Raw genomic sequence first — 288358 nt, 5'->3', positions numbered from 1 at the left:
CCTTTTAAGATGTCATGCTTCCTTGTTTTCTCATGTTTCTTGTATTTTCATATTGATATCTATGAATCTTGTATAATAGTTGCTTCTTCCAATTTTATGGATCAGCTTTTGTAGGGAAAAACTTTTTTCTATGGATGCATCTATCGTGTTGGGTGGATAGGGTGCTTTGGCTTTGATTCTAGGTGGGCACAGTATTGTAGTCTCTGTATAATTTCTTCAACTGTAACTAGCATTGGTGGTGTCTGTGAGTTCCTCAGTGGCTTAGATCATGGCTGTTAGTAGAGGCTGTGGCTAGGCTTTGCTGGGGACAGGGCCTCTAGGTGGGCCACTCCTCAGATACCAGCAGTGGCAGTGGTGGGCAGGGTGAACCTGTTTGCAGGCCCTGGATGGCATGCATGGGCACCAATGGTGGCAGGTGGGACAGTTCAATTCCCAGGCTCCTGGGCATTGTGTGCAGGCACTGGTAGCAGGTGCGTGGGTGGCTGTGGCAGCAGACAAGGCAAGTCCATCCCCAGGAACCTGGATGATGTGTAAAAATTTTAACAAATTAATTCAGTCTTACACACTATACCTTTATTTGCAGTACTTAGGCAATTTACATTTAATGTGCTCATTGATACATTAGGGTCAAAATCTATCACGTTTATTGGGTATTGGGCAGGTGGGAGAGGGCAGGAGGGTAAAGGGTATATTTACACCTAATGGGTGCGGTGCTCACCGTTGGGGGGATGGACATGCTTTGCAGCTCTGACTCTGGTGGGGCAAAGGCAATGTATGTAACCTCAACATTTGTATCCCTGTAGTATTCTGAAATTAAAAAAAAATTTTTAAAAAGGAAAAAAATCTATCATGTTGATGATATTTGTTTCCTATTTGTCTCATCTTATTTTTCCATTCTGTATATTTCATGAATCTCTTTATCTTCACTAGTGGCTTGTTAGCTAATCCTCTGTGTCTTATGTTTTCAGTATGTGCTCTTTGATTTACAATTTGCATCTTTAACCTTTAACATTCCAACAAATAACATTCTACCAGTTTAGATATTATACCATTTTCTGACATCAGTGCACTTCCATTTTTCCCTTCTGTGTTTTGCATTATTGTTGTCATATGTTTTACTTCTATATCTTATAAACATTACAATACTATTATTTTTGCTTTAAACAATTATCTTTTACATAGACTAAAATTTTCAAAATGTTTTATATTTATCACACAAATAGATAGTATTTCCATCGTTTGTCATTCTTTTGTGCAGAGTCAAGTTTTTATCTGTTATTAGTTTTTCTGCCTTTATTCCTTAAATACTTCTTATAGGACAAGTTTCCTTGCAAAGAGTTTTCTTAGTTTTTTTTTTTTTTCCTGAAAAAGTCTCTCTTTTATTTAATATTTATTTTAAAGGATATTTTTTGCTGAATATATAATCCCAGGTTGGCAAGGTTTTTGTTTGTTCTCTGAAGTACTTTACAGTTATCATTTTCTTATCTTCTGACTTGCAAACTATCTAATAAAATATCTGTGGTGATTCTTGCTTTTCCCTCTATAAATAATGTATCTTTTTTGCCCTTCTGCCTACATTGGATAGTCTCTTTATCATCATTTTAAAACATTTGATTATCATGTGTTTTTTATTTTCTTCATGTTTATCCTCCTTGCAGTTTATTGAGATTCTTGGTCTTGGTGTTTTATGATTGCTATTTAAGTTGGAACATTCTTCGTCATTATTTCTTCAAATTATTTTTTTTCTGTCTCATTTCCCTCTTGTTTACTTCTGATACTCTACTTTTACATATACTAGACTTCCTGGTATTGTCTTCCCATTCATTAAAGCTCTGTTTACTTTTTCTTTTCAACATTTTTTTTTCTCTTTGTGCTTAAGATTAAATAGTTTCTGTTGCTATTCACTCAGATTCACTGACTCGTTTCTTCCCCTAAGTTGCTCTTAATCTTACCCAGAAAATTATTCATTTTAGAAATTACATTTGGGTTTTTGAAAAAATAAATCTCACTTTCCTCCACATTATATTCACATCTTTAAAAAGTTAGTTGAGTATATTTATCATAAAAGTTTTAACATTCTTATCAACTAAATGTGTCTTCTCTGTCATTTCTAGGGCTGTTTGTATTGACTGATTTTTCGCTTGATTACAAATCCCATTTTCCTGCTTCTTGACATGCCTACTAATATTTGATTAAATGCAGGACATTGTCACATTGTGGCTTTTATCCTGTTGAATACTTGGATTCTGTTGTCTTCTTTTATGGAGTGTTAAGATTTGTAATGACAGATAGCTAAGAAATCTTCAGATCAGTTTAATGTAATCAAGTCTTTTTTAAAGCTTCAATAGCATGGCTGTAGGACAAGTTTAGCCATATCATTAGGCATGAGTCTTCTGGGGTCTGTATTCTATGTAATGGAGAAAGATTGCCCACTCTGCTGTCGTACCTGAATGAGCCCCAGCCTTAGCTAGCTTTCAGAATTGTTCATTTTACAACTTCTAGTCATTCTTTGTTCAGACTTGTAGAGTTTTCCTTGATGCATGCACAGCTAATTATTCAGCAAAGCCTAAGGGAACCCCTATGAAGATATTTGGAGTTCTTTTTCTCCATAGCTATCTTTTTATGGAACTCTACCTTGCATCTTCCAGAAGGCTTAGCCCCCCTGAATTTCAATCTCTATCTTTTGAAATCACTGAGATCATCTTGCTTTTCTTTGTAGTCTCTCTTCTTGAATCTGTCTAGTATGTACCTCTGAGGCTAGAAGTGATACAACGATGGGGCTCACTTTGTATGTCTCTTCATAGGAGTCATAGTCTTTCAATGCTTGTTTCCAGTGTCTGAAACAGTTATTTCATATATTCTGTAGAGTTTTATGCTTTATGGGTGGAGGGTAATACCACTGCCAATCACTCCACTGTGACCAGAGTTAGATGCCATTTTGAGCCAGAAGTTTCACCTAAGGAACTTTTTACAATAAAATATTCTCCTGTAATGTTTAACCAGATTGCTTCCTATCATTTTCTCCAAGCAGCTAGCTAGATTGCAGTAAGCCAAGTATGCTTACTTTAATAGTTTATTAAGCATATTAAATAGCTAAGACATTATTACAAGAAGAAACTTGACCAAAGTCCACCCTCACAAAAACCATTACATTCTATTATTTTTTGAATCAGATTATTTTACTGCTCTAATGACAGAGATGATTGAGATGTGATTATTTTCAGTAAATATCCTGGATTAGAATCACATAATCACTCATTTCTGCATCATTGACAAACCCTTAACATACACAATATTTTTGAAAGCCAAAGTTCATAATGGTAGAAATAAACATGGAACTGAATTCTGTTGTTATTATTTTTATTATGTTTCCAATAAGGAAACTGGTTTACTGTAGAATTTTTTCTTCTGAATTTTCTTGCATTTGGATTAGGAATATTGTAAGTTTGACATTTCTTCTTGTGCATACGTGTCTGCCAATTTATCCTTTGTTGTGGCACCTGCTATGGGGGTTATGCATCTGAGACATTCGGAACGCGTGTGATGTTGGTTGTTCTTGGCTCTTAACTCTTAAAAGAGCACCACAACAAATTTAAAGAAAATTAGGAACACAAGAAGGATGAGAAAACGGTGCCTACTTTTTCTTAACTTCATATTTGTGTTAGGTTTTAAATATAAGTCTTTATTAATAAAGTTCTTAGTGGAAGCAAGCATAAATATTTTAGATAAACTGATTTTTTTTAAAATTCACAGTGGATTGAAAAATAATGTTCATGACTGTAGGTTCAATTTTTATGAGCATTTTTCAATTCTTGGTCCAGTGGAAAAGAAATATAAATCATTTACCATATCAGTCCACTAATGAAATGTTACATCATTAAATTGCCAAGAGCATCCAGCCATGGGTTCACCCATGGAACATTACACACACACACACACACACACACACACACACACACACACACACACACACACACACACACACACATATTACTTGTACACTAAGCCCCAACCTTAATCTGGTAATATTTCCCCTTTCTAAAGAAGATATCTTCGTCTCTATAAACAAACAAGGCAAATGACACTTGTTGTGATGGTAGCAATTTCAGATTAATGACCTACTCGAGTGTGAAGACTAAAAGAAATGATGGCCAGGTAGAAGTATTAATCATTTCTTGACAGCCTGCCCTAATAGCACCATTTTTAGAGTTCTGCGGTAAATTCTGTTTTCAGACTGAAATCATTCAGTTGTATATCATCTACGTTTGTAACAGTTCTCCCAGTGTCAGTACAAAATACAGAATCAAGAAGGTGGCTCTGGAGAAAGGAGGTGGCTGGGTGATGCATTTTCAATGAATCAGGTGCTTTCATGTCAGCTTTGAGTTTTAGTTAAATGCAAACGGGATGATATTAAAAACATGACCAATGAGCATTGCCTTTGAAGTCAGAGATTAAAAAAGCACATGCAAAATAACAGATAAGCTCCCTTTCTCCATGATAAATCTTTCTCAATGCTATGAAATATAAATATAAATGGGATTTTTGCCCTGTTGCTCTTGTCTGATCTACTGATATGTTTCTTGATAGATCATGTATATTTTAAACACTGTGATAATGGGTTGAAATCATGGGGGCTCATTGTCTGTCAGTGGAAATTGCAAATATGCATTTGGAATTACAAATGGGAATTCCGACGTACAACTTTAATTAAAAATAGAATTAATAGTTTTGTTTCAAGCTTTTTCAAAGGTCTCTCTGCTCCAGTCCCTTCTTTTATCCTTTGACCCTCTTTCACCTGCTCTGAACACAAAAGGCAGAGCCATTCTCCTCAAATCTGAGTCAGATCACACCACTCTTCTGCTCAAAGCCTTCCCCTCTCTTCCTATCTCACTCAGAAAGCCAAAGCTCTCTTAAAATCTACAAGGCCCTATGTCAGGGGCTGGAAAACTACAGCTCGCAGGCCAGATCCAGCCCACGGCTTATTTTGGTGCAGCTGGTGAGCTAAAAAATGTTTTTTGCATTCTTAACTGGTTGAAAAAAATTCAAAAGAAGAATAACACTTGTGGCGTATGCAAATGATACGAAATTCAAATTTTGGTGTCCATAAATAAAGTTTTATTGGAACGCAGCCATGCCCATTCATCTGTGTATTTTATGTGGCTGCTTTTGTGCTACAATGGCAGCATCAGTGGAATAGTTGTAACGGAGACTGTATAGCCCAGAAAGCCAAAAATATTTACCGTCCGACCTGTTCCATAAAACAGCTGCCCGCTGCCCTGTGTCTGCCACTGCCCCTCTCCACTCTCATTTGATTATTCCCCCAAAACCACCCTGCTTCAGCCAAGTCCCCTCATTGCTGTTCTTTGAATGTGGGGCACTCTCTGCCCAGGACCTTTGCATCACTCCTCCTTTGGCTTAAAAAAAATTTTTTTTCTTTCCTTGCAAATGTCTGAATGGTTTTCCTCTCCCTTTGCTTTATCCAGACCTTGCCTTCTCAACTGAGACTTTCTGAACCATCCTATCACACGAATAATTAAAAGTGCAAACCTCTTCCGTCCCATCCCTTTCCCTTTCTGTGGTTCATTTGTCTCCAAAACTTCTCTTCATCTCACATGCTCACATTTTCCCTTAATTATTTTTTTTATTGTCTGTCTCCACACTCCAGAAAGTAAGAGGTCAGGACTTTTTTTAAATTTTTCCCCCTAGATGAATTCTCAGGACTAAACCAGTGCTGGCCTGTAGTGCATACTCAATAAATATTTGTTGTATCAGTGCCTGAATACACATTAAACACACATGAACAGTTTATGATGGTGTCATTTATTTACTCTGTAAAGAGAGATCTTTGGGTAAATCATTTCTATATATTAATAGAAGAGTTAAATGCTGAAGACAGAGCCTTTGGCATCAAATTTGTCTTCACAATGATTCGTATGGGTTCTTCCTGTTTGACATGTCCCCATGCCTCTTCTAGGGCGAGCGTTACTTGCAATCTTCCGTTTGTAAAATCGTTCCTGCCCGAGACTCGATCAAGCCTGGTGTAGGCAGCGTTTACTGACACAAGCACCTGGAGGGTCTCTAATTCTGTTTCTTGAACTGGTCCTGAACCAGGCTCTGCTTTCTCTGGCCTCTAACTCCTGAGTTCGGTTCCTTAAATTCTAGTCACTCCCACAGCAATAGTTCTAACACCCCACCTCGATTTAACACCTTCTCCGTGCTCTGTGTGGTCTCAGACTGACCGACCCTGCGGGAACGGTTGAGTGCAAGCAGGCTGTTTGGGAGGGCTCCGGGGAAGCGTGGGGAGGTGAGAGCTGGGAGGCGGAGGGGGTATGAACTCGGGCCACTGGGGCTCAATCCTGCTAGGACCTCAGGGACACTGGAGGGCACAACCCCGGTTTTCCCCCGAGAGGGGAGGAAGCAGGGGGATTCTTTGAGGGCTTCACCTGGGGGAATGCTCCCCCGTCCCTCTGCTCCTTCTGATCTGTCCCACGTGCAGGCCAAGCACACCTGCTGGCCAGAGACGCCCATCGGACAGAGGGAAGAAACCAGCCACAGGCGTGCACCGCACTGGCCTTGCGTGGCCCGAGTGCCATGGTGGAGCATTGGCAGCGTCTGCCCAGCCACTTGCCCTCATCGTCCTTCTTAATGTTCCCAGTGACTCCGTGAAATAGTCATTACCGCCTCCACTTCACAGACACCCAAACCGAGACTCTGAGAAATGATGTCATCTGGGCAAGAGTGGAAGAGCCAAGTCTCACATTTGAGGCTGTTTGGTTCCTAAGCCTGTGCTCGTAACCGCAGGTGACGACTCTCCCACCTCCCCTAGGGCCACATTGCAAAATGGTCAGCTCCCTTTTTTGCTTTTTTAATTTCTTGGATTTTTTTTTAATTGAGGTAAAGTATACATACATAATTTACCGTCTTTACCATTTTTAAGTGTACAGTTCAGGCCCTTCCCGGCCTCTGGTAACCACCAATCCACTCTCCAACTTCGTGAGACCCTCCTTCTCAGCCCCCACCTCGGAGCGAGAACAAGCGGTCTTTGTCTTTCTGTGCTTGGCTTATTTCACTTAACAGACGGGCTCCTGCAGTCAGCTCTCTAAACACTACATCCTACCAAAGACTTTCTTGGCTCCCCGCCCCCATCAGGACACCCAACAAATGTGCACTTTCTGCCCCTCAGCCTCTCCACAACCCACCAGAGCTTTCCAGAATCCATCCCTACCACAAGCACCATCTGAGGACTTCTCTTCCTCTGTTTGCTCCTCAAAAGGTCATTTTTCCTTCGAATATCTGCAAGGCTTTTCTCCTCATTTGCTTTAGGTCTGTATCCAGATATTGTCTTCTCTCTAAGGCCTCCTGAACCTTCCTATTTAAAAGCCCAACCCTCCTTCCCCACCCTGTGGCTGGGATGAAGGCGTGGGCTCTGGGTTCAGTGGTGTAGCCAGGGTGCGCTCTTTCAAACGCAGATCTGATTTTGCCAGCCTCTTCTGCTCCCTGTGCCCCTTGAACCACTTGCATTATTTCTGTTGCTCCAAGAACAAAGACAAAATTTCTTAATATAGCCTCAAATCCCAGCATGTCCTGTCTCCCACCCTCCAAAACTCTAACTACACTTCTTGCCACCAACTCCATGACTTACTAGGAGCTTTGCTTTGAGTTCTTCAAATGCTCTATGTTCCCTTCCACCACAGCACTTTTGCATACTCTCTTCCTTCTGTCCAAAATGCCCTTCCAACCTTTCAGTTCTCATCGCAAGCATCAGTCCCCCAAGGAAGTCTTTCCTGACATCTCTATACCCTCCACTCCTGTTCTGGGTCAGGTTTTAGTTTTACAGACTGTGTTCCTTCTCCTCCTTGGCATTTCTCTCACTTTGATGCCAAAGTGGTTCACTGATGTGGTTATCTGATTGTCACATCTGTTCTTCCCAAAGGGCAACCCATTGTCGTCATCATCATCATCACTTCTATCATTCTCATTTCCACCTCTCCTTCCTGGCAGATGCCCGGCCGATACCCATTTCTCACCAGCACCAACACTGCCTTCACCATAGCTCACCTACAGATGTTTCACTGCACCTGAGGCCAGCCCAAGGATGTTTAAACCCACCCCACGTAAGATTTGGAGAAAAGTTTCTCTTTTGTTTTGCAGCCAGATATTCCCTCCCTTAGCACAGATCAGCTAATTTGTTTGATCACGGCCTGAGCTGCAACCATCAATAATTAAGTGAAATATCTCACGGGCTTGCATCTTTGGATTTTCTTTTTAATGCCTAGAGGGGGAAAGCATTTAATGAAACATTCAAATAAAAGTCACTTATCCTTCGAAGCTCAATTTCAAAGAAACTTTGAAGGAGAATCTATAAGGTCACCAAGAAGAATAATGTACTTAGGGAGGTGCGGTGATTGGAGCCACCGCCCCAGATTGTATATATTTAATAATACATTTAACTTCTTATAGAACAAAATGTCAGTTGAAAAATAAATGCAGGGTTATTTGTTTGTTTATTTTTGGTAGGACATGAGCTACTGTCAGAGGGGAGTATTTTTTTTTTATCAAGGCTTTCTATGACTTTATTAAAATAATAGCTATATGGGTCAAGATAAGTTGTGTTATGCTTCTATAGCAAATATTGTACATCTCCAAAAGCACATCCCAAATATCAGTCACTGAACACAATAAAAATGTATGCCTTACTCATGTCATGATCTAATGCTAGTCAGGCAGCCCTCCTGCGTCCGGATCATGGGGTCTCTAAGTGTTCCCAAAGCACAGAAAGACAAGATGGAGAAGCCACACTGGCTCCGACCTACACTGGCCTGGAAGCTGTCCACATCGTCTCTGCTTTTGCTCTCACCTAACTCCAAGGATCACATTTTAGGTTTTAACAGGCTGGATCTGCAATCAGTGCCCCAGACTTTTCCTCCATTGGTTGACTTCCCTTACCAGGGACACCATCTGGCTTCTACCCGAGATAATACTCATCGTCCATTTCCTTTGGCCTCATTCCCAGCCTCTTCCCCACACTCAATGACCAGCATGCCACCTGGGCTGTGCATTTGTCTCTAACCGAATGCCTAGTTTGGCCAGTTCCAGAAGAGGTCTCACTTTGTATCTGCAGAACAGACTGTAAGTGCATCTCCTACATTTAAATTCAACGCCATAGACACTCTTTGTTGCGAATCTGTGTTATCCATGTGCACAGTGGAACGTGTTACATTGAACACCTAAGCCAACTCTAATTTGCAGAGTCCTGTGTTTACATATCACGTCTGAAGTCAAGCTGTTATCATCTTTATTATAGCTCAAAATGATCTGATATAAAATCAGTCCTCCCATATGTCTCTGGTAATAAAACTTTCTTGGAATCATACAGTAATTCAGCTTCGATCATGAAGAACTCCTGCTGTGGCCTGCTGGGTGCTGAGACTAAGAAATCTTCCTTGTTTATCTGTATGCATTTTGCTCCCAGAGCAGAAAGTATTGCCTTTTAGCTGCACGCCCCATTGAAGAATGTCCAGCTTTTCTCTGTGTTGAGAGCCGGATCAATAGTGGCAGTAAGTGATTAAACACAGCCTGGAGATGCCAGCCGTGGGTCAGTCCATCACAAACAGGGCGCTGGGGGCAGCCGCTATAGAATAATACAAAGAAACATCCATCTGAGAGAAAGGAGATCAGGATTCTAGTTCTTGCTGTGCTGCTAAGTGACCCTGTGACTTACCTTGTTGGCGCCTCCATTTTTTCATCTGTGCTGTATGGAGATTAATCTGGAAACTTCTAAAGCCTCTTTCCCCACTCAGATTCTGTTATTATATACTCTTTATAAAACATATTAGGAGGTGAATCGACTCTTCTGAATGTATCTTAAAATGAATAGATGGAATTACTTTTGAGGGAATATTATGTGTCCCCTAAAAAGAGGTATTTTAAAAGAATAATTAATGACATGGATCATCATGTAAGGAGGAATTCCAAAAACAATATCATCTCAACTTTCTAAAAAAAATAAACAAAAAACCTTTTAAATCAGGTAGGAAAAAAAGAACCCAAAATGAACAGTTGTTTCTGAATAGCTTATGGATGATACTTGTTCTATTCTTTGTATTTTTTCTGTATTTTTCAAACTTTCTAATGTGTGCTAAAAATTCATTGATTTCTTCTCATTGCCTCTCAGATTTGAGTCTTCGTCAAATGGCCAAACTTTGATCCTGTCTAGTAGTTCACAACCTATTCAGACCCAAGGCCCTCCTTACCTTTTTATGACAAATATTTGTAAAGTCCCCTTAATTATGATGAAATGAAATTCATAAATAATATAACCTAACCCTATAGATAAGATAGACCATAATGCTGTAACTATAATAAAGAAGAAATTATGAATAATGTAAATTACAATAAAATAATATGTATTTTAAAGTGTAAATGTTTAAACTTACCTGCACTGGATGTCACAGTAAAATATCTCGATGCTCATACCCATAGATGGAGGCTTTGTGAATTTGGTGGCTTCCAGTATAGACTGATCCAGGTAGGAGGACAGCAGTTTAAATACTGCTGTGATCCACATAATTGCTGGTGGTAGGATTTTGCAAAAGAGGAAAAGCTGATAAAGTTCCAAAGAATGAGAGTACAGGCTTCCCTTGATTTATATAATAGTTTCATATTTGGGAAAGTCATTGAATATTAGAATCCCCCAAAATACATTGTGTTCCTATGTAAATGGATTTAGGTTCTAATCTCAGTTAATTGTAAACAAGTTTGTCATTTGGAATAACACCAAAGGTGAGACAATTCTTCCCTGGGCAGGACCGTCTTATGCATTGCAAGACACTTGCATCTCAAACCCCCGCCCAACAGTCTGCACCAAATGCTTGTAGAACCCTCATTACTAGAATAGCCAAGAAATGCCCTCGTGTTTTTCTGTAACTCCTCTTTGGGGAAGCACCAACCCCAGTCAAGAAGCCCTGCTCCAGCCCGGTTCTGCATTTGTGGCCTCAATTCTTACCATTGGCCACAACTCCCCCAAATCCATTTCTTACTCTCCAAGTACAGCGTGCCATCTTATGTCTCTGTACTTTGCATCATGCTGGTTTGTCCTACTTCCTCAGCTTCCTGCCAAAATGTCATCCCACTTCATCAAATCTAAGATGCCTTTAACATCTAAGACACACCATTATTTCATTATTTATTATTTTCTTCTAGGAAAGAAAAAAAAATGCTGTCAAGAAACCTACAGTATGTTGCTGAATATAAAATGGACCCCAATTTCTGAGATAAAAAATGTGAAAAGCAATGGGCATTTGGAATCGGTGGAATCTGATCTTTACCCTTCAATGTCAGGCTGCCTTCAAAAGACTGTGTACTTAAGTATTAATATCTAGGAATCCTTGCTCAGAGCCTGTGATCTAGTTTAAATACTGGCTCTACTGCTTGGAAGAGTAGTGCATCTCTTTTCTTAGATCGTAAAATGGGGGTAAGGATTAGGTTTTTGGAGAATTAAGCAACTTGATTCATGTAAAGCATCAAGCTCTTGTTGGACAGAGAGTAAGCCTTCAGTGATTGTTATGCATTATTTATTGTTGCTAATAATGGGTGATTGTAATGTCACCTCTGCAGTGACTCTGTCTTGGATTCTCTCAATCAGAAGTTTCCCTTCCTTTCTGTGACCTGTCCCAACAGTCCCGTTCAAACTCTCAGTTTCTGTTTTTGTTTCCTTATTTGGACATGAGGGCTTTGAGAGCAAGGTAGGGACCAGCCATCTCAGAAACATTCATGCCTGATGAAGAGGCTGGTGCACAGTAGGTCTTCATCAGCCTTTGAAGGCATCATAAAGCTGGGAGAAAATCTAGACCTTTGATTTTCAAACTCCTTTCCTTTTTATTTTTTCTTAAACAGCAGAGTACACCTCCAAAGAAATCTTCTGCAGAAACCTATCGTGTGAAACGCAAAAGAGGAGCTGTTTGGGTTCTGAAAGTTGGGACCCTCAACATTCTCCATGCACCATCCCCCCCAAAATTAGTATCCTTCAGGAGGTTCAACGGGGTCCCTGAAGATCGTTAAAGGAGCATTTGGGGGAAAAGTTTGGCATTTGAGTACACGTGTGTGTGCACACACACAGGGCCCCGAAAGGAGAAATTACTTGCTCAATTTCAGAAATAGTGGCTATCATTTGCTCGGCAAGACTCTGTACCAGGCACTGTGCAAGCTCTTCCCAGGCATGTTCTTCTTTAGTCCTTGTGGAAGTCCCATGCGGTAGGCATAGCATATTTCCAGTTCACAGGGGAAAAGACTGCCGATTAGCACACACAGCCAGTGCGGCAGAGCTGGGCTATTATCCCAGGGTCTCTGAATCTGGACTCCCAAGTCTGAACTGATACAACCCAGGTTCATTAAATCAGCGTCAGAACCAAGTCTGTCACCACCAGGCTTGTCTTTCAAGTTTGTGTGTCTTCTCCACCATATCTCTACTTAGAAGGTTTACTTAATGTTTTTTCATGTTCTAGGATTTAGATAAAACAATATTAGTTCATTTTTCAGAAGCTTCTTTGTACTCCACAAAGCAGTGTTTGCTAAAAAAGAAGATTTGCTGCCTATAATTTTAGCCCCAAATAGCAAGCCAGGTTGGACAGAGAAAGGGAGAAGAAGTGAGATTTTATTAATGCATCAAGCCCAACTCTGTATTGGGATAAATGCCTGAAAAGTGAAATAGTACTCTGAGAAACCAAGCATCATGATAGTAGACGCGTGGCTCCCCCAGATAAACAACCCAGCTCTGATTTCTCTCCCAGGAGCAGTATAATAGTGTAGTTTTACATTTGATGGCTTGAAGTCAAGAAACCAAATGCTAGATTTCTGTTGAGTCTTTGTGGATTCGGTCCCTTTATTTTGTTCTCTCCCCAGTGATGCATGGTCTTGCAAACAGAGAAAAGATGATGAAAATTGTAACCAGCAGCTTAGTCAATATGCAAGTCATTTTTCCTTCTTATTTTCTTTCAAAAAATGGCATTGCAAATTTGCCAATTTATTTATTTATTTTTTTTGCAAGGCAGTGAGAGCTGAACTATCTGTTAAGAAATGTGTGAAGCTGCCAAGCCCCGGCTGAGCAGCGCCCAACATCTGGAATTCAAACTGTTGCAAATATGAAGAGTGAAAAAGCTATTCTCCTGCTGTTCACGGCAGATAAAGCAATGCTCATTAAGGCTTAGAGTGATGTCCAGGGATTCAATTTGACTGCTAGAATGCCTATCGTCTTGTAGAAGTCTTGTCTGACGATCCTGAAATCTCATAAAGGAGCACCAGATGCTGTTGGAAATGGTGGAGATGTTTCCCTCTGTATATCCTTTTTCAATTAAAAGCAATTTTATTTAAACACACGGCCATTTGATATACCACAAATGTTTGCTTACCCAGAACTCAACCAAACAGAAATGTTTAGTGAGTCCAGCAATTGGTGTCCATAAGGATGAGCCTGTTATAATACCTTTAAGTTTCCTTTGAATCATCAGAGAAAGAGTAAATTCTGTTGAGTATGTTTTTAGTAATTTTTTATTTATATTTGAATTATTTCATACAATTTAACTAGATAAGTCCAAGATGGCAAATGCTACCTTCCAGCGTACTTTCAGCCCTGCCTCTGTCCAGGTGCACGGGTCATTCTTAACCAATAATGTGACTCCCCCAGCTCTCGTTTCTGGCCTATCCTCCGGCAGGTACTGAAAACTTGGTGAAACTGATACTGAAATATGGAATAATACTAATTTGCCATTAAATTAACTGATACATTTTTATAAAAAGAATATTCAGTTAGCAGCTGGGGAAACAGGATTCTGTTCGTCTTATGAAAAACTACATTGAGTGGAATGCATTTTCATATGCTTCTGCTGTCTTTAATGAGATAGTAGGTGTTTTCTGCAGTGTGTGTGAAGTTGACCAATAACTAAGCAGGTTGCTGGTAAACTTAGGCAATGTCAGTGAGTATATTAACTATCCATATATTTCAAAGGGTTACAATGTGAGTAAATAGCTTATAATTTATCATTATAAAAAGTATAATTACTTCATACTTGATAATTCATATATATGAATTTGCAAGAGATTGTATCATAATTTTTTTTTTTTTTTTTTTTTTTTTTTTTTTTTTTTTTTTTTTTTTTAGACAGAGTCTCACTTTGTTGTCCAGGCTAGAGTGAGTGCCGTGGCGTCAGCCTAGCTCACAGCAACCTCAAACTCCTGGGCTCAAGCGATCCTCCTGCCTCAGCCTCCCGAGTAGCTGGGACTACAGGCATGCGCCACCATGCCTGGCTAATTTTCTATATATATATCAGTTGGCCAATTAATTTCTTTCTATTTATAGTAGAGACGGGGTCTCGCTCTTGCTCAGGCTGGTTTTGAACTCCTGACCTTGAGCAATCCGCCCGCCTCGGCCTCCCAAGAGCTAGGATTACAGGCGTGAGCCACAGCGCCCGGCCTGTATCATAATTAATAGCAACAGCCAACACATAGAAAGTGTATGTTATATTTATGAAAGTCCATATGTTATTTTTTAATGGACTATACATATTATAAAATGCACAGATAAGTATATAATTCAATATGTACATTTATATAACCCTCAAACCTATCAACTTATCAAGGTACAGACTATTTCCATTTCCCCCCAAAATTGTGACCCTTCCCAGTCAGTCACTACCCTCCCACTTCTATCTGACAAGAGTAATTGTTATCTGGTTTCTGCCATCATTGGTGAGTTTTGCTTGTTCTACAACTTTCTATCAGTGAAATCACACAATTTGTACTCTTTCTTTTTTTTTTTTGAGACAGAGTCTCACTTTGTTGCCCAGGCTAGAGTGAGTGCCATGGCGTCAGCCTGGCTCACAGCAACATCAATCTCCTGGTCTCAAGCAATCCTCCTGCCTCAGCCTCCCGAGTAGCTGGGACTAATTTCTACATTGCTGAGAATTGTTTCATGAATAGGTTTTGAATTTTGTGAAATACTTTTCTGCATCTCTTGATACATTTTTTTCTTTATTGCATTAACATGGCAAATTGCATTGATTTTTGAATGGTGAAATAATCTTGCATTTAAAAAATAAACTCTACTGGATCATGATGTAGTTATTGTTCTTTTTTCAGATTGCTGAATATGATTTTGTCATACACATTATGATGTGTATCATGAAAGACCTAGCCACAGTAGATCATGGTAGGGGACTGGCATTTCTTTTGGGTCATAGTTTCCTTCGGGTACTGAAAGATGCCCGGTGCAACCAGCACTTCTATAGGGTACGTGTTGGGAGATGGGAACAGAATGGTCATAATAGGAGAAAGTATTAGTTGAGAAAAATGATTTTAGAGAGCTTATGAAATGACTGACATGTCTTCAATTGGGACTTTTCATCCAGTGAGTACAGGGAAAATGATTGGATATATAGAATCAAGCAAACGACTTGTCCAAAACTTTTTTTTTTTTTTTTGAGACAGAGTCTCGCTTGTTGCCCAGGCTAGAGTGAGTGCCATGGCGTCAGCCTAGCTCACAGCAACCTCAAACTCCTGGCTCAAGCAATCCTGCTGCCTCAGCCTCCCAAGTAGCTGGGACTACAGGCATGCGCCACCATGCCCGGCTAATTTTATATATATATTAGTTGGCCAATTAATTTCTTTCTATTTATAGTAGAGACGGGGTCTCGCTCTTGCTCAGGCTGGTTTCGAACTCCTGACCTCGAGCAATCCGCCCGCCTCAGCCTCCCAGAGTGCTAGGATTACAGGCGTGAGCCACCGCGCCTGGCTTGTCCAAAACTTTTTAAAGGAAGATTACTTTGGAGGGAAGATAATTAAAATACTATTAGTTCTAGAATTTTTGAGCAAGAAGGCATTGCAAACTCAACAACAATATTGACATTGTCAGGATAACATCTCAAAGAACATGGTACCCCTGCTTCAGAAGAATAGCATTATTTTAATGCAGCATTCCACAAATGTCATATCTTTTCCGTAGAATTAATGTTTTGATAATTTTATTGAGCAAAGCTATATTTATTATTTCGTATTACTTATCCAATAATGAAATAAAACATCAGAAATAAAATATATATTCTCATTTCCATTTTTCAAATGGGATTATTTGAGATGTAGAGAAATAACATCAGCAAGATGAATTTGCAGATCAGAATTTTTTAAGTTTTTTCTATATGGCCCAATTTTCTTAAAAAGGGAGCACAGATTACTTCCAAATTTTATACATTTAGGCTTCATATAATAAAGATCAATTTTATAGATATCTACATTTATAATAGGATAGGAAAAAGAAATATAATTTATAAATATTAGAATGCAGAAGATAAAATTATAATTATTTTCAGTCTTTGTTCTTCTTCCTAAAAATCCAAGTGAGAAAAAAAAATTGAACCTACAATAAGTAAGTTCCATTAAATGGCCAGGAAAATAAATTTGCAAAAATCAATAGCTTTTCTATGTGCTAAAAAAATTGTCAGTTAGAAATACAATGCAACATTAAGATCCTATTCACAGGAATAATACACACACAAAAAATAGAAAAAGCAAAGAGTAATACCTAGAAATAAATTTAAGAAAAATGCAGGGTCAAATTTAAAAAGAAGCAAAACTTTTTAGAGGAACAGAAAACAAAAATAAAGAAGAATCATGGTTATTGAATTAATGCAATTTAAAATGAGATAATGCTTATCCAGAAGAGGTAACTCTTCAGCTTCTACTCATTAAAAACTGAGCTGCTTAGTATACCAGTGGCCAGTCATTTAGCAAGGTCACAAGATAATGAAATACAGCATGAGCAAGTTTGTTAATAAGCAAACTTTCTTTACATTGTTGATTTACTGTCAATTTTACCTGATATGAGAATAGCTACACCAGCTTTCTTTTGGTTTCCATTTGCATGGCATGTTTTTTCCCCTCATCCCTCAAACTTGAGTCTATAAGAGTCCTTGTGGGTTAGGTGTGTTTCCTGGAGACAACACATACTTGGCTTGTATTTTTTTCATCCATTCAGCCAGTCTATGTCTAGCTGGGAAATTCAAATTGAGTGAGGAATTCAAACCATTCACATTGATTGATAGAATTGATATGTGGGATGCTGTTCTGTTCATCTTGTTGAGTAGTACCTTATTTCTTTATTTTATCTCTTGTGCTATTGTTTTATTTGAGCTCTGAGATTTAGCTATTAGGTGATTTTACATAGGTGGGTGACCATTGTGCTGATCCGTGTATAATGTAGTTCTGAGTATTTCCTGTAGGGCAGGTCTGGTCTTGACAAATTCCCTCAGTGTTTGCATATCTGGAAAAGTCTTTATTTCTCATTCATTTATGAAACTTAATTTTTGCAGGACACAAACTTATAGGCTGGCAAAAAAAAAATGGGAAACTTGAGGGACAAAGGGATCAGAAGTAGGGAGCTTTAGAAGGGACCCTACCAACAGAATAGTTGACCTTTACTGTGAGTCTCTCTTAAACCAATACTTTCTTAATGGATTAAGACCTTGTATGTCCAGCAATTTTTCCCTGGAAACACAAGAAAAAAAATTTTAAAACTACAACCATGGTCTGTGTGATAACAATTTTTAAGATATATTTTTATGTTCACCAATAGGAAATATTATTGCCCTCAGTGGCTACATTTGTTGTTGTTGCCATTGCTGTTGCTATAGAAAGAGTCAGTCTCATTAATCTGTTAGTTCATTAAGTTTCTCTCCTAATTGCACCATTGGACAAAGCTTCAATAATCGAGAATAGTCTATCTACTCATGCAGCAGCCCTGAGTAAGAAGTGGTAGTAGAAAAGCAGCCTCCCTGTTTATTGTGGGTTTGAACAGAAATAAGTGATATTTTTAAACCTAAAGAGAAAAAGTGGCAACTCTAGCTCTGGCTCAAACAATAGGCACCTGACGGCTGTTATAATTTTTGTAGTCCAAGGCAGAACAAAAGACGGTTTCTTTGTTTTCAATCATTCTTGACATTTTATTTCACAAAGTCCTCGCTGTTAAAAACAGTCTAGCGAAGCTTTGAGGGCTAACTGTACTTCGCAGTGCACATTAGGGCAGGGGCCAGTGAGCTTTCTGAAAAGAGCCAGAGAGTAACTGTTTTAGGCATTTCCAGTCTTAAGGTTTCCATTGCAAAAACACACAAATCTCAGTTATAGTGCAAAAGCAGCCTCGGACAAGAAGTAAAAGGCTGACCATGACTGTTTTTCAATGCAACTCTGTATATGGCCACTAGAATTTGAATTTCATATAATTTACATGTGTCACATTGTTCTTTTGACTTCTTTTCAACCATTTAGAATATAAAAATCATGCTTATCTCCTGAGCTATATGAGGTGGTGGCCCCAGTTTAGCCCAGAGGCCATAGTTAGCCAGCCCCAAGATTCATTGATTCTCCTTCGGCAAAAATTATTAAGGAGGCAGAGTGCTGTATAGCACAGTGGTCAGGACCAAGGCACTGGAGTTATGGCAGCATTGTTAGCCTTGCTATGCACCTTGGTTATGAGACTGCCTAAACTCAGTCTTCTCACCTGTCAAATGTGGATATTAATAGCACAAACTACTTGAAGGGTTGTTGTGAAGTTCCAGGGAAGGTAATACATGTAAGAAACATAGCACCGTGCCTGGTACATAGTAGATGTTCATTGAATGGAAACTACCGGCTGTATGGTGAAATTGAACTTGGGTGAGAAGAAAGCATAGGGGCTCTGTGGATCCAACCTGAACTAGGATGTCCACTAGGGCAAATGGTTGCTGGCAGAAATCAGGCAGTTGTATGGCTTACCTGTGGATTCTGCTTGTCTTGGTATGTCAATAAGCATCATCTGGGCCTTACACATGTACAAGGGTTCTACAAAGGAGAGTGAAGGTCACATTTGCTGACTACAAGGACTCAAGTACTACATAAATTGTTGTGGGTTCATCAGATGCTCTCGACCCACGTTATTGAAGCTGGGCTGGCCATGTGTTTGCTCAGAGCTGCAAAGCATAGAAGCTTAATCATTCACCTACACTCAACAAATAGACATGTGCACAGCCATATAAGCACTCAACTGAAAAACAGGATAAAACTGTCACCATTAGCCAAGGAGGGATGGGCTGATGAGGGCTTTTAAGGAGCTCTCGTCGACGTGATTTACCAAGGAAGATGATATACAGTAGAGGTGCAAGTGCAGGAGCTAGACACAGTTTATTAAGCTTAGAAACTCAAGCTCTCTGGGTCAGTCTCCACTTGCAGAATTGCTGGGATGCCCACCCCACGTGGTCCACACAGGGGCCCAGAGGCTCACTGGCATGTCCCATAGCTCCATACGAATGACCAGGGCTGTCCTTCTGTAGAAGCAGATCTCAGATGCGAAAGTTTGCTTTGATTAGCAATTCACAGCAATTTGTGTCATAGAGAATGGTTTGAGCAACTATTTAGTATTTTTTTCCCTAAAGTTTTGTGTTTTATCATGTAGGTACCGTGCCTATTTTCACTGCAGTGGGCAGGGGCTGCTGTCTGTCAGTGGTGACTTATCCACTGAACAAACAAATGCACCTCAGTTCGCTTCTCATCAACACCAGGGAAGCAACTCCTGGACTTGCCTTCCATGTGATCACCATGGCCGTGGCCCACAGACCAGCTGGGAGGCCAGCAGGACTCTGCCCGTGGCCTTGCTGCCTGACAAGTTCCCTACCCAACTCTGTGAACACTTGCACACTCCCGCAGGGCAGGCAGGAAGAGTGGTGGCCCCTGCTCTAGGCTCTCAGTCAAAATAGCTGCTGTGAATGCTACTCAAACTTTGTGGCTTTAGCTCCTCATTTGGGGTAGGCCAGTAGTTCAGCAAATATAATGTTTAGAGCAAACTGGTTTCCAGTGGACTGACCTGCTGTTGTCCTCTTTTCCTACTTCTGGCCGACTCTGTTATGTCTATTCAGATGCTGTTCCCCCTGTTAAAACTCTGCTCTCCTTATTGGTATCCTTCAAGGTCTTTTCTCTTCCCTTCTAGTAATCATCATATGGAAATAGGGCAGAGTCCACTCTCCACCTGAAATTGCCTAGTGATAAACATCCGAAGACCAGTGGAGCATCCAAAATCCAAAATGTCCAAAATTCAAAACTTTTTGAGCACTGACATGAGACAGTAACACCTTTGCTTTCTGATGGTTCAATGTATACAAACTTTTGTTTCTTGCACAAAAGTATTAAAACTATTGTATAAAATTACCTTCAGGCTATGTGTTTAAGGCATATATAAAATATACATGAATGTCATGTTTAGACTTGAGTTCCATCCCCAAGATAATCTACTTATGTATATGCAAGTATTCCAAAATCCAAGCATTTCAGGTAAGGGACACTCAACTTGTAATTCTTTCCAATGAGTAGACCTGCACTTGCAACTGTTGTACAATAGCCATAGTCCCTTGAAACACACATAGACTGGGATGAATTTAAGACTGGCTTTTCTGATTTGTCCAGTTCTTCTGAGACCTGGCTTTTACCACTCTCAGAATTCTGCATTACATGTGTATAATGAATTTGACTAACATTTCCTACTGTAGAAGAATCTGAAATCCAAATACATTCTCCACTTATTTCTGTTTGCAAATCTACTTCTTTTCTCTAGCCATCAATATAGGGTATTTCAACAGGCACTTGGAATGAAAGAAATTAACTCATAAGTATATATGTAAGTAGGAAGACAGATTGGCTATAGGTGAGAGTCAATATGTGTACATGTTATACAATGGGCAGAATGCAGACACAGAAAAAGCAGTCATTTTAAATCAGGGCTTGAAGTATTTCACAAAAATTGAATGTTACGGCTATTGAAATGTCATTAAACCTATAAGAGGGCAAATCATGTAGCTCAGACAGAGGGAGGCAAACTTTTTCAGCAAACTGCCAGTAAGTAAATATTTTAGGGTTTGCAGGCCACCCATTCTCTGTTCCAGCAACTCTATTTTGCTGTTGTAGTATGAAAGCAGTCATAGATAATATGTCAATGAAGGAACTCAGCAGTGTTTCAATAAAACTTTATTTGCAAAAACAGGCATTAGGCCAGATTTGGTCCTCTGCCCATACTTTCTTGATCCCTGATCTATTTGATTTCCTATAAAGCAGAAAATGCTTCATTTGATCCTATAACTTGAAAACTAAATGCCTTAGTTTTTAGGTATACAGTTCTTAAGCTCCACAGTCTTTAAATTTGCTCAGTAGCCTGTGCTATTTTTGTCTTTAAATATCACCCTTTAAAGTATCCAGCCAATTGTGCTATTTTGAAATTGTCAGATTTGCTGTGTTTTTCCTGAGCACGCAATCCTTCCATATTTCCAAGAACTACCAACATTACTAATAAGAATGTTTTAATGAAGGCATCAATAATAAAATAGTTTTCCTAAGTCTAACTTGGAAAAATATAGCAATTGCATTCTGGCAACTTAGCTAAGTCATCAAATATTAGAAAAATGAAAATCTTAATTGCAACAATGAAAATGATACCATTTCTCTGGCACTCATTATGTGATTGGCTCACTGCTAAGCCTGTGTGCCTTAAAAGGGATGGGTGTTATTACTGTACCCCCATTATAAATTTGAGGGCACTGAGTCTCTAAACATCATTTTATAAATGGGTAGGTAAAAGGGTAAATTTGTTGATCTTTAACATCCTTTCAAATATCCTTGTTTGAAATGATATTCAGTCACTCAAAAAAATATGCCTTGAGCATGTACCAGACATTGCTAAATTCTGGTGACACAGTTTTATCTTTGGTTCCTGGAAATGAGAAGCTCTATTCCTCATAGATCACAGGACATACTTGTATGCTTTGAAGAAAAGAACAATTTCTATAAGGACAAAGATATTTTTATTAAAACATGTTATGGGCCACAAAGTTTCAATATAACAGTTCTTGTATGTAAACTCTTGTATGTAGTCGTAATATGGCTAATTAAAAGAAATTTCATAAGATTTGGGTGGGAGACTTCGCTTGAAAGGAAAAGAGCTAGGGAAGAACTGAAAATACATATTTATATTTTCTTTTTTTAAGTTTCAATGTGAGAATTGGAAACAGAGTCCCAGTTAATGCCAAAAATGAGTGTGACTAGAGGAGTTAGTGAGCAGGAAAAAATAAAATAGTTATTTGTGCTAGAGTCAATCTGTACTGGAGTTTTATAGTTGAAAGCAACAGAACTAAATATGGCAAATGTAAACCACAGAGAATTGATTAGAAGAGTATGGGGCCATAGAGTTGGAGGATTCATAGAATTAAAGAGAAACTGGTGCACCAGCCTTGGGAATGACCCTGAACCAATGATGCAGGAAGCTTAGCAACCATCTTATATCTGGGATGACCTGGTTTAAGAGGCCAGCAGCATTTTCCTCTCTCTGTTTATCAGTTGCTAAAATTAAAATCCTGCGAGGGAAAGCTCAATGGTGGAAGTTTATTCACAAGCAGGTATGTCCCATGCCAAATAGAGAACGTATTTTTCCCACACTAGCATCCCTAGGGAGAGGCAACCCTTAGGATTATCCTACTACCAAGACTACACACAAATGGAGCAAAAGGATTCCCCCCAAAGAAACTGGGGAATAGGAATTAGCAAGCAAAAAATAAAATGTCCCCTACTAAGAATATTACCTAGAAACAATTAATTCTTAAATGCCTGTGTGCCCAATTCTTGGATTTATCCAGACAAATGCCAGAGTTTATTGTCAAATGATACAGCCAGCATATTCTATCTGGTCAAATTTGATCTTAGAGAATTAGCTTTTATGTTTCCAAATTATTCCTAAAATGCAAATTGGATTCCTGATTTTTCTATCCCAAACAGTGCTGAGATATAATTACGTATTTTTAAACACCTGCTAAATTAAAATGAAATGGGTGGGAGAGACAAGGAATACGGAATAATTGAGTCTTGCCCTTATGGGGATGTGAAATTAATTTTTATCATATGAAACCCCCAGCAAGTACCACTAAGTACTATGAAAACATAGAATAGGCTCTTAATTCAATTTGGGATTACAACAGAGTTCCTGGTGGATGATACATCATCCTCCCTCACCAAAACAATAGCACAATGATTTCCAAAATGTGTTATTCGGGTTGGCAGCATCACCCCCACCTGGGAACTTGATATAAATGTGGTCTCAGGCTATTCCATAGACCTCCTGAATCAGAAACTCAGGGGTTGGGGTTCAACAGTCTGTGTTCTAATAAACCCTCCAGGTGAGTAATTCTGATGTGTCTCAAGTTTAAGAGCCATTGATACATCCAAATGGCTTAGAGTACATACAGAGTTTCCTACCAGACCAGTGGTTCTCAAATCTGGGTACACATTAGATCACCTGGTATAAGTTTAATATTCTTGATGCCCAGACTAAAGCAGCTCTCAAGGATTGGAGCATGGACCTCTCTCTCTCTCTCTCTCTCTCTCTCTCTCTCTCTCTATATATATATATATATATATATATATATATATATATATATATATATATATATATATATGTGTGTGTGTGTGTATATATATATATATATATATATATATATATATACACAAACATATAGATATGGTTGTTTTTTTAATCTTCCAGGGGCTTTGAATGCTAGGCTGAAGTTTGCTAAATTCACCATTCAGTTTTTGAATGTTTTTTAAGTAACAAAGCAGTAGTAATACAGCATGGAGATATGAACAAGGAAAAGAAAGAAATAGAAGAAAGATAAATAATATGGTTTTTGAATATTGCATGCCAGACACTGAACAAGAGGCTGGGGATACAAAGAAAGCATAGAGGGAATGAATGGAAGAAAAGAAAAAGTATCATGGGGCAAGAGAAACAGAGAGTTATTGAACTGTGTTCTAGACATTCTACAAACATTATCTCACTTCCTCACGACCTTTCCAGGAAGATGCTATTAGTTCATTTTAAAGAAGAGAAAACAGATATAGGTTATGTCCCTTATCCAAAATGTTTGGGACCAGAAGTATTTCAAGATGTCAGATTTTTTTTTCAGACTTTGAAATATTTGCATAATACATAATGAGAAATTGAACACAAAATTCATTTATGTTTCATACATGCCTTATACACATAGTCTGAAGGTAATTTTCTATATTCTAAATAAATTTGTGCATAGAACAAAGTTTGTGTACATTGAACCATCAAAAATCAATTTGTCTTAATCTCAACCACCCATGGGGACAATCTGGTTGTTTGAAGTCACTGTCATTTCTGATTGAATTTATATGCTACTGACAAGCAACCCTTTTCTTACACGTATCCGCAAATAAAATACTTAACAGCAAAAAAATACGACATAGCATTAACAAATACAGTGAAAAAATAACGTGTTCAGGGTAACGAAGTAGCACAGTGGCATCCCCGGAATACTGTATCAGCTGTCAAACAGCAGCCCCAACAGACAACGGCAGCCCAAACAAACTGTGTCGTGCGCCTGTGTTTTGACTGCAACCCATCATATGAAGTTAGGTGTAGAAATTTTCCACTTGTGGTCATGTCAGCACTCAAAAACTTCCAGATTTGGGAGCATTTTGGATTTCAGATTTTCAGAGTAGGGAGGCTAAACCTGTATTCCGAAATAATAAATAATTTCTCAAGACTACGAGACTAGTAAGTAACAGAGTAAAATAGTTGAACCCAGAGTTTTCTACCTGCTCATTGCTAGGCCCTTTCTTTCCTTACCAAAAGGTGCTTCAGCACAGTGGACAGACACGTGGGCTCAGCCAGACCCTCTGGTTTCAAATCTTAGTGCTTTCACTTGTGAACTGTATAACCGTTGGCAAATTACTTAGCCTGTGTCTTTCTCAGTTTCCCTGCTCTGTAAAATGGAAACACTAACAGCACGTAGGTTTTTATAAGGTCGGATGAGTTGATGGGTACATTTACAATTGTCTGAGCTATGGTTAAGGGCTGACACATTTGTTACTGCAGTAAACATCGTAACAAAATTACAGAATGGCTACAATGGAGCCCTCTTATCAAAAGAATCAACTCAATAAAAGAAGAGATATAAACATAAACAAATAAGTTGACCACAATATGACTATATTAACAAAAGTATAAAAGACTGCAGGTAAAGCAACAATTGTAGATACTGAAATTAAAATTTAGACTACTTGTCCCAGAAATCTCACTTTTATGAATCTTTTTTGATAGAAATGAGAAAATACTTTAGTGGAAATATAAGTAGAAATGTGTTTCTTGCACCTTTAGGGATGATTTAAAAAAAGGAGGAGATAAATCACTGGGGGGGAAAAACCCATAAAATATAACCTGAATGTCCACTAATTATGGGATAGTTGAATTAAGTATAGCATATCCATAATATAGAATATTATGCAGCTTTTTAAAAAGTTAGTTTTCCCCATGTATGCTTAAAGGGATGTTTATGATATCACTAACCAAAAATAACAAGTTACAATGTGCTTTATATAATATGATCCCATTTAGAAAATAAAAAAAAGTCTACACAGGTTTGCATAAGTTTTCACAAACATAGAAAAAGGTAGAGAGAGTTCGCATCAATTTGATACATTATTGTTTGAGGGTTTAGAATCAGAAAAGAGTAGATGAGGGTTGTTCATTTGTTTTTGTTTTTATTTTTGTTTATTGATGCTTGATGAGTGTGGGATAGTACTGAAACTTTTATACGTTTAACTATATCTTTCTTGCATCTAACTATATCCCTCCAGTCACCAGAAGGGGCTCTGGAGGACAGGAGTCTGATGCATTCATCTTTTAACCTCTGGGTGCTGGTACACATAAGGCACACAGGCAATGAGAAACTGTGTGTGTTGTGTTGATCTGCACTGTCAAGAAATCTCTGAGCAAAGGGTTGATATGCAGCATGAGGGGAGAGCGATTACTTGGTAATTACCACTCACAAACAATGGGTTTAGCTTTCTTTTCTACCTTGGGGTCTTTGAGACCCAATGGTGAGGGAGAAAATCAATGTAGTCTTGATAATTTAGAGTGTGTATGTGAGCAAACCTGGGGCAAACTAATCCACCTTTTTTGTGCTGTGATGTCCTCATTTGCAAAACATGATGATTTAGGTCAGGTTTGCCAATCAGTCCAGTCCTCTCTCCAGCCAGGGAAATCATGGAGATAAATTAGATAAAACGTGAATGTTCTTGGATTCCTTAGAAATAAGTGACATGCAAATTACACGGGTTGCAAATAATGTGCTGTGATTGACTAAATCAAGTGTTGTCATTCCCCTTCCAACTGTGTATTTCCTTGAGTCTTTCTACTGTAAAAACATTTTGCAATGCATATGCTTTGGCGAAAAGGTGCTTGCTGTCTCAATCATGGTCACCTAACGATTTGATCAGTAATCAACTAGTATAAAGATGATGTGGGTAACTTATTACAGGGCAATGAAGCATGCTTAGAATTTATGGCCTTATGTCCCAGCAAATGTGAAATATAGGCAAGCTCATTCTGTAATACCTTGAAATCATTTCAGAGGTAATAGATTAGTCAGCTTCACTTAGCAAGCAAGCTGTGTTGATCATTTGTCATTTGTAGGTGGACTTTTTCTTCCCTCTTCCTCATTGTCTCAAGAATGCATGTGATTTAAGGAGAGACAGGCTTCTAGATTCATGCTCACCCTCACAGACCTTGTCCTCAACTGGGATCCAGAGGATTTTGTGCAAAGCAATCAGATTTCATTTGCTACAGATGGTACTTCGGTTGTGCTGGCAAAAGGTTGGCTTTTCTAATTTGTGTGCTAAATCAATATTTCAATCTGGTCTTTTGGTAATATTGGCTTGAACCTGCAGCAGAAGTTCAGAAAAAAAGGCAAAGAAAATAAATAGAGTTTAATATGGACTGGTTCCATTGAAAACTACCACATCCAGACTTACATTTTTCCTTTGAATGTCCAAGAAGTGTGAAATACACAAGGAAAGTAGACAATGTCTTGTTATATCTCTCTTATAGGACCAGATATTTCTAAAAAGATTAAATTCTTAATGGATTTTCCTGAAAAATCCCTTGGCTGTGGATGAACGCCATGAGAATCCTTGCTTTGAGCAGTTAATGTGAGAATTTCTGGGCCTGTCCCTGAATTCCAAAAGTTGGGCCAGTGATGATGAAACAACCATGTTAGATATTTGTCAGAATGCTGACACTTCCAAAAGACAAAACTTTGACTCAAATTGCCTTCAGTAAGAAATAAATTATTGAATGATGTAACAGAGAAGTTCAGAGTCATCTTCAGGCATGGCTAAATCCGGGTGCTTAGACTTCGTCATTAGGGATCTGTCTGCATCTCTTGTCCTTGCTTTCATCTATTTTGGCTTTAGTCAAGTTTTTGATTCATTGTAGCAAAATGTCCTCCAGAAGATCTAGACATCCTGTTAGAATAGCAAGCCCATTGTAAAAAGAATTTCTATTTTTTTTTTTACAACGATTTCATCAAAATCTTAAGATTGTATCTTATTGGACTTGCTTTGTACATTCCTGGACCAAAGGTGGTATCCAGGTGAAAAAAAAAATTCTTTGATTGCTCATGCCTTAGTCATATGACTAGCCCGGAGCAAAGTAAATTGACTTGATTCCACATAAACTTTATAGATTAAATTAAGCAGGATTTCTTTATGAAGGACAAAAGATGAACTATTACTAAAGAACAAAAAATGGATGATGAGCAGCAAAAATGAACCAACCAACAAAACAAAACATATCTGTCCATTGGGGATGGAGCTAGAAAGAGCTTTGGCATCGAAATCCATTCACATCCTCAGCATATTTTCATATTTGCTTTAGTGAGTTGTCTCGTGGAAAAATCAGCCTATAACCACTTCATCAAGCCTTGGAAAAGAGCATTATTAAGCCACTTTAACTTCCCTTACCATTTCCTATTCAATGCCTCCCTTTAGAAGAGGCTCACGCAACTCAACTCAGTATATAACTTAAATTGAAAATTATTACAAGGTCTTTGCATTTTATTCTCGATAACAAAATTGAAAGGTAACAGTGATCCCAGTATTCTCAAAGGAAAAAGAAGTTCCAAGGTTCCTATAAAGCATTTGAAGCTGCAAAGGATTGTTTAATGAGAACTTGGATGTAAGAGTGCTTACATTTTTAAACACCAAATTGAGAAAAGAAGAAATGGTTGTATTAAATTTTAACGTTAGGGAAATGGGCTCTGTCAGGAGGTATGAGGCTGGATAGCTTATAAAGTAATGTGAGTACATTCAGACTTTGAATTCTTCCTAAATGCCATAGGAACCATTTTTACATTAGTCACGTCGAAACTAAAGAAGGAAATAGTTTAAGTTCCAGGAGGAAAACTACAGCTAGGAGCCATGCCTTTTTATCTCCTATATAGACTCTTTATTACACAGTGAACCTTGGAAACAAAAGGGTTTATTTTAAAGCCAAACGATTTGTGTCCATGCCACAGTGCTGGAATTCTAATTCTTTCTCTTGGAAGATGAATACAAAGTAGGAGAGATTTGAGAAAAATGAAAAGACCAATTGAGTGTCAAAGAAGAAGGTGACTCTAAAATTTAATATTATGGCTCATTTTCTAATTAAATAAGGATCCAGATATATGACTATTATCAATGAGGAGATTTCTGTAGGAAGCATTTCTTTTTGTAATACTCCTTCGAAGCAGAGTAGATTTTAAAATAGTCCCTGTAATCTATATTCTTCAGTTCCTTTGGTGGTCTTAAAGAAGACCTATATAAAAATAACCCCCTCTGTGTTCTCATCGTACATGGTCTACACGCCTATTAGAGAAATTCATTCGTTCATTCACTCACTCACTCATTTAAGAATTATTTATTGAGCATCAACTATGTGCCAGGATTCATCAAAGAACAGGACAAATGAAGCCAGTGCTCTTCAGGAGTTTATAGCCTAGGAATGACGTTAGAAAAAAGCAAACAAGCAAATACTCAGAATAACTATAGAACAATCAATCTTTTCAGTATTATTTTAAAAAGAAGGAGGAGGTGGGTGCCTATTTTAAATTTAAAGAGACATAATCAAATGCAAATTGTGAACCTTGATTTGTTCCGGATTTTAGCAAATCAATTTAAAAAGATGACTTTGAAACAATTGTGAAAATTTGAACATGACCTGGGTATTAGATGGTATAAAGAACTGTGTGTGTGTGTGTGTGTGTGTGTGTGTGTGATGGCTATGAAGAAAATGTCCTTAGGGTTTTAAAAAATATTTTTAATTTATTTAAATTGACAAAAATAAATTATAGGTATTTATCATGTACATGTTGTTTTGAACTACGTATATACATTGGAGAATGGTTAAATCAAGCTAATGAACATATATATTACCTTACATACTTTTTTTTTTGTAGTGAGGATATTTAAAATCTCTCAGCAATTTTTAAGGATACAGTATATTGTTATTAAATATAACCAACATGTTGTGTGTTAGATCTCTTGAATTTATTCATCCTATTACTGAAATTTTGTGTCTTTTCATGACTCTCTCTCCAAGCATTCCTCCCTCATTTAGTTTGAGGAATTTTTTGATTTCCATCTTAATTTTATTATTGACCTTAGTAATTGTTCAGCAGTACAGTATCTTTCTAAGACCTGAAGATATGGGGGAAAAAATGATGCGCTCAAGCTCCTCTCTTCAAATTTTCCATGATTTAACCTATGCTTAATTGTAATAGTAGTTAACAGCTCTATCACATACTGGCTGTTTGACCTTCTACAAGTTAGTTAATGTCTTTGTGCTTTTTTCTCTGCCTGTGTGTATGGTGTGTACTAGTTTACTATGCAAAATTTCAAACACAGAAGTCCACAGAATGGTCTGATGAATTCCCCTTGGATCTATCAACCAGATTCAGCATTTATAATATCAACTCATAGTCAAACGTGGTTCTTGTCCAAATGACCTCCTTTCCCCTTTACCCCTCAACTATCGGATTCTTTTGAAACCAACCTTGGACATAGTATTTTCATCTGTCAGCACTTCCTTAGGTTCCTCTAAAATTTAACGTAACCATAGCACCATTATCACACACCAAAAATTAATAATTCCTTAATTTTATAAACTATCCAATCAGTGTTTAAATGTTTTTGATCGTATCATATCAGAATTACCGTTTTAGACACTTTTTCTTTTTTTCAAATCAGGATCCAAACAAGGTTTACACCTTGCATTTGATTGATGTGTCTCTTAAGTCTCTTTTTTTTTTTTGAGACAGAGTCTCTCTTTGTTGCCCAGGCAAGAGTGAGTGCTGTGGCATCAGCCTAGGTCACAGCAACCTCAGACTCCTGGGCTCAAGCGATCCTCCTGCCTCAGCCTCCCAAGTAGCTGGGACTACAGGCATGCACCATCATGCTCGGCTAATTTTTTCTATATATATTAGTTGGCCAATTAATTTCTTTCTATTTATAGTAGAGACAGGGTCTCGCTCTTGCTCAGGCTGGTTTCGAACTCCTGACCTCGAGCAATCCGCCCGCTTTGGCCTCCCAGAGTGCTAGGATTACAGGCGTGAGCCACCGCGCCCAGCCTTAAGTCTCTTTTAATGTACAAGTTTACCTCCTCCTGTCCACCTCCCACCCCTGCAATTAATTTATTTGTTGAAGAAAGGAGAATGTTCTATAAAATTGCCGTCCTAGTTTTTGATGATTGCATCCTCTGGTATCATTTAATAAGTCACTCTGTCCTTTGGTTGTTTTGGAAAGTTGAGTCAAGTCTCCTCTCCTGCCTCAAGGCTCCTCAAAGGTCATGGGGGTGCTGCGAGCTTCCTATGGCACAGAATGCCAGAGCTCTGTGACCCTGTTGCAGCGATGGAACAGTGGGCTTATGCACCATCAGCCTGACCCACCCATTGTTAAGAGTTCCTTATTCGCCTTTCGCCCCATGGCTTTGGTAGTCCTCGACCCATTATTTCAGTAGGTGTTGGAAAGTGTAAGCTGTCTACCACTCCTCCTACATGCATTACTTGGGACTCTTCTGTGCTGGAAACTTTCCCTGATTTGTTATACAGTTATGCTGAGATACAGTTCACACCTGGCTGGCAGGGAAAATGCTTGTTTTCTCCTCCTTTATTACCCAGGGTTCCCCAAAGTGGACCAACAAGGATTCTTTATTTGGTTTGTTTGGTTTTAGTATGATTTTTTAGTGTTACAGCAGTCCCCCGCTTATCCATGGTTTTGCCGTTTGCATTACAGTTACCCACATTAAACCTCAGTCTGAAATATTAAATGAGAATTTCAGAAATAAATCATTCGTGAGTTTTACATTGCGCACCATTCTGAGTAGCGTGATGCAATCTTGCTCCGTCCAGCTCCCTCCCTGAGCGGATGGTCGTGAATCATTCTTTTATCCAGCAGGTCTGTGCTGTCCACGCCTCCAGCCGCCACCGTGAGTCACCCAGGAATTGTCCTGGCTATCAGATGAACAACAGTGTATGTAGGGTTTGGCACTATCTGTGGTTTCAAGTATTCACTAGAGGTCTTTGCACATCTACCTCTTGGATGAAGGAGGACTACTATATAATGAATGGATATTAACACATTTGTTTTTCAATCCATTGTCTTTTTCGTTTGTTTGGTTTTTTTTTTTTTTTTTTTTGAGGTTCAATGCAAAATATTTTGTCTTTGGCCAAGGGGAGCTGAAGTTGGCTCCTGAGTCCTTTGGACATAATTTCAGGTGTCTCACAGCTCTCTTGGTTTCTGTAGGATGCTCCTGATTCACCCTGTGTTCTGTCTGTCCCAGACCATGGATTTGCCATTTCTCCCATTTCTCCCCAAAGCCTTGCTTCTTCTTAGGAGAAAATGGCATCTAAAGCTTTAGCCCAATCTAGGTGCTGGGGATACTTGGTAATACAGGCTGGTATTTGTCTCTTTGCCTTTTCAGTAGGCAGAGATGGAAAGTATGCTTGTTTATTAATAAAACATACACCATGAGTTTGTACTGCTATTATCAATTTAAAGTTATAGTCCCACAATTTTTACTTAATTTCTTTGATTTTTACATTTGAATTTCTTTACTTTTATGCCAAACAATCTTGGCTTCTAATTTTATTAACATAATTACCTATTTGTTTTAATTTTTTCCAGCTAAATAGAAGTATGATTGACAAATAAAAACTGCATATATTTAGAATATACAATGGGATGTTTTGATATATGTATATATTGTGAAATGAATAGCACAATCAAGCTAATTAACACATCCATCACCTCACATAGTTACCTAATTTTTGTGTGTGTGGTGAGAACACTTGAGATCTACTCTCTTAACAAATTTCAAGCATATAATATTATTAACTATAGTCACCATGTTATATATTAGGTCTCTAGTAGTGATGCTTTAATTTTAATCATGTTTATGTAGATGCATGCATGTGATTAATCATACATGTGTGTATTTGTGTCTGTGCATCAGAATAATAATATCACTATAATCATTTGCATATATGTGATTAATCATATAGATATATGCATGTGTTAGAGTGAGAGAGAAAAATGAAACCACAATTATTACTGAAACAGTTTTTCCCTTATAATATATCCCTTTGAGAATATACAGTCAAATTACTGTGTTTTAAAGCCACTTAAAATAATTTCTCTATGTGTGGTTAAGCCACCAATCAATATCCATTAGATTGATTTGTTTTACTTGACCTTCATTTTAGGGATTGCTTTTAAATAAAAGAATTTGTTTTATTTTTGTTTTATAACTGTGAAATTTAATCAAGAAAAAAGAAAGTGCGGCTTATATCCCTTCCTCTGGACCTGTTTCCTTCTTTGCCCCATGGATAACCTTTTATTCTTAATGTCCTGGTTTGTCTTTTTAATAATCGTTTATAAAATAAGCAAATGTGTATATTCCTACAATGCTCATTTCTTACATAAAATGTGGATACTATAGTCACTGTTCTATACCTTGCTTTTTCACCTGACACTGCATTCTGGAAATCACTCCATGTCAGCATATGAAGATATTTCCCTTTTTAAAACAGTTGCATCGTCCTCCATGGTATAGACGTCCCATTTTTTATTAAATCAGTTGTCTACCAATGAACACTTGGGTGGTTTCCAATGCTCTGCTGTTTCAAATAGGGGCTGCAGTTAATAGCTCTGTACATATGTCTTTTTAAGACAATTTTTGCTGCTATATCTTTTGGATAGATTCCCAGAAGAGGGAATGCTAGATCAAAGGGTAGATGTTTAGGTAATTATGTTCTACATTGCTAAATTCCACATACCATTTTGTTTTCCAACCAGCAATGTATGAACATGCTTCTTCCCCCCACAGCAACACCGACAGATTATTTTTGTCACCCTAATGGGTGGGCAATAGTATCTCCTTCACCACAAAATGTCAGATTGTCAGAGTGACTCAGACAAACCATAGATCTTACCGAACACCAGACTACACTAACGATTCCAAAAATAAAAGAAGTAGCAACAAAGACTCAGCGTGCCTCTCTGGAGAGACCCCCAACCCATCAGATGCAGCTTCCAGAAAATAATCCTCCCTTCCACACTGGAACATGTCAGAGTAAGAAGAATATTAACAATGTGTGTGACACAAGTCAGCTCCGAGGAAGCTGTCTAGTTTTTATACTCTGTTAGTCATGCAGAGAAAGACTCTATGCAACCCAACTTCCATTCTGCAGCGAGCTCTGTTCCACACATTCATAAATTCTAGGATTGTTTATGATAAGCAATCTAGACAAACCAGGTGTATTCTGGTAAAAGCATTATCAATTTAAAAGGAGATCTGTTTGAGGTAGATCCTGCCCAAAGCGAGAGGGAGGGAGTCACGATCTGATATTGATTCTTTCCTGCTGAAGTGATTTTAACTAGCACCTTTTTTATGAGTCAAGGTTGAACACCTTATATCATGTTTAAGGTCTATTTGCATTTTTTCTTATGAACCGTCTGTTCATACCCATTGCTTATTTTTTCTGGTAATATTGTTGAATTATTCTTTTAGAGTCTCTTTCTGTCTTAAGGGTATTAATCCTTTAGTATAAATTAGACATATTTTTTCCTGTTTTGTAATTTATATATTTTTTTGCTAATATATATGTGCAAAAGTTTATTTTTAAGTAGTCAACTTCACTAGTCATTTCCTGTTTTTCACCCAAATTTGGAATTATAATTAGGAAAACTTTCTAAATACTCAAGTTATAGAGACATTTATCAATGTTTTCTTTTAATATTTGTATAGTTTCATTACATGTAAATCTTCAACCATTTGGTAATCATCACTGTGTACAGTGTGAGAATTATATCTAACTTCATATTTTTCCATACAACAATCTAGTTATTTGAACATCACTTATTAAGATGTCTATCTTTGAGTAGCAATTCTAAATTTTTTGTATCTAAATTTGCCTTTACAATTGGATCTATTTCTGGATTTCTCTTCTAATTCATTGTTCTCTATATCCATGCAAGTACCAACATCACCATTTTATTTCAGACGCTTTATATATACTTTAATATCTGGTAGGACTAACTATTCTCCATTGTACCATTATTCTTTTTCTTTAAGGGTTCTCCTGACTATTTTCGCTTTTTTTTTTTTTTTTTTTTTTTTTTGAGACAGAGTCTCACTTTGTTGCCCAGGCTAGAGTGAGTGCCGTGGCATCAGCCTAGCTCACAGCAACCTCAAACTCCTGGGCTCGAGCGATCCTTCTGCCTCAGCCTCCCGAGTAGCTGGGACTACAGGCATGAGCCACCATGCCCGGCTAATTTTTTATATATATATATCAGTTGGCCAATTAATTTCTTTCTATTTATAGTAGAGACGGGGTCTCGCTCTTGCTCAGGCTGGTTTTGAACTCCTGACCTTGAGCAATCCGCCCGCCTCGGCCTCCCAAGAGCTAGGATTACAGGCGTGAGCCACCGCGCCCGGCCTATTTTCGCTTTTTTATTGAACCAAAAAAGCCTTATAATAAACTTGTCTAGTTCCAAAAAATGCTTTTGTATTTTTACTGGGATGCTGTTAAATTTATAAATTAAATGACAGAGAATTGACATTTTTATGATGCCATTTTCTTCTTATGACACTGTCTTTCTTTTTGTTCAGGTTAGTTTTCACATCCCTTGGGAGTACTTTACAGTTTTCTTGATGGTTCTTGAACATTTCTTGTTAAGTTTACACCGAGGTGCTATATTCGTTTTTATTTTCCTTCTCTCCCACTGTATCTTCTACAGTTTATTGTCCTGTACGGAGTAAGTCCTCACTTAACATCATGGATAGGTTCTTGGAAGCCGTGATTTTAAGTGAAACAATGTACAATGAAACCAATTTGAGCATAGACTGACTGATATAAACAAGAATTGAGCACACTTCTGGTCACAACAAGTCGCCAAATTTCTAAAGGAAGACCAAAACACTTCTAATATTAAGACATTGAAATAAATGTGAGCTATATGTCCATTTAAGAAAGATTAATGAATAAAGTAAGAATTATTTGCCTGCCTATTCCAGTTTAGGGTGGGAGGTGGGGAGGGGAGCAAAGCCCATCCCAGCCGCTCCGGGTGCCAGGAGGGAACCGGTCCTGGCCAGGTCTCCCTCTCATGGCTTGGTGTGCTCACACACACCCACACTTGTTCACACTGGGACCATGTAGACATGGCTTCGGGCTGCAGGAGGAAACTGGAGTTCCCAGAGAAAACTCACGTAGACACGGGGAGAATGTGCACACTCCACACAGATGGTGGCCCCAGCTGGGAATCAATTTTTTTTTATTCTCATCAACATTACAACAAAACGAGATTGAATGAAGCGACATTATTTGAGGTCCTGCTATACACATAAAGGCCATTGGTATCAGTATGTTGATTTTATACCTGCCATTTTATTATATTATTTTATTGTTTGTAAGAATTTTCCACTGTTTTGTTTAGGTTTTACAGATATATAAATATGTCATCCGAAAATAACAATAGTTTTACCTCTCTTTTCTAATTCTTATGACTCTAATTAACTCTAATTACTTTTTCTTATTGTGCCAGTTTCTTAAACTGCAAGATGAAAACAGTCATTTTACCTATTTTATAATTTTGTTGCATCCATTAAATGATAAAAAATATGTGAAATGCTTTTAGCAGTGTCTGGAATGTAATATGCCTCTAATCAATATTGCATAATTGTTTGAAGATTGTATACATATATATTTATATATGAATTTATGTGTTTGATAAAATAAAATCTCTGGAGTTAAGCAATTCTTTCTAGTATCAAGCATTTGCACACCTACAGTTTGGAATATGCACATTAAAATATCTTTCTGAAGAGATTAGTGTTTGTAAAACTTTGGTCACATATGTGTCACCTTCTCAATTTTTGCTATATTTGTGTATCATATCATTTCTATTCTTATTTATTGAATATTTTTCTTTAAAGGCAAAACCCCTCTTTTTTCCTTTAAATATATATGTAAATATATATTTGAATATATATTATATGTAAATAAAGATATATATATATATAAGATGTCACTGGCTTCAGTAGAGAAACAATGTTTTATTTCTTAATTACAACTGGAATATAAATTCTGCAAAGGTGGAATCTTTGGCTTTCACTTTTTTTTGAGGCAGGGTCTTGCTATGTTGCCCAGGCTGGGCTTAAGCAATCTTCCCACCTCAGCCTTCCAAGTAGCTAGGATTACAGGTGTACACCACTGCACCCAAAGATGGGATCCTTGATCTTATTCAGTGCTCTATAAATAAATCATTACTTGATTTAGTTACTTGTTGTTTTCACTTTCCTTGTGCCATGCTTCATGGGTGAAATGGAAACTGCCACAATGTGTTTCACTACCATGGTTGTGGTTAGTGGATATTCCATGAAGGAAGTGGCAGAGTTGGGAAAATTTGGGTCACTGCTAGAAAATTCATAAAGAAATAAAGAATCCCATTGGTCATAGCTACTTGTGTTTTTAAGAGCTTGTTTCTTCAGAATATTTGGCTTTGTTACTGAGCCATGTCTTCATTCTCATTGTTTCCTTGCTTCTAGAAGTTTCAGTGTAGATTAACTTGAGTCATGAGGTTTTAAATTTTTGCAGAGGGTAGTGCTGATGCTATCACAATATAATTGGAAATTTAGAAATGTGGGGTAAAATCCAGCTAGGGTATATTTGGCTTTGGTTGGATCTGCAATTTATATAACCAGCAATAACTCAGTCCCAAATGCTGAATGTTGCCTATAATTAGAAAGGCCTACTTTTATAATTGATGGTTAAAATTATTGTAAACAGTGCTTAATGGGCTTAAGATATTCATATAATCAAGAATGTCTAGGCAGTCTGTTTACACCTTTGGAAGTAAGATTCACAAAAATTGTCTCCAAGAAAATAAGGTCACTTTAAAAAGCATGATTCTCTTATGTTCTACTTTGTTAAATGACATAGTTTGTAAGTTTTCAAAGAGCCATCTGCATTCTATAATTAGAGTAGTATATTTTTCTTCCAAGCATTTGACAAATTAAGGATCCCAAGGTCTCAAACATAACTTTTCACAGCATGTGCATAATGCTAGAAGCTTCTGTGTATATCAATTCAAGATTGGGATAGGCCATTAATAGGAAAGACAAGATCAAAAGGAAAAAAAAAGTACTAGACTTGGGGCAATACTTGCAATACTTGAGTTAAAGTCATGGCTCAGCCATGCACTAACTTGGTGAATTCTCTGAACCCCACTGTGCCTTTGTTTCTCTGAAAAATGGAAATAATAGAACAGGGTTGGAAGAAAGTGTATGGAAGGAGGGTAATTCAATTCAACAACTATGTTCCTGAGTATCTGTTATGTTGTCAGGTCCTTCCTAAGTGTAAAATAAATGGAGAAAAATAGGATAGACTCCTTGCTTTTAGGGAGTTTATAGTCTATTCTGTAAAAAAGGCAAATAGCAATAATTGCATTATAATACATAGAGAGTGTAAGAATGTAAAATAAACTTGGGTGAGCGACCAAAAAATAAATAGATGAGATAACCATTTCTTTATTCATTTATTCAACAGATATTGACTGGCACTTCTTATGTGCCAGAAGCTTAAAACACTGGAGATTGACTACTGAAAAAATAAAAATGCCCATGTATCATAGATATACACCATTTCATGCATATCATGGGGGTGTGTGTGAGGGCTATGAAAAAATATATAGTCAGAATAGAAACTAGAGAATGAGGAAAGGGTAGAAGGAGGAGGCCCCTGTGATAAAGTGATGCTTAAGCCAAGGCTTTTAGGAGGTCAAGAGTGAGCTGTGTGCCAGAATTGTATTCTAGGAAGATGGAAGAGTGTTTCAGGCAGATAAAAGTGTGATCTAGGCAGATGGAATTGTGACCTACAAGCCCTGAGGTGGGAGTGTACCTGGAGAATAGCAAAAAATGAGAACCGGTCATCAATATTTCAGGGCACAGGTTGTGCTCTGTGTGTAATAGGGGCCGTTAGGTGATTTCAGACAAAGAGTCACATGATCTGATTTATGAATTTTACAAAATCACTCTGGCTCCTGTGTGAGGCAAGGAGAGAAGGTGAGAGAACTGGACAGATGGGAGATGCCATGGCTCCCAGAGGAAAGGGCGTTTTACATCAGCATGTAGTGCGATGGCTGGGGAGAGGCCATGAGAAACTAGGACAATGCTGAGCCACTCTTGGGTTGTGGAACCTGGGATGTGGAAGAAAGTAAAATTCTCCAATGATCTACAGAACAGCAAAGATTTCAGTTGATACCAAAGGATAGAGAGAGCAAATGATAAGGAGGTAGGTTGAGGAACTAGGGGGATATCTGATAACCAGTTAATTGGTTTTCCAAGAAGCACCGGTTTTAGAAGGGGTGAAGGAAAAGGAGGTATAGAAACACAGACTAGTATGGCCTGTAAAAAAACTAGTATATCCTGTAAAAAAATGTTTACAGGATATCTGGCCCAAGGGACTTCCATTTTCAGTAGAGACAATACATAGCTCATATGTATTAAGTAGCTAATGGACATAAATTGAAAGGCAATTTCCAATGCAGCCATATAGTCTGTGAAGGCAACCTTTTAGTAAATGCTAATTAAACAATTCTTATTTAGGATCTTTCCTACCATACACAAATCGATCAACATGACAATCCCATTTTCAGAAATTTATTATCTAAAATAATTAATCAGGTGTGCAAAAATTTAATTATAAATATATGCAATATAGCATTATTAATAAAAATTTCATTTTATAGAGTCAAAGAGTCTCAGCAGTATATTTTGTTACATTTAGTATGTCATCACAATGTATACATTATCTCTTGCATTATGATACTAAATAATATGGGAAATATTTGTGATAAATTATTAAGTGAACAATACAAGTTAAAAACAACAGTTTTCATATTATTTCATTTACATATAAGGATCTTCATATCTCATACCTGAGATTTCTTAATCTGAGCCCTGTGGTTGAGGAGAAAGTAAAAGTTATAGATAATACTTTAATATACTACAAAAAGTATAGATTAATAAACTAGTTGCTTCAAAAAGTCCTTGCCTAAATATTACTCCCCGCTCAACCGGCACACATCACAACTGTGTCCTAGTTGATGCAAAGTTGATTTTTGGATGTTATAAATATGAGGGGACTTTAAAAATTTTATGGAAAGGTAATGAAAGATAAAAATAAAAAATACAAACTTTATTTTTCAACATAAACCCCATTAAGTTCAAGACAATTTTGTATGCTATAACATTAGCCATTTAGTCTACCCATAAAGAGCTGAGGGTCCTGGGAATTTAACCATATCAATGCAGTCTTTTTTATATTATTAACGAAGAAAAATGGGTACCCTTTAGAGATTTTTTTTAAGGATCAAAAAACAAAAAGAAGTCAGTTCAGAACTGCAAGGTGTATGCGTAATGATTTCTCACTGAAACTCTCAAAAAATTGCCCTTGTTTGACGAGAGGAATGAGCAGAAGCATTGGAATGGAGAAGAACTCACTGGTGAAGCTTTCCTGAGTGTATTTCTGCTAATGCTTTGGCTAACTTTCTTAAAACACTCTAATACTAAGCATATGTTATCATTATTTGGCCCTCCAGAAAGGCAACAAACAAAATGCCTTAAGGAGCCCCCTAAAAACTGTTGCTGTGACCCTTGCTCTTGACTGGTCCACTTTTGCTTTTCCTGGACCACTTCTACCTCTTGGTAGCCATTGCTTTGATTGTGCTTTATCTTCAGGATTGTCCTGGTAAAGTCATGTTTCATCTCCTGTTGGAATTATTTCAAGAAATGCTTCAGGATCTTGATCCCACTTATTTAAAATTTTCATTGAAAGCTCTGTTCTTGTCTTCAGCTGATTTGGATACAATGGTTTTGGCATCCATCAAGTCTAAGTTTGGCCAACTTTAATTTTCCAGTAAGAATTGTTCAGGCTGAGCAATTGAGATGTCTATGGTGTTGGCTATTGTTTGTGCTGTTAATCATCAATCCTCTTCAATTAAGACATGAAAAAGATAATTTTTTTCCTTGAAAATTGATGTGGATTATCTGCTGTTGCAGGTTTCATCTTCAACATCTTCTCATCTCTTCTTAAAATGAGCTATTTGTAAACTGCTGGTATCTTTGGGGCATTGTCTCCATAAACTTGTCATAAAACATCAATGCTTTCAGTGTTCTTCCATCCAAACTTGGCCACAAATTGGATTTTTATTCTTGCTTAAATTTTAGCAAAATTGCTCTTATAGGAGCTCTTTTCAAACTGATGTTTCATTATTCCTAGTGCCTCAAACCAGATCCTGTTCAGACATATTACAAGTTAGTATTTATTTTGGTGCAAAAACAATTTGAAATCCACATATAATTTTTTTATAATTGAAATAATTATAATTGAAAATGTAAATTTTCCATGAACTTTTTGAAGATCCCTTGTATCTGGAGATGATGAGAAAAATGACCAAATATGTTTATTGGTTATTGTAAACCATAAAAAGGGTCCTATTATTTAACAATTTCAGTCCCAGAACAGGGTTCTCCATATATTGTCTTTCTTAATGTATGTTGTTTTTTTTAATGGACACTCTAACAAAGGTTCTTTCTGGATCTCGCTCATACATGGGTTTTCTCAATGCTCTAGGACCAGGGAAAGGCAGAGGAATGGAGATGGGTCTTTGGGTGAAGGCAGAGCAAGATGGATATAAAGCCAGCAGTAGCAACCTTGGATTGTGATTAGGATTCAAATCTTCAGCATCCTCCTGGGCCTCCCCTTCCTCATCCCTTCAAAGATGTAGTATAATATGGGAATTTAAAGCCAGACTCTGGATTTAGACTTCAAATTCTAATTAATCAAATGCCTTTGGGCTGTTACTTATTCTCTTTACTCATCTACATAATGGAGTCCAGTAATTTATCTGTTTCATAGAATGGATGTGAGTCTATATTGAGATGGGATGTGTGAGGTGCTTAGAAAAGGGCTGGGGACATATTAGGGTCCAATTTTATGTTAGTTATTATCCACACCACCACCCAACCCAACATATTAAACATTAAGCGTTTAATAACTATCATTACTCAATAGCTAACATGATAATATTGATATTTGGCCTGCTCCATTATTCCATTTCCATTTTTTAGCCCAAATCCCTGAATTTAGGTATTTAATTTTTCAGAGCATTTGAGAATAAACCTGTAGGGTCATATGGATTTAAAGCCATAAATGAGACCATGTCAAATTTTTATCTTCCCTCTCTGACCCTATAAAACCTTATATGTTTGTCCTCAAACATTAAGGGAAGTTGATGTTTATAATACCTTATTAGGGCTGAAGTTGCCTGCCCAATAATTCTTCAATCCTTCCTTTCTTAGTAAAAGATGATTTTGATGAGAAAAATAACATAGCCAGCTAAAAGTCTATGTTTTCCTTCATCCACTGAATATAGGGCTTGCCATATGACAAGTTCAGGCCACTGAGATATAAATGGAAGTTACTTGGTGAGACTTCCTGAGAAACACCGAAAGAGGTTAACTCACCCATACTCTTGCCCTTTCTTCTTTTTCCTGGCTAGAATGTAAGTGTAAAGGCTGGAACAGCAGCAGCCATATAGCTATTATGAGGCAATCTTGAAAATGAAGCCACACATTAGGAATAGCAAAACTGGACAATAGGAGACTGAGACATCATGGTCATCAGAAATATTTAGACTGCCTATCTTCAGGTCTTAAGTTAATAAAGGAAAAATAAGCCCATATTTTTAACCTACACATTTCTCCTTGCCTCTCTTACCTTTTCCCTATAGGATACATTTACTAACGTAGACTGTAAGAATTTGCCTTTTGTTATATAATGCAAACATGTTGTTTTTTCATAACAAAAATCTTTTTATTATAACCAACAAATTAATAAATTAATGTTAATAAACACATACTCTCTGGAAGAACTGTGATAAACATTGTGAGGAATGCAATGATTCTTTCAGATTGTTTATGAACTGGTAACAAATTGCTTAGAAACTGAACATTTGCAATCCAGTGTGTAGTTTCATTATATTAATATGTCAGCATCCAAAGCCTGACTATTGCAGAAAAGTTGTACTAGAAAAGACCTAGCCAGATTTCCTCTAGGATATTAAAGTTATATATTATCTGCACTTAATATTTAGTAAGAATCAAGACTAAAATATGCATCTCACAGGGCATCATGACTTTGAAAAACCCCTCCTACGCATGAAAAAAAGCTATTTTCAAAGGATAAGGAAAGTACATTTTAGATGATTGCCCTAAAACTAGTCATTTCCTGTGAAATATATTACTAAACACAGGAAATGTCATTTTGAACCATAAATGTCTATGAAAAAGCCCATATTCTCAAAGAAATTCATGTATCCCACAACCCAACGATGAAAGTTTCTTTTTCTACATGTTTCGTGGGCTTTTCTGAGCCCATGGCAGTGCTACTCTATCCTCAAGATATTTTTGACTTCCCTAAGGAGCCTGAGTCTTGTGGACATAGATGTCAAAGAAATGTGTATGATTAGAAACAACCTCATCTCCAGGGAATTCTCTGCTAAAATCACAAATATCTTTAAAACTGAAAGAATTCCCTCAATACTATATTTATTTAATTTAAAAATTACAAAAACAGTTAAGATATAATATTGTTCACAGACTAGTGGATTTTCTACAAATAAACATGGATTTGGAAAAGACCTAAGTATTATTATTTTTTTGTAGCACAGTTCTGCCTTGAGACATTTAATGACTATAAGCCTTTGGTTCTTTGATATCCTTATGATATAAGCATAATTCATTCATTCATTCATTCATTTCTTCATTTAACAATATAACTAGATTCCAGTCACCCTTTCGGTTCTGGAGAAAGACGATTTGCTGGTGATGGTTCAGTAGTTTAGCATCAGGGATTCAGGTCAGCTTCTAGGTGAGAGGTTCCCCAGGAGATTTTTGCTGGCTTCTTTTTGGCCACACCTGGGTTACATGACCTCCCTGGATTGGGGCTGCTCGTCTCTTTCCTGAGAAATCTCTGCCAGACATTTGAATAAAATTGAGGTTCTATGTATTAGTCCATTCATGCTGCTATAACAAAATACCACAAACTGAGTGACTTATAAACAATGAACATCCATTTCTCACAGTTCTGCAAACTGGGAAGTCCAAGGTCAAGGCACCGGCCAAGGTGGCATCTGGTGAAGTTCTCCGGTTCATAGATGTGGTCTTCCCGCTGTGTCCGCTCTTGGCGGAAGAGGCGTGGGAGTCTCTGGAGTCCCTTTCATAAGGACATGCATCTCATTCATAAGGTCCCCACCCTCCTGACCTAATCACCTCTTAAAGGTCTCATCTCCTAATACCATCACATTGGTTTCAACGTATGAATTTTGAACATTAACTTATGAATATATGAATATAAATGAATAGATGACTATCAGTCAGACCACAGCACTCTGTGACTGATGTAAACAGTTGTTGGCCTTGGGGTGGGTGCACTTCTACCCCCAGTGACTCTCTGGCATTTAGACAAGGACTCGTGCGAGAAGGGTGACCTGGCATACCATCATCACTAGAGCAAGGAGTGGTTTTCTATTAATAAGTTATTACCCAGGGTCACAATGAGGAGGAGTCTGCCATTCACACCAGCTTGGTCCAACGATGGATGCAGAGCCTGCCAATTAATTTGGCAAAAATCTCCACTTCAGTGAACTTTAAATAAAGAACGCAAAAGAGGACATGTGGGAATTATTTTGCAATCTGACTCAAGGCTGGCCTGTTCATGAGTCACTGAACAGAATAGGGAGAAGGTCTTTTTTGGCATATGTTGTCAACGGCCCGAAAGCAGAAGGTAGGAGAGAGAAAGCTGTTTGTGTGCCTGGAACTTGTCACAAAAATCCCAAACAAGCAAAATGAATGCTACGCTTCTCAGTGGGTGACGCAGCCCAGCGCTCGCGTAGCCTGTTTGCTTGCGGGTCTAGTCAGCGTTATTTTCCTCCTTTTAATAGTATTCACCGTATCAACGGTAATTTGCAGGTTTTTTAGCTCTGCATATGTTCCTCCTAAAATAATTCTTTTCTTTTGCTTCCCTGAGGCCTTGCTCGAGAAACCACCTGAGCTAAGCACAAAAAAATAAAGAAATTGTTCATTAATCAGAAAAGATCTTTGAAAAATTCACCAGGATTTTGCACATAAAGCACTGTCCCTATGGAAATAACAGCGGCAACATTAGGAAATTTATGGTTATGAATTGGAATCATAATCATGTAATATTTTTCATTGAGAATGATTTTACACTATTAGGACTGTCATATATACTTTAAAGGTTGTTTTTTTTTTAAACTTGTTTGTTTTTTTACTTGCCAGACACAGGACATTTATCATATACAGGGTCTATTATTGCAATTTATTAGAGGTCCTAAATGTACCTAGAACTAGGAATATTGTTTTAATATGGACAGCTGTGTGTGTATTTGTGTGTGTATATGTGTATTCGCATATAGGAAATCTTAAAGGGATATCAAGGATGGACCTATATAGGCAAATGGTTCACATATTGGCCCAAACAATAATATGCTTCAACCTAGATAGTTATGGAAGATCTATCAGGTGGAACCTGATGGTTGAGTGTCGCTCTGGAGTCAGACTCTGTGGTTTCAATTCTAACCTTGTCACTTGACCTCAGGAAAGTTACTTGATTTCTCTGAGCCTCAGTTATCCTCATCTGTTGAGTCCATAATTGCAAAAAATATTAGTAACAATAATAACTGTAGTAATGATAGCATTGATGGTGATAATCCTACCTCATAGTTATTGAGAAGTACTGTTGTAAGCACTTCTCATGTATTCACACATTTAATATTTTTTCCAGCTTTGTTGACATAATTGACAAATAAAAATTATGTGTATTGGAGGTATACAACATGATGTTTTGATTGATGTATACACTGTAAAATGATTATGACAATCAAGCTAATTAATATATCTGCCACCTTACAGAGTTACCATTTTCCTTTTCTTTTTGTGGTGAGAGCATTTAAAATCCACCCTCTTAGCAAACATCAAGTATATACAACACAGTATTGTCAGCTACAGCCACCGTGTTCTACATCAGATCACTAGAGCTTATTCGTCTCGCACAACCGAAACTTTGCACCCCTCCACCCACCTCTCTCTATTCCCTCCCTCCTCCACCCCCCAGCAACCACCATCCTGCTCTCTAATTCTAGTTCAGCTTGTTTAGATTCCACACATGAGTGAGATCCTGCAGTGTTTGTCTTTCTGTGTCTCAGCATGATGTCCTCCAAGTTCATCCACCTTGCTGCAAATGGCAGTACTTCCTTCTTTTTTAAGGTCACTCATTTAATATTATTAATAATTATAAGGGCTTGTGAGGATGAAATGCAATGTCATGTGCCTAGTGTAGTACTTCAAACATTGCAAATATTTTAAAAATATGCATTAGCCAAACTAAAATTAAGGGAATGACTTGGGCAACCACATTAAAATGAACGGACCGATTAGGGGTCTAGATCCAGCCAAAGAGCTCCAGTCTGTATTAGTGATTTAATTTTAGGGGCAATGCCAAGGTCTTCTGGGCAAATGATTTACAAAGTATTATCCTACCATGCCAGAATGCACAAAAACATATAACGGCAAAGAGTCTCTTGTCTAGGATTCTTTTAAACTAGACCCTGAAAGTCTTCCACATATTTGAATGTAGATCTGGCTATTTTTAGCTAGAACCTCAAGAGTTTAATTAAATATTTGCACAACAGATTTTTTTTTTTTTTTACAGAGCATTTTGGGAGGAGAGTTTTACCACCTGCTGCAGTACCAGATTGGCTCGTCACCCAGTTGGCATTTTCCTTTTCCATGTCTGGCTCACAGCAGCTCCAAGCCAGGCCAGGCTGAGGACACCCGGCCCTCCCCACGTGAAAGGTTTAGATGGGCTTCTTGTGCCTCCTGGTTTCAGCTGAGTTGCTCAGTCCACCCCTGATGACTTTTTAATAATGGACACAGAAAACTGGCTACCATCATTCATTCATTCACTCACTCATTCATTCGCCCAAGAGCACCAAAGAGATCTTAGAAGAAAGTAAGTCACCTGGGTGTGGTGGCTCACGCCTGTAATCCTAGCACTCTGGGAGGCTGAGGCGGGCGGATTGCCTGAGGTCAGGAGTTCGAAACCAGCCTGAGCAAGAGCGAGACCCCGTCTCTACTATAAAATAGAAAGAAATTAATTGGCCAACTAATATATATAGAAAAAATTAGCCGGGCATGGTGGCGCATGCCTGTAGCCCCAGCTACTCAGGAGGCTGAGGCAGGAAGATCACTTAAGCCCAGGAGTTTGAGGTTGCTGTGAGCTAGGCTGATGCCACGGCACTCACTCTAGCCTGGACAACAAAGCGAGACTCTGTCTCAAAAAAAAAAAAAAAAGAAGAAAGTAAGTCAGATTCCATTTCTTACATGTTTAAGAGCTTCAGCATTTTCTCATGACACCCAGAAGAAAAGCCTCACGCCTTACCTGAGCCCCTGAGGCTCAGCCTGGCTCCTGCCTCACCTGGCTCTACCTTCACCTTACACACGCTCCAGGTCTTGCTCTTTCAGCTGCACCTGACTTACTGCTTGTCACGGAACCAGCCAAACTCAGCCCCAACGCCTGGACTCTGCCCAGCGTGCTCTTCTCTGCCTTTTCCAGGAGTGGCTTAGCTCAGATATTTCCTCCCACCCTCCCCCGCCAGGGAAGGCTATTTTCCCCAACCCTATTTAAAGTCAGTCCCCTTCCCCATGCCTAGAACAGCGCCAGACACCTAACAGGTGCTAGCAGTTAATTAATTTAAATCACACCTGTTATGCTTCTCCTATGTGCAGACTGTTCTCTTTTTAAAAAGATAGTTAAGTAGATGACTAGAACCAAGGAGCGTTCATGAGATTTTAAGTGACCTCTTAGAAGAAGAAAGGGAGAAATAATAATGGCTAATATCTGGAACTGTGTGTTCAACTTTAAATGGCTACATAAGCCAGGCAGGTTGAAGTCAACCTAATTTTGAAGAACCGAGAAAAGGTGAGGGTTGTGGCCAAACTCAAGAGTCATGTCCCACCTAAAATAATTCATATTCAATGTTTTTTTTTTTAAAAAAGGTAGTTTCTGCCATGGATTTGCCTGTTGGTTTTTCATCCTGGATGCAGTGTTTACTCTGCCACTACTTTCCTATGCATTGAACATATATTCTTTCGTTTAACATTCACAACAAACCTGTAAAGGGAGGACTGTTATTGACATCGTTTAAATCCATGGCCCCTGAGGTTTACAGAGCGCAGCAAACGTTTTCTGAAAAGGGTCAGAGAGTATTTTAGGCTCTGTGGGCTACAGAGCTGTGTTGCAGGTACCCAGCTCTGCTGTTGTAGCTCAAAGGTAGCCACAGGTAGCACATAAGCAGTACAACTTTGTCTAAAAAAACAAGCAGCAGGCTGGATTGAGCCCACTGTAGCTTGCCAAGCCTCTTATGGAGGGCGGGTAATTTGCTTGCATTTAAATAGTTGTTCAGGGGCAACTAGAGTTTGAAGTCAGGTTGTCCTGATTGTGAATGCTGTTCTACGCTTCTATACTGCCTCTCCTCCTGCTGGTCCATCGGGTAGGTCAGGGCAACTACAGTTTTAATAACTATCATAAATATTTATTGAGTGCTTACTATACACCAGGCACTGTCTAAGGGATCTACCTCTCATCTATCTATTAAAATCTACCTGTCTTTCCTCATCTATCTATAGTTAACAATTTATCCTTACAATGTTGAAGGGAGGACCAACATTCAATATCTGACGAGATCGGGCGCGTTCAGGGTGGTATGGCCATAGACAACATTCAATGTCTGAAACAAAGATCTGAATTTCTTGCCTGCTAAGCAAGGGAGACCTGTTCCGGTAAGGTTTAGTCTCTCTCCAAGCAAGCAGGAAGAGCTGATCTCTTAGGATCTGCAGATATGTGAAGTTAAAGGTGTGGACATTCAGGAACAGAGAGTTGAGGGACTGCTGACCTTGGTTCTAAAGGCCTGGTTAGTTGCCACTGGGGTATCCTGCCAGAAGAGTAGGTCTGGGTGAGTTGTCATGGATAATTTGAAATGGATTTAAAATCATTATTATCATGATAATTTCTTCCTGGAATGGCCTAGGATCAAAGTACAATTTGTATTTTTTTTTCTTCTGAGTTTGGATTCCAGCAACATTTTATGCTTATGATAATCCTATAAGGTGGGAACTCCTATTCCCATTTGATGCGTGAGTAAACTGAGGCACACAGAGGTGTCACAAGTTATGCAGGTTCTTAAGGCTGGTAAGTGGCAGCACCTAGATTTTAAAACCAAAACACTCCAGACTCCCCATTCTTAACCGTGACCCTCTTTTGTCTCCCACGTCCAGGGTTTGCTTTCTGTGAATGTCACGAGTTGATCACTTACAGGCATTTAAATTGATTTCTAGTTTGAATCTGTACATTTTATTCATTGTAGCTCATCATTTGTTCTCATCTCCATTCCCCGCTTTAGGTAACAAATGGCCACTTAAGAAAGAACATCCGCAAGGCCAAATTCCTTGATGCGAAATGCAGTGCCATTTAAGGTAATTATCCCTAATATTTTAGCCTCTAACCAAAAAGTCAGGCTTGCTTTTGCTGAAAGGTTAATAAGCAGAAATCTTGACTTCACGACAGATAAATGACTATATGAACAATAATGCAAAATTATAGCCTAGTTTAACCCTACTGGGTTTGTTCTGGACTCTTAGACCAAGCTTGCAAAAGGTTAAATGAGAAATTAAGGGAATAGACAAGTCTATCTTTCTACAAATTTATGGTCCACCTTCTACAACTTATAGGACTAAACAGTCATGGCTTATATTTATGGCAGAACTAGAAGAATTACAACTAGAGAATTTTTACTAGAGAGTGATCATTGTTTCCTACTCCACTATAGAATAATTTAGAGGACAGGAAACTTGGACTTAGGCTTATTTTCACCAATAACTAGACATAAAATCCTGAAAATGGCTTAATCTATCCACATGTATTCATTTCCTAGAGTTGCCTTAATGAAAAGTGCCACAAACTGGGTGGCTTAAAACAACAGAAATTTATTGTGTCACAGTTTTGGAGGCCAGAAATCCGAAATCAAGATGTCGGCAGGGTAAGGTTCTTCCTGAAGCTTCTAGGGAAGAATTTTACCTCTTCCAGCTTCTGGAGTTTGCCAGCTAGCAACCCTTGGCCTTGCCTGGCTTCCAATCTCTACCTCTGCGGTGACTAGCCTTTTCTTATATTATAAAGCTATCAGCTGTGTTGGACTAAAGGCCTCCCATACCTACTATGACCTCATTTTAACTAACTACATTTGCAGTGGCATTGTTTCCAAATAAGGTCACATTCTGAGGTGCTGGAGGTAGGACTTTAGCCTATCTTTTGGGGGGTACAATTCAACCCATAACAGAGAGTCCTTCTTCTCATTTGTTTCATGACAATGAGACTGCCTTCTTCATAGGGGACCTGAGGGAGGATAATGAGATTTAAGTGCTTTGAGGAAAAAGTACTATGTAATTATTAAATATATCACTGCCAGAGTAATCCAAAAGATGAAGACATATTCATGGGACAACCTCTATGAAATCTAGAATTCTTTTATTACGGACTCCATCACCTTCCTTTATACAGGCGCTAAGCTCCCCAAGGTGCGTTTTTACCAGCATAACAAGTAACTTCAAAATAAGAGGGACACACACAAAAGGATGATAATTTCTGACCTAGATGTAATTCTGCAGCAAGTTTCACAAATTGCTTCCTTTTTATAGACTGGAAACTTCTTAAGAGAAAACCAGTTTCTTCCTAGTTATATGAAGGAGTGTTTCTTCTGATTGTTCTGGAAGAAAAAGAAGATTTCATCAACAGAAGACTATACCGTCACAGCTTACATTTAGGGCAGAACAAGGAGAATTATGGCTAGAGAATTATAACTACAGAGTGATCATTGTCTCCTACTCAACCTCAGACTAACTCAGAGAACAGGAGGCTTGGACTTATGCTTATTTTCACCAATCACTAGATTTAAGATCCTGGAAATGGGCTGAACCTATCCATATTTGGCTTTTTCACTGAACTTATAGACAAGAATGTCAGACAGTAGTTTCGTGGAAGATGCAGGAAGTACTCTTGGGCCTCTCAGCAAGTGAAGTTTGCACGACACCGAAAACAATTCCTGTCATCTTGTTTTGGATTTTGTTGCTCGTTCACTCATCCGTTCAACAAACTCAGAGCACACTCAACCTCAGAAATAGACACCAGAGGTTCAATGATACATCAGATGGTGTCCAGGTCACAGGTGAGTGGAGAGAGCATGTCGAGATATGTGGTAGGTTCTATCAAAGAGATGTTCCCAAAGTACTGTGCTTGCAACTCAGGCCATTGAAAGAAATAGGGGAAGATTTTCTTGAGGCAGAAACAAAAACAGGGAAATGTGATTGTGAAAAGGCCATGGGGTACAGATTCCATATAATTTCTCTGTGTGGCTGGAGTGTAGATTTGAGGTGTGTGAAGAAAGAGGGACAGGGACAAAGAAGGGCAGAGAGTTAGGCTGGGCCACAGGGAAATATTTTCGTCATGTCATGCCAAAGAATTTGGACTCTATTATTGTAGAGTAATAATTTTTTTTTCATTTACTTAATGATATTTTTTTATTTTAAATTAATCTGAGCTTATTATGTGAAACATACAAAAGTATAAACATTAAAACTGAAATCACTGTTAATCTCAACTTCCAGGGATAAGTTTTTAGTGTTTTGTGTGTAACCTTCTGCTTTTCTACAATTAAATGAATGCAATGTAATGTAGTCATTTTATTTTAGTTTATTCGTTGCCATATTGAGATACCTCTCTTTATATCTATCTAGAGAACTTTGTTTCCCTCTCTCTTTTTTTTTTATACTTATACTTTGCCTCCCCCCCAATAGTTCTAAATAGTATTTTGACACAACTATATTTTTAAAAATAGATTAACTCTAGTAGTAAGGACAAGTTCTAGAGTCTTGGATAATTTGAAGATAGCTTTTGGCAAACACTTTTGAACTCTTACCATTCCTAGCTATAGAATTGATTTAGTCTTAATGTCTTTCAATTCATGATGTGATTCACAGAAACAAAATATATGGTTCCTTTTATATGAAGGGGAATTTTAAGTGATAAATAAAACAGAAAATGTCTTGGGTAGATGAAGAAAAACAGCAGGGTTGAAGCATTGCATTGATTTTCTAAAAATAAGCATCTCCTTTTATTTAAACTTACAGCCTGAGCATGCTGAAGTTGTGGTACTTTAAGCCTAAAAATGCTATAAACTGCATTCTTAGAAGATATGTAAACTTTGCTGACAATATTGCAATAATTTCAAATAATCTGCCTGAAGAACAAATGTTAGATCAAAATAACATCATATTACACATCAGACTTTTATTTCCTTTTGAAATTTAAGGTAATAATAATTCCATTAGAATGAATCAAAATAGGCCCAATGGGTGTTCAGTAAAATAACTATGCACAAGAATGTGAGATTGTACAATATCTCTCAGGCTTTGTCTAATTCTAAGATGGTTTAGTTTTTTTAATGTGAAAAAATCAGTAGTTTTGTTGCAATTTCAACAATATTTAATAATATCCACAAATTACACTTATCTAGAGAGTTCAAAACAGTAAATCAGAATGATTTTCTTTGCTCTGTCTTAAATTAGAGATTCTCTACTGCATTTTTTAATTCACTATGTCACAGCAAACGAATAACATTTATTTATGATGACTTTCATGTATTTCAGGATAAAGAAAAATTGCTTAAGTTTCCAGAGGTAAAAATCAAATTATCTATACGGAAATAAACATCAGTCCCTTCTTGGACTTCTGGAAAAGGGGGACTTATACAGTGCACCATTAGTAAAAAATAATTTGGGGGAAGGATAAAATTATGTCTCCCGTACAGATAGCAACAGGAACATGTGTTAAATATTTTACGTTACTTATATGAGGATCAAGGCTGGTGTTATAACTGGTTCACAGGGAAAGTTGAAACAGCACACTGTATCTGGAGTAAAGGAATGTTGAAATGAATTGCAAACAAAGACAAAAACTCTTTTCTCCGCTGGGTGGGAGGGAAGACAATTTGGACCTTTACCAGATAAGACATATTTTGCATATCTATCATTTATCTGCAATTTACGGAGTTATAACACAGCTCAAAGTCAAGGAACAAAGCTAGATTCTGTTCACACAGAAGGGTGGGTGATAGTGCTGAGTCTGCCACTGAAACACAATTTTTTTCTACCATGATGCCTTCCCCCTTTTTGTGGTTTTGTTGTCTTCCCTTTAGCATTATGCCAGTCTTGTACAATACTAAATCTCAGAATTAAATGAAATGATGTCTATAGATATAGGAGGAAAAAAAATAATAAAGCAAGAATCTATACCCAAATATATCACTATTCCTCTTCAAGGACAATGGACAGGTACTTTCTCATTGCAGTATAAGTTCCATGAACCCAGGAATTTCAGCTGTTTGGTCCACTACTAGTAACAGATTCTAGTTTTTGTGGTCTGAAGCTTATGCAGTTATCCTTTTTAAAAAGGAAAAGCATACAAAGTTATGAATACAGAATTAGTTACAGAGAAAATATTTATTTAGAATGAGAAAATAAATAATTGAAAGGATAAATCATAAAGAAGCCTAAATCACAACTTAAAAATTATTTTAAAGTTGATAAAAACCACATGTCACAAAGTTTAGAAATGAAACTTCTTCATTTCTTATAAATCATGACTCATACCTCCATAGTACCTTTTTATCTGCATTTTTAATAAGCATATTTTTAAATCATTCCTTCATGTGACCATTATTTTGTGATATTTTCTAGAGGGGAAAATAGAAAGATAATTCAGTCTTTTTTCTGCTATGGTTGATTATTTTTATTTTGAGGGCACTTTTGTGTGCTGTTTTGTCTGGATCCGTGAGATTTTGTCAGGGCAAATGTGTCTGATAAGCTAAGATGTGATTTAACATGCTGATACTCATGCTTTGTGGCTTATACACTATAAATTAAAGAATACTGACATTCTGTTTCCCATAATTCCCATCAAAAGAGGAATGAAAAAGTGTGGTGCATTCATTGTCACTTATGCTATCTTATCCAGTGGCTTCTCAACAATAGAGACTTTTGGTGTCAGAATTTTCCATAGACTAGCGTCTGGCTCGGAACATTCTGAGCCCTGCCTCTCCTTCCTGGTCCACATACTTGTGTAGTCATGGTCATGCCTCTTTCTTGATACCACTTCTGTCCTCGCATATTTATGTCATGATGCCAGGAGAATCCACCCGGCAGGCATTGACAATCTCTCAGCAAGCAATTCTTCCACCAGAATAGTTAGCAAAAACTTAAGTGAACACCTCAGTAACTAAAATAAATATATCTTAAATTCATCTTTTTCTTACTCACATCCAAACAAAGTCTATGATTATTCCACCATCCCCAGATAAAAAAGAAAGGGTAACAAACAGGCAGCTGGTGCAGAGGTAGACAGCCATCTTCACTAATTGTGGTTAAATTGACAAAAATACAAAAATGTGCACATATGTGAGCACATTGCCAGTAACCTGCCCTCATTTCTTGCTACATTTCCAGTGTCTTACCCATTACACGGACTACAATAGGCACTTAATAAATATATGTTTAATGATTAAATAAAGGCTTGATGAAGCAATATGAAAAAATATATGTAAGTTTTTTTGGTGTCCTCAGGAATGGCTTGTATGCACAGAAAATACTGTTCAGAAGGTTTTAAAAATTAGTATTTAATTTATTAAAGTTACAAACATAAATGTAAAACTAGCCTTTTCTTAGCCTGTAATTGTAGCTCACAAATTTGCCATTCTATTTGTAAATTTAAAAGATATTAACCATTACTGTTAAGGGGCCTTTGACAAATATTTGGTTTCCTTTTATAAGCTTAACCATCTCAACTATTTTTAACTGCTTTTATACATTTAATGTATTTGCTTTAAGTATCTCAAGGGCCTAACCTAATAAAAACGTTTCTGAATATTTACCAAGTATTTTTCATTTGCTAATGTTTAAACTTATAAAAACAGGAGCATTTTTCAATTTCTTATAATGTTTCAAATGCATAAAATGTGCATAAGTTTATAGAGAAATATTAATGCTATGGTTTTGCCACTCTTAAAATTTTTATACTTAACTTTAAAATATAAGAGATGTGTTTCCATTTAAGGAATATAGTTACCATTCAAATTAACTACATTTATTCATGACCAGAGATTTTTATCTAGAAAATTGCCTTGATTTTTACTGGCTATCCTGCTGGGACTCATTGAGCACTATTTTATAGTTTCCTTGTCATGTCTCCATAACCCCAGGATGTGGTCAATTAGTCTATTTCCCCAAATTCAAGTTATACACATTTACTGATTCATAAGTCTATGCACAGGTTCTGGGACTCTCACCCAAGTTGATCACCTGACTTGATTTTGCCTTTTTTCGCTGATCTCTTGAAGCACTTTACATTGGCCATTGCTAACTCAGACATAAGAATTTGACAGGATTTTAAAGACATACACATAATCTCTCCTGAAGGAAAAAGACTTGTCAGTTTGGTGAGATCATTTTTAACATATTCTCAAATGCATACAACCAATGGAGATGTTTATAATGATATTCAGTTGAATTTTAGATACCTCATATGGCCTTTGTCTGATTTGCATTTAAACTCATGAGGTCATTCTCCTGGCAGCAAAATGTAAGTACTTTTCCTCAAGATAAATCAAAGATATGCACCTGCTATTCAAAAGAATGCATCAAAGTAAAGAATTTCAGAGAAAGAAAATGACAGTATTAAAAAAGTGACAGTGCTCAAGAGATATAATTTAATAGTAGGGTTTAGTTAAATGTGATAGTAGTTTCAAAAATAATTTTTGAATGAGAAAGTATAGGAAAAATGAATAATAGATCAATGGATTGAAAATATCAGATTATTGCAATAGGTACTAGAAGAGGTAGGATGGAGCTGACACAAAGCAAAGTATGCTAAATTTTCCATCATAGATGTTTATATACTTATAAAACCTAATAGAAATATCAAAAGTAATTATCAAAAAAATGTGTATGATATAAAATCATCATTTCATTATTTACTTTTCTCACCCATTGCATTATAATTTCATATCCTGTCATATCAGCAAAAGCTAGGAAAGGGTCAGGTCAAAGGGAAATAAGAATTGCTTAATTTTTTATCTGCCACACAAAAAAATCTTAGACTTTTAAAATGTTTGACATAAGCATGGAAAATAGATTTAAGTATATTTATAAAATTATAAAACTAATTGCCTGGGAAACAAAAATCAGATAGTGTAGGGGAGGAAATAAACCTTTTGTCTACTCTTTTAGGTTTGGTCACTGGGGTCTGCAAATTAAATTTAAAAAGACATACTAACAGGAGGGAAAAAGCCCAGTTTGTTTACATGTGCAGTGTACAAATAATTCAGTGACAAGTAACTCACAGAGGTGTTTAGAATTTGGGACATATATACCACTTAGTAGGTGAAAGGGAGGGGGGGAGAAAGGTATTTATGAACAGGAGAACAAAGAGGAGATAAAAAGTTTATAGTAATATTTGTCTATACAGATATCAGTGGACTTTTAATCTCCTTTAGGGCCATAAAACTTCCCCTGGAGAAGGGATTTGGGGTGGGTTTTATACAGGTTCTCTGCCTTCTGGGAATAGATCTGCCATAAAAGGGAATGTATGGCAGTCTTGTTTTTCAGAAGTTGCTGCTTTTATTCACAGAAGGGAAGGCATCTGTTGAGTCTCGGATGCCATCAGCTTAAAATAATCTTTATACCCACTCTGGGGGTCCGAGTGGGACCCGTAATGTTGTTAGCTGCTGACTCCTTAAAGAGATCATTAAAATAACCTGCAGCTCCAGTAAAGCCAAGTTTATTGTTTACGAGAGTCAGAGAGGACAGAGTTTGAGTAGCATCCCCAAAGGGGAAAGTTAAATGTGGGCTAGATCTGAAACGACGTGTCGGAAGTGGGATATCTATGAGGTTTTATGGTCTAATTGATTTAAGGTGAGTCTTTCAATGCGTTTGTGATATTATAGTTGAGAACTGATGGATATGGAGAGATGAAGATTTTGAGGTGAATCTTCAAAGAATAAACAATATTTCAATGAATCCACTTGAGCAGCCTATTGTTCAATAGGAGGAAGGGGCAACTGTTCCTTGTTCTGAACAAGATGAATAGTCTATTGTTCTGATAAATGGATTTTTAGGAAGTTTCTGAAACAAAGTTATTTGCCACTTCATTTTTTCTGGGCAAGAATTTCTTGTCCAGAAATATAATGCATGATGAAGTCATGTCAATATGAACAATAAGTTGTATGGATATAAATGGTATCAGTTGTCAACAGTTTTTAACATCAGCATTATTAAAAATTACAAAGAAGACATAGTTTGTGTAGAAAAAAAAGGAGAAAGATGAAACATAAAATGAGCAGAAAGCAGAAAGCAAAAATTAGTAGGGCAGGAGGAAGATCAAATACACCACTATATGTTAAAAATAAAAGTGGATTAAACTATCCAGTGAAAAGATACATGCAATTATGTTCTAATTGAAGGCTAACATCCTTTCAAATGATACCTAGGGATTAAGAATAAAGGATGGGCAGTGATATCTTAGGTTATCAGAAAAATATAGAAAATTAATTTTAAAATGTAGATTTCAAAACGGAAGTTATTGATGTTGTAAAGGAAGTTCACTTTATTTTGGTGTTACACTACCCAGTGAGTAAAATACAGGCATGTGTCTCTATGCACAAAATAAAAGGCATCAAAATATACAAATCAAGATGTGTTGCAATGGGAGTAGGTGGGAGGGAGAGGTATGAAGGATGAGAATGTGGTTTGGGGCCAGAGCACTAGGAAATGTTATTGAGTGAATGAGTTGGGGAGATTGGTGGAGAAGGGCTCGGTAAATTTGGAGAGAAAAGGAAAAGGTTAAGTTTGCAGGGGAAATGAGAAGGTGTCAGAGATGGCCTCCCAAGTCAAATGTGAGAAAGCAACGTTGAAAGGGATGTCATTCTGAATATCAGTAAGAGTTGTGTGGTCCAAGGAGAGCATGTATGTGCAAGAATTCAGGATTCCTGACAAATCCACTGGCATTTAAACCTAGGTAGAAAACATTTAAAGATCGCAAGTATGGGGGCAAAAAAGCAACCTCTTTCCTCACTCATTGCAAGGTTCACGGCTGACACTCCTGTAACAAGACAAAAAAAAGTGATAAATTTATTTAACTTAAGTTTTACGTGCATGAGTGCTTTCAGAAATGAAGAGCCAAAGAAACAGGAAATTGTATATTTTGATGAAGGGCAGACAGTTGTGTAGAAGTAAGATTGAACAAAACGGGGTGTGATCTAACAGTAATAAACTGGGGGAACTTAGCAAGGCCTGTTTGTTGAGATTCTTCTTGGCATCTTTGTGTAACATTTTTTTCTCTCCAGGTATAGGGTGGGGCCTGGCTGAGCGAGGGTCTTAAGACCTACTTTTCTTCGGAGAAGTAGGTCAGAGAATTCTTTTTATGGCCTCGGGGGAAGAAAGGTGTGAGAGGGTCAGAGAATGACTTTCCTGCTTCTGTGGTGTTCTCAGATTTCTTCAGCTTAAAATACTCAGTAGGCCAAGGTGCTGCATTTTGGGGTATCCTGGTCAGAGAAATGCAGATTTCAATCAAGATTGCAAGCTGAGTGGGAGGTGCAGACTTCCTGGATGCAACAGAAGAATGAGGACCTTGAATGTAAATTGAATCCAGGGGCATGATGCGAGCCACCTGGCAGAGCGTCTCTTTTGATCTTGCAAAGGAAGACCAAATGTTATCTTTTGTTCAGCTGAAATACTAATGCAATGTCCCACACGGTGCTTCCGTCATTCATAGTTATATGTTTGCAGCTATTTAAATAGATGATGTGGGAGTTGCAATATGAAGCTTACAAGGGAAATCAAAGAAATATTTAAAATATATTAGTTTAGTTTTTATTTTCCCTGCAGAGTTTCTGCAAAACAGGCTTTTTTATTGCACTGGTTCCTTAGAAGGTCTAGTGAGTATCTGATTTCATTAAAAAGCCCACAAGCACCCATACTCTTTAAGAATTCTGATATTAGAGTGTCAATGATTGTCAGAGGTTTTAGATTTTTTTTTTAGAAAGATATTATTGAAATGATGATCTTATTTTATATTTTAGACACAACAATTTAAGGCCTATTGCTTGCAGTCAGGATAAAATGGAAGTAATTTAAATGTCCATCAATGGAGAAAGCAGAAATAAAATGTGTTATTGTCATATGATGGACTATGATTCTGCAATTTAATGGACTAGATCTCTGTCTATCAACCTATATATGTATCCACAGAATGAGGAGGAGGAAAAGATAGGGTTATAGTAAAATAGGTATACAAATATACAATTTTTAAATGCATAAAGAACCCAAACAAATCAACAAGGAAAAAAATGACCTCATTAAAAATGGGTAGAAGATATAAACAGAATTTTTTCAAAAGGAGATAAATGGCCAAAAAACGTCTGAAAAATGTTCAACATCACTAATCATCAGGGAAATACAATTAAACTGCAATGAGATACCACTTTAACCCTGTCAGAATGGCCATTATTTTAAAAAGTCAAGAAACAATAGACATTGGTGTGAATGCAGAGAAAAAGGAATGCTTATACACTGTTGGTGGGATTGCAAACTAGTACAACCCCATCTGAGAAGCCAGATGGAGATTGCTCAAAAAATAGACCTACCATTTGATCCAGCAGTCCCAATTCCTGAGTATTTAGTCAAAGGAAAAGATATCATTTTATGAAAAAGTCATCTACACTCAAATGTTTATCGCAACAAAATTCACAGTTGTAAAGATGTGAAATCAACGTAAGTGCCCATCAATTAATGAATGGATAAAGAAAATGTGGTGTATATATATACCATGGAGTACTACTCAACCATAAAAATGAATAAAATGATGTCTTTTTCAGTACTGTAGGTGGAACTGGAGTCCATTATCCAACATGTTCGCACTAATAAGTGGGAGCTATACTGGGGTTCACATGGGCACAAAGAGATGTAGAGGACATTAGAAACCAAGAAGGGGGAAGGTGGGAGGGTGGTGAGTGATAAAAACTTACCTATTGGGTACAATGAACACTGTCCAGGTAATGGGCATACCAAAAGCCTGACTTCAGCATTATGCAGTGTATTCATGAAACAAAAACATTTGTAGCCCCTTAATATTTTGAAATAAGAAATAAATAAGAATTAGCCATATGTATTTTTATTTGTATATTGAATTAAAAAGATAGAAATTCCCTAAAAGACACAAACTATTATATGGTTCAATCATTCCACATGTAGATATTTACCCAAGAGAAGAGAATGCATGTATCTGTACAAACACTATACATAAATACTCATAGCAACTTTATTTGTAATAGTCTAAAACCGGAAACAACTTAAATGCCCATTAGTGGGCAAAAATATGAACAAATTATTGTATATCTGTACAACAGAATACTACTCAACAATAAAAAAAGAGAACTATCGATACCTTCAACAGGAGGAATGCATCTCCCAATAGTTATGCCAATGGAAAGGAGCCAGACAAAACAGAATATATAAGAATAATTCTATTTATATAAAAATATAGAAAATGCAAAAATAATTTATAGTGACAGAACACAGAGCAGTGGTTGCTTAAGGACTGTGATCTAGTGAGAGAGAGGAAGGCATGAAAAAGGAACCGGAGAAAACTCTGAGAGGTAATGGGCACGTCTGTTCTCTTGACTATGGAGATGATTTGACAGGTATATACATAGACAAAAATTTATGAAATTTTGCACTTTGTATATGTGCAGATTGTTGTATGTCAATTATACCTCAAGCTGTTTAAAAAGTATAATTGCTCATTTATATGAAAAGTTAAGTTGGTGGGATTTTTTTTTTCTTATAGTGCATAAAATGAAAGTGCATCTTAAAATTTTACAAAATATAGCATGAATGCCTTTGATCTGAGATTCTGGCGGCTGAGCTTTATGCTATTTTCAGCCAAAATCATGATAAGTGATATAATATGCAATACTAGAGGGGGATGATGTTGGGAGAACAGTGAATTTGTTTTTAGATGTGTGAGGATCAGGGCTGCTAGTTTCCCCCAGTAGTTTCCAAACTGGTCATTATATCTTCTTAGGTCCTCTCTGATCTGTTCCCCACACAGCAGTGCTTTTTCATTTGCAGACATGGCCATGTTGAATAAAACCTACACTTTCCACCTCTTTGTGAGGACAAGTCAGGTGACTAAGTTCTGACCAATAAGATAAAAGCGAAATCGATATGTGCAGCTAATTACAGTCACCAGTCTGAGAAAGGAGTCCCTGAAGTTGCCAATGGGTCTGTCACTTTATGTTGTAAATGAATCTGATTTTTTTTCCCCATCTATAATTCATCGACACAGAAACTATGTTTTCCAAATAAAAACTTCTGGTCACAATTTAATTGCATTCTATAGGGGAAGTTGCAATGCTTATTCTTTGGATGCCGATGCTGCGGATTGCTAATCCCCAGACTGAAGCATCCTTCTTCTGTGTCTTTGGACAAGTCATTTAGTATTTCTGCTTCAGGTCCCTCAGCTGTGAAATGTGGATAATATTACAGGGCTTGAGGGCGCTGTGAGGATTAATTAACATTGGCAGAGCACTTTGAACATAAGACTCTGCCCTCTTCACACGTTTTATCCAGGGACCTCAACAGACTGTACCAGTAAGGCTGGTCCCATTTATCTCTGTTTTCCAGATCAGGTTATAAGGCAGGGAGAAATTAATGGCTTGCCCACAGTCACTCGGTGAACTAGGGAAACAGCCCTGCGGAAGCCTCTGGAATATTGACTTCTAATCTTCTTGCAACAACCATTGGATACATACTTCATTTTGAAAAGGGGCCCTAGAAATGCCAAATACCTTTGTTATCTGATTACTTCTCTCTGGTCTTTTTCTTGTGTGTTGGCTTACATTTTTTTTTTTTTTTGTGGATCATTTTGCAGTGACCTATGGAGAGGAGGGCTCTTCTCACCAGCAGAGAAACTCAGAACATACCTGGGAGAGCCTAATGAGCACAAAACTCTTTACTGTATTGCAATCAAGTTCACTAGAGGTGTTTGTTTTTGTGTCCCTAGTTGTAAAACTTAAGGTGCAAGATGTACCTGTGCAGAAATAAACAATCATTCTGGTTTTTAAAAATTCCACTTGGAACTTATTTTTTTTTTTAATCACACAGGAGAAAATGAAGATCTCCCTTAGTCCTGCCATCAATTAATAACCACTGCTAATATTTTAGTGCAGATATATTCAGTATGGGTTTTTTTCTATATAAAAAGCACATTATTAAAAAGGGGGAGCAGACCACATAAACACTTTATAACATACTGGTCTTCTCATTCTCCCAATTCCTGCCAACCCAACCGCCTGTACCATGTGCCCTCCTGCCTCACACGTGGCTCATGCTGTCCTCCTTCCCCCACCCCTCTCTACCCTCTTCTGGAAAGCAGCACCCTCTCCTTCCTATCTCAGCTCCCCAATTTCTCCATCTCCTTCCTTCTAAAGGGGTCAGGTCTTGTGTCCTTGTTTAACGCTTGCACAGCATCATGTAATTTTTCTTCATGCCTCATTTTATATTTATCGGACTAGTTTATAATGTCTCGCATCACTAGTGGATTACCAGCTCCATGAGGGCAGAGAATCTGGTCTCTTTCTATCCCATCTGTTGACTTCCCAGTACCTAGAATGCCTGGTTCAAATTGTAGCTCAAATACTACTTGCTGAATGAACAAATAAGTGACATCTTTTCCATCCATTTTAATGGCGGTGATAAGGATTTGCAACAGGATGGTAAGTGTGACTCATCCTGTTGTCTTCATTTTAGCAGAAGCCTTAAAGGCCCAGGGGGGCAAAACCATTTAGAAAACATTCTAAAAGCAAGGTGCTGGACCATCTGTGCAGAAACTGCCAGAAGATTTTTAAAAAGTGGTTCAAAACCATTTTGTCTGCATGGGTTGATCACGTATCTCCAGCCTAAATAAGACATTGTGGTTAAAGAGATTAAAAAAGAAAGATTCGTTGGCAGAGAGCTGCCCTTCTCCCCACCATGGGCAATGGACAGGGGAGCTTACCCCTTACCCTAAAGCAAGTGAGCAGTTTTCAAGAGAATCACCCTGGAGGCTAGGTGTGCATCCCCTTAAATATGGGGGACACAGGGAGAGATGCCTGACCTAGCCCTTAATAGTCTAAAGGGGGAGGCTTGCAGTTGGCTAGATGCCCTGAGTGGCAGAATGAAGAGCCGAGGCTGCCCTGATGTGAGCTGATTGTCCACGGACTGGGCAACACTGAGTGACCTTCTCCTCTGGCCAGTTAAACACAGAGAGAACAGCCAGAGGTTATTCTAGAATAGATACCACCAAGAGGACCACCTGGAATAGCAGAGCAAACCCAGCACCAGCCTGGGTCCTGGCATCCTGGAGGTTGAGGGGGTAAAGGGAAGCAGACTGATAAAAGAATTGCAAATGGAATTTGTAGCAAGGGGATGTCTAATGACTTCCCCAAAGCTCCGTGAGAGAAAGAGGAAACGTCCACACACCTGCTACCCATAGGGCATCAACTACAAAGCAAAACCTGAACCAAGTAAAACTTCCCCACATGTTTATCACGAACAACACCACGGTGGACAATCTTATAACTAAATATTTGTGCCTTTGGATACGTTTCCAGAACTGAAATTGTAGAAGACCAAAGGTAAGCAATTATTGAAGTTTTTAATTTTTTTAAAATTTCAGAATATCATGGGGGTACAAATGTTTAGATTACATGAGTTACTTTTGTACAGTTTGAGTCAAAGTTCTAAGTGTGTCCATCACCAAGAGAGTGTACATTGCACCCATCAGGGATGAATTTACCCATCCCCTCCTTCCCCCCTCACACCTGCTTGATTTCTGTTGAATTTTAGAAGTTTTAAATTTTTAATAGATATTATCACTTGTGCTCCAAAACAGTTATATCAATTAATATAAATTTACATTCTCATCAGCAGTTTTATTGCTCTTTTTCTAAAGATTTTGGGTCATGGCCTTTAGAAGCAGATTTTTAGATGATCTTACAATTTCCAGTCTAGTCCCTTCTAATTCATTTTTTTAATTCATCAGACAGGCTAATATTTAAAAAATATAGATCAGACGCCTCTTCATGATTTCCTTTTCCTTTTTTTTTTTCTTAATAAAATGCCATCTCCTTGCTGTGGCCCACAGGGACAAGGATTATACTGTCCTTCTTATGTAGCTCTAACACTACATTTCGAATCACTCCCTCCTCTCCTCTCCGGGCTTAAGCCATGCTACCCTTCCTACAGCCCTTTGAATTTGCCAGGCTCTTTCCTGCACCCCGGACTTTTCAAGCGCTCTTCTCTCTCGCTGGGACTTACCTTCTCTGGCTCTTCCCAGAGCTTCTGCTCCTCTTTCCCATCTTAGCTTATGTCATCGCCACAGAGAAGACTTCCTCCACTCTTATCTCAATTGGAGTTCTTTGTTAATCCCTACACAGCACACTGCTGATTTCCTTTTCACCACCCTCTGTAGTTACTTAAATTGTTTATTTACTTGTTTATTTTTTTTCTCTCTCCCACTGGGATATAAGCTCCATGGGACCTTGTTTATCTATGTAGAGTATATGCGTGTGTGTGTGTGTGTGTGTGTGTGTGTGTGTGAGAGAGAGAGAGAGAGAGAGAGAGAGAGCGCGAGCGAGCGAGCTTATAGTGGACAATCTTTGCCCATGAGCAGGTACTCAAAGAGTGTTTGTTGAATGCAGAGAGGAAGGCACAAAGCAATAAAATAGCTGAAGCAGAGCTGCTCCCAGGATTTCTCCCACCTGATTGGATGCCATCTCCCAAGTCATCCTTTTTTAGCTGGGTAAGGACTGACAGAGGGGAGACCTGGCTGCAGAGCAAACACCCCCCCTCCTTGGTGCCAGCCAAATCATTTTCATTAGCACTGTCTCACCTTGCCAGGGGAAAGGCTGCATATGTTTCAGGGACACTCCCACTGCGAGCAGCAGGCAGCCGGGGCAAAGCTCAAGTTATTTTTGGTAAGGGTATTGGATGAGTGCCATCCCAGCCTCGGCCACGGTACTTTGTGGCACTTGGTGGAAATACAGCCTCATTTGGCAAAGGTTGGGAGCCCCTTACCTGCTCTGGAAAAGTGTAGAAGCTTCTGGATTTCTACATACACTTTTCTGTCCTTAACAGCTAAAAAATAATCATAATAATGATAATAATGATGATTGGTTGAATGAAATGAGAGAGCACAGCCCGTATGTTTGAGCTAGAGTGGATTTCTGCTTTGAATATGGTGGACTAGGTAGCCTGGGATTAATTTCTGGCTCTGTAATGCTATGGTTAGAAGGTTCTATCTATCTCAGTCATGTGACTCAGTCTTGTATCATACCAACAAGATGCCCACATAGGGGTAGAGTACTATTATATGTATTTTCTTTTGAACACACACTCTTTTCATTTTAATTAATACTTTTTAAAATAAGGGCAGTATCATGGCCTGGCTAGGATGAGGCAAATGAAGCAACAAGAGTGCAAGATTTAAGGAAGCACTCACTCTCAGGGTCATGTAGATGGAGGCTCAGCACTCACACAGCCCTGACAGTCAGTGCCTCCTTAAGTTTTGTACCCTAGGTGCCTCACTGCCTGCCCTAGTCCCAGCCCTGGGGAGTGTGCTCTCTATAACCCAAATCAAATGGGCTCAGATAAACATGACAAAACAAAAATGAGGCCACCAGGAAGTTTAAGAGGTAGTTTTGACTTCGGGCATGGTAGCTCTACATCTGTTTGTAGACCTACTTGCTCCTTCTTTGCTTTTATTCTCAGCCAGTTTCTCATTTTGCAGACAAGGTGGTCAGGGCTGGGTGCAGGCATACTTTGTCTCTTTGTTAAGTCTAAAACCTCTCAGTGTTTCATCGATTCCCTCCCCACTGGAAGACTCTGATTGGCTCTTCTAGGTCACATGCTCATCTCTGTGCCAATCCCAGGGTGGTGTGTGCTGATTGGCCAGCCTTGATCAGGTGTCCAGCCCTGAAGTGGGAGTGATTGGTGTCCATGGCCGCTTGCTCCAAGAGAATCATGCAGAATTGGAACTGTGTCAATTCCCAAATGACAGAGATTGGAGCAGTTGGCTGAGGTCACTTTCACATCTGTCAGTCTATAGCTTTATGGAAATGCCACAAAAAAATTTGAGATTTTTCAAGTAATTTAAACCTTATAGGTATGTCTGTATACAGTTAATTGAGATTTTTTAAGGTTCAAGTCATAGTGCCATAGACAGGTACTTTAGACAGGACTCCTTTGGTGGCAAATGACAATTTATCTTAGTCTGGGCTGGTTTATGCAAAAAATGGAATTTTTTAGTTTGTGCAATTAAATAGTATAGGGGTGGCACAGGTGAGGTACAAAGTGCTAACTGACCCACCTTTTTTTCTTTCTTAGAGACAGGATCTCATTATATTGCCCAGGCTGGTCTCAAACCCCTGGGCTCAAGCAATCCTGCTTCAGCCTTCTAAATTGCTGGGATTACAGGCGTGAGCCACCATGCCTGCTTTTGACCAACCTATTATCAATACATTTTGTTCTTTCAGTAATAGCACCATGCCCCAATGGACGATATATTCTCCATTCTCCCTTGGAGCCAGGTGTGGCCATGTGACAAAATATTGGTCCATAGGATGAAAGAGAAAGAGATGCTTGAAACCTCTGCATCACATTTTTATTGGGAAGCTGGTTTTCCTACATGCTCCCTCTTTCCCTTTTCTGGGAAGTGATAGTCACTAGATTCAAGGATGGAAGCTACATCCTGAGGTGCCGGAGTTGACCCCAAGTTTGAATCTCTGGAAGACCTTATGGGATGATGCTTCCTACTTGCCCAGGGCAAACTGTCCCTGCTGGATTGTTACATGAAAAATAAATATACTTTTTATCCAACTTAAGTTATTGCCTTGGTCTCATTGTTACAACAGTTTCATATCTACTTAAGTAATAGTAATATTTTCTTGGGATGCTGGATGAGGGGATTCTAACAGTGTCATCAGGATTTGCTTTGTTCTCTTTTCTTTATTTCTCGGTTCTGTTTTGTGTGTGCAGCCTTCACTCAGCCCTGCCCTGAAGGGTCATGACGTGTGCCAGTAGCTCCTGGCCAAATTCCATTGCAGCCAGAGGGTCAGTCTTTGTCCCAGTGTCCAGCCAAAGTAACCCAATTAACTCTTTTATTAAATTTCAGCATATTATGGGGATACAAATGTTAAGGTTATATATATTGCCCTTGGCCCTCCCCCTTGAGTCAGAGCTTCAAGCGTGTCCATCCCCCAGATGGTGCGCATCTCACTCATTATGTATGTATATACCCACCCCCCTGCCCCCTCCCACCTGCCCGACACCCTATAAATGTTATTCCCATATGTCCACTTAGGTTTTAATCAGTAAAATCAATTTGCTGGTGGTGCTTATTTTTCCATTCTTGGGATACTTCACTTAGTAGAATGGGTTCCAGCTCTATCCAGGAAAACACAAGAGGTGCTATATCACCGTTGTTTCTTATAGCTGAGTAGTACTCCATGGTATACATATACCACATTTTATTAATCAACTCATGTACTGATGGGCACTTCAGTTGTTTCCAGTTAACTCTTAGTTGGCCAGCTTAGGTCATGGCCTCATGCTGGAAGGACTCACAAATTGTCCAAAGAAAGGCAATGTATGGGTCTGTGCACCTGTGCTGGGAGCAGGGGATAAGTATACTCAGAGTGAAAATGGCAACCACTATTGGGAGAAGGGAGTCTGGCTGCTGAGGAAGCAAACAGAAGTGTATACTACAAATAAGTTCTAAGTGTCAAAAATTGAATTAAAAACACAGGCTGAAATAATTTTTTTTTGTCAAACGTATTTCTGGTGAAACTAAATTGTGTGTGACTATATGTCTGTTTGGCAGCATATAGTTGTGCAAGTTGTGCACTGTGCAACTCTATAAGCACTGCTTACATTGTTTATCTCCGTGAATGGATCTTTTCTCTTTCTGCCATGGTTGCATCTTGCACAATTTAGACAAGTGTAATCACGGTATATCCCAGTCTGTATATTTTGTGTGCATATCAACTTAATTTCAATAAACATACAAATAAAACCATATACTGGATTCACTGTTGCAATTATTAATAAAAAAAATCACTGTTGCCTCACATTTAATTTGATGTTTTCTAGTTTGAGTCTAGTTTCCTCAGTTCTAGCTTAATTGTTTATGGATGTTGATTATAGACAATATTAATGATCAAGGGATGGATTTCTCAGCGTCAGTTTTTTCAGCAATTATTTCTGTTATCTTGGACCACTCACTTCAAGCTCCTAATGCCTTGATTTCTTCATTCTTTGTTTCTATGATACTGTAGATTTGGTCTACAAATGATGTATTAGACAAATGCCTTCCATGGACACCTCTATTTCATGGCAACCATGGACAGTATTTTTTTTGTTGTTGTTCTAAACCTTCAGCAAGAGCTCTCAAAATGATTTTACCATTTCATTCTCTTTTGGTGAGAGATTTAAAATTAAAATACCATTTTCCATAGAATGGCAACATGAAGACAGAGCAGATGGTTTACTCTATAGCAAAAAGACTTCTCCCTGCCAAAATATTTGCTTTTTGATTGTCCCAATTTAGTCTCAGTTCTCCTATGACACATTCTTAGGGGATTTTCTTCTTTAACTAGCACCCATCAAGCCAAGGTGACTAAAAGCTAATGTTCTCAGAAGATTCATAAAATCTTAGACTTGAAAGACCTTCGGATATCATCAGGTCAAAGAATCCACTAGTAAATGAATCTTCTTCTCAGCAGCTCTGACCAAAGATCACCCAGCCTTGGTTTGATCCCCTCCAGTGAACAAGAACTGTCAAATATCTGTTATCCTCTTTGCCTTTTGTACATAGTGCAAATGATTAGAAAGATCTCCCCTGGAAACTAGCAGCCTTCCTCTCTGAGACACCTGCTCTTCAGAAGAGGTGTCGGAGGGTATTTACAAACAGAGCTGGGCACCACATACACCTCTCTCAGATGGATCCTAGCTAAGACAGCAGCCAGCTGCAGGACCTGGGGCGAGTCCCAGGGGCCTAACTCGTCTGGGCTTCAGTCTGTAAAACGTGGAAGCTAGTACCTAACTCATCATTACCTTAACAAGAATAGCACAATGCCTAGCAGGCTGGTGCTCAATGAATGTTAGCAATTATCAACTCCAGTGAGCTTCAGTTGGGTAACGCACTCAGGGGCAGGTGAGTGTGAAATCCGACCCCCTTTTAATCTTATTTCGTAGGCAGTATCCCATAATGGTTATGAGAGTGAGCTCTGTTGCCAGACTATGGAGGTTTAAATGTGGGCCTGGCATTTACCTAAGGGGGCACTTACCTGAAACAGTGCAGGGAGTTTAAATGAGTTAATCCATGCAAAGGGCTCAGAACAGTGCCTGGCACCTGGGTAGCCATTTTGACCACCACTGAGCATCTCCTGCGCTCTTCCTCTGGGTCGGGCTTTGGGGAAACACGAAGTGCTGGAGCCAAGCCTTAGCCCCTAGGAAACTTACAGGGGCGAAAAAAGACGGGCTCAAAGGAGGAAACGTGACACTTGATACCACAGAGGGCCAGGTCCCCAATGCCAAGGAAACCCAAGGAAGCTCTTGGCTTGGGCTATGACAATATCCCTCTCGCCCTCTCGGCACAGGCCAAGGTCAAGGCACGCGCGGCAACGCCAGCTCCCCAGACACACACCCATCAGCCCTTCTCCGGGAAGCACGGGGCGAAGGGAGAGACGGAGTGGGCGGCGGTTGGAAGAAAGTGAAATTTCCTCTCCTGCTAAAACCAGCCACGGGAGCCGGCAGACAGGAGGCTCATCTCGCAGGCGGGCGGCGGGGCGCGGGGGCGGGCGGGGCGCGGGGTGGCGCGGGGCAGCGGGCGGGGGCGGTGGGCGGGAGACCAGGCCGGGCGGTGGGGGCGCTCCGAGCGCGGCCGCTCGCGGGTGGCCGCAGCCCGGCGCTGGGACCCGCACGGCTCCTCCTCCCGGCCCCCACCTCTTCCTCCTCCTTCCTCCTCCTCCTCCTCCTCCTCCTCTTCCTCCTCCTCCCGGCCCCGGGAAGAGGCAGGGCTGGATCCCCTGGCAGGCGCGCTCCTCCTCCTGGCGGGCCCGCTGCGGAGTCAGCTGACGCCGGCGCTCCAGCCTCGCCTCCCCGCGCCGCTGTCCGCGCTCCCCCGAAGTGGCTGCGAGCCGGCCGCCCACTTTCGGGGTTCCGGGGCACAGGGAAAGTGATGCGCGCCTTCTGAAGCCTCCCCGAGCCACAGCCGAAGCAGCGTCACCTCTCCAACTTTCTCCCCCGACTCCTTCTCTTGACCCTGCCTGCCCTCGACCCCCGCCAAAGCCACTTAGGGTGCGCGCGCCTGGGCGAGGGGGGTCGCCGGCCGCCGGGGATGGCTTCCAATTTTAATGACATAGTGAAGCAAGGCTACGTGAGGATCCGGAGCAGGCGCCTCGGGGTGAGTATCGATCCTCTCCTCCCCGCCGCTCGCCAGCTCGCCGGCTTTCTCCTCCGCCGGCTCCCGGAGGGCGCGGGGGATGCGGGCTGCGCGCCGCGCTCCCCGCCGGCCCCACGTCGCCCGCGGCGGCCGCGCGAGGCCGGCGTCTAGGTCTGTCATGCATCTATCTTTATCTCTCGGATGACTTGGCTGTCCGATGGTGGCCGCGTGCTGGGCTGCGGTGGCCGCTGGAGCCCATCTCCTCGAAATAAATATTTCTCGGTAGCCATGGGAGTCGGAGCCGGGAGCCGGGAGGGGGCGCGCAGCCCGCAGGGTGGCCCCGGGCCCCTCTCGTCCCACTCGCCGCCGACTTAACTTTTCCCGGGGACGCCTCGGCCGGTTGCAGAATAGGACACACGTCCTCGGTGTGAGCGAGGTCGGTGACCCTCTGACCCCAGGGAGAGATTTCTGCCAAGCGGAAGGTCTCTTCGGGCTCGCGGTCCTGGACAGGGAGCCGCCCCTGTCCCAGGTGCTGGCAAGGGCGGTGCGGGCTGGCCTCTGGCCGGGGCCAACTTCGGGGAGATGCCCCAACCTGAATTTTGGCTCGTCCTCAACCTGGGCGGTGGATGTCTGTTGCCGAAATGCACACTGGAGCCCCGCTGGGAGATTATCGAGCGTGGGACGTGATACGTGGCGTAGAGCAAGTGCTCCTTAAATAGGTTCCGAGAGAAAGAGTGAATGGACCTGAGGGTAGGTGAGGACAGGTACCCACACAGGCTGGCTCCTTTCTGAAAACTCCCTGTCCTGTGCCCTGTCTCTCTTGACTCTTCGCCAGGGAGCCCGTGAGAGAGAAACCATCCTTCCTCTCTCTGCGTCCCAGTGATGGGGAAGGAATTCTTGAGTTGGGGGGCAGATCCTGGAAATTTTTTTTGTTTTTAGTTTCAACCTGGGTACCTCATTTCTGTTTGCCTTGTGTTAAATTTTGTTGCTGTTTGAGTTAATCCTGTGCGTTTGGGCCAGAGATGGGGGGTGAGCTGGGGGTGGGGGTGGGGGAGGAAAGTATACTTCCTGAAATAGTAGTACTTTCCTGAAATAATAGTACTCTCAGGAACGATGTAGAATGGCCCTGTTGAGGGTGAGTGATAAATTGAATGTCTTTCTCTACAAATGCGTGACATTTGGCATCTTTCTCTTAAGCGGTGTTTGGAGTTTTTTTTTTTTTATGTGGCAGATACTTTTACTGAAAATTGAAGAGAAATTTCACAGTAGTAAACTGGGCCAGGGAGGAAAGTCTGGTGGGGAGAAACATCTGTAATTATTATAAAACCTTTGCCTCATTCGTTTGGTTTCTTTCTTTCCTTCTTCCTCCCTCCCTCCCTCCCTCCCTTCCTTCCTTCTTCCCTCCCTCCCTTCCTCCCCCCCTCTTTCTTTCTTCTTCCTTTTTTCCTGCTGGTTACCATGTTTTAGCAATTATGTCCTATAATATTGTGAATATATAAATATATAATTAGGGAGAAATGTAACAGAACTAACCATATCTATCAGCCCTGCCAAAGTTTCCTTGGTTTTCTTTTCTGCTATGCAAATGTTCTCTCAGCAAGAACAATCATTGTTGGAGTACTTAACTGAGTAACTCCCATGTAAAGGACAAAAAGTAAAATAATAGGAACTTTATTTATTTATTTTTTGAGTCTGAGTCCAGCTCTGTCCCTCCATGCTAAAGAGCAATGGCATCATCATAGCTCACTGCAACCTCCAACTCAAGCGATCCTCCAGCCTCAAGCTCCTGAGTAGCTGGGATTACAAGAGAGCACCACCAAGCCTGGCTAATTTTTTCTGGTTTTGGTAGAGATGGGGTCTCACTGTTGCTCAGGCTGGTCTGGAACTCCTGACTTCAAGGGGATCCTCCCACCTCAGCCTCCTAGAGTGCTAGGAGTACAGGCATGAGCCACTGCACCTGGCTGGAAACTTTATATTTTTGATAAGCTTATAGGCTGGCCAAGTATTGTAATTTTAAAGGGAACATTAAAAACACCATTCTAATTTAGATTTACTCCATCATGTCAATTGAGGGAATTGGTAAGAGGCTTCCATTGTGAGTTAGAGAGCATTCCAATAGGAAGAAGACATGCATTATTAATGCACAAAATATGAATTATTCATAGGATCAGAGTTTATGCCAAATTGTGACACATGGTAATTTATTTGAAAGACTGGTTACCATCACTCTCCAGTTTGTGGTAATGGAGATTATTTTTTTATATTATTACAATTAACATAATATAGTTCCTATGGGTGTGCCAGCATTTAAGGACAGATATTTGAAACCAAATGAATGGAAATATAGTTTAGTTTGCATTTGTTTCCTATTTTACAGTATTTTGGATGCCAGTGAGCAGTACACTTTCTCAAGATGTAGTCATTTTGTCTGTGTTAACACTCAGCGTTTTGAATATCCATTGAATTAAGGTTATTACTCTTGGAGAGAAAAAGTCAAAAATATGATCAAATAAATCTGGTCTTTGTGTTAGCATTGGTTTTTATCACCCGTTAATTTTTTAAAATGGCTTTATGATGTAATTTACAGAGAAGGCTGATTACATAGTTTTCAGAACACAGTATAAATTGAAGTTTTAATGGAGGGTTCAAGTAATGGTGAAAGATGCTGTAGGAAAATGGCATGTGGACCCTCTGTCCGAAGTAAGGAATGTGAGTAGTATTAATCTAGGCTGCATATAGCCTAGAACAGCATGCGCCATGTGTACTCTAAGAACATGGGCAAGTCTCAAGGAGAGGTGGGACGTTGTGTCTGGCTCAGAGTAGGCTCGCAGTAAGTGCGTGTTGAAATATGCATTGAACTATACAGTGAATGCATGAGCTCACAATTCATAGCCCTCTTTAGGAACTAATCCAACAGTGGTTTTATTAATGGAATCCAGACAAGTGTCTGTGGATTATAACCATGTTTGGAAGGGTTTATAATTAAATACAAAAACAACATTTCATGGTAAGCAGCTGTCGTGTAAAGGAATGCTCCCTCAGGTTTGGAAAAAGAGAAGAGAACAAATTTTGCTTCTCTTACTTATTGGCCCTATGACCCCTGACCTTTCTTGGGCTCCTTTTTCTGTTCTGTACAATGAACACTATTTAATGATGTTTTGGGAGCATTAAATGTTTGTGAAAATGCAATGAAAGTGCAGAGCACTGATTTTTAATTGTATTATTTTATTTAATATAATCAAGGATGAGTTAGGATTGGTAGAAGGATACAGGGATTATCAATTTCCTTATCTTTCTATCTAGAAGTATCCAAAGGCATGAATGCTTTTGCAGCTCTAGATTTTTTCATTGAATGAAGCTTTTATAAATGTTACATGTATGTGTGTGTATGCATATATACATACACACACATATAATTTTTTTAATGAGGCAGGAAACATTCTCTTTTTTTTTTTTTTTTTTAAGAGATGGGATCTCCCAAGTAGCTGGAACTGGGACAGGAAACATTTTAAGAACGTTCCCATTCAAATGGGTCATAGAGAAGTGGCCACCTTTAGTTGAAATCCTAAACAGTTTAAGTGATTAAGCAATCAAATATGTATAACCCCACTCTTTTCTTTGAACATCAAAAAGCTTAATGAAATTTGAATCATTTAACTCAGAAGTTTCAGTATCTTCACATCTGCATTCTCCAGCTCAATCTCCATTGGTTCGTGGAGGTCGTGGGCTGTGCCCCGGGTTCAGTATTTGTTCAGGAATGTTGATGTTACTATTTGGGGGGCTGGGGCGGGAGGGGAGCAGATGTCTATAATTATCTGACTAGTCCACAGAATGCACTGAAAATTTCTTAGGCGAGTGGCAAATCAGATGATTTGCACATCTTTAACCTGCTGAATGTGTGACTTCGATGGCATTGTATGATGATTCTAACTTGGTTTCTTTACTTGCAAAGGAGAGACTTTTCCAGTCAATAGTTGCCAAGACTTGTCTGTAATACAAGCTTCAGAGCTTAAACTCAGACCTATTTTATCTATCTACACACAATCTGTCAGTTACTTGCCTTTAAATACCATTTCTGTGCTTTCATCTACCAACGACTGCTTATCAGCTTGGACCTCTTTTTAGAACTCCACTCTGACATGTTCTCCTGTCTGCCCCACATCTCCACTTGGGCGTCTGTTAGATGTCTCAAACTTAATGCATCCAAACCTTTGATTGTTTCAACCACACCTACTTCCCCTATAGTCTTCTCCATCTCAGCCACTAGAGGTCCCTAAATTTTGGTTGCTCGGGTAAAAATCAAATAAGCAAGCAAGCAGACAAACTTTGGCGCCATTTCTTTCTTCCCTCCTCATCTGTCACTCTCACAGTGAATCTGTCAGATCTTGTGGGCTCTGTCTTTGACATGTATCTAGACCCTCTCACACTGTCTGCTGGCCCAAGCCCCGCTCATCTCCTCCCTGGAATATTGCAGTGACTTCCTCATTTGTCTCCCTGACCCTACCCCTGCTCCCCTTCATCCATTCTCCATACAGCAGCCGCGGTGTTGCTTTGGAAATGTAAGACAGACCATATAGCCTGGCTGCGGAAACCACCAGTGGCTTTCCTTATGCTGAGGAGCAAAAGCCTTGGAGTGGCCACGTGGCCCTCTGACTCGGACCCTCTTCTCTTTCTGCTCCTCTGCTGGGAATGCTGTTTCCCCAGCTGTCTCCTCTGGGCTTGCTCGCCCACCTCTTTCCTCCAATGCCACCTTCTCAGCAAGGCCTTTCTGACCACCCTATTTTATTTCTCTCCCCCCTTTCCTTTATCCCGTCCGTTTTTTCGTTGTAGGCGAATTACCCCTGGCATATTGGTCTGGGTGTTTTACTTGTTTGTTTATAGCCTGTGTTCCCCAAAGCGCACGTGAGGCTCCAAGAGCTGGGATTTCTCTCTCTCCTTTGATCATCACTGCACCCCAGTGCCCAGCACAGTGCCGGGCACAAACTGGGCACTCGATGAAGACTTGTTGAATGAATGAATGAATGAATGAATGACTCCCTCCCTGTGTAGTGGTTTAAGAGCATAGGCTCTGACATGAGACTGCATTAAGATCCCAAATCAATGTCTGGCAATGTGACTTCTGGTGAGTTATTTAATATTTATAAGCCTCAGTCTTCTGTAAAAATATAGACACTCTTAATACTCACCTAATAGATGGATCATTGTAAAGGGCTTGACGCAGTAAAAACCCAATTAATGTTTATTACTGCTCTCACTCCTCCTAGCGCAATTGTAGGATGAGGACACTTAAACAGGTGTTATTTTCACTACTCCTACTGCAATTGCTCTTATCCTCCAAGAATTTGCTGCTTAGTTAGAAAAAAACACCTTAATATCTATGAAATAATGTACAAGCACAAATATTGCTTGGCATTGATGCTAAGTATAGGAGGAATGTCCACCTTTATAAGACTTTTCATGATCCTTGCACAGATGACAAAGATATTGAGTAAGGAGAAAAGTGTATATCCATGCAACTTCAGTTTGAGTGAACTCACTGGACTAGGAAGTATTTCTGTTAATTTGGGGGAATTTTTTTGGTAGTAGAGAATAGATTTAACAATGGACCAGTTAATGGCCAGATTTGAGAAAAAAATATTTCCTAACCTTTTTGTTTTCCAGTTTCACGTGACCTAGTATACCAGAAAGGCTTTACTATTTCATTTAGGGTTTTTAGATTTAGATATTCAGGAATCTAGGCATTTTATGGCACCATGACAAAGTCATAATTTTAATATTAAAATCAGAGAAATAGTTATTTCATACACTATCGTTACATAAATACGTGTGTACACATGTGTACACATACATGCATGTACAAATACATGCAACCTTTTGGTAAGATACATGAAGTACTGTTTTTCTTCCTCAAGAAAAAGAAGCTTTAGGATAACTTTTCCAGTAATGAAATTTATGGCCAGACAGACTGCGTCTACACACGGTCCAGTCAAGATGGCATGATATTTCTGCTCCATTAGAATCAGCTTCACTGACGTGGTTGCCATGTCATAAGGGCTTTCCAGCTGGCATTCAGTCATCTTCCTCTGATTGTCAATGTGCATGATATGATTAATTATGCATAAAGTCAGACGTTAGATCATCATCCCCAAAATTGATTTCAGCAAAGAATGGCCAATTTGGTGACTTTGCATGTAAATGGACAACAAATCAGTGATATGATGATTTCCCCCACATCTGCCAATTTCTTTTTATAATCATATTTACTAGAAGACTAGAAACATTTATTTTTTTTTAAGCAGCTTTGTAATTTGGGGGGAATTGTTGTTTTTGGTATTTTGAGAATTTTGTTTTCATTGGGAATGCATTTCCTTTTGTTTATTTTATCATTCATCAAATATTTTTTGGGTGCCTACTAGTGTTAAGCTTAATGTACTCCATCTTCAATAAGGCAATATCATCACCATCCTCAAGTAATCGACAGTCTACTTTTTTTAGACTTGTGTTGTTAACAGGAGATTAATGTATTCACTATAGTTAAGACGGAACTAGTCTGAGTAACGGGTCAAATATTGAAGTGAAAAGATACCTGCAGCTATCTCTCTATTTCCTCCCCCTCTTTTTTTGGTGAAATGAGGAAGGACACATTTGATTTTCCTCTTACTCTAGGAATTTGATGCTAGTGTGTTGGAAATAAAAATCTTTGGCACTCCTAAGCCAGGAAGAGATTATGATGCCTCCCTCTTGCAGCCCCCTTTTCCTGTGAAATTCAAAATAAAATTGTGAGCTTAGAAATACCATGAGATATATGTGAATGTTGAAATTAAAATAACTTCTTTCTAGAATGCAAATAGCTAAATTTTGGGCATTTGGAAGCTGATTTTTGCAAAGCAGTTCGGGGGCTGTCCTTGTTTTACTAGTATTCTCAGCTTCTGAGTATGCCCTGGATTGCAGAGTACATAAAAGTTAGCTGTGTGTACTGTGTTCTTGGGTAGAGTTGTTACCCAGGCTCTGGGGATAGGATGTAGGTGACTTTGCTGAAATGATGGCTTGTAGCTTGTACAAGATTCTTCCAAGGGTTCCTCCCTGCCCCAGGCCTGCCCACTTCCCATCCTTTATACTTTCCAAAAGGTTAAGAACCACTGTCTCATTTTTTTAATTAAATTTTTTCATTTTTATATACTTGTAGGTTCACATACAGTTGTATGAAATAACACAGAAAGCTATCCCATGCCCTCTACCCAGTTTTCCTCAATAGTGACGTATTTCAAATTTGTGCAACAGTATCAAGACCAGAATGCTGACATTCACACAGACAAGATACAGAATATTCCCTCCCCACAAGGATCCTTCCTGTGTTCTTAAATAATTGCCCTTCCTGCTCTCATTCCCATAGCCCCAAACCCCTGACAGCCACTAATCTGTTTTCCATTTCTGTCATTTTGTCATTTGAGGAATGTTACCTATATGGAACCACACAGTATGAAACCTTTTGGAATTGGCTTAAAAAAAATTAAAAAGACCTCAAGATAGTTACCTGGAGATTCATTCAGGTTGTCGTGTGTGTCAGTTTGTTCTTTTTTATTGCCGAGTGGTGTCCCATGGTATGGATATACCGTAGTTTGTTTAGACAGTCACTTGTTGAGGACATCTGAATTGTGTCTAGTTTTTGGCTATTACAGATAAAGATGATACAAACATTTGTGTGTAGGTTCTTGTGTGAATATAAGTTTTCATACCTCTAGGTAAATGCCCAGGAGTGCAATTTCTGGGTGTTTAGTTTTTTTTTACAAAACCACCAAACTTCTTCACAGTAGTCGTACCATTTTACGTTCACATCAACAATGTCTGAGTGATCCAGTTTTTCTACGTCCTTGCCAGCATTTGGTGTCATCACAATTTTTTTACTTTAGCCATCCTTACAGGTGTGTAGTGATATCTTTTTATGGTTTTAATTGGCTTTCCCTACAGGGTGGTGATGCTGAGCATCTTTCTATGTTCTTGTTTGCCGTTTGTATGTCATTTCAGTAAAATGCCTGGGTTGTTTATTTTTTAACTGTTGAGTTTTGACAGTTCCTTATATATTTTAGATATAAATCCCTTTCAGATACATGATTTTCACATATTTTCTCTCAGTCTATGGCTTATCTTTTCTGTCCTCTTAACAGAGTATTTTACACATCAATTTTTAAAATTTTAATGTAGTCCAGTTTCCTACATTTTTTCCTTTTGTGAATCATGCTTTTGGTAATAATTCTTTGTTCAGCCCAATATTTTGAAGAATTTTCAAAACTTTTTTTCTAGAAGTTTTATAGTTTATATTTTTCATATAAGTCTATCATCCATTTTGAGTTAATTTTTTGTATAAGGTTTGCATTTTAAGTCAAAGTTCTTTTTTTTGCCTATAGATTTCCAATTACTCCTGCACCATTTGTTGAAAAGGTTATCTTTTCTCCATTGAACATTTTTACATGTGTGTACTCTTAGGTCCTATATTCCGTTCTGTTATTCTATACACCTTATGTATGTGCAATGATGTATCTACACATGTCTATGTTTGTAACTATACAATAAGTCTTGAAATAGGGTTGACTCATTCCTCTGAGTTTATTCTTCTCTTTAAAATCACTTTAGCTATTCTAGTTTGTTTGCATTTCCGTGTAAATTTTAGAATAATGTCATCTGTAACTATTAGAAATCTTGCTGGGATACTGTTTCATTTTAAATATGTATAAAATTGAATTGATACATTAGTCTTTTTTATTTGGGGCTCACACTTTAGTTTGGTCCCAGTTTGGCCGCTTATTAGTTCTGTAGCCTTGGGGAAGACTGCTTATTGTTTAGCTTCCTCCTATAAAAAAATGAGGATAATAATAGACTTCTTGCAAAAGATTATCAGACTCTTAATCCTGTTCCTGACTCATAGTGGAACTCAGTGAGTCACAATATTGATTTTTATTTTTTTATTGGTAAGAGGTTGAAATGATATTTGTTGTTCATTGTCTGTAAGAATCATGCACTGGTAGAAATGACTTCACTCATATCCCCGCAGAAGAAGTCTTTGGTAATTAAATACACATAGCATTGTACCTTCCTCTTGCTGTTGAGTTCAGTGATTTATGTTTATATTACTGGGTTTATTTAGGAGCCACTAATGAAACACTATCGTAGAAAATATAGAGTTAAGTATATTAGCCAAAAACGAAAGACCTTTAATTAAAGGGCTGCCCACAACATTTTTGCCTGATAATTCTGGCAGCGTTGCCCAAATGCGAGAATTATATGTCTGGAGAGACAATTTCAGGGCAGTCCACAACGTTGAATCATGAAATGAGAAAAAGTGTTACTTACTGTTCAACATAGTTGAGAGGGTTCATGGCTACGGGCCTTTTAGTAGAGAGAAAACCTGCCTTGGGTACAGCATCTTCAGGGTCACAGTATCCTGTTTCATTGTATTGACTTTATTTTGTAATAAATTTTATATTTGCTTTCAAGTGATACTGGCTTTCCATTTAAGATAAGCATGTGTGCTTCCGCTTTAAATAAGCTTATTTCTTTTAGAAAGTAAAGCAACTTAGATGATTGACCTTGTAGTGCTGTTGTCACCAAGCAGTGGCGACAGTTGCTGGGGTGGGTGGCGGGACAGGGATACAACACAGATCCAGAGGGCGGCCTAGGCAAGGCGGAAGTTTGGGAGGTGCAGTTGTACTTACTTTTTTACTGTTGTACTTACTTTTTTAAAGTAGGTTTTCTCAAACTTCTTTATTTACAGCTACCATATGGCTTTTGTTTTTTTGAGTCTCACTCTGTTGCCTGGGCTAGAGTGCCGTGGCGTCAGCCTAGCTCACATCAACCTTAAACTCCTGGGCTCAAGCCATCCTCCTGCCTCAGCCTTCCTAGTAGCTGGGACTACAGGCATGTGCCACCGTGCCGGGCTAAGTTTTTCTATATATATTTTTAGTTGGCCAATTAATTTGTTTCTATTTTTTGTAGAGACGGGGTCTCGCTCTTGCTCAGGCTGGTTTCGAACTCCTGACCTTGAGCGATCCGCCCTCCTCAGCCTCCCAGAGTGCTAGGATTACAGGCGTGAGCCACTGTGCCTGGCCTACCATATGCCTTTATTTTATACAAATACCTTAAAAATTAGGCTTTATGGAAAAAACTCTCATGTGCCCAGTATCATCCTCTTAACAAAACCTTCTGATATTACCACGTGTATGTCATCTTTCACCCCCGAAAATGTATAACCTTACCTGAAATGTGCTCACGCTCCTGTTTTGCCTTCCTGTCATACAGATATGCGATGCATACTTGAGTCATTAATAGAAAGGGAAACTAGCGTGTCTTGTGAATGACCTAACTCAAGTTAAATTAAAACACTAGTATTGAGTTCAAAGATTTTACTTAATACGTTTCAATGTCTAGGAGAGCAAATTAAACTCTTAAAATGAATTGTTTTAAATCTTAATACCATACTTTAATTCAAGAATAGAAATTTAGTTTCAAAACCTTTAAGAAATCATACTTTTTTGGATTGCTTAGCAAAATCTACTCTTCATACCAACAATTCCTCAGTCTCCAGGTTTCCACTTACCAATATGTGCAGATTTTGACTAATCTGAGCAAAAGCCACTTTTCGAGCCTGGATTGTATTCCATCAACTGTGGCCTCCAATCTAGAAGTTATCATGAAACTAACTTGGTCTTCAACACCCTTTAATTCAGATGTGAATCGTAGTGTGCAGTGAGGTTTGATAGGAGCCTGGGAACATTCCCCGGGGGTTTATCGCTTGGCGAGGTCTAAGATGGATTGTGTCTGTCTTCTCCACCCAACTGGCTGTTCTGACCTCTGATTTCTTCCTGGCTGGCTCTCTTGGTATCAGATTCCTGCCTCAGAACCACCTGCCTTGGTCACCACATTCAAAGTTGCCCTCTCTCATCCTTCTAGAACCTAATTTGTCTATGCACACAATTTTTAAAAATTAATTTTATTAATTTTGCACCATTTGCTTTTCTTCGCTCTCTGTCTGTCTGTCTGTCTCTCTCTCTCTATATATATATATTTGTTTTTATTATGTCTTCTTCCCCCAGGATGTAAGTTCTACGAGATCTGTAAGTTCTAGACTTTGACTGTTTTGTTCACTGCTGCAACCGCCACACTTAGCCCATAGTAAATGCTGAATATTTGTTGATTGGGTGGATGAATGGTTTTACTTCAGGTCAGAATGTTAGAATGAGATATTCATATGTAAGAAGACAAACAGAAAACTGTGCCTATATGTCCCGGCCCGCGGGACCTTCTGTTACTCGTGGGGTCAAGGGGGACCTTGCCTGAAAGAGATGGGTGAGAGAAAGGAACGAGACCAAGCAAATGGTTGTCAAGGTCTACTTTACTTAGATTTTCTGCTGGTTTTATAATCATACAGAAACAAGGAAGTATGAACAGAAAAATAGAGTGGGGGGATGATGAGGCTCGGGTTTGGGTCAATCAGCCCCAATTAGCATCTTATTGGCATCGAAGCTGTTTGTAACTGATCTCTCAACCTCAACCGGGCGGAGGTAGGGAACAATTGCAGGTAGCACACCCTGGAGCAAACAATTGCAGGTAGCACACCCTGGAGCAAGCACGTCATGGAATGCATTCTTCTCTGAGCTATAGCTGGAGGGTTGGGTGCTTATTTTCGTCCTGGGAATTTTCCAGGGCAAGGCCCGTGCGTAGGACAAGTTGTTGGGGTGTTGAGGGTCTTAGTCTCTAACATCTCCCCCTCTTTTTGCTAATATGAGGGAGATTTACACAGGTTGGTGGAGAGTCTGTCTTAGGCTACGCGATGGGCTTCCGCGACCAGCACCCCAAACAAGATCGTGTGATCAATGTGAAGGTGAGGCCTCTGTCTTAGGCTATGTAGGTGGCATCCAGCTCCGGCACTTCTAATGATGAAGTGTGCTCCCGGGCATGGACCTACAATATTCCCGTCATGGAGTCACCTCACTGCTGGTGGGGTGTGCATCTGGTACGCGGCATCGCGATAATCCCGTCATGGGCGTCTCCACAGCCTTTGGAACCAACTGCGTTCCATGTCTGAGGCAAGGTTTGAAAAATTTAGACCCTCTATGGCTGTATGGGGAGGCTCTGTATGGAGGTCCTCTCTGGAGCCTCTTTGTTCCAGCCGTTGGTAAAACACGGAGACCGATTTTTGTGTGGCTGCGTCTACCTGCGACTTGACAAAGTTGGTTAGTTTTTTGAATGCCCAAGGCCCAAAAGTGAGAAGCAACAAAAAACCTACAAACGGCCCCAAGACACTGGGAAGCAAAGTGGATAACCAGGGGGATGTGGAAAACCAATTTTGATACCATGCCTCACTTTGTTCCCTCTGTTTCTTTCTATTTTCAAGGCTTTGTCTAACTCTCTCAATGCTATCTTCTACCAGACCTGTTTTGTCTGCGTAGAAGCAGCATTCTTCTTTGAGTGCTACGCACAAACCTCCCTCTTGGAGGAACACTAAGTCTAGGCCTCTTCTATTTTGTAACACTACCTCAGAAAGCGAAGCGAGGGATTCTTTGAGATATTTTAGGCCCTGCTGTAGTTCTCGGAGATCGTTATCGATGGCCGCAGAGAGCTGCAGGTACTGCTGGTTGGAGGTGACTAGAGAGGCTATGCCTGTTCTAGCCCCTGTGGCACCAAGGCCTAGAACTGCGAGTGTTATGGCCGTGATGGGTTCTCTCTTTACCTGGGGCATTGTGGTGCCTCGCTCCCAAAACTGAAGTAACTCATCAGCAGGATGTACAGTGAGTCTGGGGAAAAGCATGACTAACACACAATATTCTCTATGCTCAAGAAACGTTGCAGTGACTACATACGGGGTAAGGCCGGAAGAACAAGCAAAATAAGAGGTGTTAGATGCCTGAATATACTGAAAAGTGGAGTTGACAGTAATTGACTGATTACATATTTTCTCTAAGGGTGCGGGGGGAAGCATTCTTGGGCCAAGAAGGCAAAGACCTAGGCCTGTGACCTGGCTGAGTGTCAGGCCACCATGGGTCTCTAGACCCCATCTGAGTCTGCTGGTGTCATTAGTAAATAATGGCTCACCAAAAGTAGCGACGCCCTCATAGAAGGGAGGCCGGGGGGAGTAGCATACCCAACACTCCTGATATTCTGAATTATTGGCCTCTCGGATGGTCCTGACAGAGGCGTTGACTAAGGAGAGAATTAGTTCTGCCGAGGAAGGGGACCCCTCGGGTAGGGTAGGTCGGTATAGGGAGGTGCTGAACGGAGAAGGGGACACAGCTGGGGAGGAGGGTAGGCCCCTGGAGGGACTGCGAGGCCGTGGTGGGTGTAGGTTGTTATTAGGGCCTATTGCGACTGTAGGACCTCTGGGGAGGCTTTTGATTAACTTGATTTTAAAGGTGAGACCAATATCTCTCCCAGATATGTAGAGTCTGAGCCCCCATTCGAAGCCCCTGGACTGGTCCCAAGGGACCTTTTTTCCAGCTTCAGTGAACGAAATCAACAGGGGGTTGCACCACTGGTTGCTACACCCTTTCTTAAAGGTGACCGGACCGCTGTTGAGGTGGTATGGGGAAGGGGATTTTCTTTTGACTGTTATATAGTCCCAGGAGGAGGAGGGGCTCCAGTAGGTATCGCCCGTAGTCTCACAGCCCCAGGAGGCACAAAAGAAGTCAGGGGCATAGCCACACGCTTCAGCAAGAGAATGGTCTCGATGAGCCCCAGGGCAAACATATATAGGGGCCATGGTTAGATAAGTCCTTCAAACCCCAGAGCTACAGCCTGGCCGAGAACTGGTGTCTTCTTCTCCCGTGTTAATGGGTTTTACCTGTGGTGCAAAATGTGAGGGCGTGCCCCAATAGTCATGGGCTCCAAGGGCCAACACGCATAGGTCGACTTCTAGTGGATCCCATGGTGTAGTGGCGGAGAGGTGCGAGGAGGAATTGGCAACGTCCTCTGCCTCATTAATTATTTGCCATGTATAGTTGTAGACCTGGTGGATGTTGGCTGCGGCGGTGTTCTTGACCGTGGCCAGAACTAGGCACAGGAGGGTCAACATCTTCTCTCGGGGAGTCATTTTTCTGGAAGAGAACAGAATCAAGAATTCTTCTCAGGGGGTTCCCTGGGTGGATTATATAACTTAATCATTCTCTCAGGTAGCCATCTGGCGTTTTCTGCCTGGGTATCATAGATACAGGCATGTCCTTTTCCCCAAATGAGGACGGGGTCAGGCCCCAGCCATTTGCTAGTAAGCGGATCTTTCCATAAGGCCTGTGCATAAGTATCCGTGGTGGATGGGTGCCAAAGGCGGTCAGCGGCCGTTTTACCGGCAGTGTCAAAGGTGAGAAAATTTAGAATGAACAGGGCATGATTAAGCAGGGTTTTGGAATTACCTGTCAAGGGATATACAATTCCTCCTCCCGATTGTAGTTTGGAGAGCGTATTTTTTAACGTCTGATGAGCTCTCTCTACAATACCTTGGCCCTGAGGGTTGTAAGGAGTGCCTGTAACATGTTTAATGCCTAACTGAGCACAAAAACTTTTGAAATTGGAGCTGATATATCCCGGGCCATTGTCAGTCTTAATAACTTTAGGCTGAGGGAGGGAGGTGAGACAGGCTATAACATGGCTGATAACGTGGCGGGTGGCCTCGCCTGTTTGTAGGGAAGCAAAGATAAATCCACTGTAAGTATCTATAGAGACATGTACATATTTAAGCTTTCTGAAAGGGGGGTAATGAATGACATCCATTTGCCAGAGCTCTCCAGGGATCAGGCCGCGAGGGTTGACTCCTAGGTGTGGCTCAGGGAGAAGGGTAAAACAAGCCCTGCATTGGCGGACGATTTCTCTGGCTTGTTCTCTAGTAATGGAGAATTTAAGCCTGAGGGTATGGGCATTGAGATGGTGTAAATCATGTGCCTGGCGTGCAGCGCGGACAGGATCAACAGTGATAGTGTGAACAGTGCCTGCAACGCGAGTCGCCTGATCAACAAGATTATTTCCAGCTACTAGAGGCCCAGGAAGGCCAGTGTGGGCGAGAATATGGCCTATGAAAAAGGGCGGGGAACGGGAGTGAATGAGTCTTTGTAGTTGCTGGAACATTTGAGTAGTATTGTTGGAGGGCCGAATATGAGGCACAGTTTCTAAAGTGGCGACAGCATGAGCAACATAAGAACTATCAGTATACAAGTTAAATGGTGACCGATCTACGTATTTGAAAACCGCGACTAAGGCTGCTAACTCAACGAGTTGAGCAGAGGAGAATCTGGTGGGAAAACTGCGGACCTGGCCATTAATGCTATAGGCCGCGGTGCCTGAGGAGGATCCGTCGGTAAAGACTAAGATGGCTCCTGGAATGGGGGAGACTCTTGTTCTTTTGGGAAATATTACAGGTGTCCGATAGAGGAACTGAATTAGTTTATCAGGGGGGTAATGATTATCTAGTTTGCCCTGGAAAGACATACAGTTAACTGCCCAATCATCATCAGTTTGTATTAGCTACCGAATTTGAAAAGCATTGTAAGGGAGTATTATAATATCTGGATCCTTTCCAAAGAGCTTAAGGGAGTTTTCTCGCCCCAAGCGAATAATCTTAGCTACTAAGTAAGGGTAGGTGGGAAGCACTTTAGGGGGGGAAGCCGATAGGTGAACCCAAAAAAGAGGCTTGCCCTGCCAAAAGAGTCCCGTGGGTGAAAAGGGGGTAGGGAGGACAATAAAGTACAAGGGGGAACTGGGGGAGAAGTAACCAATGGCCTGGGCATTTATAGCCTGCTCGACCAAATTAAGCGCTTGCTGCCCTTCTTTAGTTAGGGAGCGGGGAGAGGTTGGGTCAGTATCTCTCTGCAGGATGTCAAATAGGGGTTTTAACTGTCCTGTGGTGAGTTTTAAATATGGGCGAAGCCAATTAATGTCGCCTAGAAGACGCTGAAAATCATTAAGGCATTGAAGAGAGTCTTTCCTGATCTGTACTTTTTGGGAGAGGACCCTATTGGGGAACAATTCAAAACCTAGGAACAGGTGAGGGGGGCAGACCTGAATCTTTTCGGGGGACAAGCGGAGGCCTCGAGCTTGTAAGGCCGAGACAACCTGCATGGTAACTTGATGCAAGGTTGCCTCGTCGGCCCCAGCGAGAAGAATGTCATCCATATAATGAATTATATATATTTGAGGATGTTGAATTCTAAAAGAATCAATTGTCTGAGCTACATATTTTTGGTAAAGGGTAGGGCTGTTGGCCATGCCTTGAGGCAATACTCGCCATTGAAAGCGCGGAGAGGGTCCTATACAGTTTACTACCGGGAGACCGAAGGCGAAGCGCTTACAGTCATCTGGGTGCAATGGTATGGAGAAAAAGCAGTCTTTTAGGTCAATGACTATTTTATAGTAGCCTCTGGGGATAGCTACGGGCAAAGGCAAACCAGGCTGGAGTGCTCCCATGGGAACCATTGTTTGATTAACAGCCCGTAAGTCTTGTAGCAGCCGCCACTTGCCAGTCCTTTTTTGAATGACAAAAATGGGGGTGTTCCATGGTGAAGTAGAGGGCTCTATGTGTCCGGCAGCTAATTGTTCCTGCACCAACGCTGTAGCTGCGGCTGGCTTGTTAGATGGGAGGGGCCGCTGATCGATCCAGACAGGTGAGTCACTCTTCCAAGTGATTTTATCTGCCTGAAGTGCAGGGGGATCAAGGGCCCTTACGATAAATGGTCTTTGAACCCTAGTCCTGATCTGTCTGACTTAGGGAGGGTGGTTAAGGGTGCTCTTAGTCCCTGACCCTCCTTGCCTAAACCCTGTCCTGGAAGGAATCCCTGTTTAAGCATTTGGCTGGTTACAACTTCATTGGGGCTGCACATAATGACATTCATTTGTGCAAGGATATCACGCCCCCATAAGTTAACAGGCAGGTTTGGGACTACAAAGGGTTGAGTGGTGCCTTTGTTTTCCTCAGAGTCTTCCCATGTCAAAATTTTTGAGCTCTGGAGAGTATTATTAGACTGTCCTATACCTTGTAAGTGCGTAAGGGAAGGCTGCAGTGGCCATGATTGGGGCCAGGCATCTTGGGCAATAACTGTGGAATTGGTGCCAGAATCAAGAAGGCCCTCAAAAAGTTTACCATCTAACTTTAACCGCAGGGTGGGTCGTTTTTGGTGATAGCTTGGACCCAATAAAGATCAGAAGAGCCAGGGCAAGAAGCACCTTGGTTAGAGGCGATGGCTGGGAAGGATGTATTAAGGGGCAAGGGTAATGCCTGAGCTAAGCGCTGTCCCTTAGAGACACACACAGGGCCAGTAAGTGCACTGGCTAAGATGTTAATTTCCCCTGTAAAGTCACTATCTACTATGGAGGGGTGGACTATGAGCCCTGCAAGAGTGGAGGAGGCTCAGCCCAGAATAAAAAAGAACATATTAGCTGGGGGGTCTAAAGGAGCCAGTAGGCAAAATTTGAACACCATCCTCAGGTCTTAATATTGTGTCAGAGGAGGCACACAAGTCCACTCCTGCGCTCCCTGTGGTTGCTCGGAGGAGTCTAAAGTCTGGGGGCTCTCTTGTCGGCTGTTCCCCGAGGCCGACTGAAATTGAATAGGGCGAGGGGCCCGGGGCTGGCCCCTCAGGCTGTTTCCCGAAAGGGGGGGCAAGGGATTTCCGAGGTAATCAGTCTTGGAGCGGCACTGATTGGCCCAATGATTTCCCCTCTTGCAGCGAGGACAGAGGCCTGGCGGCTTAGGAGGGTTAGGGTCGGCAGAGGAAGTGGCCAAGGGGCATTGCCTTAAAAAGTGCCCTGGCTGACCGCACTTAAAACAGCCTCTCTGTTCCGCAGTGCCTTGAATGGCGGCCCCGACCGCAAGCTGCACGGCCTGCGACACCTTATGGGCGAAGGGGTCAGCATCATTACACATCCTAATCATGTCATTAAGGTCTTTGTCTTTAAGTTTGCCCCTGAGGATGGCCCTGCAGGTGCTGTTGGCATTTTCATAGGCCAATTGTTTAATAAGTTTATTATCGCCATCCTCCTGTCCGAGGGTCCTTTCAGCAGATTCTAAAAGCCTACCTACAAATTCACTAAAGCCCTCTTGAGCTCCCTGGGTGATTTTTGTCAGGGGAGTGAGAATAGATCCCGTAGAGGGAAGTGCTCGCCAGGCGCCGAAAGCGGCTGCAGCGGTCTGAGACAAAAGCCCAATCGAGAGTCCCCTTTGGCACCGTTCAGTGGCAAACTTCCCTTGTCCACTAAGTTTTTCAAGGGTCCAAGATGCAGAATTGGGGTTTTTTAAATTATTAGCAGCCGTAGCCTGACAGCAGTCGAGAAAGTCGGCCTTCCATGAGAGGAACTATCCGTGGGAAAGGACCGCCTGTACTAGCTTGATCCATTCTCCGGGGAGCAGGTAGCCGCCCCCCGAGGCTGCCTCTAGGAGGGAGTAGGTAAAGGGTGCATTGGGCCCATACGTCCTAACGGCAGAGTTCAGTTCTTTTAAGGTTTTGAACTTTAGTCTGCGAAATTCAGTGAGCTCTGAGTCTGTCTCTTCCGGGAGGTCATCGCTTTCGCTTTCTCTTTCCCTCCCTTCCGTATCCTCATTGTCAGAATCTCAGGGCGGGGACTGGCTTGAAGAAGGGGCGGCAAGGTCTTTAGACCGGGTAACCACCGGGAATGCTAGGGCCTTATGGGGGGATTTTAGGGATTTCTTATTTAAGGTGGTGTATGATTGGGCGGTCTCATGATGTGGGTGGCTAATGAAGACCGAATCTTTAAGCGTATCTTGGAGGGAGGACAAGTCTTTGGAAAGCTGGGCAAACTCTTTTTGAAGTTGTAAGACATCTTTTAATTGTGTAACCCTTTGACTTAAGTCTTCTTTGGCACGCGAAAGCAAGGGCATTGTAAGGGGAGGCATTAATGAAGGTGCGCAAATCTGGGGCGCATAGGGAGGGGGTCTATGGGGGGCCGTGGTAGGAGGCGGCCATTCGGAATCGTGATATCGGGCCGCCTCCTCTTCGAGGGCTGCCTCTCCTGCGGGGTCGAGGGACTCTGGGGGGGGGGGGTTGATTTTTGAATACCGGGTAATTGAATGCATGAGGAGCCGTACCCTCAGGCAAAGGAGGGTAGATGGTGTTGGTGCCTGGCCTACTAGTGGGGGGCTCATCTCTAGATGTCTGGAGCTCAGCTGGGGGGTCCTGAGGGGGCATATTAATACGGACCGAGGGGCAAGGGGAAGGGCATATTAGTCCTTCAAGATTATTAAGGGGAGTCGACCCTTCGGCCGCCTCTAAAGACGTTCTTGAAGTGGACCGTGACACGGATCGGAGGCAGAATTCTGCTACGGAGAGCAGCTGCTTTTTATTGGGGTCTGAATCTGCCCCTTCAACAATATCTCTGATTAATCCCCAGTACGAGAAGACAGATACAGGGACGGCATCTGGGCCCTGATCTAGAAGTAAATTATTTAGATCTCTGCCTACTTTTTGCCATTTGTGTGGGTGAATCTCAGGTCCACCAATAATAAACCAAGGACAAGCACGATCAATGAACACAAAAAACTTTACTAAGTCCTTTTTCTTAACTCTAATTCCTCTCTCTCTGAGTGAGGCCTTGAGATCCTTGATAAAAACGGCCTCTTTAGGCAATGAATGGCCCATCTCGATGGGGTGACAATGTAAAAATTTATTCACCAGACCGTCGACTCTGTGAGCGGCAGAACGAGGGTCTCTGTAGGGTTTCCTTCGGCCGAAGAGCGCTTCGCGGAGTCACCCGACAAAGGTCCATACCTGGGGCCCCACGTTGGGCGCCACTTGTCCCGGCCCGCGGGACCTTCTGTTACTCATGGGGTCGAGGGGGACCTTGCCTGAAAGAGATGGGCGAGAGAAAGGAACGAGACCAAGCAAATGGTTGTCAAGGTCTACTTTACTTAGATTTTCTGTTGGTTTTATAATCATGCAGAAACAAGGAAGTATGAACAGAAAAATAGAGTGGGGGGATGATGAGGCTCGGGTTTGGGAACAATTGCAGGTAGCACACCCTGGAGCAAGCACGTCATGGAATGCATTCTTCTCGGAGCTATAGCTGGAGGGTTGGGTGCTTATTTTCATCCTGGGAATTTTCCAGGGCGAGGCCCGTGTGTAGGACAAGTCGTTGGGGTGTTGAGGGTCTTAGTCTCTAACACCTATATCCCACCTGATTTTGTTGTACATTCTATTCTGAGCGGTAGGATGTTTTAGGATCTCTCATAGTTGCTGTTGGTATGTAATATGCAAATTTATCATCAGGGAATATAGCAATTAATACTGACAGTTTGGATTTACTCCCTTAAAATTAAATTTTAGTTGATTTTTTTGGAATAGGCAATATATACTTGGTACAAAATTCGAGGGTACAAAGTTTATGCATTGAACAATAAGTTTTCCTTTTATCCTCATCCCCAAGAATCATCTAGTTCCCTTTTCCACATGTAAACACTGTGAATAATTTCTTCCAGAATAGTCTATATGTAAATAGTTTTGTGTGTCTTTGAGTGCATATTTGTATGTGCATGTGTGTGAGCAATATATAATTATATACTTTTATGAGCCATGGAGTTTTTATTTAGCAATACATGATGCTTTTCAGTAATTGGATAGGATTTTACTGCATGGATATATCTTATACCTGATTTGCTTATTTTTTAATTTTGCCTTCATTTTTTTCCTTTCTTTTATTTATTATTAAATATGTTCATGAAGTAGGTGTTGTCTTTACACCCATTTTACAGATCATGAAACTGAGATACTAAGGATTAAGTTTTTGACCAACTCACACAGCCTTATGTGGCAGAGCCTGCATTTGAATCCAAGCTATAGCTCTTTTGTGAAGCATTAAGGTAATTCCATTTATTTTCTCTGTTACAAACAGTGCTGCAGAACACCCCTCATTATGCCCACTGATGAGCCTGTGGGTGAATAAATTCCTAGAAATGGGACTTATTGTCCAAAGGGTTTTCACATGTATGATTTTATGAAAGTTGCCTTGGAGGATGTTCCCCAGGGATGTGTAAGAAGGCCCATTTCTTCTCATTTTGCCACAGTGTGCTTGAGAGATTTTTCAGTGTTTTGCCAGTCTACTAGGTGAAAAATGGACTCATTTGTGTACAGATTTTCTTAAGCATGAGGGTGAATTTTTGGCTATTTTATAGTGTTTTCAGTTTTGCAGCCTTTTTTTCTTTTAAGAATGATATTTATTCAACTTAAAAAGTTGTTATTAAGTAAGAATTTAGAAACATAAATCATAATTCTTTATCTTAAAAAAAAAACTTTCCTGGGAAATGGCTACACAGAAGTCTTTTACCTAAAAGATATGATAAATGATATGTTAAATGTGACTGGATTTATTTTTACTCTAAAAATAAAATTGTAAAGTTGCAATTTTGATTAATATATATTGGCTGAGAAGATATATAGCCCGGCCTATATTTTTATTAGCTTGCAGTCTTGTAAATGCTTCACATGCGTCTGTGTAGCTGGGCAGTAGGGGTGGAGGCATAGGAGGGGATGATGTGAATCTTTGTACTGATAGCTAGACATAATTTCTGAATGTTGCATTTACCTTGTTCCTAGTTATTAAGACTCGCGAGGAGAACTTGCTTAATGCAGGATCTTTTCCTTCCTCTCTTTTCCCTTCCTGTCTAAGCTCCAGCCACACCAGCTCCCTTTTGTTTTGCAAATGGCAAACTCTTTCCTGTTCCATTTCTTTTGCATCTTACACTTCCTTTTATCTGTAAGGCTCTGCCCTGGCTGGCTCTTCGCTCATTGTCAGCTCACAGGTCACCTCCTGGAGAACTTTTTGACCATCCAATCTTCGCTGGCCTCCCTCAGGTGTACTCTGTCTCGTCTACTCTTAATTTCATTTAGGATGACTCCACACTACTGGAATGATTTTTTTGAGGTATTCATTTCTTTCTTTCTTTCTTTCTTTCTTTCTTTCTTTCTTTCTTTCTTTCTTTCTTTCTTTCTTTCTTTCTTTCTTTCTTTCTTTCTTTCTTTCTTTCTTTCTTTCTTTCTTTCTTTCTTTCTTTCTTCCTTCCTCCCTTCCTCCCTTCCTCCCTTCCTCCCTTCCTCCCTTCCTCCCTTCCTCCCTTCCTCCCTTCCTCCCTTCCTCCCTTCCTCCCTTCCTCCCTCTTTTTTTTTTTTTTGACAGAGTCTCACTTTGTTGCCCAGGTGAGAGTGAGTGCCGTAGTGTCAGCCTAGTTCACAGCAACCTCAATCTCCTGGGCTCAAGCGATCCTTCTGCCTCAGCCTCCCTAGTAGCTGGGACTACAGGCATGCACCACCATGGCCGGCTAATTTTTTCTATATATATTAGTTGGCCAATTAATTTCTTTTTATTTGTAGTAGAGACTGGGTCTCGCTCTTGCCTCTTGCTCAGGCTGGTTTCAAACTCCTGACCTCGAGCAATCCACCCGCCTCAGCCTCCCAGAGTGCTAGGATTACAGGTGTGAGCCACCGTGCCTGGCCTAAGGTATTCATTTCTGTGTTGCTTGTCTCTTCTAGTTACCTGAAAACACCAAGGGGGTATTTTCTTCAGGCTGAATTCTCAGCGGCTAGAGCAGCATCTGAGCACATAGTAGGTGCTCAATAAATATCAAATGACTAAAAACCTGAAATAACATCATGCATGTTAAATTAGGAAACAGACAAGTAACCCTAGCATAGAATGTATACACATATTCATAATTCCCAAGAAATTCCAAGAGTTTTGTGGAATTCTATTGTGTGATGTTTGTTTGTAGCCCTTTTGCAACTGGGCTACGGTTGGACTGTAGCCCAGCTGCAGTCCCCAGGTCAGACAGACCTACAGAAGAGAGAAACCTGGCTGGAATGAGAAGGGCCTGATTTTCACCCTGTCCTGCTGCCGGCCATCTGCTATGCCCAGAACATGTCACTGAGCTGCTCACACATCAGCTTCCGTTGCAGCAAGAGGGAGATAGCCGTGCCCGCCCTCTGTCCCTCACCACCTGTCCACTTCTGCGCCAGAGGTGTGACTGCGGATGTGAAGAGCATCCCGAGTGCATGGAACGTTCTAGTTGGTCCCAACTTGGTCTCCCCAGTGCCTCACCATGAGCTTCCTCTGTGAAAATAGCAAGGAAAGCTTGGCATTTTTCTCCAGAATTGCTATGACTTGTATCAGATCACTAACAAGAACTGATGACTTTTAAAATTTATTATTCACTTTGGATTTCAAAAGTGATCTTATCTTAGAAAAAGCAGAGTTTAATTTATGGCAAAGAATGAAAGAGAGAAACAGAAAGAGAGAAAGAAAGGGAGGGAGGGAAGGAAAGAAAGAAAGGAACTAGGCCCACTCTATCTACAACAAGGGATCTGATATATATAGAGACATAAAATCTCTTTAATTAACTCATATTTTATATGTTCATGATAGGGAAATAAAACAATGCAAAAAAGAATTGAATGAAGAGGAAGTTTCTCTCCCACCCCAGACTTTTCTCATTTGCCAGGGATAACCATTCTTAGAAGATTCTTGCATATTTGTGCAGAGATATTTATGTAAAATATATGTGAAATTTATGTGACAAATGCATGTATTTGTGCATATATATAATTTGTTTTATACAGAAATATATATATGCATGTGTTCATATTATATAATACTGTTATATGCTTTGTTCCTTTTCTTTTAACTTAAGTTGGAGCACTCTTCAGAAATTTTTATGAATGCTCAGTATTCCTTTATTTGTCTATGCCACAATTCTCTAGTTGGTCTACTAACAATGGACATTTTTAGGTAATTTCCAGTTTTTTCTATTTAAACAATGAAGCAGTGACATCCTTGGGCATACACTTATGTCTACATGATACTGTGTTTCTAAAATAAGTCCTAAGAAGGAAGCTATTCTTATAAAGCTGTATACATTGGTGATTTTGATATGTAGAACCAAATTTCCTTCAAGGAGGTTGTAACAGGTACACTCTGACCAACAGTGCTATTAAATATGTGTTTCTGCTTGTCCTAACCTTGGGTATGTTTAGCTCTCTGTGTGTGCCTGTGTTTGTTTGTGTCTAACTTTTAAAGGATGTTCCTGTCCCTCTCTCTTCCTTGGCTTAATCCCCTACTCCCTAAATCTGTTCTGCTTATAGAAAACTGATCACCTAAAAACGTAAACCTAATCAGATCTGACCTTTACTTAAAACTCTCCATTACCTTCTCCTTATGCGTGAATATCTGTGTAGTGTAGTCAAGACACTGCATGTTTTAGACACTGCTGACCTCACCTGCTATGTGTCATTCCACACTCCCCAAAGTCAGTGGACAAGCCAAATACACTCCTTTAGGTCCTGCAGCAGCCAGGCTCTTTCCTCTGGCACTGCCCTTACATGTGGCTTTTTTGTTAACTAGAAAGCTCTTCCCTTTAGTCTTAGTTTCTCTAATTTCTTCTTAACCTAAAAATCCCACTGGGATGCCATTAATTTGGAGATGCTTTTACTGACGCCATCTCCCATCTAAATGGTGAGGGTAGTCATTTGCCACATGTGGAAATTTAAGTATAAATTAATTGAAATGAAATATTAAAAACTCATTTTCTTAGTCACACTAACCCCATTTTAAGTGAAAAATAGCTAGGTAAATAGTCATCAGTGGTTACCATGTTGGATAATACAAGTATATTTCCTTCATTATAGAGAATTCTATTGGATGGTGCTACCCTATATTATTTCTTCGTAACACTGATGGACATTTACAAATACATGTTTTGAGAGTATTGATGTGATGATTTTGGCTTCACTAGGCTGTGAGCTTCACAAGGGCACAGCTTGTTCTTGTCTTGCTTTTTGCTTTTTCCCACATAGTAGGAGTTCAATAACTATTTGTTGAATGAATGAATGAACCAGTGAATTAAATAATTCCTGCAGGCTCTTAGCTTTATTTTTATAGTGTTCATTAGACCTTCTAGGAAGGGGCAGGATACTCTTTTACCCAATTTCTTCAAAATTTTGGTTGGATACCTTAGCGAGATTCTAATTCTTTGGCTGTCATCTGGAAATATTTAACCTTTCCTATTGGGCTTGACATTTCAGAATCCACTGCTTAGCTCCGGGAATGTTGGCTGTTATTGGGCTACACCTGTGTGGAGGGCGTAGGAGTGCGTCCCCCGCATCTCCACCTGTCTGTCTCAGGTCTGAAGCATTCCTTCCTCCAGCTGCTAGGAGTGCTGTTGACTGACAGTTTGCAGCTGACCATGTGCTGCAAACAGCTACCTTGTCAAAAGTCAAACCCCTTTCCTGGGGAGAGAGCCCATACTCAGTGACTTTTTGGGACAACTCTGAGAGCCTCCAAGTTCCTGGGTGGGGGTGGGGAGGGCGGCACAGCTGACTTGAGCCCTCCAAGGTGCTGATCTGGAGAGCACCCCCAGAAAACATGGGGATCTCCTTCCTGAGAAACTCAGTCTGCAACAGCTTGATGTGTAATTGCAAATTGGCAACGTTAGCCCAGCCTTCCAAAGAGGGATTCGAGACCTTTTGCAAGAATCTCTCTTAATTTGTTGGCCCATAGTTTTTCCCTCTGTTTTACCCAATGCTTTAAAATGATTCTTTTATTTTAATTTTAAAAATGATTCTTTTAGATTAATTTTTATAAAATAGAAAATTCAGTAGTTTATTTCATTTATGATGTTGTTAAAATGTCCTAGTTTCTTTAATAGATTCATCCATTGGATAAAAGGAAAAAATACCTTAACTGGTTCATGACATTGAATTTGGGCTGGGTAAATGGTCACTTCTTTCTCCAGGAAGAAGCAGCTCCAAATAAACCGTAAGCAAGACTTATGCCTAAAGCAATGCTACTTTAGCTTTTCTTGCTTGAATGGCCTGATTACAGTGCTTTTTGCTGAGTACCTGTTTATGCCACCATGAAAAGGAAGTTCTGGTTATAGCTTATTGTAGCCAAAGGGAAGGAAGATGCTTTTGTCTGTGGATTTGATTCTACTTTAACCTTAAAAAGGGTATTTGGCTACCAAGTAGCCCACTTACCAAGAGGAGAACATTTGAATTCTTTTTCTTATAACTGTCAATTTCATTGAGCGACTGTGAGTTTGTGGAGGACATTTGTATAATAGAGGGAGTTAACAGAAGTTATGCTGACCAGCAGATGTTTTGAGATTGATTAAAAATTTAGAAAGAAGTCTATTTCCAAGGCTTCTGGGCTACCTCTTAATAAGAATGACAGTTTTACACATAGGACTGAAAAAGTTCTTTATCATACAGAAATAAATTTCTGAAGTTAAATTCATTTTAGAGAGATAGACACAAGATCAAGTGTGTATGAAGGAGATTGGACATTTTATTGGCATTAAATTTTGAAGCTTAGTTTTCAGAGATAGATGAAGTTGAATATTTCAAAGACAAAAAAGGTCCTTTTGTTAGACTAATTGCACTAATATTAACTCAAAGAATGAGTCAACTTTCTGCAAGTTAAGGTCATGCATTCCAAGGAATTTGATCTTGATTTTAAATAGGCATTATGCATACAGAGTTGGAAATACCGATTTCTCATTTTATCTTCCAAAAGTTCAAACTGAGAAGGCATTGGCATATTAGTTGGAGAAAGACTAGTAGGGAGAATATGAGGGTTATTAAAAAAATGTTTCTTACTACTTTCTGATATAGAGAGGCATGCAAGTGAAGATTATATTAAATTTAAGGAATAACATATTGAAAGAATAATGTCAGTTCAAGTTTTAAAATCAGAGAAAAGAAAAAATTGCCAGCATGAATAGACATTCATAGTGCAAGAAGATATAATATCAATGTGTCTTAGCCCTGTATTTTACTGATGAGGAAACTGAGGCCAAGAAAAATTTCATGACTTCTCCAAGACTCTGGCCTCTGAGAAACCATATTTTAAAGGCGCAAAGTCTTTAGCATGATGGCTAAGAGCATAAACCTCCGTGAGAGTTGCAGACAGATTTTTCTATACCACTGATTTATTGCAGTTTTGGACATGTGCACTTAATGTCTCCTAATTTAAGTTCCTTCAGTTAAATGGTGTCAATAATTATGGTTCCTGAATCAGAGAGATATACTATTTTGAAAATTAAATAAAATAACTGATGTAGAGCATTCTCATAGCTTATAGGTTAGTTTGGAAAGCATATTCTGAAGTTGGAGATTCTGGCTGGTGGTTTGCCTGGATTCCCAAGCCAAGCACAACTTCAGAGACGTAGCGGGCCCTTAATGAATCAATGAATGGTTACTGCAAACTGCAATGTGCAGAAACTGCTTCATGCATTACCTGGGCTGAAATTGTCATCAATTTAAAGTGTCCATTTAGATAGTTTTGTATTTGAATAACATGCAACTACTTTACTGTTTGAATAGCTATTTCCAAACTCTTGTAATTAAAGTGTAAACTTGTATAATGAAGGTGTTGGTAAAGGGTGTCTTTACCTGGAGGTGTGGAAGATGAAAAGGTGGCAAAATGTATTGTAAGGTGAAAAATCACTCACTAATGAATGTGAAGTCTTCATGTTGCGTTCTATTCTACTTTATTTCATTGCTATAGCTTGTAAAACGTTGCCTCCATGTATTGTGAAGTGGAAGGAAAAAAGCACTTCCAAGCAAGTGCCAGGAAATAAGAACAAGGTTGGCACAAATGTGTCCACATGTATATTTTTTTCCATGGATGTAGAAGAGTGAAGACAGGAATAGTTTCTGGTAGTAACTATGGTAAAGTAATTGTGTTTTCCTCTAAGATTTGGGGCTGAATGGAAATAAGGTGAGTTGAATGGTCACTTGCTTTTTTATTTTAATGTTTTTATATTTATTTACCCGTTTAATTATCTATATTTTTATCTGTTTACTTTTAAAGTGTATGCTCACAAATATTATGACTTTAATTGACCAGAGACAAGGAACAATGGTTGGGAGATGAGACTTCTTAGTGAGCCCATTTTATTTTAAAAATATTGAAAATCTGTTCTCTGTGTGATAAGGGCATATACTCATGTGCTCTATTGTGTCATCCTGAAAGACATCATCCAATAATGTCACTGACCTTTTCTTTTATGTATCTATGGGGACCTTGGAGAGCGACAGATCATGTTCATCCATATGTAAATTCATCCATTTGTCACTTTCACTGTGTATTCTGCTTTGCTAGGTGGTGCTACTTTCGGCACCTTAGCATAATTATTGTAGCTTTGTCAAAAACAGTATAAGACATCTTGACAATTAGAATGAAATATATTTTCCTTTAGTGATCATTATTAACGTTGTTGTTTTAGTTAAGAGCATTGGTAGCTCAGGGTTTCAGCAACATCTCTCAGTGCCATAAATTAGAGGATTAAATTGCCTTTTTACATATCATATTAAGTTTACCAAGGGAACAATAGCAGTTCTAGTTTGTCAAGGGAGAGAAAGATGGGATTTGGATTCATATGCTCATATATTTAATTATTGTAGCTTGGGACAGTGAGAGACTGTGGTCAGACTGAGCAAATGGGAAGAAGTTGGTCAGATTTTCAGAGTTAATCAAGCTGATTTGGAATTACAATTTATCTTGATAATTGGTTCACTTCTAATTTTCTGTGTCACTTTGCAAGCGTTGGTGTTTGCTCTTATGTAGTAAAATTACATTAAATATTTAAGAGCCATGATCCTGGAAAATTGTATAACCCAAATATTTCATTAGGACAATAATAGAAAGTGGGGAAGGAAAGAATCACGTCATTTCAAGCTTATTTTATAAAGGTCTGTTTCGAAAAGCACATATTTTTCTAGGTTTTTGATTCTTCGGTGAAATAAGGATTTTTCTGTGGAAGAATAAAGCCATGTAATTATCATTGCAGTGTGGTCAGTTGTAATGTAGATGTAGAAATAGAGAAATATTCACAGAAATTGTGAGCTAAATGAACAAGCATTCTGAATTTGGACTTAATGATGAGACACAGCTGGTTCTGCGAGGCAACGCACCATATATGTACAGAGTAATTAGTTATTAATACCAATGACTCCCATTTTAAGGATGAAAATATTGAGGGTCAGAGCACTGACAAAGTTTGTTTTAGGTTACCTGATCAAGAGAGATGAACCTAGAATTTGAGCCTGGGAACATTTAATTAACTCGTAATTTAACTTTTGGGACATTTAATCATTGGAGTTATTCCCTTTGGGGAGAGAGTGAAGATTCTTACATGCCATGCTAGGTTTTCTGTATTTGTCATCTTTTTAAATTCTCCCTTCACTAATCCTTTAAGGCATGTGTTATTAGCTTCATTAAAGGTGTCAGGAAACCAAGGCTCAGAGAGGTTGGAAGTTGTGCAGAAGCATGGAAATGGTCAAGAACTGGATAGAGTTTGAATTTGTAAGTGTGGTGCCAGTGTGCATGCTAGTTCTGCTATCCATACCCGGACACAGATAGAACCAGGTGTTTTATCAGAACGCTGTGTGGATGAGGAAGAGTGGGTAAATCAGGCATTACCCACAAAGACAGCATGTAAGCATGTTCTGCTTAATGTGACAGTTATTATCCTGCTGTTGGGCCAGTATTAGTGGAATGGTTACTAAGTGGGAGGTGCTCTGTTTTGCTTACATTGTATCTTTGGCCAATTTAAAAGGACCTCTGTGGACATCAGTGAGATTAAGACAGACAGAAATTAATTTATCAAGGTTACACAAACAAGGCACCTACGTCTGTTTTTATGGTTTTAACCACATTCCTCGAGTAAGTGGCAATAAATATAGCATAATGGCTAAATCTAGGCATGAAGTCAGGCTCAAGCTTTTATGATGTATTGTCAATGTCCTCATTTTACAGATGGAGAAATGGGGACTTGGAGGGGATACACAATTCAGGATTGCCCAGTTAGAAACAGGAGGAGTTAGGGGTTTGGATCCGTGCCTCTCTCTGCTTAATAACTCTGTTGTATTCCTGCATGTCCCTATATCCAATCCTTGTAATTTTAATATTAGTAACAGGACTAGCTGAATACTTTGAACTACTCTAAGATCGTCTCTTTTAGATATTTTCTAGAACTACTTTACCTGGTCCTTTGAAAATGAAGAGAAACTTCATAAAGTTGCTAGTAAAAGAAAATAACTAAAAATGAATTTTAAGGAAACCAAAATGAATGCCGTACAACTGACTTGAAAAACAATGGAAGACGAGTGCAGTTGGGGTGTTTGAGGACTCTTCATGGCATTATTTATTCCTTTAGGAAAATAGACTAAAGCTAAATTCCATAGGTAGACTCTTTAGAAGAATTTTAATAACCAAGATCATCTCACTTAATGTACTATATATAATTTGAACACTAGGCACAGAACAGGAAAGACCACATCAATACCAATAAATGCTTTTCTTTTTTTTTATCATCATTGTTTTGCTGGGTTTTACAATATTTTCTCTGTAATAAAATTATGCAGACCAACTGCCCCAAGGCAAAGTTATTATTACAGAATATCTCTTTCCATTTTTCCCATAAACATTGAAAATTTCACATGGTTGAATTGTTACATATTTACAATGTCAGACCCCGTATATGTTTTTAAATGTATTATGTTATATGTAAACATTTTCCCAAAAGGTTATATCATCTTTAAAACTGTGATTTTAAAGTCTGTGAGGACTAGGTATATAATTTACTTGATAGTTAAAACATTTAAATTGTTTTTTAATTAAAAATAGTGCTCAGGCTTGTAATTTTGACCCTGTTATGGGTCATTTTCTTGTAATGGATGTGATTATGAGGCTTGAGAGTTTGGATATTTTTCTGGCCCTTGATACATATCACAGATTAACTTTCCCATGGGCGATCATTGGCACTACTGCCAGCAGTGGTTGAGGGGACAAAGACCAGTTTTCAAGACTAGCAATCTGGCAGTGTGCCAGCTGACATTCTGTTTGGTTTGCAGCCACCATGCTCCTGTTACAGGACTTGACTTGGGATCTCAAACTAAGTAATAAAACAAAGTCATACCTACCATCCCCCATATGTGTCTCAGCATTTAGCATGAGGATATATACAGTGTTTTGTGATTTCCATAATTTAGAGCCTCTATGCATTCTTTAACTCATTTAGGAATTTCATTATAACCAAAGAAAAATGAAACGTGACTTGGCAGTGGTGACCTGTACTGTCTTCAGCACGTTAACAGCCGCCACCAAATGATTTCAGTGAACGTTTTAGTTTCGTTTGTTCCGAAGCTAGAAGGAGGATGCCTGGTATCGTGCTTGAAAGCTACACGTGTCTGACATTTGCCATATTGGACAGTGCAGGTCTTGAGTGTCTAGGTGTCTGCTTTAGACTGAGTGGTCGGGGAAAGCTGGGACCTTAGGACAGGAAGCCCCCAGCCATGAAAAGCTTGAAGGAAAACCTTCTGTGTAGAAAATAGAACCAGGAGAAAGAATGGACTTCCTATGGTTACTGACGGCAGATTAGCAAGGCCATTGGGGCTACAGCCTAGAGGACAAAAAGGACAGTCATGGGACGTTGGAGAACTATTTGGGGCCAGATTTTGTAGGAATTTAAAAAGTTCATGGTGGGGATTGTGGATGCATACTAAGTATGTCGAGAACTGATGGAGAGTTTCAAGGAGAGAAGTGATATGATTAAGCTTCCGCTGGCTGCTGTGAAGTGAGTGCCATGTTAACGCCAAGAATGGAAAGAGGAGACCCTTAGAGATACAGCTAGCCCAGGTCTGGAAGGTCAAGCATGGCTTGGAGGAAGTGTGTGATAAAAAGGACTAATCCGAGCAAAGATGGATTGAGATCCCGCTGTAAGAGATAGAGGGTGCTTTAGACCCATAGTCGTCTAAACTTTTTGGTGACACAATTCACTCTATTAAACAAAACAACTCCTGATATCTTTATATGTATTAATTATGCATGCACTCCACTATCAATCCATGTATTACAGTATTCTGTTTTACTAAAACTTGTTTTATTTATTCCACACACATGCACATACATACACACAAGTATTAATATTCTTTTTTTCTTCATTTCACTGCACTCTTCTTTAGAAATGACTGTTCCAGGCAGAGGGAATCGCACAAGCAAAAGCCTAGAGTTACAAAGAAGCTTGACACACATGCAGGATGACAAGTAGCTCCACATTCCTGGAGGGAAGGGTGCTAAAAATGAGGTGGATGTGGTGGCGGGGAGGGAGCATTCAGAGCTGTTTCTGGAGAGCCACGCAGGGGCCACGTGGTGAAGAGCTTGCAGCCGTGGAGAAAATGTTGATGTATTTCTCTTTATATTGGGAGGCCAGTGGTGGGTTTCAAGCAAGAAACCGCACCTGGCCTTTCGGTAAGCACTTTACATTCACGTTCTCAGTCTATCTGTCTTTAACGTGTGCAAAGCAAGAACAAAGGAAAGGGTTTCTTTCAAGCAGGATGGTGACAGGAACATTTGTCATTGACCAGAATTTTCTCCTTTCTCTCCTCTCTGCTTCCTCTAATTAAATTCTGCGAGTTGAAAAGCCATGCCGGGAAAAGCCAAGCTTTAATCACAGAGAGGGATTTCATCCTGGGACAGACCGCTTACCTGCCCACCCAGCCCCAGGCTCACCTCTTCCAGCAGGCAAAGGCTGCTGGGGGCCAGTCCCCTGAAACTGTCAGTTATTCTGAGATCTGGAGGTGCCCGTTGGAGGCTTTCAGACAGCAGCACATACACTTTTTTTTTTTTTTTTTTTTTTTTTGAGACAGAGTCTCGCTTTGTTGCCCAGGCTAGAGTGAGTGCCGTGGCGTCAGCCTAGCTCACAGCAACCTCAAACTCCTGGGCTCAAGCGATCCTGCTGCCTCAGCCTCCCAAGTAGCTGGGACTACAGGCATGCGCCACCGTGCCCGGCTAATTTTTTCTATATATATTAGTTGGCCAATGAATTGCTTTCTATTTATAGTAGAGACGGGGTCTCGCTCTTGCTCAGGCTGGTCTTGAACTCCTGACCTCGAGCAATCTGCCCCCCTCGGCCTCCCAGAGTGCTAGGATTACAGGTGTGAGCCATCGTGCCCGGCCAGCACATACACTTTTAACAATACGATTTACACTTTCTTTCGTTTTGCGTTTTTTTTGTTTATACAAACTTATTTTTTATTTAACACAAAAATTCCTTGTAAAAGATGCTGCTGTAATCAAGCTACCCATTCTTCTTTGCCATAGGTTCTCCTTCTTCCCTTCCGTGACTAGGGCAAGCTCACCATGGAAGGGGCTGTTTTTCTATCCACAAATGCTCGGTAATGAAGAGTCGTACTTTATACTTAATCTTAAAATACATGTACGCTCAATAACATAACATTTTTAAAGCAGCCAATTTTAAACTTTGTACTTGTATGATTTTTAGCTTCTTGTTAGATTTAAAGAGAGAATAAGGCCTTTCGTGTTAAATTTCCAATGATGGTTAAGAGAGGTGTTTTGTTGCTAATCTCTTTAAACCCCACAGCTGGGGATGTGTAGTCAGAAAAATCTCTTTGTAATAACGACCAACTAGAAAGACTACTGATGTCATGGAACCATTGAGAGAAATATCGTGGGGGCTTTCAAAATGGGTCCGGCATGGGATCTCATGGCCCAGATTTGGAGAGAATGTTTCTCCTTCCTGATCTGCCAGAATCCGGTTGGCCCTGGCCCCTGTGCTTTGCTGGAGTTCGCTTACATTGCCCCGGGTTTTACTGGGTTGGAAGGCTGCCTGGCTTTGTGTGCTCGCTGGGCCAAAATCACTCTCCCAGCTTGGCCATTGGGAGCCCACCCCATCTGCAAATTTGTCCACTTGATTTCACTTCTGGGCCTCTGGAGTTGAAAGAGCAGCCCATTCAAATGGGAAGGAGCCAGAGGGCTCGCTCAGCAAGGCCGGCTCCATCTGCACCGCCCGGTGTCCTCAGCCGGACATGCAGAACAGCATTCGCGCCTGCAGACTTAGACCGTCTAACCCATGCCACCAGGCTTCGACAGCAACAACTATAGCAGTAATAGCTGCCATTTATTGAGCATTTTCTGCATGCTCAGTGCTGAGCTGAACATTTTCATATGCTTTTTTAATCAAGCCTTACCATGACCTCATGGGTTAGGTAGCATCAGCTTGGAGGATGAGAGTGCTTGAAGTCACACACTTCCAGGGCATCAGTACCATGTCGACCACTTCTTAGCTTTGTGACTTTGGGAAAATGGACTAACTCCTGGAGGCTCATGTTTACCTATCTTTAAAATGGGGATAACTACAGTTTCCATGTAGAGCTGCTATATGAAGGGCCTGGCACATAGTAGGTGCTCAGTAAAAGTTAGTGTTTTTACATTGCTTTTTAAATAAGGACTTAGGTTTAGGGAGGTACACTGACCCATTTAACTTGCTCGTGCTCATACAACACATACTTCCTCTGGCCTTATCAGAAGATGAAGCCAAAGAAAGTAAAGCAGAAAAAAGGTAGCAGATAGCTCATAACTTAAAAAAAAAACAAAAAACAATGAGTTTCTAATATGCTAGTAGGCTATCCATAATTCCCTGGAGAATTTCACAGTCATTGGCTTAGTCTTGATCTGCTGTTGACCAACGTTAGGTAAAGGCTCTCAGCTGGAGTTTTGATCAGTTATGGGTTTTGCAAATGGCAGAAAATCCGATTCAAACTGAGCAGAAAGGAAGGTGTTGGCTTATAAGATTCAGAGGCCCAGGGGTGCATCCAGCTTGAGGAGTGGCTTGTTGCGGGAGGTCACGTGACATTGAGAGGCCCTGATTCTCTCTTGGCTTTGCTTTCCTTCATTCGCATACAGGCTGTCCTTGAGGTTGCAGGATGACTTCAGCACTTGCAAAGCTCTTCTTATGTCTGACTTGTATCCAGTGGAAGAGACAGTGTGTGTCTTTCTCTTTCTGAATAGTTGAAGAAACACTGGAAGCCTGGCTTTCATCAGCCAAACTTGGGTCATGTGGATCATATGGCCATCATTGAACCAATCACGTGGCTCAGAGGTTGGGGTAGGAGAATTGGCTTAGGCGAGTCAGGTTGCTCTGCTGACCCTGAGGCTGGGTCTGTCCCACACATGCCAACAGAGATGGTTTCACAAGGGAAATTTGGAGTGCTGTTTACTCATGGGAATGGATAGATGCAAAAGACACAAACACTAGAGATCCACTAGACCACTGAATTAGCAATGAGTAGACTCACCTAGGAATGTTGAGAGAAGTCTGTTTTCTTATTCTTCCTTTCTCTTTCCTGAACCTTTTCTTTCTGCAAAATATACTTGTTCAAAGAATAAAGAAAAAAGGCTTATCCCTCTCCAGGGAAAACAGGCAATGGTAATGTAACATTTTACAGTTGCTGCTGATCCTCTAAATATTGTAATACATCACTTAGACCAGTAGAAACTCAAAAGGTATTGACTGACCTGGACAATTACAGTTTGTTAAAAATATGAATTTGTGAATTTCCTCATTTTGGGGATCAATTTGGGAAGTTGATTCTGCCATTTACATATTGTTTATTTAGCCATAGTAACAGTAGCCAATGGCTTAAATATAGGCCCACTAATCCTTCACCTTTGATACAATGAGGATGGTAAAAGATGGGTTTTGGTGAGAAGGTTTTTTTTTTTTGTTTATTTGTTTGTTTGAGATAGGATCTCTCACTCTGTCACCCAGGCTGGAGTGTAGTGGTCCAATCATAGCTCACTGAAGCCTAGAACTCCTGGGCTCAAGTGATTCTCCTGCCTCAGCCTCCTGAGTAGCTGGGACTACAGGTGTGCACCACCACATGCCTGGCTAATTTTTTCTATTTTTTGTAGAGACAGAGTCTTGCTTCTTGCTCAGGCCGGTCTCAAACTCCTGGCCTCAAGCTATCCTCCCGCCTTGACCTCCCAGAGTGCTACGGTCACAGGTGAAAGCTGCCGTACCCTGCCAGAGATTTGGCATTTTTAGTATTAATAGTATCCCCAATTACTGTGACATTCTTCAGGAGAAGGCTGTCATCAGAGCACCCAGCAATTGGGAGTAGAAAAGGGGTATGAAGGGATGAAGAAAGAAGAACAAGATCAAACATTTGGAGTGCTAAGCATGTTTCATAACAAGCTCAGAGGAAGCTGTGTTTTGTAGACACTGCTGGAATCTCATGGATGGTTTTTTCCTCCTTATTGACCAACAGATGCTCAGGTTGTTTAGGGTCAAAGTATATCCAGCTAAAGTGACTACATTTCCCAGCTTCTCAGCTGGGGTTCAGTCACCCGATGGTGCTTCTGCTAAAACCATTTAATAAGGAGCAGGGTCAGCTGGCAACTGTCTTTTGCCCTCTTTCAGAGTGTACCGAGGGGACGCCCCTGCAGGGTGAGCACCCATCGCAGTCAGCTTGGGACTGTGGTCTAACAAGCCACAGCAATTGGTTTTCTGTTATATTCAGCTGAACGCAACTCCCAGTAAGTAAAATGCTCTTCATTGTGGTTTATTGAGCTTTCCTGAGTGCATGCTATCTTCCAGGCACTGTGCCAAGCGCTTTATATTTATTATTTCGTTTAATCCTTACCACAACCATATTGCTAATGATACTTGCAACAGGATCCCTCTTTTGCAAATGAGCAAACTGAAGCTTAGTGATTATAAGTAACTTGCCCTTGAGTGGTTAAGTGTGAACATGAGTCTGTTCCACAGCAAAGCCGCTGCTCTTAAGCAAGATGTGAGTTGGCTTTTTTGTATGGGCTCCTGTTACATTGGTAGGTAAACTGGAAAAAAAAATAATAAGCTAAACAAAAAAGTAAGCAAAATCTCTGCCTTCTAGGAAGTGTTCACAACTATACTTTAATTCAGGAGAAATAAGGAAATGATATATTCTATTTGACAAAGTAAATTTCTTTGTCACAGATCTTAAGACTGATCATCAACTATAGTCAAGAATCACCTCCAGAGTTTAGGAAATCTAGTCCCAGTTGTTACCAGTACTTAAATGGCAGTGGACTAATTAACAGTGGAAATGAACTAAACTGCTCACTTTCATTGTACATGATGACCTTTCTATTTCGGACTGGCCTTACAAATCTGTTAATTTCACCTCCATGTCACAGACAAATATTCCTAGTTGGAGAGACGGCTCAGCATAGAGGAAATACGTGTTTTTCTTTCAGATAACCTATGTTGAAATCCCTAATTGAGTTTCCTAACCTTAGAACCCCAGTTTAGCCAAGCGAGAATAACCATGACACAACATGGCGGCGCGGTGGTTGTGAGGATTATGAGGATGAATGGGTCATGGATGCATGGTGGATGATATTAGCTCTAGGTGACTGACACATGGTGGGTACTCAAAACTGAGCTGTGATACTTAAAAACATTATCTCAAAGGATCAGAAACTCAAACACCTTGGGGCAAATTGCCGAGGTAAGTAAGTGGGGAAGGCTGGGTAGAGAGTACTGCTCTGTCTCAACGAAGCAGTCACTTCTCATATGCAGCCTGGGGCCCAGCTTTGTCAATTCTTCCAACTTTTTAAAAACAAAATTAAAAATCTGATTTTACGTAAAATTTGATTTTAATAGATTACTTTATTTTGTTTGTTTTTAATGCTCTGGGGTGGGGGGACAAAAACACCCAACATCCATTTGCATGCTCCCATTATGCCACCACTGATCATTCACTGCTTTCATTTATTCATTCACTAAACCCTGGAGAGGCTGAAGGGAATTCAGAAGTGAGTCTCTAAAGGGTTAGAGAATAAGACTATGAAAGGAAGAGAAAAGAAATTGAGATTCTTAAAGTTGGAGCAGAGTGGGCTGTGAGTTGCCAAATGAAAAGTTTGCATATATATCAAGGAGTTTTAAACAGCCAATGTTGACTAATTATCCTTTCTTTTCTGGAGAATGGTACAAAAAGATAATGGATTCACTTTTAAAGAGAAGAATTTTAAATAAATATGAGAATAATGTTCTGGATGGTGAGAATTATTCACTTTTAGACTGAACAGGGGAAAAGGCTATGGACCCTTAATTTGTAAGGTTTTTTTTTTTTTTTGAAATAGGACAGGTTATCCGAAATAAATGTGTTCGTATGGTTTGGATGACCTTGGAATGACCCCTGTCTGGAAGTTTGGGGCTCTAATTACTTATTCGGAGGGATTCCATGGCTGCACCCTATTTTTTACTCACTGATCACTGCAGGATGCAATTCTAGGAAGTAACTGGGAAGTCCTAAGTGATTTTGGATTTTGATTTCTCGAGAGAGTTTTTGGCCCCTCAGAAGGCGTAACTGCTCCGGTCAGTGGACACTCGGCTTTGAACCCAGGGCTCCTTTTGGAGTTTCCCCCAGGGAAGTCACATCTCTGGCTTGACGATGCCAACCTGACGTTTTCCTTACCTGTCATTATTCTGAGTAATTCTGTAAGGCCCTCATCCTCCCATTGCTGTACCGAGCATGAGAATTTGCCTTTTCCACTTGTCAAGAGATGTCAAGAGTTTCTAGAAGTCCATGGCTGTACTTGACTTTTCAGACAGAAGAGGAATTCTAAGGATTCCAGAAATGGCAGCAGAACACTTTTCTTGCTGATTTCGGTTCAGGTGTGCTTTAAGAATTCAACGTTTAATGGGGTCTTAAATATTCTCTTTCCTTTTGCTGAAGAACTTCCAAGTTATTTTAACATATGCGGAGGGTTGCCTAGTAACTACAGCTTCACCAGCTTTCTAAGAGAAGTTTTATTTTATTTTTTTTTTGTTACCGAAGCGCAGTCAGGAAAGAGCAATGGGAGATGAGGTTCACTGAGAAATAAATGAGGAATAAGAGGCCTCTTTGGGGCTTGAGGTCACATAAAACTAATGTTAGAAGGAACATGTGACACTAGGTCCCCGTCTGAGGCAATGAGAGCAAGTTCAAGGACATCACCTTCCACTTTGTCTTTGCTTACACTGCATAATTTGAGTGAAGTTTATCACTGGGAGTTGAATTATGCAAATGCCCACCCCCCTCTCCCTCCTTTCCTTCCTTCCTTTTTCTTTTTTAAAATGACATAGACAATCTTCATGTTTTCTGGACCTGACTTCAGATACGGGTTAGTTATAATTAACTTTATACCTGATTTTGTTTCTCTTCTTAATTCTGCTTCTTTTAACCTAGTGAGAAACAACCACTGAACAGATGGAAATCCGGTTGGTACTACCACCTATTTTCCTGAGTCAGTCCAGGTTTGTAACTAACTTATCAATAAATTAGTTGAACTTTGCAGGGTTCTGTGAGGACATGGGGGTTTTATGAATGAAGCATGCGGACATCCATTTTCTTGTCTACCACAGTGCATCATGTTGATACTGACTACTAAATTTTTACTGGAAGATCTTATAGCCAACAACATCTTACCAATGTCAGTTCATATGCAGACTTGCAGAGTTTTGAGCTTGTGCTCTGTCTTGATTGATCCATTTCAGAAAGTTAATTTATTTACAAAGAAAAAAATAATTTCTTTTATTGGTTGCCAATGAAAGGTGGCATGGTTCAATCAAAGAGAACATGCAATGATGTTGTACTTCCTGAGGAGATGTTAGCAGCTAGTTGATGTACTAGTATATGTTAGAAATGTATATTAGTAACAGGGAAGATTGCTGGCAATCAGCCAGTTTTGTCAAGCCGTGACATAGATGCCCAGAGCACGCTTTTATGCACTTCTGTGGTGCTGTGGTGATTGGGGGATGCATTAGCTGATAGCAATTCCTGACAGAATCCATCTCTTTCTGAGTCTAGTTACTTCTGACTTCTAAAGTGGACAGGGGGAGCAAAAAGAGAAGTGTGCATCATAGTAAAATGTTCACTTGCGGTGTGTCATGCACCCTTAGGCTAACGATAGACAGTATCTCAGAATCCCGCTCCTATATTCTCATTTCCCTGAATACGATTCCTTAACTGGGTGGAAGTGGGTCTGGTTATATAATCCCGTTCTAGTGGGAAGAGGAGCTATATTTAAATATGCATGTGCATAACCTATTGTCAGCTACAGATACATTTTTAATTACTGTAAGAAAAACATCTATGAATTTAAAAATGATGTGGGTGTTGTTTTATTCAAATTAGGGTTCTAATTCAGTCTAAAAAGAACTGAGCACTGTTGTTTCAATGATTATCTCTTAGGAGATAGTGTGTGTGTGTGTGTGTTCCATAGCTCTGCCTTAATTAAAGAGGCTTTTGTAGCAGATGGAAAGATGTAAGCGAGAAAAGAAAATAACTGAAGTTTAACCCTTTGGAAATACTCTATCCTTTAGGGACATTTTGCCTTCCTTAGGTCCTGCTGTCGTGTCTGAGCTATGTCTTTCCCTGTGCAAAGAGCTTTATCCTCACAGAAATTCAGGTCACTGCAAATGATGGAGATGGAAATCCAACTGAGATGGTTCTATTCAAGATGCCTATACTACACTGACCCAAGATCTAGCCTAGCAATAAATGAAAAAATTAACATGAGGTATTCACTCATTCAACGGATTACTAAATAGGTACTACAAATCAAGATTGTTGCTAGACCTGGAAATATAGAAGTTGAATTTAGTTCTTGCCCTCAAAGAATTTGCAGGCTAGGGGAAAGATCCACTTCTACACTAGCAATTAGGTCTTTAATATCTATGCATTTATTCTGTAACACTGAATTTAAAACAGGTTTTTCTTGGAAGCAATTCTGTTTCTACAAACTGTCTCCTGGGCTCAAAATCCCTCTTATTATCAAATTTCTTGAAAGACATGCTTTTGCTTTTAACTACAACATGTCTTAGGATTCATGTTTTTGCTCTATAGTAATCTTTCAATTTCTTTTTATTCATTTGAGAATTTGAAAATAACATTGCTGTGTACAAAAATCCCTAAAGAGCTAGCAGAGCTGATTTGATTCAAGTATAACTTCCCACACTATAAACGGTGTTAAACCCCTGAGTTTCATAAAGTCCCCACACCTTCTGTGTCTTTTGTCAAGGTTTATTAGCATTTGTTTAACTCACGCGGGCTAACTCAGCCTCATTTTCTTCGCCTGAGTAATGGGCATAGGTATGGGTTCTTGCAAGAATCAGATGCTATTTTGTGGAAGTTGTATGGAACAAACTAATGCCATAACAGGTTTAAATTCTAAAATAAATCTAAAGTATCATGATTTAGACAATGTGGCCTAACCTCTATTAAATAGCCTAACCTCTGTGTATGATGGAGTCACACAACTGGAATTTGAATTATTAACCTTTGAGATTACATATCCATGGGTTAAATGCTGGCTTTGCCATTCACAAGCTGTGTGGCTTTGGGTAATTTATTTAATATCTCTGTGCTTTAGTTTTCTTATCGGTAAAACCGAATGATAATAGGTCTTCCTTTATAGGTTGGATGATGATGATAGAGGTACTGGTGGAGATGATAAAGTGACGATGATGGTGATGGTGATGATAGTGCCTCTGCAGTGGATTGAATGTTTATGTAACCCTCTCTCCCATCTAAAATGTTGAAATCCTAACGCCCAAGGTGATAGTATTAGGAGGTGGGAGCTTTGGGGGGTGATTAGGTTATGAGGACAGAGTCCTCATGAATGGGATTAGTACCCTTGTAAAAGAGACCCTAGAGGGCGCGTTTGCCCTTGTACCCTGTGAGGACACAGCCAAAAGTCTGCCCTCTATACACCAGGAAATGGGCCCTCACCAGACACCGAATTTGCCAGCGCCTTGATCTTGGACTTCCCAGCCTCCACAGCTGAGAGATATACATTTCTGTTGCTTATTAAGCCACCCAGTTTGTGGAATGAAGGAGCTCAGGGAACTTCACCCCAAAATATGGCTCCCTGGTATACTGAGTATTGTGAATTAAAGGCCTTAGAGATCAACAGATGCCAGAGGAGACTTTGCCTGTCTACATAAAGACCAGACTGACTCCCCAGGGAGGACAGTTGTTTTCCTCCACCCTGCTGTCTCTCAGTCCTCCGCCTCTCCCAAAGCACAGGTTGCAGTTGTTCTCGAAGGTCCTTTATCTGCCCAAAGTCTGGGCCTACCAAAGAAGAAATGGTCACCTCTGGGTCCTTCTTGACTTTTCATTAACCGAACTCTTATTGTAGGAAGAAATACTGACATCTGTCAACAAACCTGGACAGGCTTTTGTCATATACCATTGTCTGCTCTGCAGGCCCAACAGACATTGTCCCAGGCCATTGTATGTACTGCATTCCCCTAAAAGTCATTTGCTCTCCCCCTAAAATCACCCACACTTCTCCATCTCCCTTTCCCCTACAAGTGGATTATATAAACATCTGTACCCCACTGGGATACAGGGTAATCGCTCTGTGGTTCTTCGTGTGTTCACATTAATAATTTTGTGTGCCTTTTCTCCAATTCATCTGCCTTTTGTGAGTTGATTATTTCAGTGAACCTTCAGAGGGTGAAAGGAAAGTTTTTCCTTTGGCCCGTACAGGTATCTTGTTATAGCAGCCCAAATGGATGAAGACAGCCTCACGGTTATTAAGCCCTTGTGTTTTGCCAGGTACTATGCTAAGTACTCTGCATGTATAGCTCATAGTATTCTCACATACCCTCTGTGGTAGCTGCTATCATAAGCCCATTTGTAATGAGCTAGTTGAGGTTTAGTAGAGTTAATTAACACATCCAGCTTCACCTAGGGAGAAATCAGCACACCTAAGACTCCAAATCAAATTTGACTGGCTTTTAATGGGTACCGTGTCTCAGTTAATGTTTTTATTGTGCTCTGGTAGTTTGAACTGCATTCTCTTGTTTCAAGGGGTCAAGTGTTATGAAGATTCAAAGAGATTTGATGTATGTTAAATGTTTAACATCTGTCCCGCAGTAAAATGAAAAATAAATACTAGGTCTTTAATTAATATTAGATCTATTTCTTTTTACTTTATAAACTATAATCTTTATTGATGCTATTTATCTTAATGCCTTTAAAATTTAAACTATCCTGAAATGATGAAATGATTTATTCTCCTCTATAAGGACACAAAAGTTACCAGTGCCCATATCACTGAAGATGAGGGATTGACAAGATTTATGTAAAGTCTTCTGAAAGGCAAAATATGTGTATGTACATATGCATTTTTTTTTTTTAGGTCGAAGTTTCAAGTTTGAATGTGACTTGCACTCCTTTGTTTTTTGAAAATAACTATCTTGTACTTTAAATGATTATCGTTAAGTCTGTAATACCATCTTGTAATTTAGTAAAGAAAGAGAAACAAGCCGTTTAAACATAATGCTGCACCAATTCATTTGAAAGTGAATGATGCATTCAATAACTGTATTTGTGGATTTGACTCTATGCTAGGAGAAAACCAGTTTGTCTTATTTTTATCTTTGAACTCATACTTGTTTTGGCTTCAAGGAGATGTGATATATTAGAAATTGCAGACAATCTATGGCAAATCTGACTCAGTGAATAACTCCTCATTTCAAATTCTCAAGAAAGAATCCTATTGTCTTTGACAATCAAGTACATTCTAACTTCTGTGGTGCAGACACCTGCCCACTGCTGCTCCTTGACCTCCAGCTTCACTGAACATTTGAACTCTTGTTGCAGTCTCATGTTATCGGACCCCTCTTTTTCCTTGCCACAGCTGATTGGATCAAAGGCATCTCAATAGAACACTCCTAATCCAGCTTCCCAAATACACTGCTCATAAGTCCTTCCCATCTCAGAAAATGGCATCTCCATTCTTCCAATTGTTTAGGTTACCAACCTGAAGTCACCCTTGATGTCTCTCTTCCTCTTGCATTTCACTAGCAAATTCTAAGTCCCTTATCAAATCCTGTTAGCTCTGTGTTCAAAACACATGTAAGATTTAGCTCTTGGTACCCTATTATTTTCACTCTAAGTCACAACTCCCATAGTTAGTGGATCCCATACTAAGTTGGTCTCACAAGACTGCCCCTATTTCAGACAGCAGTCACAAATGGGGTGCCCAGCCTACCCAGACTTCTGCTTGGTAGACTATAAATTTGGAGTTTCCCAATATTCACTTCTTAGGTTCAAAAATTCACTAGAACAACTGATAGAACTTAGGAAAATACTTTCCTTGCATTTACTGGATTATTATAAAGGATCCCACTCAGGAACACCCAAATAAAAGAGGTGCATAGGGCAAGGAATGGGTGTGGTGCCTCCCTCCCAGGACCTCAACGTGTTTGCCAACCTGGAAGCTCCCCAAATCCTGCCATCTGGGAGTTTTTATGGAGGGCTCATTATGTAGACACAATTGATTAAATCATTGACTATTGATGATTAACTCAATCTCTAGCCTCCCCAACCCCACTTCTGGGAGATTGGAAATCGGGCTGAGAGCTCCAACCCTCTAATCACAGAGTTGGTTCCTCTGGCCACCCAAGGCTCATCTCATTAGCATAAATTTGGGTTTGGTTGACAAGGGGGGAGTTATGAATAACCAAAGACACTCCTACAACTCTTGTCGCTCCTATAATCCAAGAGTTTTAGGACCTCTGTACCAGTAACCAGGGTAAGATGAAATACATATTTCTTTTGGTTTTCCATCACCAAATATATATTCTTATTGTCTCACACCAGCCAACCTCTGTCGTGTTGTACTTAAGGGTTGATAGTCTGTCTCCACTTGCCAGAATTAAGCTCTAGAGGGGCAGGTCACTGTGCCAGTTGTATTACTGCCCTCATTCAGTGGCCAGAATGGTGGGAGCACAGATGCTCCATTGGTTTGTTGGAGCCCCCTTTGTTGAATGGATTGCTTAAATGAATTAAATTGGACATTAATTAATTCAGTCTTTAATGGAGGTAGACCACAAGTTGAGGTGGACTTGAGGGAAAACATGCTCTGTGAGAGTTGGAGAAAAAGAAAGAACAAAGTTGTTTTCTAAAGGGCTTTCTGGTTTGAGTTTTAGTTTTTCATGACATTTTGTTTTACTTCTTTCCCTTGCAAAGTTCCCTGAGCTTCACTTCTCTGCCGAAAATGAATAGTTCTTCTCTTAAGCAAAGTTGAATGGGTTTTCCACTTGTTGTAAGCCAAAGTACCTGGCTAATGCAATCCTTCTAAGCCTATAAGAGAGAATCGGTCTGGTCCATTTGCTAACATAAACAAATGCCTGTGGATAAATGTCCCAGTATAATGCAGTGAAAATTTGCAGGATTTATCCTTTGAAGCCACTATAATTCATAGAAACTCTAAACTCTGTTTTTCTGACCACAGGCTTCCCATGAGTGATATGATTTTAGGAAAATCTGTCACCTGTGACTAACAACACTGAAACAGCCCTTTGCACCTGTAATCCCAGCAGCTTGGGAGCCTGAGGCAGGAGGAACACTTCAGGCCAGGAGTTTGAGACCCAGCCTGGGCAACATAGTGAGACCCCATCTCTAAAACAAACAGATAAACAAACAAAAACCAGCCTGTTGTGTGACATTAGGACTTGCATCTCTTCTGTGACCATACTGTGAGGCAGCTATGAAGATGTTGGTTGTGATTTCTTCATCAGTCAGTGGGAAAACACTCAGACGAAGAGGAGTTAGGGAAAGTATTTGCCCATATATGCCCAAGGTCACGCAGTTGAAAAACAGTTGGGGTTCACACTCAGCTGTCTCTGATTCTTAAAGCAAATTTATAGTGCACTTCAGTTCTTGGAGTTTTGATATTCTCCCCCTGCTATCTTATTTTATCTTTCTTAACAACTAATGTGCATTAAGAAAGTTTGCATGCCCTTGAGCTTATAGCTGAAATTGATCTATACCAGTCTTTCTTTGATTAAAAATCAGACCTTAAAAAGAGAATGGAAAAGGTTGAGGTTTTGTAGCTCTTTATAGCTTTTATGTTGTAGTGCTTGGCTGTGATTTGTTTTCACCCAGAGGACAGCCCTTTGGAGAAGAACATTATTCAAGGATGTTCCTAAGTGGGTTATGGTCACCGTCTGGTAGGAGAGCAGGCAGAAGTTCCTGCCCTGCCCATGTGTTAAATATTCTAAGTGGCATGGCTCTGAGCACCCGGGTTATTTATAGTGGGTCTAATTATGAGTGTCCTTGCTCTGAAAGGAAGTGTTTTCCTCAAGGGTGGGTGATGTACTAATAAACTATTGAGCTCTGGCAGGAGAAGGTGGAATCCTGCTCTCTTAGTTGGTTGGACATCTTTATAATTAGCCACCTGATTAACTATGGGGTACAGAGGAGTGTTAGAGGGACAAATGGGTCAAAATGAATTATCTTTTGGACTAAAACGTGAAATTTTTTATGTCACTTTCAAATGTGCATCTTTTGAGCATATTTATGCAAGGAATAAGCACTTTCAGAGAATACATTCGTTGAAGTGCCCTAAAGAGCAGGTAACACATAGTGGTTTTGTTATTGGTAGTTTTTATTACCATACTTTATTTTTTATGGCTAATAATAATTGTGAGACATCTATGGCTACAGGTAAGAGAGAATATGGAAAAATCTAGATGTAGATCTGGTTTTGAGATGCCAATGCCTATTACTCAACCTCTTGGAAATTTCTTCTTAACCATTTGAAAGTAAACCATGTTGTGCTACCTAATTTTAAAATTTGCAGTTTTTTTTTAAAAAGGTAATTTAGACAATCCTTTAATCTTTACTGAAATTATAGAGGGGTTTGTTAGGCATTGTATTCAAGCTTTCTAATACTGCCCATTGGCTAATTTAATTTGTTTCAAAGATTGGCCTGCAGACCAGGCCAATTTGGGACCAAACATTAAGAAACAACTCAATGTTTTGATTTTAAATTTGTACGCATGAGTGTGATACTTTTTCACAGGGGTTCCAAGAGCTGTAGGCTGCACTGTTTCCTTTCTGCTGCCACCACTTTCCCTCACTAAATTTTACTCTTTAAATCTGGCTGCTACTCCCAGTTAAGCTTCACTCTTCTCTGATCTCTGGCCTAGAAGCCTGTGTGAAAGCAAACCAAGATTTTTTTTTTTTTTAACCATTTTCTGCATTCCTCTCTTTTAGGTTTGATGAGGTCAGATTTCAGAATTGCCAAGCTGTTTTCTCCTTCGTTTATTCATAATGTTGGATAAAGACTGGCTGCTTAAAGAAAACATTCAGCCTGAGGGGTGTCTTTTTTCTGCATTGTGGAGAGTGAGGCCCCAAAGCTAGGACAACGTTATAGTGCCAGGATCCACCCATCCCATCTAGTGAATTCAGGAAAGAAATGCTTTTGTTCCCTTTGATCAAGAGCTCGCTACCCTGGGTATAGGCTGGGAGGTGGAGGGAAACTTGGAGGCTGACCAGTCTGGTATTGTAGAACCTTAGGAACCCTGACAGCTCCTCAGGATTTGGACTGAACTTCTTGCTGCAGACTCTTGGTTTGATTATGAACCAAGTTGAGTTCTTGGCAGAAAGCAAATATACGTGGTGTTTTTTTTTTTTTTTAATTGTGAACACAAAGAAGATGTCCAATTTCTGAAAGTCCCCTAGAGCCATGTAATTAAATTAAACTATGTTTTTTCAGAAATACCTGGAACAACTCCATTTTCCAATTATAGATATCTCTTCATACACATGGCGATGTCCAAACTCCCAGAGAAAACAGTAGGGCCGCCTGTTATCGGAAAGAGCCTTGTTTCCCCTTTGTGAACACCAGTGGGAAAGATAAAAGCAATTTCTTATTTAGAGGGGGAGGTGCTTTAAGATCAATGGCTTACCACAAATAGGTAATGTCTATGAAATAATGAAGTTTTAGTTATCATAGGCAATGTTTATTAAGGGACACTTTGCCTAGTTTTTTAATTGTTATTTTACTGGGAAGTGGTTCGAAATAGTTGAGGCTTCTGTGTAGGTCTGATAAGGACTCTGACATAATTGTACTTTCAGCAGAAAGAGCAACCCACAGAAGTTCTTTCCTTACTATTTCTGTCTAAAATTGAAAGCTTTGAGTAAGTTGCCTCAACACATGGATTTGGTCTTTGAATGATCTATGAGGTCTGTTTTACCCGTACAATTGCAATTCTGATTCCAATGGCAAACTTCAGGATCTTTGGTTCAGAATTTGTCTTCTCTCTAAGAATGGCCGCTTTGAAAGTATTTTTTTTTTTAATTCAATTCCCCTCCCCCTCAACAATAAATAGTGATTTTGTGGTTCGTCCAGTGAAGATACATATTAAGTATATATTCCTGTGCTTAGAATTTTATGAAGCTTCTTCACACTTGCAATTCCCTGGTTGTTCCCAGGAAACGGTCCTCAGCATGATCCTTTTCTAGAACCGTGTGTTGTCATGGCATCCACAGCTAAATACAAGTCCCAGAGCAAAACTCTCAGATGGATGTGTTATTAGGTAGTACATGCTCCAGTACCCACTATGGGGGGTGCTAACTTGATGGGACTTTTTGTTAGTTTCCCAAAATGGAAGTGGGAAACAAAGTTGCTTCTCTAAGAACAAAGTAAGACTCAATGCCATGGGAGAGTGGAACTGATTAGAAATGGATCTTTTTTTTCTGAAAAGGGGAGAGCATTAAAAAAAAAAGAAGAAGAATTTAACAAAGTGGCAATGAATAGAGGGAAACAGTTTGTGTCCACCCGTAGGCTTTAAGATACATAAACTATGGTACCTCCCTTCAGTGGTAGGCTTTGTATTCATTAAACAGAATAAGAGGGCTACATGTATTTAAGTGGAAAGGTGCCTTTGATTTGCTTTCTTGTGGAAAAGGAAAGGAGAACATAATACATACTCGATGGGATCTTTTTTATATTAAAAAAAATACACACACATTTATCTAAAAAGAGAGAGGTGTAATTATTTCTCTATTTGCATTAGCTTTGGCCCCAAACTCAGGATAATCGTGGCTTCTTAAGGTTGTTTTGTTTTCTTTCATGGAAATGAAGTCAAAATCAGTATGATAGTTTTATGGTTAACAGGAAATTGGTTTCTTCTTTGTGACTGCTCCGCCATTCTGGGGTATGGCTTCTGCCTAGAGGTTACCTCGCCGTCCACAGCGGCTGTTGGAGCTCCTGCATTGTGCATCTTTAAAGCTCAGAAAAGGAGGAAAGACAAAGGGCAAATTAATTTTGTGTCCTCCCATTTTAAGAAGGCTTAAGAAAGTTTACACAAACTTCTTCTTGTATTTATTTACCCAGTATTTAGTCACTTGGCTTCACCTGGAAGCCTAGAAAACACAGTCTCTCAGCTGGCACGTTGCCCAGGGTTTTAAAACTACTGAATAAGAAGTGAAGAGAATGGGTCTTGGGAAGCAACTTTGTGCAATTGCTGCAAGTGACAACCTCTGGGCACTGGGAATGGAGATGGGGTGCAGGAAGCCTTCCATTTTCTTCTTTATACACTTCCATATTTTTAAAAAATGTTTTCCTATATCTTATTTTTTATTTATATCATATGCCTTTCAACCCAATCTATACACTTCTGTATCATTGCATTTTAAATTAGGAAAAAAAAAAAGAAAAGCTGGGAAATGCATATTTTAAAGAAAAACAAAAATATAAATGGAGCTGTAGTAACCCAGTAGTCCAAGCTTTGCGGCATATCATAAATGATATTTAATAGCTTTCTGTCTTGTTTGCACCTACTCTTTAATATTAAAGTGTATTTGCATCTTTGAGTGGATTTCCTGTCTCATGACCTTACACTGAATCCTGAACAGGGTCGGGTGGCAGGGTGCTCACACAGGTTGGATTTCATGGTCTTTTTATGTCTATTAAAACTATTTGCAGAGATACAATTCTAATGACAAGTACTAATTATTAGCTGCTATTTAGGATCTTAATGGTTAAATGCAGAGGCCCTTTGGATGTTCAAGAGGATAGACATCATTATCATAATAAAACTAAAATTTATCGAATGTTTTATTGAAGTAGTATATTCCAGTGAATAAGAACATAGGTTCTTGCACCACAATGGCTCTTTAATTGTAGTTTTAATATTCTAAACCTCAATGTCTCACCTCTGAATTGGTAGAAATAATAATAGTTCCTCTCTACCTCTGGAATTGTTGTAAAATTAAAGAAGGTAATGCCATTCAATCAGGTGATGGCCATTAGTAAATGCTCAATAAACACAAAATGAGGATGATTTTGTTGTCAGCACATTATGTACCAGACATACTACTTACCACAACACATTTATAGGGTGGATTTTTAAAAAAATAACTTTATTGGGCTATAATTCACCTATCATAAAATCTACTCTTTTAAAGTATATAATTCAGTATTTTTTTTTAGCATATTCACACAGTTATATAAACATCACCACAATCTTAGTTTAGAACTTTTTCATTCCCTAGGGAGATTCCCAACACAATTACAGTAGCCACTCCCCATTTTCCCCTCCCCGATCCCCAGAAACCACTAATCTACTTTCTGTTTCTGTGGATCTGCTTCTCTTGGACAGTTCACATAAGTGGAATAATACAATATGTGGCTTTTTGTGTCTGGCTTCTGTCACTTAGAATGAATGTTTTCAAGGTTCATCTGTGTTATATATCAGGGCTTCCTTTTTAAGGCTAAATAATATTCCATTATATGAATAGACCATATTTAATGCATGCTTAAACTGTTTCTACTTTTTGACCATTATGAATAATGTTGCTAGGGATATTTGGGTATGAGGTTTAGTTTGGGTGTATATTTTAATTTCTTCTAGGTACTCACTTTGCTTGTTCACTTGCCAGTCTGTCTTGGAGGAGACCAGCTCATACTGATAGGTGCAGAGCTGCCTCTGCCTTCTGAACAACTGCACAGTCTTCTGTGATAGTCTTGTTTTATTTCAAGAGACTCCTAATGATTGTTATTATAGTTGTTGCAAATGGTTTTCAAATATAGTGCTACAGGGAATGGCTTTGTGGCTCCATTATTTCACACATCTAAGAATATGAGCAATTCCTACAAGTAGAATTGCTAAGTCAAAGGATATGTACATTTTGGGGTCAAGATCTTTCCCAATTGCCCTCCATGGAGGTTGTCCGAATTGTACTGTCCGTAAATGAAGACCTTGAGGCAGTATTTCTGTCTTGGCTGATTATAAAGAACAGTTGTGACTTTCCTCAGTTATGGGTTTGTTTTTATCTTATGAAAAATGTTATTCACAACTTACCAAGTTTGTATTATGTTACTGACTCAAAGCCAGATTTTTGGTCCACCATTAACAAGTATGTGAAATTATATTCTAGATTTTTACATTAATGTTGCTCCACTTGCACCTTTGTTATTGGAAAAGAATATCAACGTAGCATGAAATTCTCATTCAAATGAGCCCTGAGTCAACTTCAATTCTAGTTATAAGACCCTAGAGCTCCCAAAGACTGAAACTACAGTAGAACCCTGGCTACAGCCAGGGAAGCTTTTCAATTTTGGATGAGTTTGGGTAGAATTCACTATAGATAGGACAACTAAGGATAACTTGATATTACAGGGGAAGGAAATCACCAGCTTTGCTTCGTTTCATAATGAGCCAGAGTAAGGACACCGTTCCAGGGTTGTGCAATATTCAGTAGCTTCCTGCAGCTTCTTTTTGGCCTAGAATACAGGGAAGATAGAAGTTGAGTCTTTTGCCTCCACGTGTTATTATTGGAGACACAGAATTGGGAGAGTTGGGTTCCAGTTAGTTTCTGGTGAAAAGCCTCTCGCTTTCTTCAGATCCTTTGAAAAAGCAAAGCAATTCCTGTAAAACTTTGCAGAAATGAGTTTCTAAGAAAGGACAGAGAAAGAATTTACATGAATGCTACTGGCTCTACTGACAATGTTATTTATTCCTTAAATTAGGCATTCATTTATTTCTTCATTCCACTTGGGAACTGTTCTGTTGTGTGCTCACCATGATCCCATTACTATAATTAGACTATTGCATAAAGCAGGCCCTGCCTTCACAGAACTTTCTTTCAGTCTACCTAGAGAGAACTAAGCAATTCCCATAAAGTATAGTTTGCAGAGTGTCTGTCATTTACTAAATGTTTATTATGTGCCAGGCATTGTTCTCTGGTATTTTAAATGTAGTAACTCATTGGATGCTCTTGACATCCCATAGTGGTAGATACTATTACAATTATCCCAGAAAGGACAGAGAGGTTAAATCACCCGCTCAAAGCCACACAGCATGTATATTTTGGAATCAACATTTGAACCTAGGCAGGTGGGCTCCTGAGGCCGTGTTCCTGACTTTCATTGTCTTTGCTTCTATGTGTACTCTGGACATACAGGGAAGAAGGCATTAGGGAGGGTTTCCTAGAGAGAGAGTAACATGGTGCATGAAAGACAAGTAGTAGCCAGGTAGCAGGGTGTGCAATGGGAAGATTGCGCCACATGGAGGCACTCAGGTGCAAAAATAACGTGGGGATGGTTTCAGGAAAGAAAGGAGTCTGGTGGTGTAGGAGACTAGAGGCTGGCTTGTCTCCACAGCTTGCAGAAGTCTTATAAGTCACCTGCAGACCTGAGACTCTATGTGTAGGGACTGCTGCAGTTCATAGCCTCCATTGTGTTTCGTTTTATAGGGATTGATCTTCATCATGTCACTTTTTTTCTTGTTTTTTTTTTTTTTTTTTTTTTTTTTTTTTTTTAATCTGGGTGCTTGGCAATGACTATTTTAGTGGGGGGTGGGGTCAGGGGGAACTTCCCCTTTCCCCAAAAAAGTTCGCTGAAAGACCAACTCACAATTAAGGCAGATTAATGAAAGGAAGAGTTTTGTTTACTGTGCACATGAAGGGAATCACAGAGTGATTGCCCAAAAATATCCCAGTGGGATCCAGATATTTTATACCCTCCTTTTAGCAGGGAGGGGGAGATGAGGTATACAGGCAATTCTGTTTAGCAGCAATAAATGATTGCTAGGGAGGATGAATAGATAATTGGGAGAATGAATGGATGGGGGAAACAGATTGATTTGTAAATCAACCTGAGAGACAGGTGTTCTGTTTAAAATGATTTGGGCCAGGTCTGGTTGCATTCTTGATTGTCTTTCCTGCGATATATTGAGATAACAGGGAAAGGAAGGGAAAGGAAGTTCTTTTGATGGGTCTGTCTGGTTATGCAGATAAAGGGAAAGTCCCTTCCAAGGGCCTGTTGATCTCTAAGGGCCTTTAATTCAAAATAATCTTTATACTGAAGAGTCACATTTTGGGGTGAAATTTCCTGAGCTCCTTCATTAATCGGGCTCAAGTTTGGGCAAGATGCTAGGGGGCTTAGAGACCTGTTTTCTGGGCTTTGTCCAGACCTCCTGGCCCAGAACTAATTGTTGCTACCTGAGTTTGAAAAATCTTTGAAGTTTTTACTATCTTCTGGGATAACTTGCATGTCTTGACTTGATAAACAAGTTGGTATCTATGTCTACCTGACTCCAAAGAATTCTCCAAATTAATAAAAATGTTCAGTCATCTTGATGTTTCATTTCCAATATGACAAATACTTGGTTTTACTGCGTTTTAATGCTTAGGTTACACATTGCCTCATCAAGTAGACCTAACTCTGGTGAATTATTCCTTTTAAATCTCGAATTTTAATTTTCAAAATTTTGAAGTATTTTCGAAATCTTTAATTTTGATAATACTCCTCTTTCTCTAACATCTTCCTTTTCTTAATCTCAACACTATTGACATTTTGGGCCAGAAAATTCTTTGTATTGGGGGCTGTTCTGTGCATTGTAGGATATTTAGTAGCATCTCTGGTCTCTGCTTACTAGGTGCTTGTAGTTGTGACAACCAAAAGTGTGTCCAGACATTGTCACATGTCTCCTGGGTGGCAACACCCCCAGTTTAGAACTATCTAACCATATAGGAATAGCATCACCTATAATCCTGTATCTTCAGATGTGGACTGCTTTTACGAACTGGATGATATATAGGTCAAAGGTCATTTCAGACCATTTCAATAATTTAAGATTTAGACATTTTTTCTAACCTATTATTAAATTAATATTAATAAAACAATAAAATCTGCAATTAGGGAAAGAGTATATAAAGAATAAAATAATAGCTAAGCCTTATCAAGCACTAAGTATTAGGTACCTTGTACACAAATTTGAGAGGTACGCCCTACTATTATCAACATTTAACAGAAGAAAAACTGAAGCTCAAAAGATTAACTTACTTGCTTAAAATCAGACTAATGGTATTTTTTAACCCTGATTTTATCCCAGCTTGTCATTTGTAGAGCTTTCTTAATATAATATTAAATTTGTGATATAAAAAACAATATTTTTATCTTTTGATCATTATTTATTATTTGATTGATCCCAGAAAATACGTTATTGTTTTTTCTAAGTAAAAGTCCAAGTTAAAGGATGAAAATTAAATTTTTGATCAATATTGTAATTTTAGAGAAAATGTGTTCCCCAAATGCTGATTGATCACTGTTTTCAAGCAACAACCATACTATATAGCCTCTGATCATCATCTCATTGTTGACTGTTCTGCTGATGACTTAGGAAAGTGTCACTGTATTGTCAGGAGTAAATTCAATCCCTGAAGAATGAATTTGTAGAGAAAATGTCCAGTATGGCTGGATTGCCCATTGTAAAGAATGGATGGTCCTGAAGATGTGTGTTTGGTCAAAGGCTGGGCATTTGAGTTTAGGGCACAGGGAGGACCCGGGAGATGGACAGACCTGCTTTGGCATCTTCATATGGCAGATGTGTGACCTTGGTCATGTAGCTTAAGTCTCTGAGCCTTAGTTTATCATCTGTCTAGGGTGGACATGAATAGATCCTGGTTCACACACCTTGGGTGGCACTTGAGTGATGAAATGCGTGTGAAATGCTTAGCCGAGTCCTTGTCACACAGTAAGCAGTGAAAGACGCACGAGGAGGAGGAGGAGGAGGATGATGGCACAGTGTGTTGAGAGTGTATAGTACCCATCATCCTTAAAGCAAAGCAAAACAAGAACAACAAAAACAGCTTGCAGGTGCTGTCTCTTTCACACCGCTTCACAACAAGACTAGATTTCAAAAACATACATTATTTCCCCCCTGGAATTTGTCTTTAAAAATCTGCAAATGTTTTCTCTGCGGCCACCCAGGTTTTCTTTCTCTTAGATTCTTGGCTCAGGCGTTTTTACCACTTGAGTGCTATTCTTTACCCTTCTGGCCTTTTCTGGCAACATCTGTTCCTTGTGGGTTTTTTTAAAGAGTGCTTTCTCAACCATGGAATTCATTTCTCTTTCTTTCTTTGAGAGTGACATTCTAATTTTCTGTCCTGAGCCTTCTCTGGGAATGTCCCTCACTCGGTGTTGCTCCAGTAACGTAGAGCTGTGGAGGACTGAAGTTTTAGTGTTTTCTTCTTTTTTTACACAGCAGATAGATGTCTCTACAATTTTGTTAGAACCTGTTTCTAATTATAGGAATATATTTGTTTTAGTCTATATGGAAATTTATTCATCTTTAAATTCTGTGGTTTTAGAACAAAAACCACTGATGTTTGCAAACATTCATGTGACAAATGGCCACTAGAGCCTTTTTCCATGGTATAGAAAATAGCATTTTGTGTAATAAACCTTTTAAGGAAAAATGTGTTATATAATTATGTAAAATAATGATTCTTTTAAAACAATGTCCAGTGTCTTTCAATATGATTTCAGTGTTTGTACTCTACATTATATATATCCTGGGCTTTTTTTCTTTCTTTCTTTCTTTCTCTCCATTGTATAAAGATGTTAAGTTAAGGCTTGTTTGGAAATATCAGGTCTATCTTCAGATTCTTTGATATCCAAGAGCAGCATGTATGAAATTCTGGGAATTTCATGAGTTCTTAGTATGGCTTCTTCTCATTCATTTATTTGCTTATTTGTTTATGTACTCAGCCATTCAAAAAATAAATCAATCAGTACTTAACGCTCTCGTAGGCCTTGAGGATTCAAAGTGATTAAGATAAAATATAATGCTTTTTAGCATTTTAAGCAAAACATAAGGAAGGCAAAAAATAAAAATGGAGACAAATCAATAGGCAAAATAATTTCAGATACTGATTTGAAGTCAATGTGCGGAGGCCCGGGAGAGACACCTTAGATGTGGTAGGTGGGAAGTTTCTCTGGGCAGGTGGCATCATGGTAGATTGCGAGTACATTAATGGCCTCAATTACTTTTGTAATCTTTTCTCTGGGACTTTATTGTCCCCATCCTCTCTGACTCTGGGCTTAACTACGTGAGATGAAATATTAGCAAACTTGACACAGCAAAGGCTTATACAAGCGTTTACAGACTTCCACTTGCAGAAAGAGTGAGGTGTACCTTCCCCTATTCCTCCCGCTAAGACTGTCATGCCAGGACAATAAATATAAATCACACCTAAGATGACTCTGAAAGGTGGAGAGAAGCAGTTAGACCGGCTAACTTCTGCCTCATAGAACCCACACGTGGGGCTGGAGAGCCAGACACCCAGGAACACCGACAGGCACAGGAAAAAGTCCCAACAAAAGCTTAACCTCTCTGGCCAAAGGACTAGAAAAAGGGGCATCCTGGTGAGATAGACTTTTAGATAATAACTGCTCTACACCAGCCAAACACTAAAGAAAAGACTATGCTTCACCCCCCCCCCCTTGCTGATAAAGGCCAAGTGAGGGACCTAGTCTTTCACCCTTGTGGGACTGTAATGAGTTGTCCCAACCCCCCATCTAGATAGTATCTATGAAGACCAAGTAGGCAGTAGAATTGTTCATCTGCGCCTACTGGTAACAGGACCTCCCCACCGTGATGTCCATGGAGACCACATGGGAAGTCTGAACCTCCAGCTCCACTCAGCAGTAATGAGGTGCTCCCCTCTGTCTCCATGGAGTGTTGTCAGAGGACGAATCCAGTTGAAAGAGGTTTAATTAAGATCCAGGATCTCATAATACCCCAAATACCCCAAATGACTAATCATACTAAGAATCAGGAAGATTTCAAACAACAGATGCCAGCACTGAGATGATAGAATTATCTGGCAATGATATTAAAGAAGCCATGATGTAAAAATGCCCCAATGAGCAATTACAAATATGCCAAAAATAGAAAATCTCAGAAAAGAAATACAAAGCTTCCCCATTTTCTTCTAGGTATTTTGAAATTTGAAAAGATTATTGCAAACTATAGTCACCCTATTGATCTATCAAATATTAGGTCTTATTTCTTCTATCAAATAATGTATTTGTAACCATGAATAAACTTCTCTTCAAAAGAAGTAAGACATAAAGAAGAACCAAATGGAAATTTTAGAAGAGAAAAATACAGTAACTGAAATTGGATGGTCTCAACAGCAGAATGGAGAGGACAGAGGAAAAATAGAACAATAGAAATTACCCAATTGGGACAACAGAGAGAAAATAGACTGGGAAAGAAATCCACAGAATTTCAGGGACCTGAGGGACTGTAATAAAAGATCTACTGTCCAAGTTATCAGAGCCGAGGAGAGGAGAGAAAGGGTGGGGCTGAAAAAGTGCAGTAGGTCCGCACTTGACATTACTGATAGATTCTTGGAAACTGTGACTGTAAGTGAAATGAGATACAACAGGTCTTTGAATAATAGTGTTTCTTTGAATGTTGTTTTGTTATAACGTTGATGAGGAAAAATAATTGGTTTCATTATATGCCATTTTGCTTAAAGTCACAGTTTCCAAGAACCTAATGAAGACATTAAGTGGGGACTTACTGTACTCAAAGGAATAATGGCTGAAATTGGCAGGAGAAAGTTTTCTCTTCAGGCGCTAAAAGAAAAGAACTGTCAACCCAGAATCTCGTATCTAGCAAAAACGTCCTTCCGGGATGAAGGGGAAATCATGACTTCATCAGGTGAAGGAAAACAAAGAGAATCAGCAGATCTACCCTAAAAGAATAATTAATGGAAGATTTCTAAACAGAAAGGAAACAATTAAAGAAGGAACCTTGGAACATCATGAGGGAAGAAAGAACTCAGTAAGCAAAACTCTGGGTAAAGACAATGGGTTTTCCTCTCCCTCTCAAGTTTTCTAAATTGTGTTTGATGGTGGAAACAAAAATTCTAACACTGGTATAGAGGAAATATTTAGGACAGCTATAAATAAGAAAAGTAAAATTGAGAGAAGAGTGGTAAGGCTTATCCCAGAGAAATGTCAACTTATGTTTATACACAGATCTATATATTAATGTTTATAGCAGCTTTATCCTGAACAGCCAGAAACTGGAAACAACCCATATGTCCTTCAGTGAGTGAATGAGTAAACACACTGAGATGCTTTAATACCGTAGAGTAGTGTTAATACCACCTGGATGAATTTGCAGAGGATTATGCTGAGTGAAGAAAGCCAAACCCAAAAGGTTACATACTGCATGATTACATTTATATAACATTCTGGAAATGCCAAAATTATGTAAGAGGAGAACAGGTTAGTGGTTGCCAGGGGTTAAGGAGGGCGCAGGGCCAGAAGAGGTGGGTTTGCTGATTAAGGGCAAGAAAGGATCCCTGTGGTGATGGAAAGTGTTCCATATCTTTGATGGTGTTGATGTCTGTATCCCGGTTGTGTTATTCTATGGTTTTTACAAGATGTTTCCTATAGGGGAAATTAGCAAGGGGTGTATAGGATCTCTCTGTAGTATTTGCTGTTACTGCATGTGAATCTACCATTATCTCCATATAAAAAGATTAATTAAAAAATAAAAAGCATTGACATGTTTCTGCTTTCTCTCTTGGGCTCCTGCTCCTTGGGCTCCTTCTCTCTCTAAGCCCCAGATAACCTGCTGGAAAATGAGAGACCATGAGCTGCAGAGATGGGTCATCCCAGGCAACCTCAAGATAACCCATGACTTGACTTCATGTGTGAATGAACCCAGCCATGATTCATGGTGCCGGGTCAGATCAGAAGAGCTATGTAACCAACCACTATATTCATGAGAAGTGATAAATGGTGGTTGTTTTAAGCTATTAAGCTTTGGGGTGATTTCTTATGCAGCAATAGCTAACTGTTACAGAACTTCCATCTAAGATCTGGAGAGTGAAAAGGAGTCAGCCATGTGAATTGTAGAGAAGGAAAGTTCTGGAATATTTTCTCATCTCGCACCAGGGAAGAATATAACATTTTAGAGGCTGGCCTATCACGAGTGAAGCAGGAAGTGGTGGGAGATGAATAATAACAAGTATCCAGGGATCAGATTATATAGGGCCACTCTAAGAAACTGGAACTTAGTCTCGGTGATTTTGGCTTGGTGATCTCTCAGAGACCTTTTTGGAAGGCCCTGTGGAAGCCCCAGGGAGACCACTTCTTTTTTAACTCCACCAAAGACTTCTTGGGTGCATACTACAAAATCACAGTGCTCGGCAAACGTAGTCTATACTGACTATTACCGCATGCCAGGCATGGTGCTAGGGTCTCGGACACCTGTTTGTCTCTGCACACTAGAAAGTGAGCTTCGTGGACTTTGCTTTGTACACTGCTGTTTTCCCCGTGCTCGGAATAATGCCAAACACGTAGTAGATGCTCAGTAAATATTTGCAAATTTAATGAGTAAATGAAGGAAACAAAATGTGTGTCGTCCTTGTTTGCATGCAAACCCCACCTAGTTGGATGACATGAACTGCTAACCACTATGGAGCACTTACTATATACTAAGCAACATGCCGAGTACTTAAATGCACCACTTTATTCAAATATCACAGCAGCCACATTGGGAAGATAGTATTATTAATTTTGAAAGTGTAATAAAATATAAGCTGGCTCACATATACAGCATATACATAATTGCCTCTTCATCGTGCTTAATAATATAATGTTTATATAAACTTCGACGGTTCACAGGCAGGACAGATTCAGTGCATCCACCACCAAGTTTGACATCCTCGCTATTAACCTTGGTTCTCTTTCTGGCTTTCTCAGCTAATGGACACTCCATCTTTCCACTTGCTTGAGCTACAAATCTTGGAATCATCCTTTACTCTTTCCTTGCTCTCACCCCTACATTCAATCCCATCAGTAAACCATGTTGATAATACTTTGAAAATATGTCCAGATTCTGACCGTTTCTCACCTCCTCCTCCACTTCTGTCCTGGCCCAAGTCACCATCACCCCCCATGTGGTTTACTGCAACCACTTCCTGACTGTTTTTCCCTGCCTTTGCCTTTCCTGCCCTACACTTAATATAAGTTGGATTCTTTACTATCATTTCCATTCAAAACTCATCATCTTACTTCCCATCTCAGAAAGAGCAAATCCCACAGTCTTTAGAGGAAGGCCCACAGGCTTGCCCAATCGGACCCACCCTGCCCCCACGGCCCGCCATGACTTTTCTCCCTTCCTCCAACATGCCAGGCACGTGTCTCTCTCAGCGCCCCTTTGTTGTTTCTTCTGCCTGGAGCCCTCTGCACTAACACCTCCAATCTGTTTGATCTTCCATCTTTTCCAGGTCTTTGCTTAGATGTCATCTTCTCGGTGACAGTTTTTCTGATTACCATATTTAAAATTTCAGTACTCACCACTAGCAATTCTTACGACTTTCCTTGGTCGATTTCCCTTCATGGTACATAGCACCATATGACATATTATAAGATGTACACACATGTGCAGGCATGTAAACATATGTATCTTCCTGATTGCTTGGATGCCCAATAAGGACAGTGGATTTTCTCTATTTTTTTTACAGCCATATCCCTTGTCCCTGTAGTGTCTGGTACATGGTAGGCATCTGGCAAATATTTGTTGAATGAATTAATGAATGATATCAGCTCTAAGATTTTTGGTTAAATAGAATGCTCACCCAGTGTTGTAGATTCTCTGGTGTCTCTTTAGAATGTGTGTTTGTTTTTCTCTATAAAGCTAGTTAAAAATTGAAGCTAGATAAATAACTGTAACTGATTATGGCTTCTTTCAACAGTGCTTCTACTCTGGAGAACAGAAACACATTGGAGAGAGAGAAAGAAAAGGAAACATAGCTTTCTCTTTTAGTTCTGGGTTTCTCAACCTTGGTCAACTTTGACCTGACAGGGGAGGTGTTTCCTGTGTATGGTGAGATGATCTGAGCAGTTCATGGCAGATATTAATTCCATGAGAATTTCTTTCAAAATAACATATTCATATTTTATTACACTAAAAATGCGTATTTATCACAGGGCATACATTTATAAGTGGAGAATATAAGATGAAAAAAGCATCAGGATAAGGTTATAAAGTAGGGAGGGGCCAGTTCTTGCAGGTTCTGGAATGTCTTGTACCCTGAGGGCAACAGGCAGCCACAGAAATACTTTAAGTACCGGAATGATGTGGTTAGATTAGTATCTCAAAGATCACCCCAGATGTTATATAGAAAATGGATTGAAAATGGCAAGAATGAAACAGGGAGCCCTCTGAAAGTCAGAAGGTGGTGGCTTAGGGTTAGGGTGCAGTCTTCTGCAGAGAAATAAAGATGTTTCAGTTTTAGCTAGAGGCTAAAATACACAGGACTTGATGGTTTGATTGTGTTAAAAGACAATTTTAAAAAACAGGTAAAATCATGACTTTCATACGGATGAAGAATGAAGATATGAGTTAAGATCCTACTTAACTCATTAAATGAGGGAACAAAACAGAACATTTTAACTAGTTCAAAGGATAATGCAAAGAACTCACACATCTATACACCCAGAATAGTGAAATGAGTGTTTAAAAAAAGGCAAATCTGGCTTTGTTAACAGTTGGAGGGGAGGGAGTCCCACTGAACAGAACATAATTTACATCTTTATAGACTGGAATCCTTTTTGCATTGCTATCAGTTACCTGTAATTTTCAGAGTAGTAGAATAGCTCCTATAGAATCAAAAGCAGATAAGCTTAGAAATGTGCTTGCTAGCCAATGCATACTTTTCCATTAAAGTACAGATTTTTTCCTACTAGAATTGTGTGTGTGTGGGCGGGAGTGGTCAAATATAGCTCATAATCTTCTTGCATGAGCAACTGGCCTTGACTTATTGAATGAGTATATATGCATGTATAATAGAGGAGAAACAGATTAAAAAGCAGGGATAACCTCCTTTTTATACTTAAAAATTTACTAATAGCATTTTCTATGGTATAAATATTATTTTATAACATCATTTTTAATGATGACAGTTTTCAGTTTGCAGATATGCTATAATTAATTAAACCAGTCCTCTGAAACATTTAGAGTATTCCCAGTTTTTACTCCAAAGAACCCTGCTCCCATATGTGTGCATATTTCCTTAATTATTTCCTCAGGGGGAAGTTCCTAGAAGTCGTGTTTCTGGGTCAAAGTGTAGGCATAATTCTGCCTCCGGAAAGGTTGTGCTAATTTACTTCATCATCAGTAAAGGGTTGACATAGCTAATTTATTCCCTGTGGATGCTTTTTAAGTATTTTTAAATCCCATTTATACATATTTTATTCTATGATTAATTACCCCATTTTTGCTGGTATTTTTCTTTACAGTGAATTTAAATTGTGCAACTCCCTCCAAATTAGCATTTCTTTCCTTACAAATGAAAGGTATAGTCAAATGATAGGCATAAAATTATGTTGTTTACTCATTAAAAAGACCTTTTTTCTTTAACATAAAATACATGATTATACATAAAATACATGATTCTGACCCACTTATTATTTTGGTAAGTGGCATTGGTAGCAGCCCACAAGTTAGGATTCAAGGGTGCCAAAGATCTCCCTCTTTGGTACTTTTCATGTAGCAGCTTCTTAGATCCTAGCATGACAGAGTCATTCACAAGACCGGAAAGTTCTAACTAGAGATTATCCAGGCCAAAGCTCTTCTATTGTAGAAGGAGAAATTTGCAGGCAATGACCAATAGGAGGGAGGGGTAATAATGTGCTGGGCCCATTCCTACCTCCTGGTTCTCCTTGGTTACCAAGTCTCCTTCCTTGACTTCCAGATTGTAGCACTTACAGACTGTTGGGCAGTCTGAAGGTGACAGAAGCGCCTAAGACTCTGGGAAGAGGGTGGCACCAGCCAAGTGGGAGAAGCTGATACTCATGGAGAAGTGATTGGTCATCCCCAGGTAGTGGGCTGTCTAGGCTGGCAGGGAGTCAGGTAGCCTGGACATTAGTTTGCTGCCGCTGTGACCAAGGAAGCGCAAGAGGCTGAGAGTCAGAAAGGCAAAGAAGGCCAAGAAAAATTGAGAAGTTGCATGTGATAGCTTTTTTTTTTATTTTTGGAGGCAGGGTGTTGCTCTCTTGCTAGGGCTAGAGTGCAGTGGTGTCATCATAGCGCACTGCAACCTCAAACTTACAGGCTCAAGCAATTCTCCTGCCTCAGCCTCCTGAGTAGCTGGGACTACTGGCGCATGCCACCATGCCTGGCTGATCTTCCTAGTTTTAGCAGAGATGGTGTCTTGCTCTGGCTCAGGCTGGTCTCGAACTCCTAACCTCAAGTGATTCTCCTGCCTGGGCCTCCCAGGGTTCTGGGATTACAGACATGAGCCACTGTGCCTGGCCATGCATGCAATAACTTTGAATGTTGTTAGAAATACTTAGCTTGGGTTTCTATACTTCTGTCAAGGATACTAAGTACGTTGTCACTTAAAGTAGGGATTGTGTGGAGTTCTTTTCAAAGCAAACACTTCTCACAGACTGCTAGGATAACTTGGAGTCTTGGATTAGTGTCTTAAAATTCCAGTTTCAGAAACACTATGTAAAAAACTACCAGTGTAGGTGAACACTTGGTGCCAGTGAACTTCAAATCACAAATGCAAATGTCACCCTGAAATAGATTAGCTATAAAGTAGTAGTCCAGATGAAAGAGCATATGGTTACAACTAAATGTCTCTTTTTAGATTATGATAAGCATGAAAATAAACTTCATACAGATGGATCAACCATCAGCATGGGTTGGTGCATCCCTAGGAACCCAACTTTTCTGGAAAAATCCTGGAGCAGTGGTTAAGAGCTTTTTTTCCAGAGTCAGACAAACCAAAGTTGGAACCCTGGCTTGATTCTGCTAGCTTCATGGCCTTGAGGAAGGTGCTTAATCTCACCAAGGCCACATTTCCTCATCCTAAACTAGGGATAACAATAGCACCTGCCACAAAGGACTGTTGGGAGGATTAATTGAAATAATGCACTTAAAGGGCTCAACATTCCACAGTGCGCAGACAGTTTAGCCTGTGCCAGCCTTTGAGATTAACATCCTGGATGAGGAAAATATTTGATTTGTTTCACAGTATAGGTGAAAATGGGGGTAGGGTATGAGAAATTAAGCCAATTCATCACTAAGTGACCTAGGATGTATCTTTAGGGTTGAGAAGGATGCTCTGACAAGAGAAAGTCAATGTGGTAACAGAAGAGGAATGCTGGCAAAATGGGAAACAATTATAACCTATCTTTTCCCCTCTTACTATGCACCTTATCGTCATAGAATAAAATATCTATAGAAACCTAACTGCAGCCCAGTGCTTTCTCTGCATGAGAAAGTACTCTTCAGGATGGCATCCATATTCATTATAGAATAGCAGTTCCCTAGTAATGGATAAGGAGACCAGAAATTTGGTGCAGGGCATTGAAAAAGCCTCATGTCAACATTTTAATATTATTTTACTGAGGTAGAATCTTGGCTTGCACGGGCAGGGAGGACATACAGGGGCTCTCACCTGGTGCATAGTCACTCCCCTGTTTCTCCCAGGAGGGACTTGACAAACAGATTTTTGTGTTCATTAAAAGTCCTAGGCTTATAGAGTTGAAAATACTACGACAGCCCAGAAGTGGGCAAACTATGGCCCACAGGCCAAATCTGGCCCACTGCTTGATTTTGTAAATAAAGTTTTATTAGAAGACAGCCACCCCTGTTCACTGACATATATTCCACATCTGCTTTCATGCTATATCAACAGAGTGGAGTAGTTGCAATAGACCTCAGAGAGCCCTCAAAGACTGAAATATTTGCTATCTGGCCCTTTGTATAAAAAATTTGCCTACTCTTGCGCTAGACTGTAAAGGCCTAAATTGCCCACCTTATTTATACTTTTCTCTTCTCTACAGCTTACGTGGAAGTAGTATATTATTTCCTTTTAGTAGGAATTTTGTGACCAAAATTTGCTTTCTGCTATTTTCATAACTGTCCTTGCATCCTCCAGAGGTATAATTGTGACTCTATTCAGCACATGTGAAGTACTGCTAATAAAATAAGGAACCCTAAGAAAATTCTTAATTGTTTTAGCTGCTTCTCAGACTGGAAATCTCAATGAACCTACCAGAATATTCTTTGCTTGTAAAAGAAGCCAATAAAAACATCAGGAACTTTTAAACCAGGGCCAAAAATTATTAGGGATATCAAGTTTTACAGAAAGAATAGACAATGGGAAAACAGAACAAAGTATATTAATATATGGGCTGGTGACAGTTTAAGGCTGACTAAATGAGATTTGCATGTAACTACTAAATTAGCTACCTCCAGCCAGGCTGTTAAAACTGTGTGGATGCGCTTGTCTGTTTAAGCCTTAGTGGTGGATTTTGTGGCTTGACTTGTCCAAATCGGGGGCTTTGAAGATATTCACATAGACTCATATTCTTTAGCTGTGCGATTGGATCAGCACGCATTCACCCATAGCAGTGGTTCTCATTCCCCCGGCTGAGGGAATATTTGGCAACATAAATTTTGGGGGGACAGTTTTGGTCGTCACCTGAGGTGAGGGAGTGTGTTACTGGCATAAATGGGTGGAGTCAGAGATGCTACTAAACATCCTCTAATGCACTGGACACTTTCCCCGCACACACTACAAAAACATTAACTGGCCTAAAACATCAATAGTGCTGAGATGGAGGAACGCTATGTATAGGTGAGGTTTCTCACTGTGAAAATAACTCCGTTGTTGAATTCTTGCACAGTGTATATATCACTAGAGTTACCTACTATATATGGCCAGTGAAACTACTGCTTCCTGTTACAGTTGGGATAAAAGTTTCCTCTTTTGGATGGGTGTGATGGCTCATGCCTGTAATCCCAGCACTTTGTGAGGTTGGGGTGGGAGGATCACTTGAGGCCAGAGGTTTAAGACCAGTCTGGGTGACATAGCAACACCTTGTCTCTACAAAAAAAATTTTAAAAATTATTAATAGGTGGGCATGGTGGCACATGCCTGTAGTCCTAGCTGTTTGGGGGGCTGAGATGGGAAGGTTGCTTGAGCCCAGGAGTTCAAGGCTGCAGTGAGCTATGATCATGACTCTGTACTCCAGCCTGGGTGATAGAGTGTGACCCCGTGCCAAGAATTTTTTATAAAAGATTCCTTTTTTACACAAAAACATGTTAGTTTAAAATGTCAATTTAAAGAAACATGTTAACTAAGTAATACTGTAGGTGGTAAGTAGGTTCATTATGTAAAATATTAAGGAAACAGTTGAATAAATTAATAATGCATTTTTAAAAACTGCCCTACACTATTAAGTGAGTGGGATTGTTTTAAAATTGTCATTGTTTGCAACGATGTCAGTGTTAACCCAGCTAGTCTCCACATGGCACCATGTGCAGTGAGTCTTCCTGTTTTATTGTCTCTGAATAATACTGAGATATTTAAGGTAAGTTTTGAGCACTGGTTACCAGGTGGCTCTTCTAGTGTCCTTAGGACACAGATTGCTGGCAGTTGAAATCGGGAATTGACTCTGGTTTGAAGAATTACGTTTCACCTTCAGTGTGTCTCAAACTCACGGTGACATCTCACACTGCTCCATTTCAAAGGCCACCTTACGCCACTTTTTGGAAACCACCCGTCTCAGATGCCTCCATCGTGAAGCACTTGTTGGAGAATTCTCTGTCCGCAGTCCCAAGGGGAGGCACCGTGTTGTCTGAAAGCACTTTAGAAATACATATATATATTTTTTTGAGACAGAGTCTCTCTCTGGTGCCCGAGCTAGAGTGCCCTGGCATCAGCCTAGCTCACAGCAACCTCAAACTCTTGGGCTTAAGCGATCCTCCTGCCTCGGCCTCCCGAGTAGCTGAGACTATAGCCAGGTGCCACTGCGCCTGGCTAATTTTTTCTACATATTTTTTTAGTTGGCCAATTAATTTCTTTCTATTTTTAGTAGAAACGGGGTCTTGCCATTGCTCAGGCTGGTTTCGAACTCCTGACCTTGAGTGATTGCCTGCCTCAGCCTCCCAGAGTGCTAGGATGACAGGCATGAGCCACCGTGCCCGGCCAAGAAATATTTATGGTGTTGACTTCCAAATGACAAATAAAATATCTAGGGAACATGTGAGAGATCAAATTTGTCTGACCCCATCCCACAAAGTTTGTTGGTTTTTTTTTTTAAGTGATGGAGTCTCACTCTGCTGTCCAGCCTGGAGTGCAATGGTGTGAACATAGCTCACTGCAGCCTCAAACTCCTGGACTCAAGCGGTCCTCCCACCACAGCCTCCCAAGTAGCTGGAGCCAAGAGGTTTTGACTCAGTAGGCCATGGCTAATCTCTAGTAATCTTCCTATTTAACAATTATGTTGAGCGAAGCTGTACCATACTCTGAGAATCCCTGGTGTGTGTGGTATGACATAAAGGAAGGCTCTTGAATGCACAGATCCCTGTCAACTCCTGCACCCTCTGCTTTTGTGCCATCTGTTTGTGCATCACAGTTTGACATGCTAAACTGCCTTTTCATAGAGCAAACTGGAGTTTTCTTTACTTCTTAATGAACCAACATGTTCTAATTTATCCCACAGTGACTTCCCAGCAATGTTGCATATGAATTTACATGATAATAATTTTGCTGTCATTTGATAATAACATTGCACTTTTGCCCCTATTACTTAATAAATCAAAAGAAAAATAATAAAAAAAAACCCCGAAAGTCCCCTAAACTGAATACATGTGGGTCAAAAATGGAACTCATTAGGCATGCTGAATTTGAGGAATCTTTAGCTTGCGTTCAACAACCTTTGGACGTGAGCCAGGCAAATTCTGGTTCAACTGTGAAGAACATGAACGAATTAAAAAAAAAAAGAAGTTAGAAATTCTGTCATCGAAGATTGTATCTGAAAACCGAGGCATAATTAGAAAATTTAAAATATCTTCCATGGTGAAAATATTTTTTCTCGTAGTGGGCATATTTTTTGCATGCCTTGAACAGGTTCAGTTTCTGAACACGTTCTCATGGTAAGTATGGGAAAGCAAGAGGTTGCCAATAATAGCATGACAGTGAGAAACCTATTTTCCACATCCTTTATTTGAACGAGCGGAGTGACAGTTATTCCACTGTAATTACAATCCTCCGGTGGTGGTGAAGTTTTAAGGGAGCCAATTGTCTCATCTGTTATTTAGACATAAGAGAGATGTTGATAAGTCTCTCTTTGCCAACCATAGTACTGAGAATGTTAATTTTCATGGCTGGATCTCCATGCTGAAAAGGGTTTTGTGCTTGAACTTTTAGCAATGGCTCTTGTAACTTGCCTTCTTAAAGTTACTCAGTCTAGTGGTTAATTAGAGGATGATCTCATAGCAGAAAGAAAGAAAGAAAGAAAGAGAGAGAGAGAGAGAGAGAGAGAGAAAGAAAGAAAGAAAGAAAGAAAGAAAGAAAGAAAGAAAGAAAGAAAGAAAGAAAGAAAGAAAGAAGACAGAAGAATGTAGCTGACAGTTGTTAGATTAGGCTGTAATTTTAAGATCTTGGTTAAATATCTCTACATCTTTCTGTCTTTAAAAAAATTAATGAAACATTCTATTTTAAGATAATTGTAGATTCACATTCAGTTGTAAGAAATATCACAAAGGAATCCTATACCCTTTACCTAGTTTCTCTGATTAAAGTCTTCCAAAACTATAGCACCATGTCAGAGCCAAGACATTGGAAGACAGAGCAGTTCCCTCGCCACAAGGATTTCTCATGTTGACCTTCTATAAACATACCCACTTCCCTCCACTCACCACCCCACATCCCTAACCTCTCACAACCACTCATCTGTTTTCCATTTCTGTAATTTTGTCGTGTTAAGAATGCTAAGCAAATGCAATCAGACACTGTGTACCCCGTTAGGTTTTGCTTTTTATTGTCACTCAGCATAATTCTCTAGACATTTATTCAAGTTGTGGCTGATATCAATAGTTCTTATCTTTTTATTGCTAAATAGTATTTCATGGTACAGATGTACCAGTTTGTTTAGCCATTTACTCACTGAAGCACATACGGGTTGTTTCCAGGTTTTGGCTATTATGAATAAAGCTTTGAGCATTCATATACTGTGTGTGTGTGTGTGTGTGTGTGTGTGTGTGTGTGTGTGTGTGTGTGTGCAAAGTAGCTGGCATTTCTGTGGGATGAATTCCTAGGAGTCCAACTGCTGGCTGTATGTTGCTTATTTCATTTTTGTAAGAAACCACCACTGTCTCTCATAGTGACTGGACCATTTTACATGACCACGGGTGATGTATGAATGATCCACTTTTCCCAAATCCTTGTCAGCAGTTGGTGGTATTATTATTATTATTTTTTTTTTATTTCAGCCAATCCGATAGGTATGTACTGATACTTCATTGTGGTTTTAATGTACACTCTCCCTGATTGGTAATGATGTTGAACACCTTTTCATGTGCTTCTCAACCATCTGTCTACCTTCTCTCATGAAATATCTGTTCATGTCTTCTGTAAATTTTGTAATTTGATTGATTTTTTGTTGTTGTTGAATTTGAGAGTTCTTTATTCCAGATATTAGTCCTTTGTCAGATATGTGATTGGCAGGTATTTTCTACCAGTCTCTAACTTATCTTTTCAACATCTATAGAGTTTTACACATAGCAAAAGGTTTTAATTTTGGTGAGGTCCAGTTTATTGAGATTTCCTTCTATGGATTGTGCTTTTGGTGTTGGGCCTAACAGCTCTTTGTACCATAATTCTAAGCATTTTCTTCTTTTCCCTAAAAGTTTTATAGTTTTATTTTATATTTATGTCTATTTTCAGTTAATTTTTTAATAAAGTGGGTGATTTAATGTATAAGTCAAGGTTTTTCTTTTTGCCTATGAATATGAATGTCCAATTGCTTCAGCGCCATTTGTTGAAAAGGTTACTTTTCCGCCCATTGAATTGCCTTTCCACCTTTGTCTCCAGGTTTTTATATTCCTCAGTGGATTTAATAACTGTGCAAGATGAAAGCCAACAGAATTGATTTTAATTATACTAATACCTCTGGGTATTTAAGAAATAACAGAATTCTCTTTCATTTAATTTACAGCATTAACTTTTATTACATGAAGCAAAAACTAACAAGCAAAGCACAAAACCTATTTCTTATGACCCAAAGAAAACATTGCTTTTTTAAAATACATTTTTAGTATAGCAGAGATCATGACGTAAGCAAAATTTTATGTTCTGCTCCCCCCATAACATTATGAACACTCTCTCATGTCATTAGAAATTCCTTCTGTAACTAGTTTCAAATGAACTACTTATGTTATTCTATAAATAGGTAACATATATTATAGATGTAGTATAATTTACTATATATTAATAAATATGTATACTATCTATATCACTGTATTTTTATATAATGCCTACTTATATTATTATATATCTACAGTATATATTAAAATGTATACACTGTATATCACAATATGTACTACATATTTACTATATTTATGTGTACAATATTTACTATGTATAATAATTACCAATATTACCCTATAGATCAGTAATATATATTACATTACATATTATAGCACTATTATGATTTACTTTGTTACTCCTTATTGTTGAACATTGAGTAGTTTTCATTACGACTGCTAACATTTTATTGTATATTCATTGGGATTGGACACGTGTCCCACTCTCTGCATTCAGAGCTAAACTTTGGAATGGTATGAATTTCATTTTCTTTTTCCCATCCTGAACGAGGCAATTAATTTATGTTCAAGTTGATAGGACAGAAGAGTAAAACGGAATATATTAAACATTGCAAACAAGTAGTAGCAGACCTGAATTCCTCACCCATCTGCCAAGTACTGATAGACTTCTAAGAAGTATTTTAAATCAACAATGGTTTGAATGATCAAATGTTTTTATCTGGACATTGTTTTATTTCTTTCTATTAGCTCAGAAATTCTTAAACTTTATAGTACATAAAATTTAGTTATGGGTTGAATATACAAAACTGCATATATATGGTATATAGAAGGTGATTGAGAGATCAAAGATAATCATGACTGAACAGTACCCACCCTTCTGCACTTGATTATGGAATTCCTTATTCACTGTTGGCTACATTTTGGGCTTTTTCATTAGGATAGATTTCTATTCTTTTTTGTTGTCAAATGGCCTTTAAAGATCACCAGCAGAGTAGCATAGTGCCACTCAGGTATTTGCCATTTATGAATATTATCATTAATTTATACTCTTATTAATTTTTAGGTTTTAAAAAATCTCATTTTGCATCTGGAGAACATTGTTTTTCATATACTCATTAGCTCTTTGCATTTTCTCTCTTTGGTATTATTAATATTTTAATGTGCTAATATAGTCTATATTGGTTATTCCCATCAGGGTAGTTTTCAGTAGCTAGAATCAGATTCCCATTCAAAATGTTACAATTAAAAGTTGTAATGATGTTGATGTGATAGATTCCTGGGGATACAGATGATTTCTGAGAAACCCAGAGGAAGAGCTAGATCTCTAAATTAGAAGTTGAAAGATGACAAAGAAATAAAATGTCTTTTTAGCCCAGAGTGGAAATAATCTAGTTTTCTCTAGCAGGTTCCACTGTCTAGCTGTCACGTGTGTAATTCAACATGGCTACAACCTCCGTTTATAACCTACTGGCATTGAGCCTCTGGGTTGAATTTTCTAAGCAAGAATCTGGTTCGTGTTGATCAGCTAATTGTTAGCTGGGCAGTCTAGTGTCTGGCCCAACTCTTCACCATCAGTTATGAGGAATATCACATGATGCACATGAGCTGTTATCATTCTAGAACAGGCAATGAGATCTTTAGTGTATACCAAGCCCATGAGTTTCTGATTTAACTGCATTTGAAATGATAGCATGTGCCATGAATGCCTGTGTTATTTGTATTGATTTGGGACTTTTATCTCTGGGGTTTGTTTTGTAATGTGCCTAGTCATTGTTATCAAAACATGAAGAAACTTACCTTCCAATATTTATTTTCTTTCGATTCCAGTAATGGTCTGATTGGCAAAATATGCCCATTGCGAAAACAATTTTGAGTTTTAAACTTTTATTTTCCCAAAGCAACATCACATTTCTGGCTTGTAAATATTTCACAGGTGAAAAAAAATCAAAAAGAAAACATTTAAATGCAAATGTCTGTTAGTGGAGATGCTGAGTTCGGTCTTTGTGTTTCCTTCCAGATTTATCAACGATGCTGGTTAGTATTCAAGAAAGCTTCAAGCAAAGGTCCAAAAAGACTGGAGAAATTTTCTGATGAACGTGCTGCATATTTTAGGTGTTATCACAAGGTAGGATTCAATTGTTGTAGCTTTCCAGAAATCTATTTACGAGGAGGTAACTTGAAATCATTGAGTCTGAAAACTTGTCTAGATTTTTTCACAAAGTTACAAGTAGAATGTTTTCAAAAGTCAAAACATCCCTAAAATAACATCTACTTGCTCATTGTGTAAAGTAATTAACTAGTACACAGTGACTCTTCTGGTTTCTTTCTGGTGGTGGTGGTTGTTGTTTTCCAGTCTGTAATATGGAACTTACCATGTTGTTATATGGCCAACACTGAAGCCCCTTGGGGGTGAAGACTGGATCTCACTGTATCTAACACAGTGCCTGATGCACAGCAGATACTCATTCAGTGTTTGGGGGTGTGGGGAGAGGAGGGAGGGGAAGGAACAGAAAACAGGGGATTGGTGGGAGAAGATAAAGTTCACCCGTTAGTTGATTTCTTTAAGTTTGATGACTAAATTTAATTCAGACTTGCAGTTTCTTAGTATTAGTGAGAGAGACCACCTCATTAAAACAGTAATTAGTTGTTGAAATACATGAAGGTAAATACAGATTTAGTTACCACTTGGATTCGCAAATTCGCTAAGTCTTTCCCTCTACATGGCAACACATTTTTCCATGGTCCTTGTCAGTGTGCAGCCTATGCATTTTTTCTTTTCATATTGTATTTTTCTTTTCATACTTTTTTGTCTGTGAAGGAAACATGCTTATTTCTGTGATAGAATATTTTAATGTTGGTTTTCCATCTTGAAGATTCTTTTAATCCTTATTTGGTGAGAATTCAGTGGGGATGGGCTTCTTGGCCATTTAAAATTTTATATGAAGCCAGTGGATCCATTAGCACAAAAACGTGGCTAGTTGGGGGAAGTGAACAGTATTTCCTTTTGTGCAAATCCTCCAAAAGTGGTGACTTCACAACATCTTATAAAGGGCCTATGTTGTCAGCTTGGCTTATATAGTGATGAAAACAGTAGGGAAAACTGTATTCCTTCTCAAATTAGAGAACTAAAGAGGATGCTATGCTTTATAGGCACATCTATGCATATATAAGGGAAGAAAGAGCACAAGACAAACCTTTGAGATAAGCGGAGAAGGGAGTTGTCAAGGAGGGAGCCATTTCATTGCCTTGCCACCCCATGAGGCAGTTTCACCTTCCGAGGACTCCCCCCACTCCCATCCTTCCTTCTTTCCTAAGGAGAATCCAGCTATACCTCTTTATGAGTCCAGATTTCCTCTACCATTTATATTCCAGATGCCAGAGATTTCTGCTATTCAAATAAGGTTTCTTTTTTTGTCCTCAGGAAAAAGTTGTTGAATTGCAAATCTATTATAATACTTAGGAGTGGTGATCCATGAAGCCAGTGATAGCATAACTTGGAACCCTGCAGATAATCTTGAGCCAAGCTCTCCATTCCTATGACACTCTAAACCACCAGTCATTTGGACCAGATGTGTTATGTCCCCATTATTTCATGTGCACCCAGCCAGTATCTTGCCCAATAGCCAGATGGCGAACAATGCTACAGGAATGAATCTCTATTGCTTTGTTTTTGCTTGGGAGGCCTTATCTTAAAAGGGGGCTCAAAATGTGCAAGAGGGCATTTGGCTTATCTCCTGGACAAAGACAGAGCTTAGGTGGTCAGAAATTGGGGTTGTATATTTGAGACGGAACTCTTGAGACCCTCAGCCATCCTGTAACTATACAGCTCACCCTCAGACTGTTGTGTTCCGTGGTCATTGTGTGCGGCCACTGATGCTCTTGAGGTTTTCCTTGTTTGGGTCAAATTCCAGATATGTCTGGAAATATCCAATTCTTCACAATTTCCTGTACCTGTTATTGAAACCACACGTGGATTTCAGCCTAAGTCCAGTTGCTCGTCGCACAAAGATCCAATTATTGAGATAATAGGATTGCTACAGAAAAAAGGGATTTTTTGATATGAAAGATGTCTTATCAGGAGAAAGGGAGAAGCTGCCTCAAATCTGTCTCTCCTAATGGACTAAGGGAAATTGGGCTTTTAAAGGAGGGACCACGTGGCTTTGGGCAGGTCGTGGTCAAGTAGTGGGGAATGGTGGTAGGTTGTGAGGGATGGTGGCAGGTTGTGGGGGATGGTGGCAGGTTGTGGGGGATGGTGGCAGGTTGGAGTCAGGAAGTCAGCCCAGGGGCCTTCAGAATCTCAGCTCCTTTGTCTTGCGGAAAATCCACCATTTCTGGGAAACAACTCAAACCGTCAAGTAGTTAGTTAACAGAGAGAATTATTTTTTAAAAATCCATTTGCACAGTACATGCTCATTGAACAGCTAAAGGATCGTTGAAATTGGTTCATAGAGCTGGTTGCATACCTAGCTTTCTGAATGCAGAAAAGCAAAGAAATAGGCTGTTTTGTGGGCAGACCTATACATACCTATGAGAAGATAGAGGACAAGTGAGGAATGTGTTATTGGAACTCCTCAAACCTGTCCATCAACAAATGAAGTTGACTCTGTGTTCAAAATCTGTGGAGACTCTGAGCACTGCCCACAACCTCTGCTGCTGTCACTGGGGTCTGAGTCCCTGGGCTGCTTACTTCTTGGCCGTCTGTAATCTATTCAAAACAACTTAACATCACATCTTGATAATTTTCACCTCAAAGCCCTCAGCCAAGGCAGTGGTCACGTGGTCACATGATTTGACTCTCTCTGGCCTGTTTCACCTCATCTGTCAATTTCCTCAATCCTACTTTACTCTGCTCCAGGTGTGCTGGGCTATTCACCTTCTTTAGAAGATGCTAGACACATTGCTACCTCTGCAATTGCTCTTCCCTTTTCATGGAATGCTCTCCCCCAGACACCCGCATAGCTCACTCCCTTGCTATGTTCAGGGCATTACTCAAATCCCTCCTCTAAGTGATGCCATTTCTTGACTCCCTCATTTAACACACTGACTGCTACACTAGAAAAAAAAATCTTTTTTCCTTGGAGCTACAGTGTTTTATTGCGAAAATAGAATAAAAACTTAGAAAACAAAACGATCCTTTCTAATTTAATGAAAAATTTGTTATTTTTTATTGGTTTCTGTGTATGAGTTATATGCAGTTAAATTGTCAATACTAATTGTAACGATAAGAACATTAACAAATAAGATTTTTGTGAACCAACTGCAGGGTTTTGCCCAGGGGGCCACCCATCATGTAATGTGTATGCTTTAGCAAGGTAGCATGAGTTGCCTGCACACCACGTGGCTCCCAGGGTAAAGAGATGTGTGAGTTACAAATGCTTCATGAGTCCCCAGGCTCAAAATTAGCATGAGTTAAATACAACTCACAGGGCAGTTATTGTGTTAAAATACAATCTACCTTCTCACCCCTTCCCATCCTCTCTAGCTGTTCTGCTTAGCACTTATCATTGCACACCACACTCATTGATTGTTTCTATTGTCTTTCCCTCTCCCCACCATGAAATAAGGTCCACAAGGTTGGGATTGTTTTTTGGGGGAGAGGGGTAAGGGCATGATCGACTATTAACTAATACCAGTACCTAACCTGTAGAGGACACTTTTTAAAATGTTGACTAACAAGCAATAGATGTTATCAATAGAGGAAGTGGATTACACGTAGAAGTCTGTGTGTCATGCTTTTATTTAGCTTATGGGAACAGATCTGTACTTGAGGCATTTGAAACCAGGAAGAAGTATTTTGATTTGGAGGAAATAGGGTGGGTGGTGATGGGGGGTGGTGGGTAAGAAAAAACCAGGATTTGGAAGTTCTAGAAGGACAGACTCAAATATAAAAGCAAAATGGATTGAAAAGTTCTCCCTTGACTGTGAAATGAAGAAGGGGAAGTTGAGGACAAATTTGCCCTGCTTCAGACTTCTACCTGCTGGGTTTGGAATTTAATATGTAAATCTCTGGGGAACGTGGTAAGCCACATTCTCTTTCATCTGTAATAATCATTAACCAAAGTTCAAAGCATCAGAACGGAAGAATTATCTACATTAAGTCTCCAAGCCCTTGATGAGTTCCTGTAGCTGATTCATCCTCCTTACTCTTTTAGATCTGATACATTTAGTATTAATCTCTTGGGGGCATATAAAAAGCTGGAGTGTTTCTGAGATATGCATTTTTCATCTAAATACTGTGTAATTTATGAATCTTGATAATAAAATACTGGGGTTATAAGTAGCATACCATGACCAAATTTTAGAGTTTATGCTAATATAAATAAAGCAATTTCCAAAAGAAATGAGGAAATATATATTACGCTATTTGATCAATACAGAGATGGTGTGGCATTTGTAGACATTCCCCTCCCATAGGAAATCTGTAGCATTTATAAAAGTACAGTACTTCTTCCATTTCATTTTTAATGATGTCATTAAGGGAAAAAAATGCTAAAATTTTGCACATCTGATCCTTTTCAGAAGTTTTAACGCAAGAAAAAGACTGTAGAATTTTAAAACTTCGTATCTCCTCACTGAAAATGTAGCTATAGTTGCTCTCATGCAAAAATTGGAAAATAAATATATGAATAATGCACATACAGAACAATTCACTTTTCATTTCTTTACCTCTTCCATGAAGTGCCCCTGAAGACCCATAGCTGTCAGAGAATGCTGTGAATTTGATTGATTGTAATTGCAACAATATTTAAGACTCTAGCGACTTTAAATATAGTTCCTGACCTTCTTGTTAAACATGAGTTCCCTGTTTTCATTCAGGAAATAAAGTTGCTCACACTAACCAGAAGGGGCTGAGAGTTTCCTTGCATAGTTTTACTTTTTCCAGACGAATAACAATTGAGAGGAAAGCTAAGTGGAAGGAAAACCATCTACAGTTTGCGAGACAAAGGCAAATGGCACGACGGGAAGTTATGCCAGACCCGCATGTGGGCAACCCGGGTTCTAATCCTGGCTTTGTTTGCCACGACGTGCCTGTGCTGTGTTGCCCACCTCCCGCGTGAAGGTGACCTCCAAGGCAAGTCACACCGTGGCTTCCTCATCATCACACATTTCTGAGTCTGCAGGATTAAGTTCACCTTGCACCAGAAGGACAATTGCAACACACCCTGTAATACAGCGTTTCCCAAAGTGTGTACCGGAGAGTGTAGCAAAAGAGATTTTTGTGACGAACAGGGCTGTGTGGTCAAAGAATTTGGAAAGGGCAACATTTGCCTCCCCAACGTCTTTGAGGTCCGTGATCCAGTGTAGCTCATCACAGGCTCTGAGAGGCCCTGCAGCAAGGAACTCAGGGTAACTCCGAGTCAGCATTTCCAAAGCTGGCTGGGCCGTGGGACTGTTGTTTTTAAATCACCTGTCCTGTGGAACAGATAAGTTTACTTCTAAGAAGCGCAGTCTGGGATACGCTGCTTTTGCGGGTTACCTTATTTCTCACACGTCCACCTGGCCCACTGTTGTTTCAACAGTGAACAACGAGGGATGATCACTCCTACTCCACCGAAATCATAGGGCTGGGCTGTGTGTCGAATGAATAAATGTTTGTGAACGTATTTGAAAAGCGAGCAAAACCCTGTAACTGCAGAGAATAGTCGCCGTCATTGCTTTTGTCATTCTGCCGCACCCCTTTACTCTTGTGTGTTCTGTCGTTCTGTCCTTTTTTAGTGACTAGGTAACTCTTGGGTCTCCCAAGCTCAATGCCAGACCTTGTCCTTGGTGTCTCCAGAAACAAGATTCTAGGTTTCACACAGCCAGGTAAAGTCCTAAGGCATTCCTGCTGGTGTAGCTCGTGCGGACGCCTGCGTGCGAGATAACCCTTCTGTACCAATGACTCGTTCTTTTTTACCCGGTTTCTCTCTCCCTCTTTCCTCTTCCAATATGGCCGTCTACAATATGGCTTTTCAAAATCTTAGAATAGGACATAGCCTGTTCTTTCAATACTCAAACATCCACTCTGGAGTCATCCCTTCTTCCTGCAAGAAACTACCCACCAGGCTATGTTCTGGAAGTTTCCTTCCAGAGAAAGGAAGTGCCAAAGAGGATGTAACTCTGCACATCTCCATAAATTAAATGATAGCTAATTACTCTGATACTTTTCCCAAGTGGTAAACACTCCCATACTCACATTTCTATGGCTCCGGTAAAGGAGATACAAGAACTGCAGTACAAAAAAAAAAAAAATATTTTTTTTTTCTCATCTGAGTGCTTTTACTAGTCAAGGAGGTACAAGTGTGCACTAGAGTGCCAAAGGCTCCTGAAACATGTTCGAAACTGGATTAACTGTATTTCCTGCCCAACTCTGGTTCCTTTCTGGGCTTCCCTGTCTCATGGTATGGCACCAAGAGCCATTCTGTCATTCAAGACAGAAGCCAGGGAGTCATCCTTCACCCACTCTCTTCCGTATCCTTCCCATATCCAATCCAAATTTGCATGCACTCCTCCCCTGCGTGAGCACCCTTCCCTTCCTGGTCCATGTAGCAAACATTTATCAACCCTGCTGCATGTCTGCTTTGTTTTCACCTCCCTGTCACTCTTCTCGACCCACCGTGCCTCAGCCCATCTGCTGGGCCCCTTCTTGTGGAAACGCTGGTCACACTGAATGCGACGCTGTATCTTCATGGTGGTGGTCGATTTGGCCTAGTTGGGGCTGATCCCTTAGTCAGACCCTTTGTCCTTGCTAATGGATGTGTGATTTTTGGTTGGACACAAGGCTACCCAAAGTAAAGATCCCTATGCATCGAGCTATGGTCATGTGACTAAATTCTGGCCTAAAGGGGAAAAGCCAGGAAGATGCCATGTCCTTCTGCATCTCTTTCTCTTTCTTGCTGGTTAGAGAATGGGTGTCAGCCATCCTGGCCCTCCATGCTGGGAGGACCACACGTGGAGGATAGCGAGCAACAGGTCAGGCCTAGAGGTGGGCGTCTGGGGCTGGACTGTGCTCCCTGACACCCAAGAACACCAGGGTGGCCTGAGGCTGTCCATCTCTGGGTTCCTTTCATGTGAGAGGAAAAAGCTTCTATCTTGTTGCAGCCTCCATCCTTTTGGATTTTCTGTCATGCTCAGCAGAGTCGAATCCTGATTATTAGAGACATAGTAAAATGTCCTGGGTAGGGGATTCTGTTACCCACGGCCAGGAGTGTCCTGACACGGTCACACTCTGTTGGATTTGAATTCCTTAAACACAGGCACTGTGCTTTGTTCGTCTTTGGATCCATCCTCAGGGCCCAGCATAGTGTCTGGCATGAAGCAGGTGCTTTGGATTCCAAGGATACATGGGGTTCCCAGGGCATGATTTGTGGTCTACTTAGAGTAGTCTTGCATAATAGAAATGTTAGGAGAACCCCGGTATGTGGAGAATAAAAAGGGCCATGCAAATCACATGCCAAATTCTTGGCCATGCGAGCTGAAGTGTGGTTTTGCCTAATGGAGAAGACCCTCTGATAACAAAGATGACCCCATCATGTTTGTACGGTGATTCACATGTTAAAAATCGATATAGAACATGCACGAGGTTCAACAAAGCAGATGGCATTGAAGAGCTCATCGTGGGAAGCGGTTGTGCTCACTCCAGTCCTACTCCTTTGTTGTGGGTTGGATTGTGACCCGCAAAAAAGATATGCTCGAGTCCTAAGCCCTGGTACCTGCGAATGTGACTTCATTTGGAAATTGGGTGTTTGAAGATGTACTCAAGTTCCAGGGAGGCTACTGCAGGACAGTGGGTGGACCCTAATCCAACGGCCGGTGTTCCTCCTGGAAGAGTCCCAGACGCGGGGAGAAAGCCAGGCGGAGACAGGAAGAGGTGGGAGTGACGCGTCCACAAGCCAAGGGTGGCGAGGATTGCCTCCAGCAGCCGCCGGGTGCCAGGAGAGAAGCATGGAGCAGATTCCCTCTCAGAGCCTCCAGTAGCAACCAACTTTGCCAACACTTCGGTTTTGGACTCTGGCCTCCAGAATCGTGCGAGAACAGATTTCTGCTGTTCGGGAGACCCAGTTTGTAGTGCTTTGTTATGACAGCCCCGGGAAACACACCTTTCTTGGCTCAATCCCATCTTCATTCTTTGTGATCATTTCCCTAGTAGTTGCTTCTGAAACTCTAAGTGATATGTGCCTAACGTCTCTTTAGTGTCTTATTAACTTTCAACATTGTCAACAGATTTCTCTCCTTTAGAAAGTTAATGATTGGGGTCATTGATACAGTCTCTTTCCAACCTTTCTTCCGTAAGAATTTTGATGATTACATTATTCTCAAGAAATATTTTATGGATTATATGTGTAACATTCAATAGCATACTTAATTTAAACCTCTGCACCTTTCCCCATAAATGTTAGAAAATGTTTCTTACATCAACCTTATATGTTAAAGGTATTTCCTCCACTCTTCTCTTTTTTTTTTTTTCCCTTTACTTGTTTGTTCTTTTTACTTTCACATGATCCAACACTGGGTTATTGTTGTCTCACAGAAATGTGGGCTCACAGTTCCTACGTGTATGATAAGAGAAACTATAAAGACTTTTTAGTTGAAAACTTTTAATATTTAAAGTGCAATTTTTTGATACAACATGGACCAAATCGACTATTTCTCTAGATTGTGTTGGCCTATAATCTTCCCCTTTTAAAAAAAAAAAATCTCTGATTTACTTCTTGAACTAATACTAGAAAGAGAAAGCAATCATCTTCCCAAGAGTCAACACTATATTTAGTAAGTCTACTATTTTAATATGTGCAAATTATAAACAAAACTGCCACCATACCTTGTGTCCTAGCCTTTTATTTTCTTTCAGTTATAGTTTATATATGTACATTCACTGTGATAGAAAATATTACATATACTTTAGCAGCAATAAGATTTTCATCAGAGATACATATATTCTTCATGAAATATTATTTTAGTCAAAAACACCATTAAAACTGTCAAGGGTAAATGTGTTCTCTATGTCTCCTCTGTTAAGAGTACCCTAATTGTGATTGGAAAGCTGAGTGTTTTGTGTGACAGCATGACAAGTTTCAAAGAAGACACAGAAAGCAAAATCAGAGAGAAAGAATAAATACACCATGTTGTATGGCCATGGTTGAAACAAGATTAAAGGTGATGTCAGTCCCATGTTGTGACATCTCCCGAGGCATGAGTCACAAACGTTAGATCATGTATCGTCTGTGAGTTCCAAGTACAAGATGGTTTCAAAGTTATTCTGCTTAAGGATTTTTTTTTTGAGGTTCCCCATCGTGCTTAGAATTATTTCAAATCTCATTGCTAATATCATAGACTCCAAGGTCTTGCATAATTCTGCCCTAGCCCATTTCTGAGACCATCCTGTGCCACTTGCCACCTTGCTACACTGGCCTTCCTTCACTTTTCCTACCTCAGGGCCTTTGCACTTGCTGTTCCATTGGTCTGCAAAGCTTTTCCTCATGGTTTCTTCTCTTCTTTCGGATGTTAGTACTCCATGTGACTCATAATCCCATTTCTTTAGTGCAGTAGTGCCCCCTTACCTGCAGAGGATATGTGCCAAGACCCCCAGTGGATGCCTGGAACCATGGATAGCGCTGAACCCTATATATTGTATGTTTTTCCTATACACACATATCTACGATGATTTATAAATTAGGCACTGTAAGAGATTAACTACAACAATAATAAAATAGAACAAGTGTAACTATATACTGTAATGAAAGTTATTTGGATGTGCACTCTCTCTCTGTCAAAATCTTATTGTGCTGTTCTCAACTATTTTCAGACTGCAATCGAACATGATGAACTGAAACCATGGAAGGTGAAACTGCAGATGAGAGGGAAATATTACCTCTTAAATGCATACCATTTATCACTATTGAAATTGTGCCTTTCATTTATTTGTATATGTGTTTATTGCTAATAGACAGTAAGTTCCGAGAAGCCAGAAATCCTGCATTGTGTGTTCATCCCTATGACCTGGGCATCTTTATCAGTGTATGGAATATAATGTGTGCATTACATTTTGGTTAAATTTGTGGTGAAAGGGAGAATAGGACACTATTGGTTCTTGGTCATAAAGACAATTCATCATCTGAGCGGCCTTGGGTTAGACATTTAAATTTTCTGTTCCTTAAGTCCCTAGTTTATAAAGTGTGGATAATGATCATAGGACTTCCCTCACAAGGTTAATGCGAATATTTTTTTAAGTAATGTAAGATAAGCGCTTCATGCTGTGTTTGATTCATTAAGCCCTTAGTTTTAAATTAGTAATACAGTTCCTTTTAAAATACATTGTACCTTTGGACAGTACCATTAAGCCAGTGGCTTTACTTTAGTCATCATAGTAGCTGGTATTTATTGAGGACTCATTATGTCCAAACAGCCATTGAGTGAAGAAAGCCAATTAAATGGAATGGTATAGTATATAATAATAATTTGGGATTGGCTTTCTTCACTCAACATAATTCTCTTGAGACTTATCCAAGTTGTCGTGTGTATCAATAGTCCATTCCTTTTTATCGCTAAGGAGTTATCCATAAGTGTGCATTAGCATAGTTTGCCTACATGCTTCCATTGAACCCACCTGGGTTGTTTCTGGTTCTTGGTTGTTACAAATACAGTTTCTGTGAACATTCACGCACATGTTGTTGAATGCATATAAGTTGTCACTCAGCCCCTGCTGCCATCCCCATCTCTGCAATAAATTTCCAAGGATGCACTTGCTGGGTCATGTGATAGTTGTGTGTTTAGTTTTATAAGAAACTGCCCAACTGTGTTGCAGGGTGGCTATACCATTTCACATTCCTGCAAACAATGTGTGAATGATCCAATTTCTCTGCATCCTCACTAGCATTTGGTGTTGTCAGTATTTCTATTTTAGTCATTTTAATAGTGACATCTCCCTGTGGTTTTAATTTGCATTCCCTAATGGCTTAATGTTGAACATGTTTCTGTATGTGTTTTTCTATGAAATGTCTCCTCATATATTTTACCCATTTTCTAATTTTTTTTTACTGTTGCTTTTGGTGTGTGTGTGTGTGTGTGTGTGTGTGTGTGTGTGTGCATCTATTCTAGATACTAGTCCTTTGCCAGGTATGTGGTAGCAAATATTCTCCCAGAGCGTAACTTGCCTTTTCATCCTCTTAACAGGATTTTTTACAGAATAAAAGTTTTAATTTTGATAAGGTCTAGTTTATGAACTTTTACTTTTATAGATCATGCTTTTGGTGTCAAGTCTAAGAACTCTTTGCCTAACCTTAGATCCTGAGAATTTTCTCATTTTTTTAATGTATAGTTTTAAGTTGTATATTTAAGTCCATGATTCATTTTGAATTTATAAGGTTGAGATATAGGTTGAGGTTAATTCTTTCTACTTGTGTTTGGCCAATTATTCTACTACTATTTATTGAAGAAATTTATTTTCACCTATTGAATTGCATTTTCACCTTTGTGAAAAATTATTTGGGCCTATTTGTGTGGTGGGTCTGTTCCTGGATTTTCTATGCTTTTCCATCAGTCTAATATCTATCCCTATGCAGTATCATAATCTCCTGATTACTGTAGCTTATGGTAATCCTTAGTATATTAGGATTGCCTAGAGTGATCATTCCATTTAGTAGAGTGATTCATTACATTTTATTCTCTTTTCCAAGGTTATTTTGTCTATTCTATAATGGTGCCCTAGTCTTCCCATAAAATTTTAAACCAAGCTTGTCTGTGCCTATAGAAAACCTTTGTTGAGGTTTTGAGAAGAATTATATTAAATCTATGGATAAAATTGTGGGAGAACTGACATCTTTCTATGTTGAGTCTATCTAATATAGTATGATTCTCCATTTATTTGAGGATTCTTTGATTTATTTCGTCAGCTTCTTATAATGTTCAGCCTCCATATCCTGCATGTTTTAATACATTTTACCTGATTCTTTTGTTTAAATCTTATTCAATTTTAATCCTTTTGAATTAAGTACTTAGTTTGTATATGTGCATACAAAAATTTGTAATGTGCATAAACCAGTCATTTTTAGCCTATGATCTACTTTAGCCTAAAAGCCTAAAGCAATCATCTACTTTAAATGATTTTCTTTTCTACTTCATAATTATTTGACTAATCATTAGTAATGGTTAGTTGTCCTTGCATTTTGGAAAAAGCCTTAGGTTTTTGTGAGGGTTCTTGAAAATTTAAGCTGTTTAGTCCATTACGAGACTATTTGTTCGACTTAGTTGTATTCTTAAGAAACACACATATACACGTGGCAAAATAGGAAAAACAAGACAAAAATGAACTTTACTTACAAAATTCATTGATTGTAGATAGTTTTCCCCCAATTTGTGTGTGTTTCCACGTGAATTTATCTTTAGCATGTATCTCTAGCATTCAGTCTATCTGGTTTCGCCTTCATGTGCCTGTGTGCATAAACACTTGAATAGAAACTAAGAACACACAGCAGCTCTTTGTAAATGATGCCAAAAGAAAAAGGATGCCAAAAAGAAAAGGTTTTCTCATGGTGATGAAAAACTAATCAAATGATTTTTGGGTCCAGGAGAAATCACAGGCTGTTATTAGTCAAAAGAGTGACAGCTCAAGAAGTTGTGTTGATGAAAGATAGAAACTTGGCCAGGTGCAGTGGCTAATGCCTCCAATTCCAATGCTTTGGGTGGCCACGGTGAGAGGAACACTTGAGGCCAGGAATTTGAGACCAGCCTGTGCAACACAGCAAGACCTACCTCTACTAATAATTTACCCCCCCCCACAAAAAAATAGAAATCCACTTACTTCGTTTTAATTATTTATTTATTTTTTTTTGCAGTTTTCTTCCTCTCTTTTTTTCTTCACATTTCTTACTCTTTAAATTATAAAAAATCACACACATTCCTTTTAACCACTTCGGTACCAGCGTCGACTGTAGTCAACAGCCACAGATGAATGCGCACAGCGACTTTAGCCAACAGCCGTGATATGACTTTTCTAATTTTTCATTTATCAAAATAAAATTGGGAACATTTAAAAATAACGTAATGAAAACATATGTATATGTTACCTATTCTGATTTACATGACAAGTAAAGCTGCCTGTAAAGTAAAACAAGCTTTCAGTGCTTTCAAGCTTTCCTCATCACACAAGAGCAAAACGGATCCATTGTCAATGCACAGAGTGCCGGCTGTGGGCAAGGTTTCGGGACCCGTGAGTGACTTACTGAAGTGGTTAATGGGTGTAAATAATTCTGAATTATGAAGTAAAATGAAAAAATCTGATGTTGGGCCCTAGTCTCTGTCCTCAGAAAAAAATACTGATAGGTTAATGTACATTTTAAAACTCTATCCTCTGTCTATACAAATGCAAACATATTCTCACACATCTATAGATTATAATTTTACTGCAAAAATTGAATAATTTGTTATATATTATACATATCATATATTATATTTAAGTAGACCATAAATCTAAATTTCTCCAGGGCACACTTGGTGAGTCTGTGGTTCTTGCATAAATTTTAGTGACAATTCCTTTCATATTCAAAATATTCTGGTTTATGAGATCAATTATAGGGTCACACTAATTATGCTAGTTCCCTTTCCCTCATGTTTCGACTATAATTTTTAGTCAATAATTAATGGCTGTACTTCATTGATTTAACAGCTCTGGAGTACTCTTCAGTAGTAATACCCCATAATCTGTTTAAGCATACACAAATTGATGGACAAAAAGGTTTGGGATTTTTGGCTAACACAGATTCTAATATAGTAAAGAACTCATGCATCTTGTTTTTTTTTTTTTGTTTTTTTTTTGTTTTTGAGACAGAGTCTCACTTTGTTGCCCAGGCTAGAGTGAGTGCCATGGCATCAGCCTAGCTCACAGCAACCTCAAACTCCTGGGCTCAAGCAATCCTGCTGCCTCACCCTCCCGAGTAGCTGGGACTACAGGCATGTGCCACCATGCCCGGCTAATTTTTTCTATATATATTAGTTGGCCAATTAATTTCTTTCTATTTATAGTAGAGACGGGGTCTCGCTCTTGCTCGGGGTGGTTTCGAACCCCTGACCTTGAGCAATCCTCCCGCCTCAGCCTCCCAGAGTGCTAGGATTACAGGCGTGAGCCATCGCACCCGGCCAAACTCATGCATCTTTATGTGCTCATGCTAAGGTTTTTGCATGAAAGAGTCTTGGAAGTGAGATTATCAGTTTAATATCCTACACCTTTGAGTTTTTTGTGGCTACTGCCAGATTGTCTCTAGAAACATTACACAAAATCACACGCCCACTGACAGCTTATGAAATTGCCCCTCAGGCCAGAGTCTACTCTTTTTATAAATTTCAGGTGTAAACTTTTCAGTTTAAGCACTTTATTTTTAAGGAAGACACAATGAACAAATGGATTATTTTGGCTATTTCACATGTACAAATAAAGATCTACTCTTCAGGGAGACAGTCCAAATTTGTAACTCAGACAGATGCTAAGCCAATTTATTTTAGGTGACCAAGGACATGTAGATATTTTTGGAAAGAATGAAGCCATCTATATGGAGGTTGGGATATAACTGTCTACACTTGTTCTTTCTTAGGAAATCTTTTATAAAATGTTTGCTTAAACCGCTGTGTTCAAAGGTCCTGAGGGGAGACGTGTGACAAAATATTTTGTGCTCATAACTTTTGATTAGAACTGAGCATGAATCTCCCTGCCTCTCTGTCCCTACTTACTGGCATTGTATCTTTAAACCATTAGTGCTTTTTTCAGGAAACATAACATGAAAAAGTTCAAAGTTTTGGAATATATTATACAAAATCTTTTGGAAATTTTAATGGAAATATTTATTAGAGCATTATAAGTACTTTGAAATTTTTTTTATTTCAATGTATTAAGGGAGTACAAATGTTTTTGTTACATGGATACCTTTTCTAATACTTAAATTGGGGCTTTTAGTGTGCCCATCACCTGAATAGTGTTCATTGTACCCCATACGTAGGTTTCTGTCCGTCCCCTTATCTCCCCTCCCTCCTCTTGAGTTCCAATGACCTTTATATCTCTCTGTGCCCATGTGTACCCATCAATTAGTTTCCAATTATTAGAGAGTACATGTCGTGTTTGTTTTTCCAACTCTGAGATATTTCACTTAGGATGGAATTTTAAACATAATAATTATGTAATAATAAAAATAATTATTAGTTATTGTTTAATACTTCAGAAACATTGTGGACTCAGAAATGGATGGCTTTCATATTATTTCTATTTTCAAAGACAACCTACAAAAGTTAAAGGGGCTTGTGCCTTTTCATTTTCAGTAGGATAATGGCTTTATTTTTTTTCTTAAGAATAAAGTAATTTGAAGCTTCTGCAGAGCTTTGCAATTTGCATATACAATGTGAATTGCTCACTTAATTCATTCAGTCCCACAAGGGACAAAATAATTAGGATACAGCCTACAAAGGCAAGGCAGAAAATTGCCTTTTAGGTAGAAGCCTCATTTTCACTTGGTAAACATAAATAAATCATCATCTGTAAATTACCATCAGCAAAAGAAGGGGAAAAATTGGAAATCAAATCCTTGTTTTCCTAAATGGCTTTTGACTTTGCACACACCAGAAAAATACTTAATATTCCCACACAATGCAGACTCATTGCATAATTCTGACAGGAATATACCAGTTCCTTAAGGGAATGTGCTTTTTAAAAAAATCTAATTGTATTAATCTTCCCTTGAAACACCAAAAGAAATTTCAACAGTTTCCCTGTCTAGTTACAAAATAATTGATTTGGAAAATTGAATTGTGTAATTTGCAATTGTTTTCCAAGTTGTTAATAAAAAACTATATCAATAGCAAATTAAACGTTTAAAGTATGACCACTTTGTTAATCGCCGGCTGTTAAACATGTATTTCAGTGAATACTATCATTTATGATGAATAAGACATCTGGAGTATGGCTTTAGACAGACAAATTAATTTGGCAGCTCATTTTGGGGAATTCCTAATTAGATGGCATACTTATAGATTTATCAGAAATTTAGGAGAGTGTTGAGTATTTCTCTTTTTTTGATGGAATCATAGTACTTTGTGTATTTGGTACTCAAAAAACTAGAACCCAGGAACTACATAAGTAATTAAGTAGCAGATTGCTCCCTGCCTTTATGTTCCTCCCCATTCTAATCTAAGCAAAAGTCTTAATCACTTTTTTCCAGGATGCCTGCTGGGCTCTCCAGACCTCATCTCCTGTTCTCAGGTCCTGCTTCGGACCTCCCAGGGCTGGGGTCAATGTGGATGGCCACGTCTAGTGCACAGAGCTCCCCTGTAGGAGGCACCATTCCCAGAGATTTCACTTGAATGGCACTTCTTGTAGTGGCATGATGCAACACCTCGCTCATTGCCTACTTGTACTGTGCATGTCCTCAGCACTGTTGACATTTTGGTTGTGGGGACCATCCTGTGCCATTCCACCTACTGAGACATTGGATAATGTCTGAAGATCTTTTTGGTTGTCCAAACTGAGATGGTGCTACTGGCATCTAGTGTGCGGAGGCCAGGGTTGCAGCCAAACATAGTACAATAATGCACAGGATGGTCCCCACAACCAAAATGTCAACAGTGCTGAGGACATGCACAGTTCAAGTAGGAAAGATGAGTTTAGTTCAGACTGCCTTCTTTTGAATTGACAAATACTTAACTTTTACTTAGAAATTAAGATTTGTGTTCCCATTTTTCCACTTTCAAGTGTTGCATTTATATGTAAAGAGAGTAATTGCAAACATGTAGTTTACAATTTGCAGAAATATCTTTTAATGTATTTGTCTCCAAAACAATTGGCATCTTGAGTTTTATTTGTTTATTTATTTGCTCAGCCATTCATTCATTCATTCATTACTGTTGCTTTTTAAGGAGCACATGCTGTGAAGAGTAATATTAGGGGAAAAATACCCATTTGGAAGCCAGAAGTCCCAGGTTTGAGTGTGGCTCCACACTTCCTTGCTATGTGTGCAATCATAATTAATTTTCTTCTTTGATTTTCACTTTACTGATCGTGTAATACAGGCTTAATAATAGTATCAAGGACATTATATCATCCAGAGAATTTGTTTTCACATTGTAATCATTCACTGGTCTGTTGAAGTGAGTGGGCTTCCTTCTTGAGAAGTGGATTTATAGCTATTGGGAAGAGAATTAGGGTGGGATTCATTTCTTCATTTCATTAGACTAGTTTTGCTTCTATGATATGTTATGGGACACCATGTTAGAGTCCTTTTGAAAAACTAAAAAAAAAAAAAAAACAAAACAACAACAAGTGATTGAACTGCTAAAATAAAACCAATATCCAATGTTCTTGTAGAGTTCCCTGATTTTTGTGTATTTGGCTAGGAAATCTGGTTTTCTTCATACAGCAGGCAATATTGTTACACAGTCAGATTTGAGAGGAAACTCTATGAACATTCTTGGCCAAAAGGAAATCAGACAGAGGGTGTATTAGCCAACATCTGCCGTGACAATAATTGCAAAATCTTAACAGCTTACAGCAACACATCTTTATCTGTTGTCCTTGTTACATGAGGTCTGGATCGGTTGGGGCGCACAGAATGCAGCTGGACTAGTTTGACTCAGCTGAGATTCACCTGTTGGTTCAGAGATCCAGGAAGAAGGCGAGGAGGGAATGTTGTTCTCATGGTGCAACTGAAGTTCAAGGAGAGAGGGAGCACGTTCTTCTTGAACATGGCATATCAGCTTACACTCTGTTGGCCAAAGCAAGTTGCCAAGTCCAAAGTAAAAGGAAAGAGTTGCAAGGGCTAGGAGAAAATGAATGATTGTGAATAAATAATTCAATCTTGACAGAAAATGAAGGTTGCTGTGAGCTGCAGCATTTGCCTTTGGTTTCGTTTATGTAATTCCAAATCTGAGAGAGAGAAGCTTTCTGCCAAGCTTTATCTTTACCTAATCTTTCCAACCTCCACACTGGGAAGTACACTCTATGCATAAGGAAACTTCCTACTGAGAGTTCATTATCTTTTGCCAACTGAGTTTTCAAGGAGCCACTATGTTCTGTGAATTCTTAGTTACTCCATGATAATTTCTGCAAGAAATGGCCTCAGGGCGTCCAAAATCAAATTAAATATGATGCTAAGCTGGGATTTTGAAATTAAATACCCAATTTTTGGAGAAAATCAAGTATTTCAAAGGTCTTAATATTGACATTTTCAGTAAGCCATATAGACATTTCTGGTCTTCTTCGTTAGCTACAGATTTTAGCTCCATTTCAAGAGAAAGATCTCTGAAACCAGTAAGCTCAAATATATCCTGGAAAAAGAAAAAAAAAGTTGAGAAATTGAAAGAATTGATTAAATTGAAAGAATAGACAGGTTTTGATTTTCTAACTTGGTCTGCTATTGTTTTAGCAGGGAGATCATATGAGAGGTTAACTAAAAATATTTAAATTCTATTTACATACCAGTTTAATCACAAAATTTGACTTCTGCTTCTTTTCTACTCTCACAACTTTTTCTGTTAGTAATGAAAATTTATGACTGGCTTTCACTTTAGCCTTCTGTTTGCAACAGTTATTTTGCGCTTTAAATCATAATTCTCAGAAATATTTTGGGTTTTGGTCATGGGGCTTAAAATGGTTTATTGTCTTTCTCACTTGGGAAATTCAGTTGTGGAAGGGGCAATGAAGCACTTAAGTGCATATATAGTAATAACATTCATCAAGTGTCGGGCAGATGTGGGGGAGGAGGGGATGGGTATACTCACACCTAATGGGTGTGGTGTGCACCTTCTGGGGGATGGACATGCTTGAAGCTCTGACTCGGGTGGGACAAGGGCAATATACATAACCTAAACCTTTGTACCCCAGTAATATGCTGAAATAAAAAAATAATAATAATAAAAGGAAACAAATGGCCCTATTAACATGTGTGGCCTTTGAGATATCAAGTGGGAACCAAATCTTTAGGAAGTTTCAGTTGAAATCTATTGTCATGCCTCTGCTAAGCAAATGAGACTTGTTCTGGGTGATTATATGACTTTATCAGTAATCCCCTGGACTGTTGACTTAGTGGGAAATTAAATTAAAAGAAAGCCAATTTCACAAACAATAGTATTTGATTAATGGTGTTTTTCTAATTTTTAGTCATTTATCATTTGTTCGTTATTTATGTCATAATCAGAATCACATTTACTTTTATTTACTTAATATTTTGCTTTAAATAAGCTTGGTTTTTTTTTTCTGTTTAAATAAATTCACTATAAGAGAAAACTTTATTATTATCATTAATAGAAAACCAGTATCCCTTGTCATGAACAGAACTTAATTTAAAAAAGACATACAATGAAAAGAATATAATGTTTTTATATTCTGGGTACTTTTTACTACCTGCCAGTAGTCTTTGTGTGTGTGGTATTGTAGGTGTGTGTGTTGTGTTTGTGTGTGTGTGTGTGTGTGTGTGTAGTAAAAAAAAACAAAAACAAAAACAAAACCACATAACATGAGATCTACTCTCTTAATAAACTTTTTTTTTTTTGAGACAAACTCTCGCTCTGTTGCCTGGGCTACCGTGCTGTGGCATCAGCCTAGCTCACAGCAACCTCAAACTCCTGGGCTCAAGCGATCCTTTCCTTAGCCTCCCAGGTAGCTGGGAATACAGGCATATGCCACCATGCCCGGCTAATTTTTTCTATATATATATTTAGTTGTCCAGATAATTTCTTTCTATTTTTAGTAGAGACAGGGTCTCCCTCTTGCTCAGGCTGGTCTTGAACTCCTGATCTCGAGTGATCCTCCTGCCTCAGCCTCCCAGAGTGCTAGGATTATAGGTGTGAGCCACCCGCGCCTGGCCCTTAATAAACTTTTAAGTGTATAGTCCAGTATTGTTAATTATACGTAAATTGATATACAGCAGATCTCTAGAACTTTTCATCTTGTATAACTGGACTTGTATATCCAGTGAACAGCTCCTCATTTCTCCCTTCCCCCAGCCCCTGGAAACCACCATTCTACTTTCTCCTTCTGGGGATTTGGCTACCTTAGATAACCCCGTATAAGTGGAATCACACAGGATTTGGCCTTCCATGACTAGCTTATTTCACTTAGCATAATGTCTTCAAGGTTCATCTTTGTCATAGCATATAAGAGGATTGCCTTCTTTTTTAGGGCTGAATAATATTCCATTGCATAGTGTATCCCACATTTTCTTTATTCATTTATCTATTGATGGGCAGTTATGTTGTTTCCCCCCTTTTAGCTATTGTGAATAATGATGCAATGAACATGGAGGTGCAGATATCTCTTCAAGATCCTATTTTCAATTGTTCTGATAAAAACCCAGAAGTGGGATCAATGAATCATATGGTAGTTCTATTTTTAATTGAGGAACCTCCACACTGTTTTCTATAGTGGCTGTACCTTTTTACATTCCCACAAGAGTGCAAAAGGTTCCAACTTTTCCACATCTTAGCCAGTATTTATCTTTTAGGTGTTTTTTATTTGTTTTTATTTGTTTGTTTTTTTAATAATGGCCACCCTAACAACTGTGAGTTGACGTTTCATTGTGGTTTTGATTTGCCTTTCCATGATAACTAGTGATGTTGAGAATTTTTTTATATATTGGTCATTGTATGTCTATTGTGGAAAAATGCCTATTCAAGTCCTTTGCCTAGTTTTAAATTAGCTTATTTATTTTTATTATGGTTTTTGCTATTGAGCGATGTGTGTTGCTTATATAATTTTGATATTAACCGCTTATCAGGTATATGATTTGCAGATATTTTTTCCTGTGCTGTAGGTTGACTTTTCACTCTGTGGATTGTTACATTTGCTGTGCAGAAGCTTTTTAGTTTGATGTAATTCTACTCGTCTATTTTTTCTTTTGTTGCCTATGCTTTTGGTGTCATGTCTGAGAAAGCACTGTCAAGACCAATGTCATAAAGATTTTTGCTATGTTTTCTTCTAGGAGTTCTATAGTTTTAGGTCTTATGTTCAAGCCTTTAATCCATTTTGGGTTGATTTTTGTTTGTGGCATAATTAAGGGTACAAGTTGATTATTTTTCATGTAGATATCTGGTTTTTCCAACACCATTTGTTGAAAAGATTGTCATTGCCCCATTGTGTAGTCTTGGCACCTTTGTTGAAGATCATTTGATTGTATTAATATCATTTTATTTCTAGGCTCCCTATTCTGTTCCGTGGGTCTGTCTATATGCTAATATCATGTTATTAATATTTGGTCTGTGTGCCACTACTACATTATTTGGGTTACTGTAGCTTTGTAGTATATTTTGAAGTCATGAAGTGTGAGCCCTCCAGCTTTGTTCATCTTTGTCAAGACTGTTTTGTCTATTAGGGTTCTTTGTAGCTCCTTATGAATTTGAGCATTGTTTTTTCTATTTCTGTAAAAAAGCAAATAGGGATTGCATTGAATCTGTGGATCTCTTTCTTCTAGGTCATCCAGTTTGTTGGCTTTTTTGGTGTATAATTATTCAAAGTAGTCTCATAATCCCTTTTATTTCTGTGGTATCAGCTATAGCATCTCATTTTATTTCTTATTTTATTTGAATTTTCAGTTTTTTTCCTTAGTCTAGCTAATTTTTTTGAAAGCTCAATTTTATTGATCATTTGAAAAGATCAATTCTTGTTTTCATTGATTTTTTTCATATTGCTTTTGTGTTCTCTATTCACTTAGTTCTGATCTGGAATTTTTACTGTTTATTTTCTTCTGCTTACTTTAGGCTTAGTTTATTCTTATTCTAATTCATGGGGTCTAACTGTAAGCTGTTTAATTGAGATCTCTCTTCTTTTTTAATGTAAGCATTTACCATTATAATCTTGCCTTTTAGTACTGCCAGTGATACATCCCATAAATTTTGGTATGCTGTGTTTTTGTTTTCACTTATCTCAACATATATTCACTATTGATTTCTTCTTTGGGCTATTGGTTGTTCAAGAATGTGTTGCTTAATTTCCACATACAGTGAAGTTTTCAGTTTTTTTTTTTTTTCTGTTATTGATTTCTAGTTTTGTTCAGTTGTGATTGGAGAAAATACTTGGTATGATTTCAGTCTTCTTAAACTTGTCGCCACTCATTTTGTGATTTAATACATGATCTATCCTGGAGAGTATTTCATGTACGCTTTAGAAGAATGTGTATTCTGGTGTTGGCCGGCATGTTCTACAAAAATCTGTTAGGTCCAATTGGTCTTCTGTGTTGTTCAGTTACTCTGTTTTCTCAATCATACTGCTGACCCAAGAAGAAGGACAATGACAAGTAAGTTGTGTACTAGTTCAGCTTATTGCTTTTGTTCTCAGGGGCCCCAAACTGGCCCCCCTTTCTTGTAAGTGTTGACAGTCAGGCAAGACAGAAACCAAGCCCTCCAGCATCTCCTGTAAAAGTCTGAGGGCTGAATGCATGTTTCAGTCTTTTCTTTCCCCCAGAGAGAAGCCAGGAGCTGAGTTTTCTCCTGATTACACTGCACTGAGCTGGGGGAAGACTATAGCCAGTAAGGGCCACACATTTTCCTTCCAACTTCAATGCAGCTGGTTTCTGCACTTGCCTGGGGCGCATGAGCCTCTTGACTAGTTTTCTTAGCTTCTCATGAAGGAAATTAGACTGTGTGTTTCTGGTGAGTTGGTGTCTCCATCAGGGGGAAGAAGGGTACAGGGCTTTCTATTCTGCCGTCTTGCTAGTAGGACCCTTGGCAGCAGTCTTAAAATACCTTCTGGATCTTTTTGAGAAGCAGTTTTATAAGTGCTAGAGAATTACCCTTTGATATAAACAAAATTTGATAGACTGGAAAAGGGAATACACTTTTTCACCCTGTGAAATATCGTGTCTATGAACCACCTAAAATCATCTCAGTTGGAGAGTGCAGTGTATGTGTACACGCTTCTAAACTTATGTTCCGTATCTAATGAGATTAATCAGACCTGAGTTGTAATGAACAGTAAATCAGGTAATGTATGTACATTAAAGGATGGTATTAACCAGATTTAAGTGGCATCATATTAGCAAAGACTGTCATAAAAAAACATGATTTCAGAGTAGAAGAGATTGGATGGAAAATAAAGATTGGTGTAAAGTAACCTTATTTCTCACTAGGTTATTGGGGCTAGTCATTCTACTTAGGAACAGGGAAAGGGATGGGGATTCTATAAAAGAAGGCAGTGATTTTCCATCAGTGAATCTTCTGGGAAGATGTGACGTATCTGTAGTTACAGTCTGCAGAAACTGAGGCTGACTAACTTGTGCAGAGAAGGAATTTGCTCAGAGGCTATGGAGGATCGTCCGGTATCAGGCTTGGGAAGGGCTTTTACTCCTTTGAGGATTCAACTGGTGGCAGCCAAGTGTCTCTTCAGGGCAGCCCTGCTCGAGTGGATCAGCTTACTTTTCCTCCCATCCAAACTCCTGGGAAAGAGTCTGATCCCCTTGGGGAGAACTTGAGCGACAGCAGCCCCAGCCGTGCACGTAATGGGGAAAGGAACCATGACAGCAGGAAATCGGGATGCTGTGACTTAAAGACAAGGACATGCATGGGGAAAGCCAGGATATTAATAGAAATACAGGGGTGCAGATGCCGTAGAAGGACCAGAACAAGGGAATTGTGCTCCTGGGATTGGAATGCTGCCTCAGAACTCATTACCTGGAATTACTCCTCATCCATCTTAACAAAACGACGGCTTGACTCATACATAGGGGTTGATATGTTAATCTAAGAGGGCTGCACTCACTGGTTCAGAGCATGACTAGCTAAATCCATACAGCACACTCTACTTCAATTGGCATCAAATTAAAATTTTGGAATAGAAATATAAAATGTTAAGTTTACACTTAAAACAGAAAGAGTTTCATTGAATCACTATAGAGTGTGTGTTTTTTCCTACCTCTGTAAAAAATAGTGTGTTTATATATGCCTGAGTGCACACTTACACATTCTTGTATGTATATATGGTGAGAAGGATTATAGGTATGGGCAGACTTTGTATTGTTTGTCTCTTTGCATTATTACATTTTTCTGCTACATGCAAGTATTGCATTTTCAGTTAAAAACAAAAGACAGAAAAGAAAGTAACTAAATGAGTTTTGACTGGATTGACCAAAAGAACTGGAAAACGTCTTAGAGATGTTGATCTCCTTAGGTCTATCAGTTTTGCAAGCTGTGTGAGGAAGGTGGCCTGGTCAGTGTAGGGGAGCTGCAGGGCTGGTTTACTCTCGAATGCAGATATCAAGGGCAGAAGGCAAATGCTAAAACCTATAAGCAAACGTAGTCCTTGCCATACAAGTTAGTTGCCGCCTCAGGGCCTTTGCACTTACCATTATTCCTGAGTCTGGAATGCCCAGATGTCCATGTGGTTCCCTCCTTTAGATCTTATGAGCCTCTGCTCAAAAGCTCTCTTCAGAGAGAGCTTCTTTGGCTCCTTATACAACATTCCTTAGCAAAGTTACACTGAGCTCAGTTACCTGGAATTACACCCCACCCCACCTGTCTTAAAACAATAGCTTAATTTATACCTACACCAAATCATTCTGTACAGCTTTGTTTTTCCTCACGTCCTTATTCCTACCTGGTAGTAAGTTTCTTTCTTTCTTTTCTGTAAGCTCTAGGAGGGCAAGAAATTTGTCCATCATTCAACTTCTGATCTCCAATGAATAGAACAGTACTTGGTACAGAGTAAATACTAAAATAAATGAATGAATTAATGAGTAAATAAATAGTAAAAAAAGTTAAAAATTGATGAATGAGTGGATGCAAGAAAGATTTTTGGAGAGGGACTGCGGTTCTACTACACTTGGGCTTCAGTGGTTCTCTCCCTGAATACTGTCACACCTTGAAGAAATTATTTTACTTGTGAATTTATACAGAAAGACATACAATGGAGATCCATCTGCTTTAATAGAGAACCAAAATAATGTGAAAAAACATAATTCTTGTAGAGTTCAGCGTGTGTTTTTTTATTTTGTGCTGTAAAAGAAGAATAAAATCTCTATCTCCAGAGGCTCAGGGAAAACTTACCCTAAACCGTTTTGAAACTAGAAGGAGAAAACTTCTGGCTGAACTGAGATGTTACAAGGCAAAAGCAAGAAATTTAAACTGAAAGAGTTGCCCACAGTCCTGACTGCACATCCTCTCTGAGGTAGTGAGGGTCCCATGTGGTCCTTTTTGATGATCAGTTACACTTATGTAGCCCCCATTTCGAATAGCATTGATATTAGATGAGGGTTCCAGACCTTCTCAAAACTCATGTTTGCTTTCTCAAAAGTGATTCTTCTGGGGCAAATTATTTCTTTGTAAAAGGAATATTATGTCCTTCCTTGGTTTTCTCATTTCCAAATGAAATGATAGTGGAAATATATCTTGTCAAAGTTTCATGTGACATATAAAGATCTCTGCAAAGGTTATTTGTCATAACTACTACTTTAGCATGTATTCGTATATTGGGGAAGGTTCTGTTATGAATTAGTATAGTTTGCCATTCTATAAGATGCGTGTGTGTGCATGTATGTGTGTGCGTGTACATGCATGTGTGTGTTGTATGCATGTGCATGCTCATCAAGGAGTAGTTCCGAGTAGGGACAGAGACTGTTGCTTTTTTTTTTTTCTTTATTTTTTTTAATTTCAGCATATTATGGGGGTACAAATGTTTAGGTTACATGTATTGCCTTTCTCCCCTTCCTCTCCAGAGTCAGAGCTTCAAATGTGTCCATCCTCTAGATGATACACATCACACTCATTATGTATGTATATACCCATCCCCTTCTCCCCCCTCCCACCTGCCTGATACCCGATAAAATGTAATTCGTATATGTCCACTTAGGTATTGATCAGTTAATATCAGTTTGCTGGTGAGTACATGTGATGCTTATTTTTCTATTCTTGGGACACTTCACTTAGTAGAATAGTTCCTCTATCCAGAAAAATACAAGAGTTGCTATATCACCGTTGTTTCTTATAGCTGAATAGTACTCCATGGTATACATATACCACAATCCACTCATGTATTGATGGGCACTTGGGTTGTTTCCACGTCTTTGCAATTGTGAATTATGCTGCTATAAACATTCGAGTGCAGGTGTCATTTTTATAGAGTGTCTTTTGTTCTTTTGGGTAGATGTCCAGTAATGAGATTGCTGGATCAAATGGTAGATCTACTTGTATCACTTTAAGGTATCTCCATATTGCTTTCCACAGAGGTTGCACTAGTTTGCAGTCCCACCAGCAATGTAGGAGTGTTCCTATCTCTCTGCATCCACGCCAGCATTTATTGTTTTGGGACTTGTTAATAAAGGCCATTCTCACTGGAGATAAGTGATATCTTGTTGTGGTTTTGATTTGCATTTCCCTGATGATTAGAGATGTTGAGCATTTTTTCATATGTTTGTTGGCCTTTATTCTGTCTTTTTTTTGGAAAGTTTCTGTTCATATCCTTTGCCCACTTTTTGATAGGGTTGATTGATATTGCTGATTTTCCTGAGTTGTTGCTTTAAACCCAGCGGTCCTTTGACGCATACAGTCATGGCCCTGACTGCTCTGTGAATAGTCATTTGCCTCCCCTGAACGAGGGTGTCGCACCACTCATTTCCTAAACCAATTTCCAAAGTGGGTAATTGTGTTCTGACTCACACAATTCCCCCTACGTTTCCTGACTGTTTAAAGTGACTCTCTTCTTCTGTGCCCTTAATGGATATGTAATAAAGTGACATATTTCAAAGTCATTGCTGCGTGTCAGGCGGGGGTGGACTACTCATGGCGTGTCTCGGTAGAGGGTCAGGGTACAGCTGGCACACGTGTGTACCTGCTGCCACCCCAACTTATGCCCACGTTGAAAAGAAAGAGATCTTCAAGTGGGAGGTGATTTTCAGGGGCTGAAGAGCCTGTGATGGAAAGTTTTTAGCATCAGTCATTAGTATTTTAGATGGGTCAAAAGAACAGGCTTTGGGGTTAATTTGCTTCATTGGAATTTGGTTCCGCCATTTTTTGGCTGTGAACTTGGTTGTGGGACTTCAATCTTTCTAAGCCTCAGTTTTCCCAGCTGAAAAATTGCTGATGATAATAATGTCTATTTCATAGGGGTTTTATGAAGATCCATATAAAAATTCTAAGCACAGGGAGTGGCATTTGGTGGGGGCTCGGTATGCTTGGCCTTGTTATGGTTGTGCTTTATTGATTTCATCCATCCGTAAGTCACTGCTAGGTGACCCAAGTCTAGCTGTGAGTTGGAGCGAGAAACGGATCAAGTTCAACAACAGATAATAAAGTAGGGCTTCAGGCAGCACATATGGGAACATAGAGAAAGGGATAATTAATTGATACTAAGGTCATGGCAAGTTTTGCAGAGGAAGTGGGCCAGGAAGGAAAGGTGAAATTTCCCTGGAGAAAAGAGGCAGGAAAGAGAGAGAGAGACATTTGCCTTGAGGAAGCACCGTGCGAGTAAATTCATGGGCGACTTTGTCTCTTGTTTGTTTAGTTCACATATCTTTGTTGAGTTCCTGCTGTGTGACAGGCTCTGTGTTTGACTCAGGGAACATGACAGTGCTCAAAAAAATATATAGGTTATCCCTGCCCTATGGACCTTTTACTCTTGAGGCAGGCCCGTGCACTAAACTAATATCCCATAGGGAAGAAGTAGGATGCCATTGGATGGTTCACAGCCTGGAGACTGGTTTGACGGCGGGGTGAGAGGTGTCCAGTAGGGACTCTGTGGGTAACTGAAATTTAAGCTAAGATGTGTGGGAGTGAAAGTGAAGTGGGGAGAGAGTAGGGAAGCCTCTGTACCAGGAGAATCTTGGTCCCTTCTGGGAACTGAATGAAGTCCATTGTGGCTGGGACGTGGATCACAGGGGGAAAGTAACAGAAAGGACACTGATGAGATAGCACGATGAAGACCACAGAGGGTCTTGGTGGTCATTCTAAGGATTTGGACTTTTGTACCAAGTGCAGTGGGAAATCATTGAAGGTTCCTATTTTAATTCATAGAAATGTTGGAATCAGACTTATGTTTTATAAAAATCATCTGTCTTGTGCACAGTGAATCAGTGGGGATTAAAATGGAAGTAGAGAGATCAATATGTGGTTGTGGAAAGATGACAGAGTCTTGTATTGGGGGTGGTGTGCAAAAATAAATAAATGAACAAGATCAACAGCTGCATCTGGTGAACTCTGAGGGACTTGGTGTGGTTGGAGAGTAAGATACGTGGTGCTGAGTCACTGACAAGATTGATTTGGGCAGATTTGGAGGAGCACTGGTGTGACATTTCATGCCAAGAAATTTGCATTCATCCTACGAAAAGGGCCGATAGGGGTCAAGAAGCAGGGAAATGAAATAATCAGGTTAGTGGGTGCATGGAGGGTATTTATTTCTCTTCCCACCTACTTCCTGAGCCAGGCATTTATTGAATTTAGAGTAATAGATGGGAAGAATGGTGCAGCATCCTAGCAGGCAAAGATTGATGGTGGGCAGATTCTTTTGTATAACCGCACAAAAGAGATATATTAAGGGGAGGTTAAATTTGTCATTGTGAAAGGCTTATTTATCTTATAAATACTCACCCTGAAGGCACCTAAGCCTTCTCCCAGGAGAGACCTGAATATCTCACCCCTCCTGTGCAGCAGAGATCAGCACGTAACTGAATCAAGGATGACTGTTGTGGAAACACAATCAGCCAACACCCTTTGTGGGAGGGAGGAGTTTAGAAAAGTGTTAAGCCAAGATGTCAAGGGATTATGGGAGAGAGAAAGTGATTAGGGTTGCCAATTTCCCTACTGATGGGAGGTAGGTGGAACTGTGCAGTGTGCTCAGACTGGAACACAGAGGCCCCGTAACCACTGAGAAGCTAAGAGTAAGTCGGAGAGAGCGGGAAAATACTTGGGAAACCGGATTCATTGCGGACTCTCTGTGTTGGAATATGTGACTTGGGCCTTGAGTTGGGGGCAGTTTTGATAGTCCTGACATGCCATCTCTGACTGAGTGCGCTAGTCTAGTTCTGGATTGGACCCCCCTTCCCTCCTCTTCCTCGGGGTCAGTGTGTTTAAGATCCTTACCCTGGGAGTGCTCTGAAGGGCTGGAGTATTTGGAGGCTTTTGCAGTCGACTGAGCAAGGAAGCTGTCCACAGTGATGGAAATAGACATGAGAACTGTTGATTAGGTGGAGTCTTTTAGAGGATGAATAAAAAAAAAAAAAAGGAAGAAAAAGGAAAAACTGGAATAAGTTTCCAATTTGGTAAGGAAAGATAATCTGTTAACCATCCTTGGTATATATTAAGGATAACACAAAATTCACTTAAATGCTTCTCAGCTTTCGGATACATGGATGCTCTTCGATGGAGTTGTGCTCATCTCAAAGGTGCCGTGCCTCACTCACCTTTGGTGTTGTGTATTGGAAACATTCACGCGGGCAGTGTGGTCAAGCTTCCACTTGTTCCTTTTTCAGGTTACAGAACTGAACAACGTGAAGAACGTAGCTCGATTGCCAAAGAGCACCAAGAAACACGCCATAGGGATTTATTTCAGTGACGACACCTCCAAGACCTTTGCTTGTGAATCAGGTTTGTCTGAGGCAGGGGGTGGGGGCAGGGCTTGCTTTTAGCTTTGGAGCTCGTGCCGGGCGTACAGCTTAATCTTCTGGGCCTTTCCACAGATCTTGAGGCCGATGAGTGGTGCAAAGTACTCCAGATGGAGTGTGTAGGGACGCGGATCAACGACATCAGCCTCGGAGAGCCGGACTTGCTGGCTACTGGGGTTGAGAGAGAACAGAGTGGTATGTAGAGAAAATTCTCTCCTTCCCTCTCTTTAAAAATGGGATTTTTTTTTTCTCCATATAAGAGAACAAAAGGAATCTTCATTATGTAAAATTGTTGAGTTATAAAAATGTATAAAGAAGTAAAAATAATCTTTGATCTAACCCACAACCTGTGTTAACATGTCAGTGTACTTTTTTCTTATTTTTTTTTTAATTCATAATATGAATTTATTTACACGAATAATATCAGTTAGAAATTTCAGGGAAACTGCTGTGTGCCATTTTGGCAGAAGATGCTTTAACCCTATTAGATTATTTAATACTCAACAGAAGCATTATGGCGTAGGTATTGTTACTGCCCATTTTACAGATGAGGAAACTAAGGCATAGAGGAGGTAAAGACCTTGCTTTAGCTCCAGTTGATAGCTAGTGTTCGATTCCAGACAATATCCTTGAGCCTATATTGACAACGTACAGATTTTAAAGTGTAATGGGGTTTTTTTGTGTGTGTTGCCTTTTTCACTTAAAATGTTACTGAAAGCTTTCTAGTGCTTTTAATAGAATTTAAACTTCATGCTTCGTGAAGTTTAAACCCACCTACAAATCTATGTGGTTTTTTTTTTTTTTTTTTAACTGAAACACTTGAACCAATCCTGAGCTCAACACTCAACCTGGGAATAAATCATTTAAAATAATAATGACCAAAATATCATGAACACTTCAGCAAAAATCAATGTTGGTTTATAGGACAAGCCTGGACGTGAAGAATCATTTTCATGGTCTCCAAATACCTGAGCCTAGGAACAGGGTCGATTGGACCATAGCGTTCTGCTCTAGCCGGCTGCCTTGATCTACGAGGACATGGCACACTGAAGGGGCTGCGGGTCACCTGGCTCGATTACAAACATGGCAGAAATGGAAATGTACTGACCCTTTCCATAAACACACACTCTGTTCTTAGTCAAAAGTGCTCTTCCTCCCAACTGGAGCTATGTCTTCATGACACATTTACAGTCTGTGACTATTATTGGATGTACCATATCTACCATGATCCATTTCCACAGAAGTGTTATTGACCAAGACCTAGAATTACTGGCTAATTCATAAGAGCCTCCTTGTAGGGTGGGAGGTTGAGCTACAGAGAGGTTAAGTCATTCGCGAGGGTCGTACAACCAATCCCAGGCTCCTCCTTCTCTGGTTCACTAAATCAGGATGCCCCTGAGCAGAGAGGGCACCCGGGGAGCCATCTGTAGAGAAGAAAACATGATGGGTTTTAATTATTTTTAATTTTTTTTTAATCTAGAGTGCTCAGATCAGCACTTATTTTTCAAAAATTTATATTTGTGAAGCAGTATCCTGGCAGAACTACAAACCAAACTTAAGAATTGACTGTGACCAGGAGTTGCCTTTCCCATGCCAGGTTTCTGTGCCTCAGTTTCCTCTTCTGTCAAATGGAAATCAGAACAACTCTGGTATTTAACTACTAGGGATTATTACAATAGCTATCTCAATAGTACCTTATTAATTTGTATGACTTTAAGTAACTATAATTAAAATGATCACTTCTATCACTATTGCTCTTGATATTCTTGAGTGAGGTAGAACTTCTAAATAAATAAATTGGTAATAATCTTTCTTACTTTTTACTTAATGAAGACAATTTTTCTTACTTCAGAACTCTGAAGGGGGAAATTTACTGCATTAGAATATGTTTTAAAAATAATAGTTACTAGAAATCAACAAATATTTGGTTATTGGGAGTTCGAAATGATTTAGAAAATTTGAATAGTAGGTGCATGAATACATTTCGTGAACACAATCTTTGCATTGCTGTTTACTAAATTTGCTGAATTTACTAAATTTTGATAGTAAATTTGCTAGTAAATTTACTATCAAACTTCTAATAATTACCTTACTATAAAACAATTAGAATACCACTAATAAAAAATTGTTAGTAATGCACTATTTTGTCAGATGTAGGCAATCTACCATAGTGATGGTTATGTGGAAATGTGTTTGCTATAGTAATGTTTTTGTTCATATTTCACTTCAAGATTTTGCCTCTATAACTTCCTAATGAATTTTCCAGAAATGTAATGGAAATACAATGACTGTATCTATGGGGATGGGAATTTGATTGCAGTAATCAGCTAACTAGGTTATTTAGAGTAATCTTGGTTATATTTTAACAATCATCCAAATAAGGAAATGAATATTTTTTCCAGTATTTGAATAAAGTCTCTTGTTAAAACTAGTTCCAATACATCCATTGGCATTTTCCCAAATTGTTGGTCAGTTAAGTGCATAGTATTAGTGTGGTCTTTTATTTAAATAATTTGAGATACAGTTTTATTCATTTAGTTATAGAAATTATAAGTTGGTCAATACAATTTTAGTATCATTAAACCATGAGACAATTACTTTGCACCTGTATCTTTGTGAACACAAGTGTGGATGTAGTTAATGTGTGCTTGGCAGGAAAAAAATTGCTTTTAATGATTTCATTGCTTTAGTCTTTTATTGGCATACAGACTTTTTATTATGCAAATGTAGAAATTCTAAAAATGATTTTTGCTCCTGTAAATAGTGTTTAGTGCATGTTGACAGCCAAGCCGTATCATTACTATGTTATTTAATAGGGCCTGCATTTAAAAAATCATTTGGGGGGGACTGTTAACTTATGAGAAAAGCTTTATCCTTCTGAATGTTCAACCAAAACCTAGAATGTGAGCTTGAATTGTTTTAAAATGCCTCTATGTTCCTACGATGTCTTTGATGATTTGTTCCTGGGGATTTTAGACTAACCTTTTGTTTTTCTCCCAGAGAGATTCAATGTGTATTTGATGCCATCTCCTAACTTAGATGTACATGGCGAATGTGCCTTGCAGATTACATATGAGTGTATCTGTCTTTGGGACATCCAGAATCCCAGAGTCAAACTCATCTCTTGGCCGCTAAGCGCCCTGCGGCGGTATGGACGTGATACCACGTGGTTCACATTTGAGGCAGGGAGGTGAGTTTAATGGCTTTTAATGACTTTTACTTTTTTTTTTTCCAGATTTTTATTTTTTTCAGGCTCCTATCATTTGAGGCCTAGGTTTACGTATGAGATCCAACCTGAAGTATACTTCAGGAAATTCATAGAATCGGGATCATGTAATGTGAAAGGTATTGTAAAGTATGCACGTATTCAATATGGCTTTTCCCTGTGGAGGATTCTAATGTCTCACAAATACGATATGAATTTTCATTACGCAGGTTGATTCCATACCACCAACGGAAACTGAACTAGGTAGAAGTATTTTAAAAATATACCATTCAGTGGGTCCGGCCGAACAGAGGCCAGCTTCTTGGTTTTTGAAAAACTTGCATATTGCTATTTAGTGGATGTTTCCTTATCTGAGCTAACCGTAGCAGATTATCAATAAGAGGGGCTGTTGGCTCTTTTTCAAGCTGCAGTTTATTGAGTTCCATTTATTTTGCTCAGAGTGTAATGGTTGCCACCAATCCTGGAAGAGGTGAATTCTAAAAATTTTACAGGTGAATTCTAAAACTGGCTTATGTGATAGCCAGTGTGCACTTTTAGGGCTTTTCATTTTTCCTTTTAGAAGTTGATCTGAGATAGAGAAGACAGTGCCAGTAACTGGGTTGATCGCCACCTACCAAGAGATTCCTCTATTCAGTGCCTCATTTTCTTTGTCACTCATTCCTCCTGCCCCAGAATTTAGGCTCCTTTTTGAAACACTGCAGGTAAATTTTATACTTTAGAATTTTAAATGACTACATTTTAAGAAATACAAGTCCTTCTGTATATGGCATGATGTAACATTCAAGTTAAAAACAATCAACTTGTGACATTAAAAAAAAATTATATATAAAAGTGGATAGTTACTCCTGACAAAAATATGACACTTAATATAAGTAGGGTAAAAACAGAAGTTCTAAACACCTGAGATCTTAATTCATGTGAATAGATGACAGTAATGCTACCCTCACATTAATCTGTTCATTGCATTTGAAACAAAGTCCCATTATTTCAAATTTGCTTTTGAGAAATATGATCAATTTGATGTTTTTACAACTATCAAATCCTAGGAAGATTTTTATCCTAGAAATTTTTTTTTTTTTTTTTTTTTTTTTGAGACAGAGTCTCGCTTTCTTGCCTAGGCTAGAGTGAGTGCCGTGGCGTCAGCCTAGCTCACAGCAACCTCAGACTCCTGGGCTCAAGCAATCCTCCTGCCTCAGCCTCCCGAGTAGCTGGGACTACAGGCACGAGCCACCATGCCCGGCTGATTTTTATATTATATATATTAGTTGGCCAATTAAATTCTTTCTATTTTTATGGTAGAGACGGGGTCTCGCTCAGGCTGGTTTTGAACTCCTGACCTTGAGCAATCCGCCCGCCTCGGCCTCCCAGAGAGCTAGGATTACAGGCGTGAGCCACCGCGCCCGGCCTATCCTAGAAAGTTTTAAAATTCCTTCTTCCCATATACTTTTCCTTGGGTCTACTTTATTTTCAAGTACCTAGAAACAAGTTGGTGAATCTCCCAAGACTGCAAAGGCCATCACAAAATATAACACTTTAATGTTTAGAGCAATGTTATTCTTTTGTCAGAAGTACTTATTTATTGTCCTTATGGGAAAATTCCTATAGAAAATTAAGAATTGTTTTGGTAAGGTCAGTGTATTTCTCCCTCTGGGTCTCAGAAATTATTTATGTACTAATTGTAACCAGTGAAATTTAAATATAGGAAATGTTTTATAATAGAAATAGACTTTTCTATGACTATAAATGATGTATTTCATATTGGTGTGGAGGAGAATTCTGCATCAGTCAGGACATTTTGGGCCTTTTTTGGGGAAGTACTTACTCAACTATTAATATTTTAAAATTGCTTTTTGATTGACTGTTTATGGGAAATAGTAAATAGGAAAAGAATGTGGCTTTTTATGGCAGTGTTTGAGGACTAACACCTTAGTAAACTTTTGTAGTGTCTCATGACTATCTGAAACTTTGGTTTTGAAATCTTCTTATTAATTTTCTGAGTATGAAATGACTACTACTCATAGCATGCAAAAGGTTAATTTATTCATATTGAAGTCTAGCAGAACTATGAAGGATCTAGGTGATTATTTAAAAGACATTGATAGTTTTTCTAAGTGCTATGGGAAACCATAGCAATTTATAAGCAGGTATATTGAGTCTCTGTGTGTGTATGGGGTGTGTGTATGTGATATAATTGTGTTCGTATTTTGCAAAGGTCAGTCTGACTGCGTTGTGAATAGTAGCATAGAGAGAACAGGTGTGGATGTTGGGAGATAATGAAGTTGCTAAGACAAAAGAAATTGTGGATGAAAAGTGTGGATATATTAGAGACATAAATTCCAAAATTATTTCAATAGTCTTTGACCAAAAGCTATAAAATGCTGACTTAGAAAATAAAAATATTTTATCCCATGACTTAGGTGGCCTCTTGATGGTCTGTCCTTTTGCATATTTTGTCCAAGAGCTCCAGCAGTCAGATGCTTATAATACCTACAACACAGTATACACAGTGTTTTGACTCCAATGTTGTAAGGACATATAATATTTATTGATTTTGAATCACATTTTATTCAGTGGGCATGCTTTATGAGGCCGGCGCAAACTTGAGATTGGTCAGAGGGGAAAGTTTAGGAATTGTGTTCTTAGGATCTTACTCATTTCTTGAACAGCGTATGTAGTATGGGGAGCACTGATTCAGGAGTCTCCGGAGAGCCTGGGTTCTAATCTGTGTTCTTTACTAGCTGTTGATCTTGGACAAAGTGCCTAACTTCCCCTGTAAGGTGATCTGAGTAATAAATTCCTTACAGGGCTGTTGCAGATAAAAGAAGAATGCATGTAGATGACCCAGAAGGAGGTACTATAGCTTCTCCCAAATCGTATCTTTGGTATTCTTTGGAACAGGACTTGGGCTTGCAGGATACAGACAGTGTTAAATGCAAGTTAATATTGCTATTTTATATTTTGCCTGAAACCCAAATAAAGATGAATTTTTATAGTTAGCATCAAGATGCTCAGGATAATAAGATCATTCATGTTTCCCCAAGTGTGAAGGTTTCATGTCTGCCTGGCTCCATTAGTGAAGATAATTTTCACCTTGGCTATTTTTGGATGTATTCAAAACAAGGCAGTTTTATATTAACTAATGTAATTTCCTCCTTCTCTCGCATCAAGAAGTGAGCAGGAGTGAAGTCTTTCCAGGCAAAGAGTTTTCACATATCCAACATGCACCTGCAACGTTTAACAACAGCTGCTAGCACACGGGGAATCCTCCTCCCAAAGGCCCTGGGCAAAGTGCTGCCTACAGTCAGCCTCTCTCAGAGCCAGGACTGAGTGTTACTCCTCTCAGTGGCACCTGTTTCATCCTGCCTATCTTTAAAACTCGGACAGGCCAGGCGCAGTGGCTCACGCCTGTAATCCTAGCACTCTGGGAGGCCGAAGTGGGCAGATTGCTCAAAGTCAGGAGTTTAAAACCAGCCTGAGCAAGAGCGAGACCCCGTCTCTACTATAAATAGAAAGAAATTAATTGGCCAACTAATATATATAGAAAAAATTAGCCGGGCGTGTTGGCGCATTCCTGTAGTTTCAGCTACTCGGGAGGCTGAGGCAGGAGGATTGCTTGAGCTCAGGAGTTTGAGGCTGTTGTGAGCTAGGCTGATGCCACAGCAATCACTCTAACCTGGGCAACAAAGTGAGACTCAAAAAAATAAAAAAAAGCTTGGGCCAAGTCGTGAGGTCCAAAGTCATGAGGCCAGTAAATTCAGGACTCACACTCAGATCATTACTTCCAAACTCTGTAGATTTCTAAGAAGGTTTACCTTCTTCTGGAGTTTAGCCTAGTTCTTAATTACCTTCTGCAGTGCTAATGAGGAGAAAGCATATTTACATAACCAAAGCTTGCTAAAACTATTTTGGATGATTTTGCCAGAATATTGCCCCTTTCCAGTATGAGAAAGGCGTCCATCAGTAAGCCACGGTCTTGCAAAGATATTGGTAGTTTCATAATTTGAATGTGCCTCCTGAGCGGTGCCCTAGTGAATACGTGTTCTTATTTTGATTTTAATTTGAGACTCCCTTATTTGATCTTTTAATTTAGAGTGTGGGCACATACAACCAGGATTTATCATCTCTCCTGAGAGCAGTGCGAGGATCATAGGTCCTCAGGGGCTTCCACACACTGTTTTCATCTCTTCTCCCTCCCTATAAGGCATTCTGACCACATTTCTCTGCTTTTTTTTTTTTTTTGCAGAAATTCAGAATTGAAATATAAAATTTTTAATAAGGCACAATTGCACAATTAATTGCCCCAGGAGATAACGAACAGTTAGTTTATTTGGGGGGCAGAGAGACACATTGCGTATTTTGCTTGAGGTTTTTTTCATCTTCTATTTGTTTCTTTCCACTCCAAAGCCCTGAGGCCTCACTGACGCGCATCAGACTGCAGGGGATGATTTTTTATGGGATGATCCAATTGACACGAAGTTCCTACTGCAGCAACATCCCCCATGGAGCCATGTTGAAATGTTAGTGTTTAAAGAAAGGTGGCAGGTGTCCAGGAAGTTTCCCTGTTCATTGTACAGCTGGCTGCTGAGTTAGCAGCTTCAATGTCAGACTCCGCCTTTCCTCCCGACTGATTTAAATTAATACCCTGGGTTTTGCACCTGGTGAGAGCAGCTCAGGTGACATTTGGCAGAACGTACTAAATAATTACTGCATATGAGTGCCTTTTTTTTTTATCAGCCAAAGAGAGTCTTTCTCATTCTTTTGACACTGTTTTAAGAGAAATTTTTAGGTATGACAAAAATATGTGAATATCCAAATTGCATATACAGATACTTTTCCTTCTACAGAGTGCACAAGTTTGTGAAAAAGTTTTTTTTTTCTTTTTTTCTTTCTTTTTTTGGCTGTAAAGGCATCTGAACAGTTTTGGAAAATAAATAATTTGTATGCTGCATATTTCACCCTAAAGACAGTCTAATTGGTGCAATAATTTTCATGGGAGAATAAAATTGTTTTCTCCTTTAATTGGCGAGTTTACAGATAAAAAGACAATTGTTCTGATATCTTTTGAGTAGTCTCTATTCGTCTATTTGCATGTCTGAAATCTCTGAATATTCTATCTTCTTGATTCTAAGCTACTTAGTAATTCCTAATTTCTGAATTGTTTTATAGAGCATATACATATTCTTGTTAAAGGATTGAAAGCAAATGAACAATAGTATACTCAGTTCTTCCTACTACATTGAACAGAGCGATTCAAATACAAATGTGCTGAATCTCATACGCAGGCTTGCTCAGGAGAATGGATATTCTCCTCTTTTGCAAGAAAACAGAAACTACAATTATGTCATTTATTTGACCATTTGTTCTTTGTTAGCATTTATCTAAAAAGAATTTTAATTATAAATGTAAGATATACTTATTATAAATGTTCCAGTAGTAGAGGCATGTATGAAATCAGAAGAGAGTTCCTTTTTCTACTCCAAAGAGTGACTTCTTTAATAATCATATTAACAGATGTTTCATTATCTCATGCCTGTCATCTAGCAGACACCGTGCTCAGGTGAGGGTGTGACGACAAACGAGATAAGGCCACCCACCACTGTAAGAAGTTTAGCCAGGTCCTATCCACCTCTGGGTGTCTGTGATTTTAGCACGTGAAATCCCTAAAAGTAAGAATGACTTTCTCCTGGCCTTTAAGGCAAAATTAGGCACTCATCAATGCACCTTGTCACCTTAATGTAGGTGATGGCCCCCTGGTGTATGTGATCCCTTTATATGTGATGATAGCTCAGGATTCCAGAAAGGACCAGTGTGAATGAATTGTTCCTTCCTTCATCACATGTTCACATAACACCTTAAGTGTCTGGTTTGGTTCTAAACACCGCAGATGTGGCAGTGAATGTAGCATACACCTGTCTTTGCCCTTATGAAATTTATTCAGTACAAGAGAAGGGATACAGATGGTGGCAAGCATTTTACAAAGTAAATAGATGTTAGATCAAGTCCCACAGTGAAAAATAAAGTTGGGAAAGACAACAGAGAGTGCAAAAGAAGGGGTGCAATTTTGAAGAGGGTGAGCAAGAGCCAGGCACCCTTCCTCATCAACTTTGTCATTTTGAAGGATTAAAACAGCAACAGCAACAACAAATCCTAATTAAATGCTCACGTGATGCCAGATCGTTTCCTAAATGCAAAACACAGTCACCCATCACCCTGTGTGGTTTGGGTGATCCTATTACTCACATTTGAAATATGAAGTTGCTGAAACTTTAAGAAGTCACGGAACTTGCCCAAGGTCAGGATTCTACCAGGTGTGAGAGCTTGTCTCCCTGCCTCCCTCCTACAGCCACCTAGAGTGGGGCTCAAGGAACCGCACCTGTGTTCCCCGAAGTGTGGGGTGATTGTAGGCGATGGAGGCATCGCGGTAAAGAAATGTGAGTCTCACAGTGATAAAATCATTTTCTCTTCAAGTTACTTTTTGATCTTTTTGATTAAATTATAGAGAAACATTTCAGTTGAGTGCTGGCATGTTACACACACCTCTCGGACACTTTCTAATTTACCTGTGTTACTAAGAAGTAACAGCTCAGGCCTTTGACAGCAAGAGGACATACACAGAGTTTAATAACAATGTTTTGTTTCATTGCATTTATTTTTATGTCAGCTTTCAACTTGTGGATTATGATATCGATTCGATGATTCCATTTACAAATTTACATTTGCTTAAGCAAAAAAAGAAGAAGAGCAAGAGCGTTGATTTAAAAAGGATAACTTAGGTGACACAAAGATTTGACCACCATAACGAAACTTGTATGTGAGTGACGATGTTCACCGGAGCTGTCCCGAGCTCAGAAGTCCGACAGCACGGTGGCGTATGTACAGTGTGGCATCTTACACTGATTCCCGGTTCTCGCTGTACTGGTCACATCAAGGGCCAAGAAAACGATGGCAGTAGCAGGAGGACGGGGTCCCCCTGTTCTCCAGGCAGGACACACGTGGGGCGTTAGGAGAGCAGGCTGCTGGCTTGACCTAAGCTGAGATCAGTCAGGCAGTGATACCAGTCATTGGAAAAGGAAGGACAACAAAGATACACAACTGCACAATGTCCTCGTCACCCCAGTTTGTGGTGAAGCGACAGTTCCCCCGAGCTCAGATGCTGTCTTGTAGATGCAACGTCTCACGGTGTACACATTACTCAAGTTCTCCCTCGTCTTCTCGGTTTGGGTCTGTTTCATTGGTTCTCATCTCCCAAGGGTCATGTATCAAGATGTGGAGCTATTTTTGCTTGTCACAATTGGGGGGTGCTACTGATGTTACCAGCCAACTGGGTCGCATTGCCCACTGCACAGAGAAGAGCCAATACACTGAGACAGTCGGGGTGCAATGGAGAAAGAGTTTAATTCCGCAGAGCGTTAAGCCGGGAGATGGGAGGAATTTCTCAAATCTACCTCCCTGAGAATTTTGGAGACAGGGCTTTTTAGGATAGTTTGGTGAGCAAAGGATTAGGCAGTTGGGTTTACTAATTGGCTAGGTTCGGGGCAAAATTATAGGGGTGTAAAAATCATCTTTCTCGTATTGCTTCAGTTCATGGGGTCACAGTTCCAGTTTTGTCAGTTTCCTGGTATGAGCTGCTGGTCTGGGTGGGTCAACGACCCACAGGGCCTAGAAGATAACTCAAAAAACTGTCTTTAGGTTTCAAAAGGGTGATGTTATCTACAGAGAGAGTTAGGAATCTGCATGACAACCAGCTATGTGAGTCCAGAGTAGCAATTATGGACAGCGACTCATTATTATCCTTATTTTTAGCTAGGTCTGGTCCTTCACAGAGTTTTGGGGCCCTTTACCCTAGTTCTCCCCTTGCACCCCTTTATTGGTTTGTGTAAAGGGCAGTTTCACTGACGTTTAGTGAGTAAAGACCAGGGCTGCTGCTAAACGCCCTGCAATGCCTGGGGCAGCCCCACAAGAAAGAATGATCTGGCCATGTCAATACTGTTGGTGTCAGTGGTACTGACGTCAACGGTCAGCTCCTAATAAACTCCTCTCAGATTTTCCCTCAAGGTGGAGCTACGTGTGGTGGTTAAGGCTCCTGTTTAGTTGATGTGATGTCTGTGCACAGTGCTGTTGGCAACGTTATAGCCCTAGGCATGGGGACAGGGGGATTTTACTCTTTTTGTTCCAACTATAATTTAAGATCTCTTCACTTTCATGAGCAAAGGAGTATAAACATTCTGCCGGCTTTGCCCCCTTAATTTTGTGTCCCTCTCTGCCAGGTGCTTCTGATCCGTTTCTCTCAGGTTTTTGGGTTCCAGATTTTCTTTGTACCAATGCGGACACACCCCCCTCTGCTAAGCTATACATTTCCTTTCTTCATTGCCCCTCTGAGCAGTATGGCTCATGCAACCATTATGTTATTCATGGGCCCTTTCACATGTGCAGATCTTGTCTCACCGTCTAAATTCCAAGCTCTTCGAAGAGAAAGCCTATGTCTGTGCCTCCTTTACATCCTTTGCAGCTGTAATTGTTTGTCTCATGGTAGGTGTGACAAGTGTCTAATTCTTTCAATTATAATGTGTAATTGCAAATGTAAAATTCAGCATTGGTTTAATGACCACTTTGGAAGGGGAGGAGAGAAGAAAAACAACTATGTGAAATTTGCATGTTGAATATGAGAGCTGCATCCTGTTTTTAGCCACGTCTAAGTATTCTAAACACACGCACATGTAGACATACACGGATGTGCACAAAATACATCTCGAAAGTGAGGAAATATGAAATTCACTGGCTTGCTTATTTCATAAATTTACTTATTAATAATACAGTCTACCATGAAATAATTTATTTCAGTTTGCATAATTTCAATCCTGTTGGTATTTTTGTACTAAAATATGTTGGTGAGAAATGTTACTGGCAAAAGGAGAACAGAGCTTCTGAAGTTGGGCATCCAGCGCTAAGAGAACCACGGTGTGTGGGTGGCCCCTGTTCACAGGAGTGAAGATCAGATCACAGTCTTAGCAAGTTGAGCTCTGTCCACTGGGCTCCAGCCCCTCCCCAACATGTTGGATTCACTCACCTGTGTCCCGCCCGAAGGCTTGATTTGCCCAACACTTTCTGCCATGACTGTTCTTCCTGCTTTCTCTTTCCAACCCCTTCCTGCCCCCAAGGGTGACTCAGTGAATTCTCACTTTCAATAAAACTTGCTGGAAGCCTTGCTGGGTCAGGTTCCCAGCTCTGCCTTTCCTAGCACAACCTACAATGTCACGATCCATTCTGCAGTTATTTCCTGAGCACCAAATATAAGCCAAGCCATATTCTAGGCATGAGGGAGTGGCAAAGCTGTGAATAAATCAGAAAAAAAAAAAATCTCTTTCTACATGAGCTGACATCTCAGTGGAATAATGGAAGCTCCCTTTACTTGAAGATGTCATTGTGCACTCTACGTATCACATGTAATACTTGCAGTAAATCTAGGTGAGAGTTATTGTCCTATTTGTTTACAAATGCAAATGCAGATTTAGAAAGGTTAAGTAACTTGGACTAGGTCACGAAGCTGGTGAAGGGCCAATCCCAGCCCCACGATCCCAGCTCAAGCTCCTGCCTCTTCTCACATCACCTTGACACATACTCAGCGTGTGGAAGAATCATGAGTCCCCGATATTTTCTGACCTCTTGGTTTCTTCTGAGTCCTTGACTAGTCGAATAATCTATGGTTTAGAGTGACAGGCATATCATTTTAGGCAAAGTTATTATTGGGAAACTCAAAACTATAGCCGCATCTATATGGCCATAGTATTCTTACATCTGAATCCTTGTTCTCATAGAGGGTGTTAAAAAGGCTGATCCTAAACTCATCATTTTACTTTCTGCTGGTTTCCAACCCACTGGTTTGTGTTAGTGTATAGAGTGTTGGGTCCTTTGGGACCACTTTGGATGCTGGAAAGTTGTCCAACGTAAAAATCAATGGATAAAGTGAGAGAAGGAGTTGAGACTATAAAAAGTCAAAACACATGGATTTGTTATTCTCCTAAAGGGTGAACCCATTAGAACATATTTGCTCTGTGTTGCATTTTCTCTGGACATGAGAAGCAGTCATTGCTGTATTAGCTTATGTAAGACCATTAGCCTGTTTGTTGTGCTTTTCTTTTCACTTTTTTTTTCCCTCTTGTTTTCTTCTTATTGCCTTAGGGAGTTAGCCCATTATGTTATTTTGAGAAAGGCCTGTAGTAACATTTTAGAGAATTGTAAATAAAGCTGCTTATGAAATAGTTCCCAAGAAATCAACTGGGGAGGGGGACGCATAAAAGAAAAGAACTCGTGGGTAGAGTTTAGAAGAAGCTATATGGAAGAGCATCTGAAGGTCAATTTTGGGTCATTGGCAACCTCCTGGGTCATGTTGTCCCGCTGAAGAACTTTGAACCATGCCTTTGAGCACTCCTTAAAATTCTTCAATTTGTTCATACTCTTTGAGCTGTGTGAACACACGTCTCAATAACTCAAACCAAAGACCTAATTTCTGTTCTGGAGTTTTTTATTTTTTTTTCCACCACGATCCCCTCCATCTATTTAGAGTTTTTAAACGCATTTTGTCTCTTTAATGCACGCTGTTGACATCTTGGCCAGATCTGGTTGATCAAGGCATTTAGGCTCTCAGAGCTTAAAAAAAATGGAGCAAGTTGCTAACACTTAACATTCAGGTGACTTCACATAAAATAAAGGTTTCTGGCTTCTCTTAACCAAAAGCTGTGGCTACATTGTACTCATGTACCTCCATTCTCTCATGTAAACATCTGACTAGAGATGACTGCTACCATGGCTACTATCTTTTTTTTTAATCTCAGAATATCACAGGGGTAAAAATGTTTTAGTTACATGAATTACTTTTGTACAGTTTGAGTCAAAGTTATAAGGGTGTCCATCACCCAGATAGTGTGCAGTGTACCCATGAGGTGTGAATTCACCCCTCCCCTCCCCCCTCCACCTGCTATGATTTCTGTTGAATTTTACTACCATATGTGCACTTGAGTGTTGATCTATAAGTTGCAATTTGGTATTGAGTACATACAGTTTTTGTTCTTCCATTCTTGTGATACTTCACTTAAAAGGATGGTCTCCAGTTCCATCTAGGTTTTTACACAAGGTATTAGTTCACCATTTTTTATGGCTGATACTCCACGGTATACATATACCACATTTTATTGATCCACTCATGTATTGATGGGCACTTGCGTTCTGTCCACATCTTTGTGATTGTGAATTGTGCTGCTATAAACATTTAAGTGCAAGTGTCTTTTTGATAAAATGACTTCTTTTCCTTTGGGTAGATATGCAGTAGTGGAATTGCATGGCTACTGTTATTAAAAAGGATTTGTGCTCTCTGCTAACTGCATTCCCTCCACTCTAGGTTGTTGTGGGTTTGAGCAACTTTATCAATTTGCTTTCTCTCTCTGAACACTAATGGAATTTAAAGTTGTGACTCTTGGTCTTTTCTGTTAGTGGTAAGCATGTGTGTGTGTGTGTGTGTGTGTGTGTGTGTGTGTGTGTGCTTCAAACCATCATGTGAAGGCCAGGGAAGTCAGTATACATTAAAGAAGAGTACTTGATACTACTATAAGTGTTTCAACTTCATTTGTTTTTTTATCACAATATTTATTTAAAGACTTAAATATCATTAAAGGAAGGGTGTCGATCCATTATGTTTATCAACAGTGGACACTGGATAAAAGAATGATTTTCAAAATGTAGATCTTGCCAATGAGTCATGATAAAGATTAAGAATTCCACCACCGGTATTAAGAACTAAGATAGAATAGAAAATACCATCATGTTATCGATTGATAATAGATTGATAAATAGATAAATTGGGTCATAATCTAAACTATATTTCTTACTGTGGGTTGTAGTTGCAAAAATTTTGAAAGCCACTAGGTTGTCAAGGTTGACATTTAAGGAAGTAAACAAACATACAGTGATCTCTGCCCTAGGGGCAACAGAAAGCTACTGCCTCTTAAAGAATTGATAGAAGCTACTTCCTCTTCTTAACAACTTAACATTTCCATATTTGATGGAATAAAGATATATGAAAACCATTAAACCTTACAGAATTAGATGCCAAGTAGCAGAGTCAAGTTTGTATGGTGGCTAAATAAGAAAGAGGTAGCAGTAAGGGTTGAAGTATTTTCAGATGTCTTCAGGAAGGAAATGAGACTCTATTGAAAATGCCTTGAATTTTAATTTTAATTCTTTATTGGATTAGGATGACTTAATAATTAAAATCACACGATCAATGTTAAATGAGCTAGTTCTTTATATCAGCTTATTGAAAGAGCCATCATTTTTTTTTTTTCTTTTTCTCCCATAGTCAATATTGATGAAATTCAAACTAGGCAGGTTTTAACCGATTACTTAGGCCATGCCATATATGCAGAAAACTGCCATATGGTCTTTGTACTGTGCCAACTGCAAAGAAGTAGATAGAGATATATCTTCCTTGTTTTATTGCATTCGATGCATAGACTGGGGTAGATAAAAAATTAGCAGTAGGTTTAGCTGAAAATTTGCTTAATTTCTATGTTGTGTTAAATAATTTTTTAGATGTGAGCAAAACTCAGGCACTGAAGCCAGTGTCCAATTCTTCAGCAGGAGATTCCAAAATAGAAGTGTCATTGTGTCTTAGAATAATTAGGTTCTTTAAAACAAACAAACCAAAACAACCTCTTAGTTTACTCTTGGAATATGAATGTATCAAAATAAGAGATTTTTTTAATGTATCTGCATATGATTTTGTCTAAGTTCTTTAGAAAATTTATATACTTATATATATGTATATACTTATACACATATATATTAACATATATTTAATTTGAAAAGCATTTACTTGGTTCTTGCCTAATTGTGTGCACCCATCTCCCCTTATTAATGAAATTCATTTCCGGGTGTATTTTTTTTTTTTTTCCGGTCTGAGGTAGAGGTAATCTTCATCTTAACAATGGACATTAATAATCATACCCACACTACTTTCTCTGAAAAACTTCTCTTATGTTCCAAATATTAATGTAGCAGAGTCATGTTCCTTTAAAAAAAATTCTTAACTGAATTTGATTGATCACATTGAGTGGAAGCAGGAGTAATATTTGATCTAGGATTTTAAAAATGAAGGAATCCTTAAAGCCGTTGTCTGTAGGGAATGTTGGAACAGAATCAACAAGAGACATGGAAGCCTTGTCTTACCTCCAAGCTGACCAGCACAGCTTCTGATAGGAAGTTATTCAGGGACTAGGAGAGGGAATGGGGTCGTGCAGGTATTTCTCTTTGAGAGTGGTAACGTGAGATACAGGGATTATACTCAGAATAAAAAAATCAGCTGTGTTAACCTCCTACTTTGCTTTGTGATTAAAAAAATATATATATTCAGCACATGTTATCCTACAGTGATTAATTCCCTGCTCTTAATAATAACAATTAATTGGACTCTGAGCGTTTTGCTTCTAATTAACTTTACTTAGCAAATGTGAGCAAGAATCCTAATCTCATAAAAAAATATATATAGGCAAAATCTCATGGAGTATTCTAGGCTCTTAGTGCATTGCACTTCTAGGTGCTGGATTCTCAGAAGCGTTTTGTTTTTGTTTTCACAGGATGTGTGAGACTGGTGAAGGGCTGTTTATCTTTCAAACGCGAGATGGGGAGGCCATCTATCAGAAAGTCCACTCTGCTGCCTTGGCCATAGCCGAGCAGCACGAGCGCTTGCTACAGAGCGTGAAAAATTCAATGGTATGTTTGGAATTTCTTCCGTATGTCCCAGTGTGTATCACTGTAGAATGCAATCTGGTAATCTCTGTGCTGAAAAATATGGCCAGCGTGATTTAAGCAGATGGTTTACTCCTGTACCCACCAGTGTATTACTTGGATTAAATGCCATCCTGGAATGCTGAAAGTGGCCAATTGCTAACAGCATAACTGTACATCCCTGTTACCTACTTTGCAACTCAGTTATTATACCTGTATATATTAGAAAATCCATTGGATATGAATGGACATCTGTAGATACAGCTATGTGGATCATCTACCTATATGTAACTACATCAGAAATTATCATTTCAAATGTTGACAGGGGCCAGAAAGAAAATGAAAATCAGAGAAGAGGGCTGAGGGCTGAGGGAAACTGGAGTGAAATGTCAAAAGCTCAAGACAAGACAACTGTTGACATGAGACTGTGGAATATGTGTAGGTAGATCACTTGATTTTTCCAGGGAAGCCAAAGGTTTGTGTCTGTATGTAGCACCTTCCAGTTGGTAATTGTTGGAAATCTAAAAAACAATTCTTTGTGGGCCAAAGAGAACCTGTGTGCAGATGACATGCTACGCACAGCCATGCATTTGCTGTCTCTGATTGACAAACCTTCACAGTCATCCATGTATAAAGATGCCCCAGACACATACGAGCACACCTGAACTTGCCCTCAGAACGCCCACTCTTTGCATTGTGTTATGCTAGGGCCTCTAGATTGCACAAAGAGTTACGATTCATGCGTTTCTTTAGGAAGGGTCAATTCACAAAATCATAAATGAATGCACAACAGTTAAAAAATGCAAATCTTGAATTGTAGCTGCAAACATATACATAGAACTTCACATCTGGGAGGAAATCTACAAAACCAGAAAAATCTGGGTTGGCATGGTGAGATGAGGATAGTTTGAAAACTTATGATTTAAACATGTGGAGTGGTCGGATTTAAAGAGGGGGCAAGCCTGTCAGTAAGATGATCTGTCCCAAAGCAGTCCCAGATTGTCCCCAAGTGACTTTATACACAGCGCTCTGGGGTATTAGACCAGGGGTCAGCAAAGCTTCCTATAAAGGGACAGAGAGTGAATGTTTTGGTCTTTGTGGACTCATATAGTCCCTGCTGCAGCTGCTTTAACTCCCACTGTAGCATAACATCAGCAATAGGGAACATGTCGTCACAGGGCCATGGCTGTCTTCCAAAACAGACAGTATTAGTGGGGTCACTGAAATTCAAATTTCATATTATTTTCATAATCATGAAATATTGTTCGTCTTTTGATTTTTCCCCAAGTCATTTGAAAATATAATAAACTTTTTTTTTTTTTTTTTTTTTTTTTTGCTTATTGGTCATGCAAAAACAGGCAGGAGACCGGATCTGGCCCTCAGGCCAGAGTCTGAAGAGCAAGTGCTCCCTGAGAGCTGGTGCTGACTTCAGCATTCATAGGAATCTAGAGCTGGACTCGCAAACATGGGCACAGTTTCAGAGGTGGCAATAATTCAGCCTGCTGAGGCCTGGGCTGAAGTAAGGGGTGGTAATGGGTAATTCTACATGCCAACCTGACCGGGACACGGAGTGCCCGGGCATTTGGTTAAACAGTATTCTGGGTGTATCTGTGGGAGTATTTCTGAATGGCAGTAACATTTCAGTCAGTAGGATGAGTAAAGCCAATTGCCCCGTTGTAACGTGAGTGGACCTCACCCAGTCTGTCGGAAACCGGAATAGAACAAAGGCAGGGTAAGAGGGAATTAGCTGTCTTTGCTTGATTGTCTTGAGCTGGGACATTGTTTCCTCCTGCCCTTGAATCTGGACTATAACTCATCACCATCAGCTCTCGGGCCTCCGGGATGCAGATTTGGGGACGTCTGAGCCTTCATAATTGCATGGACCAATTCCTTATAGTCTTTCTCTGTCTGTATATGTATTTACATTTACACTCTGTATTTACATGTATTCTGTTTGTTCTGTTTCTGGAAAACCTTGATTAATGTAATACAGGAGTAGACACAGATAGCGCAGAGATAAAGGTCCATGCCGTAAGACTATGTTGACGGTTACTGCCCACAAAACCAGGCCTCGTTCCAACACCAACTCTGACCCATTCCAGCTTTGGGGAGGAGAGCAAGGTTCTGGTATACCTGAGCTCTAGTTTTCTCCTTTCTAAAATGGGGACAGTAACAGCGTTTATCTTAAAGTCTTCTTGTAAGTCTTAAGTGAGCCATAACACATTCAACACAGAGCCCATCATGTAATACGTTGCAGTGAAATGTAGCTGTTATTACTGTTATTAATAGCTGAGCCATCATTAGTATTGCTATTAATAGCTGAGCAGACTGGTTGGTCCAGATTGATCCTAGCGGTGGCTGATGAAAATGGCTGCGGCAGATGATTTATCCGGCAACAACTATGTCCATTTCATCTGCATCTCATCCCTCTCTCGCTCTCGCTCTTGCTCTAGCTCTCTCTCTCTTTCTCGGAGTGACTAAGTAGAACAAATCTAAAAACAAGATTGAGAAGGAGTGGGGAATGATATAATTTGATAGTTTTTAGAGAATCAGAAATTAGAGACTGCTATAAGAAACTATAAGATATAGTTATATTTATCTAATACTATTTCCTGATTCCCAGAGGAAGCCATGCATCATTGAAAAATTGCAAACAACACAGCTAAACAAAAAGGACAAAGTCAATCACTGATAGTCCTGCTGCAGCCATCCCTGACTTTGGAGTGTGTAGCTTTCCAGCATTTTAACTATGTATACAGAGAAAATAGAATTATATTGAACACATGGCTTGTGACCAGCTTTTTTGCAAAACCATATCTGCATTAAAACTCATCTGCAATGTCATATTTCATGGTCTTATCTATCATATCATATCATACGTATGTTCCATGGACTTTTAAAACTGTGCTTTAGCTCCGTGCTCAATCTGTATGTGTCAATGAGTAGTTGTTCAGGTTAAATTCTTAAAAATTGAGAAATCGAAGGCTGTGAATGCTTTTGAGGATTTGCTTTTCTTTCCAAGTAGCCTTCCAAGATCCAGGCTTGGTATCCACTTCCACATATTCTTACCAATTCTGGATATTGCCATAGAGAGAGGTCAATGAATGGATGGAGGTGGGGGGAGAGCTGTGAAGTAGAATTCAAATCACTTAAAACTTACAGAGCAACATGTCATGGCATTAGTGTTATGTAGCTATCCCATGAGACGCCTTTAAGCACCTAAAGTTTCTCCAAGATTACCTTATTTGTAAAGCCATCAATTCACGAAAATTGTTTTGTGCTTGAAAGTCACATGCGTGTGTTTTTCCATTTACAACCTAGTTAGTTTTCACTAAAAATTAATCAGAAATATGAGTAACTCATTCAGATCATCCCTTTGAAAATTTAACTAGAAAATAATGTCACTTGCTCTTAATTTGCTGTACTCTTAGCAGGTTCTACAAAATGAATGTGATTTTAAAGCAGCGGCAGCCTGTTCTAGGTGGAAATGAGCAAGCTTCAAAATGGATTCTGAATCTCAGGGAGTTAACATGGGGATTGTGAAAAGTTTAAATGTACTCAATGTGCTTCAATCAATCCCTGATTAGGAGATAGCATGCTAAAATAAAACAAGTGAAGACAGTATTACTGGCCCATCCTGCTTGGGTTATTGTTCTGATTTTGCTGGTAACAGAGAATGGATCCACACAGATCTGGCTAGATTCTCCACGAGGAGCAGCCTGCGTGCCACCGCTGGCTTGCTTCTCTGAGATGGCCGTGGTGCCATTGGAGGAAGATGGTGACACTCACCTCCAGCCTAGCCTCGTTATTAGGAAGAACTAAGTCACTGCTAACTGCCACAACAGTGAATGTCCTGGCAGTGCACCTGCAGACAGAGGCTGCACTGTGAGATCTGTGCCAGTCTGCAGTTAGCCCTGCGTGGACTGGTTGGCATCCGCCTTGTGACCCTGAACCCTCAAACTCACAATGAGGAGGTGTGTGTGTGGGTCAGATGCTAGTAATGAAAGTTGCTGTGGGCTGAACACTGGCTCGCCAGGGATGTCTGTGCTGTAATCTGCGGAACCTGGGACTGTGACCTCATCTGGCAAAAGGCACTTTGCAGAGGGGATTGAGTCAAGGATCTGGAGGTGGGGAGATTCCCCTGGATGATCCAGGCTGGTTGAATGTAGCCACAGGGTCTTCCTAAGAGGGAGAGAAGAGGACTCAGAGTCAGACAGAGGCAACGTGATGATGGGAACAGAGGGATGGAGAGAGAGATGTAATGACGCCATGTGGCTGGCCTTGAAGGTGGAGGAATGGGCCTCGAGCCAAAGGCTGCAGGTGGTCGCCAGAAGTTAGAAAAGTCAAGAAAACAGAAATTTCCCCAGAACCTCGAGAAAGAGCCAGCCCTGTTGATGCCTTGAGTTCAGCCCAGTGAAACTGAGTTTGGACTTCTGGCCTCCAGAACTGTAAGACAATAAGTTTGTGTTGTTTTAAGCCACCCATTTTTGGTAATTTGTTTCAGCAGCCATAGAAAACTGAAACAATAATAATATCACTAATGATACATTAACAATGTATTGTGTCTCTATTCCATAACAGATGACATTTTGAAGATTTTTTTGTGTGTGTACTTTTTTAACCATCACAAAAAATCTTGGATTAAAGACCCAAAGCCACCAGTTTAGGAGTGGTGGGGCTCAGATTTGGAACAGGTGTGCTGGGATGACCCCCCACCTTACGTTGTATCTCTGAATCAAGCCCCTGGACATGTTTTCTTTATCCTGCAACAGATTAGCTCACTGCTGTTCTAAAAACTCCAAATTAGTGGCCGCCATGTAAAAATTAACAGGTGTCCCATAAAGCTCAGATTACTGTATTATCCTGAAAAGTGAAAAGATCTGGAAATATTGATCTCACATCCCAAAATAGCAATGCTTAGACACGCCCATGTGTCTGCACTCTTTAGACAGGATGGGGATCTTCAGTTCTCTGCAGTCCTGACACTCCCCATTGCTCCAGTCATCAAGTGTCCCATCTGCGGGGACTGGATAGCCATGCTGTGGCCAATTGATGTCTACATGTGTTCATTTTCTATTGCTGTGGAACAAAGTACCACACACTATGCGCTATTAGAACAACACCCCCTTATTGTCTCAGAGTTTCTGTGGGTGAGGAGATTGGACATGGCTTAGTGGAATCTTTTGCTTCAGTTTCTTACAAGGCTGTCGTGTGGGTGTCAGTTGGGGGTGCAGTCTCATCTCAAGGTAAAACTGGGGAAGGATCCACTTCCAAGCTCTCATAGTTATTGGTGGAATTTAGCCACTGTGGGTTGTAGGATGGAGAGTTTCCATTTCTTGCTGGCTGTTGGGTGGAGGCTACCCTCAGCTCCTGGCCACATGGGCTCTGCAATGTGGCCATGTATTTCATCAAAGCCAGCATCTCCTTGGAGGGTGGAGGCCACGATCCTCCATATCATAATCATGGAAGTAGCACCCGTCGTCGTCTTGTCATATTTTATTGGTTAAGAGCAAAACACATACCCTGCCCACAGGCAAGGGGAGGGGACCCCACACGGCACACACACCAGGAGGAGGAGATCATGGGGCCACCTTCATCTGTGTCCCCTACACCATTCAAACTTCTGGAAGAGTATTTATTTAGTGCCTTGATTTTTATCTTTTAAATATTTTTTTCCCATTTTGTGCTGTTTGCTAATATTGAACATCTGCTATATGCCAGGCTCCTTGGCAATAATAGCCGCTACCATCTATGCCGCCTCCTATAATATACTAGATACTTGACTTGCTTTTTCTCCAGTCGCCACAATAACTCTGTGAAGTAGATTCATTCGTTTCTGCTCACTCATTTGTTCATTCAAACATGTTTGTTGAGCACCTACTATGTTCTGTTTCGTGCTGCAGGATACAGAGGTAAACAGACACTCAAGGCCCATGCTCTCCCATGGGGCTTACAATGGAAGGGAATATTTTACTCATGACCCCTGACCTGGAAGGCATCCCTTTCCCTGTCCTAGAGATGAGAGTGGGAAGTCACTTGCCTGAAGCTATAGAGCTCATTACTACTGGAGCCAGGAATGCAGGGTGGCTTTATGTAGTCCCTAATTCCCCACCTCTGGCTGCAAAGCCTCACTCCTTTGAAGGGTTTTAAAGCACTTATGTCCTCACTGAGCACAGTCTTAGCATTTTCAAATTACCCTGATTATCAGAGCACTTTTCAGAAACATCTGTCAACTTATATCTTTAAAGAAAATCACTGTTAAAAGAAACCCCATTCCTTTTAGTAGTTTTTCTCCAGATAGCAATCTTGGAATTCCTCCTCCACCTCCCACTTTTTAAATTCAGTGTATTACTGTCATTCGCTCTAAGGGCGTGTTGGAAGCAGGAGGGGTGGGCCTGCGGTGTTAGGGAAGGACTGTTGCTGAATGGGATGGGGTGGCAAGAACAAGCACGGGTGTGCTCCCAGCTGCCAGCTGCCTCTCGGGAGAAGCACAGAGCGACTGCAGACGCCGGGTACTCCCTTGCGCAGCGCGCTATTTTTGCCGCCTTTGAGATCCGTGTCTATGACAAAGTCTAATTTTGGAACGAGGAGTGGCACTGTGTGGGATGTTCCTCATTCCACCACGGGGCCTGTCATGTTTAGAATTTCCTTCAAGGCGAGAGCCTCAAGGTGAAGAATGCCTGCGTTTCAGCAGGTTTCCTCAGGGGCCCTGGCATAGGGCTCCACTGAGGGTGACGTCCCAGCCCCCCAGGATGACTTTGGCCCCGTGCTCTGGAGCCCTGACCACACTAGGTGTGAGGGTTCCGTCTGACCTGCTCCTTGGCACCTCTTTTTGTTTGGCGAATGGATTGATTTACTTCCAAACTGGGTTTTGCAAATACAGTTTGCTAATGATTTGTAGAATTCAAGTGGCGTTCTTCCACCAGTTAATTTTGAAACCAAATTAATTTATATGCAACCTAATTTTAAAAGCAATATGCTACACAATTTTTCTTAGATATAGAGGGCATGAAAATATCATAGAATCAATTTTGTTACCGTTCAGACACTGAAATAGACTTTTGCGTGGTGTGGTTTTATGTTTATAAACGCTCTTTTCACAACTCGACCTCCTCACCCCTCCCCCCACACAAAAAAATCTATTTGTACCTCTTCTTCTATTTATGGGCTCTGGTTAATTGGGTTAACTTATGGATTTTTTAAAATGTACTGCTTAAAGCCATTATCAGCTTTCCCCTCTTCTGAATTAAGCCCTTTTTATATCCTGGCATATTAATTATCCTTCAAAAACCCTACCTACTACTTGCAAAATAATATAGTAGATCTTATAAAGACCATACGATAAAGCAGAATTTTTTTTTAATCTTTAAAGGAGCTTAAAATTTAGATGAGGAGTTCTGATGTATACCCCTCATGCAATCATATAGTTCCGTGGGTTCAATTTACTGGGATCTCTTTAGAGGGCAATTTGTTCTTACTTATCAAAATTAAATTCACACAGCTTTTTACCCAGCAATAGTACTTCTAAGAATTTACTCTAAGAGACATACTAGCAGAAGCCAAAATGATGTGCACAAATGCTCATGGGGGAGTCCTTCCTTTCCTATTATATTCTGCTTCTTAACAAATATTCGCTGAGCCCTGCTGTCCACTGGACAATATGGATATGGGAAGCTGGGGACATGACTCAGAAGAAGATGAAGTCCCCATTCTTGGGGGGATTATTTACAGTAACAGAAATAACCACAAAGAGGTTAAGTGGCCACCAAAGGGGGAGTGATTATGGCACCCAATATAATAGGAAGCACGCTAGGCAGTTATCTAGAAATAAAAAAGCCATGTATGGTAATGGCTACATGAAGGGAGTCAGATGTGGTTATATCAAAGGTGTGTGAAGCAAATGAACGAATATGAGGCAGAACAGAAGGCAGATGCTGACACTCACACATCCTTTTAAAAGCACAGAAAATTAACTTCCGGCAGGATACAAAGGTATGTGCTAATGCTGGCTATCTTTGGGGATCAAGACTGTGTTTTAAGAGTCTAGAAAAGGACCTTTATATATCCCTTTATGTCTTTCTCTTCCATTTGATTTTTTAAAGCCATGGCTCCATAATTACATTTATGGGAACAGAAACAGTGGGTGAGTTTCTTGCATATGGCAGATTGAACTGATTCAGCTGGTGAGAGAGAGGGAGGGTTCTCCCACTAGCAGTGAGTTCAACTACAGGAAAAAAGATAATGATAGTTTAAAAATACGTGGTCAAGAGTTAAAGCTAGATAGGGACATTTTCAGGGCTACCAGCAGAGTCTCTGTCAAGGCTCAAGAGCAATCTTCTTAGAGACGGTTGTACCTACGCTGAGTTTTAGGACGAACAAGGGTTAGCTACACGCTGCCGCCCTTGCTGGGGGTGATGACGTGTCTGACACTCATTGAGAACTTACCGTGTGTCAGGCCCAATTCCAAGCACCAGGCATGTATTAACACTGAATCTTCAGCGTGCCGTATTGACAGGCACAGTCATCCCCTTTTTATGGCCGAGGAGTTTGCGGGGTGGGCGCACAGCTCGGAAGTGATGGAGTCAAGACCTAAACTCAGGCGACGCTGGCTCTAGTGTCCACAGTCGAGCCACCGTGCTGTACTTACTCAGCTGAAGTTAAACCAACGAAATTAAGTCACAAAGCGTGCAGCATGAATTCTTTAGAAACTGGAAAAAAATCTAAATGGGATTAATCTCCCTTTAATAATAGACATTTACAACATCCTAAACTGTTCATTTGGACAGGGTAGATACAGATGTCACTCAGCCTCCTTCTTTAAATTTGCTACGACTTTGTTCAATAAATCTCATTCTCTGGCCAGGCGCGGTGGCTCACACCTGTAATCCTAGCACTCTGGGAGGCCGAGGAGGGCGGATTGCTCGAGGTCAGGAGTTCGAAACCAGCCTGAGCAAGGGCGAGACCCCGTCTCTACTATAAATAGAAAGAAATTAATTGGCCAACAAATATATATATAGGAAAAATTAGCCGGGCATGGTGGCACATGCCTGTATTCCCAGCTACTTGGGAGGCTGAGGCAGCAGGATCGCATTAGCCCAGGAGTTGGAGGTTGCTGTGAGCTAGGCTGACGCCACGGCACTCACTCTAGCCTGGGCAACAAAGCGAGACTCTGTCTCAAAAAAAAAAATCTCATTCTCTGAGCCAGGGGTCCTCAAACTATGGCCCACAGGCCACATGCGGCCCACCAAGGACATTTATCTGGCCCTCCGGGTGTTTTTGCCGCCACTGCCTGTCCTGCTCAGCAGCCGCCTAGTCTGGGCCCGCAGTGCGCATGCGTGGAATGTGCGCCACACTCTCCCACGGTCTGAGGGACAGTGAACCGGCCCCCTGTTTAAAAAGTTTGAGGACCCCTGCTCTGAGCGCTTTCTTTCAGTCTCTCATAAAAACATAATAATTTATGGTGTGCAATGGTGTGTTTGAATAGTACTTTTACCTAATTATTAAATAAATGCTGCCTTATAACTCCCTCCGCAGAGCTGTGAGCTGCTGTCATGGGCCAAGGCTGTTGTTCGGCCCATGGTTGTGCTTCTCTAGGAAGAGGAAATGCACTGAGTGTTGCTAACCAGTTGTAACTTTGTTTATAAACTCTACAACTGATGTTACTGTTTGAGATGGGGGCTCCCCACGTAGGCAGAGCACTGAAAGCTGAGGGTGGGGAGGCAGCAGGTCATGTGATGAATTTCCCCCACTTGGGGTCTTCACTTGAGCCCAGAGGATCACAGGTGCATCCCACAGACCACAGGTATGCTGGGCAGTAATGCAGTGCCCCCGTGTCAATCACAGCAAAGAAGACAGAGACAGGAATGGTGATGAGGACTGAGAGATGAACGAAATCAATTCAAGCCAGTTTCTCATCTGTTTTAGGAAATAAGTGATGTATTCATCTCCACCAGGGGCTGGCAACATTTTTTCCATGAAGATCCAGACAGTAAATGGTTTAGGCTCTGTGGGACCCGTAAGGTCTCTACTACTGCTTCTCCTCCCTCTTTTTTCTCTTCCTTCACTTCTCCTCCTCCTTTTCCTTCTTTTTTTCCTTAAACATGTAAAAACCATTCTTCGTTTGCAATTTGGCCTGTAGACTGTAGTTAGTTCCCTGAGCCCACCCTGGGCCCTGGTTCTCAGGCATCAGACACAAGTGTACTTATTGAACCCATCCAAGCCATGCACGTGTGTTTGGCATCTTGTCGCCAAAGCAGCAGCTGCTTCCGCTGAGTGGGAGCCTGGTGTCCAAAGGGTTAATCTGATCCTAGGTGGCTTTTGCCTTTTGCAGTGACTTTGAAGCTCACCTCTGAGTAAGCACAACTCCACTGGAGGCTGCAAAGCCTCTGGAAGGCAGGGACGACGAGGCCCCATTGGTTTGTAATAAGCTCAGGGTCTGGCGCAGGGTTTACAGGTTTATTGAATGAACAAAACAGAGATTGACTAAATTATTTTATGAGCATAGAGAAAAAAGAAAAATGAAGCCAGCATACCAAATCCAGTTCCCTCCCAATGCCCCAAACAAGGCTCAGGTTCCAAGCAAGTCTGCTTCAAAAGGCCATGGACAACTCAGTCCCAGAGGTTATCTGTTTTAATGTACAGGTTGGGGAGAGGGTTTCCTTAGGAAGGAGGCATAAAAAGTTACCAGAGGCAAAGGGAGCAATGGTTTTGTTTTATGCATGTGGCTGAGAATTCAGATGGCTCTGAATAAATTGATGCAAATCACTTTCATTCCCCATGAAAATAACCGTTTGAGTGCATCTGGTGCTCAGCAAAATGCTGCACTTGGAGATTTGGCCTCAAATGGTTTACTTCACTAACAGTCTGCTTTGTCAAAGCTGCAAGCCACAATGGAAGCATTGTTTTAGCCAGAGTTCTGCTCACCAATAGTGTCTTTGCTGCATTTTTTTTTCCTTAGCAAGAGAATAATCTTTCTCTCCTACCCACTTTTCCTTGGATTTTGTAACATGGAAGAAGTAAGCCGCTGCTTGCTCTATTTCCTTGACAGTTCCATAATATTCTGTGATATCTGGGTAACATTTTGATGATAGGAGTACCTATCACTTTTCCTCCAAATGTCAGAACAGCAGAGAGGAGTCGGAGAAAGTAAAGACAGCTCTTTGGGTGGTTTCTGCCAAACATCTGTCAGAGCTGGAAGCAGAGTTAGGCAGCCCATGAGGACGGGTTTCATTAGAAAGTCAGAAAAGACCCTGTTCCGCAGATGTTTGGCAGATAGTTAATTTGCACTTGAAAGAAGGCCCTTGGGCCAGTGGGGGTCCAAGGGCCTTGTAAAGGTTCTAATATCCTGTTCCTCAAGCTGGTGGGGACAGTCCCATCTCCTTGCAGCCTAGATGTTTGGCCAGTTGCCATTTCCCTAAACTTTAGAAAACAATAAATTTTAGTCCATCCTTTACAGTCTTCATAGCATCCTCCATACTGTCCGTGAGAAATACGTAGGGCTGTGTTAACCCACAGTAGCTCTGAAACAACCAGGTCTTAAATCCCGACTGGGCACCTTTTCCAGCCCAGTGTCCTTAGGCTAGTTACTTCGCCATCCTTGGCATTTATTCTCCCTTCCATAAGGTGGGGGTTCTATTAGATCGTACCTTGCCAGGTGAGACAACGCATGTGATTCCTTGGCACAGTGCCTGGTACCTACTAAATGCAGAAGCAACCTGAGCTGCTGTTAATTATTGACTTGTAGTGAGAGGATAAACGGGCAAGGGGAAGGCAGATGATAGATGATTCTCATTCACACTAATGATTCATTTATTTATTCAGTCAGTTCGTGCGTCAACTTCAATCTTCCAATCCCTTTTTACTAAGTGCCTACTATGTACCAGGAATCATGGCAGGCCCTAGGTATGACCGGATACACAAAATCTTCTCTGCTCCCAGGAAGGAGAACTCAGCTCAGAGGAGAGTCTGCTCCCTTTTATAGAGGATGGGGCACCACCGTGGAGGAAGACAGTGACATGACCTAAGCTGGGCTTTCGGCTCGCTCTCTGGCCATAGACTCTAAAATCCTGGGGAGTAGAGGACCAGCGTTTTATTTATCTTTAAGTTTCCAGCAGCCAACACAGTGTGTGGTGTATAATTGGTGCCCAGAGTATATAAATGGATGGAATGAGTGAATGAATGAAACAAAGATTACTGAATGCAGAATCCATTGAAAGGGGTGAGGGAGAGGGCAGAGGTTTTTAGGTAGCAAGGGTGCAAGCAGAAAACCCAGTTAGGAGGCTTCATCTAATTGAGGGATAATTAGAGTTGGAACGAGCAGCTCCATCTGGCTCTTTGCTGAGAGTCTGCATGCTTTATTTTGTACAATTTTCACAACTATCCTTGGAGATTGGGACTGGTTTTTTTTTTTCCGATCCTATTTAATTTATTTTTACATAAACATGTGCATGTAAAATTTAACTAACTACAAAATTATGATCATATAGACAATGATGAGTGCTATATTTTTTTCTTTTTATTATTTGTTTGGATGCATCTCTTTCCCCCTGCTCTCTCTTTATTAGTAATTCCTAAACCTTGTTAAGAAGTTCATATGTATCTTTCCAAGTTCTCCTATGTACCCAGATAGTCCTACACAGATACCTATGTCTTCATGCACACACACACACACACACACACACACACACACACACACGGGTAGATGCAGAAGCTGGGTTTTATGGGGCCATTGTTTATTTTACAAAACTGTGATTATATCACATATTTTAAAACTTTTTCTTAGTTTTTTCATTTAATAGTAAATATTTCATGGAAATAATTCCAAGTCATGTTGTCTAACTCTAATTTAGGGGTTGGCCAACTACAGCCCCAGAGCAAAATCTACCCTGTGACTGGTTTTGTAAGTAAAATTTTTTTTTTCTTTTTTTGAGATAGAGTCTCGCTCTATTGCCCGGGCTAGAGTGCCATGGCGTCAGCTTAGCTCACAGCAACCTCACACTCCTAGGCTCAAGCAATCCTTCTGCCTCAGCCTCCCGAGTAGCTGGGACTACAGGCACTTGCAGCTATGCCTGGCTAATTTCTTTTATATATTTTTAGTTGGCTGATTAATTTCTTTCTATTTATAGTAGAGACAGGGTCTCGCTCTTGCTCAGGCTGGTTTCGAACTCCTGACCTTGAGCAGTCCTCCCACCTCGGCCTCCCAGAGTGCTAGGATTACACGCTTGAGCCACAGCGCCCAGCCTGTAAGTAAAATTTTATTGAGACATAGTTACACCCCGCCATTCACTTATGTGTCATTATGGCTGTTTCTACAGTGAAGCAGCAGCATTGAGTGGTTGGTGATGGGGCCATATGTCCTGCAAAGCCATTTGCTATCTGGCTCGAAACAGAAAAGTTTGCCAACCTTGGTCGTAATCATTCCTTTTGATGGCTGCACGATATTTATGAGATAACATAATTCATTGAACTTATCTATTGAGATATCAGGGTTTTTGCCATTAGGAAACAATATTACAGTAAACATTCTTGTATTTATATTCTTATATACTGTTAACCTTATGTAACTGAGTTTCTAAACTTATTTAATAGTTAACTGTGTTTTCCAAACTCAGGAGTAGGATTGTTGAATTAAAAGGTGTAAGTATTTTTTAAAATTTAAATAGGTGTTGGTCTGTTGCCTTTTGAAATACTGGAGTACCTTGCATTTTATTGGTAATATTTGTGGATCCATTTCGTAGAGGCAGAAATTGAGGCTTAGTGGCTCACATTTTAATAAATGGAGAGTCAGGAGAAGAACATAAAGCCCTGGGCTTATCTCAGTGGGGACTGAAAGGAAGGAACAGACTTGGGAGACTTTTCAGGGGTAGAAAGCAGAGAACGCCTCTAGGGCCTGGTGTGTATTTGTGGTGTGGGTAGAGGTGACAGGGCGAGGGGAAAGTGGATCTCCAGCCTCTGTGTGCAGCACAGTTGCCTGCCAGGCTTGTGAAGGCACGGACTTCTGGGCTCCACCTCCACTGCTTTAGCAGGTCTGGACTGGGGCCTTGGAATGTGCATTTCTAACAGGTGCTCAGGTGATGCTGAGGTTGCTCTTCCAGGGCACTCACTTTGAGAACCACGGCTCTAAAATGAATGTGAGGTTCTGGCCCCTTGATTCTAAAAAGCAAAAACAAAACAAACAAACAAAAAATAACGTATGCTCTTAAGAAGTGTGACTGTCCCAAGAAAAGACAAGAAATAGAATGGGAGCTAAAAGAGCATGGCATGAACCTTGTGCTTTGCTGCGTTTTATGCACAAAATTCCACAGTAAGACATACCGATCACTCAGTAAACATGCTGAGAACAGAATTGTCAATTCAGGTACAGTCTTCTCCTTGTCTCATGAGCGTGGACATTAACCAGTCTTTACACGTGTATCAGCTGTATGTGTTCACAGGGTTTCGTGTGTTTAGGGAAGCAAGAACAAGTTGTCAGTTCAGGTCTCTCATTGGAGAAAGCTAGATTCTTTTAAGAAAGCACCCTTCTTGTGCAAGTGTAGCTCAGCCAACAGGTGAGGAAGGACTGGGCATGAGAGCTGTCCTGCGAGTCTCTGAAGAATGATTTACTCTTCTCATCATCCACGTGGTGGCCCCACAATGGTTACAAAACTTATTCAATAACATCTGCATCTCTGTTCCAGAGGAATTGGTTACTGCCACTTAGTGTAGCGATTAGCATTTTAAGCAGTTTGTATTGATGAAATGAACCTGCTTCTTCAAGCGAAAAGAGCCCAAAAGAATGCAGCCAATGTATTTATCTCAATAAATTATTCCCTGCACCAAACCATACAAGATGAATTTGTGCAGACTTTAGGAGGGTACTTTATAAACCTCAAACATATAGATTTGTCAGATTTGGTAAATAGATTGCACACTGCACAAAAAAAACCTGCTTGATATTTTAAAGTCTTTTTTAGGAAATTATTGTCTAAGACTGTTGTTCTCTCTTAAAGGAGACCATTTGGTTTGGATTCTGTAGAAATAAACCTAACATTTTAAGATATAGTTAAAAACATAGTTACTATTCATGAGATATTTGGAATATTTCTTTCTAGAGACTTGAAATTATGTTTGGTTTCTTTGAGGACTCTTTCTAGTCTTCTTTGGACCTCCCCTGTTTTTCATTTTCTAGTGTCATTTGGAGAAAACCAGAGGGGTTAGGGCTGAAGCTAGGGAAAGGACCTATAATACCACAATGTATGAAGTGGGAGAGTATTTCCTCTTTACAAACCTGTTCTTGGAAGAGTGATATACTTGCCTATCCCTCAGTGCCTTATTCATAGTTACAAAGTTCTCAACACTAGTGAATGGAATAGTGTACACGTAAACAAGGAAGCCATGGTTTGTTTTGAGATGCATTAATTTCAAAGCAAAGTTTTTAGAATAAAGGGTTCTATCTGCACATGATATAAAATGCAAATAGTGCAAAAGAATATACACTGTAAAATGTCTCTCTCCTATGCTCAATCAGCCCAGACCTCCAATTTACATTCTAAGAATCAAACACTTTACCAGATTCTTTTGTATCCTTCCATAATGCATATTGCATAATAGACATAAAACATATTCATGCTACAAATAGTAAATGTTTCTTGCAAGCCTGTGTTCTAGGAAGCAGGAGTACAGCAGAGAATAAGAAACAGTCCTTGTCCCCAAGGTGTTTATTATATTGTAGTAGGGGAAGAACAGCCCATCCACAATGAACATATAAATATTTATCAAGAGTTGATGAATGCTGTGAAGAAGACATCAGTATAAGGCAGGAGAGATGACCAGGGCTGGTCACTCTGGTAATGCACTGAAAGCTGAGGCAAGTAAGGAGGGAGGCTTAAAGATTTCTAAGGGCCATTTGTTCTGGGGAAAGGGTACCTCATGTGCAAAGGCCCTGGGGCAGTCTGTGCTTTGCATGTTCTTGTGCAAGGAGGTGGCTGACTTTCGAGCAGATAAAATGAGGAGAAGAGTGTAGCAGGTGAGGTCTAGAAGTAACTGTGATCCACCCTATCTGACTTTGTAGCCATGGAAAGGACTGTGGATTTTTCTTAGAGTAAGTTGGGAAGTTACTGGAGAATTTTGAAAAAGAAGTGAGATATACTGACTTTGCTGTTGAAGTGAGCACTCTGGAAGCTGTTTGGAAAAGATAGTGACTAGGGCAAGGGTACAAGAAAGAAAAGAAGTTAAGTAAGGGCTGTTGCAGTTATCCAGGCATCTATATTTCCTAAATGTAATAAAAATATAGCAATAGTAAACAAGAACTCAATTTATTATAAGTCTTAAAAAATGGGTAATAAATATCACAAAAATGTGATCCCTCCCCTCTTTTTGGTGCCAGGCAAAATACTACCAGACCCAAAGATAGAGCAGTCTTGGAAAATGGAAACTTCCTGCAGGGGTGGGGGCCAAATTTGAGGGCTTAGAGCTGCTTTGGTTTTTCCTGTTCCTACAGTTGTTCCATGCCTATAGTAATACCTGAACTCATACTTGTTCATTGAATTCAGTGTGGACCAACTGGGATTAGGTGATTAAATATATTCTCTAACCATATTTACCTATTTGATTCTATGTGTGGCTTTTTTGTTGTTGTCTAAAATCTTTTTAAGGCTTCGACCCTCAAGCCAGAAAGTCCAATATCAAATATTTCAATTTAAAAAGAAAATGTGAATTATTCCTATTATGACCTTGTTCAAAAATTCTTGCTAAAGACAGTGTCATGATATAGAGCTAATTATAAATATTGGTAACATTTATAGAACCCCACAATGAATTATGCATGGTGTAAGAATTAGCTGCAAAGTAGGAACTATTTTCTGTCTTTTTACTGATGAGGTATTAAGGACTTAGAGAGATTAAATAACTAGCCTAGGATCAGACACTTCTTAGTGGCAGCTTCTAGACTTTCATCCAGATTTTTTGACTTCCAAGTCTGGGATTTCACCCTGGTAGGAAACTTTTCCCTGGAATGATTGATCTAAAGGTGATAAACAACATAAGACAGTGGTTCTCAAAAAGTGTGGTTCCTGGATGAGTAAGTTCAAAACCATCTGGGAGCTTGTTAAAAATGCAGATTCCTGGATCCCACCTCAGAAAGTCAGAGTTGGGGCCAGGAATCTGCATTTTAATAAGACATCCTGGTGATATTTCAGCTTGCACTTGGAGAACTGAACTGCTGACCCAGGGCCAGAGAGCATAGGTAGATGAGATTTTTCACATGTTATTGTATTTTCAGAGGGGAAAAGGAAGGCAGAGCCTGAAGGCATAGTTCACAAAGCCACCTGGTGAGTGTCAGCAAATATGGAGTGTAGTTTAAATGGGACACCTGAGTTTAGAGTAGACTTAAGAGAAAGAGGTATGCAGGTGCCGGCTTCACTTGGGACGTGGTTTTTACACTTTCTCTCTTGGACTGAGTTGTCCCTTCTGACTCAACTTTGCCCACATTTAGTGCCTAAAATATCCATAGAAAATTAGTTGCTTTATATATATTTTCTTAAACTGAGGACATTATTGGAATTGGAAGTTGCTCCAGTTGAGAATATATTCAAGCATGAATGTGGGTTCTGACTCACAGCTGAATCTTCTTATCAAAGTGGTGTCCTTGTTTAGCCGCTCCAGGGCCCACGTTGAATGAAAGAAAAACCATGATAAGATTTGCATATGCAACGTTGTTATTGGCAGAGACCCCGCTGGAGTTACTTGAAGGAGCAACCTGATGGAAGTTTAAGAGTCTGATGAGGACGGAATTAGTCTTGAGGTACTGCACTGTCTGCCACTGTGATGATTTGTGCTGGTTCCTGAATGCATCCAGACTGATGTCACAAAGACATATGGTACTCATGATTGACTGTAGCAGCAAACAATTACATCCTTTCATGCTGTTCAATTTCACAAAACACAATGCTCTGCTGCAGAAACAGTTGGATTCCAGAGAAGGACAATATGGTGCAGCGTCGTGGCTCAGACCTGCCGCTGCTCTGCAGTCCTGGTCTCAGACTCATAAAAGAAGTGCACTAGCAACAAGTGAGCATCAGCCGAAACAAATGAGGAATACAGAAACGAAAAATTCATGTGGCAGGTGTGGGAGACAGTTGTTTTTCTTTTCTTACTGGCAGGCTATGCACAGAGGTCCGATCGTTAGAATCTCTTTCTCTCCCAAGAGGGTTGGTAGGATGTTCTCACCATTATGAGGGAAGGACCTTGGCAGTCGGCCCTTCCTTCACTGTGAGTATTGGGAAGTTTTTAAAAGGCTCTTATGCTTTAGCCAGTTGTCACTCAGGTCCCAATTTAAATGGTTCTTCCCCAGGGACTGCTTGACCAGAGGTAGCCACCCACTAGCTCATCATATGATGTTTTTAAAATAACCTACAGAGCACTTGCTAATATCTGATTTTAGTTTTTTGATGACAGCTTTATTGACTATGAACATAGCATGCATCTATTACCATATGTATGCACCCTTTTAAACTGTACAATTTAATGGCTTAATATATTCAGAGTTGTGAAACCATCACCACAATTGATTTCAGAACATTTTCTTCATCCCAAAAAGAAACCTCGTCTCCTTTAGACATCACTTCCCAGGCCTGGGCAACCACTGATCTACTTTTTCTCTCTAGGGATTTGCTTTTCTAGACATTATATAGAAATGGAATGTCTTCGTCCATTTTGTACTGCTATAATGAAAGACCACAGACTGGGTAATTTGGAATGAATAGAAATTTATTTCTCACAGTTCTGGAAGCTGGGAAGTACCAGATCAAGGTGCTGGCATCTTGCGAGAGCATTCTTGCTATGTCATAATGCAGTGGAAGGCATCACATGGCAGAAGAGGAGAGACAGAAAGAGGGAACAAACCCACCCCTGCAGCAAGGAACCAACTGCCAAGATAATGGCATTGTCCACCTAAACACCTCCGAAAGGTCCCACCTCTCAGTACAGTCACAATGGCAATTAAATTTCAACATGAGTTTTGGAGGGGACAAACCATAGCATGAAATCATATAATATATGGTCCTTTATGACTAGCTTCCTTCACCTAGGATAATGTTTTCAGGTTCATATGTATTGTAGCATGGATCAGAGCTTCATCCTTTTTTAATGGCAATCTGATGTTTTGTTGTTGTTATTTTTTGTACAGTTTTGGCATCTGTCTCATAGTTCCATAAGAAAAGAGACCTTCAAGCCCAACAACTCCCATGGAGCAGAACTTAAATTAGAACATGGTTCTCTTCCTCCATGGTCAACTTCTCTTCTTCAGCGGAATGATGCTTTTTTTTTTTTTTTTTTTTTTTGCATTCAAAACCCAATCAATTACATATTGTTGATTGATTTCTTTGAGTATTTTATGCCACTGGGCAGCGTGAGGAGACACTGAGTTAGGAAGAGCCCTACGTGCATTCCTGCTGTTTAGGGGAAGAGCTCGAGTGTTGAAATACAAGAAGACATTTGCTTGACTTTTACAAAGCCTTGTCTTTCTTCTCTGGTGGGATCTTGAGCTAACACTGCTAATAGAATGAATAAATGTATAGCACTGTGCTCCCTGCTGTCAAACTCTGCTAAATGGTTGTGCTTATGCACATAGGCGGATCTCTCCCAGTGGCTCTCCTGCTCATCACCTGAGTGTCACAGTGGAGTGAAGTAGATCCTTATACCACATACATCCCCCACAGCCAGCCACAGCCGTGGTAATTTAAGCCAGACCTAGAGTTTCAGCATGAATTCAGCCTGGGATTAACAGTGCTTCCAACTTGCTGGGTTGATTAGGATTTATTTCTAAAATAACTATTTCTTGCTACTTAGGCAAAGGCTAGGTTCATTAATTCATTCATCCATCATGCATTTCTTAAGCCTCTGGAGGCTCTAGCTAGGTGCAGGGGTGCAGAGATAAAAGATATAATCCCTGCTTTCCAGGAGTTGATGGTCTATGACAGGTGGCAGGCTAGTTTAGCGCCAACCACAAAACAGTGAAATGATTGGATAGCAGGTCAAAGCACCTGATCTTGTTAAGGGAGATGAGGTATAAGGAGACTATTTAGAGGAGGTGATTCCTGAGCTGACTCTTGGAGGGCAGGTAGACATGAACCAGGTGAGAAATGGAGAGAGCCTCTGGGCTTAAGAGCAGTTGTGCAATGGAATTCCACAGGTAGTTGGAAATGGTCGGACCAAGCAGTGTGGTTTAAACTGTGGTGAGATGTGAGGCTGGAGGGTTGGCAAGATCTGAGTCCCCCATTGTAAGAAGTTTAGCCCTTACAGTGAGCATAATAGTTTCATGGCTTGTTAACTCAGGAAACTGGGCTGGGTGGTCCCCATAGTTCTTTCAACTCTAATGTTCCATGATTCTATCAAATTTTCCTGACACAGGAGACAAAATGGCTGGTTCATGATTTTTTGTTGTTATTGTTTTCTTATAAGTTCAAGGCTATATATATAGGTGGGTATATGGGGTCAGGAGTATGGGTCAGGTGTGGTGTGCAGTTGGTTCCACTGTAACACCATTTCTAGATTGCCACTGGGCTCGGGTGTATTTGATAAACTGGGGAAAGATTCATCACAATATTGAGATTGTGCTGGTTCCTAAGCTATTTTTCTTAGGCAAGGGAGGTCCAGATTGGCAGGAGTAGGATTGTAAGCGTAAGCTGCAAAGGAAAAAGCCCTTAAGGAACTACTGCACAGGCAGGGGCTCTTCCAGCTGCAGTTTAAGACGATAGGAGATGTGCACAGCACCCAGGACCTCTCCCCAGGGACGCGCCCAGCCCTGTGCAGTCTTCCTCAGCTCCCGCTTGTGTGGCTCACGTCCAGCAGTGCTCACCTCTGTCACCTGGACTTCCTCCAGCCAGTATTTCCAAGCAAGTGCTTTTCTGCACTTTTTATAACCCAAGTAAACCTCCAGCCATGCTGGGCTGTCTAAGCGAGGCTGTCCCCTGAAATATCAGCGACTCTGGTCCCAAATGGGCTTGCATTTTGAACTGTCTTCCCATCGCCTGACTTTTCCCACAACTGTGTGAATGGGAGATTTTTTTCAACAATGTCTATGCCACCTTGTAACAGAAATCCCCATCCTTTATAATTCTATGGTTTGGGGTAATTTTTACTTTTAATTTTTAATGTTAAAGTATAATGTTTATTTTTTAAACATTAAGCTATATAAAAATGTATAGGATTTTTTTTTTTTTAAAAAAAGAAAAAGACTATAATTCTTCTCCCCAAGTATAGTAACTCCTTACTTACCTTTGTCAATAGGTTTTTGGAAACCGTGTCTTTAAGCAAAACCAGGTATAAGGTAACCAATTCGATCACAGGCTAATTGATATACGCAAAGGTCCCACAGCCTTTTTGTGGTCACAAAAACCTCACCAAATTTCTAAATAAAGACCCCAAAACACTCCCAAGATTAAACATTGAAATAAATGTGAGCTATCAGTACATCTAAGAAAAATTCATAAAAGCAAGATAATGATTTATCCAGTTATTCCACTTTAAGGTCTTGGTGGCAAGAGCCTATACCAGTAGCTCAGGACACCAGCCCTAGACCGGACACCATCCTGTCACAGGGCTCAGTCACACCCCCCACCCCCACACTCACTCAGACGGGGACCAGGTAGCTACGCCAGTTCACTAATGTGCACAGCTTTGGGATCTGGGAGCAAACCAGAGTACCCAGAGAAAACCCAGGCAGGCATGGGGGTGCTGTGCAAACTCACATAGACGTGATTTTTTTTTTTATCATCAACATTATAATGACATTAAATGAAATAACATTATTGGAGGACCTGCTCTACTCCAGGGAACCAAACTTTAACTCCTCCGACAATGGGTGCTAATTTATATTTATATTAATCCACCAGCGGCGTCCATGAGCACTGTTCGCTGCCCCTGCCCTGGTGGTGGTTACCAAGGATTAGATGGAACTCAGCAGTACAGAAGAATGCGGGGACACCCCCCTGCTAGCTACCAGTGACTTCCTGAGTCTTCTCACCCTTAGGGAATCATTCAGACACATTTGCGTTGTTAAACGAGAAAGTTTTTCTCATCATTCCCCTCTAAAGACAATTAAATGCATTTTTCATAACACCAGACATTCTTTCAAAGGATGGAGGAAGAACTAGAGACCCAGGCTTAGTACTGTACTCTTCAAAACATGGCATTGGTGTCATTTCATTCTTGGTCCTATACAGACTTCCTGAAAATGCAGTCAAATCATTCTGGCTGCCTAAACATATTTGCAGTGAAGTAGTGAATAATATGAAGTGATTGGTATTTCCTTTATATTAAATTTCTTTATGATTTGAAATCAAATCTCTTTATATTTAGAAAATCAAATAACCAGTACCTCTAAATTCAGTTCTTTTCTTCCCTTTATTTTCTTGTAGTCCATGCAAATTATATTGAATGGCACCAGAAGTCACTGGTAAATAGTTTTTTTTGGGTTTTTCTTAAAAGACTTTTGTGTATACAGAAATAGCCACTATGATGAGTCCATGGGGTGATGGATATGTTAATTAGCTTGACTGAATCTTCCTATAATAGATACATAGGTCAAAACATTACATTGTACTCCATAAATATATATCATGATTATTTGTTAACAATAAATTTAAAAATTAAGATGAAAAGAAATAGCCACAGAACACTTCTACTAGCTTAGCTCAGCTTTTTAAACCTTTAGATCTAAGAAGGTATTTTTAGGAAAAACGGTAACCATGAAAGCTAGTGCTTTGCAATTCCACTTGGGGACTCATTTTGGTAACTGTGCTGTGATGATAGGAACAGGGAATTCAATCCAACAAATGTAGATGCAATGCCTATAAGTTACATTATCTTTTGAGTGAGTGGTTATAATCCATTTTTCAAGTTGAGTCTCATCAACTATAATGAGTTTTGGTCTCCACGGTATAAAGCTTCATATTATCTTGTCCTTATTGAGAAAATATACAGATATTATGCCTGACACCACCATGCTGATGCGATGTGTACAGTGGAGCCATTTCTTAAAAAAAAAAAATTAAATTGCCATTGTAATTTGTAACCATCATCATCATCATGTCCATATTTTTTTTCCTGTACCTCTCTGTTGCTAGGCGAGGCTAAGGTATCAGTCATCTCACTGAACTGTCATACTACCTAAATGGGTGTTTAATGCCAGCATTTTTCATAGGAGCAACTACAATGGCATTTTACTAGGTCTGCAACTCACTGTTTCCTTCATGGTACACTGTATAAATGTTTCCTCTTCCACTTATGTAAATCTTTCGTCTTCAGTGTAACAGTTGCCAAGCATCCCATTGTGTCTGTGTGCAATTAACCAGGACTTGATTGAGGGATACTTAAGTTGCCTTCAGTTTCCACTGATTGCAAATGATTTCCCAATGAACATCTTGCGCAAATCTGTGTATTTGTGAGTGAGTTTTTTGGGGACTGCGTGAATTATTTGATATTCAAGTATCCAGGAAATCCAACCTGCAAATAGTCACTTCTTATGCAATGACACAGTAAACCTGAATCATGATTGTGTCTAAGACCAGGGCTGAGATGATGGCTGGAGGGCTGCTTCCACCTGCAGCCCCATTCTTTGTGCATGCGCTGTCCCCATTCACCTTTCCTTTTATTCTATGCATCTTTCCAGGCTGTCTTCTCTCTGAAACTTCCCTTTCTTGGTATAGTCAATTCCCCTGATGTGGCTGGCCAGGCCACTGGCTACTCTCTGATGATCTGGAGAACTTGTATTATGTCATTGGAGATATTCTTAGCTGCCTGTAGCTGAAAGCAACGTCTTCTCTTTTCCTCCCTTAGCATCTGGAACAGTTATCAGCTGAGAAAAGGCACTTGCTCAAGCAGACAGCTTTTTCCCGATGCTAGTGATAGAACACCCAACTCTAACCAGCTAAAACTGAAAAGAAGCTCAAATAAGCTCATCTAATTTAAAAGGTCCAGGTGGAGCTTGTCAAGGTCTCACCTCCTTTTCGTGGCTGTCTTCTTCCGAATGGTGTCCATTCACCATTCTCCCTTCCTTTTCCAAGATGTGCTCCAGTCCTGTCTCCAGTCCTGTCTCCAGTCCTCCTGGCAGCTACATAAGAACGCTCATTTATTTAATTCCACAAGCGTTTCTTGTACACCTACTGTGTGCCGGGAAATATTCTGGACCCTGGGGATGAATCAATGAACGAAACAGGCACAAATCCTTAGCATACCTCTACTGATTCTCTCTCCCATGAAAGTCCTGATAAATGTCTCAGGGGATTATGTCCCCCTGGCCTGTCATGGGTCACTGGGCCAACCCTGGAATCAGGGTGAAGTAGGCCCCACCAGGACTGCAGGGATCGGGCTGGGTTGGAAGGAAGCTTCCCAAGGGAAAATGAACACACTGTTGCCAGTGGGGTGATGAAAGGGCCCTAAGCAAGCAGGAGCAGGAGCTGGCCGCCACACCCGCTGGACCTGCGGGCTCCGCGGTTCCTGGACTCCCTGCTCCCCTGCCCCCTCTGCCCGGCCTCGTTCAGCCCCCGCGTTGCTGACACACCCTTCTCTTCCTTGCCCCGCAGCTCCAGATGAAGATGAGCGAGCGGGCCGCCTCGCTGAGCACCATGGTGCCCCTGCCTCGCAGCGCCTACTGGCAGCACATCACGCGGCAGCACAGCACGGGGCAGCTCTACCGCCTGCAAGGTAAGCGCGGGCGGCTGTGCTGGGGCGTGGGCCAGTGCCTGCAGCTCTGCCCGGGTGGCTCAGCTCAGCTCAGCTGGTGCATCCAGGCTGCCTCGGGCCCTTCCTGCCAAGGTAGGGCCGCCAGCAAGGCCTAAGGACACGGGGCACTTAGTCTGTCTAGAGCTGTAGTTCTCAAATGTTTGCATCTATCCCCATGTCCTGCGGGAATGTTGTGTAAAATGCAGATTCTTGGGCCCTTAACCACAGAGATCGTGGATCTTAAGGCGTGGGCTGTGGCCGAGCAATCTGCACTTTTAACAAACCCCTCCACAGGGTCTGGGCAAGGAGCCGGGGAACTATCGAGGAACTGTCTAAGAACTTCCTAGAAATGCAAACTAGAGACCTACCCAACTGGGGACTCTGAGGGTGAGGACCTTGGTGCAGCCACCTGTATTTTAACAAGTTCAGGTGATTCACAATGCTCGTGTTTAGGAGCCACTGTTCTAGCACAAGGGCCCTGAACTCCTCAGTCAGAGTTGTGGCTTCAGGTTCGCTGCAGGACTTTAAGAACAGCCTAAGAAGCCCTTCTTCCAGAGACCTGGTCTCTGGAGCACGGTACAGAACTGCTCGGAGGGGAGACAAGAACAATTAAAAATTCTGGTTGAACCTTTTCTTATTCTTTCAAATTTGCCTTTTTACATTTTATTTATTTATTTATTTATTTTTTATATTCATGTGATCTAAAACATTTGTATATTTTTCTAAAACATTTGTAGCTTTTTACATTTTAGAGTGTATAAGAGCAACTTGTGCATATGTAATTTATAAGCAAACCTATGTGAGGGATATTTGCAAAAGAACTTTTCAACGATAGGGTGCAAGATCACTGAACTTGGAATAGTGTGCACTAGACCCTGCGGTCCCCAACCTTTTTGGCACCAGGGACCATTTTCATGGATGACAATTTTTCCACGGACCAGGGTAGGGGGATGGTTTGGTAATGAGTCAAGCCCATTACATTTATTGTGTACTTTATTTCTATTATTATTACATTATAATATATAATGAAATACAACTCAACATACACTGGGGACCCCTGCACTAGACTACACCTAATTTACCTGCAGAAATTTGCTGAACAAATGAATGTAAGAATGAATGAATGACCATGGAAAACGATGGCCTCGGTCGTCCATGCCTGCTCTGTTGCTGTCCCCTGGTCACACCAGCCTTCCTCTCGGCCTTTCCTGCTGGTTATTTCTCCCCCAGGCAGCTTGTCCTGTATGCTGTACCCTTCACCCACCCCAGGTAACTCTTACCTCCAGGTCTCACCTCCAGGGCCCCTCAGGCTCCCAGGAAGCCCCCCCAGACTTGGTTCTAAGTAGCATGGACGTCTCTGAATTCATGCACTCACATGGTGAAAACGATGACCCTTTCCTTTACAACCCTTATCTCAGTTTTCATTTCCTATTTAGCTGTGGCCACTTGGCTCACAGCTAACTCTGCCAGGAACCATGCAGGAGGGCAGGAGAACTGTACCTCTTTCCCTCTGTATCGTGTTATCCCCCAGTGCCTTGCATGGTGTAGCCATTCCTTTAGTATTTGTTGAAAATGTATGTGTCTAATGTCAAGAAGGCACTGTGGGTATTCACATTCTAGTCTTTGTGACTCTACGTTCTGCCCAGTAGCAGAGAGCATGGCACTAGCAGATGTCGCAAGAAGAGACCCCAAGTGCCTGCATGGGTAGCTGAGGGGATAACTGAATTGACAATTAAAAAATGAGCTTACCTTCTGAGATCTGTCTACAGAGAGACAGTTGGGTTAGATCAGGTTGTCACAAATGCCATTTATTCCCATTTCAACTTCAGGAATTTTTTGCAGCATTTGAGTTGTATCATCCCAGTTTTTGTCATTTACATACCTCTTAGACTATTACTCAATTTTATTCAGTCTCTTCTACTTCAATATATTTATTTTTAAAAGAAAAGCACATTTTCACTACCTCTGTACTATTATAACCACTGGTTATACTTTTCTTATAGACAATAAGATAAGTAATACTTATTGAAGGTTTAAACGATGTTTGCAGTCTGCCTAGAATTGTCTTGCTCATCAGGGGCGGTTATTTACATGACAAGTACATGGGAAAAATAAGTGTCTATTCTCCTACCGGTGCCACCTGCCTCTCTCTTCCCTCCTTCCCTCCCCCCCCCCAAAAAAAGTGAAATTGGGAAAAATTAATGACCTCCTGGCCCTGTGTATGCCACATGATGAAATTGCAGAAGACATAATTTCTTCTTGTTTGGCTGGTGACTATGGGTTGTAATTCCTCTGGCCAATTCACCTACGCTGATGGATTTCAGGCTGACTTTTCCTGGCAGATCTGGATGATGTTGGAAATCCTGCAGACCTTAATTTGTCAAATTGGTTTGAGAAAAATGTTCCTCCTCAAAGTTAGTCCTCGAGAGCCACCTGCTGGTTGATTCTGGAATTACCACTTTATTACTGAGTGTGGTGGGGGGAGAGGTGCTGGTTTTGACAGGTGCCTCATATACCAAGACACATTTAATCTACCTTCACTGCTTCACCCACTCCATTTCCCAATTTTCATATAGAAATTCTCTCCTACAATTAGGAAAATACTGAGAATCAACATTTTAAGGAAGTGTATCATGAAAACTGGAAGAAATTTATGAAAGAGAAGCATTTGACAAGTTTAGGTTGAATGTTGCATTTGCAGGATTCTTTTAGGAATGGATTGGATAAAATAACAAGAGTGTCACTTTGCAAAGTGTGTTCTGTGGAGTGATAACCCAGGTAGATACCACCTCACCCCCCCCACCAAAAAATACTGTGATCAAACAAGTTTGGAGAAATGCTACATGTTAAATTCTTCTCTTAGAGATTCCAAATGCAAATCAATGTTTCAAGGCTCTGAGATGTCCTTCAATAAAGAATCTGTTTAATATTGTTTAAGCCAAAGCTCTGCCAATTTGTGTAAACATGAAACCTCTTCATTCCTTTTTGGTATGAACAAACATTAACAAGCCACTTGTGAGGCGCTGAAAGCCCAGATTTACTCCTTACTAAGGAAGGAGACAAGCCATAGTCAATGAGTGTCTTTTTAAAAGCTTTCTTTTCTGGGAACTCACTATGTAACAGGCTTGCACCAGGCACCTAACATACACGATCTCAGTTAGATCTCAAGACAGCTACCTGACAAAGTTTTATTCTCATTTGCTGCCAAGAAACTGAGAATCTTAAGGGTTAATAATGAGTTCACGGTCACCTGACTAGTAACGTTTTAAGGTTTTCATCTCTCTATTGTATTCATCCACTCATGCATTCCTTTACTCAGCAAATTTTTATTGAGTGTGTACTTCATGTCAAGCACTGCACTCAGTGACAGACATTCACGGTGCTGCTAGGCAGGCACGCTTCTCCCCTCCTGGAGCTTATGATCGAATGCAGGGTCACAGTCAATAATTAAGCAAACGTATTTAATTTCAAATCTGGCACATGTGCCAGTGGAAAAGAAAGTGTTTACAAGAGAGAAAGAGGCAGAGTTGTTGGTTTGGGGGAGACAATGACAAAGAGACTTCTTTAGATGGAATCATCGTTGGAAGCCCCAGCATCTACCCCCAAGACTTGAAGTCTAGAAGAGGCAGCCACACTGAGAGCCAGGGAAAAGCATTCTCCATAGAGGGATCTGCAAGTGCAAAGGCCCTGGGGCAGAACTGAGCCGGGAGCCTTCAAAGGGCAGAAAGGAGGCAGCGTGGTACCTGAGAAGCGTGAAGAGGCAGCCAGGTGGCGGTTACAGGCGATCGACACTTGCTTGCTTACTCTAAGTGTGAGGGGAAGCCTTAGGAGTCCTCAGCCCAGCAGTGTCAGATTTAGTTCATATTTTAATTCAAGGGATTTTGAGGGGACAAGAGAGGAAACAGGAGATGACCAGACCTTCTCAAAGTTCTGATCTTACCAATCTTTACCCGTATGCCGAAGGTGCTCCACTGCTCCGATATTTTTGGAACTCTTCTATAGCAATTGCTTTAGAAAGATAGCACCACTTGTTTCAAAACAAAAACAAGAAATATTAAGCCCCTATATCATTGATCAGATTTGACTTCAGATAATTTTAGGAAATCAAAGGGTGGCACCAAACATTTATGTCACCGTACCGGGCATCTTCCACGTTGCCTTATTTGGTTCTCCTGGCAGTAGTTGAGTTGGCAAGAGCAGGGCTGTGCTCTCCATTTCAAGAATGAAGAAACTGAGACCCTTGGAAAGCCAAGAACTTGCTCAAGACCACGTGGCTAGTGATGGAGGAACCGGCATTAGAAGCTTCAGCATTCTGACTCCTAGTCCAGGGATTTTTCTTGTATCATATGGTCTTACCTATGGGAGGAAATCCTGTCCCCATGCGTGATTCAAAGACATGTGCCCTGAGATTGAAATATCTCCAGAGGATTTGTTCCAGCCGATGCAATTTACATATTTATTAAGGACGATAGACTCTTGGAGCAAGTGGCTACTTTGGAGAGGTTAACATTGCTTTTTCAAGACTAATTCTAACACAGTCATATATATTGTATGTGCATCAGTTAGGAGAGAAGTAATAGATTAATATCCGAGCAAATGTGAAAAGATGACAGATCAGCCAGGGTCTCAAACTCGCATGTGTACAGAGTCCAGGCAGGACATGCAAATGCGGTGAAATTGGACAGGCATGGGAGTGGTAGGTCCCTGGTGAGTGACAGGGAGCTCACAGGCCTGCTCTGAAGGGGGCAGTCTGCAGCCCCCTCTAGCCCGCCATACTGTGGCAGAATACAGGGCCAGATTAATCTTTTAGTTTTCCAGGAGAACAAGGAAATTGACATCTTTATGGGCAGTCTGCTGTTATTTAAATATTGACAAGCAATTCCAAATGTTTTCCAAGGCTGTGCAAGCCAGAGAACAGGTCTGGGACCAGATGTTGTCAACAGGCCAGTACCAGCTTGTGACCTCCATGTCTACTGTAAGAGTGTGGTCAGAAAATCTTTCAATCCCTTTTCTGGCTTTAAGCTAAACACAGCATTCAAACCAAGCTGGAAGAATTGTTAGCTATCGTGATGGAAGCTGTAAGGTTCTTTCTCATGTTGACTTGACCCCCAAGTGCACACTATCAGTTGCTTTTCTCACTAAGTCCTAGAGTTTAAGGAGCTACAGCTGAAGGTGCAGGCAAGGGCTTTGCACTTGACTGAAGATTTGGATTTTACATTAATTCTATTTGTATGCTGTCTGCTCCCTGCAGGAAATTTTATCAAACCATAATAAAGATACACCTGGATTTTTACTTATAGTACTCAAAACCGTTGCCATAATTTCCCTACATTATAGCATGTTTGTCTGTATGTTAGAGAATAGAATACACGTTCCAACTGGCTGGGAGTTTGGGAGAAATGATTTCTAGTCATTTGGGATATTTTGATATTCAAGGCTTCTCTAATAATAATCACTGCTCTTGTGTACCAGTGACTGTAGAACTAGCATATAATTTTCTTTGGTTCAGATTTGAGGCTTATAAATATCTGAATCCCTGATTTCCTTTTGGTTTGATTTGGTCTTGGTGTTGTGACTGTAGTGATTTATGGAGAGCTTCCTATCCATTTGTGAAGTCCTTTCTTTTATTTCTCAGCTGTACTGTGAGGAGGGAGAACAAATGCTGTTTCTCCATTCTGTGGGAGTGGAGATTGAGTCAAAACTTGCGTTCTTCCTCGTCCAAGTTTACACTTCTGATAGGAAGATCGAATGGGACTTGGCATGTGGTCAGGGCTGTCTGTGATAACGTAATAAGCAGAGCATACACTCAGGGCGTAAGGGCCACAGGCGACCGTAAATCTTTTTGCTTGGTTCACTGTTTCAAAACAACGCGGTTTGAATGCGTGTGGGTGAGGTGCACGAGCTCCCCTTAGCTGCAGTTCTCTCTCCCTGTGTCTTTCGTCTGTTTAATCCACACATTAAGTTTTTATTTATTTATTTTTATTTATTTCATCATATTATGGAGGTACAAATATTGTTAGGGTTACAAATATTGCCCCTGCCCCCCCTCCCTGCCCCCAATGTGTCCGATCCCCCGGTGGTGTGGATCACACAGGTTATGGAAACATACACCCCTTTCCTCCTCCCCCCTCCCGCCTGCCCACCACCCGATAAAAAGTTTTGTTTTGATTTTTTTTTTTTTGACATTTTGGTTTCATTGTATATCTTTGCCTCTCCCTAAGAAGGGTTAGAGTTATGCCCTTCCTCTCCAAAATACTTGCCACCTCCCTAAGATTGGGTCCCACCCCTCCCGAATCCCTGGTGAGCATTGCCACCATTTGAACATTAAATTACCGAGGCTGCTGTACTCAGTACGGTTATGCAGGTTTTGCCCTGCCCAGTTCTGAGAGTTCTGCACATAGCGATGTAAATTTCTTTGTTTGTGATAACCCTCAGCCAGCAGATGGCACTAAAACCCCTGGTTTTTATTACATCAAGGAAGTATGTCTACCGGGATTGGCAAACTACAGCCTGCAAGCCAAATCCAGCCTACTGTCTATTTTCATTAATACAGTTTTATTGGAATATCCACACCCATTCATTACACATTAACTATGGCTGCTTGTATGCTGCTAGCAGCAGTTGAGTAGTTGTGATGAGACCATATGATCTGCAAAACCTAAAAAATTTAGTATCTAGCCCTTTTTAGAAAAAAGTTTGCCAACTCTTGTATTATGTCACAAAAGAGGCTAATAGTGGCCTTGTGTGTTGCCTTCTTGACTTTCTTGATTTTGCTTGGTTTGGAAACTAAACCGGAAATAATCATGGCTACATGAACTTTACGAAGTCCTCCTTTACGTTTACAATAAGATTAACTAAGTAGAAGCCTAATATTGCCCTATTGCTGGTCAGACTTCCACAGAGTGCTCAAGCCAGGAGTTTCCATAGTCCTATATTTCTATCTCATCTCCCCTAAATACCCTGAGTGCAGAGGTTGATGCGGATGACAAATGAAGAAAGAAAATAAATGCTAATGGCCAGCCATAGCTCAATGCAAAGGCCACATGCCAATGATATGTTAATCATGCAATCTCTCAGGACTCTCATGTGCATATCACTGTGAGTAGCCTTTGGAAAAAATCGCATCCTAAGTATATTACTTGTTTCTTTTATAGAGAAACTGTTGCTAGCTAATCTGATAGTGTGCTTTCTTATGGTGTAACTGTTGCTTTTAAATTCTTTTTGGAAAAGATGTTGCTAGCCCTCTGAAGCTTCATCGCACAGAGACTTTTCCCGCCTACCGGCCTGAGCACTGACAGGTCCTGCCGAGGATTGTGAACACACCTGTGAAGTGTCAGCCACAGATCCGCCCAGGAGGTCACAGAATGACCGCAGGGGAAGCGGCAATGAAGAGAAGAAGCCTAAAAAGTCCTGGCTAATTGTGTGGTCACCGGAGACTCTGCAATACTATAGTTTTCTTTTTCTTTCTTCTTTCTTTTCTTTTTTTCTTTTTTTTTTTTTTTTTTACTTCTTAGTGTAATTGAAACATGCTCTATAGATATTGACTTTTTGTTCCCCCTTTTACAGCTGGACAGAAAAGAGTCAATGCCACAAAATGATTTTCTATTGTAGATACCGTGTTCCTTGCACTTCTCTAAATCTGTCCCTTTGTGGATTCTTGTGATTTTCCTTCTGCGTGTTTCAATTGTATGACAGTCAGTATCGACAATAAAATGGCTCTTAATTATTTGTTATTTGTTTACACTCTATTCCTCCGTTATTAATACTGTGGTTCTGGTTAACTGCTGGAAGTCATATTTGATTATATTGACAACTAGTTAAATGAGTGCTTTGACTCACTCTTACCTGTTCTGTTCTGAACTATCCTTCCAAAGGACCCATTTAGTATTGTTTATGGGGTTACAGTTTCGCTCCTTGTCCCCACCTCCCCTTTTTAAAAGCCTTTGTTTTGTTTGGAGTACCTTCATAAAACATTTTAAAATAAAAGATCGTTCTTCACCCACATGGTCTTTGGACCCTGGCAACCTGGTTTTCTCTGTATCCTCGGTATTTCTGAAGGGCGTGTGGAAATTGTCCATATGAGCTGCGAGCATGGTTCTGCGTCATGCTTGATATAAATCCAATCACTGGCACATCTGCTCATTCGTTCTTTCATTAAGCTGGTCCTTCCTGAGCATCTACTAGTCCTGAGTGCTGTGTTGGCATCCAGGGACATAGAGATCAAAAGACACAGGCCCTGTGGCCAAGGACCTTAATTCCAGAGGAGTACAAGAAGGAAATAAAGTTGCAATTCCAATATAGTGACACCTGCTAAATGGGCCCCCAGTGACCATGGATGTCTAAAGAGAAGGTTACTCTGTTCTCCGGGCTCTCTCACTGGGGAAGTGCCAGATGGGAATTGAATCTTGCCAGCACCTGCGGTTAAAGTTCCTCTAAAGCTGCACGAGCAAGCATTCTGTCTTGTTCACTATTCTTTTTTCAGACAGAGACCCAATTAAATTTGAATTTCAAATAAGCAATACATAGTTTTATGGTATAAGTATGTGTCCCCAAATATTCCATCGGACAGGATTATATTTTAAAAATTTTCATTATATATCTTAAAGTCAAATTTGCCTGGATGGTGTCTGTTTGTCTTTGTTAATTATGGGAACCCAAGGCCCCCAGCTCCAGACCTGTACCTGGCCCATTGCTCATACTTGATAAATTTGTGTTGAATGAATGAATAGAAGAATCAAATCCAATCACTGGGATAGAATTCTTTCTACTAGGAGCAGCAAATTTACATTGGTTGTATACCTTCTCTGTGCCAGGCACTGCACTAGGCCCTTCCAAAAGCATTATTTTCACCAAAAAATAATTTCTTGTAGTTTCTGGGGAAAAAAAATTTTTTTTTGCTGAGCCCCAAGAAAGAGCCATAAAAAAATTCATTTTCATTTGTGCTCCTTCTAAAAAGTGCATAATTTTCTAAAATAAAGATCAACACTAGTTATATCCCAGACACTGCTGGTCAGGATGTGTTTTGTAAGGGGTTGGAAAATATTGGGGAAAAGAGGATTGGATTCAACTGACAATTAGTGGATCAGGAGTATATAAATGGTTTAGTGCTAATGACTTCACTGGAATGCGTTGCGTTCTCTCTGAGTTCTCATAGCTACTTTTCACACTATTTTAGCAGATCTTCTCCCAGTGCATTTATTTTGTCTTTTAAAAATTTGGTTCACTATGTGCTTTTGAGAATTCCCTCACTGTTCATTTTCCTGGATTTATTTGGTTCTTATTTTATTTTTTTCTCTTCTAAGACTGTCTCAGAAGAGATTTTCCCTGATTCTCAGAGCCTTGGCATCCAATGGGGGGATTAAGTTGAAGAATTAGATAAAGAAAGTTGAATTAAACAAATAATTATAATTTTAATGAAGTTAAAATTGCTGAAGCAAGTCTGAAGCTAACGAGTGTGCAAAGAAATGTCGCTGGATGCAGTTAAGTACAAGTAAGAACCTCTTTTAGGATTTTTTAAAGAATAAAACCTTATTGACAGAAAAGAGCATTCTGTTATCCTGACAGCTTTTACTGCCAAGTACACTTCTAAGTGCTTTTGTTGTATTATCTTATTTAATAACTCCATGAAGTATTAATATAATTATCATCCCCATTTTAAAGATGGGAAAACTCAGTCTCAAGGAGTCTTAATCATCCAACATGACCGGGATCTCTTCCCTACGAAAGGGCAGACTCACATTTGAACCCAAGCAATCTGGTTTTTGAGCAATCTGGTTCTGTAAAATCCCCAGGACAGGCTTCCTCAGAGGAGAGCAAACTTTTTCTGTAAAGGGTTGGGATATAAATATTTCAGGTTTTATGAGTCACATGGTCTCTGTTGCTATCTAGTGCAGAGGCAGCCATAGATAATACATAAACGGATAGGAATGGCAGTTCCAATAAAACTTTATTCAAAAACAAGTGACAGGCTGGACTTGCCCACACTCTTATTTTTTGGAACCCCTGCTTTAGAAAATAAGAAACTAAAATACATATATATATATATTTTTTATTTTAGGTTTTCAGGTAGAAACCATAAAAAATGTAAGTAGCTTAATCTCTGACCTTAAATAAGGGGAATGGTGATTTGAAATGATTTCAATTTTTGTTTTTCTAAATTTCTAACTCGAATGTAGAACATACAAGTGTGAGAAAAGGGGACATTTTTCAAAGCTGTGGTGGATTTGTACATAATGCATACTAAATTCTAAAGCACTCACGCCAACATTGCAAATAAACTGGATTCTGGAGGCTAAATCATGAAATTTTTCTTAGATGTAGTTGATAGTTCTGTTTTAATTATATATTGGGAAAAGCAACATATTTTTGGACAGAGGTGAGGTAGGGTTTGGAGGAGTAGATTGTGTATTTCCCTTTGCATGCTCAGGCCAGTGTTTAAAAGATCTTTTACCCAGTTTAGGGCAGAAAAATCCAGTAGTTATTAAAATGCTCTCTAAAGTAAAACTACATGAGTTTCTGAGATTCATTTATTTACCAAATACTTATTTAAGGTTGTCTATGGGTGTGTCGGGTTGTATAGAAGAGAAGTGTACCTGCCTTCACCGTGCCTGACCCCTGGGCTCAAATGTTTAAGCCAATTACTCAGGAAACAGAAAAAACTAATGAGAACATATGTTTGTATAAAGAAACACTTCACTATTTCTTTTGGAGACAGTCTTGATTTTTGACAGGGGGAGTATTATATCAATGATTAACAAAGAAAATCCTCTTCCCTATAGTCCCAGAAAAAATACAACCATTTTGAGATTTCCATTAAGTCAGCAAATGAGATATTTCTCCTTCATATTGAGGTTTTAAGTTCTGTAGCTTAAAGACCAGATGGATGAATATCAACAGTTGGCTGATTTCAATGCAAAGGCACTGAATCAGTCTAACGTGATTTGACTCAGCCTGGGCAGGACTGGATGATAATCATTTACCTGCATCTGTGCTAAGTAAGGCGTCGTCGCCCACATTCTTCTCGAATGTTGGCAAAAGATGCTCATTCACTAGATCTGGGGCGGAGCTCATGAATCTACATATTCAATCAAGGTCTCTAGGTAATTTCCATGCAGGTGATAAATGGCATAAAAATCCCATTTAAGAAACCTTGAGGAGACAGAAATGGAGAGAGCTCCCCGCAGGTAAGACTTGGCACCTGGAAGCAATCAGCAAGGTGTTCTCATTTAAGACACCTGCAGGCAGTCAGGAGGGACAGCCAAGTTGGCCGCCCCCCTTGCTGGGAAACTGGGAATTCCTGCACAGGTACCGATGCAATTCCGTGCGTGGGGTACACGCGGAAGGGAAGGCGTGTTGTGACCGCAGCTCTGGAAGTGGGTTCCCACGTGGCATTTTCTACGCCTCTGCAATATTTTCTTTGTTGCTATAACAACTAATAAGGAAACTCAGTCTGACCTTTGTGTCTCTGGGATGCCTGAAGTGTGGAGCCTTCTCACAAGGCTCTTCTAAATAGCAAAGAGCCAGCCGGGGGCTGCTTGTGCAAGCAAAGCCCAGGCTGCAGGAGGTGGGGCAGGGCGAGCAAGGAAGCCAGAGTGGGGCTGCTCTTGCTGACGACTGCACCAGCCACCAGCCCTGCAGGTGTCCGCCCCTGCTCCTTTCCCTGATTCTTCTATCCTTCTTGCAAGAGCAGTTGTATTATCTTTTGCCTTTGGCAATGCTGCACTCCTGAAAAGCAGGGGTTGCTTACATGGATTTATAGATATTGGCTATGGGTAAGGATTAGTATTTTTGCTCTGAGTTTTCGTGACTGCTCCTCTTTGTGTTTCCATGTTGTGTTCTGCTGTTTTTACATTTGCTTCTTTACATTGGAAACTCTAAAAGGCCATGGACGAGGTTTAGTTGGTATTTTTGAGTTTTGCTCTGTTGCCCTGGCTAGAGTGTTGTGGCGTCATCATAGTTCACTGCAACCTCAAGCTCGGGGGTTCAAGTGATTCTCCTGCCTCAGCCTCCCAAGTAACTGAGGCCATAGGTGCATACCACCACCCCACTCTAATTTTTCTATTTTTTGTAGAGTCAGGGTCTTACTCTTGTTCAGGCGGGTCTAGAACTCCTGGCCTCAAGCAGTCCTCCTGCCTCAGCCTCCCAAAGTGCTAGGATTACAGGCGTGAGCCACCACGTCTAGCCTAATTGTTTTTTTTTTTTAGTAGATAATTATCCTCCCTAGGTCTGTCTCTGAAACAAGACAGATGAGGGACACATAGAAGTCTTTTATAACAAGGGTCTGCAAACTCTGGTCCAGTCTACTCCCTGCTTGTGTACATTTTTATTGGCAGACAGCCATGCCATTTGTTTAAATATTTTCTGTGGCTGATATTATCTGAGTTGAGTGGTTGCAACAGGGGCCATCTGCCCCTCTGCAGGACAGTTTGGCAAGTCCTGCTCTGTGTGGTCCCACCCTCGGGATCCAGCTGTGCATGGGGGCTTCGGGCTGCTGCACGCACATCTGGCCATCAACATGGCCTGGAAAATGAATGTCCTTCCTGGAATGGAACACGTAGCCTTTCCCTGAGCAGGGCCTGCCACCTTGCTCTGCAGAATCATTGTTTTTACTAATTTTTTTTTGCCTAGACAAATCTTACCTTCTTCCACTCTTTCAAAAATGATACTTCTTCAGACTTCAGTGTTACCACTAGGCACAGAGACATCCTCTATAGACACGCCCTACCTCAGGCCAGGTGAAGCTGCAAGCTGTGTGCTTTTAAAGTGCTATGAACGCTTCATGTGTAGCAGCCAAAACTGCTTATAATTGCATTTTTGTGGGGGTGATCATATTCTCTGCCTTCTCTGTGCCTCTACAAGCTCTCTGAGGGCAGGTGCTGTATCTATTTGGTTTAGCTTTGTGACCCCAGTACCAAACAAAGTGCTCGGTTAACTTAGCAGATGCTCCATAAATGTTCATTTCATAAGTAAATAAATGGAAAGTGAGATAGCAAGTATACTACTAAATCATAGTAGGAGACAATAGGGTCAGATTGTCGGATGAGTCAGAAGATTGTCAGATGAATCAGAAGATGAATCTACCTCAGATGAGTCATAGAGACAGAAGTGCTGCGGATATAATTGCTAGTTCCATGTCTGGACCTCCTACTGTGTGCCATAGTGAGGTGGCCACTGCGTGACCCAATTTATGCTGTGGGGTATAAAGCACAGAGACTTAAAGCGACTCACCCCAGGGCTTAGTTGCCAGGCTGCAAATCCAGAACATTGTGACTCTAGATTCCACGCTCTTCTACGCTTTTGATTCCCAAATTATGTGCCAAGGTGCCCCAAGGCAGCACAATGACTTCACTGAGGTGCTGTGAGATACGTTACATTTTTGCAGGAAAGAGTGATACCAACGTCTGTTGGGCCCTTGGGAACTTCTGGCTTGAGACTATTCAGTTGCAACATGGGATCACATGAAACTCATTTCTATGATGTCACATTTTTTGTGAAACTGGGTTTTTGGCAGTTGGTTTAAAAAAAAAAGAAATACTGTATGAAAATCAATGTGGATCAGGACCTGAGGGTAGCAGAGTCTAATCTGATTCCCAGGTTTGAGGGGCTCCAATGTCCAACAGACACACACACATCCCATGGGCAAGCCATGGTGGTTACTTAGGAATGAAAGAAAAGTATTTTTTCTTTCGATTTAGGTGTATTTTTCTAATGGTTATCAATTTGTTGGGCTATAAATGCTTACTAAATTGCTTACCCCTCCCAACATAATAAATGGAACTGCCAGCTATTTCTTTTGGCCTGGGGGGGCTATGAAAGGATCACAATGACACTAAGAGCACTGTGAACAGAAGTGGCGGGAGACCCCCCTGCTTTGCGTGGTGTTCCGCCTGGTAGCCCTGAGATACAGGTTCTGTGTCTCCTAGCCCTGTTGACAGCACGCACAAGCTGGGATGGCTTCACAGGTGTGCAACGCCGGAATGGTCCCCGTGTTCAGAAGGGTCCTGCGCATGGTTTACTGCTCTGCTGCCACCTTGTTGAAAAGCTTAACACTTCTGTCTCTGAACTCGTGTTTTGTAAGTAACGTCTGAGTGGGCAATGGAACCTGCTTGTGAGCAGAAGGGGAACCCGTGGTCTTGCTGCTGGCAGTTCACTGGGCTCTTTGGCTCTGGTCTCCCACTGAGAAGAGCGACTGTGGGAGACAGGGCAAAAGAGAAAGCAGCTTTATTGGAGAAGAAGTATTGCAAGCAGGGCAGCATCAAACAAGTGAAAGTGCATGCCCTAGAGTGGGGGCGGGCCCAGACCGCCTGGACTCTGGCCCCAGGTTGTCCTTGTTCCAGGGCTGTTGTGGTTCCCACTCAGCGAGGGAAGATCGCATCTTTTGAACTGTCTGATGGGAGTCCTGTCTGTGCCCTGACAATGGGCGGGGAGGTTTTGTCCTTTCATGGTCCTGTACAGAAGGGTCATGTCATTCATCCCCTAGTGGGGTGCTGGGGAACCACTATACTCATGGTGTATCAACTTGCCCGGGGTCAACCAAACTCCTCCAAGTTCTGCAGCATGTACAGGTGCATCAGGAAAGTCCCTTTTCTTTACACACCTGGCGAGTCTTCCTGGCTCACTTACCCTCCCCCTTCCCACTTACATCTGACTAATCCACTTGCTCTAACAGGGCTGAGTTTCTGCTTGCTGTCCCTTGCAGCCTTGTTTGCATGTAGCGTTCACAATGCCCATGAACACGCAATTCCAGGGGGCCCAGGATGCCTGGGGGCTCAGTGACACCCAAGGCAAGTCCAAGGTAAATGTGTCCCGTCTATTGCTGAGTAAGAAGGGCTAGGGCAGTCCCAAGAGCCTTTCCCTTTGGGACAGAACTTGCTCCAAATGCAGAAAGAGGGCAATGGGTTCTAAGAAATACAACCAAGGAAGCCCATCATACCCTTTCTTACATCGCTTCCTCGTCCAATGTAGAAGGAAAAGCAAACCTGGAACAACTCAGAGCTCCTGTTCATCAGTGAGCTAAAGATGAAGAATGTCAGGAGAATGTGCACATATTAAGAAGTGAAATAAAGAGTTGGGGTGGTTTTGTGCGGTGTTTCTGCTGTTCTGGTAAGAATAAAACGCATATGCATACATGAGCTATGAAAAATGAGCTGTACCATTTGGTGATTCAACATGTGAATTAAATGGTCTCTAATTTTTTCACTGTGTACCTCATAGATAAAAAAATTGTTCTTATTGAAAGAGTGGAAATTTGTATGCAGGTGAGAAAGAATTCTCACAGTGATTACGATATACAGAAGTAAAATTTTATTTATTTCTCCAAGAAAGAAAGAGAGAGAGAAGGAGGGAGTAGCCATGGAACACAGAGAAAGGAGTGAAGTGCCGGGCAGTTGAGGAAAGTTGTTTGGAGTTTTAAAGGGTAAAAAAGGAACAAATGGCTTTTCCCCTCCTCTGTTTCAGCAGACTGATAAGAGGAGTAGCTTCCGGGCAATGGTGTTTGCCTTTTCTCTCCCTTTTTCCCCCTTTTGTCTGTCAAGCAGCTTATCTGAGTCCTTGAAGTGTGTTTCTTACAGAAAACAAGGCGGAAAGTTGGAACAGGGCCTTCCCCCCTCCACTGTCTGCCTCAGGCTCTTCAAGGCTAAGAAAAAACTCCTAGCGATAATGAGTTAGGCCACAGGTGTTTTAATTAAAACAAAAGGGATAGCTGTAGTGTGTTTTCTCTTCAAAGGGGCAATTATGTGCTGTGAATTTATTTCCCTTTCTGTTTATTTTTCTGCTAGGTTATTAGTAAGACCACCTTTCACTTACATTAACATTTAAAGTGGACATTGTACCTACAGAGTTGGACGGTAAAATTCATGCTCATAATTTAAATTTTTAATTTTTCTTATGATATCAAATGGCAAATAAAAAATGCAGTGACAAATTGAGAGCAAGGAAGAAAGGAAAAGCCTGTGCATTTTAGTTTCTTTAACTGCACTTTTCTTCCTGCGTTTTGAACAAGGAGTTCACATTTCCCTTTTGCCCTGGGTCTCAGGGTCCTGCGGCCATCCTGCCAGAGAAAGCACTGGTTGAGGCAAGTGGAATGGGACCGAGGACTGTGTTCCTTAGCTTTTGCTCTCTCCTTCATGCCTCTCTATATGTGGGTCCCAGCCAGGACTGACACTTGCCTTTTAAAACTGCCGGTCCATTCACTTAATAGCTGACCTCGGCTGAGGACAGAAGCCACACGGTTCCTATTTTAAGCAAATGCCCGAGCCAGTCACAGTGACTGCACAGAGCTAAATACTATAGAATTATTTTCCTCATCACTGAATTCCTTTTAGAGTTGTACCTTCAGAACAAAGAAAGAAAGAGGATCATTTGGTTATCAAAGGGAGCCAGCCCCCAAATTTATTTTCCTTTAGCTGTCATGCAAATTTCAGGCAGACGCCTAGCAGGACGGCTTTGAAGATAAAGATCACAGTGCAGTCCAAGGGACGCTTCAATAGGGCTTCTGATGATCCTGTGATTTACTTGGAGAAGGAAGAAAAGAGCAGAGAACAATAGGAAGAACTCAGCTCTGAAGGCATAAAAGCCAGTGTCTAATTCAGGTTCTCTCCTTGCCTGGAGGAAATGTCAGTTAATAGTGAGAGAGTCAGACAAGGCTAGTCCAGGATTTCCCCAAGTGTGTCCCTTGAGATGCCAACTGAGGTTCCAAGGGGGGAAACAAAAAGTTTATCGTTAAGTGAATTTTTGGTAAATGTTGCGTCAAACCAGTTTCTTTGCAGACTGTTGGAGCCTTACATTTAGTAAGCATAACTTCTAATAGGATGTATATATATAAGATGCAGAGTTTTTGTTGAAACCTGAGCTTAGCTAATTTGGCTAGTGGTGGTGGTTATTATTAAATCACTAGCTTCCAATAATTAAGGAGAGGTCAGGGCAGGTGTCTTCATTCTCAAACGCGGCCATCAGATAGTTGTTTACAAGGCAAGTTGCACCAAATTTCCAGATACTTGCTAATGATCATCAGCTAGCAGCCACAAAAACAGGGATGTGGCCCCTGCCGTGAGCTCTCTGTGTTTTCAGACCAGACGTCTTGGCCATATTGAGTGGCAAAGGTTTCCTTGAGGCTGATGGGACAATAGTCTAGCAGCAAGAGTTTGCTGAGTTCTTAGCGGGAGGTGGAGGCATCTCACAGCTGTCAGCTGAAAAGAAGACCAGTTGGGAAGGCTCAGCCCACCAGGACATGGTTTTGCAGGTGAAGATCCTCAGGCCCTCGGGGTGTTACTCCCTAATCCTGCAAGGAATGGAAATATCTACAGTGTTTCTGGCCATTCCATATATTCTTTCACCAAGAAAAACGCTTCTGAAATCAGCTTGCCAGTTAACAAAGCTGCTGGTGTTGACCGAGTATAAAGAATGGAAGCCCCTTCTAGAGTGAGGGGCTTTGATTCGTTGTTTTCTTTTTTTCCCCTTTGTTCACATTGAAAGGTGGCCATTACTAATAACCTTCCTAACAGAGGAAAATAAACTATCAGACAAAAAGTAAGAGAAATAAACTCACAGCACATAATTGCCCCTTTGAAGAGAAAACTCACAACACAACTACCCCCTTTGTTTTGTTAACATACCTGTGGCCTAACTTCTATCTCCAAGAGTTTCATTTTGTCAGCCTTGAGGAACCCAAGTGGACAATAGGGGCGCGAACTCCCCGCTCCAACTCTCTGCCTCGGTTCCTGCCAAAAACCAGATTCTAAGGACTCAGGTAAGCTGGCCTCACAGAGAAAAGGGAAAAATAAAGAACACCTGCAACAACTTCACCAGTGCTTCTGTTATCAGTCTGCTAAAGCAGAGGGGAAAAGCCCCCTATTTTTACCCTTTAAAACTCCAACCAACTTTCCCCTCAGCTGCCCTGGCATTTCTGTTCTTCCATTCATGTGTGGTGGCTACTCACTGCCCCCCCCCTTCTCTCTCTCTTTCTTTCTTAGTGAAATTAATAAACTTCTGCACATCCTAAACTCTGTGTGAGAAATCTTCCTCTACCCATGTGCAAATTTCACATCTTTTCACACATTGCCGACTCAATTTCTGGAATGTAGGTTTTCAATTAGGGTATTGCAAATATTAACTATTCAAATTAAAACAAACATATACATGTATCACACTGTTGTCTGCTAGTTAAAATCAATTTATAGATACTATTAATATATAAAGTATCTATGCTACAGAAAGTAGATACTATATCAAGTAAATTATAGATATTATAATTTTGAAATCTTTCAAGATGGGGATTCCAAGGACCCTACTTTAGGAAGAGATGGGTAGGAGGGAAGAGTTTTGCCCTGGGAGACCTCTCAGATACTACGTAGCTGTGACACCCTGGACAAGTCACCTAACCTTTCTATGTGCTGATTGTTTTCTAACTTAAATAAGGATAATAATGATAATTTTAGGCCAGATATGGTGGCTTATGCTTGTAATCCTAGCACTTTGGGAGGCTGAGGCAAGAGGATCGCTTGAGGCCAGGAGTTCAAGGTCAGCTTGGGCAACAAAGCAAGACCAAGTCTCTACAAAAAATAGAAAAATTAGCCAGGCATAGTGGTGCACACCTGTAGTCCCAGATACTCTGGAGGCTGAGGCAAGAGGATCACTTGTGCCCAGGAGTTCGAGGCTGCAGTAAGCTGTCATCGGACCATTGCACTTTAACCTTGGTGACAGAGCAGAATCCCATCTCTGAAAAAAAGATGATTTTAAAAATGTCTTTCAAGGTATCATGGGGGAGAAAAAAATCTTTCCTCCCTTATTGCTGGGTTTATGTCTCCGGGCTCCTATAACTAAAGACAGATTAACAAGAGAAAAGCAGAATTTAATGCAAATTTTACTTGACACAGGAACCTTTAGAAACGAAGACCCAAAGACCAAGGGAAGACTTTATTTTTATGGATAGCTGGGCAGAAATATGATTGGAAGATAAAGGATATGTGATCTAATGGTAATAAACTGGGGGGAACTTAGCAAGGCCTGTGTGTTCCCATTCTTCTTGGTATCCCTATATGACATTCCTTCACAGATCTTCAGGGGAAAAGGGGGAGGGGGCAAAGAATGATTTTCCTAGGTTTCATGGCCTGCTTTGGGGAGGATGGGACAAGAAGAATTCTAGTTTCTGTGTCTCACTTCAGGGAAGAAATGTATAAGAGAAGGTCAGATAAACCTTCCTGCTTCTGCTGTTTTCTCAATATCCAAGGTGCCATATTTTTGGGTTGCATTTCCTACATACCACCAGTACTATAACAAAAAAAATAAGAACTAGAAAAATTCCAGAGGTGGCTGGAGTGCACAGTACTTGATCTAACCCTATTACAAAATGATAGCAATGATTCTATTCCAGAGGCTGATTAAGATCAAATGAATCTTAGTAGATTTTTGGAGGTTTTTTTTGTTATTAACATTCATATAGAAAGCCAAACTGAAAGAATATTGCCTTTGTACTATACTATTATTTGATATATAACATCTAAACATCTGTCAAACATGTCAGATATATTTCTACAAGTGGCAACAGCAGATTGGATCCAACATTCAAGCAATGACAAATAGTTGTTGAAGCCATGTGATTCAGATAACTTAAAGGGAAATAGAGAATGAAGACTTTCCTCATGGGGGATTGTGTTCCTGAGGGTTAAAACTTTGGACCATGGAATATAAATACCTAAGTTTGAATCTTACCTTTTGCTATTTGTTAGCTGCGGAAACTTGGACGAGTAACTTGAACTGTTCATGCCTCAGTTTCCTCATCTCTAAAATCACTTTAAAAATACCTAAATCAGAGTGTGGTTAGGATCACTAGATGGAATGATGAGTCCCTAGGGGCAAGACCTCGCACGTAGCAGGTCTCAGGAATGGTGTCAGTTTTGAAGCAATGGTTATGTGAGGAAGAAAAAGAAATACCTTTCTTCACCTGTCCTGAGGTTCAGGGATGACACTCCTATAACGAAAGACAGATTAATAAGAGAAAGGCATACAAATTTATTAAGCTTCACAAGATGTAAGAGACTTCAAAAATGCAGATTTTAAGGAAACAGGGAAATAAGTGTATTTTTATGGACAGTTGTGCGGAAGTATGATTGGAGGACAAAAGGGTGTGGTCAGTGCGATCTAATAGTAATAAACCGGGAGGAATTTAGCAAGGTGTCTTTGTTCAGATTTTTCTTGGATTCTCTGCGTGACATTCCTTCCCTGGGTCTTTAGGGGAGAAGGTCAAAGAGTGACCGTGCTAGGTTTTATGGCCTGCTTCAGGAAAGAAAGACTGGGAGAAGGTAAGAGTTACCTTCTTGCTTCTGCTGTTTTCTTAGGGGCCAAGGTACCATATTTTGGGGTAGTGTGTTGAGTCCCATCAGTTATCAATTTTGAGGGTTGGCCTGTAGCATGGGGTTCCTGACTTCCTAAATGCTTAATCTGAATATTCCTATAATACATGACTTGAACTAGGAAATTCCAAATAGGTAGAATAGAACATTGGTATTTACTAGCCATTATGATACTCTTCTTTTAAACCATCAGCTTCATAGAGTTCTGATTAACATAACATCTACATTTTTGTGACTATAATTTGAATTTTGACAAATGTACAGTCATAAGATCACCATCACAATCAAGATGCTAAAGTTTAGAACATTCCATAACAGCAAAGTGCCCTCCTGACTCCCCCCACCCTCGGCTCCCCCAACCCTTGCCTCTGGGAAAGCATTTAGCCGCCTTCTCAGCCAATAGCTTTGGCTTTTCTAGAATTTCATACAAATGAAATGATACAATATGTAATGTTTTTTAAACTGCGGGTGAAATTAATGTGTTGCAACTGGCATTTTTAAAATAGAAAATGTCAGAGTGAATCACACTTAACAAGGGTGAGTATGTTTTCGGAAATTTTTAAGGTGGGTATTTCTTTGAATGTGTGTTTCTGTATGTGTCCCAGATCATAATGCAAGCTACATTTCTTACTGTGTGAATAATCCTAAAAATACCACTCATATATGGACACAGTTTCCATTTCATCTATTGTTTGAGCCAGTTTTTTTCCTAGAGGACTAGAAATTGGAATGATGAGAGCTAACGTGTCCTTGTGTGTTCTTCATTGTGCTAGAAAGAAGCTCACATATTATCTCATTTAATCCTCATAATAAGCCTGTAAAAGTGAGATATCTGACTTTTGCAGATGTGGATAATTGAGACTTAGAGAAGCTAAGTTCAAGTTCTAATAGCTGGTGAGAGGAGATGCGAAAATTCGAACTGTGGGGGATTAACTGTAGAACCAGCCTGGACATGTGGTTAGACAGCTGATAAGACCAGAGAAAAGGAAGAATATGAATAAAAATATAGGACATGAAGGCATCCAAAACTGGGCAGCTAAGAGCATGGGCTTTAACATCAGACACCAGATTCCAGTCTCTGTTCTTATGGGTTCTGTGACCCTAAATTGGACGCTTGGCCTCTCTGGAGTTCAGGGTCCCACTTTGTAAAATGGTGATCATGATTCCTACTTCCCAGGATTTTACAAGGATTCAAATAAGGCAGTGTTTCTCTGCTTGGGCACTATTGATAATTTGAGCTCCATCATTCTCTGCTACCAGGGACTGTGCTGTGCACTGTAGGATGTTTAGCAGCATCTCTGGCCTTACCCACTTGATGGCAGTAGCAGCCCCACTGGCTATAATAGCCCCAGGTGTCTCCAATCATTGCCAGGTGTCAGGGCCAGGGGGGGCAAAATTGCTCGCAGTGGAGAACCACTAAAGTAAGTCGTGGATAAAATGTTCCTGCCCATAAATTCCTCCTTCCTCCTCCAGTTAGAAATGAAAGTTCTCATGGATACCAGCTGATACAGCAGACTGTTGGGTAGAGGATCATTCATTTACCCAAGCAGCAAACGGGTCTCAGATCATGTGGTTCAACATCTTCAGGCAGATCCCAGTGAGGCAGTATATTCTACCTGAAAATACTTGCTTTTCCAGACAGAATGCCCATGTCTGAACTTATTTCATATGAAAAGTCCCGATTTGTTTAAGCCATTATATATAGGTTTCTAGTACATGCAACCAAACCTAATCCTAGTTGAGCCAGAGGGTATTTATGTCAATGGTGTTTTGCAAATGTTGTGAGCATCAATACCTTGCAGATATGTGAACATATAACAGTTGTTTTGGTGTGTGTGCAGTGATGCTAGTTGCTAGTTGGATTTTTAGGTGACGCTGTCAGGGCTGCCTTCTCTATTAGGCATGGTAGGCATGGTGGCTGGGACCCAAGATACTGTTAGGAACCATGAAAATATTTTAATTTCTTTTAAAATCAGAAGAAAAATATCCAAATTGAATTATATTTGTCCATATGCCAATCCAGTCATTTAACATAAGTATTAATATCCTTTTGTGGAAGAAGGGGCCAATGAAGGCAAAAGTATTTACAGCCCCTGAAAATCATTACAGCATGGGATTGCATCTCATCTCAAAAAGGAATGGGTCTCGTTTCTTGTTGCTCACTTTCCATTCCAGGGCCTTCCTTCTATGGATGAAGGAATATACGCCTGCATACAGGAAAGGAATGTCTCAAAAGTCTCCAGCATCTAAAAGAACTGGGTTGGAACCCCAGTGTGACTGCCAGCCAGTTGCTTAATTTCTCTGGGTATCAGTTTTGTAAAATTGGTTGATTGTATTTATTCAACAATGATTTTAATGCCTAGTACATAGCAGGTACTTTCTGTGATGGGATAGGTAGGATTTTTATGGGAACTATGGAAATTGCCACATGTAAAACCCAAGCCCTGGTGGATGGTTGGCGCTTGGTAAACACTGTCTTTTATCGCCTTCAGTTAGGCTGTGAGCTCCAAGCCGGTTGCATTGTTACTTTTTTTCTTGCTGTATAGAACATAGGGATTGTGAAAGTGGCTTCCTCAGAATGAAGTCCTCTACCTTTTAGAGAAGAGAAACCCTTTTCGCTTGAATTTAATTAAGACCTGGTGCTCCTTCCCACAGTCATTGCGGTGATATCCTGGCATCTCTTCTCTAATGATTTTGTTCTGTATAACTGTTTGTAAAACTCATTCTGCAAGCACAACAATCAGACAGCAGTGCAGGATGGTTTAATTCAAAGACCCCATTTAACCAACCTTCACTGGAAGAAGCTGTCAGAATTTCAGACTTGGTTTATTTTGTTGTTGTGGAGACATTTTTTCTTTCTGCCTTATTAGAACTCCCTTACAAATCCATCTGTGAAAAAAGCAATTGGTTATTAGAAAAATGTGCATTTCCCCATTATAACATTATATTGTGTCACACCAGAGTGCCCTGAAGATTTTGTAGTATGTTATAAAAGTGCCAAATATAATTTGCATGTAAATATCCTATGCAAAGGCTTACTTTTATTTTATTTATTTTTATTTTTTTTCTATTTCATACAGAAAAACACACCAAGTGAATTTGAGGCGAACACAATGATAGATCCCACTGTGCTAAGAAAATATACTAATGCAAAGTTGCCAGTAGGGAAGAGGAAGACATTTCCCTTGCATCAATTTATTTAGAGTTGACGTAAGAAATATCAGTGCTTTTCTCCAGGAGACAGAGACTTAAGATTTCATTCCCTCTGCTATTAAATGTACCCATTTGCCTCCTGCCTGTTGCAGGAATTCCAAAGAGGCACTGAGAGAGAACGTGGGTGCCGTTGTATTCCACCCTGGACAGGAATAAAGTCTTAACTCTGCCTTGTTGACAGGGAGCAAATTAACTCAATGAATGCCAGATCTCCTCCACTCTGCTGCTGCACGGATATGGCCTTGCTGGAGAGACAGCACTCTTGGGACAAACCTTCCCTGGACCCTCCTGGTGACTGGACACCCCCTTGCTTGTCTGACCTGTGATTGGATGCCTCTAATGTGCCCAGCAGTGGACAGGGCACTTGCTTTAAGTAATCTGGGGTTTTGAATCACCAGGCACACTCACCAAACTATTTATGCATACAAACAATTTGGGGAATCTAAGAATGCCTGAATCCCTCAAATAGTCTCTTTTGTGTCTTCCATTTCACCTTTTCCCAACCTACTCTTTTTGCTTAAAGATGAACTTTCCCAGGGCAGTGGGGAATAATAATTTATTGAGTGATCATATCTTTTCAAGGAAATCCAGAGTAACATATGTGTAGCTGTTCATTCATGCATTTATTCATTCCTCAAACGTGACCTACACCTTAATATGTGCCAGGCATTGTGGCAGGTTCTAGGGAGTATGAAGAACCATATATTGAAGTGATTTTTTTTTTCTTCTCAAGCAGCTCAACACTTGGCAATAGAGCTCGAGTAGATGCGAGTCCAATGTGCTGATAGGGCTGGGATAGCAGAAAAGTCCTGTGTGTTTGGAGGACCAGTGTGTGTGTGGGGGGGACCAAATCCTGGCTGGAATGGCCAGGAAGGACTTCCTGGAGGCGGTGATGCCTAATGAGTGACTGCAGGAGAGTGTTGAAGCCTGAGCAGGCATTGCCCACTGTCCAGGCAGGCTTAGGAGAGGGAGAAGGAACAGATGGTGGGAAGGGAAGGGACACCCCAGAACACTGTGGATCCTCAGGGGAGGGCAGTGCCATGGAAGAGAAGGAAAACACTGTGGAAATGATAGAAAGGAAAGGGAAGTAATAGACAATTTGGTAAATTTGGCTGTTTTGCCGTAGGGCAGGAGAGACTAGGACAGTAGAAATATTGGTATCTGGTCCCCAGTTGACCTTTATCTAGAGTGGCGTCTTAGTCCATTTCTGTTACTACAAAGGAATATCTTTGGCTGGGTAATTTATTTTTTAAAAAGAGGTTTATTTGGCTCATAGTCCTGCAGGCTGTGTAAGAAGCATGTCGCTGGCATCTGCTTCTGGGGAGGGCTTCTGGCTGCTTCCTCGCATGGCTAAAGGGGAAAGGGAGCTGGCACTGCATGCCAAGACAGGGAGCAAGAGAGAGGGGAGGGGGTCCCTGTGCACTTTTAAACAACCAGCTCTCAGGTGAGCTAATAGAGAAAAACTCACTCACTACTGCAGGGAGTACACCGAGCCATCCATAAGGGACCCATCCCTGTGACTCAAACACCTCCCACTAGGCTCTACCTCTAACATTGGGGATCAAATTTCAGCACGTATCATAGTTTGCCTATTTGACCTCTCCAAATTTCATTAAGTGGCATGCTGGAAGCCCCACCTGCCCCCATGTCAATCAGCTGTTGAACAGGTCTCCATGATTTCCTGCTAGAAGGCAGACACTGTGACAAGGCACAGAAAAGCAAAGTGGTATCAGGCACGGAGCCTGGAGAAATAATATAGTCATTCATTCACGCATTCAACAAATGTTTATTGAGCACCTATTATGTGTTTTAAACATTGGAAATACAGTGGTGACCTTCTGCTGTCATAGTGCTTACATTTGAGTCCAGGAAAATAAAAATATGAGTAATATCTGTGTTATGGCAGCTGTTGGGAGGTCTGTTGAAAAAGGCAAGCAGAGACGGGTGTAGGAAGTTTTGAGTGGGGTGTTGTAATTGTACTGTGCCTATTTGACTGTGTTCTTGGTATGAATAAATATTACCATTAAGAAAAATCAAACAGAAACAAATCCTTTTGGCTAAAGAGATCAACCATAGCAAACCTACATGGAGGTATTAGAATACAGCAGAAGTCACCATACAATGGCCTTCATGAAACTTGCTCGTCCTTGCTGCCTTAGAGTAGAAATAATTTCTTATGTAGAAAGGAATTGCTTTGTAGTGGTCAAGAACAATCGTTAGCAAATGTGAACACAATCGTCTCTTCTTTAAGGCACGTCTTTGACTTTGAGTTAACGTTCTTCTCCCGGATAACTGACAAAGATGGCATGCCAGCTGTGTCACCAGGCAACATTGGTCAGGATGAAAATTACCGCTTAGTAAGACACTGCATGAGGCTGGGAGCTGCTTCAAGGGGACCCTAATTCTATGATGGGAAGCCACAACTTTGGGCTCCCATCAAGTGTGTGATGGCACTTGTCACTAGGAACTTCCCCTTGCATGGGACCTCCACTCCCACTGAAGACAAATGCCATGTGCTGTTCTCCTGGCTTGCTCTGTAGCCCCTAGAGGACCAAGTGTGGCCAATGGTAGTCTTATGAGTCTGAATATCTACCTGAGCCTGAAAGATGGCCCCTGTTACTGTTACAGTGTTAGAGTTGTAAGAACTGGATCCCAAACCTGTGTTACCTTGGTCAACTCATTCAACTGAATTCAACTTCTTGCAACCTGGATTCTTCACTTGTAAGATAGGGAGGATAACAGTGCACATCCCCTAGGGAGTATAAGGATGGAATGAGATAAAAGACACAAGAACAGAACCTGACTCCAAATTAAGATGTCAGTAAATAGTAGGAGTAGAAGCTGTGGTCATTTTGTAAAAGTTAACATTAATATGATCAACCCGCTATTGTCACGCCTGGCTTCATAGACATATGGCCTGTGCAGTCACTCAGGGCTCTGCTCTTAAGGGGCCCTATTGGTTTGTTCAATGCTGTGCTGTCACCGTCATGAAATTCTTAATTCTTAAACAGGTGACTCTGCGTTTGTGTTTTACACTGCACACCACTAATGATGTAGCTGGTTTTGATTCCGGTGTATGATGTGTTTAATATGTTAAACATGTTTTATATAAAGCCCAGATAGTGCTTTAGGAGCTCATTCAGAAGCAGAGGAGGGGGAGGAGGAAGAAGAAGAATTGGAGGAGGAAGAATTGGCAGGAGTTCCTGTGCACTCACAACATCTCATTTCTTCTTCACCACAACTCAATGGGGGAAAGTGACACTCATATTCATTTTATTGATAAGCTTGAGGGACAGAAAGTTTAAATTTTCCTGAATCACTGGGCAGGTAAACACTACCTTAGATTGCTCTCTAGACTGCAGAGTTCAAGGGAAGACAACGTGCTCATGGGTTTCTATGGGCGTACATGTAACGGCTCTTCTCCACGGGTGCTCTATGCTTGAACCCAGGAGAATTGGGTCCTCCTGTGCAAAGCTCTTCCTGTGGCCTGGAAAGTCCATCAAGCAATGGTAGGCTCGCCATGTCTGGGATCTAGAGACTTCATACAAATCAAAAACCCTGTACTCACGACAGAAAGGCAAAGAATGGTCTCAGTTTTGTTTCTGCAAAGCTTTGAACACTGCATAATAATGCGACTGCTTCAGGCACTCGAAGCTCGGGTCTTCCTGTGATAGTTTCGCGTCCTCATTAACTTTCTCAAGGACAGATTGGTCCGTGGTGTTGAACCCTAATGATGCGTTTCTGTGGACACTGCTCTCATTGGGTGCCCCATTGGGTGTCTTGACTGTTGTCAAGCTTTGACTTGTAGGAAAATGATTAAGCAATCAGCTTTCCTGTCTCAGAGCAAAGAGATGGCTCTCAAGAGTTCAGGTATTGGCTGTGAGGTCGGGCAGCTCTGGGCATGCCCCATGCCTTGCGTGCTCTTCTGCTGTGCTTGGAGGGAGTCTTCTAGGTCACTGATTCTTAACTTTTTTGGTTCCCAAGTTCACCTGGTCAAGTCCATATCATTCCTTTTATTTTCACTCTAAAGTTACTTCCTCGAATCCCAAGACTAGCTTTAGGTCCCTGGCCATGACCGTCAGGACTCTTCATTTAGTGAACCCAATATCCTTTTGTGACTCTTCTCTGTTGTCTCCATTAGACTTGAACCTTCATAAGGGCAGGGGCTGTGTTTGCTTTGTTCATCCCTGAATCCTCTGCGTTTCCAGCAGCATCTGAGGAATAGTCAGCGAATATTTCTTGAATTCTTTCTTCAGGAGATTCAGCCTATGCATATTAATCTTCGAGATAATCTACAAGATCACAGAGACACCCTGAGGTGAATTATGCAGATGTCCCTGGATCTCAATACTTAAAACCTCCCCTCAGTGCTCTAATGCATCAAATACTTTCATCTCCACTATGAAACCCTGACAAGTATAATTTAGATACCATTTAGATGCCTCCAGTGATGGTAGACTCATTATCTCCTTGAATATCCCATTAAGGAAACTTAAAGCACTGGAAGATGGATGGATGGATGGATTCACTGAACAGTTTTTATTGGGAGCCTTCTATGTGTCAGGCTCTTTTCTAGGGTAAAATGCCTAGACAAAACCAAGCTCCTGCTTCCCAAGAGCTATATTTTAGGGGAGAAAACAGACATCATTCAAATAAACAAACATTGAACATGTCAGGCATGATTACTGCTACAGAGGAAGTAAAGCGGGGGAGACAGTGTGGCAGAGATGGAGGGAAAGGCTATTTTAGGTAGACTGGGCAACAAGACCTTCCTGAGATCTGGGGGAAAATGAGGGAGAGAGCCACAAGAAGTTTGGAGAGGACAGGCTTTTCAAGAAGAAGGAGCAGTGAGAGCAAAAGTCCTGGGACAGGAGGGCCAGTGTGGCTGCAGGGGAATGAGCAGAAAAGGGAGAGTGAGGAGCCAACTGCTGTAAGGATTTAGTTATTTTCCCCAGATGTAACAGGAAGCCACTGGCATGCTTGAGAAGGGGCGTGAAGCCATATGTTTTGTGGACAGGAGCCTCGGGGTAAGAAGGATGACAGCGTGGAGATCAGTGGGGAGGCAGGTCTGGTCTTCCAGGTGAAAGGTTGTGGTTGCTTAAACATGTTTGTCTTCTGCTCAGCTCAGCCTCCCAAGTCTGCTCTTCTCAAATGGAATGCTGTACCTTTCCCCAAGGGAGGTGGACATGTCCCTGGGCCTGGCACTCTGCTGTTGACATGACCCAGTAGTAAGTGCTAGGGTGGGAGTAGGTTTCTATGCTCCTCCCTCCTGGTCAGACTGTTGAGTAGGCTTGGATCTCAGTCCACACGTTCCAGCAGATCAGACAGTACATTTCTAACTTTCCTTCCAATAAAATTAAACTCCTCTCTGGGACCCCTCCAGATGCATTTGTGAGTAAATCTATCTTGGGCAAAGTTCCTGGGGTCCTTTGCTAAAGCGCTGAGAAGAGGCTGCTGGTTACCTCTGAGATAAGCTCTGCCTTGCTTCCTATTGTCCCCTGAGGTCCAGCAGCTTAGCCAGCTCTGTGCTATGTTCAGGGCAGAGAAAATTTCAGCAAGGCTGGAAGTTGCTGTTTAAGACAGACGACATGGAGGTGACAGTCATTATAAAGGGGGTATAGTTTAAGTCAAAGGAATTTAAGCTCTAATACAAATGAATTTACTTAAATAATCTATCAAATAATGCTAAAATATTCTAAGTGGAATTTTGTCCCCTTTCAATTAACATTCTCCTTCTATCCGTTTGGGAAAGAGAGCATATAAATAAGTAAATACATTTATCTTCATTAAACACTGAGCTCGCAGTTCTCCACTGTACGGTGAGATGATGCCGATGTTGATGTGTATGGCAGCCGCACACACCTTCGTAGGGAAGGATGCGGTGAGCAGAGCCCTGATGCATGGTGGGCGGGCAAAGACAGGTGGGCAGTGACTATGATCTGAGCAAAGCGGTTTCTCTTATTGCTAGAATCATAGCAATCCAGGACTGTCATGGTGGCCTTGGGCATGGAATACTAAGTTCTCTGTGTGAATTATACAGAAATGAGATGTCTCTTTTTTTTTTATCTCCCCTGTCGTGAAATAATAACAAAAGGATTCATTTATTCATTTTTTTGACCAATAAGTACTATCAATAAGTACCTAGCCTATAAGTACCAATAAGTACCTATCAAGTACTAGTCCTTTCCTGACCTCAGGGAGCTCACAGTCTAGTGCGTGAGACGGATGATAAGCAAACACACAATATAAATATCTGACATCAATAAATTCCATGAAAAAAAAAACTCAGTTAATTGATAAGAGAGTAGAGGATGGGTTTTTATCACATGTCTGGGAGAAAACGGGGTTCTATAAAATCTTGAACATTAAGAACCTTGCAGGCAGGAACAATGCAGAAGTATAAAGTAGCAGCAGCATGCTCAGAATTTTGACAATAACTAATCCTTACTGAGAATTAATTTATTTACTACATAAATTAGTAAGTAAGGTAAAAATGGTCACGACAGAGTCTCCTTCATATATTTCCATTGACATTCACTCATATTTTGAGAAATTTCCTTTAGAATTTACTCTCTTTCTGGCAAACATGAGGGTGGGAGATGTTTATTATACAGCACTGTTTATTAGGACAGAACAACAAGGTAGAAGGAGCCTGGGTCCCTGACATTGTGGAACTTTCTGCTCAAATTTGTTGCTGGAGAGAAAAGCAGCAGATTTCAATCTCATGGAATCCAGTGTTGGATGTTTTTACAGCAATCACCTGCTATTTTGGGGTCATTCTTTTGACTCTACTGACATGTCTTGTGGGACTCTGAGGACTGCACAGGAGTCTCTGCCCTTGGAGTTGGGTGCTTTTGGTGTAGTAGGGAACAAAGAATTTGAAGTTCATGGTTATTTCATTAAAATGTGGATTGAATTTAGTCAAGGAGAAGAATAGGGTGTTCTGGGACTTAGGCTGGAGGAAGTGATATTAAAAAGATGGTTAGAGGATGGATAGGAATTCTATTGTAGAGATTGTCACTTTGGTGTCTAGTTATATAAATAAAGTTTTATTGGCACACAGCTATGCCTATTTGTTTACATATTATCCTAGGTTCCAAATATATCTGGCCTTTAAAAAAAAAAAGACCCATCAGCCTTTGTTGTATAGGTAAAGGGAGAGAAGGGCAGGTGCTAGGATGGGTGGGGAGAGCATTTTGGATTGAGCAGAGACCTTGTGGGAGGTGTAGAGCTTCTTACTGGAATCCAAGGCTTGTGACTCCAAATGCTTACAAAGGCCAGACAGGCAACACAAAGAAATAAAGTAGATTGAATGTTTGTGCATAACATAGATAAGGTCCCCAAGAAATATGCTTTTTGGCATTTTTTTGCCATTTGTTTTTTTTGAATATATGATCTGCTTGGACTATTATTTATTTCCTTGCTTTACACAGAAACATGGGTATAAAAGATATTTCTCAAATATAAGAAAAAACTCAGCAAGCATAATGATAAATGGTGACTGAAATTAAGACCAAGTATTAATGGGACACCCAAGCATGGTGGGAACTGTGGGAAAATGCCTTCTCCATGTCCACCCAGCTTTGGGAGGTATTTAGATTGTTTAGAAATTGTAGAAATCCAAATTTGTATGTGACATCTCCTAATTTTGAAGCAGTGGCTATTGGTTTTGTTTTTACAATGTGCATGTCAAAACCATACCCTAGGTGGATTGTCTTTGTGGCTTCCAGTGTGACACCTTGGCATAGAGGTTTACAAGACCCAGGAGCTTGTACTTTGTTCAGGAGAAAGTTCCAGTGACCCAGGAGTAATGAGCAGACTGTGTGGTCAAGTTTTATATATTGTGGTAACTTTGAACATCTTGCGGCAACTTTATATCTCTTGCGGCAGCACGTGTACTGGAAGGTCAGAGGAGGGAGAAAGCAAGTGGTAGGGGTTGTCTCCATGAACTCTTTGAGGAGACTGGCAGTGTACTAGGCATAAATAATGGGTAAAATCTAAGTAAGTAAGAGCAAGGAGAGCAGGTATTTCTGGAAGACCATATCCAGGGAAGACGAAATTGTAGAAGAACAAAGGGTTTGTAAGAGATCTGGTCTCCTGGGAACCATACAAATATAAAGGACTAGAAAAGGTCAGCAAGTAATTTGGAATCAGAGCTCCTGCTATTATCTACAGTTCATTCTCTCTCCCAGTTGCTGACCTCTGTGGTCAGGTTCTGGTTTAAATTCTGTCTCCCAGTTGTTTCAGAAATGGCTGGTAAAGCCATTGCCCACCAGGTGGCGATGTTCTCATTTGGAAAAATAAAAAAAAAGACGGGCACAAAAGAATGAGCAACTTTCTTTGTTTGACAATGTTGGCTGGGGTGCCTGAGCCCTGCCTAAGTCTGGGTTTATCAAGGCTAATAAAATAAAAATAGCTTGCACGCTTTCCCTTTTTATTTATCTTATGGCACTTTCTTCACTTCCTGCCACACCAAGCCCGTAATATTTATGTCAGCTTTGATTGCTGTGCAAACCGTATACAAGGGGAACATCTGTATTATTCTAGCATTGTCTTCTGAAAGCAGAGCTGCAAGAGGGAGAGAGAGCAGAGCAGGAGCACTTGTGAAGAGCTGGTCAGAGAACCTTATCGAGGGTGAAAGGAGAAAATATAAGCTGCCTCTTCCGTCTTCCGTGCCAGCTTCCCAGGACACGTGCATTTCCACAGGTCTGCTGCCAGAAGGACCTGTTTATAAGAAACAGAAGATGGGCCCATTTTCAAAAGCTATTTTTTTCAGCCTGTCTGTGTGGAGACGCTCAGCCTAAGAGCACACAGCCCTCTGGCTTCCCCACACAGCAGGCAGCAAGGGGCGAACACCGGTGCTGCCGCGGAGTTGAGGGAGGTGGAGGCAATGGGTGGGCAGAGTGTAAAGTTTTCATTTATTTATAGTTTGACCCCGGATGTGGTAACCCACGCAGATGTCCTCGCCTCCAAAATGGCGGCGTTGGATCCGGACGGTGGCTTAGGAAGGTGTTGTCAGCCTTCAAGGCAAGCCATGGCTCCAACAGTCCAGGTCTCGCTTTAGAAATTATTATTATTATTATTATTTTCTTTTCTCTCCCTTTGTGTCTGTCCTGCCTACACAGGCCCTGGTCTGGACTCTTCCGGAAGGAAACTTGATCAGACTTTCCTCCGATCCGCCTTCCGCTTTTCTCTTCCGGAAGAGCAGCGGGGCTGTTCCGTCCGGGTGGCCGGTCTGTGTCCCGCCCTCGGGAGTTAGGAGGCGGCCGTGTGAGGGAGAGAACGAGTTCAGGGGGGAAAGCGCTTGGAAAGGTGAGGAGTGAAGGTGGCTTTTCTGGCAAAAAGGCTGACTGTTCTCCGTCCTCTTCCATCAGCTCTTCCCTGGCGAGCTCTGACTGCGTGTCCTCGTCGGTGACACGTGACAGGAGCGGGGTCAGGAGGCAGTGGCTGAGGTCACGCCCGGGAAGTGCTTCCTCTGAGGTTGGCCTATGCAAAGGGCTCAACAGGTGTTCTCCCGTTGTCACCTCTGATGTCAAGAATGAATGCTAACACAATTCTGTATATTTATTCTATTCATATTCGCTGCCCTCGTGCGTCTCCTTCCTCTTTTGCACAAGGCGTTGGGGTTGCTGACATCCTCCCTCTACTGCTAATTCTGTTTTCTTCTTCCTGTTTGTCCTCCCTTTGTCCAAGTCTGGTTCTCATGCTTGTACATTCAGAGTCTGCCTCTCTTCCCCCAGTGAGAGCGCATCCTATGTTCTTCCTTCTTGGAGCATTCCTCACCCTTCCCCCCATGCTCCTTATGGTCTGGTGTCTCTCTGTCCCTCTCCCCTGGTTCCCTCTCCCCCGCACCCCTCTGTTGGATGGGCAGGTGGTGCTGGGCATGTGTTGTCTGCAAACCTGCTGGAGCTTCTGCTATGGAAAATGGACAAGGTTTTCCATGCAAAAGAAAATCTCTCTGAGCAGATTTGGACACTGCTGGAGTGGAAACATGGGGGTGGGGGGAGAGTGCATGAGATGCAGACCCCTAAGCGGTCTGTATCTGGTTATATACAGATGGCACTTACAGCCTGCTCACTGGTCCCTGCCCTGAGAGGTTCTGCTGAGCAGTCACAGGCAGGGCCCGGATGCCGTGGGTATCCCTTACTCTGCCACATTCTTCCCTGTGGAGCTTCAGCTATTTCCATCTGACTGTAGAACTTTCAATATACCTTTTCTATAAAACTCTGCCTGGTCTGTGGGTAGTTGGTGACACTGATTGCTCAACTTCTGGGCTGTATGTTTTTTTATTAGTGGGTCTGACTTCTGGAGGTTTCAGCCAACCTGCCCGGAGAGAAATACCAAGACTGAAAACCAGGGTTATGTATGCTATTACAAAGGAGCATGCCACCACCTCCCAAGGAGGCTATGCTTGCATCTGCTCACTGGGTACCACATACCTGCAGGTCTGAGAACCTCACTGGCCTGCCTGGTAAGAATCTGGCATCTAGAACATGCTGGTAGGGCTCTTTGCCAGAGTGCTTGCCTCTCTGAGCTATCTGTTCTGAACTATGATGTTTCTCAGGAGTGTAATTCCAGGGCATGGGCTTGGGTTCAGCTACACAAGTAAGGCCTAGTCTTCCCCCTTTACAGGGGGGATGGAAAAATTGTCACTTCCAAATTCCTGCCAGCACCACGCTTTGTGATTGGCAGCCGTCTGGTGTAATTGGATCAGACAAGCCTCATTCGTTCAACAAATATTTGATATCCTTCTCGAAACTGTTCTGGGCATTGGGGATTTAAGATAAGTAAGACAAAGTTCCTGCTGTCGTGGAGAATTCATTGGAATAAGGAGGGTTCAGGCAGTAAATGGTATATAAATAATGTGTTAGGTAGAAATAAAGCTAGGAGGAAAAATGGAGGGAGGGAGAAGGGGTGGCCAGGGAAACCTGTAGGAGAGAGGTGCTATTTGGCAGGACCTGAGGGAGTGAGCCAAGCCATAGTTGGTGGATGGGACATTCCAGGCAGAGGGAACAGCAAGTGCAAAGGCCCTGAGGTAGGAGTGGGAGGAATGTGTAGGAGGAACATCGAGGAATGCAGTGGGCTGTAAAGAAGTTAGCAAGGAGAAACTGGTAGAAGAAGAGGTTAGTAAGCTGAGGATGGGATCATGAAGATTATGTAGGGCTTTGCAGACCCTGCTTGAGGTTTTTGTATTTCATGTGAGGTTTCTGGAGGGTTTTGAGCAGAGGTATTATCTAATATGACTTTGACATTTTAATAAGCTAATTCATTTTCCTCATTTTTCTAAAGGGGACCATGGTGTGTATGTGTGAAGTTATATTTGTACGTATGTAGATATGTATGTAGACACACATGCATACATTCATAAATGCATACATAAAGTTATGTGTATGTTATATGTATAATGTGACAATAATTGGCATCTTTTTTCACTAACGTTGTGGCACGCAGGTCCCTCTCCTTCAATTCATTTACCTCTGAAAGTAAGAAACATGGTGTGGAAGAGAAAATGGGAGCCCAGAAGCCCCTTTGAGGTTCTGACATGTTCCATCATCTACCTCAGCAGAGAGTGACACCCTTCCCCCGCCCCTTCCTAAGCAGGAGGTGGAAGCAGAGATGTCCGAGATGGCGTGGGAAAGCCTGGAGAGGGAACATAAAGCCTGAGCAAGGGGAAATAATGTTTAAGATGTCCCTGATAAACACTTTGTTGTGTAAGAACACACAGTAAAAGCTGGTGTTCGTCATTACACTCAACGCTTGTTTCTCCACAAATATAAGATGACTTGAGAGAGGCTTCGGGTGTTAATGAAGTACTATGTGTATTTTTAGAAGAATAAAAAAAGCAATTCACAATGAGAGAACACAGGGTGTTTTAGACTGTGTGTGGGTATGCACGTGTGCATGTATGGGCATGTTTTTAAAATGAAGATTTCTTCAAAAATAGCTCTTATTGAAATTAGATTTTCAGATCCTAGTACAACTAGAATTTGTTTTTTTACTAGAAATAATTTTTTTTCTTTAAGTGTTTTTGGAGCATATTCTGTCCATGTCCAGCAACTACCCAGGTATCTTTGGCCAAAAGCTCTAATGTTGGCTATAAACCTATTTATTCTACCATTATTATCCTCATAATGGAGCATCTATTTTAAAAAGTTAACTGTAACTTACTGGTGAGATTGGACTCATCTGAAAGTATTTTTATAGGGGTAGGGAAAATTTGATGAGCTTTCCTTTAAAATCTTTCAGTTAGAGGATGAGCCCAAGGGTTCTCCAATCAAATTCACCTGGATTCAAACTTGTTATAAATTGAATTTGCATAGCAGGATACTCTTCTGATTTCTTAATATGATTTGAGTCAGCAACGTACACAGCATCTAACAAACAGAACCTCTGATGAGATACCATGCAAAAACCCAGCATTTTAACTAAACAGGGAAAAAAGAAACAAGGTAGTCAAAAGTTGGCTTCAGTGACAGCTTCCTTGTTAGTCATGCAGTGACCGTTGTCCAGCTGTGCACTCTGATCCCTTCTCCATGCGGTGGCCATTGGTGGAGTCCCCCAGGTCCTCCCGCAGCCTCTCCTTGGGCTCCTCTCCTCTGGGGAGTCCGTGTCTGCCACACGTGGATGTCCTCTCCCCCCTCCTTTCCTCCAGAAGCCCACACCGCTGGGCTGCTGCTCACCTCTGTGCCCCCACATGCTGTGGCTTCTGCCTTTGGTGACCCCCCCAACCCTACAGTGAACCCAGTTCAAGCAGCCTGTTCTCAGAGGAGCATTTTCTGACCAGATGGCAGGATGTGGTGGCCTGTCCTAGGCCTCCCCAGCATCACTGATATCCCCTTCATGGAACTTATCATAATGGGAATCAAATGAATAATTGGGCAATTAGTTTTTTAAGGTCTATTTCCTCCAGACAGCTTTATTGAGATATAATTTATATACTAGTAAATTCACTCATTTTGGGGAAATGTATAAAGTCATACAATCATCACCATAATCCATTTTTAGACCATTTCCTTTACCCTCAAAAGATACTTTGTACCCATGAATAGTCCCTCCCTGTTCCTATCGCCAGATCCAGGCAATGGCTAGTCTGTTTTCTGTCTCCCTGGGTTTGCCTATTGTGGGTATTTTGCACAGAATCATATAATAGATGGTTGTTTGCCCATGCCTGTCTTCACTTGGATGCCACTTTTGAGGGGCTTCCGTGTTGGAGCATTAATCCATAGTTTGTCCTTCACTAGAGCTTAACTTCATTTGAGGGCAGGAACCCTAGATATTTGTCCAATTCATGAATATTTATAGAGCAACTCACCTACTATATGCAACATCCTGAGGATACATCTATGGATATGCAGCACCCGTCCTTGCCATGAGTTCCATATCCTGTCTTTTTGGAGACAGGCAAAAAAGACAGGTAAATGGACAAACTAAAATAGTTGTGAGTTGTGGTAAGTTAGTTATAACAATATGTAAGCAGAGGAATGAAGAGTAGGGTTGATTTAGCTTGGGAGTGGTGGTGGATGATGATATAAGCTGTCCTGAGACATACCAGAAGGTATGTAAAAGTATCATGTTTGTTTTCACTGCTGAATGTTACTATCCTTAGTGGCTTTTGGTGCTGAGGTTCTGGTGAGCAGAGATCCTATGTAGGGGTTGGCTAGAAGAGTCTGAGTTAGAGAGAATGTGACTGTTTGGCTCAAGATTAAATAGTGGGGGGAGTCAGTGCTATGGTTTGATGTTTTCTTCACTGACATTCATGTTGAAAGTTAATCCCCAATGGAACAATATTAATAGGTAGGGCCTTTAAAAGATGATGGGGGCATGAGGGTTCTGCTCTTACGAATGGATTGATTCATTCATAGATTAATGGATTAATGAGTTATAGGGAGTGGGTTAGTTATCATGAGAGCGGGTCTGCTACAGGGCAGGTTGTCTGTCTCTCATGTGACTCCTCAACATGCGATGCCCTGTGCCACCTCAGGACTCTGCAGAGCATCCCAACTGGCAAGAAGGCCCCACTAGATTTGGCCCCTTGACCTTGGACTTCCCGGCCACCAGAACTGTAAGAAATAAATTTCTGTTCTTTATAAATTAACCAGTCTCAGGTATTCAATTATTGCAACAGAAAATGGACTAAGACAGCCAGAAGCCAAGTGCAGCATAATCTAATCATGGGTATGGCAGCCCATCATTTTCTCCATGTTTTGATTAGAAGCAAGTCTCATGATCTGCCTGCACCCAAGAGGAAGGAATTATATAAGGACTTGATGCATTGGGGACCACCTTACAGTGTGTCCATCACAAGGTTGCTAGGTTCAATGATAGTTATCAGTAAATTACTAGATGTTGCTAATTCACATGGGGTAAAGGCTATAGAATCCTGTTCTTACCAGTATTTTATGAGACTATCTCTTCACCAATTTCCTTAGTATTATTTTTTAAATTTATCTCTCCAGTTTAGATTTAAGGTTTAATTGTTGGGTTATATTTAGTTACAGAACCATGTGTTTGCTTACAAGTCACAAGCGAATAGATTACAACCCAGAGCAGTGCTTGAGAGGTTAGGAGACAGTCTTGGTTTGCTTTGAGCTCTACAACTTACTGGCTATGTGACCTTAGGAAATTTTTCAACTTCTCTAACCCTTAGTTTCTTTCTCTGTGAAAGGAGATAATAATAATACCAATCTTATTGAGTATTTAATGGAAGAATACATGCAAATTATTTAGCCTAGAGCCTGGAAGATATCACTGAATTTACTGAATGTTTACTACGATTGCTGGCCCATTATGAGCAACAGTGGCAAGGGCTTCAGCATGATTACAGACACATATGTTATGCCTCCTTGACCAACCTCATGTGCCACGGTCCTCATTCTCTCAGGCCTCAGAGATCTAGTGATGGTGTCTGTGCACCAATATGCACCACTGTTTATGTGATTCTATCTCCCTCAATGCAAACTATAGTGAAGGAAGACTTACATAATATATATTTTTAAACTACTTTATTGAGGCAGGATTGTCATATAAAAACTATATAGTTAAATATATAAAAACTATCTGACATATAAAACTATATGACATATAAAAACTATATTTATATATTATAATTTATAAACATCTGTGACTTTCGTGGATAAATATCTAGCCATGAAGCTATCACTGTCACCAAGGCCATGAACATATTTATCACCTACCAAAGTTTTCTCCTGCCCTTTTATTATTGTTGTTGCTTTTTCTTTTTTGCCTTTTTCTTGATAAGAACACTAAACATAAGATCTACCTGCTTAGCACATTTTAAGTTTGCAATAGGTGCCGTTAGCTATAGACACTACCTTGTACTGTAGATCTCCAGAACTTATTTATCTCAACTGGTATTTCTAAGCATGGTTTTGAAATACTTTTTTTATTCCATAATATAGAAAAGCCCTTCTCTCCTTCAAAAAGTCTCGGATTTCTCAACACACATTAAGCATCGTCTGTTTTCATTTTTTTAAATTCAACTCTCTCCATCTATCAGAGTATCAGGAAGGATGATTCGATGATTTTGTGGAGCCATCTTGCTTGTTAGCCCTGAGTAATAAATGCTTTAGATTGAATCCAAGGATAGATTTAATGTAGCTGTAGATTTTTTAGTCTTCTGATAATTTATGATTCACCAATTTGAGTTTAATATGGGCAGGAAGTGAAGATGGCAAAAAAAGTTATCTATTTACCTACTTAATTATATAGCTACTTATCTATCCACTTACCTATGTACCTATCTAAAGAGAGAGAGAGACTAAGAAGTCTACAAATTAAATATAAAACTTGTCTCTCTGACCTTTCAAAATCTTGCCCCTTGACTATTTAAAACCTTATTTATTGAAAGCACAACTATAAAGAGAAGTGGCAGATCATGTTTAAGGTAAGAAGGTCTTTGGCTGGTTTGTGATTTAGAACATTGCTTGAAAATTCCGGCCCTGATTCAACAGGACTCAAATTTAGTTCCTAGATTGGCCATGAGCTCTGCTACCTTTGGCAAGTTCCTATGTATTTGTGAGCCACAGGGCCATAATTCATGATAAAAGTCAACAAATAGTGAATAAAATAAGCCCATGATTTCAGGGATGTGATGTGCCACCGTCAGAGAGAATAAATAACAAGTGCCCATGTAACATGGTGCTAGTTAGTGATCAGTGTGGGAGGACAGTCATGATGACATTAGAGGATGCTGGGGGAGGCCTCTTCAAGGTGACATTTAGGCAAACATCATAGACAAAACCTGCTTTGTAAGGTTGTTATGAGGATTAATTGAGCATACAAAGCCTTTAGAATAGACCCTGGTATCTATACTAGGAAAATCTCTCCTGGGGTGTGTGTGGGCCTGAGTCCTTTTGTAATTAATGGCACAAATCCATTTCCAGGGTATTTCAATAAACACTTGAGCTTTGGAGCTAGAAGAAGCAGACTTAGGGACATTGAGATATGAATGTGTGAGCCCAAATATCAAGGTCAGGTCAGAGGAGCTAGAATTCCATAACTGAGCAGAGTGATTTCAGGTGAAGCCATAGCAATGTCCCAAAGGAAAATCACACATATGGGTGTGTGTCCACATGCATGTGTATGCGTGTGTTTCTGCGTGCATGCATGGTTGTTCCTGCATTGGCAGAGGAGAAAGTTCTATAGCTTGTTCTCAGGGTCAACCCCTCAACCCTTCCCCGGCTGGCAATGTTTTCCCCTGCTCCAGCCTGTATTTTTGGAAGTGATCTGAAGTAGCCATATGCAATGCAAATTTCATTTAAATCCAGTTTGGGGCGGAGCAGGTCTGTTACTTCTGCCATTTGCTTCTCAAATGGATTATTTCATTTACTTGTTTACACAGTGAAACAAAATCAATCCAAAGTCATTTTTTCCCCCTTTCCAGGACACGTGACTGTCAAATCCCAGAAGAAGAGTGCTTAAATTGTGTGATCCATTGCTTAAAGTGGGACAGAGCATTTAATTACAGTTTAATTATCTTTGCAGATGTAGAGTTCAGTGGTGATTTGGTTGGTCGACGGGCAGCTGCAGCATCTGGGTTTCCTGCTGCCTTTTTTTGAGAGTGAACTTGTTTGTAACACAATCAGATTTGCAGGTTATAGCTTCCCGGGCCCTATCAACTGAGAATTTCATTGCTTTTAAATTGCAAGCCTTTTGTTATCACTACAACTGTGAACCAGACAGCTAGAATCAAAGCAAAAAGAAATGCCACCATCTGAGGAGAATTGACTCATGGTTTTGGTCTGGTCCAAGTTACAGAAAATGCAACTCTCAGAAGATGATTTGTGATATTGATTTCTTATCTATGATGTCACGTGTTGCTTTTTATTTGCAGCTTCCAGTTTATATTATCATCCTCTACGATAAAGTTTAATTGTGACCTCTGCAGTTTTGCTGCAGAGGTGCCTAAAATTTTTAATATATTTTTTTTGCTCACACAAAGAAGGGGAGTAAAAAAATGTTTTCATAAAAAGAAGATACAGGAATATGAGCATTGTGTAGATGACTCTGGAATCTGTCTGCATCTGGTTAATAGGGTAACAAAAACGGTTATCAGAGAGATGAGTCAAACAATAAAATGTCATTTTGCAGAACCTGTGCTACATTTCTACTCGTGATTTTCAGCTTGGTGAGCATGAATGCGCAATGGAGCCATCCGGAGAGAATGAACTTTGTGGTAAGAAAGTTTTAGCCACTGTTTGTCAGCTGTCACCAGATGCAAGCGTGCTGCAGCTGAAGTCAAGCTTGTCACTTAAACTTCTGCTATGAGGGGACCATAAATCGGAGGCAGGGACGAAAAACAATGAAATCTAAATGAGTCCTCAAGATTGAGGAGAGACTTTTTAGGACCAGAGGGCCCAGGAAGATGTTTCAGCATGCTGCAATCAGAGATGGGCTGGCAAAATGGTTTTTTCCTCCAGCTTCAGCCTCCATACTTGGTAATTGTTTTCCAAAGTAAGCTGCCTGGTGTCCACGTGCTGAGTTATGTCATGGGACTTTGCACAGACACTGAATGTTCAGGTGGCAGTTGCTAGGCAGCATTAGTATGCTCTTCTGTGTAATAAAATGTTAATTTCCTCTTACCTTTTTGCACAAGCCTATCTCCAACTTTATTCATTTTGATGCCAATGTAGGGTTGCTCAAATAAGAAATAAAAGGATAGGATCCATCAAAGCAGTTCCAATAAATGAAACAAAATTCAGGAATGTCTGTTCTCTCCCCTCTCATTCCTTGCACCTTCACTAGAAACCCAGTTGTTGAGAAGAAAGGAAGGCTGACAGGGGAGGCAGAAGATCTCTTTTTATCTCAGTACTGACTTTGACAGCAAAGGAAGGGGAATCTTAATAACTTTGCCCCATGACTATTTCGTAACATTTCACCTTCACCATTGTCTATGACATATCAATATCTTTGCCTCTTTAACTTTCTTTATTTTAGAATATTACAGGACTACAAACATTTAGGTTGCATATATTGCCTTTGCACTGCCCAAGTCAGAGCTTCAAGTGTGTCCATCCCCCAGACAGTGCACACCACACCCATTAGGTGTGAATATACCCACCCCCTCCTCCCCACTCCCACCTGCCTAACACCCGATGAATGTGCAGGTAAGTATTGATCAATTAGTACCAACATGATGGTGAGTATATAGTGCTTGTTTTTCCATCACCATTTTAAAAGAAGAAAACACTGAGGGTGAGAGAGGCCTGAAGCTTGCATAGTTACCACATCATACACTGGAAAAGGTTTGGTTATGACTAGGTGTATTTGTTTCTTATTGCTGTTGTAAAAGATATACACACACACACACACACATCACAAACTAAATGACTTAAAACAACACTGATTTATTATCTCAAGTTCTGGAAGTCAGAAGTCCTCAAACCAGTGTGTTGGGAAGGCCGTGTCCCTTCCAGAGACAAGGAGAGAATCAATCCCCTTGCCTTTTCTAGATTCTATAATCCACCCACATGGACTTGGCTGGTAGCCACTTGCTCCATGTTCAAAGCCACAGCCTGAAATCTACAAACCTTTCTATCTCTGACTACTGCTCCAGTTGTATGTCTTTGCCTCTGATCCTCCTATGAACTCACCTGGATGATGCATGACAATCTCCCCATCTCAAAGTCATCGATTAATAACCATTGGTGTAATCACACGTGCAAAGTCTTCTTTTGCTGCATAAGGTGACATATTCACAAGTTCTGGAAGTTGGAATGCAAACATCTTTGGGGCCATTATTCAGCCTACTGTACCAGGCTATTATGAATAGTGTTATACTATGAGGACCAGCCCTATTCTTCTGAGTATCTTCTGAGAGAAGAGTTTTCAATCCACACATCTTATGGAAATTTCTAGGATCCTCCAGGATTATTCTAAAACCAAGAATAAGTCTCAGCCATAAGGTTTATTTTTCTATATTATGTGATCTATAAATTTCACATTTCCAGTTTCAAAGCCTTTCGTGATGAAGCCAAGTTTTAAAATGTTGACTTAACTTGGAAACAGGCATTGGAGGGGATGAAATACAAATGCCTGGATTATTGAAACTTCTGATTTGGGTAGATGCAGATGTCGTTATAGGTACTAGCACAGGGCTGCTTCTTATGTTTGAAAACACAGAGATAAATCCAGTGGTTTTTGTTGGAGTTCTTTGCTCTAATTGCCAGCCATATCTTGCTCAAGAGGCCATGGCTGACCTCGTTATTTGTGCAGCTTCTTGTTACTCCAGTGCTTACAACTCCAGGAAGCCCCTTGCTGAATCTGGAGGGCATTGTACTGGAAAGAACACAGATACTTAAGAGCATGAGTTCTGCTGTTATACTGCTGGGTTTTAATCTGGGCTTCAAGCTTTGTTGTGTCACTTTGGACAAATGTCTTAACTGTACCTCTGATTCCTTTCATCACCTTTAAACAATCATCATAATGGTGACCTCACAACATTTCTGCAGTCAGGTTTACAGATTGAATAAGATGGTTCTGCCACATTGAGGATGTTCAGTAAATGTTAACTCTTATTAGTATCACTGGAAAACCTTGTCAATATTTAGTGCAGACTCCATGCAAAAGAGAAATCTTTCTTCAATGCCCATTTCTTCTCATCTCTTTAACCTAGTATAAAAAGTTCTTTATATATATATATATATATATACATATATATATACACACACACACACACACAAAAGTTTTTCCTAGGTTTTATTATAGAATTTTTTTATAGTTTCAGGCCTTACACTTAAGTCTTTAATCCATCTTGAGTTAATTTTTGTATATGATGAGAGATAGGGGTCTAGCATCATTCTTCTGCATATAGCTATTCATTTTTCCCAGCACCATTTATTGAATAGGGTGTCCTTTCCCCAGTGAATGTTTTTGTTTACATTGTCAAGGATCTGTTGGCTGGGGGTAAGCAGCTTTATTTCTAGGTTTTCTATTTTGTTCCATTGATCTATTTGTCTATTTTTTAAACCAGTACCATGCTGTTTTGTTTACTACAGCTTGGTAGTATAATTTGAAGTCAGGTATTACTGCCAGTTTAGAGACAAGTCTCTGGAGGCTTAGAGAGATAAAACAGCATATAGCTAGTGCAGCACAGAGTTGAAAAGCAAATGTGGGTCTTTATGAATCCAGAAACCATGCACTCAACTGCTATATATCTTACCTTCTGTATAGGGTCGGGGGAGAGATGTGGGGGCTAAGCAACTAAATGAAATGCCTGTGGGGGCTAAACAACTAAATTACATCAGCAAAGCTAGATGGTGGCTAACAGGACCACTCTTCTCATAGTGGAAGCTACAATCTGCATCTAGCTGATTAGTGGCATTTGGAAATGTGGAAAGAATTTTGTACTATCTTTTCATTTTTCAAGAGAAGTGAAAAATCTGGATTTTCATGTGGAACTTTCTAACATTTACAGTTACCTATTACAGTCAATGTATAGTAAAGGTACCTGTTATTACAGTGCAAGTCAAACCAACATGCCTTCAGTATGGAAGTAGCCTGTGGGCAGCCAGTTTGCCATCTCTGGCACAGTATTTTGTTGTTGTTCCAAGATCCAGGGTGAGTAGCCAGGGTAGTAGCTGAGCTCGTAATATATCAAAATAATGGATTTGGCTCATTTGCCCAACTCATAAGCTTGTGAAATTTCAGTTAACCCAGTTCATTAAGAGATTATGCTGGCAGGGTCATTTTCAGAGTTCTATTTTGAGTAAATTACTAACTCCAGCTTGATTTTCCTTATCAGTTATCTTATTCTTCTAAAATACTTCTGTGAGTTCCTTGAGAGTTTAGCCATGACTGCCTCATTCTGTTGATGTCTGAGTACCTATACTATAGTGAGCTCTGTTTCTGGCACTGGTATATAGCATGAACAAGGCAACTTTGATGTCCACTTCCATAAAGCCAATGGTCTAACAGGTGAAGAAAACATACTTACCTTTCAAATCATAATGCATCTTACACCTAGATTCAGTTTTTAGTATCTTGATTAATTGAGGTTTTATGGTTATGCCTGGAAGAACTCCCATACTAATTCCTCTGTGTTTCAGGCCAGATTCCCCAAACTAAATACAGCTAAGGTAGTTCTCATGGATCCATCTGCAAGTGAGTGTCATTTTTAAATGACTAATTCACATAAGCTCTATTTTTTGCCTCTACAATATCCTCTAAGGAACACATGTGGTAGAGATTTGTACCCCCTGTTTGCAGGAAAGTAATGCAAACTCAAGTTAAATTTATTGTTTGAAGTTACTCACCCAGCAAACCATTTTATTAATCAAGAAGCTTTAGTCACAAGAGGGAAAAAATAACTCAAACTGGATTGAGAAAATAAAAGGAATTTGTTAGTTTGTGAAATTGAAAAGCTCAGGAATAGACCTAGGGACCATGTTATTAGATCTCTGTCTTTCTGTATTTCTCGGTTCTTCCATATTAGCTTGATTCTGCATGCTCATTTCATCAGAAGCTCCAATATCCCTCCCAGGCACTCTGCATATCTAGAGAAGAAAAAGACCATTCATTTTACAAAAGTTCCATGAAAAGTCTTAGGATTTTGTCTTCTTGGACTGGAATTCTAATTCATGAATCAATCTGTGTGGTCAGAGAAATACAATATCTTGATGTGGCAAATCGGATTTTCCAGCAATGGACACAACCATCACCGGGTCTGATAGAGTTCTTCCAAAGCCTTGTTACTACCCCTTGAAAAGGAGTCTATTCCTCTTCTCTTTGAAGTTGAGTGAGGATTTTTTGATTGTCTCAGTGAAGAAAATAAAATGGAAGTGATGCTGCATGACTTCTGAGCTGAGCTATAAAAAGTCAGACTCCTTTCATCTGGGTCTCTGTCTTTCAAGACACTTTTGGAACCCCACCATCTTGTAAGAAAACTCAGGCCACATGGAAAGGCTTCAGGTAGATGTTCCTGGCAACAAACTTAGCAAAGGTATCACAGCTGACAGTGAACATCAACGTCCAGACTTGTGAATAAGACTTTTTTTTTTTTTTTTTTTTTTTGAGACAGAGTCTCGCTTTGTTATCCAGGCTAGAGTGAGTGCCGTGGCGTCAGCCTAGCTCACAGCAACCTCAAACTCCTGGGCTAGAGTGATCCTTCTGCCTCAGCCTCCCGAGTAGCTGGGACTACAGGCATGCGCCACTATGCCCGGCTAATTTTATATAAATATCAGTTGGCCAATTAATTTCTTTCTATTTATAGTAGAGACGGGGTCTCGCTCTTGCTCAGGCTGGTTTTGAACTCCTGACCTTGAGCAATCCGCCCGCCTCGGCCTCCCAAGAGCTAGGATTACAGGCGTGAGCCACAGCGCCCGGCCGTGAATAAGACTTTGGATGATTCCAGTCCCTGACTTCAAGCTGCCTCAGCTGATGTTGAGTGGGGCAGAGATGAGCTATCCTCAATGATCCCAGCCCAAATTTCATATCTGTGGGGGAAAATGCTGTTATTGCTGTTATTTCCTTAAGCCACTAGGTTTTGAGGAAATTTATTTTGTAGCTATGGAAACCAGAACATTGATCATAACGAAGTTGCATGACCATCCATGGAGCTAGAGTTGAGAAATGTAAGGGGAGAATGAACCTGAACGATTTGTAGGGATGAAGAGTGAAGGAGGGATGATTAAAAGCATAAAAATTAGGTGAAGAAGGGTGATAGGGTTAGCAGACACAAACAGGTGCCCTTTTTAGTCGTAAAGGAAACTTCAAATATTGTCTTTAAAATTCATATTCTTTTTAATTCATGATGATTTTCATCCCTTACCCTGAGCTGCCCAGTCAAGTTGGAACAGAGTGTAAAGACATAAATTACAATATAACACGAAAGGTGATTATCCTTTCCACTAGAGCAGATAATTGAAGATTGGCTGCCTTAGATAGCATGCATTCTGTTTCCATATCGCAGCCTGTGATGGTTCAGTCCTGCAGGACTGAAGTGGCCCTTAAGATATAATTCCTTGCCCTAGTGTGCCTATGGGGACTGATCCAGCCAAGTCATAGTTTTGTTTTCATGGCTTATTTATGGAAGTTTTAATATAAAGGAAAGCAATCTGGCTCTGGAAGGTTAATAGTAAATGTTAATTGAATTATTTTGAACTTATTTTCTGAATCGTTTTACATTTCCATGTTGTAGTTCTTCCCTGGTATTGGTCTCCAGGCATCAATGCTAGAACAAGCACATGTTGCTTCCATGAATTTCACTGGAGCTTGGGGAAGAAGAGACCACCACAGCATAGTGATAATACATTAGTAATTCGTCATGAGCCTCCAAGTGAGAATATGCTTCAGAAATGCCTTTTGATATCTGTACAATGACAGAATAATTTATAAATATAATCAATCATTCAATATCCCATTTCCTGATGGCAAGGCACATTAACACATTTTAGGGAAATTAAAATTCTTCCTGAATTCTAACTGGTTATCAGTTGTCTTGCCAGTATTCAAGAGAGAAAATATATACAGGGAATTCTTTTACATATTAGATGGATTAATTGGTATTTTGCTTCTACCTATTCAATGCAAATTTGCTGATTCATTTTCCCCATTTCCAACCAAGTTAACTTTGTACAAAACCAACTGCCTAATGTTACCTGCTTATAAAAGCAAGACAAATCATTGGTTCTCTGCTTCATAAAACTTGTTTTGAGAATCTACACAGCCATTTGTGCCTTAGCCCTATCCTACTTACTAACCTTATCTCTCTTCTGTCTACTCCAGGGGTGGGAAACTTCCAGCCTTAAGGCCACATGTGGCCTTCTAGGTCTTTAAGTGCAGCCTTTTGACTGAATTAAAATTTTACAAACATATCCTTTTATTTTTATTATTACATTTCTGTTCATCTTTTATATTTTTATTTTATTTTCAAAATGAATGTCTTTAAAATACCAAATAATAAAAGAAGTTCCCATGAAATAATCCTCCCAGACTGATGGCACTATTATAACATTAGTAAGCCATAAGGGCTAAATTGACAGCCCCTATGCTCATGATTTAGTTTTAACTTCCCCCACCTGACTGGTGCCACTACCACATGAGGCTGGTTGGAGTTCTCAACCCCATAAACTCTTACCAGTCTGTTATCAGCTTTTGACAAGTGTATTGTGTTTCTGTTTGAAGTGGAATTTGTGAATAGTTGCACGGCTTGACAGTATTTTTTAATTCTCTCTGCTTAACACCCCATCATGTCAAAGAAGACCAAGAGAATGCTGAGAGAAGAAAATAGACTTTTAAATGAGGATTGGGAATTGCAATATTATCTTGTTTCTGCTAAAGTTAAGATGATTTGCTTGCTTTGTGATTCTGCAATATCAACATTAAAGAAATTCAATACTCATCAGCATTATAGCACTCATAAAGACCACAAATATTTTAAATTAGAGGGAGAGGAACAAAAAGTTGTATTGCAGAAATTAAAAGATCAAAAGCAAAGATAATTCTTTAGAGCAGCAATAAGACCTGGAAATAATGCCACTGAAGCAACTTATAAAGTAGCTTACATATTCAGAAGAAAGGGAAGCCATTCAGTGTATAGAAATTGTGAAAGAATGCACTGTTGAAATTGTAGGATACTTAGATCCTGATAATGTTTCAAAGTACAAACAACCGCCTTTTGACTGAATTCAAATTTTACAAAACAAATTCTTTTATTTTTATTATTACATTTCTGTAACAACTGATTGACAGCATGAATTAGCCTTCAACTTAACAGAACAACTTCATGTAATGTAGTTGTTCATTACTTCAAAAGGAAAATATATATCATTCAATTGCTTTGGATGAATCAACTGATACTACTGACTGAGCACTGGTCTATTCTATGATTTTTTCAAACTCCTCATTGCTCCATGAGCACAGGCTGTCTTGAGTATCTGTTGCTTTGCCCGTGCTGATTCCTTTTTCAGAAGTGCCTCCTCTCCATTTTCCACGTCCTGTATTCCTATTCAGTTTTCTAATCTTTAAGATATTTCTTCTCTATTCCAATAGGATAGTGTATGTATACATTATGTATATGTTTCTATATTTGTATTTTAGTTATTTTGTCCATGTTTAAAGCAGCACTTAAACTGAGAACTCTTTAACAATTAGGTTGTGTCTAGTTTCTCTTTGTAAATCTGATACTCCATTCAGTGAACAGATTATAATAAATAACATATGGATGGATGAGTGGATGAAAGACTCATTGGTACAGTGAATCATCAAGTGATGGTTACAATAAAAAAAAATATATATACATGTGCCTAGTCTTTCCCTATCCCTCAGCTCAATAATCGAAACATAGTATTTGTCCTTTTAATTTTCCTCTTTTCTATGGAAAAGAATATCTTTGTCAGCCCTTTCATGGACATTGGCCATGCAGAATGAGAAAACACTCAAAGAGAAGCAAGACCAGAGAGTTTGTAAAGTAGAAGAACTTAATAAAGAGGGTTAAATCCAGCCAGGAATCCAATAGTTTCTGAATCTCTAGGCTGGTCACAGGGATTTTTCATCTTGGGTCTGTCTTTCTCACCGAATGCACATATCTTTAGGAGATTCATGAACTTCCTCTACATCTTACCACAGACTCCTCAGGTCTCCTAGTGATTATCACCAATTGGGGATGGGGAGCCAGGATTAACCCCCTGGATATATTCGCCTCTAAAGTCCATGTCATACTACTGAAAGGCTGTGTTATACTTGACCAGTCCTGGATTCTCTTTGTATGATGTATAGATGTTTCAGAACAGTGACACATCTTAAACTTGAAAGTAAATTGTTAGAGATATCTCCGTACAGTAGAAAATGTAGAAATTTTGTGATTCATCATTTTTAGAAATTGAATCTAATCTTTTTCTTTCTTAAGGTTATACTTAAGAAAGTATAACCTATACTATTCTGGACATTTTATTATAAATTTTTTAAATTTAGAAGTTGGAAGAATTATGAACATTCATATAGTCATTAAGTAGGTTCTACAATTAGCGTTTTTCTGTTTTTGCTTTGTCACATGTCACATATTTCTATATAACTATTCATCCACTCTCCATGTTATTACCACATTGACTGCCACACTAGAAAAAAAATTTTCTTTGAGCGCACCAGGTTTTATTACAAAAATAGAATAAAAACTTTGAAAACAAAACAATCCTTTCTAATTCAATTAAATTATTTTTAAAATTATTTTCTGTGCATGAGTTATAGGCAACACAATTCATGTTTCTAGAATTAAATTGTCAATATTAATTGTAACAATAAGAACATCAAAGTAAGATTGTCACGGACCAACTGCAGGGTTTTCTTCATGAGGCCCTGGGCTCAAAACTAGCATGAGTTAAATACAACTCACATGGCAGTTAATGTGTTAAAAAAGATAAGATGTAGATATTATTACACTCCACCTGTAATCACTTTTGTTCCTTCCCCATTGCTCCATTTTTTATGCTTTTTCTTGAGCCGATAGTTACATGTAGGAAGTTTTGTCCAATAGGAACATTTCTGTCAGTAGTAGAAATAGAATCCTCCTGTTTACTATTTTTTCTGCCTTTTTAAAGAATTATTTATCTTTATTACTTAAGATAAAAAGAGTCACCAGAATACATCTAGGCATTAGAATATTTTCATTAAATTGCTTGACCATAGAAAGAGCCTTTTGACGTTCAACCATAGTAAGCCGTTTGGTTAGAAAAGATTATTTCAGTCCTCCAATTGCTATTCATTTAGCTCTGATGTCTTTCTATGTTTTCTATTATATGTGAACTTGATTTCTTCAGCCTGTTCTTCCAAGTTTCCCTCTCTTTTTCTCTGTTTCTCTCCCCCTCCACTTTGCTCTTTTATTTTTTCAAATGTGCTTTTTATCCTAAAGGTGAAGTCTCTGAGTGTGTCTCCTACCGCACTAATTCATGTTTCTATGGTAGCCAATATACCCTTCCTTGCCTCGGTAATGCTCCTCAGTTTAGCTAATTGGTGCTTAATTTACTTGCAATGCTTCTTGATTTCAAAGTGCTCCTTTTTCTGGACCATGTGCTCTAAGTTCAACAGATTCCATGTTTTGTCTTCCTTTATTTTGTTAACACATAAAAGGTGTTTCCCAAAATGTTATATTTATAATATGAATTTAGTTCAGAAAGTTACATTTCTTTGGTTTTGGGCTTCGTTTCATAGGTTGAGAGTTTTTCTCTGTTTTCTCATTTTGAGGGCCCCACGTCCTTGCTGGTGTCCTGCTTCGGTGGCTCTCTGTTCTGGGAATGCTCTCTTCTCGGAGGCATCCTCCTCATTCAGGCTGTCTGTGTGTAGGAGACGTTTCGGTACTCTATGAAATCTCTCTTTGCTCTAGCCTCAACTTCTATAAGTTTTACTGTGGGGCCATGTTGCTCGATACAATAGGTTCCTGGGAGGAGTAACCGGCACATCACCATGTATGCTTTCTGACTATAACTGGGATAAATCTTGGTCTACAGATTCAAGAATATTAAGTGCCAGTTTTTAGACTGGCCTATTTTCTGACTCTGAAACCCCATTCTGGCGGATAGGCAAGAAAAGAAATTAAGAATCTTGATTTCAGTCTGCAGGGGGTTCTCCCACGTTTGGAATTCAGTCCGAACTCCAAAAGTCATGGACACTGTGACCACGTTGGAGACGAGATGGCATCTAGTACTTGGTCAGCTGGCCTTCCTATGACTTATAGCAGCAGCCTTTGTCCTGGAACTGCAATTCTTTGCTGTTTTATTATCACCTATTGGGCAATTTGTTTCAAAATGCTTAGTGCATCACACTACTAGTATTCTTTCTCCAGAGATGTTTTGTTTTGCTTTTCCTCCCTGGCTGGAACCTGGGTCCCAGTCCTTTTCTTCTTCAGTTCCTTTTGATAGTGTGACTCATTTGACCCTTCTTTTCTCTCCTTTTCTCCTCATTTTTTCTCTTTGTAGCCTTACATCCTCCTTCCTGTAGCTTTCTCTTTCTTTCCACCTTGTGTCTAGCAAACATATTCAATTTTTAAGTTAAATATGCATGTGATGTGACCTCGTGTTAATGAGGTGTTGCCAGGATCTCTTCCTACTATAGCCAAGGCAAGACACTATTTCACAGAAGGTGAATGGTTTTGTAAGACTTCTATAGGTTATTTCATCTACTCTCTCACAACAGTTTCTGGGGATTCCAGGTCTTTAGATGACAACTTTCTTCATTTCTAACTCTGAATCTGTCTTGTGGTTCCTTGGCTGTTTCCATGGGATAATGATAGGTCGCTGCCTGTCATTAGGTTACAACCTTAACTAAAGGCCTGTTATCATATTTTAGGCTATATTTCAAAGAACCTTAACAAGGGCCCCCATATGAACTGCAACTTTTGTATTTTTTTAAAAAAAATGTTATATGGAATAATTGGACTGACATAGTTGAGTGGGTCTTTTTAATGCTAATGAATGAAGATGGGATTCTTGAAAAAAACATTGGTAGCAAATAGGGATTCTACAGTTATTCTTTGGTATAAAAAGTCAATTTCAAGATTGCTGTCATCAAGATTTCTATTTTGAGCTCAGTTCATAATGATTTTAGGTTTGTCTTTTAAACTTGTATTCTAAAGTTTTTTTTTATTTCAGAATTTTATGGGGGTACAAACATTTTGGTTACATATAATGCCTTTGCTTCATCCAAGCCAGGGCTAAAAGCGTGCTCTTCCCCCATACAATGCACTCTATATCCATTGGTTGTGAGTTTACCCACTCCCATCATCCCCCTCCCACCTGACTGGCACCCAGTAAATATTGCTAACATGTGAGCACCTTAGTGTTGATCAGTTAGTACCAATTTGATGGCCAGTACATGTGATGTTTGCTTTTCTGTTCTTCTGATAGCTCACTTCAAAGGATGGGCTCAAACTCTACCCAGGATAATATAAGAGGTACTAGTTCACCATTGTTTTTTGTAGTTGAGTAGTATTCCATTATATACACATACCACATTCTATTAATCCACTTATGTATTGATGGGCACTTGGGTTGTTTCCACAGCTTTGCAATTGTGAATTGTGCTGCCATAAACATTTGAATGCAGATGTCTTATTATAGAATGTCTTTTTATTTATTTATTTTTTTGGTAGATGCCTACTAGTGGGATTGCTGGATCAAATGATATTTCTATTTTTAGCTCTTTGAGATACCTCCAAATTACTTTCCACAGGCTTGTACTAATTTGCAGTCCCATCAGCAGTGTAAGAGTGTTCCACTTTCTTCACATCCACACCAGCATTTTTTGTTTTGGACTTTTGGATAAAGATCATTCTCACTGGAGTTAGGTGATGTCTCATTGTAATTTTTATTTGCATGTCCCTAATGATTAGAGATGTTGAGTACTTTTTTACATATTTGCTGACTCTTATTCTATCTTTTTTTGAAAAGTTTTGGTGCATGTCCTTTGCCCATTTTTTGATGGGGTTGTTTGATTTTTTTCTTGTTAATTTTTTAAGTTCTATATAGATAGTTATTATCAGCCCTTTATCGGATGTATAGAAAGCAAATATTTTTTCCCATTTTGTAGGTTGTCTATTCACTCTAATGATAGCATCCTTGGCTGTGCAGAAGCTTTTTAATTTTATCAAGTCCCATTTGTTTATTTTTATTGCTGCTGTGATTGCTTTGGGGGCCTTCTTCATAAATTATTTGCCTAGGCTGATGTATATAAGAGTTTTCCCAACATTTTCATCTAGAATTCTTAAGGTTTCATGCCTTAGGTTTAAGTCTGCAATCCATCATAAGTTGATTTTTGTGAGAAGTGATAGGTGAGGATCCAGTTTCAATCTTCTGCATGTGGTTATTCAGTTTTCCCAGTACCACTTATTAAATAGAGTTTCTTTCCCCCAATGTGTATTTTTGTCTGCTTTGTCTAAGATTAGATGACCATATGAGGATGGTTTTATATCTGAGTTTTCAGTCCTCTTCCAAAGGTCTATATCTCTGTTCTTGTGGCAGTACTATCCTGTTTTGGTTACTATAGCCTTGTAGTAAAGCTTGAAGTCTGGTAGACTGATGCCTCCTAATTTGTTCTTTTTGCTTAAGATTGCTTTGGCAATATGAAGTCTTCTGTTTCCACATGAAGCATAGAATCATTTTCTCTAGCTCTGTTTAGAATGATGATGGCATTTTGATAGGGATTCCATTAATTCTGTAGATCACTTTAGGTAGTATGGGCATTTTAACAATATTGATTCTGCCAATCCATGAGCATGGTAGGGTTTTCCATCTGTTTACATCTTCTATAATTTCTTCTTTTCTCAGTGTTTTGTAGTTCTCCCTGTATAGGTTTCTCACCGCCTTCATTAAATATATTGCTAAATATTTTATTTTCTTTGATGCTATTGTGAAAGGTGTTGCATTTTTTATTTGATTTTTGGCTTGTTGTTATTGGTGTATATAAATGCCACTGATTTGTGTGCATTCATTTTGTATCTTGAGACTTTACTGAATTCATTTATCAATTCCAGGAGTCTCTTGGTTGAATCTTTTGGATTTTCTAGATATAATAATATATTGTCAACAAAGAGTGAAAGTTTGACCTCTTCTGCCCCCATGTGGACACCCTTAATTCCCCTCTCTTGTCTCATTGCTCTGGCAAAGATTTCCAGCACTGTGTTGAATAGAAGTGGAAATAGTGGGCGACCTTGTCTGGTTCCAGTTCTAAGCAGGAATGCTTTCAATTTTTCCCCATTCAGTATGATATTAGCTGTGGGTTTAGCATTTATGACTTTAATAATTTTCAGGTATGTCCTATATATGCCTATTTTGTTAAGAGTTTTTATCATAAAAGTGCGCTGGATTTTGTCAAATGTTACGTTGAAACAAAATAACAGTTTGGTCAAACAGTGATGAATATCAGTAACTTATATGTTCAATTGATAGATAAGGTTTTTGCTTTATGTGCCTTTTAGTGCTTGTGTTACAAATCTGCTTATAGTAGACATATTTAAGAAGAGGAACAAGGAAGCTTTGCCATTCATTCTTTCTGAAATATTGTTCGAGACAGATAGTATACTCCTCAGATGACCAGTGAAGTGACTCCTGTTCTGAGGAATGACTTGGGAAACTGCATCAATTTCTCCTCACATGTCATCTTTCTTCTTCACAAGAAAGGATACATGCAATCTGGGAGAGGTCTCTTATCAGAATGTAGTTTTTCATGTTCTTAAACTGAGAGATAAATGCTCTATTTCTAACAAATTACATTTTGATTTTTAAAATTTACACTGACTACAGAGGAAAACCTGAGCGGGCATTTTCTCCATATTTTTCATCTCATGAAGGTAGAGAGCTTTAGTGAACCAGACATGTAATTCAGAAACCTTGTTACTTTTAATAAATAATATTGGTTCCTTCCTAGAAGAACAGGGCTGGCTTTTGGTTTTGAATGACAGTTGCTGCTTCTTAGACTATGAAACTAACCCAAGAGTGGTTCCAGACTCTGGTTGGTCTCTTAATCTTCAACCTAACCAAGGGTCTGAGATCACATTTGGGCTGGGGGCTGGGTGAATAGCACACTTATATTAGCAATGCCTGCTACGTATAAATAATTACAGAGTGGGGAGCTGGTGTCACACAAGTTCAATGCCTATTCTTGCCTTCACAAAATCAGATTTTTTACAAAAAGAGTAGAAATGGTAAAATCCCTTGAAAAAATTTCTAAAACATACTGGCACTAAAAACAGGTGATCAGCTATTTAAACTTACTGTTTATTATCCAGTCATGTGATAAAAGAAATATCTGAAGTTTCCCACATGTCCAGGCAGGTAGATTTGTCATATATTTGCCAAAATGAGCAGAGAAGAAAAGGAGAAGAACATAAACAAGGTGAAATACAAAAAAAAAAAAAAAAAAAAAAAAAAGGAAGACACAGACCTATAGAAATATTTTTAGGAAGGCTAAATGTCATGATGCATTAATGCTTGTGGAAATATTATATAAAGGGAAATATACTTTTCGTAGTATGTCAGAGAAGAGATTAATTGGAAAAAAAGCAGCATATCTCCTTGGGGCATAGTTAGAAGTTACACGATGTCACAGACATTCAATCCTCATTTTTGTCCCAATCTTCTTTACCAAGAAACATGATCTTCAATCTGGAAGTGTCAAGCAAACATCATTAAGGGGTAAATTAAAGTTGTATCTACAACATTAAGATAAGTTAGGTGTTGGCAAACTATTTCTGTAAAGATCCAGGATATAAATAATTTTGGCTTTGTGAGCCTTATGGTCTCTGCTGCAACTACTCAGCTCTGCAGCTGTAGCACAAAACTAGGCATAGACAATATATAAATAAATGTGGCTTTGTTCCAGTACAACTTAATTTATGGACACTGAAATTTGAATTGCATGTAATTTTCATATGTTGTACAATGTTATTATATTTTTTATTTTTTCAACCATTTAAAAATATTAAATAAAACAATTATTTTTTGATCCCTATAAAAAAATGTGATGGACCAGAGTTGATCTATGTATGGGCCATAGTTTGATAACCCTGAGATAAGAGGTCACTTAGTCATTTTTAATGTGATGATGAAATTCTCTACTATTAAATGAAATATACTAGCATACTGAAAAGCTTGGAGATATGACTAAGGAACCATCAATCTGTAACAGATGGTGTTGGCTGAGTGAAGGATCAAATTTGGAGACAAACTTGTGCACTAATTTTCTAAAAGGTGGTAAATTGTCACTTCTGGGAACCATAGACCAGAATGTTTGAGATCAATCACTGGAATATATTGGAACATATTATTAAACAAGCGGCTGCACTAAGAATTGATTACTCGCTAGTGTGAATAACAAAAATAAATATCAAATCTTTAAAAAAAGTGGCAGATAACATTATTAAAACAGATGAATGGCATAAATATAGGATATATGGAAATTCTGGAAAAATTTGGAAAAATCTTTTAACATATACAACTTATGAGAAAGGAGATTGGCTAAATAGTAACATAATTATATAGGTTTGTAGTTATTTTAACAATGGCCAAAGTGTGTTAATTAATAAGCCTATATTTGGTCAACTGTGTCCAATAAGTTTTATTATGATTCTAAATATTAAATTGGATGCCTAAATGCCAACTAAACATTTTAAATTGCCTTTTCCCTGAATGTCAACAGGAATACCAAAGCCAAGCTCCTCAAATTTTCTTCTTCTTTTTTTCCCCCCATTTTCTTTCTTTCTTTTTTATTATTTCAGAACATGATGGGGGTACAAACGTTTCAGTTACATGAAATAGTTTTTCAAAGTTTGAGTCCAAGTTATAAGTGTTCCTGTGACCCAAATAGAGTATATTGTACCTGTTAGGTGTGAATACACGTATCCCCTGCTCTCCCCTCCCACCTGCTTGATTTCTGCAGAGTTTTATTTCCATATGTGCATATGAGTGTCAATCAATTAGTTCCAATTTAACATTGAGTACATGCAATGATTGTTTTTTCTTACTTGTGATACTTCACTTGGAAGAATGGTCTCCAGTTGCATCTAGGGTGTTATAAAAGTTATTAGTTCACTATTTATTTTTTATGGCTGAGTGGTACTCCATGGTATGTATGTATGTATATGTGTGTGTGTGTGTGTGTGTGTGTGTGTATATATATATATATATATCACATTTTATTAATCCATTCATGTATTGATGGGCTCTTGGGTTGATTTTGATTCCACATTCTTGTGATTTTGAACTGTACTGTAATAAACATTCTAATGCAAGTGTCTTTTTATCTCCACACTACTTTCCATAGAGGCTATATTAGTTTGCAGTCCCATGAACAGTGTATAAGTGCTCCTTTCTCTCTACATCCATGCCAGCATCTATTGTTTTGAGACTTTTGATAAAAGCCATTCTTACTGTTGTTAGATGATGTCTCTTTGTGACTTGTATTTGAATTTCCCTGATGATTAGAGATATTGAGCATTTTTCATGTATCTATTGGCTATTAATCTGTCTTCTTTTGGAAAGCTTCTGTTCATGTCTTTTGCCCACTTTTTAATGGGGTTGATTTTTTTCTTGCTCATTTGCTTGAGTTCTATGTAGATTTTGGTTATTAGCCCTTTATCAATGTATAGCATTCAAATATTTTCACCCATTCTGTAGGGTGTCTGTTAACTCTGTTGATTGTTTCCTTGGATGTTTAGAAACTTTTTGATTCAGGTCCCATTTATTTACTTTTATTGTTGCTGTGATTGCTTTTAGGGTCATCTTCATAAATTCTTTGCCTAGGCCAATATCTATGAGAATTTTTCAAACATTTTCTTCTAGAATTCTTATAGTTTCATGCCTTAGATCTAAGTCTTTTACCCATCTTGAATTAATTTTTGTGAGTGGTGAGTGGTTGGATCCTATTTCAGTCTTCTACATGTGGCTATCCAATTTTCCCAGCACTATTTATTAAATAGGGAATTATTTTCCAAATGTATGTTGTCTGCTTGGTCAAAGATCAGATGGCAGTATAGGGATGATTTTATATCTGGGTTCTCTGTTCTGTTCCATTGGTCTATATCTCTGTTCTTATGCAAATACTATGCTGTTTTGGTCACTATAGTCTTATAATGTGGCTTGAAGTCTGGTAAAGTGATACCTCCTGATTTGTTCTTTTTGCTTAAGGTTGCTTTGACTATTTGGGGTCTTTTCTGCATAGAATTAATTTTTCTAGATCTGCAAAATATGATGTTGGTATTTTAATGGGGAATTCATTGAATCTGTAAATCATTTTCAATATTATAGACATTTTAACAATATTGATTATTCTGATTCATAAGCATAATATGTTTTTCCATTTGTTTACATCCTCTGAGATTTCCTTCCTCACTTATTCCTAGTTCTCCCTGTAGAGGTCTTTTATATCCTTGGTTAAATATATTCCTAGGTATTTTTTTTTCTTTTTCCTACTGTGAAAGGTATTGAGTCTTTGCTTTGATTCTCAGTTTGGTTGTTGTTGGCGTATAGGAATGCTACTGACTTGTGTACATTTGAGACTTCGTTGAATTTATTTATCAATTCCAGTAGTCTCTTGGAAGAATCTTTGGGGTTTTCTAGATTTAAGATCATGTCATCAGCAAAGAGAAATTGTTTGACCTCTTATACACCCATTTGAATACCCTTGATTTCTTTCTCTTTCCTGATTGCTCTGGCTAGGACTTCCAGTGCTTTGTCAAATAGAAGTGGTGATAGAGGGCAACCTTGTCTGGTTCCAGTTCTAAGTGGGAATGCTCACAGTTTTTCCCCATTTAGTATGATGTTGGCTGTGGGTTTGTCACATAATGGCTTTTATAATTTTGAAGTATGTTCCATATATGCCTATCTTGTTGAGCGTTCTCATCATAAAAAGATGCTGAATTTTGTTGAATGCTTTTTCTGCATCTGTTGAGAGGATCAGATTTGACATGGAATTTGAATAATATTGATCATGCCTGGGTGAAATGGTTCCTTTGCACCCTGAGTATGTAGATGATTTATAAAGTTTGAGGCTTTATCATTGCTATTTTGTTTCCTGACATCTCACCCACATACGTAACTCTTTTATCAAACATTACACAGTAAATATTTTTAGTTTGTCAGTGTTTTAATATTATTATTATTTTTTAATACTTCTGATCTTGCTGGGACAAACTTTGGGAGTTTTGCAAAAACTAGTTCTTCAGAATCTCCTAACAGCCATTCTAAAATCTGAAGGCTGGTATCTAGAAAATTGCTGTAATCGATGTTATATGAAAATCTATAATACGGAATTCCTCCTCCCAAAGGATGTTAAGGTCAATCAATATATCTCTGGGGGGAGGGTAATTCTGTTATCTTAGAATGATACATTGGAACATTAATTTCCTACATTAAATTCAAACTAAACTTCTGTCCAATATTCAATATCTCTGTAATTCAATATGGCAGTCATTTGTTAATTTCAGGTCAATAGAGCGTGGGTTTCTAAGTTTACCACATGCCAAACAACACTTAATAAAGCCTGCTGACAACCTTCCCATTTTCCATCCATATCCTTTTCTCAGCAGTTCCATTCTCCATGTATTTCCTTTCTACCTTGCTCCTTTCCGTTCCTCCATAAACCTTTGTGTTCTCTTCATTCCACATTTGCTTCAGCTGCTTTGTGGCATAGATCATCGTAGGCACACATGGAAATAAAGACATATACGGTGGCTGTCTGCCCAGATGTAAAAAGATGTTTATGTGGATAATGTATGAGGTACATTTAGCAATATTTTGAAATTACACTGTAGCTTTGAATTTTTTTTTTTGGTTCGTGGTCCTATTCCAAAGAGGGTTTTCCTCCTTCATATATCAAACTCCTGGTGGCCCTTCTTCCCTCCTGGCCACTCTCTTTCTCTTGTACACACCAGTGGCACAGGAAGCGAGTTTTGTGTCTGTGCGTGCTGGTGAAATCGTGCAGAAGGGCAGGCCCAATACCATTCTTAATTTTAATCTGTTTGCTGCGCTACTAAATAAAATGCCATTAACAATATTCACCGATAATGAAGGCAATCCATTAGGTCCAAGGGGGAGGCTGCGGGAAGGGGAGAGCAGTTGTAATTGCACAACAGCTGGGGAGAAAGAACACCAGTACTTCCCTGCTGGAAGGAAACGGAGTGTTTGGTGCGGTTGTTTACGTGCATCCAGTTAAACTTTTCCACTTTGCCTGATGCAGATTCTGAGTCCTTCCTGGTTACTTCCCCGAAGTCACCTTCTTCAAAACCCAGTCAGGTTTCAATTGAGGAAATATAAACTCTATCAGATGCACAAGTCTCTCTCAGCTAATCAGACTATCCATATTTTATATTTACCGACTGCTTGGGATTTCTTTGTTGGGAAGAAGTTATTCATTGGAAGAAGTCTGGGTGATGCTGAAAGTCATCCTTTACAATTTAGGCACGCAGTGGAAAGATTTACAATGTATTTTCTTTTTGACTCCTTCCAGCTGCCTGGAGCAAACATTCATCATCTGCTTCCTTTAATAGGATCTGACTTGTGACATCATGTTCTGAAAGGCTGCAGCTTAATGGGTGTGTTTTCTCTCTAACACACATACATTATGCAGAGTCTCCAGGACTTCACTTTTATTTTATTTTGTAAAGCTATAAAAGCCAGCTACCTTGGGGTTTCATTCTCTTAGAGATACTGGCAATGCCAAGGCAGCATTCTGACTAGGTTGAGATACATCATAAACAAACACCCTACATAATGTACATTTGGGGCTTGGCTTGTACGAGAATGGCTTGTCCTGCCAGTTGAGTGCAAATTTAGGATGCCAATAACATTTATCTTTATTAAGTTTCCAAAGCAACAGCCTAGGAATGTATGCACAATTTGCGTATTTGTTTTTAAGGAAGACACTCGTGATTCTGAGGTTTCTGGAATGGTGGCTTCAGTGTGTTTGAAGCCCCTTGCCAAAATATTGACCTTGGATGTGAGAATAACATGATGCTACGCTATCTAGAAAACTGTAACTTACTATGAACTCCTTAGGGAGAATTACAGAAGTGCTGACCATTTGAGGGGACCAGCGAGGACCATTTGAGTAAAGCAAAATGGTCCTCAGAATGTTGTGAGATCCTGAGGCATGAATGTCTTAAATCTTGGTGAATGGAATGCTTGCTACATACTAGACAGGTAGGAATCCTGTTCTCCCATGGCTTCAAAGAAGTCAAGGTGATTTTTACAATGAAATTTTGGCAGCACTTCTTATGCCTAAACTTATTCTATGACATAGACATATCATTATTTGTTTCTTCTTGTTTCCAAGAAAGGAAATGTCAGTATAAAAACTACGGAATTAACATCTCCATAATGTGGAGTATCTAATAGATGTGTTAGGACTTTTTCAGCTCCAAGAGAAAGAAACCAACTGAAATTCATCATAGAAAACATAGCTGAAAAGTCTTAGGGCTGTGATGGTTTCAGGCATGTGGCTGGATTCAGGATACACATGACATCAATAGAACGTTCTTTCTCTCCAACTCTTGCTGCTTCCTTCTGTGGGGTTGGTGTGTGGTTAGGATCCGTGTGGTGTACCATGCCTCTTTCCCACCCTTTGAGGCTCTCCCCCACTGATGGCAAACTGCCTGCAGCACAACCTCATAAAATTCAGCCAGAGCCAGAGCACCCTTTCCCTTTGTTCCTGAGATCCACTCTGATCAGATTAGTTCTTGAACCTGATACTGTGAGCTGGAGAATGCGGGGTGCTGAAGCCAGGCTGGGGTTCTCCTTAATCCAGGTAGACCAGAAGTGGGAAACAGTAGACTCTAAACAAAATTCCATTCTCTTACTGAAGAACATGTGGCCAACAAGATACGTTTAGTGCTTTTGTCATACCTATATGTTGCAGGCTAATTTTTGTCACCCCAATATGTTGAAGCTCTAACTCCTAAGTACCTCAAAATGTGACTATATTTGAGACAGGGCCTTTAAAGAAGTCATGAAGTTGAAATAAAGCCCCGAGGTTGGGCCCTATTCCAATCTGACTGGTGTCCTTATAAGAAGAGGAAACTTGGACAAAGAGACATCAGATACACGTGGGGACAGGGGAAAGACCACCTGAGGACACAGTGAAAAGGCAGGCATCTGCAAGCCGAGGAGAGAGACCTCAGAAAATGTCAAGCCCACTGACATCTTGGTCTTGAACTTCTAGCCTCAAGAAGCGTGAGAAAATAAATTTATGGCATTTAAGCCACCCAGTGTATATGACATTTTCTTATAGCAGCCCCAGCACATTAATATTGCATCTCCTTTTCTTGTGTCTGGTCGCTTCTGTTAATTTTGGGGTGACTTAAATATAGATGTTTGTGTGGTTTTTGTAATGACTTTTAGAGTCTTGTTACCATTTTGATTTCTAGTAAAGTGAATGACTAAAATTAGCACTTGAATTTCATCCTTTTAAAAGTCAGATTAAAAGCCATATTAAGGAAGAGGAGTGGCCAGGTGAGGTGGCTTGTGCCTATAATCCCAGCACTCTGGCATGATGAGTTGGGAGGATTGCTTAAGGCTAGGAGTTTGAGAGCAGCCTGAGCAAGAGCAAGACCTGTCTCTACAAAAAGTAGAAAGATAAATAGGGGAGGGTTGTGCATGTCTGGAGTCCCAGCTACTTGAGAGGCTGAGGCAGGAGGATCGCTTGAGCCCAGCAGTTTGAGGTTGCAGTGAGCTATGATGATGCCACTTCACTCCAGCCTAGGTGACAGAGTGAGACTCTGTCTCATAAAAAAAAAAAAAAAAGTATTTAACTTTTGTGTTGAATGCTATTTGTTTCTGTTCAGTGTTTGTTCACAGGAACTGTTCATGTGAGCTTGATTATAAGAAACATATTTTGACCAGACAGGGTAGGACAGATAAAGCAAAACACCTTGGAAAGGCTATTGTCTGAAAAATCAGATTCATTAAATTGAACTTAGTTGATATTTAGCCATATTACAAATAAAATATAATCTACAATGTGGTTTATAAAAAAATTATGAAACTGGTCTTTCATTTTTATTTTCTTATTATTTTCTATGGTAGGGATTGTCCTTATGACCTACCATAACAGGATTTATGTAGCTAGTCAAAACCTTTTCATTGATCTCTTCCGGTTACAGTATACTGTGCCCAACAGCATGGAGAAATGCAGGTAGGAACATGAGATCAACTTATAGTCTAGAGACTCAAGTTGGCAGAGAAAATATCAGAAAGTGGTAAATATGGTACTTGAATTCTTCAAAGACCTTTAGTCTAGAGAAGAGTTGTGGCAGATTTATAACTTTAGATCAGGGGTCCTCAAACTACGGCCTGTGGGCCACATGCGGCCCACCTAGGACATTTATCCTGCCCGCTGGGTGTTTTTGCTGCTGCTGCCTGTCCTGCTTAGCAGCCAACTCGTCCCAGGCCCACAGTGCGCATGTGTGGAATGTGCACTGCACTCTCCAACGGCCCTCCAACGGTCTGAGGGACAGTGAACTGGCCCCCTGTTTAAAAAGTTTGAGGACCCCCACTTTAGATAATGGCCCTTCACTTAAAGAAAGTATATGTGAGTTTAAAAAAAAAAAAGCAAACTAATCTGTGACAGGAACGTTTACATTACTTCTTTTAAAATTTAAGTGAATGCAGGTCTGTAAGTCTGCATTAGTTCCCTGACTCTTTTATTCACCTAGCACCTTCTCAATGTTTGCCATTACTCATACAACTTTTGCTATCCCATTCTGCTATTTTTATTTCAAGTGGTGATGGTTAGTTTTGCATGTCAACTTGACTTGATCAGGTGGTGCCCCAGTTAAACATGATTTCTGGGTGTGACCATGAAGGTGTTTCTGGAAGAGATTAGTATTTGCCCTGGTAGAGTTTGTAAAGCAGATGGTCCCCCCATGTGGGTGGTCATTACTCCATTCCTTGAGGGCCTGAATAGAATATGAGGTGGAGGAGAAGGGAGAAGGAGTGATTCACCCCTTGTTTCTGCCTCCCTGCTTGAGCTGGGACATCTCATCTCATCTTCACCTGTGCTTGGAGCTTGAACTACTAGAAATTACATGATTGGCTCTCCTGTTCTCAGGCCTTTGGACTCAGACTGAATTATAACCACCCACTCTTCTGGGTCTCCAGCTCACAGAGGGCGATCATGGGATCTCTCAGCCTCCATAATCCTCAAAATCTATCTCTCTCTATCCTTCCCTCCCTCCCTCTCTCTCTCTCTCATCTCTCTCTCTCAGCATTGAAGCCACTGCTATTTTGAGCCTTTTTTCTAGAACCCAAATGCTATCCCAAACACTGCAGCAATAGTCTCTCCTTTCAGTATCCTGATTTTCATAATAAGATTTTATCATTCTTTTTAATTTCCCCCTTAAGGATATTATTCATTTGAATTTTTCAAGGCCTAAACAATTAACACAGAAAAGGGCTTGAATCTCAAAGTCATGAAACAAATCATTGAGAGTTAGTTTTTCCAATTTCTTGTATTTAGTTTATGTTCAAAGTCCAATCTTTGGATACAAATTTGAAAGCCATACACCATAATCAGACTTTCTCTATTCCTTGCATCTTTGATTCTGGGAAGGATTGTTTTTTTTTTTGTTGTTGTGGTGGTGCATGTTGTTTTATCAGCAGTGTGAAGAAAATGTTTTTAGCTGACACAATAAAAAATATGCCATTTAAAAAATAAATAATGCATAGTGTTTTCAATACTTCTTTCAAGATACATAAAAATATCTTGTTTCAATTATTTTTGGAGCTTTTTTAGCTGCTGAATACTTGCCCCTGGGATTAGTCTCTCCTAACCCTCCCTTACCCCCACCAGAAGTTTGTCTGGTACATGAAATTTATTCCTGGTGTACATGAACACTGCTATTGTGTTCTATTAAATGTAGGGTATCATTATAGCGTGTGTCAGTCATAACAAAAAAATAAACTCTAAGGCTCTATATATCTGTACACCAGCTTAATAAATTCTAGACAACAGATGTAGCTGCCATTCCTCCTTCTGCCACTTTTCCCCAGTTCAATAAAGAGGTACAGATGGTTCTTTTCACCTTGGTATCTTGAATCTTGGCATAAAGGCTCTGAATTTGCTAATCTTTCTCTGGAACCTTCCTTCCACCCAAAGGACTGTGGCAAGCCAAGTGTCCAATGGGACTTCTTTGCACAGATCTGCCCATTTGGAATCCAGGAACCCTTAACAGTTGAAAAAACAGCTTGGGGTAGCTCTCAGCATTCTGCTTGGAGAAACTGTCGAGTTAGATTTTCTTTTCTGCTTTTGATTTTTTACATGCTCAGCCTGTAGAAGCCCAGGGCTAGGAGAAAGGTCGTCTGGATTTTAGCTCTGCCTTAGGATGAACCTGAGCTTATTTTTCAGAAAGGCAAGGGAATCCAGCCATGGTCTATAGTTTCCAGTTCAACCAAACGAAACAGAAGCAACCTACTTGTGTTAACAAAAATAAATTAAGGGATTAAAAAAATAAAAGATCTTGAATTACTTTATCCTATTAAATAAATGCAAATTTGTTTCCTCTATATCAGGTGTCCTCAAACTACAGCCCACAGGCCACATGCCACCCACTGAGGACATTTATCCAGCCAGCCAGGTGTTTTTGCCGCTGGTGCCTGTCCTGCTTAGCAGCTGACTCATCCTGGGCCCACAGTGCGCACTCTCCAATGGTCTGAAGGATAGTGAACTGGCCCCCTGTTTAAAAAGTTTGAGGACCCATGCTCTATATAGTAAATGTTGTCCTTTGAGGATCAACATCAGTGGTCCTACACCAGTGCTATTGCTGGTGTCACAAGAGAAGTCTGTGAAAGGGGCTGACTAATGACTTGCTAGGGCAATCAGTACACACTGGGACAAACCTGGGCCACCTAGGCACAGGCATAGAATAGCAAAGGTGTTTTCCGCCTGAACATCTTCTAAATGCCTCTTCACCTGCCGTTTCATTGAATGGAATATGCTCTGAAAACTCCCCTCTTATATCCAGTGAAACTGAGGCACAAAGGGGTTAAATAACTTTCTAAGTTCATGTAAACCCAGGGAGTGGCCAAGACAGGAGAGAAGGCCAGTAGCTTTAGGGAGGGGGCCTCTGGCTGACAAGGCTGCTCTGTCCTGGCCACTGAGTGACTGGCTCCCTTAGTTTGTTTCTCTCAGACGTTTTGACATTACCCAGAGGGACAATGAATACAAGTGGAGTTGAAAATTTGAGGCAAATGGCAAGAAAGTGAGGAACAGGGGTTGAGAGAAGAGTTGAAAGTGTCACGATCAATAGTCATTAGAAAAATGACTTCTTTACCCAGGAGGACAGTAACCAGGATGGGAGACTGCTCTCCTGGATCATTTGAAGGAATTTGAGTGAATTCTGGATCACAAGGGTCCTGGTATCCGTGATCTCTGCTCACTTGCTGAGGGTGGGCTGCCTGCCTTTTTCCAGGGTGTCTGCTCCACCCCGATAACCTTGAGCACACTTCTTTCTGGTGAGACCTGGAAGAATCTAGTGGGCAGCAAGCTACTCCACAGGGGCTTGATGTACAGCCATTGGCTGGCTGTTTTGCTGAAGCTGGAATTTGAATTTTGAGGACTGTGAGCCTGGGTTGCATATGTCTGCGTATCAATGGGACTTTGCTGGTCTCTATTTATTATCTCACATAAAAAAAAGCCTGACTATGCCACAACTTTTTTTCTTTCTGGAATATGGTCAACCAGTGCCCAAACTGGGGGTTTGCTCCAATGCTCCAGTTGTTTTTGCCTCATGGGGGGGATATTATATGCTAATTAGTATTCTGGCCAATGGGATTCAGGAAAGTCTCAGGATTTATACCCCCTGGACACCAAAGTGTCCTCACAATGGGTTGCAATGGTTTTCTGTGGAACTCTAGGCTTCTTCCAAGTTGCTGGAGGGGTACTATGAAAACTTGCTGTATTTCATTTTAAAAACTTCCATAAGCTAGTTTGAAAACACCAATGAAAACAAGTACACTGAAGTGTGTTTTAAACAAAATCAAACCCATTGGAGAATGCTAGGATACAGCTTCTGCTAGTAAGTGAACTGTTCAGTTAAGAACCCTGACTTTGGAGCCAGGGGGCCTGGTTCAAATGCAGTTTTCAGCATCTCCCTCTCTGTGCGACTTGGCAAGTTGCCCGCATTCTTTGGGATGCACCTCCTCATTCCTGAAATAAATACCTAACTCAGGTAGCTATGTAAGAAGTGAATGAACCCAAAAGCACTCAGAACAGCATTCAGCACATAGAACCCACAAAAAAAATGTCGGTTTTTATTTGTAATTGTCATTGCTGTTGTTGTGCAGATCTCAGAATTAAACATTTCCTGGCATTTGATCCATGCATCTGAGCTTCTTGTGAATGCATCATGGATTTGGAGTGTTAAGGCTTTACCCTAGTCTTTTAAAAACCTTTAAAATATATGCAAATATGTATAATTAAAGGCTCTGCATATCCAATTACATACATTGTTCTATTAATTAAATGTATGCTAATTCAGAACAAGTGTGCGCTGATGATTAGTTACTATGCAAGGGCAAGCAATAATAAAGAAATGCATAACATATTGAGATGCTGTCATAGTTTTATTTACTATGTTATTCTATTCATCACATGGTGTTTACTATTTCTCATCTGATTATAATGTCTATGTGCACTATATTCCATCTTTTTAAAATCTTTTTGATGTATTACATATGTGATGGACAAAATACATGTTATACATTTTATATAATATATCTTATATATAAAGTCTCTTTTATAAATATATATAGCTTGTATATGGGTATAACATATACATATACATAAATATCTATAATATGTTTTAATCCAAATATGCATATATAAATATCTTTAGATGTATGTGTATCTTATATATATTATATAAAACTATATTATATTATAAAAATATAATATAGTATATACTATATATAAATATAATACATATTATATATAAATATATAATAATATATACTATATAAAACATCATTTATATATGTATTTATTTTATATATATAAAATATCCCCCTAATAGACAAAAGTATAGAGAATAATATATATTACCCAGAGAATAGTGTCTATTATTCAGATACATAGATACCAAATTTTAAATTTTTACTGAACTTTTTAGAGAAATCAGATACAGACACAGTTACTCATCCTGCCTTCCCTTTCCTTCCCCCTCTGCTGCAGCTCCTCTAGCTGCAGCGGGGCTACTTTGAAGCTCCTGTGTATCTCAAACATGTATAATTTTAATATTTTAACACAAACTTATGTTCCATAGGATATTTATGCTATTATTGTTTTTGAAAATTAATTTAAATAATATTTCTCTACATGTAACTTTCTGCAACTTCCTCTTTTTCATTCAACTTTTATTTTTGAGTTTTATTCATGCTAAAAAATGACCTCTATTTCATTTAATTGCCAAGTAGTGATGCTATTGTAAGAATGTATCACAGTGAATTTATCCATCTCTCAATTGGCGTTTGTAAAAATTGTTTACAATCTTTCATTCTCACAAGGAACGATGCCGAGTCTATGGTTGGTAGATCTGCCTATGTGAGAGAGTGAGAGGTTCTCCAGGGCGTGCCTGTAAGAAGGGAATTACTAGGCTGTCATTTCTTGTCTCACTTCTGTATTTATTTTGAAACATCAAGCATTCATTAGAGAGTCCTAATTTTTTCAACTTTGAAACAAATATAATATAATGACTACCTCACTCTTGCACATCTTAATGAGTCAATTGAAGGAAGACTCTCTAGAGTTAAAAAATTGTTAGCATTTGGATCTACTTAGCTGTGTGATCCAGGATTTACTCAATATTATAGGGCCTGCAACAAAACACAGAAATAAACAGGATGATGAGGATCAGTGTGAAATATATTACACCCTTTAAAGCCATTGCATGCATGTAAAATACTTAACCCTTTCACTTGAAATGTGTCTTTATTAGATTTTGTTCAGATTGTACATGATTACATTTGAAAGGCATATAAAAGAAGAAAACAACTCTTGAATCTCTTCCATTTAATTTTAACCTACAAAGACAACCACTATTAACAGTTTGGTATATAGAATCTTCCAGATTATTTCCTAAGCATTTACAAATGTGTGTGTATGTGTGTTGTGTGTGTGTGCGCGTGCATGCATGCTTTTTAACAAAGATAATTTTAGCATATACACCATTCTGTAATTACAAAACTTCAACCTCAGTTTCACTTTCTGTTTATATGTAAACTAATACAAATGACTAATTAAAGTGAATTAGTTCCATTTATACTGATAAAAAAATACTACACTGTTGCTTTGTATATTTCATCATTGATCAATTTGTTAAGTGAGACTTAACAGAAACAAAGCTTTTATCCAAGTGTCTCAGTCTGTTCTGTCTTCTATAACAATATCCCTTTGACTGGGTAATTTATAAATAATAGACATTTATTTTTCACAGTCCTGAAGACTGGGAATTTTAAGGCCATGATGCTGCCAGGTTTGATGAATGTTGAAGTCTCGCTCTTTGCTTCACAATGTCCCTTGCTGTGTCCTCACTTGGCAGAGGAGGTGAACCACTCCCTTTTACCTCCTTTACAAGGTTACTAATCTGACCTTATGACTTAATCACCCCCTAAAGGCTCCACTTCTTAATGCTATTATGTTGGTGATTAAGTTCCAACATACAAGCTTTGGAGGGACACAAACATGCAGACCATAGCATCCAGTATCTACCAAGCTTTCCCTATGAATTAAAGGATACAAATGATCATGAAAGAGAACCTGAGGACTGTCGATGGATAAAAATCCCTTTAAAAATCTTGGCCTATTAGGTTTAGTAGCAACAACTATAAAAATAATGGTGCTCATCTTTGTTTCATACTTTTATTTTCTCCATGTCTGAGATAAAATTTCTATTCCTCTTTACTATTTCCAGGCAAGAAGAGTTACTCTTGGCTTCCAGCTGTCATTCATCCTGGAACTTGTTACCAACTCTTAACTGTGACCTTCAGTGAATCCTCTAAGTAGCATGTTGGACTTGCTCTGTTTAATTAGATAAAATATCAAACCTGCTATTTTTTTTTTTTTTAAAGATTTACCTTAGCAAGGACAACAGGACTGCCTATTCTGGTTCCTGGATACAAATGTGACATTTGTTTATTTTTCTGTGTAAACATTAAGTGCTTTTGAATGGAAATGGAACATAGCTGTTTTTCCTATTTATGTCCAATTGGAAACAGAAGTGAGGGATGTGGTAAATTAGTGGGTGTTTGATTATTTGTTTTTCAGAAATGGAATTATTCTACTAGGGCATTAACCTACTATTGGTTTGGTTTATTGGCTCCTCAATATAATATCCCACTTTCCAAAAGGCACCTGTGATTAAACAATTGTAGGCAGATGAATGCTGAATGGTGGGAACTGGTTTCAAAAAGACAGTATTAATATTTATGTAGCTTCTAAGCAGTAGAGCATTGAGGATGCATATTCAACTGTACCCAACCCAAGAAATAAATTTTGTTTTGAAACAACATGGGAAGAAAAAGCAAACAGTTGATTCATAAGAGTTAAAGGAAACATGCTTCAGAATAGATATTTGAAATGATTATCATTGATTTGGTACAGAAAATATCCTCTTAACTACCAAGCGTTTCATATTAATTAGGGAGTATGTTGGAGATTAAAACAGCAAAATGTTATACAGTAACTGCCATATGACCTTGCACCTGGTTTTCAGAATAACAATTAGAACTGTAGGAAAATTAACCACAAGGCATGAGTGGATCACATATGAAAATGCAAGAGAGCTATTTTGTAACATAAAATGTGAACATAGTCAACAATATCTAGAGGTTACTGCCTCTAAAATTACATATATTCTCTGTTCTGGGAGAAAACAGACCTGCCATAAGGTCAGTGTTGTAGGTCCCAAGGGCGACCCTAATCAAGTGTTAATACTCCTCTTTTACATAGCCATGGGGGTTCACGGTCCCTGCTTTCAGGTGTGAGACCTCTCACCTCATGACATTGGTATGTTACCCTGATCAGACATTTGCTTTCAAGATGAGCTGTGGTCCAGCAGCTTATGTAATGGCAAGGGGCAGTCTCAACATGGAAGAAGAAAGCCCACTTCCTTCCACATGAGTCCTCAAGGATTTCTTGATTTTGTGATGTCCGTATTGCTAGGAATCTAGGATTTGAGGGGGTAGGAAATAGAATCTGTACAAAAAGGGAACTCAAAAAAGAAAGATTTTGGTGTTCAATGTTTAACTTGAGAAAAGACATGATTATAACTGTTAAATAAATCACAAACAATACAAATAGACGGATACATATTGATTAACAGCAGGAGGGGGCAATTTTTATTACCTGAATTTAAAACTGCTGGGGACTTCTTAACAGGGCAGATGGTGACAATGACTCACATTATAGAGTGACTTACACCCACACACTGTGCTAGGAGTTTCTCCAGGAACTTTAAAAGCATCATCTCATTTAATTTTTCCAACAATCATACAAAAGGGGTGCTATAGTGGTGCTGATTTTACAGCCAGGAGATTGGGGCTGACAGTAGTTAAGCAACTTGCTTTGTTTGGGTCATGCAGCTGCTGGGGGCAGCATTATCAATATCTCATCCATCTGGCTTCTGGGAACCACACTCTTGTGCATAAAGCCATAGTGATTACCTTACATTTTATTGACACATTATCTGGTATGGAAGTCATTATTTAGTCAATGATGCAAACCATTTAATCACTGAAAGAACTACATAAGGCTCCTAACACAAGTTTACATTTTTAGCTAGAGAAACCACATGTTTCTCCTGAGATGTCCCTTGGAGACCTGTGTGAGACACCTTATAAAGCAGATGCAGATAGATTGCACAGGGCTTTGAGCCAAAGGAACTTGTGACTAACCTGGATCCCTGATTTCAGATTTCTGACTGTTAGGTAGATAGGTAGGGTCTCAGGCTCTTCTAGGGGCAAGGGTGCTCTGCTTTGGTGCTGTCTCCAGCAATTGCTCCACCTGGGAAGAAGGATAAGGATAGACACTGGTTTTGGTGCTGCCCCACCCTTAATCCTATCCTTAGCAACTACTGCATCACGGGAAGGAGGCGATGCTTTATCAATCTGGGAATTCCCCAGCCCAGGCATAGTGGGATTTGGAAAGTGACCTAGAGTAAGCTAAGGGTAATTATTATGTTGTTTGCTTAGACCTACATTGTGGTTCACCCCCCCCCCCCAGAGAGGGAGCTGGTATACGCAGATGGAATTTTGACACCTGTTGATCATTTGGTAATGTCCCACGCCTCCCGAGAGCTCGCCCCTGGACTGAGCTAATAAAAGAAAACAATTTGAGAATTGAGTGAGTTTGTTCGCCTGCGTCTGTTTGCCGGTCCGTTTGTTTCTCTCCGCTCTCTGAGACAGACAAGTTTTATTCTGTAATATAATAAAGAGCTGCTCCTGTGAAACTGCTCTCTGCCTGGGGTCACCCCATCATGTTGGCACTGCTGGCGATTTTTCCGAGATAATAGTCTCGACTTGACACTTTGGTGTGTCTGGTCATTCTTTGGCCAAGAGCACAGCGAGGACTGAGGGCAGACTGCCATCCTGACATGACTATTGTATCTCGCCCTTGAGAGTTTTATGACTTTAACATGGTCTACTAGACTACATACTACCTCTGAGTCCTAATCCGTGACTCTGAAGTGACCCCAAGGACCTCTACCCCACTAGACCAGTACAAGCCAAAGGTGAGCATTTATTTTATGAAATAAGGTGAATAGGATATTTGGCCAACCTAGGTAACAAAGTAAATTACAGGTGTTTGGTTTTTTTTAAAAAAAATGTATCTTTTTTGGCTGGATTACTAGTATGGGAATGCTAGCGTTTGGTTTGTGATACGTAGATTCCACCGTAAAACTTGGCGTTGCTGTTTTTGCTGGCTTTGTTGTTATTGTAACTTCTTGTTTTGGAGTAATTTTTGGTTACATGGAACAGAGACTTGGTGAAGCTTACAAGTGCTGGAAAAACGTGTGTGCATATGTGTGGGTGTATAATTTGGGAAAATCGGGATGTCTTAACTCAGGATCAGGGAATATACACAAGTTTGAAGAAGTGGAATTGGACATTAGAAGTTTAAAAACTAATGTTATTCTCTTCATTTCCCAAGGGTTGAATGGGATCTCACTTCCGTTTGTTTCTGCAGATGTAATTGATTCTCCTCTGTCTCTGTAGCGAGGCCTTTTCTGTTTCTCCATGCACAGGGCAGAAAATGGCCACGCTGAATCTAAATCAGTGCAGCTGGTATGAAAGACAGTATGGGAGTTCTTCAAAAAACTAAAAACAGAACTACCATATGATCCAGCAACCCCACTTTTGGGTACATATCCAAAAGGTATGAAATCAGTATATGGAAGAGATATCTGTACTCCTATGTTAAAGGTAGCATTATTCATAACAGGCAAGATATGGAATCAATATAAGTGTCCATCAAGGATGAATGAATAAAGAAAATGTGTGTGTATATATATGAAATAGAATATTATTCGGCCATCCAGAAGCCATTCCTGGCATTTGCGACAATATAGATGAACTTGGAGGATGTTATGTTAAGCAAAATAAGCCAGACATAGGAAAACAAGTATGAATTCAGTCATATGTGTGATCTAAAAAAATGTCAAACTTACAGAAGCAGAGACTAGAGTGGCAGTTACCAGAGGCTGGGGAAGTGAGGATGGGAGGGTTAAGGAGATGTTGGCCAAAGGATACAAAATTTCTGTTAGGTAAGGGGGCTAAGTTTGAAATCTATTACACATCATGGTAACTATAATTAATATATTTACTAGAAAATTGGAAAGAGAGTAGATTTTAAGTGTTCTCCTACAAAACTGTTTCTCACCACAAAAAAGGAGGTGATGTATATGTTAACTTCCTTGATTTATCCATTCCACAATGGATAATATACCAAAACTTCATGATGTATACCATAAATATATGTGAATTTTATTTGGCTATTAAAAAAATAAATTTTAGATAAACAGGAAAAAAATGACCACTCCAATCCACCCATAAATCTGTTTTCAAGTTTAGAGCCCAGGTGAGTCTCTTAAACTCAATTCCAAAATCTCCAGGGTAGAGAGAATCTGATGGGCCTAATCAGGATCCATGGTGATCTGGGGGAGTGAGGTCAGGTGGGCTTCTGCCCTTCGTCAGGAGCTGTTGGAAATGCACCTTTGAGAGGGTGGCCTGGGAAAGACTCTTGACATGGAGGAAAGGGGTTGGGAGGTAGTGATTAGTGGTTAGTACAGGAGATATGGCCACTCCATCCACCTGTCATTGTGAGCATTACCTTGCTCACCTTTGGTTTGT

General features: G+C 39.9%; 1 protein-coding gene across 1 annotated transcript; it reads left to right on the top strand.

Annotated features, from left to right (window-relative positions):
- Positions 1–69815: 69815 nt before the first annotated feature.
- Positions 69816–221185, top strand: DOK5 (docking protein 5). The gene is made up of 8 exons (XM_012761184.2): positions 69816–70199; positions 142241–142348; positions 171624–171738; positions 171831–171950; positions 174756–174945; positions 188610–188745; positions 213321–213441; positions 220690–221185. Exons 1-8 carry the CDS (start codon positions 70134–70136, stop codon positions 220752–220754), a joined length of 921 nt encoding a protein of 306 aa, XP_012616638.1. The 5' UTR covers positions 69816–70133; the 3' UTR covers positions 220755–221185.
- The last annotated feature ends 67173 nt before the right edge of the window (positions 221186–288358 follow it).

The sequence above is a fragment of the Microcebus murinus genome, chromosome 16 (assembly GCF_040939455.1).
Source record: "Microcebus murinus isolate Inina chromosome 16, M.murinus_Inina_mat1.0, whole genome shotgun sequence".
Taxonomy (NCBI): Eukaryota; Metazoa; Chordata; class Mammalia; order Primates; family Cheirogaleidae; genus Microcebus; species Microcebus murinus.
The sequence above is the reverse complement of the archived record's forward strand: the minus strand, read 5'-3'. Positions and strand labels throughout refer to the sequence as shown.

Coding starts and splice junctions, on each gene's coding strand:
- DOK5 (XM_012761184.2), top strand. CDS start 70,134: ATGGCTTCCAATTTTAATGACATAGTGAAGCAAGGCTACGTGAGGATC. Junction 142,349..171,623: donor ATTTTAGGTGTTATCACAAG/GTAGGATTCAAT, acceptor TTCCTTTTTCAG/GTTACAGAACTGAACAACGT. Junction 171,951..174,755: donor GGTTGAGAGAGAACAGAGTG/GTATGTAGAGAA, acceptor TTTTTCTCCCAG/AGAGATTCAATGTGTATTTG.